The 262,621-nt window shown below is 39.7% G+C and overlaps 2 protein-coding genes across 6 annotated transcripts; one reads left to right on the plus strand and one right to left on the minus strand.

Annotated features, from left to right (window-relative positions):
- Positions 1-51,398: 51,398 nt before the first annotated feature.
- Positions 51,399-70,133, minus strand: LARP6 (La ribonucleoprotein 6, translational regulator; the record flags this gene model as incomplete). The annotated part of the gene is made up of 3 exons (XM_084240727.1): positions 51,399-52,466; positions 55,213-55,423; positions 69,934-70,133. 3 exons carry the CDS (start codon positions 70,131-70,133, stop codon positions 51,399-51,401), a joined length of 1,479 nt encoding a protein of 492 aa, XP_084096853.1.
- Positions 70,134-98,626: 28,493 nt separating this feature from the next.
- LRRC49 (leucine rich repeat containing 49) lies at positions 98,627-211,533 on the plus strand (the record flags this gene model as incomplete). 5 transcript variants are annotated; one of them, XM_084240542.1, is made up of 17 exons in its annotated part: positions 98,627-98,674; positions 99,347-99,403; positions 101,259-101,355; positions 107,063-107,260; positions 107,596-107,698; positions 111,738-111,941; positions 119,405-119,471; positions 123,959-124,102; positions 143,460-143,521; positions 166,116-166,263; positions 175,473-175,556; positions 179,528-179,694; positions 200,380-200,617; positions 201,749-201,934; positions 204,605-204,714; positions 209,121-209,274; positions 211,330-211,533. In XM_084240542.1, 17 exons carry the CDS (start codon positions 98,627-98,629, stop codon positions 211,531-211,533), a joined length of 2,271 nt encoding a protein of 756 aa, XP_084096668.1. The 5 variants fall into 5 exon arrangements, with proteins under 5 accessions (XP_084096668.1, XP_084096669.1, XP_084096670.1 ...); XM_084240543.1 differs by having other exon boundaries at positions 101,259-101,346; XM_084240544.1 differs by having other exon boundaries at positions 101,259-101,346; positions 107,123-107,260.
- Between the last annotated feature and the right edge of the window lie 51,088 nt (positions 211,534-262,621).

Consider the following 262,621-nt stretch of genomic DNA (forward strand, 5'->3'; position numbering starts at 1 on the left):
CCCGACTTTCTAAAGCAACGTCCTTCCATCTGCTCATGTTTACTGCATAAACCCTATTTCTGGAAGCAACCACGCGCGCATCAAAATTTCCAGAAACAAACAGCCTCTAATTAATAAAGTGCTGTTTTTATAAATTGTACAGATGAAAAGACTTTGTAACACGTTGCTGTAAATCAAAGGACATGAGAGATGCTCCATAATTATTTGCTGAGTGAAACACCCACTGCTTTGGAGGGAAAGCTATGGGGGGGCGGGGGTGGGATGGGGCGACAGGAGGGAGGAAAGAGGTTTCCATAAAAAGTGATAAAAGAAGCTGTCAAAGAAAACATACCATGATCTTTTCTTTGAAAACAAAGTTGGTTTCCTGAAGAAAGAAATTACACATGAAAATATAGGATGAAATTAATTAGTTCATCCGACCCAGAAATCTGGGGTAATAAGACTCATTTAAGGAAAGGATGCAGAAACAGGTAGTGAGCACACCTAATAATTTGCTGTTAACGTGATATCTTCAATAGTCTTCTCTTCCTTGGGGTCAATTTTTCCTTGCAAAATATTTATTCTAGCATGCACCCATTTGAAAAGACAAACAGTCCAACTTTCTGACTAACAAAGAACTCTTTTTGTCTGAAAGGTCAGTCCTAATCTAAGGAGTTAAATTAACTCAAGGTTTTCAAACACTGTAAGAAAGTTTTCAGAACTTTCTTGGAGATAGTTATAAGACTGTGTTAACACACACACACACACACACACACACACACACCACAAAATTAAATAACAACTAACTACCTGAGAAAATCACAATTTTCTTCTTGCCTAGTTCTATAAAAAGAAATTTTCTTCTACTCCTCTTTCCTCAAGACCCAGGGCTATTCAATTTTTGTTGGCTCTTTATAATGTCTCTTGGTTAGTTACTCTCTGTCCTTTGCTGCCAGTGGAAGCCAAGACAATCCCTTCCAGAGATGATCTAGAAGTTTCCCAAACAGTCACCTGACCTCTAGTTTTTCCTCTCCCATCACCAGTAATTTACGAACCATCATCTAAGAATCTTACAAAATACTCCTCTCTTGCTCAAAAATTTCAGCAGTTAATGAATAAAATCTAGCTCCTTTATGTGTCATTCATTTCAGGCTCTGCAACATGGACCCAACCCTGTTCTCCAGCTGACTCCCCAGTTACTCTTCAAACCACTCACCATTCCTCTAACATGGGTCATGCTTTTCAATTCCCGTGTCTGTATGTATGCTGACCCTCTCCAGCAATTTTCTTTGTCTACATTCATCCAACAAAATCCTACTTCCCTGAAGAGTGACTGGAGGGGACTCCCCAGGGGAGGGAGGGCTCTGGAAGACTATTCTGTCTGGGTGCTAGTAACTCCTATGGTCAGTATATGAAAATTTAGTGAGCCTGTACTCATATGTATACTTTTATGAGTGTTGTGCTTTAATGTTTTTTTAATCATATATCCATTCAAAGTGCCTCTTCTTTAAAGAGCTTTCCCTGATCAAACAACTACAAGTGATCTCTCCACCCTCCAAATAGTTAAAACTGTACTTCTCATGTTACAAACACACATGTTCTAAATAAGCATTATTTCACTATTAAAGCCAGTGAATAACTGATACATACTGAATTGTCTAGAATGCTTGGCATATATTAGGTGCTGGATAAATATTTCTGAATGGATTGATACAATCTTTTTGGTTACTAGAGTAATAATTGTTTTTCAGCCTGAGCCTTTTTGTGATTACATGTAGGAAGTCCTAAGATTACAGTGCTACTCAAAATACTTATACCTCAAACAACTTTGTTCTAGACTTAAGACAAGTAGCCGTTTACAGCTAGTTCTATGGTTGAATCTTAAATATTAATGCTTTCCAGTAGCTCTGACTCCCCCAGGTAATTGTCTGGTAAGTTATTAATTACAGCTTTATGTTGTACTGTGTGTCTCCTGTAGCCTCCAAGTCCTCACAGTCCAATGATTGGCCAGTCTCTTTAGTTGTTACTGGATAAAGCAAAGGAAGCAGACAGAGCCACAAGTACAACTTACATCAGGTTCCAAAAATGTTGGGCAAGTTATTTTTATGAACTGTCTGCATGATGTCCCCATGGTGTCTGTGTCCAGTGGCCTTTATGAATTTTTCCAGGCTAGAAACTTGATAGCGGATGTCTGCTTATTCCCATTTGAGAGCAACTAAGTAAATAGCACTGGCTTTAATAAGCAATAAGTCTTTTTTATAATGATCTGGAAGGCCCCTACATGAAGTAAAGTCACTATTATTAGCCTTTAGCAAGACAGGTTTGGCTTGGTTTTGTTAACTATTGTTACATTACTTATTTTTATCTTCACTTCAGAGAAAATGCCATTTATCAATCTGAGATGGATTTTTGTTACTATATTGAATATGATTTTGTTTTGCTTTGCTTTTTATCTTTTATAATATATGAAACCAGGATGGGAAATGTATTTTTTTAATTATTTTAATAAGTTATACATATACATGGTAAAGAAATCCCCAATAATATAAGTTGACAAAGTTAGTCTCCTTACCACTTCTGTCTCTTGGCCCCTACTTTCAAGATACTTGCATTCTCGACTGCAAGTTAAAGCTAACATAGACATATATAACTCAATTTGGAGAATAACTACTTGTGAACTGTGTAGTAGGATTACAGAGGTTGGTTGATACCCGACAGGGCAGGTTGGTCAGGGCTTCGGTGAGTGTGCATGGGTGAGAAGGGACACCCGGGAGGCAGAGAGTACACAGGGGACCGTCCAGAGCAGGTAAGAGAACAGAGTTGGGATATGTTTACCAATGACTATGAGATGTTAATGACCACAAGATGACAAAGATGATTCTTAAAAGGAGAATTAAAAATCAACACACAAAATTGAAAATTTTCACATAAAGTAATTCCTTTTTCAAACAGGAAGATCTCCTTCCAGGCAAGCTTTGGTTATGAATTCATGTTCAATGATTTCTCTCTTGATTTTTAGGGCTTTCTGCTGTTCCTGGTAGCCTAGGGAACCCGGCCAACAAAGTCTTTCAGTAATTCCAAGGAGGGACCCAGGATATTGGTTATTCTCTCCTAGTTTGAATGTCAAAGCAGACAGCTGCAGAGCCACATGTGACCATGGGTTCACCAGGAAGGTCACCCCCACCTAGAACTCAGACTGCAGCCCAGAAATGAGAGACCTGAGGCAGTTCTCACACCCTCTTCTCTTGCTACAGTCAAACAAAAAACACATTGCATAAGAGAGCTTTTAAAAAAATAAGTAGGTCATCTTTGGCTCTAATTTTAAAACCCTCTGCATTTCTAGTAAGCTCACCAGTGACTCCATCCTGAAAAACTAAAGAGATAAAAAGAAAAGTGGGAAAAGGAGACAGCGTCTGCTCCATATAACCATAGATACTTGTGTGGGTTTTCTTAGTGATTAAGCACTAAAACTTTTAGGGCTCTGAAATCCATTCCCTCTCACAGAAACTTCTTTAATATATCCCACTGAGGGTTGCTTTATACTCTGCTACACTAATCTTGAGTCTACCAGTTACACTGGAAGAGGTCTGCTGCCCACTGTCTCTGTCCTCCTTGGCACTTACAGACTGTCATTCACCTAAGCTGCATCAAGTTTACCATTAGTTTCAATTCTGCGAAAGGGATCTAAAAGGCAAGAGAATAGACTTCCCCAATGTAATTGAGTTTATACCTTAAGACAGTGAAGACATCCACAGCTATTTCTTTGAATTTAAATTTAACGTCAACAAAACATAGCTTGTTTTAGAAGACTAACCTCTGTTATCAAGTCTCCATTGCCACAAAGCTCCAGAAATACCATTAGTTTCACTTTGATGAGATGATTGATGAGTGTGCAATGGTTCAAAGGCAGAGCTGGTGATTGCCACTTTTAAAACAGGCTACTCATCCTGGAACCCAGATAAACCCAAGGAATTTGGTTCTGGGGTCAGTAAGTTTCTGACTACATAGTAAACATGTCTGGACCTTGGAGTTTTCTTATCTCCCCCTGGATATCATGAAATATACAAACTGAGAACTTTCAAGAATTTAGCCTGTCAAATAAATTGAATAGAAAAGCTTCTTGCTGGGGCGCAGCGGTTGAGCGCTGGGTTGCGAAGCTGCCCGCAGCCTCTGCAACGCTGGTTCGATCCCCCACTGCTCCCTGCCACTGGCGAGGGTCCCACATGGTGCGCAGACCTCTCCTGCCGCCCGCTGCTCCCCTCAGCAGTGTGCTTCGGTTCTTCTGCCTGCTCTGCTCCCCGCTCTGGCTCTGGTGAATTCTCTCACCCTCCTGCACTTCTGACTGTACCCAGTGCTTGTATAAATAAATACATCTTTTTTTAAAAAAAAAAAAGGTATCATTAAAAAAAAAGAAAGAAAAGCTTCTTGCTTTTGAATTGAAAACATGGCAAATAAAAGCTATTTTTATTGATTCTGAGTCTGAGTCTTTCTTTTACTTGTTCTCTTTAAATTCTTTTCCTTTTGGAACTCCAGAGGTCTTTTAAAAATCCTTGCTGGTCATGCTGATGGAAGAATGTTGCAGACAGAACAAGCCAAGGAAAGTCCCATGCTCAAATGCACTTGATATCCTCACATGCAAGCTTTATCATGGGTGTTCAACAATGACTTTAAGTCACTTAATTGAAAGGAAGGTCAGAGTCAACATATTAGATTTATAGATATTCTAATAAGGCTCTCTATACAAACATTTTATTTTATTTTATTTTTTTATTTTAACATTTACCATTTTTTTACATTTTTTTAGACAATATTTGCTTCCCCCAACCCCCTCAGATTGAGTCCCTATAGAATTTCCTTCCCCAAGGCACCCAACAAACATTTGATTATAATATGTTATTTTCTATTATATAAGATTATATATTTTTAATGTAGTATTTGAAATTCTTTCATATCTTTATAAATTAATGCATGTTTATATAGACACTGATTTTATTTCTTTTTATTGAGGTAACAGTTTATAACACCATTTAGGTTTCAGGTATAGGCTTGAGTTTCTCATCTCAGCAACTGTGTATTTCTCATCATACCTGCCAAAACAGCCAATCACCATCTACAACTAAGCTATTCCTTCATCCCTTCTTCCCCTCTGGTAACCACCATCTTGTTATCAGTCTGTTTTGTTTTGCTGTGTTTGTTTGTTTGATTGCTTTTATTTTACATAATATTCCACAAATAAGTGAAATCATACAGTATTAATCTTCATCCTCTTGACTTATTTCCAGTTGACTTATTGCTTATTTCATATAGCATAATTCCCTCGAGATCCATTCACACTGTTGAAAATGGCAAGATTTCATCATTTTTATAGCCAAGGAGCATTCCATTCTGCCTATATACTACATCTTCTTAATCTGTTATTCATCCATCATTGGGTTATTTCCATATCTTGGCTATTGCAAAAAGGGTTGCAATGAACATAGTTATGCACATATCTTTTCAAATTAATGTTTTCATGTTCTTCAGAACAACTGGATCATATGATAGTTTAATTTTTAACTTTTTGAGGCACCTCCATATTGTTTTCCAATATAGCTGCACCAATTTACAATCGCACCAACAGTGCACAAGATTTCTTTTTCTTCGCATACTCGCCAACACTTATCATTTCTTCACCTTTTGATAACCATTCTAACTGTTTTTTCTTAGCAGATCTTTAAAGGAAAAATTAAATCAATATAACTGTGGGTAAATGTATACCTAAAAAGTTTAATCTTAAAAATGAGTACCTTGCACCATATTGTACAGGATTTATGTGTGTATTTATGTTTGGACTTAGTTACCAAAAGACCCAGACATTTTCTTCCTGGAAAAGAATAATTTGTGAAACTTTTTTCTCCAAACCCCTTTTTTAAAATTGCTTGTACCAATGTTTAAATTATTAAAAAGGAAAATATAATTTTGCATGAAATTTCTAATGCAATGCTTACTTACAATGCTTACCTGAGAGTTAATTCAATTACCTCTCTCAGCTAAATCAATTAAGGTACAATTCTTGTATACAGTGGTGTTATTTCGTATTGCATTTAGGTCATTAGGGATGTTTTAAGAGTATACTTCATTCAAAAAAACTTGTCACTTTTATGTTCTCATGGGTTAATCATGTATTATTTTTATATCATCTATATCTATTTAGTAAAAATATCAAAAGATATTTAATATTAATGAATCAATGCATGCCTTCCTATTACTGTTTTACTAATGCTGTTGCCACTGGCAAAATATGTAAGGTAAATAATAAATTAAAATGCCAATACATTCTGAACTTTAAAAGAGCTTCATTTAAAGTTGCCAGACTAGGGAGAATTATGTCTTTATTGTGCTCCATAAACTTCAAAACTATCCATAGGCCTAAACAACAATTAAAAACAACGCCTTTGAAAGTTGAAAGGCTATCATCCATGAATTTGCCTATGATCAAGGCATGGCAGTTTATGGCTAAACTAAAGGCATATTTTTTCCACTACTGAGACATGGAGTTTGAAGTGAATAATAAATTCCCAAGCTCATCAACCTTTGACTCATAACTCTAAGTTGACACTCATCAAATCAACAAATGCAAATTAATTTAAACCCTGACACCTAGTGTGTTGGACTCTTACTAGCTAAGTCATACCTCAATTAAAGCAAGTTTGTGGAATTCCCATTATGAATCACAGTAATTCACCTAATATAGGTTACTCACACTACTATATAAACACAGCCAAAAGTCCCCATCCAATATCACAGGGCTCCAAGCCAGCCCCACCCAACCTATGTCTGAATGTCAACACTTTAAATGCTTTTGTTAAAACCACACTGCTTTACAAAAAGTAATGGAGGTAACTTGAGACAAATCTCACTACCTTATTCTTGATAACAAAACTAGGAAGTAAACCTGAGAAAAGGGGGAATTCATGTTCATTATTAGAATAACCAGTATTTCTGTCCTTGAGAAAAGATTTCAGCTCTCTGATAGCCAGGACACAACAAAAATGTAAACAATCAATGACAGCTTTAGTACCAGGAAAGGAAAATGTACAATAAGTTCTCAAGAGAGGCAAAGTTTTCCTGATACTGTGCTCTAATCTGAATTTCTCAGATGGGTGTGGTTTTCTGTTTATGACACTGAGCAATGTAGTAGACCATCATCTCAACACCTTTGTTATTGTAATATTTAGAAATATCTTTGTTACATATCCAGAATGTTCATTCATTTGCACAGAAATTATTGGCTAGTCACAGCTGATAGGTGAGACTATGCTAGGGAAACAGCAAGGAACAAGATGGACAGAGAACCTGTTCTCATGGAGGTTGATTCTAGCCAGAGTGATGGGATGGAGGAGTGACCAAGATCAATGCAGACAGTGGTGCAGGAGGAAAATAAAGAGCAATGTGCTTCAACAGGGGAGGAGGGGACCACTGTACATTGAGTAGTCAAGGAAGTTCTTTCTGGAGAAATGACTTTGAACCAAGGTCTGAGTGATAGAAGGGAGCCTGCCAAGTATAATATGGAGGCAGAGCACTCCAGGTGGAGAAAACAGCAAGTGCAAAGTCCCCACGAGGAGATCCACCTTGGCTTGTTGTAGGAGCACATGAAGACCAGTATGGCTGGAGCATAGTGGGAGAAGAATATGAGCACGATGAGTCTGGCAAGGCAGGCTGGGGCCAATGTGAGTAGTGCCCTGTAGGCCAAAATGTAGACTTGATTTTTATTCCAAAGGGAAGATAACCAAGTTGTTCTATTAGGAAGCTGAATCAGCAGGAACTGGCAGAATCTTGTTTGTATACCAAAAAGATCTTTCTGTTTCTGGAGCAAGAATTAATCATCAGTGACCAAGAGAGAAAGCAGGGGGGCATGAGCAGGATTGGGATATAATCTAGAAAGAGAGCTGACTGGATATGGAGAGTGAGATGTTAGATAACAAGGTGGATGGTGGTATTATTTACTGAGTAGGGATCATCACAGAATCTAGGTTTTTAACAGAAAGTCAAGAATTCTATTTTGGGCATGATGGTTTCAGCAGCCCTATAAGAAGCTAAGTGGGGATACATTAAGCAGATGACCTACACAGGAAGAATGACACTCAATGGCGAGGTGGGTCTGGCGACACCAATCTGGTAATCAAGGGCAAATAAATGGCATTTAAGAACCTGGGACCAGATCAGATCTATTATGGAGGAAAAAAGGCCAAAAGCCAAGATGCGGGTACTGCAAAATTTAGAAACCAAGTAGAGGAGAAGGCACCAGCCTTCTAACCAGAAGTAGGCAGAAAGTAGGCAGAACACCTAGTTATGGTCACACAGCAGCCAAGAGAGGGTAGTTTTTTCAATGGTCAGTCTGCCAAATACTGCTGATGGATGGAGAAGCAAGAAGACAGATAAGTGATGATTGGGTTTGGCTTCATCGACTCTAGTAATAGCCTTGACAAAAGAGTTTCCATCAGTTTTAGAGAGAGAAGTCTGCTAAAAGTAGGTTCAAGAGAGAATAAAAGGTGGAGAAGAACAGTGAGGTGGTGTAGGGCCTCCCTGGTGGTGCAAAGGGTTAAGACGCAGCATTATGAAGCTATCCACAGCCACTGCAGCATGAGTTCAATTCCCAGCCAGGGAGGTGACCCACATGACACAGCAGACCTCTCCTATCACTCCCACTGCTCCCTTCAATAGTGTATCTCAGTCATTCTGCCTGTTCAGTTCCCCACTCTGTCTCTGGTGAATCCTTTCACCCCCCACACCTCTGGCCTGTACCCCAGTACTTGTATGCATAAATAAATAAATCTTTTAAAAAAAAGAGTGAGGTTGTATGAAGGGGAGCAAAGAAATGGAGATTGTACTTGGAGAATGACAAGAGGTTAGCAGAAGGCTTTTTACTTTAAGATGGGAACTACTAAAACTTCTTTTGTGGGTTGGGAGGGAGGATTGTTGAAACAGAGAAAGGGGCATCTGCAGGATTTAAATCCTTGAGAAGGTGAAAAGTGTTGTAATCCCTTAGAGAGGAGCTTGACATGTCATCTGTAGCAACAGGGTGAAGGTAAATAATAAAGGTACAGATACATATACGTTGGCATATTTAGTGAAAGGAAAAGAAGGTCTGACATAGATTGTTTCATCATGAATCATGATCATTAGTAAAAGGAAGATGGACAATGAGGAAACAGATCTTTTAGAACTTTAAAGAGAAATGGGAAGGTATGAAAATGGCAAATACTTATCAGCTTTACAAGTGGACACAATATCAACTTCATCCTCCTGGTCTAAGAAATCTCCAATATCACTCTGAATATGAAGATGAATTTCTCTCTTGATATCTTTCAACCAGCAAAAGGACCAGCTTGGGCAGGGATCACCAATATCAAAACCACCAAACAGTAAACTTCGGTTAACTTTTTGTCTTTTTTTTTTTAAGATTTATTTATTTATACAAGAACTGGGGTACAGTCAGAGGCGCAGGAGGGTGAGAGAATTCACCAGAGACAGAGCAGAGCAGGGAGCAGAAGAGGCAGACGGACCGAAGACACTGCTGAGGGGAGCAGCGGGGGAGGCAGGAGAGGTCTGTGCGCCATGTGGCTATCTCCCTGGTTGGCCAGGAATTGAACCCGCACTGCAGAGGCTGCGGACAGCCTCACAGCATGGCACTCAACCCACTGCACCACCGGGGAGGCCCAGTTAACTTTTTTTCCTAAGCAATAGGTATTGGTCAACTTATGTGTTCATCAAAGCACCACATCTCCTGTGTGTGTGTGTGTGTGTGTGTGTACCCCACAGCTGTTACTGTATAATAACTAAAATAAATGGCGATACTATCATGTGCCAAGCACTGTGCTAAGTTCTTGAGACCATGCATTGGTCATGAGATGGAAAGGACAGAGAGTCAGCAATTATTAATGAAGTCATGTAGTTATGAATGGAGTCATGTAAATGAATGTTAAAACCTAGTAAGATATTCATGCTTGTAAATATTTTGTCCTTAGTGAAAAATAAACTAAAATCAAAACTTAAATGAAATTACCTATACTTGTAAAAGATTCTGTCTAGAAAGCAAAAATATTTCAGATTGAAAGTCCAAAATTGAAAAATGGGAAATCTAAAAGCTTGTTGACACAACAAAGTCTATCAAAGAAGAGACTCAACCAGTGATGTACTGGTAAAATTTAACTGCTGTAATTATTTTGGGACAGATAATTACCACATTTCTGGTATGCAATAATTACCAATATCCATGCTATAAATACTCCCATGATGGAGTTCAAGCTAGTAATCTAATATCAACCAGCTCACAAAAGGACTTTAGAATTTACCAGTCAGCTCTTGTGAGTTAGCATCAGCACACCCCTGGGAGAAGCTAGTTAGCTTCCTTCTGCTACTACCTGGCCTCGGATTTCCTTTGGTGTGTCTAACTTTGAGATCTCAGAATTTCAGGTGATTTGAGATTATATTACCCCATCTATGGCAACAGTGAGTGAAATTAAAAAAGGAACTCCAGGGCCTCCCCGGTGGTATAGGGGTCAAGATGCCGCACTATCAAGCTATCACCCACCACTACAGCATGACTTGGCTCCCAGGCCAGCGAGCTGACACACACGGTGCAGCAGACCTCTCCTGTCTTGCCTGCTGCTCCCCTCAGCAGTGTATTTCAGTAGATCTGCCTATCCTGCTCCCCACTCTGTCTCTGGTGAATCCTCTCACCTCCCCACACCTCTGGCATGCACCCCAGTTCTTGTATGAATAAATTAATAAATCTTTAAAAAAAAAAAGGAACGCCAGCTATGAATTATACTTATCCTAATGTATGTTTTATTAGGGTTAGCAATCAGCGTAATAAACCATGTTGTTTCAGTCTTTGCATTTTATTTATATAAAATAATTTTATATAAAAAATTTTTTATATAAAAAAATTTTTAAAGATGTATTTATACATACAAAAACTGGGGTGCAGGCCAAGGATGTGGGGGTGAGAGGATTAACCAGAGACAGAGTGGGGAACAGAACAGGCAGATCTACTGAAATACACTGCTGAGGGGAACAGCAGGCAAGACAGGAGCGGTCTGCTGCACCATGTGGGCAGCTCCCTGGCTGGGCATTGAACTTGTGCTGCAGTGGCTGCAGATAGCTTCACAGAGGTGCGTCTTAAACCCTTGCGCCACCAGGGAGGCGCCTCTTTTCTAAAAACTTAAAGAGACAAAGTGAGTGAGATATAACTAGATATGGAAATTTACATAGCGGTCACTTCTGTGTTTCAACATATCAGTGCAATTCCAGATCTATGCTCTTAAGCAGTAGTTATATTGCTTCCTCAAGTTACGTACCCAAGAAGTTGGTGTGGATATATCAGATATTGTAAATGACTTGGTTTTCTGTATGAAACCAATTTATATACAGAGATTTAACAATGGCATCTTAAACAAATGACTCATTGACCTCCTAGCTTTAGATTTAAGAATATGAGTACTCACCAAAGTGGTGCTTTTATAAAGTCAAGGGTGATTGTTATATGAACATTCAAAACTATGTCTTTCTAGTTTCATTCCTGATTCATGTCAGAACAAGTATTGTTTAGAGTTCAGAGTTGAAATGGGACTCTAGGGCAGAATCACGTTTTCTTTCAGACATGTTCCTCAATTGTTTTTTAATGACAACATGCTTGGGATTGCTGGAACACTGAATTCTTCTGTCATTTCAAACAAAGAAAAAGTCAGTATCACCCAAAATTGAGATTCTAGACAAATATCTCAAAAAACAAGTAGAGTGGGAAACAGCGTCATTAACAGGGAGAATTTAGCCAACACAAGATCTTGTGATTGAGAAACCTCATTCATTCCTGAAATATTTACTGAGTAACTACTAAGTGCCAGGCACTATGATGAGTTTTTATGGCTAATCATTGTGCCTAAAGAACAAAAATCAGCAAATGGTAAGTGTCAGTCTGACTGGGACAGAATGATAAAGAGCAAGAGATGGAAAGGAGTATAAGGGTTCTGGCTAATGCAGTACCTCGTGGGATGCCGTAAGAGCTCACGGCTTTTCTCTAAGCCATGTAGGGAAAAATTGTATCAAAGTTACATAGAAATCCAATTAAGAGCAATGGTTATCTGACCAAGGTAACAGGAGTAAAGAAGTTGTGGACAGTGTGTTGTTTCTTTGCTTTACGCAGCTTTGAGAAGCTGCCCACACCCCTTGACTGGTGTCCTCTTCTTCCACCTTCAAAGTCAGCATCAGTGCATCTCTCTGACCTTTCCGTGGTCACATTTCCCGTTGACTCTGGAATCTAATGGAGAGTTTCTCTGATTTTAAGGATCCATGTGATTAGATGCCTCCCAAATTATCCAGGGTAACATCTCCATCTGAAAGCCCTTAATTTAATCACATCCAGAAAGATCCTTTTGCTATGTAAGGTGACACATTCACGGGTTCTGGGCATCAAGACATGGACATCATTCGAGGTCATTTTCCTGCCATCACATCCAAAGACTGACACCCAGATGAACATTTGGAATACAAACCTTATGTATTTTGGGGTGGCCATTTATCATACAGCTTATTAAGGCATGCATGCTTAAACAGCTGTAATCTCTATGAAGCAGAAACTGTTTCACTTTTGTTCTTCACTATATTCCCAGCAGTTAGCAAAGAGCGTGAAGTCAGTGTTTACTATTTGTTGAGTGACTGAATGAATGCATGTGTTCTTTCTGTGAGCTGTTCTAGGGGATATCTCTGCTTTGGGCTCAGCAGATAATATCTGATGCCTTCAAGGGAAATGGGTCTAGAGCAGGGTCAATCCATATTCCTGGTCCTCTGTTACTTCTTTCAATGTTTCATTCCACTTTTAGCCCATCTCTTTCCTCAGTCGCCTCCTGGAGTTCATGCCATCTGCTATATTAATGCACATTAGGATGTTAGTGACAGAATTAGACGACTGATGTTTTATTTTTAAATTATTTTAATAGGTGCACAACACAAAAAGTTTTATGTATGAAAGCATATCCATTGAAAAGGATGCTGGTGATCCCTCCTATTTCTGCCACCCAGCTCCCTTTCCAGAGGAAATATCTTCTACTAGTCGTTTTGTTTTGTCTTGCTTGAGAAGGCCATCCAAGTCTAACAGAATTATGCATAATCTAAGTCTTTGAATATTCAACTTTTTAGTATAAAAATGGAAGCATCCTAACATAAGCTATACTACATCTTGCCTTTTGATTTGACAATGTCAATCTTTCCAACAACTACTTAGCCAACAAATAAGACATGCAGCAACATACTACACCTTTATAATAGGGTCTTAAAGTTGTGGCTACAATGTGGTAGTACTTAGGCAACCAACACGAGACGGTAGGACTGTGTGTGCAGAAGGAAATGGAAGGAGGCATCTGAAAGCCCAGATGTGTGTCAGAAGAAAATCTTAAAGAAAGCAATGCAGAGGGTTACAACAAATGGAAGGCTGCTGAATGAACTTGAGTCCAGAAGAAGGAAATCCAGGGGAGCTGAGGGAACAGGCATATAGGGGTCTTTGCTGCTGGCCCCAACCCAGTCCAGAGGCATCTTCTTCTACTCCTCTGAGAGCCTTAATACTGGTACATTTCATCTCCCAGACCCCCACCCTCAGCCAGCACATTCCTGTGCCTTTGCTCACATCCTCCTGCTTCCCCAATGCATTTGAAACCATTGCTCACACCCTCTTTCCTAAATTCTCACCCACCCAGGGTTCTGGATCACCTTGCTCTACCTGTACTCCTACTACCTCTCTCAACTCCCTTCCTTCTCTGGATCCCCTACTGGATGAGTATCCTAGAGCTGCTATAACAAGTACCACAAACTTTACTTCATGCTAGAAAATACAAGAATGTATTGTCTCACAGTTCTGGAGGTTAGAAGTTCAAAACCAATATGTAGCAGGGTCACACTCTGTCTGAAACCTGTAGGGTAGAACCCTTCCTTGCTTCTTCTAGCTTCTGGTGTTTTCCATCAGTTCTGGGTGTTCTTTGATTTATGGATGCCTCACTCCACTCTGCCTCCCCTATCCCATGGCCATCTCCCTACACAGGACTTTTATCTAAGCAGGTCTTCTCCTCTTATAAGGACACTGGTCATATTGTACAAGGGCCCCACCCTCCTGCAGTATGACCTCATCTTAATGAACTAATCTGCGGTGACACTATTTCCAAACAAGGTGACATCCACAGGCAATAGGGATGAGAAATTGAATGCTTCTTCAAGATAAACACAGTTCACTCAAAACATCTTCTTATAAAACAGTCTTCTTGAAAGTGGGGTGAGACTCTTTCTGACTCCACAGGGTAACCATTTAAGGAAAAGGAATAAAACATCAGAATTTCTACTTAAAAAATAAGACAGAAATTAAGGCTTACAATACTGGGACTGTAGAGTGACACTGTGACATTCCTTAGGTTCTATTTGTCAGCGCGCATGTCATGCCCTACAAGTGGTGGGTCTGCAGTGTGTAACAGACTCTTCTGAATGAGGAGGTATAGATGCAGGCCCTGCTGCTGCTTCTGTGATTTCAGCAAATCCCCACATACTACCACTTGTGTGCTCCAAGAACACACAAATGGCCCCATTTATGAAAGCATTACGTTTGAATAATAGACACTATACAATGCTTTGTGCTGAGATGAAGCACAGCCCTGGAAGTATTCTAAAATCCAACTGAAAGATGAAGTTGCATTTTATTTTACAAATTTTCCAATTTTTCTAGCCTTTTTTTTTTTTCTGATGACAAGTAACATAAGCATTATGCTACCTAGCAAGTGCTTTTGGAATAAAAACACAAGGCTGGGAGCTAGAATTCAAAAACCATCAGAAACCTGGGTCTTCTATAAAAGCTCAGTTTGGAAAGCATCCACTGGCTGATGGATGTCTGGGGAAATGGTTCAGTGGGGAAGAGGGAATCTCCACTAGGGATTTTTAATCCCATTTCTGGCCCCATTTAATTTGGGTGTTTTGAATGATACTATTTCCGTAGAATAAGTACCTGGAAGCCAAGAAATAGATATTGAAATTGTTCTTTAGCTACATACGCCCTGGCAGGAAGCCAACTAAAACCAACTCAGAGAGACACGCCTTCAATAAAGGTCTGGAAGGAATTTTTCATTGGGGTCACATTGGTGTTCAGCTTTATATAGGTTTAGGTGTGCAGCATTGTAGATCAACGTATGTATATACTACATTAAGTTCACCGCTAAAAGTCCAATTCTATCTTTCACCATACAATTGGCCCCTTGCAGGATTTGTTTTAACAAAGTTTTTTTTAACTAAGTGAAACATCTACAGGCTAGAGGTTCTGGCACATGGGCTGGAGTGGGGATGAAGCTAGGAGTAGATTTTAGAGGTGTAATCTATAGACTTTGGTAACTGATTTCTAAGAGATGAGTGAAAGAAAGGAAAGTTAAGGGCTTTCTAGTTTTTAACTTATGCACAAGAATGTTGCCTTTTACACAGAAGCAGCAACTGGTTTGTGGGGTGAGAAAATTTGTTAGGTTAGAGATAATTGTGCTAGAGTTACCTTAATAGTCCACATCCAGCAAGGAAGAGAGCCAAGTCTGTACCTGAAGAGAAAAATCCAGATGCTGTCAGCACATATAGTGGGAATATCAGTCCTAAGAACAGATAAGAAGGCCTAGGAAGTGTGCAGAGTGACTGAGGTCTGGACCAGACCTGAGGAATGGCAACTTTCAGAGGATGGGAGGAGAAACACAGACCAAGAAAGAGATAGAGGGAAAGTCAACAAACTCGGGTCACAGAGGTCAAATGTCAGTAAATATTAAGTGCAGTAATATTGACAGAAGCCAACAGCCACTTTACTTCTGTCATCCTCACACAGAGTACGGCTTGTCCAAACACTCAGAACACTTCATGGCCACTCTGCTGCCCACTGTTCACTCTCGAGAGCAAATAATCCTCAGGCACCCTGCGAGCAAGGCTGCATTTGCACAGGTGACCACATGTATTTGTATCATTAATTTACATTTCTTTCTTGGTATTCCAATATTTCAGTTCAACAATGTGAAGAGCAGAAACTGAATATTATAGCAGAAAATCCTCTATAGTAGCAAATGCTCACCCAATGATATGAGAACCACATGAATGGCCAGAAGGTCAATATAATGATGTTGCCTCAAAGGATGCCATATAGGACACAGGGACACTTTGAGATCATACATGCTGACCTCCAAGGTAACTGTCCTGTGTGCATTACATGTCCTTTGGCAACTGGCTCAGTTCAAAACCTTATGTTAGTCAATCTGGGCCAAGGGACAAGTTACTCTGTTTCTCATTCTGTAGCCACATCTTGTCCTATTCTCTCTGCACTTAGTGTACAGATCAATCCATTAATTATTGCAAACTAGAGATGGAAAAGCTATGGAATGATAGCTCAGATGATGCTTAGGCTAGGTACAATACAACTGTTTCATATATTTCATACATTTTATTGTTAAAATTGAATGAAACAAAGAAAAATAATATAAATAATAGTAGAAACAGAAAAATAATGTGTCAGTTATTGATGTTTGCCTCTCATCACCAAATGTGCCCTTCATTGCCTAGCATGTGGACTAGAAATTTTTCTCATGGCCCCATGGCACGATACTGAGCTTTGTCATTAGAGACTTCTGAAGGGATCTGCAGGATGGAGGGAAAAGGGATGCCTCTTCCTGGCCCTGGTGTGCTTTCTTTTCTTACTCCTGAGATTTTCCTCTGGTGGGAGATAAAAGCAAGTTTAGAGACACTCCCATGGCAGCTTTTAGGGAGTTGCACAAGTGCCCTAGCAGGGTTGCCAGTGATGTCTGTATTGCTCCTTGGGTAGCTTCTCAGAAGCTCTTTCTAGCACACCAGTAGATGCTCCTTACCTGCCAGCCCCAGTCCATAACACCTTGAGGAATTTCTGTACCCTTCATTGGGTTCCAGTGAATCTTCTACAATAAGGTCTTTGCTGACATCTTGGGTTTGGGGACATGCCAAATTTGCCCCTTCTTTGGATACTCTCCATCAGCCCTAGAGCAGGCTCCTTCTGTCTTCTATTTCTGTATTTTCCAGAGTTTACTTTACACCTTTGGAGCTAGTTCCTTGGTATTAGCGATTAGTTTATTTCTTTAAACTACCCCATCCCAAATACCGTATGGTTTTTCTCTCCTGATTGGACCCTGAATGACAAAAATAAAATGAAAGGGGATCATTTCATCCAACTTTGCTTTGTAGGTGAGAAGACTGGACCAGAGAGAGCAACAGAGGGACCAGAAAAGCAAGTGCATGCCTTGCCAAAGCCACGTGGTGCCTGGAATCAGCACTGGAAGTACATCACCTAATGGTTACCTTAATTAGTGACTACCCTACACTAACCCCACACAATAGATACACGTTGAGTGGGGGCACCAACGAATTAAGGCTCCAAGAGCAAGACTTTCTTGAGGAAGGTCTGGGAAAAGAAAGCAAAGAGAAGGTCCACGAGTCTTTGATGGTGACAAAAAAATGTTATCACTGAGACAAGAAAAGTACCCAATTAGGAGAGGTCTCTTAATTTACCAGTTACTTCACAATGGAACAGGCTCAACCAACAGCTTTACTTCAACCCACATATGGCCAGGGAGTTTGGGAATGATTCCTCAGAGCATTTGTCCTGTACGCAACTGAACCTCAAGAAAACATGTCTGTTCATCCCAGTGCCCACCCACTGACTTTTCAGATTACCCAGGCAGCTCAAATATTCACCAAATAGTGGCAGCTTCCTTGGAAGAGTGCCAACTTAATTGTTTGTGGTATTTGAGTCGAGGCAGCTCTCTCTGTTTGGGTGGGAACTAACGGCAGTGGAAACAGCACCTCCAGAACTCTCCTCATCTCCCGCCCACACAGAGAGATCCCCACAATCCACAAAGCGATGGTTTAGATTTTGTAATTAACACTTTCTCTTTATGAGAATGGTTTTGGCATAGTGGGTGTCAGTTCACAGTCTCTTTGAAGCCTTGCCTGCACCCAGGAGATGTTTTGAGTTTCTAGTTAGGGCATGTTTAGATAGCAAGAGAAGAAAGGCAGTCTAGCATTATGATTAGAGTAAGGAGGCAGGGAAGAGTTACCCTCAGGTATACTTATTTTAAACAAGTTGTTTTGACAAGTTCAATGAAAGGGATGGGATTCTTGGGGTATCAAGAAATACTGGAGAGAACACTAGCCTTGAAGACCACCTCCCAGAGATCAAGTCCTGGCTCTGCTACTGTTGTATGTTCCTGGGAAAGTCACTTTTCACCAGTGGAACCTCAGTATTCTTACCTATGAAAACTTGACCTACATGATTTCTGGGCCCCAGCAATAACGTTCAAGAGACTACGGATCTGGGGCTCCTGGGAGTAGGAAAACACCTCTCTTTATTCACTGTTCCCTTCAAGAAATTCACTTCGGTGTATTTCAGAGTAAATGTCATTCTTTAAAAGAATGGGACCTTCAGATATCCCTCATAGCACCAGGCACTGCAGCATGAGTTCAATTCCCAGTCAGAGAGCTAACTCACATGGCAGAGCAGATCTCTCCCGTCTCTCCAGCTGTTCCCCTTAGCAATGTATTTCAGTAGATCTGCCTGTTTTGCTCCCCACTCTGTCTCTGGTGAATCCTCTAACTCTCTGCAACTCTGTCCTTATCCCCAGTTCTTGTATACATAAATAAATAAGAGTGAATCTTTTTTTTTTTTTTAAGATTTATTTATTTATTTATACAAGCACAGTCAGAAGCCTGGGAGGGTGAGAGAATTCACCAGAGCCAGAGCCAGGAATAGAACAGGCAGATCAATGAAATACACTGCTGAGGGGAGCAGCGGGCGACAGGAGAGGTCTGTGCGCCATGTGGGACCCTCGCCCGGCGGCCAGGGATTGAACTGGCACTGCAGAGGCTGCGGGCAGCTTCTCAGCCCAACACTCAACCACTGGGCCACCAAGGGAGGCCCAAAAGTGAATCTTTTTTTTGAAAAAAAAAAAAAAAAGAGACTTTTCTTTTGTGCCTATAAATAGGATTCCTGGATCTAATTCCAAGTGAAATTATGTGGAGGCTAAATGAAAGTTTTGGAACACCAGCAGGGGGTCCAAGATTCAGCTTAATTTAGTTCAGTTCTACCGCTGTCTTCCCAGAGGTAGTATCAGATTTTACAAGTAAGGACTCAGATGTCCAAGATTGCCCTCCACTTTGAGACCAGTGATAAGTCCAGATCATTACCTGTGTCATTACCAGTGGTAAGTCCAGGTTATTATCTAACAAACTGGCTGCACATCAGAGGTTCCAGTTTCAATTAATTTACTAGAGAGACTCCAGAACTCAGGAAACCCATTTGCTCAGTAGATCACCCATTTATTACAAAGGGTATAACTCAGGAAGATGGAAGGAGACACATGGAAAGGTATGAGGAAGGGGTGTGGTGTTTCCATGCCCCCTCCAGGTGCACCACTGTCCTCTAGTCTCCACATGTTCACCAGTGTGGAAACTCTCCAAAGCCTCTTTGGGGTTTTTATGGTAACTTCATTACACAGGTACAGTTGATTAAATTATTAGCCATTAACAACTGAACTCAACTTCTAACTTCTCTTCTTGGGGGTTAGGGGGTAGACCTGGAAGGTACAGCCCCCGATCCTATGCTTAGTTCTCCTAACATCTTTAGATGCCTCTAAAAGTCATCTCAGTCACCTCTCTCACGAAACACTTAGGAAATTCCAAGGCTTTTGGGATCCTTGAACCAGGAACAGCAGATGAAGAACAAATAGGTATGAGAAATGTTTTTTGGTCATCTGAATGGCCAAATATTTATTTCTTAGAAATCATCATATCATAGCCTATATCATATCATAGCCTAGAAACAAATGGCCTGGAGTGCTTTTCTCACTCACGCATTCACTCACTTATTCCCTCACTTATTCCCTGAGCCCTTCCAGGGCTGAAGGAAGTAGCCAAATCCTCAGCACGGTTCAGGTTCACACTCAAAGCCTCTGCAAAGCCTCCCTGCTCACAAGCACATTCCAACCCTTCTTTTCCATTCCCATAGCCTTTCATGTCTGCTTATCTCATTTATTAATGAACTCTGTAAACCATAGAGTTTAAAATATTTAATTAAATATATTATATTTATGTACATATTTATATATTTTATTTTTATTAAGCATTTAATAAATATCTGTTAAAATATTATACATCTCAATCCTTGCTCTCAGAGACTTAATTAATTTACTCATTAATGCATTTATAGGGACAGTTCCGGTATCTCTGTAACTGCACAGTGAGATCTTATGGGTAGGATCTGCACCTCACATTTTGTGTCTCCACTGAGTCCAACTCAGAGTCTTGCCTATGGTTAGTAATTATGTCCTTAACTGACTGATTGATCCCAGAGCTTTGTGGAGGTATAAAAACATGAAAGAGGAAGTTCTTATACTCAGAAAGGATTCAGTCTAAATGAGTGACATAGTCCACCCTGAAGAGTGAAGGGACAATGCAGGTAACATCCCTTGGCCTGTGAGTCATTGTCAATATATGCAATAGGCCAGTGTTTCCCAACTTTGGACTTTAGAGCCCTTGCAATTTACAGTTTGTATCAAGCACCATAAATCCTCATATCTATAGATGATTCAGGCATATCTCAGAAAAGTGCATAAACTTATTTTTCAAATGTATGTTGCAGTTGACAAAATATATAGCCACTTAAAAATCTAGGATTTTTGGTGATGGACTACAGGTGCACTGTGGTGGCAATACCTGATGGGGGTATCCTAATATTACCTCCATTAAAAACAAATTAATAATTCTTTAAATCTAGGACTTCTGGTTATTACAAACTTTTAAAACAGACCCGAACAAATATTGTCATATGAGTTCTTTGAACATTTTCTGAAGTTAAAAAGGAAGGATTATCTTATTCAAATAGGGTGTTCAAACCACTGGCATACACAGCAAAAATTTAGAAAAGAAAGTGAACATTTTTGTCTAAGAAGGGGAAGGATCAAAGTTTTTTGGGTTTGTTTTTACCTGAAAGAGACGGAATTTAAGTTCTGCCTTGAGCAATGATTACATTTTTTAACAGCAAGGTCATATCTGAGGGTAAACCCATTTCAGGTGTCCTAATGTCAATAAAAAGTTCACACCTACATCTGACAACACTCCCTTTGGTAGGTCATGCAACTTTAAGCACAAAAGCTACCCAGGTGAATGAGAGCACCTGGGAATGGAAACCTCAGGTAATTCATTTCCTTGAAGAGGAAACAGGAAATCAGCTATGCATGAGAAACTACTCACCCTAGTAATGTATACCAACCAGTCAGGAAACTGAAACTGATTTTATCCGATTTTTTTTAATGCCTTCCAAGCACTACAGACAACTGTATAACATCAACCACACCCTCCAGAGTTAGTGAGGGAGACATATACAAGGACACATGTGTACAAGGAATCTTGTATATGAGGTCATGTGAAATATAGTAGTTTTCATTTGTCATCAAATGTGGCTGGAGGTCATCAAATGTGGGTTAGTCCAAGATTTGCCACAAACTGGTCGTGAAGCTCTTCTTAGGCAACTCATTTCATTTTCTAGGCTTTGATCTGATAAAGTAAGAGGCTGAACTGAAAAAATTTTTAAGATTTCTTCCTACTGGCAGATTCTGCCTTTTGGTTGGTGACTGTGGTGAGCAGTCATTTGTCCCCAGGATTGCTGGTTGGTGGCACTGCTTTAGCCTTTGATCCAGAGGAAATTTCTCAGGTTGGTGAGCAGAAGAAAAGCAGACACCTCCCTATTGGATCTGGAAAATGACACATGGTTCTCATTCCTATAGCCTGAGTCCAAGTTGCTCTCTCTGCAAGAAGTGACACTTCATGCTTTCCTTTCTCCCCTTTCTTGTGAGGCTAAAATTTACTGTGACTTTTCTTGCTTTCTTTGAATTTGGTTTCACCCACATCCACTGCTGGGAAGAGATCATGAAATGATCCATGTTTTGGAAATGTTCTAGAAACATTTTGGTATGAAGGAACAAATGCTTTAAAAATTACTCATGGTCTTTGGTCTTATAATATTATTTCAAAAAATTTATGTTAAGGAAGTAATATTAAGTGTCCCTAAAGATTCAGGCACAAAAATATTCTTCAGGTTGTATAAGATGATTTATAACTACAAAAATTTGGAATAACTAAATAGCTAGAAAAGGAGAATGATCAAGTTACAGTATGTGAAGATAATTAAAATATTGTTTTAACAGTTGAAGAGTTATTTTTCAAAATAGTAAGTGGAGAAAATAAAATATGAAATTGTATGATGTGATCTCAACTCTGTGAACAAAAAATGAACAGAGAAATATATGAAAAGGAATATACCCAGTGGTATTTCTGGATATTGAGTGTCTCCTTGCCCATACTCTTAGTTTTATCAAAATAAAATTATGTCTCAAATACAAAGAAATAATTCTGGACAAAATGTTAATAATGAAACATTTTAGTGAAGAGGAAACTACTGTTCTTTATTTTCTTCTTTATATTTTTTCTGCAGTTTCCCAATTAAATATTATTTATATCATGAAAGAAAAAAATTAAGACAGTGCACAGTGCAGGATGCTTATTATGGGGCTCTCACCCACACCCCTTCCCCCCACATGCCCTTGGAGATGGTGCATGTCCACACTTATTAGCAACATCATGGCCTGGCAACGTGGCCCAAGCGGATGGTGTGCTCTAGTGTGCTTGCCACTAAATTTAGGCTGCAGGTGGCAGGAAGGACACAAGAGGAAGGACAAGGATCCAGGGGGCGGCTGCTTAGGGAGTCTTGGGCACCTAAATCTGGCTTGTGTTGTTGCGTAGAAACACCACTCCCAAACATCTCGGCCAGCCATGGTTGCCTTGCTTGTCTGAGAACTAAACCACAGGTGGACTCCTTTGTCCTCTCACATGCTCAGCCTATGCACCAATAGCAGCAGCCAATCCAGACCAGGAGCCAACTGGATAGGTGACCCAGCAGAGACTTTGAGAAGTGCTCTGCTATTTCCTTATGCTGTGCCAAAGGTTGGCAGATCCAGTCTGGGAGGTCAGATTTCATAGCCCATGTTGCAGGCAGTCTGCAACCAGGGAAATACCTAAAAGTTTTTCCTTTCATCTCAAACACCTGGCATTGAGGTGAAGAGTGATAGTCGCATGGGTCGTACAGCTCCTCCACTACTAACTTGGGAACTATGGACATCTTGCTTGGTCTGTGCCTCAGTTTTCCCAATTGGCATCATTCACTGGACCTGACTTGTAGTTGATACTTTATAAATGGTATTGGATGAATGACAAGGAGGGTGAGCCTCAATAAGCTGACCCCTGGGGAAGGCTCTCAGGATGGGGAAGGTGAGGGGGGTCCTCACCTTCGAGATGAGGCTAGAGGAGAGTCTGTTTGCCTGAAAATGGCAGGTGTTTACAGGTGAATGGGAGCTGAAAGGAGAGGAATGGGGTGCCCAGTTTCAAAGGGAAGTTAGCCAGCTATACATGAGAAAGGAAGAGTTTGCCTATTCTGGAATAGAGTGGAGAGGCATGGGAGCAGGTATTGGGCCCCTAAACGTCAGCCTCAAGCACTTGTCCAGGAGGTGGGCACAGGAGCTACTGAGCTCGTGGTGCGGAGTTGCTCTTTGGGACCCAATGGAACTGCTGGGATTAACCTCTGAGTTGACATGGATTAAACAGAAACAACGCAAGAGAGACTGGGTTCAGAAAGCAGCAGAATCTCTGGGAAGTGAGCCCCATGGCTCTTAAGAATCTCAGGAGGGGCCTCCCTGGTGGCGCAAGGGGTAAGATGCAACCTATGAAGCTATCCGCGCCTGGGCAGCATGAGTTCGATCTGTGGCCAGGGAGCTACCCACATGGTGCAGCAGACCTTTCCTGTCTCTCCCACCGCTCCCCTCAGCAGTGTCTTCAGTCCATCTGCCTGGTCTGTTCCCTGCTCTGTCTCTGGTGAATCCTTTCCCCGCCCCTCCCCCCCACACCTCTGGCCTGTACCCCAGTTCTTGTATGCATAAATAAATAAATCTTTAAAAAAAATAAAAAAGAATCTCAGGAGAGTTGTGTTGTCACAGAGAGAGTGCTCTAGTGCTGAGCCAGGAGCGGCCCTGGGGCAGGGCTGGGGACAACTGTTTCCACCATTGTTTGGTAGGGCAGCGGGAGTCACTTTTTCCCATTGATCTCATAATCTTGCTTCCTCTCACTTATTCCCATCTTAGTCTCAAACGTGATGTTATTCTACTATCTTTAAAAATGTGGAAAAGCCCCCCACCCCCAGTTCCCACCATCCCTAACTGACTACACTGGCTCTGGTCACACACAGAGGGGTTCAGTCTTGAGCCAAGCGTAACCAACCCACAAGGGTCAAGGGGACCTCTAGGGACATTAAACATAACAGAGAAAATAAAAGCACATCCCCACATTCCCAAGGGTCCAGCAAACACATTCTCAAGCCCACGCCAACTTCCCTGAGGTTTGAGAGGGATGGGAGAGTTTCCCTGGGGTGGCCCCGAGGGGGAAAGATAAACAGAAAGGAGAACCGGCATTCAGAGGAGTGGAGGGGGGTGTGGAGGCCACCCCCAAATGGATGAGTTTGTTAAAGCATCCTGTGAGAAGAGCAGCTTACCCGCAGTGAATCTCTCTGTGGCCTCCAAACCTACAAGCGTGTCTGGTACTGCAGGTTTCCTTCCATCTATGGGGTAGACCCAGGGATGCCTCAGGAGCTAGCCCAGCAGCCAACTCCCGCTGGGAATTGAAGCAGAGGAGGGCACATGTAGCAATTAATGCCTGAGCTTTGTGTTTTGTGGATATACCATTGAATATGAATGTGTGTGCATTTTTGTGTATGTATGCGTCGGTATACGCTTTTGTGTGTGTATGTTTGTGTGTGCATGTGTCCCACCAACTGATCAGACCTACCAGCAACAACTGCCCCTGCAGTCCAGGATTTGGGGGCTTCTTCCAAAGCCAGTGGAGCTAATTTAAGTCAGCTGTCTCCTCAAACTTAGTTAAAGTGAGTTTTAGTGGGATTCTTCATGTGGGGGCTGTGGTTAAACAGAAATTCCTTTTAAATGATGTCTGAAGAGTGAATCAAAATAAGACCAGAAAGCTAGAGATGAGTAACCCCAGGACAGAGAGGAACGTGAGCTGGGGCCTGGGGGGAGCATTGACATGGAGCTCACTGTCCCGGAACAAGGGAGACATCAGCTCCCTCTGCTCGCACCCAGAGGCTGCCTTCTGCTTGCTCCCCAGCCCTCCAGAACACGAAGGAGCATTATTCCCTTTCAGAATTCTCCAATGTAATTGACTTTAATAATCATAGTCAAGTCCCCTCTTTAAAAAAAAAAGCTTATTTTATTACTTTTTCTTATCAAAAACTACACCACTACTTACTGTTTAAAAAATTAGAAAATATAGACAAGTAAAAACAAAAAGACATGGTAAAATATCCATAATTTCATCGACTTTAAACAATCACTGGTGGCTCCACATTGCATAATTAAAATGCCCTCCTAAGTAGGTATAGATATTTGTGCTTCTATACATGTGATGTATATTACAGAAAATGAATTATATTATTTATATAATTAATAGCGTAATGTATACTACATATTATATAAGTACTTTTAAAAGATTTTTTTTTAATTTATGCATATAAGAACTGGGGTACAGGCCAGAGGTGTGGAGGTGAAAGGATTCATCAGAAACAGAGTAGGGAGCTGAACAGGCAGATCTACTGAAATACACTGCTGATAGGAGCAGTGGGTGAGACAGGAGAGGTCTGCTGCGCCATGTGGGTCAGTGCCCTGGCCGGGGATCAAACTCGTGCTGCAGTGGCTGCGAATAGCTTTATAGTGCTGAGACTTAACTCCTTGCGCCACCAGGGAGCCCCATATTATGTAAATATTATACTCACACAAATGTAGCTTTTTCAAACAAGAATGGGTTCATGCTACATATACTGTTTGATTCCCCCCCTCCCCCCGCCTTTTACTTAACAATTTGTGTGGCTAGAGACGCATTTCTCAATATCATTTCAATGTCTACATACTATCCATTTCCCTGAAATGCTAAGTTTACTTAACTAATTCCCTGTTGCTGAACACTTAGGTTGTTACGACTTTTTTCTATACTATTAACAGTGTTGTGGTGGATATCCACACAGCTAAATATTTGCATAAATTCTTCATGTTGCTCTTGGACAAAGTCCCAGAAGTCATGTTACTTGTAGCTCTTTCATTTTCGTATATTAGGAAAATGAATCCCAGAGACTGTTCTAAAGTACCACAAAAGCAAGAAAAGGTGGCTGGGCAGGGAATGCACAACCCAGCCCAGAATTCAGGCCTGTGCACTCCAGCAGCAGTGCCGTTTCTGGTGCGATTTAAACTGAGCTGCCTGGTGGCTGAATCTGTAAACTAATCATCTTTCTCCAAGGAGGGAGTTGGCTGGAAGGAGTGTTGGGGCAGGTAACAGACTTACAGAGAGACACAGAAGGGAGTGTAGAAGAAAGGGAAGGGTGGGCAGTGAAGTCAAGAGTTGGTCTGGGAGTAAGAAGTCTGGGCTCCAGCTCTGCCATGAGGTGCTGTGTGGTTTTGAGGACGTTGCTTTCCTACTCTGGTCTTGTTTCTTTGTCAGACAAGCAGGGGCATCAAACCAAATGGGTTTTACTGTCTTTCCTGCTCCAGTTGCTCTGCTGTTCTTTAGTCATGTGATTAACATGGTACCATGGTTCAGAGCATCCCTTTGTGTTTTTGACAGTCTTTTGCGTTTCCTGAATCTTAATGATGAATTGCCAGTAACTCGTAGAAAAATTCCAAGACATGCTTTGACAGTCTGATGGCAATGTCAAAGCCCTCCAGTCACCTCTCCTACAGTAACAAGTTCTTCTTAATACATGGCCATGCCCCTTGTATTGGAAACCTATCATGTGAGGGCCTCCAGGAAGTAGGAATGTGCACCTCACACACACCCAGTCATTCCCCACGTTGCCTCCTTTCTGCAAGGCCTCTGCAAGGGTCTCAGGGTCTACAGCGTTGGTAGGGAGATTTCATGCAGCATGCCAGCCTAATCAAGTGGCAGTGGCTGCCTCCAGGCTTGCACTGAAAAGCACTGTAAGTCACTTCCATTCTCACCCAGAATGACCACAAGTCTGCGAAAAGCAAGGAATGCGAGAAAGAAGGGGCATCACAATTCTCACAGTCCTGATGGACTTCATGAGAACAGGGATATTTGTCCAGCCCTGCTTGCCAATAGGTTCTGCTTCAGGGTGGTGACAAAGATCACCCTCTCAAACCCCACCAACTGGTAGAAAATTTTTGCACACAACACTAATGATAAAGGACTGATCACAAAAAACTACAAAGAGCTGATGAGACTCAACAAAACAAAGAAAATAATCTAGTCAAAAAATGGGCAGAAGAGCTAAAAAGAAACTTCTCTGAAGAAGAAATGCAAATGGCCAACAGGCATATGAAAAAATGTTCAACATCACTTGTAATCAGGGAAATGCAAATCAAAACTACCATGAGATACCAGCTCACACCAGTGAGAATGGCACATACTAAAAAAACTAGCCACGACAAATGTTGGTAAGGTTGTGAAGAAAAAGGAACTCTCCTGCACTGCTGGTGGGAGTGCAAACTGGTCCAACCACTATGGAGAGCTGTGTGGAGATTTCTGGACCTACTAAACATAGAGCTTCCATATGATCCAGCAATTCCACTCCTAGGTATTTACCCAAAGGACACAGAAACATCAATTCCAAAGAGCACCTGCACCCCTATGTTTATAGCAGCACTATTTACAATAGGGATTGGGGTCAAAATAAGGGGGTTGTAATTGTATGGGGAATATAAAAATAAAATTTAAATTAAAAAAAAAATCACCCTCTCAGAAGATTCCAGCTTGTGGAGTCGCAGGTGGTTAGTGCCATAACGCAGGCCTGCCTCCCACCTGACCCACTGGCAGCATGGGAGTGTCTCCTGGTTCACTGGACTCCCTCACTGCATTGTCTCCAAGCCTCCTGCATCATATTTTGTTTTGAGGTGGTAGGTCAGTCTGGGCCACTATTGTCCATTAGGAGGTCACTGGTTGGATCATTTATGGGCTGGAAGTTGGAAGTTCAAAGAGAATCCACTACTTTCTCCTGGCAACAGAAGATTAAGAAGCCAACACCTGTGGAATGTTTTCTCTTGAATGTTTTCCCTCGCTCTTTCTATGGTTTTCAGAGTAAAGCAAGGTTAAAATGGGTGTCAAGTAAACAACATCGGCAGGTTCCCCCCTTGAACTGGGGCAAGCACACTGCTCTGATCGGGGAGAGTAAGCTTCTGGACAAGCACGATCCAGAATCAGGAAGCTGGAGCATTATTTTCAGCCTTGTTAATCACTGAGAAAGTCACTGTGCCCCTAGGTCTCAGCTTTCCTATCTGCTACCTGCCCTGCCCATGCCAGAGGGCTTCAGGAGCTATCCGGATCCGGGAAAGAATGCAACATGCTTTAAAAAGAATGCTCGAGAGCTACTTAAATGGAAAGCCTGATTGTTTGTTTTCATAAATGGAGTTGTCTCTTTGCCATCACTGCTGGAAAGGCTGTTTGGGCCGTAAGCATTTGGCCTCTGAACTTTCACTCTGGACTGGAGCAGTCGTGGGTGGCAGGAATGCAGTGGGGGGAGAAACTCTCAGAGTTAGCAAGCATGGGCCTCAGTCTCAGAGTTGGCCAGGTTTTCTAGAGGGGAAAAAAAATCTCAAGTAGCTCTTTGTGGTCATGAAAATACACTTATGTGATTATTTGGGATGTTTTAGAGTCAGAAGAAACGCTTTAAGGGACACTTATCATAATGGACACAGATAGAAGTAATCATGCAACATAGGCTGTGCAAATCCACATGAAATGAATAGAAGAACTGATCAGAATAATTTATAGCCCTCTTCTTTCTAGCATGTACATACAGGCACACAGGCATACACACAGATTATTTCATCCAAGTTACTCAGCTATGGCTTCAGTTCCTTTGGTATGGCCCTCTGTTCTCTTTGCACCCCATTAGAGCCTCTCAGTCTTCAGAGTTCTTCCCAATTCCTTTTTTATTTGATCCTCAGTGCCAAGGACACCGCCTGGCTCACAGTAGTCACTCAGTAAGGTTCTGGTAGTGAAATACCATCCTCTATGGGATCTTTTGTCCCAGGTCTCCAGTTTATTGACATTAGCCCCCAGTGAATCACACCTCTCTGAATCCACGCCCTTGTGTAGCTCCTTTTACACTGACTCTGGACTTGGTTAAATCATTTGTTGTGGTCAAGGGGACCTTTGCCAACAAGATATAAGTGGGACCTTGAAAAGTACATGGGAACACACACAGCATGTGAAGAAGCCAGGGCCAGCCTGCTAAAGACACATGGCCCAGTTGACAGCCAACTCTAACCCCAGGGGAAGCTCTTTTGGACCTGTCAACCCCATCAAGTCACCAGAGGACTATAGCCAGGCAAAGTTAGCAGACTGACCCAGCTGAACCTAGCCCAAGTTGCTGACCCGTAGAATTGTGAGAAAATGTAATTGTAGTGCTAAGTTATTGAATTTTAAATTGGTGTGTTTGTTATTCCATCAATTGAGACACTGTTTCTTTTTAAAAATGTGTCAGGGCCTCCCCTGGTGGCGCAGCGGTTGAGCGCTGGGCTGCGAAGCTGCCCGCAGCCTCTGCAGCGCCGGTTCGATCCCTGGCCACTGGTGAGGGTCCCACATGGCGTGCAGACCTCTCCTGCAGCCCGCTGCTCCCTCAGCAGTGTACTTCATCGGTCTGCCTGTTCTGTTCCCCGCTCTGGCTGTGGTGAATTCTCTTACCCTCCCGCGCTTTTGACTGTATACCCAGTGCTTGTATAAATAAATAAATAAATCTTTAAAAAAAAAAAAATGTGTCATTGCCACCTTCAGACCAGGAATAATAAAAATGTTCCATCTCATCTACCAACTTTAATTAGTTGGCAGTATCTTTCTGGAAGACTGCTGAGAAAAGTTTGAAGGCCAAGTTAATGGAAAAGAAAGCCATGATTCATTCATTTGTAATATGCACAAAGAACACAGGTAGAAACACTGGCAATATGTATGCCTTCTGTTTGCCACCCTTGTTCCCTATTATCAGAGGTCAGTGAATAAGGAAAGCAGAATTATCAAAGCTAAGTGTTGGGTGGGTTTCTGGGTAAGGGGATTTCCCAAGGAGTGAAGTAACATTTCCCAGGAAGAGTGATGATGAAGGCAGATCTTCAGTGAGCCCCACTGGTCAGTCACCACCTGTCACTGGAGAACAGAGTTCAGTGACTCAGGAGCCCCACAATGTGGGACACTGGCCCCCAGGCTTGCCAAGCATCTTTATAAGTGGATTCCCACATCTGGTCATCAGCCTCAAAGGTCCAGAAACTCAGTATTATTGGTACTTACACAGCTGATTGGGCTCTTGAGGACAGAATTTTCAGAACAGGATTCATGAGATACTGATAGAAAAGCAAAATGCAGACTTTCTAAGAATATAATTCTTATCTGCTTCCTCAGACTAAATTAGTCGTCTAAACGGTTCAGTCCATGGAGAAGAAAGGAAGTGGGGAAGGCGCCTAAGGGATATTTCACAAGAGGCGGCAAAGGAGGATAAAATATTTCTGTCTGACCATAGCATTCTCTCTCCAGCAGTGGGAAAATCCTTGACCACAAGTCCAGTGCCCTCTCCTTGAGAAAAACTGACTGAATTTTGACCTCTTGCTGACTCCTGTTCTAACATCTCTGTAGATCTCATTCTAGGAGATATGCTTCCTCAGACATGGATATAAATGATGGGGCCATTCCTACTTTTCTGCTCAGAAGCACTCTCTGGGGACTCTGCCTTAATTAGAGTTTGCTTTCCCAAGTCCTTGACTTATCCATTACCGTGGCAATTTATAAGGAAATTTACCCTCCAAAGATTTCTACACAGTCATTGATTTTTGTCCATCTAGACATCCAGCCACTCATCCACCCATCCTCCCGTTACTTCACTACTTGTTCTGTAAATAATATGCACTCAGTTGATGCCGGTGGATACAAAGAGGAATAAGGCATGAGACTTGCCTTCATGGGGCCTCCAAGGTGAGAAAGGAGAGGGGAGTCTAGGAGGGACAAGTCCTAGACAAGTTCAGGGGGAAATGAGGATACTCTATGACTAAGCAGAGGTGATAGGAAAGAAAGGACACATATAGAAAGAAAGTGTTAATGAGAGAAAATGGACCATGACTGCCATGTGGGTAGGCAGTGAGGGCATGCCTACCAGAATAACAGAATAACAGAAATGATTGTTAACTTCTAAGGTCTTTATTGGTATCATTAATATTAATAGCTGACATGTACAAAGCTTCTTCACCATGCTAGGGACTATTCTAAGCCTGTTACATGCATGAATTCTATCAATCCTCATAACCCAGCAAGGCAGGTACTATCATTGTCCATATTTTATATAAAAAACCTAGAGGCACACAGAGATAAGTAACTTGTCCAAGTTGACACAGTGACAGGGGTAAGATGACTCTGGTATCCAGTTCAGTGTCTAAGTTAGTGCCTCCTGCAAAGATACGAAACATAGGTGAAGATACAAAGAAGAGTTTTAGAACAGGCAGTTGCCTGGGGCCATCCCAGTGGAAAGCTCCAGCAGGACTTGTATGTATGGGATGGAGGCCAAGGAGAACATCTGCACTGGAAACATCCATTTAGACACATCTCCATGTGGTGGTGGAAGCTGTCTGGCTGGTGTGGAATGTCAAGATGAGACCAACGTCAGGACCTGAGAGAAGAAGCTGGAAGGGACATTTGGAGGAAGAAGAGCCAGCTAGGGAGCATGGTAATGAATGATTAGAGTTAGGGCAAATGGGGGTGTCACTGAGGGTAAGGGGGTGAAAAGTTTCTAGGAGAGTATTCCCTTGAGTCACCTACCACCAAAAAGAGCATACAAATGAGGCATGAAAAGCAGCTACAGAATTAGACTTCAAGAGGTGTGACGCCTCGTGACCTTGACCAGCAGTTACAGTGATGTGAACCCCAGCTCCCAAAGCACCTAGTACAGTGATTCTCAAACTCTGGTCCAGAAAAATCTCCAGGCAGTTTATTGGAATGCAGACTCCTGGGACTAGCCCCAGAGATCTGGATTCATAAAGCATAAGTCAGGGCCCGGGAATTGGAGTTTTCCCTGCTCCTCCCGCCTGGTGATTCTGAGACCATTGTTTCACAAACCATATTTTGATAAGCACTGCCCTAAAGACACAAGCACTTCCTTTTCTACCTGCCCCCAGGTTCAGGGCTCCTGTTAAATGATTCACAAACTCCCTAGGGGGTTCACTGTGTGCGTGGCCAACCTTTACAGCTCACACCTCCCTCCAGGGGCCTTGCAGCACAGACGCTAGTGGTATAATCATATTTCAGTACTACAATTAGCAAAAAACATTCCTCCATACCCTAGACACACACAGGCCCACATGCATGTACACACTCATGATCATGTGCATTCACAGAAGAGGAACAAGACAGACACAACACACTAATAAACGTAAATGAATGTAAATACATGGATGCATTTAAGGAGAGGAGAAAACTAGAATAATACAAAAGGAGGCAGGGTTCAAGTGAGTCAAACACTACTAAAGAGAGCAAATAAATGAGATTCTTAACACTAAAGAATAAATATAAATACATTCTACTTGCTTTAAGGAAAAAAAGTACAAAAGGCTCACAAAGGGGTAACAAATTGAGCTTGGAGGAGCTGGTGCAGGCATCACTGAGAAGGTGACATCAAGTTATTCACCAAAAGAATTCACAAGGCAGAGCAGGGAGAAAGGATTCTAAGCAGAGGAACCCCAGAGTGAAAGTGGGGAGCCCCAAAGAGCATGGAGTTTCCTGGCAGGGACCAGAGGAAGGGAGGAGCAGATGGGATAGCAGTGAACTAAGTTGGAAAGTTATACTGGGCCTCTCTTGGGAAAGTCTTTGATGCCTGTGAAGGAATCTGCACCAGACCTTGGAAGAGAAGGGGCGCCCATGTGGTCTTTCATCAGGGACCTTGTCTTCTGTTCTTGAGTTAAGGACGTCCCAGTGGGAAAGCAGCTAGTCTTTCCCCTCAGCCTCCTGCAGCATCCGGGAGAAAGAACTCTCCAGCCGAGGCAGGATCTGGAATTCACACAGAACACAGAGACAAGCCCTCTGAGTTTGTTTCTTCTAAGCTGTGGAAGCTGAAGCCTATCATTTGAGAAATAAACCATGGGGATGAGGAGGAAAGGAAGGGGCGGAAGAAATAACACGCCACTTCATTCCTCCAATGGAAAAAAAACAGGTAGAACATCTCCCTGTCTAAACATGGATTTTAAATAGTCACAAAAAATAAAGTTTGGTTTTTGCAGGGTGGGCTAGGGGAGGGGAACCAAAACGACCGAAGAACAACAAAGTAGGAAAAATAAGCGGAGGAGGAAAGAACAGCCAAACAGGATGTCAGCAGGCAGCAGTTCCCCATGAGGCCACTGGCAGAGACCTCAGGGCCCAACTCTCTGTAGATTACAGGGGTGGGGAAGGAAAAGGTTTCCTCTTAGCCTTGGGCTTTAGAACAGACCAAGACAAAATTTAAAAACCAATTTCTTTTTTTTTTAATATTTATTTATTTATGCATACAAGAACTGGGGTACAGGCCAGAGGTGTTGGGGCAGGGGGTGAGAGGATTCACCAGAGACAGAGTGGGGAACAGAGCAGGCAGATCTACTGAAATCCACTGCTGAGGGGAGCAGTGGGTGAATCAGGAGAGGTCTGCTGCGCCATGTGGGCAGCTCCCTGGCCTGCTGGGGATTGAACTCATGCTTCAGTGGCTGGCAATAGCTTGATAACACTGTCTTTAATCCCTGCGCCATGAGAGAGGCCCTTAAAAACATGTTTCTTATAGGATGGGAGGTGGAGCGTTGCTTTAGGTGCCCACCTGGACCCTGAGGGTGAAGCAAGAGGTGGCAGCTAAAGTCAAATCAGAAACTGAGTCCCACGAGTGGGTCTCTGTGGCCTTGGGTGAGGGCTTCCACCTCTCTGGGCCTGCTTCCTCATCTGGGATTGAATGTGCTTGGCCAGGCTTCGTGGATGGGTGGCCAAGGGGCACATGAAATCCGCCTGTGTTTCCTGGATGTACTCTGGCATGAGCTAGGACCAGAAAGAGTCTCTTGTTTTTCTAACAACATTGTTCTGCCAGCTAAAGTCAGAGGCCAAAGGAACTTTGGACTTTCTCTCACTCATGTATAGGAGCTCCTTTATATGGGCAGCCCAGTGTAACTAATGGTACCGGGAAGGGAGGAGTGTGCAGGTGCCGTGGACTAGGTGGGAACGATTGGCCGCCCTGTGGAGAGGCTTGATGCCATGCTAAGGAATTTGGACTTCACTTTGAAAGAAATGAAAAGCCAGCTGTGCTTGAGCCCACTTGTCCCAGCCCCCCACTCTTTTCTTGAGCCTGCTCAGGGAGGAGTCCCGCTGTCTCTGACTGCCAGCTCCTCACCCAGCCGGCTGTCTCAGCCACGCTATCAGGGAGCACTGGGTTCTGCATGACCTTCATTACGCCCCCTCTGAAGGAGTTGCTGAAAGAGCTCCAGGAACCCACATCCAACCTGGCCGGGACTTGCCAACGCTCCCTCTGGATGTATGAGGGAGTTGATGTCCACAGAGTGAATTTTCACCAGTGAGAAACTGGAGACAGGAGGGAAGCAACAGAAAGACCCCTGACTCTCCTCCCCAGCAGCCTGTTGCCATTGTGGAAGTTTCCTGTGGTCTCCCCAGAGATCCAGCATGGCGGCGTGGCGCCTCGGCCAGCTTAGTTGTGGGTCACCTTGCCGTGGCTCTTTCTCTGCCCCACTTCCTCCTCTCTCACTGTCGCTGCCCTGGGATTAACGATTCCTCCCCATAAAGCTTTGTAAGTTTGGCCTCTTGTATTTTAGGGAAGATGAGCAAAGACAGAGGACTCCCAGTGACTGCCCGAGGCTGGCCGTCTTGCTGACCCTGGCGAGGGAGGGCTGGCCACATTAGCGACATGACGTTCTGGCTCCTGAGTGTGTTGGAACAAATTCATACTTATTATAGACATTTGGGGCAGATCAAGAGGGCATAAACAGATGGGCTCAAGAACTGGCTCCATCACTCACCAGCTATATACATTTGAGTGATGACTTGACTCTCTGAGTCTTGCTTTCCTCTCCCATGAGATGCAGATAATAGACTGCTTCATGGAGTCGGCAATGATGAGTAAATGAAATGAGATGAGTTGTGTGGAATATTTAGCGTATTACTGGACACACAGGATGAGCTCAGACAATGCTGGTTTCATTGCCATGATTAGGAAAATTGAAGAGCAGGCATCCAGGACGCTTTTGAGTCAGAGCCTGCAACACAACTGCAGAGGGATGCCCGTTGGAGGCCTGCAGGAGGGCGTGACCATGAGGGCCGGGGCCAGGCTGGAAGATTTCCCAGGAGAGATTCTGAGCATGGGATTCTCTGCCATTTGAACCTGGACACATTAGTCCAGGCTGCATGGTAACTATGGGCTGTGCATGCCTCTCATGCCCACGATGACCTCAGCCCTGAACTTGCCACCCCTCACCCCAAGTGCTATTCCTGCAGTGGCTCCGGCCCCCATTTCATCCTCAGAAAGGACAGGCATCTTGCCTGGCTCACGTCCACTCTGGCCTTGGTTTTGGAGAGTGGAGGGACTATTTAGTGGGAAGGAGCCCAGGGCAACCTAGGACAGAAGCTGTTACTGCTACAGCCTCAGCGGCCTGCGGAAGGCTCTGATGCCAGCTTGGATGTCAGCAACAGACTCAAGGTCAATGCCACATTCACGGTGCTGCTGCTGGGCCCTGTGTTTACTTTCACTGCTCACTGCTGAGTGGTCACAGCCTACAGGTGGGGCAGAGTGGGAGAAGAGAGGAAGGGCTCCTCTCCCCCCTCAGGCCCCTGTGTCTCTACACCACTTCCACAGCTGCCTCACGCTTCGGTTTGAGGGAATTGAGGCAGGCTTGAGAAGGTGTCACTGTAAGTCACACACAGACTTAAGGGAGGGCTTTGTTTTGTTCTGTTTCAATTTTTTTTGATGGTGGGGGAGCTTGCACATGGAAAGAGCCTGAAAGAGAGAGATGAAAGTTGACAGAGCAAAGACCCAGAGGAAATCTGGGAGGACACGAGGCCTCAGGGATCCGGCACAGGTGAAGGGATTCTGGACTCTGTGGTGGGGGCACCTGTGTTCTTTGAGCTCGGCGGCAGGATGTGGGGGGTGGCAGACATAAATAGGTTGGTAGCAGGAGGCTGGAAGTGGAGGCATTTCTGCCAGATGGTCTCACTATTCTCTGGGAACTAGGAGGCAATGCCATCTGCTGAGAGGGGAGCTGGAGTAAGCATGGGTTTAGACAGCAGAGCTGAAGAGCTGGAATAACATTGTGGGGATGGGATCATCGGAGGGGCTTGTGGAGGCTGGCCCCATGCACTGAAAACTGTGGATTGATTTCCTGTCAGCAGCATCTGCACCCAGGTCCAACTGCAGAGGGCAGGTTAGTCTCCAGCTGCTCCCTGTGTGCCGCACTTAAGGACATGATTATGAAAAGCTTGATGCCTGCAGTCTCAATAGCAATGAGGGCCAGATCTTCCCTCCTCCCTCTCCAGGGCACAGTCCAAAAGCTAAGTGACTCAGAGAGATTTTAGTCATCATTTAGCCATCCCATCTCTACTCCACGGGCTGTCTCCTCCTTCCCTCTCCCCAGGGAGCAGTGACTGGCCCTGTGGACAGCTCAGTGCTGCAGGAACAGACAGCTAGGTAGCCCTGCCTGCCTGGCCACGGCAGAGTCCCTGTGCCCGGTGCACCTGAGGCAGCGCACAGCCAGCACCCAGCTGCCGCAGCGCCCTCTGCTGCAGGGGTGTGCGGCGGGCCCTTCCACACAACTGGGTGAGACTCAGCCCATCAATCAAATACTCAGGAAAGGTGCTCTGCATCCTCTCCTACTATCCACCACTCTGCCAACCTCTCCTTGTGCCAAGGCCTGCTTTATTAAAAAGGACTTGGGTACAGAGGTTTTATGAATTGATATATAACTGACTCTGCTATGTTCCCATGGATTAGTTGTTTCCCAAGTCTCCCCATCTGGGTGGGACGATCTGGGGACCAGGATGATGTGGAAACGTGTTTCCTGGCAGAGCGACCAGGGCCGCTCATTGTCTTTATGGAGAGAACAGCTTAGTGCCCAGCCCTGGTCTGGGCACGAAGATTCCCCAGATGCCATGAGTGCACGAATGTGGACCGCGCGGCTCGACTATCTGGGAGAGAGAGGTCATGTGAGTTCACTATGCACCCCACCAACACCCCTCTTCTAACAGCAACTACCTTGTTTTTAACGCACTTATCTAGAAGGATAAAGGGCCAGAAACAAAAGTATCAACCACCACCACGAAAGCTACATTTCCAAGTTTAACTCTTCAGCCCTGTCTTTTCCCTTGGGCAGGGTTAACTTTGTCCTGCGGTGCTCTTTGGTCGTTGGTGTGTTGCCACCTGGTGGTTGGAGATGGTAACTGCCTGTTTAAATAGGGTCGTATTCATTGTTTCAGTAAGTATCCAGAGTCCACCACCAGGCAGGCGCTGGATGACAATCACGGCCATCTCTTTACATTAATGAGAAGTCTGTATTCGTGGTTGGAATCTGCTCCTGAGAATGGTGGTACTGCCATTCCAGATCCTTCGTAGCAGCTGCATGATGGGAATCCAGTACCCTCTCTGCTCACTCTGAGATCTCACCCACGTGGGTAGATAATGGAAGCAGCCTGATGGAAGAATGTCCCCAGCTGCAGAATTCCTTTCCGGTACATACAACAAGCCTGCCCTTTTCCAGATGCGGTGATTTCTCATCCCTGCACATCAGTGTTTCTTTGGCCCTAGCAGCACATCAGAATCACCTATGGGCTTTTAAAAACAGTGACACCCAGACCTCATCCCCAGAGATTCTCATTTAGGGGTGAGGCATTGGTTTTGTTAAAGATCACCAGGTGGTTCTAACCTGTAGTCAAGATTGAGAAATGCTGTAAAAAATGGCAAGTGTGGGTCGACATTCCCCTCTACATCGCTATTAGAGCTGGAAGAATTCCTCCCTCCCACACCCACGGCTCCCACTTGCCACACTCAGTCAGAAGTGGGAACTATGGTCCTGTCATCTAAACGAGAAACACGTTTCCAGTTTCCAGGGGTGTTCTTCAAGAAATTGCACAAACGTCTATTAAAAGGTGTATGACCACCAGGTCCCTTTGCTTATTCTTGGGCAGACTAAGGAGCAATGAAAGGAGACTGGGTGAGGGAAGAGTTAAGTCTGGGAGCACAATCTGGTCAACAAAAGAAGAGAAAGTAAACTCCAAGGGGCCCAAAGTATGGGAAGTTGCAGGGCTGGTGGGGTAGCTGGTTTTGTATCTCCTAAAGGGTCTAAAGTTAGCCCAAGCTACCTCTGGAAATTCATGTTTGTCTTTGGGAGAGGTGTGGGTGTACCAACTGTTAGTCCATGAAATAAACAATAAAGAAGTCCATTTCCAATTCACATTAGTGGGGTCACCTTAAAGAGGATAGATATAGGGACCCATCCCCTCTCTCCCCACAGAGCCCAAGCTCATCTGTGACCATTTTGCTGAGCATTCTGGATGGAATAAAGGGCTTGGCTAAGTGAACCTCTGAGAAGTTGGGGGCGGGGTGGGAGATGCAGTGTGACAGACCACCAGTGTGTAGGTGGAAAGGGAATTTCTCAAACACAGGAGGGAATGCGCACAGTGGGGGAGGGGGGTTGAAAGAGGGGGTTGTCTCCCTGAAGGAAAAGCAACAATAAGGTCAAGAGGACAGGATCAGCTTCTGGGGTGCACCCACCTGAAGAGTCTTTCTGTGAAACATTTACTTTCTTACATGTTGTGGCACAGGCAAAGGGGCATTGGTGGCCACTAAAAGTTCTCTTTTTTTGTCTTGTAACTTCTTTAGTTTTCCAACCTGTAGTAAAGTTCAATACATTCATTCCCAGTTGTGTGCTGTTGTTGACCAGAGCGATCACGTGGCCTGCTTCCCCTGCATGTAGGCCCCTCTGCAGGAACAACAGGGTACTGGGGGCTCCTTTTGGGTGCTGGCCTGGGTCATGGCTACACAGAGCTAGTGGGAAGGGAACAGAGCTCAGCGGGACAGACGCCAGGGAACAGCAGATGTGGGAGAAAGGAGACAACACCCACTCCTCTCCCAAAGACAGATAGAGGGGACCCTTGAGAAGCAAGAGGAAGCTGTCCTTTAGACCCCACCATAAATTCCTTCCTTACTGAGGGTCAGGGGAGGGGAGGCAGTAGAAAGAACACAGATCTGGAGGTGTGCCTTTAACTTCCTAAGTTTGGAAATCACAGGAGGATGTTCAGTTAGGGACTTTCTATCAAGATGGAGACATGTGTGGTAGAGAGAGGTGGAGAATTCAAGACCAGGGGCAGAAACTGGAGCATTTAAGCAATATGAAAGATGCCCAGGAATAACAGGATTTGGAGACATACACCAAGTCCTACTCTTTATTTCCCATATGAAGAAGCAGACCCTGAGGGGCAGAGGTCACTGGCATCCCCCAGGCTATAGAGCTATTTGATAAGAGATCTAGACTGGAATCCATCTCTCCAGACCCGCCAATCAGATCATACTTTTGTTTTCTATTTTCCCAAGTGTCCTCTTCTTGATCCCAGTGATAGCGCCATTGACTGGTGAACACAAGAAAGGTGATGCGTGAGGAGGACCCACCAACTGAAACTCTTTCGTCATGTCTTCTGGTGCTGATTAAAGGTGAGTTTTATCTTGGATTTTGCAGAACTTATATTTTTGTTTATGTTTTACTTTGCTTTGCTTTGTTTTTAGGAGAGTACCCATGTTTCTATAGGCAGAATTAAATCTCTGAGTCAGAGCTCCCCCTTTGTTTTCAGCATACTCCAAGACTTCAGGACTGAATGGCCTACCTGTATCAAATGGTTTCCATTTAAAAGAGAATTTGAAATTGCTCCATGGAGCTTGGCCACAGTCCTCACACCAAGTGATTCCAGCAGAGGCAGGTCTAACCCTGTCATGGAGGAGATATTTGTCCATGACCAAGGTGGCCAGGGCTTTGAAGAGTAAAATAAAGTAGGGAAAAGGTGCAGAACCAAATGAAATGCCCCCTTTGAACAGGAATTGATTCCCCTGGAACAGCAAAAAAGGGGGTGAGGGATTTAACCTTCTTTGACCTTAGGCTTAAGTCTTTCTCTCTCGCTCTCTCTCTCTCTTCAGCTCTGGCCCTGACTTAGGGGTTCACTGTTGCCTCAGTTGTGACTTATGGGGTTCCCAGTGTTTTCTGTGTTTCCAGTGTGTTCTGAGATTAGAGGTACTAGCTCTTCCCATGATGCTCTGCTCGGCCAAGCCTCATTTGTCTGTGAGGGGTTGAGATGGAAAAGAAACCAGCTACAGGAGGTGTTCAGACTTGCCCAACCTCCTGTGTCGTGTGTTTGTTTATAGCAACAGGGTCCAAGCTGTGAGCTGTGAGGAACTGGCAAAATAGCTTCTGTGGTTGGGACCTGGTCACCCTGTACTAGACTCTCTGAAGATCTTGGAAACATCACGTTTGTTTATCTGAGAAAGGAGCCCAAGAAAACACATTGGAGAAGCTCTGTGCCTGCTTCCTTGGAGTTAGCCAGGCAAGGAAATTCTCTCTAACCACAAGACAGAACTACGTTTTCAAAAGTAAGCTGTTTGGGTGCCCTCCCCGTTCTCAGTTCAGTGTTTCAATTATTGGTTCCAATAAAATGTCCCAAGTATTTGTATCTCTCTTCTCAAGGTATGATTACTTTTTTCTTTAATCATTTTTTAAAATAACAAAACCCTTTTTCCATTATTGACTGTTATACATCTACTTTACATTGCAGCCAAAATGATCTTTAAAGTGTAGATTCTTTCCAAGTGTTTCTTGGACTCCGTGTGGGCTGATGCTGCTGGTCTCTCTGATCTCCTTGTGTGAGTTATACTCTCCCCCAGCTCTTAGTTCCAGCCAGACTGGCTCAGGTTTATTCACCAAGTGCTTCAAGATTGGGGAACTTAAAGGGATGGATTCAGACTACCTAGACACCTGAAATCACTCAATCGTTTTATACCTTTTAGAAAATGTTATACATTTTTTGACTGGATTAATTACTTTGTTTTTGTTGAGTCTCATCAGCTCTTTGTAGATTTTTGTGATCAGTCCTTTATCATTACTGTTGTGTGCAAAAATTTTCTCATAATCGGTGGTATTCACCCAAATGACACAGAAACATTAATTCAAAAGGGCACCCGCACCCCTATGTTTATAGCAGCAATATTTACAATAGCTAGGCTTTGGAAACAATCCAAATGCCCAAAAAATAGAGGACTGGATCAAGAAGATGTGGTACATATACACAAAGGAATATTACTCAGCAATCAAAAAAGATAAATACATGCAATTTGCAGCAACATGGATGGAGCTGGAAGGGATAACGCTCAGCAAAATAAGCCAGAAAGAAAAAGAAAAATACTGGATGGTCTCACCCATAGCAGGAACTTAGAAAACCTGTATAAGGGACCAGGAAAAAGACTAATTATAATAAAGTAAAAATCAAAATCAACAAGCAGCTATACACCAGAGACATAGTATGGACCAGGCAGGGGGTTAGGGGAGGGAGTAGGATCAAAACAAGGGTGGAGGGAATTGTATGGGGACTATAACCAAGATGAAAATCATACATTATGCAAAAATGAAAAATGATGTAAAAAATACATAAAATTAAAAAAATACTCTTCAAACAAAAAAATAAAAAATGTTATACACAATAAATTTTGCTTTTGTTATTGCGCAGTTCTATGACATTTTACACATGTGTAAATTATTGGAATCACACCACAAATGATACAGAACAGCCCTAATTCCTTAATAACTTCCCTATGCTGCCCTTGGTAATCAGTACCTGCCCTCTGTCACCTGGCAGCCACTGATCTGTACCTGTACTTTAACCTCTCCAGAGTGTCATAGGAAGGCAATCATACACTATATAATTTTGAAGACTGGCTTCTTTCCCTTAGCAGCATGCATTTGAGATTCATCCACATTGTTGTGTGTAGCAAAAGCTTGTTCCTCTTTATTTCTGAGTAGTATTCCATTTAATGGATGTACCATAGTTGATTTTTTTAAGATTTATTTATTTATGCACATGAGCTGGGGTACAGGCCAGAGGTGTGGGGGTTGAGAGGATTCACCAGATACAGCGTGGGGAACAGAACAGGCAGATTGACTGAAGTACACTGCTGAGGGGAGCAGCGGGGCGTGTCAGGAGAGGTCTGCTGTGCCATGTGGGTTGCTCCCTGGCTGGCTGGGAATCGAACTCATGCTGCAGTGGCTGTGGTTGGCTTCATAGTTTGCGTCTTAACCCTTGCACCACCAGGGAGGCCCCCATAGTTGTTTTTTAAATTCATTTATTCATTAAAGAATATTTGAGTGGTTTCCATTTGGATCAATTATGAATGGTGCTGCTATTAGACATTTGTGTACAGGTTTTTCTATGAACATAAGTTTTCCCTTCTTTATAATAAATACCTGTAGCTGAGATTGCTGGGTCAAATAGTAAGTATATGTTTAATTTTTTAAGGAAATATCAAACTGTCCCCCAGAGTGCCTTTCCTGCATCCATATTGCATTTTTACCAGCAGTGCATTGGAGATCCAGTTGCTCCACATCTTTGTCAGCACATCCTATTATCAAAATTGTTTGGTTTAGTCATTCTAATAGATATGTAATGGTATATTATAGAGATTCTTAATTTGCATTTCCTTAATGATGAATGATATGAATAACTGTCCATATGTTTGTCATCTGTATATCTTTTTTTAGTGAGGTATAATTCAAATCATTTGCCCATTAAAAAACTGGGTTGTTTGCTTTCTTATTGTTGAGTTTGAGGGTTTATTTTGGATAGAATCCTTTGTTGGATATATTATTTGCCATTATTTTCTCCCAATCTGTGGCTTATCTTATTCTTTTCAAAGTTAAGTTTTTCATTCAATGAATTTCAATTTATCAAAATTTTAAAGAACCTGATTATGTGATCCAAAATGAAGGCTTTCTCTTATTTTTTTAAAACTAAGAGTTTTATAGATTTTTAATCTTACATTTAGGTCTGTGATTCATTTGCAGTTAATTTCTGTATATGATGTGAGGTATAAGTTGAGATTCCGACTTTGCTTATGAATATTCACTTGTTCCAACACCATCTGTTGAAAAGACAATCTGTTGAAATGCTTTAAAAACTTTGAGCAGACATTTCACAAAAGAAGATCCACAGATGGCAAATAAGCACAAGAAAACATCTTCAACATTAGGAAACGATCTCCAATGTTAGGAAAATGCAAATTAAAATCACAATGAATTATCACCATACACTTTTGAGACTGGCTGAAATTCAGTATTGGCAAGGATACGATGGAGCTAGAACTTTCATATACTGCTGGCGGGGATGAGAAAAGACACAAGCACTTTGGAAAACAGTTTGTCAGATTCTTTAACAGCTAAACACACAGTTGCTATGTAATCCAGACATTCTACTCACAGGTATTTGCCCAAGAGAAATGAAAACCCACTTACATACAAAGATTTGTACACAGATGTTCACTGCTGTTTTATTTCTAATAGCCCAAATGGGATACAACCTGAGAACCCATCAACAGTGAGTAGATAAGCCCAGCATGGTACACGGGCACAGTGGAATATTGCACAGCAATAAAAAAGATAAGCTAATGATACGCTACCACACAGATGATTCTCAAAATGATTATATCAGGTTCAAGAAGAAGGACAAGGGGCCTCCCCGGTGGCGCAGCGGTTGAGCGCTGGGTTGCGAAGCTGCCCGCAGCCTCTGCAGTGCCGATTCAACCCCCAGCTGCTCCCCGGCCACCGGAGGAGGGTCCCACATGGCACGCAGACCTCTCCTGCCGCCGGCTGCTCCCCTCAGCAGTGTACTTCGGTCCTTCTGCCTGCTCTGCTCCCCGCTCTGGCTCTGGTGAATTCTCTCACCCTCCCGCGCTTCTGACTGTACCCAGTGCTTGAATAAATAAATAAATAAATCTTAAAAAAAAAAGCAGGACAAAAAGATTATTCAGTATGCTTTCACTATTGTAAACATGACAAGACTACCTTCTTTTTAACAGCCAAATAATATTCCAAGAAGGCAAGATTTTCATGAATGTGGACTAAGTCCCTTCCAGAAGTTCTTCTCAATCATTTCATGGCCCCCAAATCTGGCTTTGGGCAGCCAGATTTTCCAGATATAAAGATTACAAAACCCAGCACTTTAATTTGACCTACTGTTAAGTTTCCTTGTAAGGTTAATCTCAGAGTAGATTATGGTTTTATAGACTCCATCATCCTTAAATTTTTTAAAGGATATAATAAACAAAGAACAGATGTTACATTTACCAGCTTCTAATCCATTCCTAATGTCAAGATCAGCTTCCCCATCTTGTAAAGGAGCTGTACAAATTTCTGTTGGAAATTTATGTTCAAAACTTTGGCTCCTTCAAAGAAAAAACACAGTGAAAATTTGTCATGTGACATTTCTTGTGTTCAAAAACAGCACAAATCTACTTATATATCTGCTGCCTCATTTCTATTCTTTTCTTGGTTATAGGTCTCTTGGACTGTGGTGTGAGGTGAATCATTTTGAGGGATAAAGAAGATTTTCATGTTTGTAGTAGTTTTTCTTTGCTATCTGTTCTTTCTTTGAAGTTTGCCTTATGGATACTCAAAATGATGTTATTGGAGACTCACAGATAATTGAATGTGTCCGGGAACTTGTTAACTGGCCCTTTAATGTATTCAGGTGCTACAGGATGGGATAATCACTCTCATTTTATACCCCAAAGAGCTAGCTTTGGTGATCTCTTAATCCTGACTTCTGAAGATCCATACTGGACCTTGACCTCCATCTCTTTGTTCTCCCTGCACACCCGATCCATCCTAAGTACTCAGATTCCTTCAGAGGTTCAGAGCTCATAAGTCCTCATCCCAGGCTTACTCATGCAGAATATACTTTCCAAAGCCTTATGATGGGCCACAGAGACCTCTGTCATATACAGAATACACACCTAAGGTATATTCCAGGGCCAGAGAATGGGGAAGTTGTCAAAAATGCTGAATTAAAGAGCCTTCAAATCTATATGGCCTGTAAGAGAATTTGTTTGGAGGTTTGGAGACACTAAATTTATGAACATTATTTCTAAGGCTGTAAGTTTCTATTCAGTATCCATTCAACAAGCATTTCCTGAGCTGCAGGCAAGAGCCAGACACTGTAAGATGTGTTGAGGTGCTTGGTCCTTGCCTCATGGTTCATAATCTGGCAAAGATATGGTGTGTAAACAATTGACAATCATGCAGAGTGATAGTCGCTCTAGATAAGATTTTCCCATCCTTCTTACTTAGGATAAGTTTACAGCTGAGAGTTTTAGTAAGAACAGTTTTGGAGCAATTTCTTTATGCTGGGGTGTTGTGGAATACTTTCCATGGATTACCCCCTTTCATCTTACAAGAACATTGATGTTTTAGATATTAAAGGTCTCAATTTACAGGTCTCATTTTACAGTAAAAGAAGCACAGAGAAGTAAGGAATACATCATAGTTTGGCCAGTAGCAAGGCTGGAATTTAAACTATGATCTTTCTTAGTCCCCAGCCATGGAAGTGTAAACGGGTGCTGTGCAGCTGCCAGGTTATGGGGAGTTTCCCTAGGACTATGATCCATGATGGACACTAGAGGGCGTCGTGAACAAAGCAAAAGGAGGAATTGCCTTTAGGGCTATCTAATGCCCCCAATTGACCTCTCCAACTTCATCTTTAGGGATGTGTTAACTCTAAGTGAAATTGGCCCATGTGAAGGTAGATCAGCACACCAGGAGGAGGCATGCATACTCCAACATGTCCCCATGCCCACCCCAGTTATTTCCAGAGCAAAGGGGGAGCCTGTCTGGGACCCCATTTCATTGGCACACTAACTAAGGACTGAGCCAACATCGCTGTCACCCTGAGGGATGCTCATAGGGATGGGGTACACAAGCCCGTAGCCACCGTGGTGGAATAGGCACCCACTAGCTTGAGTCGCAGTCGGAAATAATAAGTCAGGCTTACCTGTCTTGATCCTGGAACTTTGCAGGAACTACTAGGTAGTTTCTCCGTCATGTTTATAATTCACAAGGAGTAGTAGCATATGTATTTGAAAAAACTCCTGGAAAAAGCTAGCTCACAATTTGGGGCAAGTATTTAAAAATAATCAGGGACCAGTGTGTCTTTAAAAAGTGCTTTCTCGTGTGTTTCAGGTCCTTGTGCCAGAAACCAAACAGAGCCTTTTTCAACCCAGCCACACCCTGGAGTGGAGTGAGGAGAATAAACAAGACACAGGCAGGGACGCACTTAGGAAAATAAAGCTGGCCGGCCAGCTCAGAAGTTTACCTCACCGTCCAAAGGGTGGTGGATCAACCAAGTGAAGGTTCAGGGCTTCCCCCAAGATGTACAACCTGGCGTGACATGGAGGCAGTTTCTTCTATGTTTAGGGAAGAGGCAGTCAGCAATTTTTTTTTTTTAAGTAAAGTAGTTATGCAACTAGAACTCTGTTTTAGTAAAATGGGTTGGGTGACATTATGGGGACTAGGTTATAGAGAAGGGTTGGAGACAGCAAGACCCTGGGAGGAGGGTGTCTGGAACTGAGAAAGCACAGGGGAAGGAAGCATGAAGACTCATTTCAGGGTTAGTACTAACAGCATTGAGTTGTTTACTGAATGTGGGAAACAGGGAGGAAAATAGATCTATGATCTCCTCATACTCTGAGCATTTACCAAGTGCAAGTTACTAAGCATTTTACAATATCAAAACATTTCATCCTGACAAATCTTTTGAGGTAGGCATTATTGTCATTCACCCGTTATGGGAGGGGAAACTGAGGCACAGAGAAGTTAAGTCATTTGGCTAAGGTCAAGAGGATTTGAACCCCGGCTATGGAATTCCATACCTACATTTTCACAAAGCCCCAGATTTGTCTCCAGTCTGGGGACATGGAAGATGGTAATGTCACCGGCTGAGATGGGAAGTCAGGAGTGAGGATGAATTTGTAGGGGAGGGAGAGTCGACTTGGTGCATTCTACCAGCCTCTCAAGTGGAGATGCCCAGCTGGCATCAGGTCCAACATGGAGTGGAAGCTCGTTTTCTTAAAAATAATGAAACATCTGTAAAAATACTATTGGCTAAGTTTCCAGTCAAGTTATTCCAGTAAGAACTGCCATGCTAACAAAACAGGAAGCCCGGGCCTCAACTAAAGGTTTGGCCAGAGATTAGAAAGTTCAGGTTCATCGCAAGGTGACCAGCATTTCTGGCCACTATGATCGGGGAAAGGGAATAAGGGCCACATGGAGAAGGTGCACCAAGAGACCAAGACCCAGCCTTGGGAATGGAGGAGGGGAGGGATGTCCAAGGGACCATGGTTTCAGAAAGCCGCCTGCCCAAAAGAATCATCCAGAGTTTTAAAAAAACACTGGTGTCCAGGCCTCACTGCAGAACCAATAAAATCAGACAGTTCAGGGTGAGCACAGGCACTCTGTAAAGCTCTCTAGATGACTCTAAGATGAGGCCAGGGTTAAACACTAGAGAAATAGAAGGAAGATTTGTCTTTGGAGAGGATCAGAGAGCAAGGTAATGATTAATACCTGCAAAGTACTTTTTATTTCACAAGGTACCTTCACATACAAGGCCTCGTTTAAGAAGCATCTTTTGTTAGTCGCTGGCTGGATGGGAAAACTGTAACTCAAAGAGAAAAGACTCTGTCAAGGTCAAATAGCTATTTGTTGAAACAGTCAAGACTACAGACCATATCTGCCGGACCCAAATTCAAGGTTGTTTCTTGAGGCTACAGAGGACAGTACCAGAGACAGAAGGCCAAATTCATCTGTATGCATATAGAAAGTTGAGGGTGCTGGTATTTTTTAAAAGTAGTTATGATTCACAGGAGCAAATCTAAAAATAGAGTTGTAGCTTATGAGCTGGAGCATAAGGGGTGGAACAGCCTGAATATAACCAGGCCAAGAGGAGCTGGTAGAGCCCAGATGCCCTGTAGTGCAGGAGCAGGTGGGCTGGCTGTGGGGAAGGATCAGGCAGGGGACACGTGGGAGCAGTCCAGGAGCGAGACAGAGGGAGGGCTTAGGGCTGGGGATCATGGCACTAACCAGTGTCAAAAGGTCTGCGGCCTGGAATCAAGACAGAGCCCTTTGAATTACCTACAACTGGTAGTTCCTGGAGGCATTTACTAGCTGATTAGAAGTGTTTGGAATCTTAAGAGACACACTAATCAGATAACAATCATGTTAATTTGTATAAACCTATATATTTAAAATACATGATCTTGTTCTGCTTTCACAGTGGTTGAGGTATTATTCTACCTTGGCAGTTTCATGTGTAATACTGATATATAACACCTTATAGGGACACTGAGAAGATAAATAAAAATGTGTCCAGCAAAATGCCTAGCACATAGGAGGTGCTGAATAAATATTAGCACCTTTTGTGGCTGTTTTGATTCGAATGTGCATGGTGAGGTTCAGAGATGTTGAGCAGCATCTGATGGTTAAGAATGTGTGCTCTGCAGAAATAAACCCACATATATATGGGCACCTACTTTATACAAAGGACCCAAGAACATACAATGCAAAAAAGAAAGTATTCTCAATAAACTGTGTTGGGAAAACTGACAGCCATAAGCTAAATAACAAAAGTTACACCATACATAAATATTAAATCAAAAGGAACAAAATGCTTGAATATAAGACCTAAAACCATAACATACACAGAAAGCATAAGTGATAAACTCCTTGACGTTGGCCTTAGCAAAGCTTTCATGGATTTAACCCCAATGACAAGAGAAACAAAAGTAAAAATGAACAGATGCAACTACATCACAGTAAAAAGCTTCTGCAAAGTGAAAGAAACCATCAGCAAGAATGGAAAAAGATATTTGCAAATCATATACATCCAAAATATAGAAAGGACTCATGCAATGCAATAGGCGGAATAGAGACTTCTCCAAAGAAGACATGCAGATGGCCCATAGGCACATGAAAATACGCATTATCATTATTATTAGGGACATATAAATCAAAATAGCAATGAGGTATCACCTGATGCTGTTGAGATTGGTGTTATCAAAAAGACAAGAAATAATAGGTGTTGATGAGGAGGAGGAGAGAAGGTAACCCTTGTACACTGGCAATGGGAATGTAAATTAGCGGCCGCTAGGGAAAGAGGTTATGGAGGCTGTTTTTTAAAGTAACAATAGGAATACCATAAAATCCAACTATTCCACTTCTGGATAATTATCCAAAGGATTGGAAAGCTCTAATTCAAAAAGATATATACACTCCTATGCAGCATTATTTGCAGATGCTAAGATTTGGAAAAAAATTCTGTGCCTCTTGATAGACGAGTGGATTAAGAAGATGTGGTGTATATACACCGTGGAATACTACTCAGCTTTTTTAAAAAAGGTGAACTCTTGCCATTTGTGACAATATAGATTGAACATGAGGAAATTGTGCTAAGTGAAATAAATCAGATGGAGAAAGACAACACCAGAGGGTTTCACTCATATGTGGTAGATAAAGAAACAAAACAAACAAAAAAATAAAATGAAACAAAATAAACTTGCAAATACAGAGAACAGGCTGATGGCTGCCAGAGAGGAAGGAGGAGAGGAATGGTGGAACAGGTAAAGGAGCCAACTGTTTGGTGAGAGTTGGAAACTAGACTTTTGGTGGTGACGGTGATGTAGTATACGCAAATGTTGAAATATATGCTGAGATGACCAATGTACCTCTTTGCTAATGAGGTAATACTTTTTTAAAATAAGAATGTGGGCTCTGGAGACAGACTACTAGATTCAAGCAAGCCTGACCAATTGCTGTTATATCTTAGACAAGTTAGTAACCCACATAAAATCTGTTTCTTCTGTTATAAAATAGAAACAATATCTGAACCTTCTCTTGTGGTTGCTGGGAGGGTTAAATGAGAAAGTACATGAAAAATTCTTAGCAAAGTCCTGGGTTTCTGATCATTATTCAATAATTACTAACAAATTCTATCACATGTGACTTGTCTAAAATCCTCCAAATAGCCAGGGGATCAGCCAACACTGGAATCTAGGTCATGGTCCTTCTGCCATACCAAGGCAGCTTTCAGTGATAACAAACATTAACTCGAGAAAAAGAACCTAACATTTATAAAGGGTCTACAGCATTTCAGACATGAGCACTAAGACAAAGCACATGAAAGTTCTGCAATGAGGTCATAGGGAGCTGGTAACTTTCTTTAGGTCACAGAATTAGTAATTGGGGGATGTCAAAGTCAAACTCCAACTTCAAGTGATTCCTTTGCCCATACTCTAGTCCTCAAATACTTTTGTCCCTCAGAGTCCCTTAGAGGGCTTGCAAAAATCCAATTTCCCAGAATTTTTGCTTTGGTAAATCTGGGGCAGGGCCTAGGAGTCTGCATTTATAACAATTTCCAAGGCAACATCACTGTTGCAGGCTCAGGGGTATCACCTAGACAACTTGGTCTATACCAAGCTGCATTCTCTTGGTATAATTCATTGTGATGTAAGACACCATACTCTAGCCTCTGCACAAACTCTGCTGATCCCTCAGGTTGACCCAAGTCCTAAGGAGAACGGCACAGCTGCTCTGGGGTATGTTTAAGAAAGGTGTCCCTATTAAGCTCTTTGGGTCCTCATGACACAATATCCAGGGCCTTATCAGATGGGCACTGACTTTGTCAGGCACAGTCTATGACTTCAGAGCCAGCATGCCTGGTTGGATGTTTTATTATTTATTCACTTGACAGGAAACATACATTTGGTCCTACCAGACACAATGTTACTGGTTTAGTAGTTGCCATTGCAATACGAATTCTCTGGGCTCTCAGAAAGCCCTGGCATGGGTAACTGAGAGCAGTTCAGTCATTGCAGGGAAAAACCCTGCCCTGAAGAAGAGGTCTGCTGTCCCACAGTCCTGCAGAGCCATGACTTCATTCATACCAAGTGTCACCAAAGTAACAGTCATGCTGGTAGGAATGGTGTTCTGAACTAGAAGGTGTTCTTCAAACCATAGTGTACCAGACATTTCATGTACATTACAAATATATAAATTAAGAGGTCTACATGTATACAAAATCTTTCAAAGGGGACTTAATTTCATTCTGTGTCATGCCAGGTGTTTGTCAGAATCCTGAACACAAAGGTGGTTTTCAATGGAGCTAGTAGTAAAAATATAAGGTATTTATACATAGGCCCTGTTCCTTTCATGCCCACCATGGAATCCCCTGGTGTTATCAGGGCCTCTGGGCAACCTCAGCACCCCCACAGGTAACCCATCTGCAGTCTGCATCTTTCTGGAGAGTAGGGGACTTGCTCCAGGGCTCTTCTCCTGTGTCCCCATCTCAGCTTGGCGGCGCCTCCGAACCCAGGGGCTGCCCGAGGGAGTGATGCTGCTATCAGAGGAATAATCGGTGCACTTGCGGAAGATTTCAGGGCTGGTGCTACAGTTCAGCTTACCTTCCTCAGCCAGTGGGGATTTTCTGGAAACACCCTTTCGTTGAGCCAAGGGGCTGCTCCACGGACTAGAGCATGGGGAGGCATTCGGGCTCAGAAAGAGATTTTGATGGCCAGAAGGACTTAGCTTGTTGGTGACTACATGCCGCCGGCCAGCCATCGGGGACGTGGGATTGCTCTCAGGGTCAGAGGAGCTATTGGCAGAAGACTCATCACCCATGTATTGTAGCTCCTCAACCCTCTTGTTTGGAGATTTGTTCAGGTGGATGCTCGAAGTGGGCTCCTCATCCTGGTTCTTGTCTTTGGGAGGCTTCTTTTTGGGTGGCTTCATACCAATCAGGATAGCCTTCATGTTCTCCCTGCCCTGAGATTCCATAATCATGAACTCATGGGCTTTGATGGCTGCCTCCACTTCCTCAAATTCCACAATGGCGCACTCTTGGGTGCCCACCTGGCTGTACCGGCTGCTGATCCTCCGGATATCAGGGGGCAGCTCTCTCCCGGGTTTAAGGATCCGCACTGATGAGATGACACCAAAGGTCCCAAAGAGCTTGAGCAGATGTTCCATCACCTTCTCCTGTACCCTCCCATTCTTCTGGGGGGTGGCCAGGGCCCACAGCTTAGGGGACAGGTAGAGATCGTAGACTAGGAGCATCTTGCTGGGGAGGTTCTCATTGGGGAAGAGTGGGACAGGGGTGGTCCTCCTCACCTTCCGGTGGTCCTCATTCAACTCCAGGATGACTGAATACTTCAAGGCATGTGCCGTGGTCCTCCAGTCCCGTGTAAGGTGCTTCACCTGAAGAACACAAAGCAAATCTGAAGTAGCACCTAATTCCTTGTCCATCTGTGTCCTCTATCCTCCCTCCCTCCTTTCCTGACCCTATAACACTGGTCTGTAGAGTCATATCTGATGTGTACAGGCTCTCTAGTGTCTAGTGAAAAAACATACTTTCTACAACTCCAACATGACAGCGCAGTTTAGAGCAAGCTGTCCAACAGAACTTTCCATGGTGATGGAAATATTCTACTCTGTGTAAGTTTAGAGGTTAAACCTGGCTCTAGACCAAGGCTGCTGGTTACACAAACCCAAGGCCCACCTTCAACTGCCAGCAGAACTTAAACTTCTTCATCTGTAATATGGAGATGTTCATAGCTTCTACTTCATTGAGCAGGCATGAAGAATAAAAAGATATCTATGAAAATATACATATCTGCACCCAGACATATACTTAATATATGTAACACTTATAATAGTATCTAGTTCACAGGACTCAATATAGTATGTGTCATCATAATTTCAAATATTGCATGCCACCATTTTGATAGCTAAAGAGATTTGAACATTCCACTGCATCTCTGAAGTTACATTTCAGTATCTATATATTTGATACACAGTATATTCCCAAAGATCTTTCATATCTCACTGCAATAGCTCCTGAAAAGTGGGCTGTTTCAACTTGGAATTATACCCAACTTGGTCTTCTGGAAAATGACAAAATAGTACCTCCTCAATTCTCTCCAGTGGAAATTGTGTGTATCGACACTGCAGCATGTGAAAGCTATATTTATATTGCAAAACAGTAATTTTTGAGAGGTCCACTTCCGGTGAAGGGAAGGCCAGGGAGAATGAGTCATCCTGAAGAAACGGTGGATTTGGGTGTGGTAGGTAACCTGAGCCAGCAATGGCAAGATCACACTGAGTCCACAGAGGCCAGGCAAACACAATTGCTCTGCAGAGAAACCCTGGATTGAATCAGGAACTTCCCAAACTCAAGAAGGGAGGGCTCACTAACAGGGGTTGGTGGGGCTGTCATGGCCCTGTGAGGTAGTACACACAGGCTCCTGAAAAGAAGGCCCTATCCACTTGACCCCGTGGCTCTGGGTGAAATGGCTCAGACTTGGACTTAGGATATGGAAATCAAGAGTCACCATGATTCTGTGTGGTCCTAAGGGCCGATCACCATGACACAAGTCAAGAGCAGAGAAGCAGGTCCAGGAAAGTGTGGGACTTCAAGTGGACAATCAACTAGGGATCCAGAAAGGGAGGAGAAAAGGTCAATGCCAGAATGTGAGACATGCAGCTTCTGGCTCTCTGGTGGGAGCCATCATAGAAGCAGGCTCTGGCTAGGACCCTACACCCTCCAGAGTTAGAAGCAAAGTCATCTCGGCTACTTATTGCAATTACCAGGGAATATTAGAATGAAAAGAGTCCTGGCTCTCATTTTGGAAGTGCTGGGGAGTCTACATCTACTCTACAGCCCATCTTCAGCAGTGGAGAACCCTACAAAATAGATTTCCATAAGTGACAGTTTAAAAAGGAAAGGAAATCAGAATGACTCTTGGCCCCTGGGAAGGAAAAAGGAATATACAGGATTCCATGGCTGCTTCATTTTGGAGTGACCCTTTTCCATGTGAGGGTTGATCACTGTTCTCTGGAAATGAAGTGCCCCTTCCTTTCTTCTACCCCTTAAAATTTCCTACTTATCATCCAAGATACTATTTCAGTGCCATCACCTCTGGCATGACTTCTCAGTTCTTCAGGCGGCATTAGTGGCTCTGATCTGATCTTGCTCTTTTTCTGTAGTACTATCTAAGGTCATTTTGTAATCCTTCACCTATTCCTCTGTCCTTTATCAGATTTTCCCAGGGCCAGGGGAATGTCTGTTCCGTTTTGCATATCCTGTGGCTAATGCAGCTCTCGCACAGAATGAACACCCCTTTGTTGAATGAATAAAGGAAAGAGAGCAAGAGATGAGGGCAGAGTATGCCTGCAGGCAAGGCAGGAAAGCGCTCCAAGGAGAAAGGCTCTCCTCCCATACTCTCTGACAAAGTGCACAGGCACTTGGCCTAGACCCGTTACCCATCCCTCCCATTATGCAACAGAACTTGTGGTGCTTTTCCATTCTAGTAAATACACTGCCCCCAAGGGAAACAGACTTCTTGCTCCAACTGGTCTGTCAACTCTTTGAGGAGTAGGGAATCCACAGCCCAGTTACTAGTTCTGCCCATAGCAGGGGGAGCAGCCTGCTGCCCGGAGGGCGGCCCAATGACATCCCAGCTCTGGAGCAGACAAATAAGAGTGTAGCAGGTGATAAGCAGGGGTAGCTGCAGCCCTGCAGAAGGCCTTTCCTCCAGAGTTCTGGCCACCCCATCCCCCTCATACTTATTCAACTTGACAAATGAAAAGCTTGCATTTTACATAATTCCGGGCATGGTAGTGTCTCTCAGGCCACTTAGTCCCCTGTCCTGGCACAGCATCCTCCTGGCCACCCACTTGGCTGCACTTTACTAAAAGCAAGCCACGTCATTTCACGACTGCCACCAGCTAAGCCTCATCCCAACACCCAGGAACCTTCCAAAAGTGTGGGAGGACATTCTTAATGATTTTAAGTCTCCCTCTTGATCATTTTTCTCTCTTTCAGGTCTCATAGGAAAGAAAAAAATCTATTGTCACCAAATTTCAGGGAGGGTAAAAATGTTTAATGCCACAACCCAAAACAGCCCTGAAACCCTTGAGGCAACCTCTGAGAACGAAGTCTCACCTTTTTGAAGGACGTGAGCAGCTTGACGCTCACATATCCCAGCTTGTTCCTCCTTACATGCTTAAGCAGGAAGGCATCCTTTTCCAGGTTTTCATCAGAAAAGTAGAATTCGATCTGATCCACCAGTTTCTTGATTAACTCTTCATCCGGGGGCTTCCACTCCTGCTCCAGGTCCTCACGCTCATTCTCACCCCCACTTGTCGTGGCACCACTGAGACCAGAAGGAGACACCGGGTGTCAGGGGTTGGATTGTGTCCCCTTACCTTCATATGTTGCAGTCTGGGCAGCACCCCCACCCCAGCTGTCACCTTGTTTGGAAACAGGGTCTTGCAGATATAGTTCATTAAGATGAGGTGTATGAGAATAGTGGGTCCTAATCTAATGTGACCGGAATCTTAAGAAAAGGGGAACTCTGGGCACACCAAGGGAGGACACCATTTTAAGATGAAGGCAGAGATGGGGTGATGCAGAAGAGGTCAATGAATATCCAAGAGTGCCAGGAAACCACTGGAAATTAGGAGAGAGGCCTGCCCCAGTGTAACAGGGTGGTCCCCAGGAAAGGGGGAGGTTCCCTGCCCCACCCAAGGGAGGGTGGAGCTGAGCAGGAAGAGGAGAAGCTGCAGAAGAGACTGAGGAAGGAAGCAGGATGGAGCCAGGAGACCTGGAGGAGGCGCATGGAGCCTAGAGACACGTGAAGAAACTGCACTTGTCTTTTGGTCGTGGACTGGGTGACACAGATGTGGGTGAGACCCGTGGGGAGGTGACAATGGCAGCTTTTATCTTGATGTTGATTTTGCTCTTTTCCTTCTGGGCTTGTCTGATTGTTTCTGACCCTTTGCTGTGGGTCCCCACTGGAAGGTGCTTTAGACTCATGGCAGGCTTTGGGGCCTTGCTCTGGGCCAATCCCATTTGGATGGACTTTTACCCACGAGGGGACGGTTAACTTTGGGTGCTTCACTTGGAAACTAGACTCTTTGCCTTACCTGTATTGTTTCCTAGTTTTATTAAAGTTCCTTCCCATTAAAGTCTCCTATGTTTTGTGTTGATGCGGCGGATGGCAGAACCCATTCAAAACAGACAGGTTTGCGGGGTTTGGACTGCCCCTCTCCCTGTCCTATAACAGATTTGGTGACCACGAAGGGACTTTAATAAAACTGGGAAACAATACAGGTAAGGCAAAGAGTCTAGTTTCCAAGTGAAGCACCCAAAGTTAACCGTCCCCTCGTGGGTAAAAGTCCATCCAAATGGGATTGGCCCAGAGCAAGGCCCCAAAGCCTGCCATGAGTCTAAAGTACTTCCAGTGGGGACCCACAGCAAAGGGTCAGAAACAATCAGACAAGCCCAGAAGGAAAAGAGCAAAATCAACATCAAGATAAAAGCTGCCATTGTCACCTCCCCACGGGTCTCACCCACATCTGTGTCACCCAGTCCACGACCAAAAGATCCTCCAGGTCTCCTGGCTCCATCCTGCTTCCTTCCTCAGTCTCTTCTGCAGCTTCTCCTCTTCCTGCTCACCTCCACCCTCCCTTGGGTGGGGCAGGGAACCTCCCCCTTTCCTGGGGATCACCCTGTTACACCAGATCCTCCCTTAGTGCCTCAGAGGCCGCGAGGCCCTACTGACACCTCGATTTCAGCCTCCAGAACTGTGAGGCAGTACATTTCTGTTGTACTAAGTCACCCAGTTTGTGGTACTTTGTTACAGCAGCAACCCCAGGACACTACAATGGTCACACTTGTAGTGAACTCCTTAGTGTGGTGACTGCAAGGCCACAGGGGAATAGGTTTTGCCCACTACCAGCCAAGGAAACCAGCTTTTGCTTTTAACAAGGAAGGAAAGTCATTAACAATACTATCTACAAACATTTAGGTGCAGCTCTGCCATCCAGAATGTTTTTCACATCTACTTATTCTTTTTCTCACTTCACTTTTCATCCCTCCAAATCCTGATGTCTAGAAGACAGTTTAGCAGAGCACTGAAGAGTCCCAGTTCCAGACTTAGGCTGCTTAGGCTCCAATCCTGGTGTCAGTGTTTACTAACTGAGTCCACTGAGGCAAGGAGCTCAGTTCCACACACCAGTCACATTCTGTGTAAATTGGGAAGCTCTCCTAAGAGGACTGATGTACAGATTCAATGCATGGAAGCCTCCAGAAGAGGACCTGGTGTGGACTCAGTAACTGACCCATTCATTTGCTGATTCATAAGAGGCAGATCTAGGACTCAATTCAGATTTTCTGTCTTCAAAGTCAGCACACATAATGCCTTCCATGTTTTGGCAGGACTCTGCTGTAAAGTCTGGAAACAATTGCACTTGCTGAGGCCCTTCTAAATGAAACCCACTCCTACTAGCAGCTCCCCCTGGACAGACTTCCGCTCCCTCCCTCTAAAACTATTAGAACATGACAACAAGCCAGAGGAATCCCATGCAAAGATTCTTTTGGAATGCCAGTCTCTCACTAGATTATTTAAAACTTCAGAATCATTAATATTTAGGGAGGCTGTGATTATCCACATCATAGTTGACACCATTATTAGAAGTTATCAAAGGGGAGTTCTTTTTTTGTATATTTAATAAGCAAAATAAATTATGTATTACATAAATACCTTATATATTATTCAATAAAAAGGACTGGTTAAAATTTATTTCCAAAGGGGAAAAAAAAAGAGAGCCACTTTCCTATGTGGCAACTTGATATCTATCAACACCAGCATCAGACTCAGAGCCCCTGTCGACATATTCCAAGCAAAGAGCACATCTGCCGACACACATGCACACAAGTAATCACACAGTCAGTGCACCACCACTGTGTTGGGAGAACTTTCCTGGCTCCACAGAGGGCTCAGAAAGTCCCCTGAAGCTTTATTCACAGTAGCCAAAGGCAAAAGCAGCACAAGCTTCCATCACCTGGTGAACAGACAAACAAGCTGCACATATACATACAAGGGAATATTACTCAACCTGAAAATGAAAGGAAATTCTGACACAGGCTACAACATGGATGAACCTCAAGACATTATGCTAAATGAATAAGCCAGTCACAAAAAGACAAATGACACCATACGATACCCATTATAGGAGGTACCTAGTTACATTCATAGAGAAAGAAAGTAGAATGGTTGCCAGGGGCTGGGAGAGGGGGAATGAGGAATTAATTAACAGAAACAGAGTTTCATGTGGGAAAGATGAAAGTTCTGGAAATGGAGGGTGGTGATGGTTGCATAGCAATGTGAATACATGTAATGTCACTGAACTGTACATTTGATAATAGTTCTGATGAGAAATTTTATCTGTGCATTTTATTGCAAAATATTTTTAAAAAGAAATTCAGCACAGAAAGTCTGCTTGCTTACGAGCACGCTATGTTTCCTTCATAAAAGAGCAAACAGTTAACATTTCCCTTGGTTCATCATTAAGTGGGTAAATTTTAAAAAACTGACCAATTAAAACAAAGGTTTAGAAAAATAAAAGAAATATATTGCTGTGATAATTTAAAACTGGAAAAGTGCTTCAACTCCAGCAAAATTTTCATTGACAGTTAATCAAAAAATACATATAATAAGAACAATCAAAATGTGGGAAAATCAAAATGAAAGCAAAATTAGAATATTCTGGTAGCAGAGAAAAAAAATGAAGTAAATATATTTTTTTCAAATTTAGAAAATATAAATACCATAAAATACATGCACTTAAAAATGAAAGTTTTAGTTATTTGCCTGTAGGCAGTCTGGAAATAATTTTAAAATACCTTACTGATGTCCCAAGACAAAGTGTACTGACAAAAAACAAATGATCCAAAAAGACTAATTTTAAAAGCATGTTTTAAAAAAATATCTTTTTAAATGGAATGATAAACTAAGGGAATATATTAAGTCAGCTCATAAGATAAAATAGGTCAAGGGCAACATAAACATTAGATAAGCTAAATATTTCAGAAGTTCATAATAGGCAACTTTGGCAGACATTAATGTCTCACCCAACACCTTGTAACAAACTCTCACTTGCCTTGTTTTACTATAGAACATATAAAAAACTACTCATGGCCCCAGGCTCTCTTAGAGGTAGTAGCCATATGTAAGTGTATGTTACTGTCAATAACACATAAGTGAAAACCTCTTGGCCCTACTCCCTATCCTTCCATGTGTTTTAAGTGTGGATGTCATGGTTGGAGCTGTAGCAGCTATTCTGTTACCATTAGGAAACAGTCAAAACAATCAGCTTGACCTGATTTATTGACATTATTGAGTTACTGAGCCAACTCATATAACTACCTACTTACAGATTTCTGATTATTATGCAAGAAAGATTAATTTCTATGTTTAACTCACCTTTTAGTTGGGTTTCCTATCACTTACAGCCAAATACAATAACAACTAGGATAGCATTGCTGTATTTTTCTCTATGTAGTGTGGCATTGAGAAAAGAGGTCCTCAAGTTGTGCCAAAAGAAAAGTGTCAGTGGGACATTCAGTGGAATGAAAAAGGAAATGAAAGATAAACAGAACAAATTTTTACTTTACTACAAAATATTTCACTCTACATAGTAGTAAAACAGGTTTAATAATCTAGATAAAATAATAACAAATGCATAGGGAATTCTGAGCCCAGCTAATAAGCATATCAATAAATACCAGAGGATAAGGTTAGGCATATGATAATAAGTTTTGGGTGGACTCAGAGGTATAGGCAAAATGATCTAATTTACTATAAACAGCTAGTATATCGCAGGTGACCAAAGGCACCCACAGACCAGTGAGTGCTATTTCCAAATTAGAGCAATTGATGCTACTATGAAAAGCAAGCTCATAAAAAAAATAAAGGATAGTAGAAGAAAAGGTACTGTAATTTCACAGTTTCTCCAGTGACTATTCTAGAGCCTCTCATTCTTCCCAAGTTCTACCACTGGAAGACTTTATTCTTTGCACATGACTCTGATACTTGATTGAGAAAACGAAATTCTCCCATCAGACTTGCCCCAACCTCCCTGTGGCCTCTGCCTCTAGACTTGTTCTGCGTTTCTGGAATCCACCAAAGAACTGCCATAACCAGGTATAGTCATCTTGGTTTCTTGTTCCCGCTACAGAATGGGACATTATTGACAACTGTCTTCTTAATATATCCCCCCTGGGCTTATGTGACTTGTTCTTTCTGATTCATTTCCCCATTTGTCTGCCCTTTCACTCTCCTCTCCCTCCTCCCATTTCCAAAGGCAGCCATTCCCTAAGCAAGTATCTTGGACTCTTTATCCCCTGGAAACCTCTACATGTCAGCCCTGGTTAGCTCATCCACTCAAATTCACCACCCTTCCTTAGCTCTCCATCCTTCTCCAGCTCCTGAGCTCTAGTCCTCAATTCCTGACTGCCCACTTTATGTTTCTACTTGGATGATCTGATATTGCTGCTAGACCACTGCTACTACCTTCTCCCAACTCAGGCAGGATGAGGCCTGGGTGTAACAAAGACATTCTATCTGGGAAGCTCATCTTCCTTTCACATCCCACAATAAACAATCCACCACGAGTTGCAGGTGACTATGTGTCAGTTGTTTGCACCCAGTGAGCAGACAGCAGGTATCCAGAGAGCCAGAACAGGTGGCAGTACTGGGAAGGTGATATAAAACCCCTATGCAAGTGCAGAGGGAACTTCTTGTACCCAGAGAACTCCTCCCTCTGAAAGGGCACTGCCATCTTCAACATGGAATCATCTTGGGAGAGCAGGAAAGCCTGCTTCATAGCTGGGGGTATGCTGCATTGTTTCCAGCTTCATGTAGTAGCCTTTGAACAAAAAGATCGCGTATCCTTTAAGAACTCTGAATAAGTTTCCATCCCTTAAATAGGAACATAGGCAACATTTTGCCAATTAAAATTGTCCTATACTAACTACGTATCTGCCCTCCCAAACCAACCCAGCAACCACTCTCCCTTTTTACTTTTCTAGGCACTTGGGCTCAAAACCTAAAATGTATCTCTAGCTCTCTTTTTTGCCCCCACATCAAGTCAGTTATCAAGTGTTGATTTTATTCTGTGGTGTCTGCCATCTGTTCTCTTTTGCATTCCAACCGTTCTCGTTACTTCTCCTGCAGACACTATTAATAACTCATCAAAAATGATTCTTAAAAGTTAAAAGTAATAAATACATATATAGCAAAAACTAAAATAAATAGTAGACAATGTATTAAAGAAGGCAACAATTCCCCACCCCACATCTCCTCCCTAGAGACAATCTCTATTCAACCGTTTAGTTCTTATAAGAGTTGCCTTACAGGTCTGTGAAATAGACTCACAACTCCATTTCCTACTTGCCTATTTCAGGCATTTTCTATTCATGTCATAGATTATAAGATGGAGATGCAAGGTCACTTTACACCCAATTTTAAATTTTTTATATTACTGTGCTTTTTCTTTTAGTCTTCTATTTGTACTTTTAAATAGTACACTTAAAATTCTGTTTCCTATTCCACTAAAATTAAACATTTCTCAATTCTCTCCCTACATACGATGTTTATACTATTATCCCACCTTTTCCTTCAGATATCCTTTCATTTCCAACCTCCCAAATTCTATCAGATGTACCTTTATTTCACAGTGTCATGACCCATAATATTTACAGTCTCTTTTATAGCAAATAGCCCATGCTTTGTCTACAGATACTGAAAGTTGAAAGTCAGTTGTGTATTATTATTATGATTATGTAAATATTGTTCTCTGCAGGAAGAACTACTTTCTTTTCCCCAAAGTTCTATTAGTTGACTGACAGCATGGATTTATCCTTTATGTCTCCATCTCATATTATCTCTCTTTACCTTTGTCTTTGTTTTACAAGCTGACACATCTCTTTGGCATCATCTTTCAACCTTTCCTAATGAATATTTTAATTTCAGTAATTATTCATTTAGTCTTTAAAAACTCTTTTGTGTCTTCAGATGGTTCCTTTTTAAGAGCATCCTGTTCTTATTGTGGATGCAGTAGCTTAACTCCTCCGTGGGTACTAAGTGGAGTCAATATTTTTTACAATCTTTCTGTTTTCAAAGTGTCACCCTATAGTCTCTAGGGTAAATTTTTCCATTTAACTTTCATGTCATTGATTTTCTTCCTGTGAACCATTCATTTTTTCATTAAAAAATTTTTAATAAACTTATTTTAGGGCAGTTTCATATTTAGAGAAAAACTGTTAAGACATTACAGAAAGTTCCCCAATACCCCATACCCAGATTCTCCTAATACAATCTTGCATTAGTATGGAACACTTAATGATCTAATATTGATCACTATTATTTGCTAAGGTCCATACTTTATTCAGATTTCCTTAGCTTTACCTAATGTCTCTTTTCTGCTTCTGATCTCATCCAGGAGATGATATTATATTAATCTTCATGTGTTCCGAGGCTCATCTTAGCTGTGATGGTTTCTCAGACTTTTCTTTGTTTCTGACAACCTTGACAGTACTGAGGAGTACTGGTCAGGTACATTGTAGAATGTCCTTCAGTTGGGACTTGCTTGATATTTTTCTCATAGTTATATTGGGAATACAGGTTTTGTGGGTAGGATCACAGAGGTAAACTTTCATTCTTATCACATCATGCGAAGGTACATATTGTCCACATGACTGATCATATGAACACAGAACCTGATCACGGGGTTGAGATAGTGTTTGTCAGGTGTCTCCACTGTAAAGAGGCTCCTTCATCCCCTTTCTATATTATGCACTTTGGACGGCAGTCACTGGACATAGCCCACTGTTACAGAGTGGGGAATTGTGCTCCTCAACTATTCATTCTGAAGAATGAAGATCTGAGTTGCTTTTTCTTGTGGGGCGGTCACGTGGGCCCTTAGCAGTTGTCTGTTCCTACTGGTTTTCTTTCTAGGCGGCTCTATGGGTGGGACATGCCTACCAATTTCAGAGAAATATTAAGTTGAGCCTTATATGGAAAAGGCTTCCCTCTGCAGGTCCCAGCTCTATCCTAACACCCTCAGATCATCACAGTTCACTTAATCCTTTGGCAAATAACTTCGTTTCTTTTTTGTCCTGTTGGAAATAAAGGGTATATTGCTGTTACTTCTCACTAGCAGCAGGCAGAGAGGCTGGGCGATTGTTCTAAAGAAAGAATTTAGATGAACTCTCAGATATTACATCCCTTCCACTCTCATTATCTTTTACATATTTCCCAACCAGAGCCTTTTCTGGGGTTCTGCCCTCTCCTTCCCACCTCCTGCCACTTCCTTCCCCAACTCTTGTTGTATTTTAGGCTATAGCCTCTTCTACTCTGTGCCTGACATGTTTTGAAGAACAGTTATAATAAGTCACAGCTCCACTTTAGTAGGGGTACTGTTTTCTATTTCCCATTAGATAAAATCTAAAATCCTTTGCTTTTTATTCAGCTTCACTTAAAATCTGGCTATACCCAGTTTCCAAACTTAATTCTATTTCCTTTCAGATCCTTTGCTTCAAGCGAATATCCACTTATAGCTCCCTGTGAGTTTCACAAGGTTTCTGGACTCTATACCTTTGTGCATGCTGTTTCCCTTTTCTTGAATGCCTGGTCCCTCTGTCAGGGACAAATCCTGGTCACATATCAAGGTCTATCTTAAATGCAGTTCTCCCAGGAAGGAAATCGTTTTGACTTCTGCAAACACTTGTCTATACTTCTATCACAACTCCTGTGTGCATATTTTGTTAGTGCCCTGAACTCTAAATTCCTGTAGGGTAGGATATATACTGCTTTCTTTCAGTCTAGCACCAACCCAGAGCTGATTTCTAAGTATTACCAATGAAATAGTAGGAATTGAAACAGTATCACCAATGTAAAGTGAATAGTTTCTGTGAGGCAAATCACACCTGCCAGGATTCTGAGACAGGAAGTGTGATTACTGGTGACTAGGCCTTAAATGCCTTTTAAGAGGACTTTGAAAAAGTTTTACATTTTCATCATTGTTTTGTTTTAAATAAAGCGTTGGAAATTGGGAGGGATGATTTCTTTTGTTATAGCTGTATATCTGTTTGAAATGAAAACAAAGGGTAGAATTAAGGAGGAGTACATTTCAAAAACAGATAACTGGGCTCCACAGATCAGAGATGAAATAGTTATCACAGTTGCATAAATGCTTAGGAGAAACAAGTATAGCATACAATCTTCAAGGCTGCTTTTCTCATATAGTCTCAAGCTAATTTGGATATGTTGACTAAGTGATTAATCAACTGATAACTTACAGAAGGAGAATATCTTCCAGAAGGAAAATACCCAAACTAACATGGGACAGATCCCTTGGACTTCTCTATCTTTGCAGATGGTCTAATACAGTGCTTTGAACACAAAGACCAGGAAAATGGTAGAAAGCAACAAGGAGGATACTAAACACAAAGGGGAGAAAAAAAATCTATGAAAGGCACTAGAGTCTAGTACCATCTGTGTGAAGTTTATTTTGGTTCACTTTTCGAAAAAGACAACATACCTACAGTGATTCAAATATGGCAAAAGCCTGCTAATGCAATATAAAAACATCAGGGCTGATTCAAAAGATAAAGTTTCTTCAGAGGGAAAGACTGAAAAGACGTACTGGTGGGTTCCCAATTTTGGAAAAGTTATCATGGAAACAGCCATTTTTGAATGCTACTAAAAGAGGCCACATCCTGTGTTTGGGTGGCCCATACGTTCTTATATTTTTATTATGGAACTGATGACCTTCACCTCTATGCTGTTCTGTCATATTTCCTAGGGAGGGGGAAAGAAGTACAGCCAGCAGAGACTTCTGCGGGTCTAAATAATGGCTTATGGTATAGAGCAGAGATACCCAGACAAAATACTTAGCTCCATATCTGACATAAGACTGACATTAATAAGAGGAGGCTCTCATTCTCGTCAATGGGAAACATCATGGAGAGAAAGACACCTAGATGTTTCTGTTCGCTCAATGAAAAGCAGGTGCGGTCAGTGAGTGGTTTTAGTGTTCATCTTTAACATTTAGCATTAAGTTTTTAAATAATTTTATAAGTTGTAAGACAAACAAATGAAAATGATAATGTTATTAAGAATGAAGATTTCCATATAAAAAGTAAAGAAGAGAAGCAAAAACCTATACTATTAAATTGGACTTGGGGTTATGAACATAAATTTGACTAGGAATATCAACAAATGTATTTTTCGAAAAAATATATTTCCTAGTTTTATTTACTGAAAGGGTCTAAAAGCACTGATGCCCCAGCTGAAATTGTCAATTTTATGTTAAAATTCGGTCTTAATTAAATTAATTATTTAGTTCTTAATTTGGTCTCAATATTTTCCCACTATCAGGGAAAGAAAAACTGGAATTCCTGTAGAAATGGCTGGATCACAGGATTGGAGTAGGAAAAAGTACAAATTAAGGCTAGAATATCTAGTCTCAGAAAGCATGGATGTGCTCAAATACTAAAGGATAAGTTCCAGGACCTCCCTGGTGGCGCAAGGGTTTAAGCACCACATTGTGAAGCAGTCCGCAGCACAAGTTCAATCCCCGGCCAGCCAGGGAGATACCCACATGGTGCAGCAGACCTCTCCTGACTCGCCTGCTGCTCCCTTCAGCAGTGTATTTCAGTCAGTCTGCCTGTTCTGTTCCCCACTCTGTCTCTGGTGAATCCTCTCACCCCCCACACCTCCCGCTGCTCTGGCCTATACCCCAGCTCTTGTATGCATAAATAAATAAATCTTAAAAAAAAAAAAATAAAGGTAAGTTCCAGAAGGATACACTGAAGCCAATTGGAAGGGTTCCCCTAACTAAATGAGGGGCAATTTGAGCATCAAAAATAGTGACCATAACCAATTATTAAAACAACAAAAAAATCCATATATCGAAGAGATTCTAAGGGGGGAATAATTTATTTAAATTATGTGATGTGACTATGACCCCAACTCCTGTATTTGAGAATTGGTAACTAAGCATTTCTGTTTGCATCTTTAGGAGAAACTCCTGTTCAATCCCAGTAGATAAGGCAAGCTCTTTGTTACAGAAAAATGCCAGTTAATAAATGCACAAAGAATGATAAAATTAGAAAGCCATTAATTTATAATTGCCAATGATGTAGCTAACTCAGGCAAGGATCAACAATGATGCTAAAACCACAAGGTAAAGAGTATTGGAGGAAAAATATTCATAAGAAGTCCACATAGTGTTAATTGCCAAGGCAAAGGTGTACCATTATAATGGAGCAATCACCTGGTCCAACTAAACATCACTAATGGTGAATGTCATCAGAGGCAAAGGAAGGAAAAGTTCATGGCATTGCCTATGAAGTTTAAATGTTTAATCTGCATCTAATCAAGTCCTTAGCCCTTCCAGTTTACAGGAAACACATGCTACAAAGGAGCCAGTTGAAACCAGAACATGAGAATATAATCAGAACAGTTGAAACTGTAAGATACTCAATAAGACATGTGGACTTCTTATTTCCAAAATAGCAAAGTACAAAAAAAAAAAAGTGGGAATGTTTGAAATTAAAAGATTCTAAAGGGACATAATGGGCAAATGCCTTGACCTGGATTGGATTCTGGTTTGAGGAAAAAAAGAAACAGCTGAACAACACAATGTGGGCAACTGGGGAAAACCCTAATGTGGAACTTGGTAAGCAGATTTTAGAGACCACATTAGGGAACTGATTTTCTTACTTTCTTTCATGATTTTATAGGAGAACATCATTATTTAGAGCTACCAAATAAAGTACATAGGGTAGGAATTTTGTCTACAACATACTTTTCAAATGGTCCTGGGGAAACCACACACAATATATTTTCTCCAAACAAATACGGCAAGATATTAACAACTGTTAAATCCAAATGGTAGGTATATGAATGCTTATAGGACCACTCTTCATTTTATGTTTGAAAACTTTAATTAAAAGGGTAAGAACAAGGGCCTCCCCGGTGGCGCAGCGGTTGAGCGCTGGGTTGCGAAGCTGCCCGCAGCCTCTGCAGCGCCGGTTCGATCCCCAGCTGCTCCCCGGCCACTGGAGGAGGGTCCCGCATGGCGCGCAGACCTCTCCTGCCGCCCGCTGCTCCCCTCAGCAGTGTACTTCGGTCCTTCTGCCTGCTCTGCTCCCCGCTCTGGCTCTGATGAATTCTCTCACCCTCCCGCGCTTCTGACTGTACCCAGTGCATGTATAAACAAAAAACAAACAAACAAACAAATAAATAAATAAAGCATGCCTCTATATAAAAAAAAAAAAAGGGTAAGAACAAAAGGAAATGCATATTTCCAGTGAGCAAGATGTGGGGAGACTAGTGAACATTTGAAGGTAATAAAGATATTTCCTTATTCCCATTTATTCACTGTTCTCCAGAAATTGGCATTGATACCAGAACTATGGAGAAGACTAAGGCAAGGACTCTGACTTCAAGGATCTGCATGTCTAATGGAGGAGAAACACATAAATATTTCAACATGGCAGAAAGATTGCCAAGACAGAGAGATGCATTCATCCAACAGTTGGGCATAGAGGACCTATACATGCCAGGGGCGGGGCTGTGTGCTGCGGATGCAATGAGTACCAGGCAAGCATGATCCATGAATTCAAGGAACTCATATTCTTGTGAAGAAGGCAGAACTTGGAATTACATCTATGGTGAGAGAGGCATCAAATGGAGAGTACCAAAACAACGCAGAGGAGAGAAAACAAAGCCAGCTTTGGGGTAGGGATTGGGGTGGTGAGGCAGAGACAGACAAGGTTAAGGCTGACTAGAAATCAGTCGACCAGCAGGATCAGAGGTGAGAGTGCAAAGCGTGTAGACACAAAACTACAGGCTGTGTTCAGAGAACTGGATGGGATTGGGACTGGGGGACCACGGATTGTGACAACAGGCAAGGAAAAGAAGCAATGGGCTGAGGGGATTCTGCAGGTGGGTGCCACATTTCAAACAGCAGATTTAGGAGCGTGGGCTTTCTCCTACAGACTCTGGGGGCTGAGAAGTGTTGGTACAGGGTGGTGGCTGCTACTGTGCCAGCCTGCGCCCCAACAGGGAACACTGTAGATTGTTTTTGGTGCCATATCTTTGTACTCTGTATGTCTGTCCTCTGGGCTCTATCAGCTTCAGTTCCGCTTACCCTGAAGAACCCCAGGGATTCTCTGGGGTCAATTCTATGCCAGTGGGCAACATTCATTCAGAATGAATGATCCAGACTCAAGTCCCTGGATCTGGGAGAGATGGCACCTCTGGAAGAGGTGGTGGGGAGGGAATGTGAACAAGAATTCTACCTGAATTGAGGATCATACTCTCCTAGATCTTCATGGGTGATCTTTCCTGGCCCAAGGAATAAATAGGGTTTGATCCCTATTAATAGTACTACATCAGAAACAGCTCCCAGGATAAGGGGCAGCTTTCTGCCACAGTCACAGACAAAACCAGAAGGATAAATCACTCTGGGCTGTTTCACATGATCCCTTACATCCTGCAGGACTGTCTTTCCCCCCAGACCTACCTGTCAGTAACTATGGGCTCATTGTTTTCAATACTTAGCACAGAACTGAATGAATGACTGACTCATGCTTTACAGTACACAAACTGTGTGATATACCTAATGTATCTACGGTGTCATGTGCTGTGGCCCCTGCTGGGACAGGTTGTCTGCACTTTTCTCCTCAAATACTTCTGTCTCCACTGTACTGCCCTGACTTCCTGGGTCCTTAAATCCAGATTCTTTCCACTGAGGAAAAGTCAGCGAGCGGAAATTGGCTCTGGTTTCACTATCCTTACGCCCTTGAGTTTAGTACCCTCCCAAAGAAATAGAAAGATACTTGCCAAGGAATAGTCCTACAGGGCTCTGACAGCTGAAAGCATGTACACAGAGTTCCAGAAAAAAGAGGGTACTTAAGTGCCCATTGGCATTTCCCAGAATCTGCAAGTTCTTCACTGTCCTTGCTCTCATTTCTGTGGGTACTCCCAGGAGAACAAAACCACAGTCCTGAAAGGCCGAGGCAGTGGTGGACACAAGACTGAGGCCTCCTACTGACAAAGCCCAGATCCCGGAGGCCAGAAGATGGGTGGCTTCTGGGGCCATGCCAGGTCCAGACTACCCATCAGCCTGGAACCAACCCAAGGCAGCCAGAGGATGATGTAAGCATAGAAGTCAGGTGGAAAGGCTTCATGAAAATGGGAATCCCCAGCCAGGAGGAAGCAAGGTGACAAACCTGATATCAATCAGGACAAGGGGGCATCCCCCACCCCTAAAGCCACTCCTTGGATCCCCCAACAGCAAGTGTCAGCTATGACTGCCCTGTCACCACCCCCAGGGAATCATCCAAGCCTGTCGGCATGACAGGGCTATGACAACAGTGAAGTGAGACTCTCTTGCAGGGATGTGGGCCAGCCTCCGAGATGCCCACCGGGATGGGCTTTGCGAAGGTCTCTGGGCGAGCACGCGGGAGGGGAAAGCCTTCTCCCGGGGGCGCGATGGCGGGACGGCCCAGGCAGGACTTCCTTTGGGGTCGCAGAGCAGGCCCAACTCCCAGACCCTCAGAGCCCCGCCAGACAGCCCCGGGAGTCACCCTTAGGTGACAGAGCTGCGGACTGGGGATGGTGGGGGAAAAGGGAGCCACCACCCGCCCAAAGGCGGTTGGGACTCGGTGGGACGGCGCAGGGCAGCTTCCTCCACCGCGGGGCTAACTCTGCCCTCGCTACCCGGGAGAGGTGGCCCCGCCATCCCGTTGGGTCAGGATCAGGGGTTGGCGGCGCCCACCTTGGCCCGGCCGCGCCGCCGCGCCTACCTGTGCCCGCGGCTCGGCTCCTCCTCGCTGGCGCTGCCCCAGCCCGGGCTGAGGTAGCGAGCGGGGTCCCGCGCACCCCGAGCCTCCGCCCCCTCCTGCTCGTCCTCCAGCTCCTGCACGTCGTCGGCCTCCTGGATGGCGACGCGGATCTGCACCGCGGGCTCGGGCCCCCGCGCTGCCTCCCGCCCGGGCTGGGCCATGGCTCGCGGGCCGGCCCGGACTGCGGCGCCGCCGGGTCCCCGCGCGGGGAGGCCAGCGAGCCAGCCGGGCGGCGGCGACCGCGAGGCGGGGGCTGGGGCGGCGCGAGCGGCGCGGCCCGGGAGGGACGGGGGTCGCGGCGCCCCGCCCCGCGCCGCAGCCGCCACCTCCCGGCCGCCCGCCCGGCCGCCTGCCCAGCGCCCGCGCAGGCGGGGCGGCGGCGAAGCGAGGCCCCCGCCGGCGCCCCCTCCCCGCAGAGGCGGGTCCGGAAGGATCCGCGCGAGCCCCGAGGCGGCCGGCTGCGCGCCCGCCGCCTGCCAGGCCCAGCCGGAGAGGCGCTCCCAGGGCTCGCGCCTCCTGCCGCGCGCTCTGGCTGGTGCCGCGGGAGCGCAGGGGCGCAGCACCCCTGACTTCTCTGCCAGGCGATGACTCTGGGGTGGCAGCACAGACAGACAGCAGTTCAGGCGGCTTCTGTGCCTCTTGCGTGTTTTCCTCGCTGACCGGTCCAGGTGCCTGAAATCTCCACCGTGCGTCTCTTTGGTATAACCACCGACCAGAGACGGTGCCTCCTGTGAGGTCTGGGATTTGGTGCCTGCCTTGTTCTGTAGCAGCGGTTCTCAAACTGTGGTCCCCAGACCAGCCTTCCCTGGGAACATGTTGGGGACACAGATTCTTCGGAGCCACCCAGATCTCCTGACTCCTAGTCTATGATTCTGAACTTTGTGTTTAAGTCTTGGAAGTGATGCTGAAGTTCCCTGAAGTTTGAAAGCCGTTGCCCTATATTGCCTCTCTGAATATTCCCTGCACACAGTAAGCATTCAGTGTTTGTTGAATGAATAAAGGGGCTGTGGAAATGCCAGTAATGTTGGAAAACCCTGCCACGTTTTCACACTGAAGTTCCACCTTAACCCCTCCAATGTGACCCAGAAACTCGGGGGGAGGGACATAGAAATGAATAAAGCCTAAATCATTTTCACCAAACTCTTAATTTAATGCCCAAAACTTAATTTATTGTGTTAATTTGTCACACTGGGGCTCCAAAAGAACTCTGGAACAATATAGTTTGATATAGGGAAGCAATTCCAGGAGAGGCTGAAGAGATGGGGGATAGCTTCAAAAGCATTCTCCTTATAAAAGAACGCCATGTGGGGGACCCTGGGTGTCTGGGCTGGGCCAGGAGAGACTGGGGGGCCCAGCAAGGACAACTTCTATTTTCAAGGGTTGTTTGGAATTCATGCCCCTTTCTTTATCAGATCTCTCTTTGGATAGTAGAGGTCCTATACTGAGTGAGTGAAGGACAAGAGAGATATCCTTGGTGTCTGCTGGAGAACAGCTCACAGCCCAGGGTATGAGCTACTGGGAAAAGGAGGAAGAAGTTTGGAGAACCCTTTGCAGGCCAGCTATGCCTCCCTCCAGGGCTATATGTAGGTTTGGGACATTTGCACACCTGGTCCACCCCTGCGATGAGGATCAAAATGAGAGATTTGTAGATCTAAGGGTGCAGGGAAGAATAGACATTCTCATCTGCATTAGGGTACTTTTACAGGGAGAGTCCAACTCTGTCACTTTTTAAATGAGGAAAGTGAGTCCTAATGCAGCTCACTGGTATGTGTTACAAACTCAAACAAATGGTTAAAGGAATGGACTTGTGAATGAGGAAAGGGCCTCTTTTTCCACTTTGCTGCATCCTCCTCCCATTCTGTCTGGCAGACATCCTTGCGTCTAGGAGCACTGCTGATTTTATTTGATTACTTCTACCCACACACCCCATCATTTGTGTCATTGGTGCAGGCCTTTTAACAGATATTTTCTGGTTTCCAGCTCCTTCTTTCACGGAACTGTGGCCAGGGAATGAGGCCAGTCCCACCCAGTCCTGTGTTGCGCATCATTGCAAGGAGTTTACATCAGCGTAGAGACGATGAGCAAAATGCCCTACAATGAGGTTATGACCTCAGCCTGGAGTTGGCATTAGTCCCTTTCCCTGGAATCTTGAGGACTCGTTTTTATAGTGCATTGAAATTGGGAAATTTCTTTTTACAATAGCTTCTGGACATGAAACAAAAGGAAATACATTAATAGGGTATCAGGATGGACTGAGGTTAGATTGAAACAAAATCTCAACCCTGGAAAACCTTTCCTGTATATAAAAGGATGTTGTTGGGGAATCAATTGAAAATATTTTCCAATTGGCACTAGATTTGGAAACCAAGGAATTAGAGTAAGATATTAATGTGTGGGCTAAGCTTGGATGGAAGGGTTGGAGATGTGAGGATGGGAGTTTTAACTGCTTGTGAAGGGGTCACTTTATTTACTTGTTTAATCATGTGCTTTAGCATATAACAAACACTAGGCCCTGTGCTGGACTCAATTTTGTAAAATGACCAAGACACAATCCTTGAATACCAGGATATGGAAGGAAACTAGAAAGGACAGCCTTCAATATAAGACTGTGTCTGCAGCAAAAAGTGCTGCAGAAGAACCTGTACAAAGAGGTACTGGCTGTCAAAACATCACAAAGGCTGTCTTGATGCTTACTAGAAACATCCTCACATAAGCAGTAGAGTATGGTAGAAAACAGCTCTTTGGAATCAAATAGAAATCAGCCGCACTGCATCTTAGTTACATAATCTCTCCTATTTTGTTTTCTTGCCTGTAAATTGGTCTGAATAATCCTTGTGTCATTGGGTTGGGGATGTAGATGAAATTAGATTCTTGTGCAAAATGTCTAGCACAGTGCCTGGCCCAGATTAGGTACTCGGCATGTGCCAGTAAACACTACAATGTCACCTTCTAAGTCCCTCCATACCAGAAAAATCTGCCTGTACGGGAAACACAAACATTCTAGTTGCTGAATATGTGTCTTTCTTCATGTAAGTTAGGAAATTGCTGCCAAACTCTTATAAATTGAGGTAATCTTTCAGATTCCACTTAATTCTGAATGCGATGACAAAATGGAGAGTCTCTCTGGGCAGTAACCAGCCTGTTTCTATTAGTCATTTCTAACTTCAATAAAAACAAAAAAAAAAAGCTACAGGTGAGTGGTGTTATGAGAAAAGTACATCAATATATATTCTCCCTGGTTTAGAATATCAATCCTCAGTTTTATTTTATTTTTATGAATTTTTCCCAAATCCTGGTGAAGTTTTACCTAAATGGGAAAAATACCCAAGGAAGTAGCTACAAGAGAAATGTAAACAGTACAATGCTAATAATAACCAGGTAGTAAAATCAGCAGTCCCTCTAAAGAAATAATGGCTTTCTTTTAAAAAAGATAATACAGTTAAAATTCTGCTCTCCCTTTATTTTTCTCTGATTAGCTCACATTTAAATGAATTGTTTTACAATTTTTCTTCAACTTGAGGGAAAAAAAGTCATCTCGTGGATGAATTAAGTTATGACCTTGCAACTTTGAATTATTATAGGTAGATTAAATTGGTCAATCCCCAGTTTTAGATAGGTATTTGGCCACCTAATTAGAGAGTACATTTCCCAGCATGCTTTGCATATTGTTCATAATCACATGACTAAATTCTGGTCAGTAATGTGTTGCAAAATGTTTTCTTCCACTTCTGGTTGTGCTCCTAGAAATGTGGATGTCTTCCCTGTTTTTTTTTTTTTATCTGCCCCTTGGTTGGAACAGCCATGTTGGACCCAAGATGCAAACCACATGTTAAAGATGGCAGAGCCAACAACAAGCCCTGGACTATTTAGTGGCCTATATTCTGGACCATTATTTGAGAGAAAAAGTATTCTCGGCTTGTGAGCTTGAGTTATCTTCATTGTGCCGGCTTAGCCTGCATCCTAACTAATGCCTGAGGATTTACTGTGATTGAATGATAGAACATGGAAGTACTTCTTTAGCACTTCGCATGTAATAACCACTAGATAAATGTGTGTTGAATTTGATGTTTTAAAATTAAACAACTCAGTAATATTTATTAGATGACAAAATATAGAAATTATATGGTCAGAGTGACTCAGGGTTTAAAAAGGAATGGAATATGGCCTTTCTTTCTAGGAGTTCATATTCTAATGAAGGAATTAGACTATTTCTTCTTACCCCCTCATAAAAATAATATCACCAGCATTATTAGTGGAAGTCTAGTCATTGTTCTAAGTGACAAAGAGAGAGGTGGCTTACAAAAGGCTTTCAGCTACTGTCTACTGCTCTCTTGAATTTGAGGTCCCGCCCAAAAAGCAACAACATCCTAAGTTTGGGTGCCATCATTTAAAATACTACTTTGCCAACCTCCTTGGTGGCACAAGGGGTTAAGTCTGAGCACTGTGAATCTATTTGCAGCCACTGCAGGAGTTCAATCCCTGGCCAGGGAGCTAACCTACCTATGGCACAGCAGACCTCTCCTGTCTTGCCCACTGCTCCTCTCAGCAGTGTATTTCAGTAGATCTGCCTGTTTTGCTCCCCACTCTGTCTCTGGTGAATCCTCTCACCCCCAGCACTTCTGGCCTAGGTCCTAGTTCTTGTATGCATAAATAAAGACATCTTTTAAAAAATAAAAATGATACCTTGCAGCTGTAACATTAATTTCTTTGTGACACTTTATCAAGTCATGTTGGCACACATTTCAGAGAGAGAGTATGTATGCCTTGCCTGCTATTTACATCGTGTGGAAAGATAGGTTTATCAAATTGATGGAGAGCATGCTCTTTGAAAATGGATTTTGGGGCCTCCCCGGTGGCGCAGCAGTTGAGCGCTGGGTTGCGAAGCTGCCCGCAGCCTCTGCAGCGCCGGTTCGCTCCCCGGCTACGCCCCGGCCACCGGAGGAGGGTCCCACATGGCATGCAGACCTCTCCTGCCGCCCGCTGCTCCCCTCAGCAGTGTACTTTGGTCCTTCTGCCTGTTCTGCTCCCCGTTCTGGCTCTGGTGAATTCTCTCACCCTCCCGCGCTTCTGACTATACCCAGTGCTTGTATAAATAAATAAATAAATCTTTAAAAAAAATGGATTTTATGAGGGGAGGGCTAGGTCTAGGATGGTGTTCCGAAATTGTAAAGGTAAAGGTAATTGGCAGAAATGTTAAGTAGCACAAGCAAAGGTATTCATTCTTTTATTGATGGAAAGCCTGAGGGCCTTGCACAAAATTGGACCACACAAGAGAATACGTCCAACTGCATTCTCTGATGGCAAAGTGAGCCCCCTGGTTCTTCAGTTGCTAGGAAATCACAAAACAGCCAGTGCTTCTGCTAATTGAAGTGAGGGCTGTAATGGTCAGAGATTCTAAACATTAAAATCATCTGGGAATTGTTGAAAATTCTGATGCCCAGGTGCACCCCCACTCAATTAAGTTCTGGGGTGGGACCCAGACATCAGTATCTTTCAAAGTGATTCCAACCTGTGGCAAATGTTAGGGACCTCTGTGTTAGATGTTCCAAGTTCACCTTCATCAGGCGCTTCCCAACAGATCTGAAGACTAGTTATTGGCTCCCCTGATCTCCAGGTACAAGTAAACTGAGAGGCAAAGGAAGGTTCAAGAACTGTCTGCAACAGAATTATCTGGTATTTCATTAAAACACAGGTTCCTAGGTCCTCACTTGAGATCTAATGAATCAGATTTACAGAGCTGGGGCTGATAATTCTGTGTTATTAATATCCCAAGTGGTTTCCAATAAGCTGAGGATTGGTGACCACTGGCCTAGATGGTCTTTCAATAAAAATAAAAATAACTTGAGTACCTCCTACATGCCAATCCCAGGGACATAAGGGCAAATAAGACCCCCACCTTTCTCAAGCATCCTAATCTAGTGGCAGACACAGGGAAAAAAGTGTGGGTTCCAGGGCCTCCCATGGTGGCGCAGCGGTTGAGCGCTGGGCTGCGGGGCTGCCCACAGCCTCTGCAGCGCTGGTTCGTTCCCCGGCTGCCAGCGAGGGTCCCACAAAAAAAAAATGTGGGTTCCAACAGGAACCTCTGTTGGGGTTTAGGGAGCACCAACTATAACCTCTGCTGGGGTTTAGATGGGTCTGGTATATTCAGAAAACCAGGGAGCAGACCTAGAAATCTCTACAGGAAGGACCAAAGCTCCTCCCAGGAGATAATCATCCCCAGGGAAATGGGCGCCAGGCACTGCAAGCTGACCTGCTCACAAAGCCTCCTTTGTCAGAAAGGAATGACTGAGGGGTAGGTCTTTGTTTGCCTGCGGGGCAAAGCTCTGCGGCCTAGCCATGTCATACCCAGCATATATCTGATTAGATATCTGATGCCCATGAAAAGCTGGGGCCTATGCCTTAAAACTGAAAGAACTGTTTTCTTATAACACAAATTATTTGTGCACAAGGAATATGATTTTGGGACCCCACTAACTGAGTATGCACAAAGAGGGAGGCATTCTTTTTTTTATTTATTTAAATTTTATTTTTATATTCCCTGTACAATTACAACCCCCTTATTTTGACCCCAACCCCTCCTTTCCCCGCCCCCCACTCCCCATAGAGTGTCTCTGGTTCATAGTTGTTTGTTGATTTTGATATTTTCTTTCTTATAGTTATTCTTTTTCCTGGTCCCTTATTTAAGTTTTCTAGATTCCTGCTATGAGTGAGACCATCCGGTATTTTTCTTTTTCTTTCTGGCTTCTTTCACTGAGTATGATCCCTTCCAGCGCCATCCATGTTGCTGCAAATTGCATGTGTTTATCTTTTTTGAATGCTGAGTAATATTCCATGGTGTATATGTACCACATCTTCTTGATCCAGTCATCTATTTTTGGGCATTTGGGTTGTTTCCAAAGCTTAGCTATTGTAAATTGTGCTGCTATAAACATAGGTGTGCAGGTGCTCTTTGGAATTAATGTTTCTGTGTCCTTTGGGTAAATACCTAGGAGTGGAATTGCTGGATCATAAGGAAGCTCTATCTTTAGCAGGATGAGGAATCTCCACACAGCTTTTCATAATGGTTGGACCAGTTTGCTCTCCCACAAGCAGTGCAGGAGAGTCAGAGGGAGGCATTCTTTGCCACCTCTCTCAGCTGCAGGAGGGAGTAAGTGGTGCCCACTGGAAGCAAGGAGGTCTTGCCTGGACTTCCTGGGATCTCTTCTGCCTAAAGTCACACAGTCATTTTCCTCATTTTTTCTCTTTCTGTTTGGAAGCAATTTTTTCTGGTTCAGGGAGAAATCTCTCATCTCAAGCTCTGTTTTGCTCAATGACTGCTGATATCTTTCCCAAACATTTTTTTGATTATTTTCATGAATTCAGAAAGATTGAAAGAATAATAAAGGTACATCTTTATGCACTTTGCTGGATTAAAAACTGTTAAAATATTGCCCTCATTTCCTCACCTCTAAGCACTCCAAACTTTGTCTTCTAAAAATAAGGCTGTTTGTCTCCGTAATGATAATACCATGGCTACATCTAACAAAATTCTCAATAAAATCATCTAATATCTAAATCATCTAATATCTTATTTCATTCCAACAATTTTTAATAGCTTAAAAACAAAAGCCAGAATCAAATTAAGGGTCATAGTTTATATTACCTCTTCAATGTCCTTCTGTCTATTTAAATCTAGGACAGCCTATCCACCTTTTTTGGTGCTCCTCCATGATATAGAATTTTTGAAGGATTCATGTTAATTATCCTAAAGGACTAGACTTCTGGAGATAAAAGTCGGATAACTACACCAAACTTTTCCTGAGACAAGAAGGCCAACCAGGCCAGCTTGGTTTACTCAGGATGAAGGGTCTTCTCTGACCCTGGGACATTTAGTGCCCAGACTAAGAAGGTCCTGTTAAGTTAGGATGAGCTGGTCACCCTAGGGACAGAAGGCACAGAATTAGATATTTGCTTGAATGGTTTAAAGGCACAGGGCAAAACCCTATAAATAACATAGTCCAATATCATGCTGCCACACTTGACCAATAAATGCTTCCATAGCATCCAACTAAATGAAGACTTGAATGTTATCAAGGTAATTCAGAATTGAATCTATAAAGCAGAATTCAGCATCTATTGTCTGAATTTCCAGCTAAAAAATTTTGAAACAGTAAGAATATAGTCCTGGTTGGTGAGCTCCGAACCCAGTCACTGACTAATATTTGGCTGCACTGCCTGCCTGGAAATCTTGACAAGCATCCTATACAATTGTCCTGGTCTTACAGATGAAACTCCAAAAATTTAAAATAATCTTGGGAGTCACATTCGGACTTAACTTCTAAGTCCTCAAAGTTTCCAGCAATGAGGAGATATAATAGAGAAGGGTATCTGAGAATCTGGAAACATTTAACCTCACTAGCTAAGCAGCACTTGCCTGTGCTGCTTATAGCCACACTGGAAGAAAATTCACTTACATCAGATAGAAATTAAAATGATAATTCTGCAGGGCCTCCCTGGTGTGCAAGGGATTAAGTACAGCACTATAAAGCAATCTGCAACCTCTGCAGCAAGAGTTTGATCCCCCGCCAGCCAGAGAGCACCCCTATATGGTGCAACAGACCTCTCCTGTCTCGCCCACTGCTCCCCTCAGCAGTGTATTTCAGTCAGTCTGCCTGTTCTGTTCTCCACTCTGTCTCTGGTGAGTCCTCTCACCACCACCACCACCACCCTGCCCCCAGCCCCCCCCCACCGGTGCCTCTCTGGCCTCTACCCTAGATCTTGTATGCATAAATAAATAAATCTTTAAAAAAAAAAGATAATTCTGCTCAGTCCTTGTCCCATTCTACAGATTTAAACCCCTCCAGACCTTTAAATGATTGATCTCTGAGAGGCCAAGGAGGAGGAACTAGAGCCGTTGAGGCAGTTGAAATATGGTGTAATTCTGGGCTGGCCTGAACTTCAGCTCAACTAAAAGTCAAGTCTAGCCTTTGGGAATTCCTGTGGGGTGGGGATTTGGTGACAGACTTGAAGTAGTATTGGGTGCCTGATTGTAGAGAATTCAGTTTGAGGCTGATTGGGGCTAGAATCTTGGAGGCCCAGGGCCCAGGAGTGTCAAGGTCCAAGTGGAAGGCACCCCAGAGCAGGGCATGCTCTCTCATTCTCCCTCCAGGGGTGTCAGTCCTAGACCAATTCATGCCAGACTGGTTTTGTGGTAGCAATCCTTTATGCTCCCCAGAGAAAGGTGTCAAGGGCATTAGGAAATGTCAAAGACAGATTGATAGGCAAAGACACTTGGAAAAGAGCCTCCTAACTATGAAGGAGTTTTGAAATGCATGATAAATTTTTTTCCCTATGCGTCACATCAATGAAGTACTTTTTAATGTGTCCCTCATCGTAGGGTGGGAGGCTGAGGTCCTGAGACCTCACACACAAAGAACTGTAAAGGACATCAAGGCCATGACCATTTATGGGGTAATTACTGTTTGCTGTGCACATGGTCTCATTTAATCCTTGCAGGAAAAGGATTATTCAGGGAAAAAGGGAGATCTCGCAAAATTAAATGACATGCTAAAGGTGATATGGCTGGGATAAGGCAGAGTGTGAAGATTTATACCCATGCTGCCTGATCCAAATCTAAATCTTTCCCATGGTACACACTGCATTTTTCTGGAAATGCAACAGGAGTGAGGTGTAAACAGCCAGGAGATGGGGGTGGGGGGAAGAGGAGGTGTAGGATTTATTAAATCCAGGTGAGGAAGAAAATCATCATTGTCTTGCTATTTGAAGGTGGAAAGACGTTCCTGAATCTCAGTTTTCTCTACCACACCTACCATACTGCCTGACATCCTGGTGTGCAGTGCTTTGAGATGAATATTGGGGTCATGCTTTGGGGAGCCATTCTAAACGCACCAGTCAGACCCAGAGGTGGCAGGGTGAGGTGCCATTCAGAATCATCACTGTTAACATTTCACTGTCACCTCTATTCTGATACATTCCAGATGTTCCAGAAGCTCCATTTCTTAGTATTAACCATGAACTTGAGAGCATTTTGTTTTTCCTTCTCTTTGGCTTGATCATCATTACCCTTGAGGGAGGAAGGGCTGCTAATAGCCTGGAGGATGGCCAGATTATTCCATTTTGCAATCTCCAGTCACAGCTGTTAAAGAAAACTTATATTGTATTTTCATCCAGCAGGGAAAACATGTTTTGTTTTGCAGTCTTGCATAACCATGAAACATCTGGGGTAACTTAGCTTAAAACTTTCCTCCAGTGTCACATTTGGGATAAATGATGCAGAAAAAATGTTCACCTTGAAACTTAAGTTCTAACAGAGTAATAACTCATTATTACATGTGCTTGGATGCATATCCAACAGGGAGTCATCTAGGACTTAACAACTCAGGCCTTCTAAACTAAAATCCACTTGACTATGCATCAGAGTCATCTAGAAGGCTTGTTAAAACTCAGGTGACTGGTTTCCTTCCAGTTTTTGATACAGTAGGTCTAAGGTGAAGCCCAAGAACTTGTTCTATTAAGTCCCCAGCTGATGCTGGTGCTCCTGGTCTGGGGACCATATTTTGAGAATCTCAGCTTTAAACTTTGGTCAACTTAAGTTGGGAATTGAATAAATACATGGGTTTGGAAAGAAAAAAACATGTATAGCAACAATGTTCCTGTTCGTGCTTTGCTTTATTTTTCTAAGTGGGAAAGAGTTAGTACAAAAATGAGATGACCACAATTAATTCATTGCTGGTAGGAGGATACTTTGGTTCAAACTTTCTAGAGAACTAATTGGCAATAGAGAAATATTTATAAGCGCTATTGGCTAATCCCACTTTTAGCTATTGCTAAGAAATTTGTTAGAGATAAGTACAAAGATTATGGTGCAGGGATAGTTATTGCAGCTTTATATAAAATGATAGACACTTGGAAATCACTTAAATATCCAATAGTTCAAAGAGCTTAGGGAAAGTTTTTAATAACGAGAGGAAATGTTTGTGATATTTCCTAAATGAAAAGTCTAAGACACAGAACTACAAATATAAATTCACAGCACATATATGCTGATTACATGCATACCAACTAAGGAAACACACTGCTGCTTCCCTGTGGTGAATTTTGGATGGCATTGTATTTACACTAAAGATGTTAGTCAGTTGATCTTTTAAAATAATATATCCCACTCTCCCAGCCTTTCAAATCCCAAAGGGATTTTTTAGTTGTCCTATTTTTACCAAGTGATCCCACCTTTCCAGTGATAGATGTGTGGGTCCTATCCTGATCTAAGGTAAACCTATCAGAGACTCCACCACAAAATTGGACTATTAAACCCAGGACCCATGGATAGAGAGCTGTGGGATGTGTAGACGTGTGTGTGTGTGTATATAGATATATATACATATCTATATACTATAGATATGAAGACCTAGGGCTGGTGGCCATCTGAGGATGGAAGCAAGTTGGGGAGGCTACTGCCCATCTGCAGTTCTTCTGGTTGGTATCTTCTACAATATAGGTTCTGTAGCTAAGCAGCACATGCACACGGGAATGCATGCCCACCAAACGCTCCCTAAAGAGCCCAAGTGGGCAATGGTTGTAAATAGGGAATTGTGATGCTTTTGTCCCTGTTATGCTTCCAATAATCTCCCCCACTCTTTTTGTTGTTATTGTTTTGTTGTTGTTTACCTTGGACTAATTAGAGAGGGTTTCTTTTCCTTGCAATTCTGTCTTAAACTAACAAGAGATTTATTTATTCATACATAATAGATTTATTTATTATGTATTTATTATTCATACATAGATTTATTTATTCATACACTAAATGTATTTTTGCTTTTTTATTAAGGAAAATACTATTAAAATTAAAACACGGAGCTGCAGCTGAAAAATAATTATTTGCTAAAAATATTTGATTACTGGCCCCCACCCTCCAACCCTCTTATTTTTGATTTCTTAGCTTCAGAAAGAGTTTTTTTTTTTTCTCTCTTTTTTTTTAAGTTAGTTCAAAATCCTGGGGGCAGTTTAATTTTGGAAAGTGTCCGTGCAAATTTTTTTCCAGTACTAAACTGAGCCCTGCCATTTCCCCAACAGCTCTCTGAGGATTCCAACAGCAAAGACTGAGGCAGAATAAAAGATACAGAACATGGTTTCACCCATTGACTTATAGATGTGAAGACTGGAATGGATGAGTCATCCACAAATTGAATTGGAAAGGATTGCTGCAGAGCAGCCCACACTTCGTCATAAAAATTCTGCTGCAATGTCACACTAGCTCAACTGTGGTTTTTCATTTTTAGAAATATAAGTGAATGCCATATAGTTGGTTACCATTTTTTTTGTAACACGTCAGATTCATGTGAAGTTGCATCAACACCAAAAGAGTGACACAGTTCAGGACAGGGTCATTTGGAATGACTCGCTTCTCTCTTACGGTTATTATCTCATCCTCTGCCCAACTGGGAATCGAATCCTACCTAAAATTTGATTGAAACTGATTTTAAGAAATTTTAGAGATGCAGTAAGATCTTTGAGGGAGGGGATGATTCTGTCATATTCAATTTTATCCCCAGTTTGTTGCATGAGTGAAAAAAAAAAACATTCACATCATGCTAAGAGATGAAACTAGATGATGATGAGTATTTGGAATAACTTCCTGAGGGGTCCAGCTTGGGGACCCAAAATTGTCATCTAGAAGTCTGTGATATAATTTAAGATTTCCAAAAGTGTGCGTGTTCTATTTGGACAAAGAAATTGTCAAGGAGAAAACTACTGGCAGCTTAATAAAAGAGGAAAGTTAGACCAGAGAAGTTCCAGAAACAGACTCTAGAAAAGCATGGTGCCCTTGAGCAGCATGATTTAAATGGAAACAATGGCATGGATCTGCGCCTAGAGATGAAGAGGCCCTCATATCCAGGTGATCCCAAGGTCTGCGAGAAAAAGGGCTCTTAACGATGCACTGCCAAGCTGAGGTGACCTAAGTCTGTATCTCAACTGACCCAATTTAATAACAATTATGCTCTGCTACTCTTTCGCTGAGGTAAAACATCACATACAATAAAAAAGCTAAATAAATCTGTTATAGAAGAATAGGAGAACAAGAGTTAAGATGAGGAGAAAACAGAAAAGGTTTGAAAGCGTTTTCCTTAGCGAGTCTGCCACTTCATATACACAGGGTAGTTTGCTATGTAACAAGCCACCCCACAATTTAATGAATTGAAACACATTTATCTTCCATGGGTTAGTTGGGAAGTTCCATTTGGATGGGGATGGCTGATACTGCGGGGTTCTCTGTGCTTCCCCAGTCAGCTGGCAGGTCTGGAGTGGCTGGGCACTGTAGGGTGGCTTCACTCTTGGTCAGCATTCAGAAGGCTCATCCTCTAGCACGCTGTTTTGGGCTCATTCACATGGTTGTCCCAGGGTTCCCGATGCTCAAACACTTTCAGAGCCTCAGCTTGCATGCCCTTTGCTAATGCTCCAGTGACTGAGTAAGTCATGTGGCCAAGTCAAATTCAAAGAGTTGATGAACAGACTTCACCTCCTGGTGGAAGTGGAAGAATTTATAGTTATTTGAAAAAATCTACCACAGCTAAGGTGTAGGTTTGGTAAAAAAATAAACCAGCATGTTGATGGAATTGTAGAGAAAGGGCTGAAATATTAAGGACACAGATCTTGACTCTGGACGGTCATCTCTTGGGGGGTATCAGCAATAAAGCATCTGATTGTCATTTAGTCCAGCTGAGCACTGTTCTGTTTAGGGATATGCCTGGGTGATATTATCTCAGAAAATAACATTTGAGGCTCTGACTAGAACTCCAAACACCACAATGGGTCGACCCTAGAAGTGTCCTACATTTCTGGAATCCTTCTGTTCTGAAACTAACCAGGCAGGGGCCATCTCTTTGGAATATCTCAAAGCCCAACCCTACTGGTCAGGTGGGAAAAAGGACTTACTTTTTCTTCTCAAGGGCGAGGATTAAGAGCCAGGAGGTACAAGGGTAGATGGGTGAGTAGCAATCACAGGGTAGCTTAGTTGTTTGAAGTGGAATCAGGAAGTGGGAGGATGTGATAAGCCTGCTCCCAGGGGGACGCAATCAAAGTTAATAACAAGCTGGAGAATGGTGAGGGAACATTTAAAAGGCAGATGGAAGGAAATTTAACAGTCTCTTGAAACAGTCTGAATTTTTTTTTAATATCTAATGAACTAGTGGTCGATCTCAGCTCTGATTTTTTTCAAAGTTCCTTCCAGTTCTAACATCTTCAGAGAAGCTAGAAATAGAAGGAAAGGATTCACATCTCCGTGAAGGGGCTGAGGTTACTATGTAAGGAGGAATGCCTCAGAAAGCATTGGAACAAGGACTGAATCAGGCTTGACATCACTAGACCTTCAAAGATATGATAGTTCTTAATATTTATTCAACAAATATAAGATGAGCTACTGCTGTATTCCAGACTTTATATGCAGAGAAGTCAGGGAATGATGGCTTTCTCTGCTCCCATGGAGCTTACAGAATCATTTGGGTTTGAATTTAGGAAAAAGGTAAGGTTTGCAAGCTTCATTATTCAGTCATTTCTGATGAAGAATAGAATTGGGTTTGCCAGAAATGGGGAGATTGGATTACTGATACAATTTCAGGTGGGGATGATATCAGATAACTTCCTTGATCTTCAGCTTCTTCACCTGTAAAATAAAAAGGGCATACTAAATGGTCCCTAAAGCCTCACCAGCTCCAAAATTCTGACTTGGGAGACTGCCTAGCAGCTCCTAGGTGCTTTGACTCAGCAGCCCCACCTAGTGTCACTGTGTGAACTTTGCAGAAAACATGCAGTAGTCCCGCTGGGGAGGCATTCATGAGAACTGATCCAGCCCACTAGAGTGAGTCTATATCCCACTCCCCTGTTCTTGGAAAGTGAACTTCGCTTGCTTCCCCTTTCCCAGAAGCTGCCCAAGGACATGTCCCTAAGACAAAAATGTGTTGTGAGATCATCTGGATGGTGGACAGAATTAAACCCAATAAAGATTTTTATAATCTGAGATTTGGTGGAGAGATGCAGAAAACTCCCTGATCTTATAGTTGCCCAAGACAAAGCCCTGTAAGAAGATTGTCTTGATTATTAAAACTGCCACCTACCGGGCCTCCCTGGGTGCGCAAGGGGTTAAGTCTCAGCACTATGAAGCTTTCCCCAGCCACTGCAACAGGAGTTCAATCCCTGCAGCAGACCTCCACTGCCCGCCGCTCCCCTCAGCAGTGTATTTCAGTCCGTCTGCCTGTTCTGTTCCCAGCTCTGTCTCTGGTGAATCCTCTCACCCCCAACACTGCTGGCCTACACACCAGCTCTTGTATGCAAAAATAAATAAAATAAATCATTTTTAAAAAGCAACAAAAAAAACTGCAACCTATCAAAAGATGGGGAGAATATGACCTAATTTATTAAAACATTTGGGGTATCAGTTGGAAAAAATATTAAGATAAGTACTAAAATCACAGTGGCCTGTCTTTCTTTTTCTTCTCCCTAGACAGCCATGTATAGGAGCTGGTTTCAGATTACTCTGGGAGGCTCCTGCTGTTGCAACCCAGCAAGTCCTAACTATTGACTGACGAGAAGCCACTAAGTGGTGGGATACAACTAAATATAGGCTTAAGAGTCAAGAAATAAGAGAAAGGAGCTGGTGGTGCTTATAAAACTGGCATAATTATTATGTATCGTGTGCTGTTTTTATGGGTAACACTCATATAATACTCACGACAAACTTATGACAGAAGTATGAATAAGAACCTTTACTTTACAGTGAGGAAACAGAGCACAGAAAGGTAAAATCTCTTGCCAACCAAGTGGCAGAACTAGAATTCAAGCCCAGGCAGTGGGCTACAAAGTCCATCCTCTTAACCACCGTACATCCCTGCCTCTAGCTAAGATTATGAAATACTTGCCATGTGCCAGACACTGCTCTAAGAGTTTTTCATTTTGTAAAACTATTGATTTTCTCAGGAAAAACATGAAGAGGTTCACCGGTGCCCTTCAGCTGGGAGGAAAGCTGGAATCTGCTACCCGCTTCACCTGGCTGTTGTAGAGCTGGCAGCTAGGATCGCAGCCTCATCCCAAGCTGGTGGAAGGCCCCAGGCACAGCTCTCCAGCAATTACTACTGTACCTGTGATGTCCCCTGGGAAGCTGTGCCATCCTTCGTCATTATGTCCTCACTGAAGGCTCTGGCATTAGGCAAGCCAGCAGAAAGCTCATCTGAGGAGTCACTGAGATGGTGGCGTGACTCCAGCTCCTCCTATAAAGAGATGGGAGCTGTCCAAAGACCCCTTACCTGTGACACTGTGCCCTGGGGCACCTGGCCATACCCTCAAGGACACTTGTGCCTCTCCCTTTTTGGATTCCTTCTGGGGAGAATATGACCTAATTTATGACAAATACTGGGGTTTCAGTTTAAAAACAATGAGGTAAGTACTAAAATCACAGGCTTTCTGATAAGAAGATGTATGCCCGGAGATGAAGTCTTTCTTTAAACTCAAATAGTTGATGAGTGGGAGCTTGCATTCTAACTTCAGCCTCCAGCCAGGGTGAAAGGAGCAGACTAAGAAATGCATCCAGCTCCTGTCATTTCTCCCTCCCCCACACCACCACCCCATATTACCAGATTTCACTGCTTCACTATTCTTTTTAAAAAAAAAAGATTTATTTATTTATGCACACAAGAGCTGTGATACAGGACAGAGATGCGGGAAGTGAGAGGATTCGCCAGAGACAGAGCGGGAAACAGAACAGGCAGAAGGAAATACACTGCTGAGCGGAGCAGCGGGGGAGACAGGAGAGGTCTGCTGCGCCCTGTAGGTTTCTCTCTGACCGGCTGGGGATTGAACTTGTGCTGTAGAGGCTGTGGATTGCTTCATAGTGCGGTGCCTAACCCTTTGCGGCACCAGGGAGGCCTGCTTCACCATTCTTGAAAAGGGAGATAACAATCATCAAATGACAAAGTTTTGTTGTATTTGCTTGTTTTGTTTTTGCCAATTATCTGAACAACAAATTCCTGCGTTGTTAATTCCGCTTGTGGATAATATAGGCTTGTATGCATTTTCTTAGTCTCTCCTGCTTCTCACTTTGGAGCAATTTTACCAGGTAAGTAATGAAGATATTGTCACAGGAGGCTTATAAATTCTCCTTTAGGAAGTCTGTATCATGATTTCAACTATTGCTTTTATGCAAATACGTCCCCAGACTGCATCCCCATGCCTCACCACTCTAATTGCCTGGGAAGCAAATCTGTTTTCCATTTCCCTTTTGCTCTCAAACTCAACATTCAGTATTCACTTAGCAAATACTTACAAGCCCTTACCATGCATATGCAAAACCCTTGGACCCTTAGGACAACACTTGATTCACCGGAATCCTAGTGAAAGATAGTCCCCACTTTGAAGTTTTTACAGAGTCTAGTGGGAGAGATAAGCAAACAGTCACTTGTATAACAAGGTGATAAATGCTTTGAGATATACAGTGACATTTCAATTTCATCCAGTCTAAAGAGAGGGGAAAGAGTATGGTCAGGCAAGGTTTCTCAGAGAACTGATTCCTAACATTGAAATCAGCCACTGTCTCTCTAAATGAACTTCTCATTTCTTTTACATTCTTTGTCCTACTAATGAAAGCTTAGTTGTTGTTTTACTCTTTCCTGGTTCATGAATCTAGCGTTTAACTCTATCATCATATCCTGTCATTTCTTCCCATCTTGGTCTCAACCTCCTATCTTTGCCTTGCCTTATACTAGTTCGGTCTTTTATCTTCTCAAGCCAGAGTTATTGTAAAAGTCTGTCATCTTAACCTAACCACAGTTCTTCTCTTTCTAATTTTTCCTGCATGAAACTTAAGTTTTTGTTTTTGCCTAATATACTTGCTGCTCTAAAATCTCAAAAGATTCAGTGTAATGTCTGGGAATGTTATAGCACAGGGAGAGGGGCAGCCCAAACCCCGCAAACCTGCCTATTCTACATGGGTTCTGCCATCCGCCACATCAACACAAAACATGAGACTTTAATGGGAAGGAACTTTAATAAAACTAGGAAACAATACAGGTGAGGCAAAGAGTCTAGTTTCTAAATGAAGCACCCAAAGTTACCCGTCCCCTCGTGGGTAAAAGTCCATCCATATGGGAATGGCACAGAGCAAGGCCCCAAAGCCTGCCACAAGTCTAAAGCATCTTCCAGTGGGGACCCACAGAAAAGGGTCAGAAACAACCAGACAAGCCCGGAAGGAAAAGAGCAAAATCAACATCAAGATAAAAGCTGCCATTGTCACCTCCCCACGGGTCTCACCCACATCTGTGTCACCCAGTCCACGACCAAAAGACAAGGGCAGTTTCTTCACGTGTCTCCTGGCTCCATCCTACTTCCTTCCTCCGTCTCTTCTGCAGCTTCTCCTCTTCCTGCTCAGCTCCACCCTTCCTTGGGTGGGGCAGGGAACCTCCCCCTTTCCTGGGGACCACCCTGTTACAGGAACATTCTGCCTCTAGCTTCCTCTTCCCTCTCTGCATCTCCATGACTCCCTTGTAAAAGCCTCAGTCTTCAATCTAATTGATTCCACTGTCCCTCTACCTCCTCACTCTGCTTTTTCTGTCTTCATGCCTGTGTTGGCTTTATTTGCCTTCTGTCCCCCCCCCCCCCCACCTTTTAGAAGATATAGCATGTGTATATCTTTTATAAATGTACATGTGTGTCTGTCTCCTCTCTGAAGCCTACTCTAGTAGTTAACTAGGCTCACTAGTCATTTCACAATCAATATATTACCTTTTTCTTTACTTGGCTTTAAAGACATAATGTCCAAACAAATACAATTGTATGCACCAACATAACCATCATCACCTCAGGATAAAAAATTCCCACCACTCCCAAACATTTCCTTTTGTCCCTTTTATGTGTAGTTTCTCCCAGATCAGTCCCAGACAATCACTGATTTTGTTTCTGTTACCTCAGATTTAGTTTTCTTTTTTTTTAGTATTTTCTCTTTTCAAATGGAAATGTGGAGTATGAACTCTTACTTGATTCTGGATGTTTCCACTCAGACTAATGTTTGAAAATTCATCCAGATTGCTATGTATGTTAGTTGTATCTTATTGCTGAGGGAATTTCATCGTTTGGGTAGACTACAATTTGTTGATTCACCTGTTGATGAGCATTTGGGTTATTTTCAGTTTTCAGTTCTTTAAATTTATTTATTTATTTTTTAAGATTTATTTTATTGTTTATGCATACAAGAGCTGGGGTACAGGCCAGAGGTGTGGGGGGTGGGGCTGCAGTGAGAGAATTCAGCAGAGACAGAGCAGGGAACAGAACAGGCAGATTGAAATACACTGCTGAGGGGAGCAGCGGGTGAGTCGGAGAGGTCTGCTGCACTATGTGGGTTTCTCCCTGGCCAGGGATCAAACTTGTGCATGCAGGAGCTGCAGTCAGCTTCATGGGTTGCATCTCAACCCCTCGCGCCACCAGGGAGGCCCAGTTTTAAGTTCTTATGAATATTTGTGTAAAAGTTTTTATGTGGACATGTATTACAATTTTCTTTTGGATAAGTACCTTATTGTTTGATAGAATTTATTTATTTATTTTTAAAAGATTTATTTATTTATGCATATAAAAACTCGTGTATAAGCCAGAGGTGCGGGGGAGGGGAGGTAGTGGTGGTGAGAGGATTCACAGAGACAGAGTGGGGAGCAGAACAGGCAGATCTACTGAAATACACTGCTGAGTGGAGCAGTGTACGAGGCAGGAGAGGTCTGCTGTGCCATGTGGGTAGCTCCATGGCCAGCCAGGATCAAACTCGTGCTGCAGTGGTTGGCGATAGCTTGATAGCGCTGTCTTTAACCCCTGCGCCACCAGGGAGGCCCTGTTTGATAGAATTTATAAGTGAAGTAATCTGGACCTAGAATATTCTTTGTGAAAGGAAAATAATTACAAAGCCAATTTCTTTCATATATGTTAATAATATATTAATTCAGATTTTCTATTTCTTCCTGTGTCAGTTTTGATAGCTTATCTCTTCAGTACTTTTCCATTTTGTTATTTTTTACAGCTTACTTTTCTATGCTGAGATTGCCCAAAACTTCATTCATTAATGCTATATTTTCCTCTTTGAACATGGTTATAATTGTTCCTTTAAAATTCTTGTCTGCTAATTACAATTTTTGGTTATCTTGGGATTGGTTTCTATTCACATTTTTGTCTTGATTGTGATTTGTACTTTGCAATTCCTTCATGTGATTAGTAATTTAAAATTTTGTACTGGACATTTGGGATGATAAAGTCTTTTAACAAAGCATCTTGAATTTTGTTCTAACAATCAGCTGACTTGCCTGAACTCAAAGTACAAATTCTGTTCGTACTATGATGGGTAGCAGTTATGGCTTTTAACTTTTATGTTCTTTCTGGGTCTTCTGAGGCCTCTTTACATAATACAATGTACAGTTCAGTGATCAAAGTTTGAATGGAGCTATACACAGATTCTGGCCCCCCTCCCTAGTGGCTTCTATTTTTCCATAACTTGCCCTATCACTTCTCACTCTGATAGCTCTTAATTCTCAAGTTGGACTCCTCAAGCCAGCAACACTGCAGCTTCCACTTAAGCACTAGCAGCCCCTCACAGACAGCATGGAATGGAGAGGGCACTAAGGGGAGGGGTGTGGGGGGCCAGGGAGGTCATAAAGGACATCTGAACCCACCACAGGTCACCTCTTTCAAGGATGACTTCTTGTTTCTACTTGCTTTTGATGTTTCCGAATATCTCAGCTTTGTTTGGATCATATCCCCTCAGTGTTTATACATTTTTCTATAGGAGGATTAATCTGATGTAAACTTCTCCAGTCATCATTAACAGACTAGGAACTGCTTTGTTTTCATGGGGAAAGGTAGGGACATTTTTAAAAATGATATCATCTCCACCATCCAGAATTTCCAGAAGAGTATTTTTGACTGAACAAACATTACATTCCTACGATATTGAGCTGGCTCTCTTCTCTCCCTTAAAGTTCAATGGTTTATGTGTGTATCCAAGTAAATTTCTTAAGAAAAAAGTACTAGTCAGTAAATCCATCATAAGAATTCATTGAAAACAGAATTTAAGCCTAGAATAAAATAAAAAATGCTTAATTGTGGCTTCAAATACCTAACATGATGTTCTCATACATACCACTCCAATCTCAACTCTTAGTATTTCCTGTTTAGTTCATTATCTCCAGCCACTGTAACCTTCTTGTTATTCCTCAAATACCAAAGCACCTGCTGTTCCTATCATCTGGAATGTTGCTTCCTCAGATCACTACATGGCTGTTCCTTCTCATCATTTAAGTCTCTGGTCATATATTGTCTCCTCAGAGAGATCTTTTCAGATTACCCTACCTAAAAAAGCAAACCTCTCATTATGTTCTAACATCTTACTTTGCTTTGTTTTCTTCAAAGCACTAATCATTATCTGATTATTCATTCATTTCCTTGTTTATTGTCTGCTACCCCATTAAAAAGTATCAAGAAAGCAGAGTATTTATCTTGTTCACCAGTGTATCCTTAGTATTTAAAACAGTTGCATGGCACAGAGTACCTTTAGTAAGTACTTATTAAGTAAATGAATGACAAACAATATAGGAAATGTTGAGTTAATTTAGCCTCCCCTCCCATTAAATTTATAAACAACAACAAAAAATTAAGCCAACTGAAATTTTTTATACAAAGAGTAAATTGTATCATATATATTATAAGTTACTAATATTTAATTTAAAATAAAGCCTTTACTTCATTTTACTTTAAGGCAGTGAAACATTACACAATACATCATAAAATCATGTGAATCAATAAACCAAATATAAATTCTTAATTGGTGAGAGAAAAATAACCTAACAGAAATGTAAAAATAATAATAATAAAGTGCTGATCTGTCAAAGTTGTTTAACATGTAACAATGAAATAAACTCATTTTGCAGTGAAATTTGGGGATGAATTGGGTATATATCCTCCTTTATGAATCAAGGAGATAAGCTGTTTCAAAGCCTGAGAGCAAGAGGTATTTGCAGATAGCCTTTAGCTTCAGAAAATTTATGTTTAATTTTTAAAACATAATGCTCTTTTAAAAACATTCATCTCGGGGCCTCCCTGGTGGAGTAGGGGTTAGTCTCTGCACTATCACCGCTATGGCCTGAGTTTGATCCGAGGCCAGGGATTTAACCCACATGGTGCAGCAGACCTCTCCTGTTTCACCCGCTGCACCCCTCAGCAGTGTATTTCAGTGGATCCACCTGTTTTGCTCCCTACTCTCTCTGGTGACTCCTCTCACCCCCATACCTGTGGCCTACACCCCAGTCCTTCTATGCCTAAATAAATTTTTAAAAAACCATAAAATATTCATCTCAGTTGCACCTCTAATAATAATAAGAATGCTAGTCATCTCTACAATCACTGTTTTGGATCCTAACTGCTATTAATACTTTATTATTCTTTTTATTAACATTACACCATTTAAATTAAGTCAGACATGAAATTAACTTTGAAGGAAAATCAATTTGGTGTTCTAGTTAAACCACTGAGGATAAATACATTAGGCAGACCTAACAAGACATATCAGGTGTAAAATGGAAATTTTCATTATCAGTAGACGATCAGAGTTATAGTAAGCTTCTCATAAGCCTGTGGAACAAATTACTCATGGCACAAAAATGTCATAGAAATTTTTTGGGTGAATGGCAAATGGGGCAGCTAAATTTCACATGCTCTTTCCTAAACATAGAATTCAAGGCTGATACTGGTAGAGGAAAAACTGATTCCTTAAACAGAGGTATTAGAAATGTAACAGTTCTCTTTCAATCTAAATTAATCAAGTGGTTTAATATGTTGCAATACGAACTTAAATTGCCTAGGCATCATTAGCAAGGCAATCTAAGTATATGAAACTCTACCTCTAGTTAAATTGATTTCATTTGAAAATTTTGCTAGAGCCACAGTTTCATCAAAATTACTCTCAGGGATTGATTTAAAGACTTAATAGTATTACAAATGTACAAACTGATACAAAAATAAGGTAGAAAATAAGTAGTCAGGGGTAAATGTCCTGCTTTCACCCCTAAGTCATTTAATAGTATCAGATGTGGCTGTGCTGTTACTGCTCTTTACCTTCAAATTATTTAGACATTCTAACTAGTGGATGCCAAATAAGCCCCATATGAGTGTTGCTTCTGAAATTAGCTTAAATATTTGATGCTTAATTTTGATCTGGAAATGATGCTATTTTGTTTTTGTTTTATAACTTGATTTCCACTAAATAGATATTTTTAAATGGTAAGATAAAGTGGGTGAAAATGGTGGATGGGTAGATTTGTGAGCAGGATTATCTTCATTATCTTGGCAGGTAATTTTTACCACATTTTTACCTTAGATTTACCTTAGATATAAACAAATATTGCTGATGTTTAACTGTCAAATTATCATGAAGTGAAAGATTTACAAGAGCAAAGAGGTAAGTAGGAGCAAAGATTTGAAAAACCATAGCAGATCAAATCAGGTTTCTTCTTTCTCCTGCAGGAAGACAAATCTCTCTGTTCACTCTTGATATCCCATCTGCTTTGTTTCTAAGTTACTAGAGTAAATATCAAAGATAGAGAATATTCTAGACCACAGTTTCTCTGTCTGAGTAGTTGTATGACATAGTTGCTTTCCAAACACTTTCACTTTGGCCTGAACACCTGTAAGAGGGTAAACCAATGAGTTAGACTTTGCTTTTCCCATGTCTTTTATATACAGAAGATCAAATCAATTCAACTGAAGAGTCAAAACACACCTACACTACAATGAAAGGGTTTTTTCAGAGACATTTGTGAACTTTTATGCCCTGGGCCTTCTGCACAGTAAGTAGATACTGAAGTGTCATCATCATCAGCATGGACTTGGATTTGTGTAACTTGATTTTCAAATGTGACCTAAAAATATAAATGAGAGGAGAATGATTTCAAAGATAAGTCTATTTTATAAGATTTTTTCTTTCAAAAGCTACAAGCAATGAAAGAGTATAGCTAATATTTTTCAATTAATATATGGCCTATATTAACAAGGCTAGAGTTTGAATCCAGGCAAGTGGGCTTTATAGTTCAGCTTAAGAACTCTGCCATACTACTGTTTACCACCTCTAAGTCATAAGTTGCTAAACATCCTATTCAAGTAGAAATCTATAAATCTATATGCTTTTAAGCTATTGGCTTACAGCCTATTTTTTTTCTAAATAGACAACTGGAAGAGATAACATTACTGGTATTAAATTATTGGGTATTAAAGCAGTAGTATTATTCTAGAAAACCTAATCATCTGTCCTTTATGTCTTACAGATAGATACTTTAATAATTATCTTTAATGTTTAATACTTTCCAGAAAAAAATCTACAAATGTGGAATGGAAGTTTTGATGTGTGGGGGAGGTAAGAGATCAGAGGAGGATTTGGGTACTTACAAGGAACAAAAAACTGAGTCTCTAGAAATTATGTGAAGGAGGCAAGAAAAATATCTTGAAAAGGTAAAGTCTGAGGGGAGAAAAACTAAGAAGTGATAGAAAACTGAAATCAAAATTAAAGTGCACTGCAATTTAATTGCAGCCCTGGTAGAAGCAAACTGCCTGAGACTAATGGAAAAATATTTCAGCTGTCATTTTTGGTTGCTGTAACACATGCTATTAATACCCAAGTTAAAGAAACTTTGTGAAGAAATTTTTGTGGAGTCTCTTTGTAACATGAATAACATATTAAGGTTTTTATAAAATTATGACTAATTTCCACATCTATTTCTAAGCCAAGCATTATAAAGGCTTAGAATAAGCATTTATTTTTTTCATAAAAGATGTTTTCAGGAATTTCCTGAGACTTTAAAATAACTTTGGGCCTCCCTGGTGGCGCAAGGGGTTAAGACGCAACCTATGAAGCTATCCACAGCCACTGCAGCATGAGTTCGATCCCCTGGCCAGCCTGTGAGCAACCCAAATGGCGCAGCAGACCTCTCCTGTTACACTCCTCCCCACAGCAGTGTACTTTGGTCAGTCTGCCTGTTCTGTTCTCCACTCTGTCTCTGGTGAATCCTATCACCACCACCACCACCCCCAGCACCTCTGGCCTATACCCCAGTTCTTGTATGCATAAATAAATCTTTTAAAAAAATAAAAAATAACTTTGGTTCCTTGTATGACAATAATACATTTATTACATAGAATAATCTACACCATAGAGAGAAGCAAGGGGAAACTAAAAATTGGTCATAATCTCATTATCAATAGCTAACAACTTCATATTTTGGTGCATTTTTTTGTCCCTCCACCCTAATCACCAATCTGTTCTGTATCTGATTTCTTAAGTCCTACATATAAATGAGATTATGGTATTTGTCTTTCTATTTGACTTATTTCACTTACCACAGCCCTCAAGTTCCATTCATGCTATTGTAAATGATGAGACTTCCTTTTCATGGCTGAATATTCCTTATATACTTTTAAAGTAACTAATATTAGCACCCATACATAATTTACTTGTAAACAACTCAGCAAGTATATTAATGAAATGGATTACTAAAAACAGTTGGATATGCTTACTAATTGGATAGATTTGTTTTTCTGGATTTCTCTGTGGTTAGTCTTTGTTGGATCATAAAATCTTTGGATGTTTCATTAGCCTGACTTTTTTTCCTCCCAATTTTTGACTGGGTGGTATAATTAGGGGAAGAAAAATGGTGTACAGATATGTATGTGAGATGTTTAATATTTATCTTTTTTACTACACATATATTTATACATGTTTGTGTAGGGATGAACAGCTGATTCAAGGAAAGGGCAGGTGTTTTGACTGATATATAGCTTGGGAGAAGGGAAACTGGCAGAAGAAAATCTATTTTAGTACAAAAAAAAATTGTTCTTATAATCACATAATTCCACAAATATTTACTAAACTTCTTAAATTTACAAAATATTATTCTAGGTACTAGGCAATACAATAATAAACAAATCAGCTATGATACCTGCTCTCATGGAGTTTACATTCCAAGGTGCAGGACAAACATTAAACAAACTACATAATTACTTCATAATAACTATGATGAGTGCCACTGAAGCATACTGAAACATGAAGTATATGAAGAATGAGGATATATAAGGAGAGGAGCAAAGGATATTTGACCTGACTTTTAAAGGAAAATGATTTAACTGGTGATGATGGGTAATGAGGAGCATAATTCCCAGTTATTACATGAGCAATTGAACAAAGGTTTGTTGGTAGGACTACAGTATGTTCAAGAAGTGATAAGATGAATGTGAGTAGTATACAGCAAGCAATATGGATGGTGGTGTTGGCTAGGACTGCTGTGGTATGCAGGGATGAAGAGTATGCAAGGACTTATAGACTGTGTTAATCATTTTGTTCTTTATCCTAAAACTACGTAAGTCCACTAGAGTCTTAAGCACCCACCAACTGTAGGTAACAGGTTGGTATTGCAGAAAGACTTCTCGTCTGGCCTTTAGACCTAAAGCAACAATTAGAGGACTTTGAGGAAATTATTAAACTCTAGGATTGACTCCTTAACATAAATTGTTAAGTTTGGACTAGAGGAGCCTTGTGGTTTCTTTTCACTCTAAAATTCTATCAATTCCTTAACTTCTCATCTCTGAAAATAAATACCTTTGGATCTAAAGAGCTATAATTTAATCTATGTAATAGTAATCTAGAGCTGAAGTTTGATTATCTCAAAGGAAGCTGTATGTCTTCTTCAAGATCCAGGAGGGAATAAGATAGCAATGATCAGATACAAAATAAGTCTAATCAATGCTTATAAAGATAAAGCAAGCAGGCAGAAAAAGGGTGTGATGGGGAAATTCAGCTCACTATAATCATTTAACTTCAATGCAGTCAGTGGCAGTCAAGGGGTAAGTTTAAAAGTGGCGATTCATCAGTAGCTCCAATTTCCTTTCCCCAGCATTCTGACATGTATAATTGACATTTCTTCAAGCTTATGTGTTCTGCAAAGGGTTTCAAGCAACCCATCCACTGAAATTTGCTCAAATTAAACCTCTTCTATTTACAAACTCTGGAGCAATAAGTGAAGGCAATTCTGTAAACTAAAGGTCTTGAGTGTGTGTGTGCGCGGGCGCGCTGTGGGGGAAAGAGTAGGTAGAAATTAAAAATTTAAAAAGTAATGCTATTTTGGGGCATTTGGGTTGTTTCCATAGCTTAGCTATTGTAAATAGTGCTGCTATAAACATAGGGGTGCAGGTACCCTTTTGAATTAATGTTTCTGTGCCCTTTGGGTAAATACCTAGGAATGGAATTGCTGGATCAAAATAAAAAAAAAAAATGAAATGGATCTAGTCATTGGAGGTTTTAACAAAGACTGGAATAATTAGTAACGGATGTTAGAGATATTTCCTCTAGAAGAGAAATTGAATTAAAAGGCCCCTTTCCATTTTAAAATTCTGTAATTCTCATGGAAAACTTACAACAGAAATTTACTTCCAAAACAATATGAAACAAATACGTAGGAATTAAGGCTTAGGAAAGAATCGAGCGCTAAAAAAAAAAAAAAAAGAAAAGAAAAGTAACGCCAAATAGGATGTTGGAGATCAGCTCTCGAGCACACTCCTACTTTTACAAAACATCTTCGAGGTGAGGTGACCTTCCCAAGGTGGAAAGTGCCTCGCCGCAGTCCGAGGGTCCTTCCACGACCCTCGCTGGACTTCTGGGCCTCCCTTTAACTGTGGAGCAGCACCCGCAGCCCTCTTCCAGCCCGCACACGCGGGCAGGGTCAGCCTCGCTTTGTCTGGCTGCCTGGGGCTCTCGGTCCTTCTCGCGGCCGCCGCCCCCCTTGGTTTCCCTCTTCCTGCCCCTTTGACTCTGGGGAGGACACCCGCTGCGAGTGGGCACAGCACCCACGAGCCTTGGGCGTTGAGAGAGACGCAGGCTCTGCTGAATGAAGAGATGCCACAGCGGGCCGGGGCAAAGTGGTCAGAGCAGGTGACCGAGCTGGTCACTGCACCAGCTGGCGCGGCGGCCACGCACGAAGCGGCCCCAGCGGAACAGCGACCTTCCTCACTTGGTGGCGCTGCCGCAAGTGAGCTGCCACGCAGCGGCCCGGCACGGCCGCGGCCTGGGTGCGGAGGACCTGAGGTCCCCGGCCTCCGCCCGCGCCCACACTGGCCGCGTCCGGCCAGATTCCTTCCCGCGCCTCCGCTACCGGAAGTGCCGACCCAGACCCTCAGGCCGGGTCCTCTCCTGAGAGAGCGCGAGCCCAGGCGGGGGGATACAAATTTCGCGCGGCTCGAGCTGAGGGGAGCCCTAAAGAGGGACGTACCGGAAGTGGCGGTTGTCATAGCTACCAAGGTGGTCGGCCTCCCTGTGGTGTCCTCCTCCTCATCCTCCAGCTCTGTTTTTACGAGCCAGGAAAATAGAAGGAGGAAGTGCTGACGCAGCAACACCCGCCCTTCTCCCACCCCTCCCCCCCAATATAGCCGGAGGCTCGAACGCCGGAGTTGGTCAGTGAATTTCAGAGGACCAGACCGGAAATGATGGTTTCCATGGTAACCCCCGAGCGGGTTGCCGGGGAGATGACCCCTTTCAGTCTTTTCGAATCTCCGCTGTAGCGTCACTTCGCAGGCAGATCCAACAGATCCTGGACTATCTGCTGCCATGATTCCTGGGAAATACCGCTCGGTTTCTGGCCGGGCTGCGAACAACGTATGTTGGGGCTTCTACTTTCTCTTCTCGTTCATATCGTCCTTTCTGGGTGGCGTCTTTGTCTTAGGTGATGGGCTGTGTTATTAGGGCTGGGATTCCTGGGCTTACTCAAGCTTTTGTCTGACTGACCGAGGTTTTTAGATTCGTGGACCGGACCTAGGTTCTTGGAGAGCATTTATTATTGTGTGATGGGGATTCAAAGCCTTGTCCAGGATCTGTGTATCCCAGAAGGTGGAGCTGGTCTGCTGTGTAACGCTCAGTTCATTTAAATTCCTTTAGCCAGTCAATTCCTTTTTTTTTTTTTTAATTAAGAAGAGAGTTTATTATTGACAGACACTTCCATGTCCTTCACCAGCTCACTGAGATATTATTTATTAGACCTGAGATGGAAAGTGTTAAAAGCCTGAGGTGCTAAGCAGAGGGTTAAATTACTGCAGACATTTTGGAAAATAAATCATAGAAAAACCTTGTAATGCTTAGTTGTAATTTCCTTGTTTTCAAAAAATCCTCAGAATATGGTGATGTACCAGAAACAAGTCCCCAAAATGAGCATTTTGCTTTATTCTAATTATTTTGTTGCATCTTTTCTTGTACTATTTTTGGCGAGAAGTGGGTATATGTGTGTGTATTTAAGTTAAGAGCGTATTTTATGGCTTAATTTTTACATTGCAGGTGAACTGTGGGCTTCATCTGGTTATTCAAACTTCATCCCTTCCTGAAAAAAACAAAGTAAGATTTAAGCAGATTTGTATTGCAACTGAAGCTAAATTGTTTTATATTCTACACAAATAGCATGATTTAAACAGTAGAATGTGAGCTGGAAATTTTTAGCATATTTAATCTCCAATGTCAAGCTAATTTTTATTTTCTGCCTATATAAAGACAAAAAACCTCTTTTGAAAATGCAATTATATTTCACCAGTTACAAAAGGTCAGGGTTTTTTTTTTTTTTTTGTTGTTGTTGTTGTTACACTTAAACATTCCAGAATCCTTAAAATTGATGGCACATCATAGTTACTTGAGAATATTTTCTTTCTTTATAATGGGTAAAACAATGATATGTCTTACTCCTGACAGAACCTTAGAATGGATGAAATGTGGAAATTTGGGGGGATATGTCTATACATGCCATTTAAAATCACAGAAAAAAAAACTGTTAGTGGAAATATATTAGGGTTAATGCTGTTTAGCATTTCAGATATGAAACATCACATTCTTTTTTCCTAAACTATTTGCCCATAATTGCCCTAGTATTTCCAGTTTCTGACTTTTAATTTGATTTTTGAGATACATGTTTTTCTTATCCCTCACCTAAGCAATCATATTCCACTGCCTCACAACTCACTCAAAAGACAACACAACTTTACTTTTTTTTTAACAAATTGGATTCTCCAATCATTACAAGTCAGGATTTTCCTAAAAATATTGCTAAATACATGTCACTGGAGAAACTCAAAAGTAAATGGCAGAATTTATAGATACACAGCTTGAGGAGGGTAAGGAAAGGCATGAAGAGGGTAGGTGGAAGGACATCATTGGTTTAGGAGGCAGCAATTGATTGCATTATGTGGATGAAAACAAACGCTTGGAACAGAGACCAGGTGATAATGTGGTTAATTAGATTAATTGAAATGAGTACTGTAATTTGGCTTAATGGATTTCCTTCTAGTTTTCCTAACATTTCCTATTGTTGCATCATGGTATATATTTCTAGGAACTATGTACGTCGCTAAATTCTTTCCAAAGCATTTCTTTTCTCTTGTGTGAACATATGTTTTGAGAAAATATCTATAGTAAATATAATTCACAAAGACATAATGTAAATGCTATTATGTTTATAGTATGAATGAACCAGAAGCATCATAATTCTTTCAAGATATATATTTAAAGTTTTTTGTGACTCATCTTGAGAGGTGATTTTGGTTTTCCCACTCTTCTTGCCAGGTAATTACTTAAAATAATTTGGAAAAAAACTTTCGTGGAAGTCTGGACTCTTAAAAGGAATCTAATGATAAAAACTGTGATTTTATTCAACAGAATTCACTTTTCATTTTGTGTTTTTTATTTTCATTTCTGAAAATGATTCTTTTAATCATTATACTTGCAAGGTTGTGGAGGATGGAAATATGTCAGATTGGCACATGGTTTCATTTGACTGTGTTATTAACTGATTTTTTTGTGTGTGTGATAATAAAATACACAAAGCAAAAATTTACTGTTCTAACTTGTATAAATAAAAGGCATCAAATACATTCACAGTGTTGTGAAGCTATCACGACCATTTAGTTTTAGGACTTTGACATCTCTGGAAAGGGAATCCCTGTACCTATTAAGAGGTCACTTCTCACTCCCTTCCACCTACCTTCTAGAAACCTCAAGTCTGCTTTCTGTCTCTATATATCTGCCTATTCTGGATAGTTCATATAATAAAATGCTACAATATGCTATATTTTGTGTCTGATTCATTTTACTTAGTGTGATGTTTTCAAGTTTCATCTATGTTGTAGCATGTGTCAGTTATAATTATCTTCAGTACTTATTATTAAAATCTTCAAATGTTTTTATCTTAAATAATGTTTTTTAGGTTGAATTCAGGATAAATAAAGAAGCACCATCATTTCCTGGTCGACTCTTACAACATGACCTTGAAAGGAACTACTCAAGTAGGCAAGGTATTTTCAGTGAGTAAGACCAGACGTGGTTTCTTTTCTTTGTTTAATAATGTTGATGCTCTAGATTTAAATAGCCTTGAGTTAAAGGTGAAATGGCTCAGTGGTTAACAGTTGGTGTGCTATTTGTTTGAATCAGATTGGGTTTATATATGCAGCATAGTTATTTCCATGACAGAAAAAAATATTGTATTTTATTTTGGGGGTGGGCTATGCACAATAAAATGGAGAAGAATGTTCAAAATACTGTATTAAAACTAGGAAATGGCATACTAATGAGGATAAGAGTATGGAAACACAGATATTTAGAAAATATGGAAGCAATGGAAAGAGTAGAAAGTCAGGAGCAGGAAAGAAAATCTCCCTTACTGGAGTGTACAATTGTAGACATTTTATATCAAAGGCCTTAAAAGTTAGTGTACATCATTTGGGCTCTTGTTAAAAATGCAGGTTCTTAGTGCTTGCCTTCCCTGATTCTGATTTTGTAGGTCCTGGAAAGGTGTATTTTGATATTGATGTACTTTGTGAGATATGCTTTGGAAAAAACTGCCTGATATGATCTAGTATATTTCTAAAATATATATTTCACTTCAAGAAGAAATTTACTTTAGTATATTTGAGTAGTTAGTTGGTTGCTGACCATTGTTAGCTATCTGTTATGTGCTTATGTTATATACATTACAGAATCTTTATATACAGTATCATCTCCACCTAGGAGTTTATATGAGAGAACTGATCAGTATAGACCTCTCTAGATTGTTCATCTCATTATTATAAGAACATGTGGCAATTCTGAATATAGATTATTTTTCCCTTTTTGTTTTGTTACTTCTAGACCTTCCTTTTGGGCCCAGATACCTCATCTCATCTCACATGACTTTTCTCTTTCCCATATCCTATACTTTTGTCTAGGGTAATTGCTAGACATGATGTCACCCTATCTGCAGTTTCACTATGCAGGAAGCATTTTTTCTTGCTGGTTTTGGTACTGTTCAGTACATAGTTATTGATTGTATACTATTTGCCAGACCCTTTGTTAGATGTGAACTTGAAAAATCTCAAGTAAGATGTTTCATGTTTGCATTGTGAATTTCCTTCACATTTTTGATAATTTCTTAAAATTTGTTTTCTAAAGTATGAATCAAACTTAAGTACTTTCCCCAAGCTAGTCCCCTTGTATACATATTTGTGGGTGACTGATCAGGTAAACTTATTTAAGTGGTAAAAAGTATTATTAGATATTTGCTAATAAGGAAATTGTATGGAAGCATTGAATTTTGTGAAGCTAAGAGGTGAATTAAGCCATATATATGTGTACACACACACACACAAATAATGACCTATCAAATACAAAATTAATTCTTTAGGGAAAAATAAACCTATTTTTTTAATTACAAGATTTTATTAAAAATTTCCCTAGGCAGGCTACTCATTTGTACCTGATTGTTTCCAAATACTCATAGAATGTTGTTTTCTTGACTTTGTACTCAACATTCTACCTCTGGAGGGCATAAAACTTTGGAAAAATTGTAAGTAGTACTTTATTAGGAAAAGCTTGGGTACCTCTATCAAATTTACTGCATACTGATCATTGTGATTAATTTTATCCCATTTCTTATTAGTCTCCATGTTGCAAAATTAATTGCACATATATAATAACCTATAAATATAAATGAACCAATGGTATTCCAAATAAAAAAGCTCTGTGTTTTACTTAGTCTAAATATTGTTAAGAAGTAACCCATATATCCTTGAGATTTTGCAAGAGCAAGATATTACAGGGACTACTATATAGTATAATATCAGTTAACCAGAACTTAATTGACTAAATCACTCAATTAAGAATTCTAAAATGTGTATTGAAAGAGGAAGAGGCAGTGCTAAACTCTTAAGATCTTGTAAATCACTGAATAATCTAGAGTCAGAATTTCAGTTACCAAAATAATCTGAAATAAGACTTATGTGGCCTGTACTGTATCATCTATCCAGTCAACCACCTGCCCATCTGTCTGTCCATCCACTTTCCACCCATACATTCACCTATTCATTTACCCATCTACTATCCATGTAGTCCAGGATGCTGTGCAGTGAAGATGCTTACCAATGTAGACCATTATGTTAAGACAATCTTAACACTTTGAGTTCTTCATTATGGAAGAATTTTTTATTTTCTTTTTTAACAAAGGTAATAGTACTAAATAAATTTCCAATTAACTTATGTAAGTTGGAAATTCAATTTACTAATTACCTACTGAATTTAGATTCTACCAAGAATATAATATGAGATCCATCTCTAAGAAATTTATAAATTCAGTTGGGAAGACATGGGCTATCTGTCTGGTAAATTAAATGGTGACAGTTAATTTACAATAACAGGAAATATTTCAGTTGAAATTTTGATTCATAGTAATGCTGTTTATATATGTATGATTCAACATCCCACAAATATATGTAGATGTTTGATACACACACACGCATACATACACACACAGATATATATGCATATCTATATATATGGGGGTGTTTAGATATCTACATAAATATGTGGCTGTTTCAACTGAAGATCTCTCTAGTTCTCAGTCATTTAGAGTCTCTTGTTTGTGAATTTTAAGGCCTATCACTGTCAACGTTGCTATATATTGTAATATGTATGCATACTGTAATAGTGATAGTAAGATCACTATGTGGATCGTGCTTTAAATGGTGACTTCTTTGTGTAATAGGGATTGAAGAATGGAGATAAAAATCCTTTATTCACTGAATATAAATTAAATTTACTCTTGATTATTTTTATATACCAAGTCTTATAAACTTTAAGTCTACCTCTTAAATTGAAGCTTGACTTGAAGCCTTTACAGAACAATTTTAAAAACCTAACTAATGCTAGCAAGAGAAATCAAGGCTGTCTGTTGTTTGGAGTTTTCCATTGATTGATTGCCTGTGAAACAGGTGACTAAACAACAGTGAACACTATAAAATTTTATATGTATGTCCATTAATTTTAAGATGTGACATTATTACATGGTTGGTTAGTTGTAAAAGAAAGATCATTTACTTGAATTTTGAGATTTATTATTTCACCACTTATACATTAATGATGTATTAAGAATGGACTTATTCTCTTTCATCTCTCCAGCCAACATCACATTTTTCCCCCTTACCACCGTCCATTATACTCCTCTGATTCTTTCTTCCTCTGCCCTTCTTCGTAATCTCAAAAACCTCAGTTTGGTTATCAGTTATCAGTGTCTGTCAGTTTAGAATTATTTTTTTCTGTCAATTTATTTTCTTTGTTTCCTTTTGTTACTGACATATATAAAATAGACCAATATCTGTCTCAGTTACTTTGCTTCACATAATTCCCTTGAATTTCTTCCATTTTGCTATAAATGGTGACATTTCATCTTTCCACAGTAGTGGAAACTAGTTTTCCGCTGTGTGCATATACCACATCTTCATCTAATTCTCTGTCAGTGAGTACTTGGATTGATTCCAAATCCTAGCTATTGTAAATAATGCTGCAGTAAACATTGTGGAACATGTATTTTTTTCAAGTTGATGATTTCATGTTCTTTGGATAGATACCCAATTGTGTGATGGTTGGAGCATAAGATAAGTCCAGATAGTTTTCCAAAATGGCTGTGCCAATTTTGCATCCTACCAATAATGTATTAGGGTTCCTCTCTTTCCACATGCTCTCCAGTGCTTATTGTTGGAGGTCTTTTTGATGGATGCCATTCTCACAGATATGAGCTCATATCTCATTATGTCTTGACTTGCATCTCTTTTATTAAAAGTGACTATGAACATTTTTCAATGTATCTGTTGACCTTCAGAATATTCTCTTTGGAAAATTGTTTTCTCAGATCTGCCATTTTTTAATTGGGCTGGGTTTCTTTTCTTTGTTGTTGTTAAGTTACCCAAGTACTTTTTATACCTTGGCTATTAAACATTTGTCTGTTGTATAACATGTGACTATCTTCTTCCATTCAGTAGAGAATGTCTTTTTAATCTACTAATATTTTCTTTTGCTGTATAAAAGCATTTTCATTTGATCTAGTCCCACCCAATTGTTTATTTTTGCTTTTATTTCCCTTGGTGTAGAGGTAGAATCGCCAAAGATATTTTTATCATCGATGTCGTGTCAGGTACACCAGTGATTTCTTCTATGTATTTTATGTTGCAGGCCTTATATCTAAATCATCCCTTTTGAATTTATTTTTGTGTATAGAGTTATTAGAGAGTGATCTACCTTCATTCTTTCAACTGTGTTTGTCCAGTTTTCCTAGCCTCTTTTGTTAAAGAGACTCTCCTTTCTTGTTTTTCTCAGAATTGTTAGGGCTATTCAGGGTCTTTTAAGGTTCCATATATTTTAGTAATTTTTGTGCTATTTCTTTCAAGAATATCATTGGAATTTTAATAGCAATTGCATTAAATTTAAATATTGCTTTTGGTAAGATAGTCATTTTGACTATTGTCTCCTATTGATCGACATGGAGTTTATTTCTATCTCTATGCCTTGTTCTTTATCTTTTAATAGTGTTGTATCTTTTAATAGTGTTGTATAAATTTGTTGTATAAATCTGTCATGTCCCACCTTTAGATTTTTAACTAGCCAGTTAATCCTTAGACTAGTTTTTGTTTTTATTTTTTAACTACCTGATTTTTGATTTCCAAATCAGTTTACAAAATCGTGGTCCTTGGGTGTCCTGCTAGCAGCTGGTCATGTCACAGGACCGGTTCACTAGTAATCGTAATATCAGTTCTGAAGGCTGGTACTCCAGAATAGCATTATTAGTTATCTTGATATTTCAAAATCTTCAGAATAGTAGGGTGTGAGCGCTGATTATTTTGTTGAGGAAGCTAGGTGTTTGATACTTTGGTTTATGCCTTGCAGCCAGCAGATACCATTGCTTTACTGCTCTTTGTACTAGCTATAAGGAACTTGATTTTAAGTTATTATGATATTGTCTCATGGCTTACCAAAGAGTATGTTAGCTTCTTAGATTTGTTTTTCATCTTTTCACCTTATTTGTCAGTTTAAGCAACAGAATTCAATGGTAACCTCAGGTTCCATTTTACTGCTTATAGCTCCCTTAAAGCACTTCAACGTCAATTGTAGCTTTTAAAAGATTTTCTTTTTATAGAGGAAAACACAGTAGATTTCCTCCTGTGTCCAAACTGTCACTTTTGATGCATCACTCTAATATTATCTTGTTTTTAGAAACTTCACAGCATCTCTTTGTGACTATTCTACATTCTTCGAGGTTTTTAGAATATATCTTAATATTCACCTGCCCTCAAACCCATCTGTAACCTTCTTCATTAAGTGAAAAATAATCATATGCACCTAAGTGTGAATATTTAAATAGGTATTGTTTTTACTTTGCATTTTGTGCATGTTATTCTATATAGTTTATTAATTTAGCACATTTGCCTTCTAGATTGAAAGTTACTTAATGGCAGAAGCAGCTGCTAATGGCAGAAGCAGTCTGTAAATCTCATAGGGTTGTTTATGCCCTGTGGACCCTAAACTACAAGTGTACAAGATTTGTTGGCATCCACTTTGATTTCTTCACTATTCTCTAATAGTAGCTGAACATACAAAAAAAAAGTGATGTTGCAATTTGCTATCCAAAACTACTCTAGTTTCTCTGTATTTCCTATAACAAAATCATGTATTGTGTAGCTTTGTGATAAACTTTTTGATATTTTGAAGGAGATGGAAGAGTAATAAGCCCTTCGCCTCGTAATAAATCATCATGCATCTCATCCACAACAAACGTGACAGAACTATATGGGCTGGAAATGAAAACTGCCACAAGCTCCTTATCAGCATTTGGAGATTCTACCATTCAGACACCTTCCAAGTCCAGAATCCGGCAGGGCTGTCATAGTGCTGGCCCAAGTGTATCTGGTAATAAGGGACTATCATCTCAGTTATGAGAATTAAAGTTTAGTGTTAGGAATCAGGATTATGAAGGGATAAAGATAGCACTAGGGAAGTTCTGTACTTTCAACCAATCTGTAAGGCAAGGGAAAAATTATTTGGCACACACAGAACACATAGTTTAGGTTTGATGAGGAAAGAAGCAACTCAGATTTAGTAATTTCAAAAATGAAGAGCTTTTGAAACTATACTTTCTAAAACAGATGTTTGTCGGTGCCAAAGTTCTCCAAATATAAGATTACTTTAGTTTCAAGTTTTTCAAGTTTTTCTTAATCAAGTAATTTGTATATCATTTTCAATAGGTGATCATATTAATTTGGTGAGTTCATCAGTGTCATCATTTCCCATTCTCCAACGTTCTTCTGAAGAGAAAATTCTTTACTCAGACAGGTTGACCCTAGAAAGGTGAGGACAATTTATTTTATTCAATTTTATTTTTTGATTAGATAATACATAGATTATCATGGTATAAGATTTGAAAGGTACAAAAGTCTTCCTCCCCCTTCTTGTTCACCACCTATCTAATTCTCCTACCTAGATATTATCAGTTACTAATTTTTTTTATTTGTCCTGAGGCATGGGGTTTATATCTATATAATGTAAAAGATCTTGAGTATCCTCTAGCAGAATACTATAGCAATTCCAAAATATGATTTTGATGGAAATGGATCAAGATTGGAAAATTTTATAATGCAGTCCTTGCATGCTTCTGGGCCCTATCCAGTTAAGTTCCCTGTTCCCTCAGCTCCTCATCTCCTTTTAATCATTTCTTCACTCATTCTGCCCCAGTCACACTATCCCCTTGCTACTCCTGAATACACCAAACATTCTGACACTTCAGTACTTTTATCACTGTTGTTCCTCTGTTGGGAATTCTGGTCCTCTCCATATTCATAGGTTTACTCCCTTGCCTTCGGTCTTTACTCAACTGTTATCATCTCAAGGATGACCTTCCTTAGCCATCCTTTACAAAACTGCAAGTCCCTCTACCCCGAGAGTCTCCACCTCCCTTCTCCTCTTTATATTTCTTTTTAGCACTTGTCAATCTCTAACATGCTAAATATTTTACTAACCATGTTTATTGTCTGTCTCCTAATAGACTATAAGCTCCAAAAGCACTGGGAGTTATGCTCAGTTCTTATCCCCAGCTCCAAGAACAGAGCCCTATACAAAAATAGACTCTTATGAAAGATTTTGAATCCATGAATATATTTAGACTTGATCCGCATCCTTAAATCTGAGCAGGTATCTGCAGGAATGGTGGATGAAGGGTTCTCCCTCTACCTTAGTGCTTCTGCTTAGCTTAGCAGTGCTATAGTGCTTTAGCTTAGCAGTGTATATCTGACTGTAAATTATTGTGTACATTTGTTTTTGTCGTTGTGGAAAAGCTCTTTGGAGTGTTTTATGTTTTTTGTAGACAAAGTAACACTTGAGGACAGTAACTCTCATGACATCTTTATAATAGTGTTAGTTTTGGGGATTCTAATGCTGTCTAATATTTATAACTTTCATGATGTTATTGTAAAGTTTTGAGGATTTTGTGGTGATTTATATGTCAGTCTTTAAAAGTCTAGCCAAGAATAGGTACTTCAGCTCTTCAATTAAGTGTTACTTGATACTAACAGGAGCCAGTATTTGTAAGACTGTGACATAACAAGTTAGACACTTGTGCTATTGCTGGGGGTGACTCAGGCAATTGTGAAGATGATATTTGGCAGTATGAGCCTCTTTGGGGGGAAGCAGATTGGTCAGGTGGAAAGTCAGGACCAAAGGAATTTACTCAGCTTCAAAAACTGCTTGTAACATGGTAGGATGACAAAGTGTAGGCATAATTTAGTCAGTACCAAGGTAAATTGCAGTCAAGAAAGTTTGAGTAGCAGCAAGATATTCAGGGGTCATTAAGAGCTACTGGCTAACGGCATTGAGTTTGAAAGGCAGATCTGCCATACTTTGTTATTTCTTAACCAAGAGACTAAGGGGTTATTAAGAGTAGCATCCAGTCCTCAAAAGAAATGCTTGGAAGAGCTAGTTTTTGGCTCTTCTGGGAGTTAGGGTAGGTCTTGAGTACCATAAAGACAGCTTGCCAGCCTCAAGTAGGAACTTGAAAGGCAAAAGCGTAATTGAATAGACATATCAGAAAGGGGATAGGAGGTAACAACTCACAGATTTCATAGGTATAACAAACTCCCCTGGAAAGAACTGAGTTTTGTATGTTTGTTTGCTTTTTTGATAAATGACAGGTGCTCATGGGGTTCAGGGGTAAGCATTAGCATCTGGGATCTGAGAAAGTGACTTTATTTCCAATTACAACGGTTTATATAAGTGGACTTTTGGAGGTTTTTATCATACCTTCCGTGATAACTGACTCAATTATTGGATAAACTATGAGTTGGAGATATTAATATGTTTGACTATGGGAAAGAGAGGGAAACAAGCAGGAACAATGAGACTGTTTAAGTTATTTGCTAAGCTGACACGTATAGATAAACATTTTAAAATAGAACACTTAAAATTTATGAAATAGAAGTACCAAGTTTGGTAGTGTAATTGAATACATCCTAAATATTAAAGCACACATTAAAAAAATAAACTCGTTGTAATTTTTTTACATTTCCTAAATTTTTTTTTAGGATTTATTTTTATTTATGCATACAAGAACTGGGGTGTAGGCCAGAGATATGGGGAGAGGTGAGAGGATTCCAGAGACAGAGTGGGGAGCAGAAGAGGCAGATCTACTGAAATACACTGCTGAGGGGAGCAGCAGGAGAAGTCTGCTGTGCCATGTGGGTCAGTTCCCTGGCTAGGGATCAAACTTGTGCTTCAGTGGCTGGCGATTGCTTGATAGTGCTGAGACTGAACCCCTTGTGTCACCAGGGAGGCCCCTTTTCCTCAATTTTAAGCCAATTTCTTTAGGGTCTACATTTTTAAACATTATACCTTTGTTAGCCATTAATATTTATCAGTTATTACCCTGGGGTAATCTTTCTGTTTTTATGAGGAGGATTCTGATCACTTCCATAGTTTCACTTATGCTTGTAGCCCTCTAATTTGTTTTCTTTTAAGGTTACAGTAGTTTGATTTTTACTGAAAGGAAGTATTTCTTTTTTTTTTCCTTCAAGTTTGAGGGTTTTTAATTTTTATTTTTTAATTGAAATATAACATTGCATTACAACATGATATGTTTCAGATTCTTATCATTAAAAATCAGCATCTGTCTCTCACCCTCCCGCGCTTCTGACTGTACCCAGTGCATGTATAAACAAAACAAACAAACAAATATAATAAATAAATAAATAAAAAGCATGCCTCTATAAAAAAAAAAAAATCAGCATCTGTATTTACTACATTAAGTTCAGCACTAAAAGTCTACTTCTATCCTTCATCATAAAATTTATTCCTTTACCCTACTTACCCATCTTCTTTTTCCCAGAAGGAAATTTTGTAATCGCTAATTGATATTATGATTTCATTTTATTTATTTCATCAATTGTTTGTTTTCAGTCTATATCACATGTAAGTCAAATCGTAAGGTGTTTATATTTTTTGAAAGGAAGTATTTCTAATAAATATTCTTATTAGGGTTGTTCATTCTCTTATTGACAGAATTACATTTTCCTTGAAGACTGTTTAAAAATCCCAGAATAGACGCACTCCTAACTGGCTGTTTTATTTTACAAGTGGAATTCATAAAGGAACCCTGCACATGTCTATTGATACTCCACATGTAATCTTTTAAAACTGTTTGCATATTAGAGGCTTATTGTTTGAAATATAGTTAACAGTATTCATTATTAAGATTCATCCTACCCTCCATCATTCTAAATGCTCTGCAAACTTACTGTTAGTGTTAAATCTATAGACACAAACTGGTCTTTTGAAGAAGTGATCCATAAGGTTCAGTAGCGATTATCTTATCATTAGTGGATTTCAGTATGAAATTGTTTTCATCAGTGTGACTAGTAGATGACTGAGTTTCTTGTTCTTCCCATAATATCATCCAACCCAAGAGTCTGATTCTGTGAGCGACATTTTAATATGGTTTTGCTCTGATGACTTAGTTTTCTGGCAGTCTTAAAATCATTAGATTATGGCAAGGATACTTTCTCCAGTTATGTGACATGTTTCTTTCAATTATCTCATATTCTACTGAGGAAGGCAATTACTTTGAATGCTTTCTGATAAGTCAGTTGTGAAATATTAATATTGGAGATTTTTAAAAACACACTGAGCGCTTAGACTTAATTTTAATAATTACCCTGTTAAAGTATATTGACTTTTAGATGGATATTTACAGTTAGATGTAGGACGCTTAGTTCAAGGAGGCAGGAAGTGATTCGGTTTATCTTTTTCTCCTCATAGGACAAATATACTAATAACAATAATTGTGAGTAAGGAGGCAGGCTACCAAATCAGAACCTCATTAACTTCTTAAAATGTTTTCTAGGCAAAAGCTTACTGTATGTCCTATCATCGATGGGGAAGAACACCTTCGTTTGTTGAACTTTCAACATAATTTTATAACTCGGATCCAAAATATTTCTAATCTACAGAGACTAATATTCTTGGATTTATATGATAACCAAATTGAAGAAATTAGTGGGCTTTCTACTCTGAGATCTCTCCGTGTCCTTCTGTTGGGGAAAAACAGGTAATTTGTAGAACAATTTTTGTTCTTTATACTTGGGACTAATGTTGAATCCTGGTATTTACAAGCAGCTCAGAATTATATAATACTTAAGAAATTAGTGGTCTAAATTTTTTGAAAGATTATTTGAATGCATTAAAATTCAGTCATAATTTGTTTCATGAGATTCAGTTTGACAATCAAACCAAATATTTATTTATTTATTTTATAAAAAGATTTATTTATTTATTTATACAAGAACCCGGGTAAAGGCTAGATGCACAGGAGGGTGAGAGGGTTCACCAGAGACAGAGTGGGGAACAGAACAGGCAGACTGATGAAATACACTGCTGAGGGGAGCAGCGGGCGAGACAGGAGAGGTCTGCCACGCCATGTGGGACCCTCACTGGCCGGTTGGGAACGAACCGGCACTGCAGAGCCTGCGGACAGCTTCACAGCGCTGCGCTCAAATGCCTGCGCCACCAGGGGAGGCCCCAAACCAAATATTTATTGAGTGTGTATTCTATTATTTCCTTTGCTTTCCAGTGCCATATCATAAAGTAACCAATATTGACCTAAACTTTATGTTTAAGCTTCATTTTAAACATGTGTATTTACTTTAGGTTTATATGTTCACTTATCACTTCCCAGTGCTTGACTAAGGGTAGATGCTTGTTTGATATTTTGTGATTGTCGAGTTACTGATTCTTATTCAGATGGTATTTTCAGTATTAATTTAATATTACTTCCTATATGCACTTCCCCAGTTCCTTTTATAAATCTTTTATGTAATATTGCCTCACAATTCTTGACTCATTTCCTTGAAATTTGTGCATGACGTTTCTCTATTCTGTTTTATTGGATAGCATTTGTGGTGCCTGCAAAGGAGGGATGTTTAGAAAATTCAAAAAAAGGCTTTCATATTATCAAATGAGGAAGTTTAGTGTGGTACAGTATCCGTTCATTTCTCTTCTCCCTCTTTTTTCCCCTATGTCACGCATCTTGTATTCTTTTTTCTCACTAGTCAATCATGATGTTGATAAAATTTTTAAAGTCACATCCTAGAGTTCTAGGTTCTTGTCTATTCTCTGTGGTTTTTCTGAAAGTTACCATCTTTGCAGTTTGTCACCTATCATTGGTTTACACGTTAAGCTAAACATTAAAGTAGCTTGAGGAAATTTAAGGAGATTATAGGATCATAGAGTATTAGAGCTTGAAGTGACCTCAGAGAGCAACTCTCATTTTACAGGTGTAGAAATGGAAACATAAAGTGATTTTTGCAAGGCTGAATTTGTGCAAACTATATGCAATAGGAGTATGCCGTCAGAGCAATTCACTGGATAAAGTGAGGAGTAAAGTTAACTTTTCTTAGATTTAAGGCATCATCTGCTAGGTACTCCCTATTATCTCTCTCAGAGATTTTTTTATTTCTGATCCTTGGAGTTATTGGTCTGATTGTCTAACTCCCATATATTATTTCCTACCATTGTCTTTATGTTCTCCTTTTTGTTCATCAAGATTATTTTCCAGTGATATTTTAAATCTCCTTTTCCAGTTTTAAACATTGCATCTATAAGCTGCTCCCGGTTCCTAACATTTTAAATCATCTTTCAGTGTAACTTTTCTTGCTTCAAGTTTTCAGCTTCCCTAACTTCTCAGAAATAATCTCTAAATTCTTATTGGTTTAATTATTTATGCTTCAAAGACACCAGTCTATCTAACCTTCTAACCTTTCTGAAGGTTTCTTTGCTCCGCTAATGCTAAGGCACCTAATGCCCTTGCTGTATCTTTATTTTGGTCAAGTAAAAGCAATATAACACATTCTCTGCTTTCTCCTTCTACAGTCTCCTCTTCATCCTTCTACTCCTCTGTCTTTTTGTTTCTTTGCTTTGGCCATATGCTACTTATTTTTTTCTTCATAAAATAACTGTTAAACTGGTCTATAATTATTGGTGGTCTTGAATCGAAAAAGAAAATGAGTCAGAGGACGGTTTTCCACATTCTTCCAAATTGCATATTTCTGAAATACCAGAACAATGCAAATCTGATACCTAATACATATGCCTATTGATCTCCAGCAAGCTGACTTTGTCACAGCAGGGGGTCAGAGAGCCTTGAAGTTACAAATCTGCCCTGAGGCAGTACATGAGGCAAACCTGGTGGAAGGGACAGGGGAAGAGCGAAGCTCATTTGCCATCCTGTCTCTTCCTATTTGTCTTGGATGATTTATTCCCCTCATATGGTTCATGTGCAGGAAGTTTTCTTCCTCCCACTTTGCAAAGCACTGCACTATCTTTCAGTCCAAAGCAGTGAAAATACAGGGCAACTGTCAGCTCCAATAAAAATTTTTGCTCAGAAGCTAGAAAGACCCTGCTTGGATTCTGTATGTGAAGTTTACATTTCTACCAAAACACTGCCACCCACTCTGTACCATTTCGCTACTGAAATTCTTGCCACCCAGCTTTTCCGCCTTTTATATCTCCTGCTTATCCTTGTGAGACTTTTGGTGCCCTCATGGTCACAGACTAATGAATAGAACTTTTATGCATTTTCTTCTGATCACCCTACACTGTAGATAAAAAATTCTTCAGACTCCAGTATTCCATATTTCTTTCCCTTTTGGGTCCTTAAAGTTTTGTATTTGTGGATTTGTCTCTGACACCTGAAAAGCTTAGCTTTCATATAAATTTGATAGAGGGATTTTTTTTTTTAATATTCAAAAGGGCAGGTTTATTATAAAAAGGAAAGGGAGGTGAGGATATTTATACAGACATAAGTGGGCAGAAAGAGCTGCCCTGAAAGGGAGAGCTTTGTTAATGAGAGGCCTCTATAATCACAGGCGGGCAGTCTTGAGAGTAGAGCTGTTTTGCAAAGGAAAAAGGTTGGTGAAGAGTCACACCTGCAAAGTCACAGGCAGGCAGGAGAGCTGCTACAGATAGAGGGATCCTTATCCTAGCATGAGTAACAGTGTAATCTGCAGAAACAGATTGTCATATATATATATATATATATATATATATATATATATATATATATATGCCTAGAGGTCTGTAGCTGCTGAGGTGATGGGTCAGCCTTGTATTTTTGTAGTTTCAGTTCTATTTAATGGTAGAAGTTCTTTTTTAAAAAATTCTTGTCATGTTGTTATTAATGTAAACATCTTCAACTATTTGGAAACTGACTAGTATTCTGCAAATTCCTCACCTGAGACCTAATCTGTCCAGTGGTCTTTTAGATTAACTAATGCCTTTATCTTCCTCTGAATGCTTTAGAATTCTATCTGTTTTTATGTCATTTCAGGTGCTAGGGAAGGTGAGGGAGTCTGGGACAAAAGCAGTTAATGACAAGACAGCAAGGTGTTTAGTTGGTCTTGAGTTTAACTAAGCAACTTCTGGGTTTGTTTGTTTTTTTTTTCATATGGGCAATCAGAATCTGAATTAAGAGTCATAAAACCAAAACTAAGAAAACGCTTTAAGTCACAAAAGTTAAGGAATTTGTATATGACCAGTGGAACTCTCTGGGAAGACATATTGTAACTGAAGTTTTCTATAACTCAAGTGCTTTAAAGGTGCCCAGAATTCTGATTAATACAGAAACAGATTTATCGATTTCTAAGTCAGAGAATGTTGGGCTAAGACAATCTCTATTCTTTGTGTATAATTTTCAATATGTTAAAAATACAATTCTGAAACATATAGATAATAATTAAAGGCCGGCATTTTAATTAACTTAGTAATGAAGAAACCAGCAGAATGACAAAGCTTGTTAAAAGTAGGGTAAGAGAAACTGATATATAGTCATCAATAAGAATGCTGGAATAAGATTCTAAAATTAGAGTTTGGCAAGATGATGGCAAAGTCAAGACATTGGGCTAGCCTCCAAATATTTACAACCAAAATATACCTAAAACAAAGACAGTAGTCCCAATGATGAATGGATGACGATTATATATTTTCAGAACAATGGCATGTGGATTTGGGTCAGGTAAAAACTAAACCATGTTTGGAACCATACCAGGGCAGTAGAGTACAGCTCATGAGAAAGAGTCATGGCTGCCATATGAAGCCTCTCTGCTGTTGTTAACACAAAGGCGCATGCCCACATCAGGGACTTTAAAATCAGGAAACTATACTGGAGAGAGGGGGGTGAATGCAGGAGAAGTGTGTACCAGTATAGATCTATAGGATTAGGAATGTTGAATGCTAATTGTTGACTTGAGTCAGTGGCTCCCAAAAGAGAATAGTTGGAGCAAAACTGTCAGCAAGGGCCAGATTGGATCACCTGTGTCTACTTACAAGAAAGCATTATTTTTAGCCTGTGGCTGTGATACATGAACTACCTGACTCAGTCACACCCAGGGCCAAATCCAAGATAACCAAAAAAATACTGTTATTAACCAGAGTTTGAACCACCTGAATTTTAACAATAGAGTAAGCACCCCAAGGTAACACTCCCTAAACAAAAAGGCAAAGAGAATAATTCCTAATTGTTCTCAATAATACCCATCTGGTGCTACATTTACTGCTCATGCATACCATAGAGATTGAAACTGACAAGAGATTGAGATTTTTGGCTGGGGATTTGACCTAGGGGAGAGAGTTACTGTGGATCTCTACTATACAATTTGTTTAACTACAGTGCTATAGGACATTTGAAGCCTTGTTACTTATTGGAAGCATCCATTTAGTGTCCCAATGCTCTGGTTCTACTACCTCTTACTGGCACCAGTGCCCTGGTAATCTGAACAGATGCAGGGTCATCAATGAATGAAAAATAGACACCTACGCTTCTGGGTTAAATACCCAGGACTACTCAGATCCTTGTAGACAGGGTATAAAGCAAATTAATCAAGAGAAGAAATGAAAGAACCTTATTACAACAAAAAATGAAGAGACAGAAGAACGTACCACAAATTCAGGAGCCAAAAAAAGCCCAAGAGAAGTGTAAATCCAGAAGAACTGCAGAATATGCCTGAGGAGGAGTTTATGGTAATAGTTGTAACCATGCTTATTGATTTACAAAAAAGCAATAATGTATGATCAGATAAAACACATTTATAATTTTAAATGTAGTAAGAGATAGAGATGGGCTTTACGTTATGACCAAGGGCCTTTACACACCAAAAGATGGAGCACCAAGCTACATAAGGCAATTATTAATAATAACAACACAATAATATTAGAGGATTTTAATACTCCATGTACAACTGTGGACAGATAAACAACATAAGTTAAAAATTATTAAATTATAAAACAGGCTAGTTATCTTTCTATGAGACAAACCATTTCAACTTACCAATTTTTTACAAGTTAGTATATTTTGTACAAAATTTGGACCCTAATTAGTAGTGGTAAGTTAGATGACCCTTAGGTAGGCTTATTGACAGTGCTCTGATATGACATTGAAAAGACATGCAGCCATCCCTTTGCCTTACTGCCAAAATTTGGTTATCAACACCGATTACTATCTTTGCTTCTCTACTCTCATATCAGTTTCACAAAATTTGCTTTTAATACTATGTATTTATTTATATTTTATTATTTATATTTCCCATTTTATTAAATGTTCTTCAAAAGTGCAATTTTTTAAAGATCTATGTAATATATAATATATATTTCTTTTTTGTCAGACATTTACATTGTATCCTTTTTTCTTTTTTTGCTAAATAGGTGAGTTCACCCTCATAAAACTCATATGAGGGGGAATCAAAATTTGATGAGGAAAAAGGTGTTTATTTTAGGGCAGTGTTTTTCAGCATGTGATCCGTGGGGCAGCAATATCAGCATCACCCAAGAACTTATTAGAAAGGCATAGTTTTGGACCTTATCCCAGAAACTCTGGAGATTGTGCTAAAAAATCTATAGTTTAGCAAGTCCTCCAGATGATTGCGATGAACACAGAAATTTGAGAATTGCTAGTTAAGAGAATGTGAGCATGGGAGTATAAAAGAATTAAAGTCTCTAATAGTTGTGAGGTCAGATTGCTGTTAGAAAGCATCTCTGTGTACTGTCTTAGAGTATGATATTTTTCTGCAACTCTTCTGGGTGTTTCAGCAGCAAAGCATACAGAGGGATGGTTTTGTAAATTTTACCTTTTTACTCATCTGGTTTGGCTGCTGCTGTTGTTATTATTGCTGGTTACTATTAGAGAGATTTATGTGTTATACAGTCTAGTACAAAACATTTGACTCTGGGCGAAGGTTAATGAAGGATTCCAGTGAGTGCAGAAGGATGTTTATTGTTTAGATGAAGTGACTAAAGGGTCTTCAGGAGGTGAAGTACTTTCTAATATTCTGCCAGTGTGATGGTATGAGAGAGGAGACTGATGATAAGGTTGTGGTTGTAAGGGAGGGGACTTGGGGGTGTGTGTGTATGTCATAAAGGAGAGAGGAAAACTACAACTACATGGTGATGGTACAACGTGTGTATGATAAATATTTTTATAAATTAAATTGGATTGAATTGGTTGTGGTGTGATAGAATCCTGTAATGTGACTGAGGTTAAATACAGATAGGAATTCAGGAAATTTATTTTTGCCTATGTTTACCTGTAATTAGATAGATGAAGTTTCAAGGACAATCCAGGTTTCGGACACATTTAGGAATGTGGAAATGGTTCTGTGAGGTGGTAAACAATTGCAACAGAAGCAGTGATAGGCAGTCGATGATAAAGATGGATTGCATAAACTTCATTTTTATCCTTTCTTTGTCATTGGGCCTTTTTCTTCACTGAATAGCGATAGTAGGGGGAAGTAGGATGTATAGAAGGAAGAACTATAAGAAAGGAAAGTGGTTTTGTTTTGTTTTTCTTGTTGTAGAGTCCCCTTGGAGGTAGTTGGACAGACAAATTAGCCAGAGGGGATAGGAATAGTAGGCAGTGGGTAAGCCATAGTCATTAGGACTAGAACATTTTAGAGACAAAATTTTATAGATCTGAACCATGTGAAGTTCTGGGAGAAGTATATTTATGGAATAGTAATAGCAGTAGCAAATACCCTAAGTCAGCAATGAACTTGTCAGGTTAGAGACAGCAAAAAACCCCTATATGCGGTACAGAATGAATGAGTCTGAGTCATGGTAGGAGATAAGGCTGGAGAAAGAATCAGTGGCTAGATGGTATGGGACTTTGAGGACTAGGGAATGAGTTTGCCTTGTATTCTAAGTGTGAAGGCAACTGCCTTGTTTAAGTGCCATCCTACAATTCTTAGGAAGAGAACTGCTTTTTTCTAAACATAAGACTTTTAAGCTGTCTTTTTGATAGTCTAACCAGTGGGACTACAAATTTAACAAAATTAAATCATTGGGAAACATATTTTTGTTTAATATGTTTCTATATAACCTATATATTTATATGGATATATATATATAGTGATCTCTGTATCTACATAGATATTGTTAATAAATTAAAATGAGTTATTTCTTAGCATGTCTTGTTTACAGTAGATGTGATGTGAATACATCCCCAATTCTATTCATTCTGATTTTCAGAATCAAGACTATCTCAAATCTGGAGAATCTAAAAAGCTTGGATGTCTTGGACCTTCATGGAAATCAGGTATTGTAAAATCCTTTCATTTCATTGTTTTTTGAAAAAATATCCAGGAAATTTGGTATTATAAAAGTTTTAAGAATTATACTTGTGTTGAAATTTTTCCACAGTTATCTTGCTGATTCATTAAAATTCCTGAGCTATAAAGTTTATATGAGATTTTTTAATCCTTCAGTAGTCAGTAGTAAATCACAGATAAAATTTATCAAACGTTTGGAATCTTCAGGACAATTTTTATTTTAAAAATGTGCGTTACTTAACTCAAGAACTAGAATATACATACAAATGATCTTCTAATTAAGGAAAACCCCACATTTCACATTTATCATCCCTTTGTGGATTAATTTGGATTTATAACATGTGTGTGTCTAAATAATATGTTGTTGGGCCTCCCCTGGTGGCACAGTGGTTAAGTGCTGGGCTGTGAAGCTGCCCGCAGCCTCTGAAGCACCGGTTCAATCCCTGGCCGCCGCCAAGGGTCCCACATGGTGCGCAGACCTCTCCTGCCGCATCTGCTGCTCCCCTCAGTCTGCCTGTTCTACTCCCCACTCTGGCTCTAGTGAATTCTCTCACCCTCCCGAGCTTCTGACTGTACTCAGTGCTTGTACAAATAAATAAATAAATAAATAAATAAATAAATCTTTAAAAATAAATATGTTGTTTAGTAATATTGTCTTTTAATTAAAAAAAGATGTCATACTCACAAGGATGGTTCAACATCCGAAAATCAATCAACGTTATCCAACACATCAACAAAAAGAAATATAAAAACCATATGATAATGTCAATAGATGCTGAGAAAGCTTTCGACAAAGTGCAACACCCATTCATGATAAAAGCCCTTGAAATTCTTGGGATACAAGGAACATACCTCAACATCATAAAGGCCATATATGACAAGCCAACAGCCAGTATCATTCTCAATGGTGAAAAGCTGAAAGCATTTCCATTAAGATCTGGAACAAGACAAGGATGTCCACTCTCACCACTGCTTTTCAATATAATACTGGAAGTCCTAGCCAGAGCAATAAGACAAGAGAAAGACATACAAGGAATCCAAATAGGAAAAGAAGAAGTCAAACTATCACTATTTGCAGATGATATGATAATATACATAGAGAACCCCAAAAACGCCACAGAAAAACTAATTCAATTCATCAATCAGTTTAGTAAAGTGGCAGGATACAAAATCAACACGCAAAAGTCAGTAGCCTTCCTATATACAAGCAATAAATCTGAAGAAGAAGAAATCAAAAAAAATCCCTTTTATTATCGAAACAAAAAAAAAATCAAATACTTGGGAATAAATCTAACAAAAGAGGTAAAGGACTTATGCAAAGAAAACTATAAAACACTGTTAAAAGAAATAGAAGAAGACACAAAGAAATGGAAAGACATCCCCTGCTCATGGATTGGAAGAATAAGCATTATTAAAATGACCATCCTACCAAAAGCAATATACATATTCAGTGCTATTCCAATAAAAATTTCAATGTCATTCTTCAAAGAAAAGAACAATTATTGATGAAATTCATATGGAATCACCAAAAACCCCGAATAGCCTAAGCTCTCCTGAAAAAAAAAGAAGGGAATGGAGGCATCACACTCCCAGACTTCAAACTATACTACAAAGCCATAATCATCAAAACTGCATGGTATTGGAACAAGAACAGACATACAGACCAATGGAATCGAATAGAAAATCCAGAAATAAACCCACAGGTTTATGGTTAACTAATCTTTGACAAAGGAGCAAAGACTATGCATTGGAGCAAAGAAAGTTTGTTCAATAAATGGTGCTGGGAAAACTGGGTCGCTACATGCAAAAGCATGAAGCTTGACCACTACCTCACACCATACACAAAAATCAACTCAAAATGTATTAAAGAACTAGACATAAGACCTGAAACCATAAAATGCATAGAAGGAAATATAGGCAAAACACTACGTGATATGTACATCAGACATCTTTACAGACACATCACCCAAAACAGTGATAGTGAAAGCAAAGATAAACAGCTGGGACTACATCAAATTAAAGAGCTTCTGCACAGCAAAAGAGACAATAACAAAAACAAAGAGAAACCCCACCGACTGGGAGAACATTTTTGCACACAACACTAATGATAAAGGACTGATCACAAAAATCTGCAAAGAGCTGATGAGACTCAACAACAACAAAGAAAATAATCCTGTTAAAAAATGGGCAGAAGAGCTAAAAAGAAACTTCTCTGAAGAGGAAATGCAAATGGCCAACAGGCATATGAAAAAATGTTCAACATCACTTGTAATCAGGGAAATGCAAATCAAAACTACCATGAGATACCATCTTACACCAGTGAGAATGGCACATATTAAAAAAACTAGCAACAACAAATGTTGGCGAGGATGTGGAGAAAAAGGAACTCTCCTGCACTGTTGGTGGGAGTGCAAACTGGTCCAACCACTATGGAGAGCTGTGTGGAGATTTCTGGACCTACTAAACATAGAGCTTCCATATGATCCAACAATTCCACTCCTAGGTATTTATCCAAAGGACACAGAAACATCAATTCCAAAGAGCACCTGCACCCCTATGTTTATAGCAGCACTGTTTACAACAGCTGAGCTTTGGAAACAACCCAAATGCCCAAAAATAGATGACTGGATCAAGAAGATGTGGTACATATACACCATGGAATATTACTCAGCATTCAAGAAAGATAAACACATGCAATTTGCAGCAACATAGATGGCGCTGGAAGGGATCATGCTCAGCGAAATAAGCCAGAAAGGAAAAGAAAAATACCGATGGTCTCACTCATAGCAGGAATCTAGAAAACTTAAATAAGGGACCGGGAAAAGGAATAACTTTAAGAAAGTGAAAATCAAAATCAACAAAAAACTATGAACCAGAGACACTCTATGGGGGGTGGCGGTGGGGAGGGGAGGGATTGGGGTCAAAATAAGCGGGTTGCATTTGTATGGGGAATATAAAAATAAAATTTATTTAAAAAAAAAGAATTGATATTCAAAACAATTAAAAAAAAGATGTCATACTATATGTTTAATCTATTGTTGATTGTTTGGATAGAACATTATGTTACTGTTTTGAGTAAGTAGCTGCAGTATTTATTTTTACTGGTATATGTTCCAATGTGTGACTATATGAAAACATTTTTCTCCAGTTTATTAGTGATAGATATTTGGGTTGTTTTCAATTAGGAATAATATTTCTAAGAACATTCTTGTACATGTTTCTTCCATATACCATCTTCATGCTAGGGTATAGCTCTAGGAGTGAAACTGATGGGTCACAGGTAACTTAAATATCTAGCTAAAATATAATGATAAGTTTCTTTCCAAAGTGGTTGTATGGGTTTATACTTATATCAAAAGTACACATCCTTTTCAACATTTAGAATTGTAGGAGTTATTATTTTTTTCCAATTAAATTGTATAAAGTGGTGTCTCCGGATGGTTTTGATTTATATTTCCCTAATTATGAATTTGGGCTTCTTAGTCTGTTGTCAGTTTCTCTTCCTATATATCTGTCTGTGTTAATGTTTTAATTTCTAACTCTACTTTCTTAGAGTATCTTGGCTTTTTTTTTAACCCTTTGTCCTTCCATTTAAATTTTAGTCTTTGAAATGTATTTATTTATGAATAGCTATGTGAACTAAACACTAGTGTAGAAGGTAAAGCTTTTCCTGAGGTAGTAAGTGTACAATCTGGGATGATCCAGAATCAGCCTGTTGATGAGTAAGATCTAGCATTGTTGCTTGCACTAGGTCAGATGCGAACCACAGATGATCTCTCTGGGCTTTCTAGTGTCTATTAATCCCAATTGTTTTGGTGTAAAGCTAATTTCTTATGCATATAAACATGAACTATAGCAGAGGAGGTGAGGGTAACAACGATACCCATGAAGTGATGAAGAGAGCTCAATATGATTTCAAGCCTCACTACTGTAACAGAAAACAGCACAAAGGGATGAGTTTCTACATGACACAGAAGTAGGGGTCCTTATGGAAGACTTCAGAAACCTTTTAATGTAACACACTGAAGTAACAATGCTATGCCTGGAATTAACTTGGTGTCCTTCCTTTTCCTTGCCTTTGCTCTCAGAAGTTAAGTCTTGCTTGGTCAAAATATTGTGAGCTTATGCTTTGGGCTCAAAGTAAGTTTCTGTTTGACAGGCAGTATTTCTACTTCTTGTCACCTTCATGGGACTTGGCACAGTGATGGGCACTTCGAAATGGCCCAAATGATGGACTCATTGATTATGTGATCAAATTTACTTTAAATATTTATTATGGAAAAATCATAAAATATACTCCTTTAATTTTTGTAAGCTAAATGTCTTCATATTATCTGAGTAGGGGAAATTGGAAATTGATTTTTAAATGTCTTCATATAATCTTGTTGCTGTATCCAGTTTATTTTTATGGTTTTTATAGCATGCATATCTGAAATTTATGGCTGTTAACCATTACTTCATCAATTTTTAACAGATTACCAAAATAGAAAATGTCAATCATCTGTGTGATCTGAGAGTTTTGAATCTTGCCAGGAACCATTTAAGTCATGTTGATAACCTTAATGGACTGGATTCACTAACTGAACTTAACCTGAGACACAATCAAATTACTTTTGTGGTGAGTATTAAATGGAATTAAGATATATTTCTGGTCTTTATTTTAAATAAAAGAAAAAAAAAATCATGGTATTTCTTGTTCCAAAAAAGAATCTAAGACAATTCAGTTTATTTTTTCTGAATTTAAATTGTGGATATAATTACTAAGCTTTGTAACATTTTGATTTTGGAATTTTTAACATGTTTTCCATTCTTTAAAAGATAAATATGAATTTAGAAACAAAGTGGAAGTGTATTCAATAAATGAATCATCTAGTATAAATGAATAATGAATCCTATTTTGTCATCAGTATAGAATTAATAAGAAAAAAGATTATTGGTGAGTACAAGTTGATGAATTGTTGTACCAAGAGTGGAAATGCACAGAGAGGGGAGGTTAAGGGCTGTGAAGACATGCATAAGTCATATCCCTTGTACTTTTTAAAGGGGTAGCTTGGTAAGCATTGCATAAAGCATCAGAATTATGGCCTCAGCTTCATCTCTCATCTGCGTGACCTTGAGTAAAAACACTTTCAATCTCTAAGCCATAGTTTACGCTTCTCTAAAACGAGTGCATTAGATTAGATTATCTCTAGGGTTCTTTTTGACTTATTGAATCTGAAAAATCAAATAAAAAACGGGGATAACTGGTATGCAGGCAGTAGGAAAAGTTATTGTGGAGGTAAAACTCAGAAAGGTTAATCTGGAAATCTAAAGATAAACTTCCTTAGATTTATAGTTTTTGTCAGCAACTAAATATCACCTTGGTGCTCATGTATTTTGTACTTGTGCATATGTGAAGAATACTGGAAATATGGCTTTTGGCTTTATGATATGGTACAGATTAAAAGACATCTAATCATTTATAAAAACATTTATTCTTTTAACAGGTTTCCTTCGTTTACATGCCATAGCAAACTATATACTTCAGGTTCTCTCTGGATATTATTTAAGCACTTTTAAAGGCACACACTGAATCTTAACTCTTTTAAAACTTTAAGTTCATTATAAAGAATTAGGTATATTGTTTGTGGCACACATGAAAAAGTTGGCGGGCGGATGATGCTTTATCTCTAGTCTCTTTGTGCAGGTTTGTTTAATTTTGAAATTTTCCCAGAATATATGGGCCAAGTAATGCTCATGTCTTAGAAGACTGGAATAATTTCAGAACCTTTCCTAAGACATAGATTTATTCCAGAACCTCTAAATTATGTCAGACTCTTCCCAGATTGGATTTGTCAAAGATTGTCCATATTTGTATGAGTTTATCTCTGGCCTTTCTGTTATATTCCATTGGTCTGAGTTTCTGTTTTTGTTCCAGTACCATACTGTTTTCATTACTGTTGCTATGTAGTATATAGCTTGAAGTCAGAAAGTGTGTTACCTTCATTTTTGTCCTTTTGTTTTCAGATTACTTTAGCTATTTCAGGCATTTTGTGGTTCCATATAAATTTTACAGTTGTTCAGTTTCCTTGAAAAATGCCATTGGGGCTTTGATATGTATTGGATTGAATCTGTAAATTACTGTGAGTAATATGGTGCTTTTTATTGATGTTTATTCTTCCAGTCCAAGAATATAGACTATCTTTCCATTTCTTTTTGTCTTTATTTCCTTTAACAGACTCTTATAATTTTCAATCTATTGGTCCTCATCTCTTTCATAAAGTTTACTCTCAGGTATTTCATTCTTTTTGGTATGACTGTAAATGGGATTGTTTTCCTTATTTCTGTTTCTTTTGATGCATTGTTTGCATATAGAAATACAGCTGATATCTTTTTTTTTTTAAGATTTATTTATTTATTTATACAAGCACTGGGCACAGTCAGAAGCGTGGGAGGGTGAGAGAATTTACCAGAGCCAGAGTGGGGAGCAGAGCAGGCAGACTGACGAAGTACATTGCTGAGGGGAGCAGTGGGAGGCAGGAGAGGTCTGCGTGCCTTGTGGGATCCTTGCCTGGTGGCCAGGGAGGGGATTGAACTGGCGCTGCAGAGGATGTAGCAGCTTTGCAACCCAGCGCTCAACCACTGCGCCACCGGGGAGGCCTGCAACTGATTTCTTGTATTGATATTGTATCCTGCCATTTTACTTTATTCATTTATTATGTCTAGCAGTTTTTTTGAGTTCTTTATGTATATTGTCACACCATCTGTAAATAGTGACAGTTTCACTTCCTTTCCAATTTTGATTTCTTTTATGTCTTTCTTGTCTAATTGCTTTAGCTAGGATTTCCAATACTATGTTTGATAATGGTGGTGACAGTGAAAATCCTTGCCTTATTTCTGATATTAGTGGAAATGCTTTCAACTTTTCAGTGTGATGTTGAGTGTGATGTTGGCTTTGGGTTTGTCATATATGGCTTTTATAATGTTTAGATAAATTCCATTTGCATTTTATTAAGTGTCTTTATCATAAAGGTTTCTTGAATCTTGTCAAATGCTTTTTGGCATCTATTGAAATGATTGTGTGATTTTCATCTTCCATCTGGTGATCTAGTGAATTACATTGATTGATTGTGTATATTGAATAGCCTTGCATCCCTGGGATGAAGCCTGCTTGATCATAATGAATAATTCTCTTAATATATTTGGTTTGCTAGGATTTTATTGAGGATTTTTTGGCATTTATGTTCATCATAGAATTTGGTCTAAAGTTTCATTATTTTTTTGGTACTGTCTTTGGCTTTGGTGTAAAATTTGCTTCAGAGAATATGTTGGAGAGATTTTCTTTGACTTTTTTGATGGGTTTTAGTAGAATATTAGGTCTTCTTGGAAGGTTTGGTAGAACTCACTAGAGAAGGTGTCTGGGCTTTTGTTCTTAGGGAGACTTTTTATTACTCTTTCAATTTTTGTGCTTGTGATTGGACTGTTTTAGCTGTCTGTTTCATCCTGATTCAATCTTGGAAGGTTGTATGGTTCTAAAAATTATTCATGTCTTGTAGGTTGTCCAGTTTGTTTACATAGAAATATTCATAGTAGGTTCTTATGTTCCTATATATTTCTGCAGCTTTTGTTGTAATTTTGTCGCTTTCAGCACTGATTATATTTATGTGGGTTTTCTCTCTCCTTTTTTTTTGTAACCCGAGCTAAGTGCTTGTCAATTTTGTTTATTTTTTCAAAGAACCAACTCTTGGTTTCACCTATCTTTGGGACTGGCTTTTCATTTTCTATTTCTTTAATTTCTACTCTAATTTTTATTATTTCTTTCCTTCTTCTCATTTTTGGATACATTCTTTTTTTTCCCCCCCTAGTACCTTTAGCTGCAGAGTTAGATTGTGCATTTGAGATTTTTCTTGGTTTTTGTTTGTTTTTAATGTGGACTTCCCATGTAGTGCTGCTTTTAGAACATCCCAAAGGGCCGGGTAACTTGTCTCTCCATGTTTGTTAGTCTCCACATACTTTTTAATTTCTTCATTGACCCAGGAGTTTCTCAGAAGCATTTTGTTTAGTCTCCACATATTCTGATTTATTCTGGGATTCTTTTTGTGGTTAATTTCTAGCTTTATACCATTGTGATCTGTGAAGATGATTGATATAATTTCTGTTTCCATGTATTTTTTGAGATATCTTTTGTGTCCCAGTATATGATCTATTCTTGAGACTGTTCCTTTTGTATTTGAGAAGAAAGCATTTTCATTTCTTTTGCGATAGAAAGCTCTATAATGTCCATTAAATTCAGCTGGCTCAACACTTCATTTAAGGCCTTTATTTCTTTGTCACTTTTCTCTCTGGATTATCTATCCCTCATGTTAGTGGTGTGTTGAAATCTCCAACAATAATTTTATTTTTTAAAAAAGATTTATTTGTACAAGAACCAGGGCATACAGGCTAGATGCATGGGAGGGTGAGAGGATTCCCCAGAGACAGAGCAGGAAACAGAATAGGCAGACTGACTGAAATACACTGCTGAGGGGAGCAGTGGGCAAGACAGGAGGGGTCTGCTGCGCCATGTGGGATTCTCGCTGGCTGGCCGGGATCGAACCCTCACTGCAGAGGCTGAAGACAGCTTCACAGTGCGGCGCTCAACCTCCTGTGCCACCAGGGAGGCCCAATAATTGTATTTTTGAATGTGTTGTTTTAGATCTGTGTACCCCTAGGTGCATAAATATTAATAACTCTTGTACTTTCTTGATGAATTGTTTCTTGATCTTTGTATATTCGTTTTGTTCCTAGTTACATTTTTTTTTTTGCTGAAAGTCTAGTTTATCCAATATGTGAATAGCAGTTTCTACCTTTTCTTTGTATATTATTACCTTGTAACACTATGCTCCAACCTTTTACTTTTAGTTTGTTTTTGTCATCTGATCTTAAAATGGATCTCTTGTTTATAAAGTATACAAGCAGCTGAAATCTTTTGGCCTGCTTTTTCATACTGTGCCTTTTAATTGGTGTGTTCAGACCATTCATACTTAGTGTAATTTTATTTTCATTTTGTATTTTGATATTTGATTGTTTTATTTTCCTGTTGTTTCTTTTCCTATTTGTTTCTCTCTGCTCTTTCTGTATGCCTTACACTAGTGAATCCGTCAGTTTCTTTCTTTGTAAGCCTCTGTTCTGGAGTTTTGGTTAGTGTTTACCATGGGGGTTTTGCTTGAATTACTATGCCTAAAGTCTTTTATGAGCTAGTGTTTGCTCTCTGACATCTAACTATACAGATTTCTTCCACTTCTTCCTCCCCTTTAATGTTTTGTTATTAACTCAGTCTCGTTTTCTATTTTTATTGTCATTTGCTCAGGATTTGTGCTTAATACATTCTTTTTTTGGTAGAACTCCTTTTAACATTTTTTGTAGGGCAGATCTGCTGGTAATTAACTCCATTTATTCCTGTTTTTCTAGGAAAACCTTTATCTTCATATTTGAATTACAATTTTGCACTTTCTTCCACTCTCTTCTTGCTTGGAGAGCCACAAAATGTGAGGACAGTCTAATTTGAGTACCTTTGTAAAATTTTTTTTCTTGTTTCCTATAACTTTTTACTTTGATTTTTGATAATTTGACAATGATGTCTTTTTTTTTTTTTTTTTAAAGATTTATTTATTTATTTATTTATACAAGCACTGGGTACATTCAGAGGCGCGGGAGGGTGAGAGAATTCACCAGAGCGGGGAGCAGAACAGGCAGACTGACGAAGTACACTGCTGAGGGGAGCAGCGGGCGGCAGGAGAGGTCTGCGTGCCATGTGGGACCCTCACCTGGTGGCCGGGGATCCAACCAGTGCTGCAGAGGCTGCAGGCAGCTTCGCAACCCAGCACTCAACTGCTGCGCCACCTGGGAGGCCCGACAATGATGTCTCTTGATGTGGGTCAATTTGCATTGAAAAATTTGGTGGTTCTCTCTGTTTCCTAGACCTCCATACTTCATTTATTCCTTAGGTTTGGGGAAATCTCAGTTATTATTTCTTTGAATAGGTTTTCCATTCCCTTCTCTCTTGCTACCTTCTGGAATACCCGTTATCCTTATGGTTCCTCTTCTAATTCAGTTTGAAGTTCTTGTACAGTTTCCTCATTTTCTCTATATCTTTTTTCTCTTTTTTCTAATTGGGTGATTTGTGCATATGAATTTTCTATTTCTAAAATTCTTCTTTAAATTTAATTCTATTTAAAACACTTTCTATAATTGTCTTCATTTGGAATCTCTTTTTGAGTGTGTTTTTTTTTTTTTTAATATTTTCAGTCTCTTTTGTTCCCTGATCTCCTATACTTTGCATCTGTCCATCTTTGGACAGATCTTTGACTGACCTTTCAATAACTCAATTAGCATTTTTAATATTTGTTGTTTTAAAGTCTTTGTCTGATAGATCCTCTATTTCTGCATTCTTAAATTTGTCCCAGAACTAGTGTTCTTCTCATTTTGCTTTTCCATTTTGTATTCAGATATTCCTTGCTTTCTTTGCATATGTTACCTTTTTTTTTTTTTTTTTTTGTGATTGGGGCTCTGGGATTTAGTTTTGTTGGGCTTCTCTTCTTAGTTTGCCTAGTCATGAGTTGGGGGCAGGATGGCAGTTGTGAGCTTAAATACTCTATTTCAGTTTGCCTAGTGAAGATGGTCACATCTACCTCCTTTCTTTTCTCTTCACAGCAAGTTCTGTTTGGTGCTTTGGTTGTCTTAAATTTCTACGCCATCTCCCTGCTGGTCTTTCCTGCAGTGGATCCTGATCTATGAAACTTGAGTCTTCTGGTTTGGGGAGCTAGCCTGTGTTGGAGCCCAGCCTGACTCAACCTGACATCTCTTTGATATCTTCTGGGAGGAAGGGGCAAGTTTTCTTTGCCTGCTATGGTTGTGGCGCTCCCAATGTCCCAAAGTTTCTCTGAGGGAATTCTTAGTGTTCCAGAGTGCCCCTTTGTGCCTTGGATAACCATCCCTTACTAGATTAGAGTAAGCTGTTGAATCCCACAACTTTTAGAGTGAGTGGAAGGAAAATGGCATGCTCACTATGTAGTTGCCAAAATAAGAAAAACTTTACTTCTGGGGGTAGAATGTTGTTAGTATCTTTTATGCTAGGTGAAAGTGTCATTCCTTTTTTTCTAGCTCTGTTGCAGTTATTAACCATCCCATAACAAAACACCCACACTCTTCATCCTTCTGACAGATACTGTTTAGAGAACAGATCCTGAGGTTTGGGTTAATGGTTTCCCAGGCAGCTGTTCTGCACATGGTTGTGTGTGTTTGTGTTTGTGTACATGAATGGCAGGAGTAGGGAGAGAGTGTGTTGGCTGGGGTGAGATGGGTTTGTTGATGTTCCAGGAATAGCTGTTGAGTAGACAGACATTTAATTACACATCCACCTGTTTAGCTATGGTTAACCTCAGTCCAAGACTGTTCTTTGTACTGATTCTGAGCATGGAATAAGATGGCATTCTGTCAAGAGGACAGCATACTATCTCACTGCAGCATACTATCTCTCTCTCTTTATGAGGTGTAACTTTCTCTGTTCAGAGTTATCATTTAATCTGAAGTTCATCAAAAATGTCAATTTGTTAAAGATAACTCTTAGTTTTAGCATTTCTGTGGATTTATTCATTTTAGTGTGTATATATATGTATATACACACACATATATATGTTTTGATTCACAAAAAATTTTGAAAGGAGATGAAACAGATGCATTACTTGTTTCCTCTTGTCTAATACTATTTTTGATATAGAAAAGTTCATGATGTAGAGAAGTTATTGCTTATTGTAGTTAACTTCACTCATCTTTTTCTTGGAAATTTTGCAAATTTCAAGTGAAAGTCTTTTTAATTATATGGTATCTTTCCCTTTTTTTTTAACATGCTTTGAGATTTATGTTGATACCTGTAGACATAGGTCAGTGATTTTCATTGTTATATACTATTGAATTGACATTTTTTGTTTATAGACACTCATTATTTCTAATTTTTTGTTATTAAAATGTGGCACAAGACATTTTTGTACCTTTTTTGTGTATATGCATAACAATTTTTCTAGGAGAATAGCTTTCAGATTTTTTTTGCCTATAATCTAGGCTACCAGGTGAAATTTACATTAAAATAGATTAAATATATATTTATATGGGTATATTATAAATAATGGAAACAAGCAATTCATATTATACCTACCCATAATGCAGTTCATTCTGGTATATCTTAATTGAGTCTATTGTATCTCATTCTATTACAGCTCATTAAAAACTGTTGGAGCAAAGTGGGGAGGGATTCCAGTGGACTGTGGTGGAGGATTGGTGGTATTTTGGTGGTAGAAGTGATGTGATAACCTACATCTGAAGAGGTGTGAACCTTTACCCCTAAATCATATATAGTCTGGCAAACCAACATTACCTCAATTTTTAAAAAAATATACAATTTTTTAAAAGGCAAGAAAAGGAAGTTGTCTTCAACGAAACTGAAATCCAACCAATGGAAAATTGGTTGAACTTACATTTGCAAAACAAATGCTCAGTGGTGGATGCTTGTGAGATAGAAGCATTGCTGGATTCCAGGATTGTGCACATATTTTATTTTATCAGAGATCACTGAGTTTTTCCCTAGGTGGTCATACCAAATTACATTGCCATCAGCATTACAGAGAGTTCCTTTGACTTCATATTTTTGTTGACACTTGATATTGCCAGAACTTTTAATCTTTGCCACTCTTTATGAAATTGTATAGCATTGAGATTTATGTTTTAATTTTTGTGAAGTTAAATGTGCTTCATGTTTTTATTTTTTAATATTGAGATTGCCTCTTCTCTGAATAACCTTATCTTTTACTCACTGTAGTAGCTTTTTCTTTTCTTTGTTGATCTGAGGTATTTCTTTGTTTCTGGGTCTTTTGAGGAATGACTAAAACTTGTTAGTAGTTTATTATTTCTCTTTTTTGTTTGAAAACTTTTTCTCTGTAGGCTGATTACATAAAGATATTTTTCTATATAATCTAATTAAAAGTTTTAAAGTTCTAGGTGTTTGATCTGTTTGGAATTGATTCTTGCCTCATGTGGATCACCAATTTTCTCAGCACCATTTCTTGTCAATTGATATCTTTCTCTGTTGGCAATATTTCCCTCTAGCAAAATAAGTATCCACATTATGCCTGGCCTCTCTGGTCTCTTTAATTGATCTCTATCCATGTGCTGGTATAACCCTGTCTTAATGGTCACTTTCTATTATGTCTTAAAAGTTGGCAGAATGAGGTTCCCAGATTTCCTTCTCTTCCTTTTTCCTTTATCTTAGCCTTCTTTCTTCTGTTCATCTTTCTTCCTTTGTTTAAAAAATATTATCTTGGTTCTTTTTCTTTTTTCCTGTACATTCTAAAAGTAGCAGGTCAAGTTTCATAAAGAGTCCTACGGGTCTATTTAACTGAAATATGTTTGAATTTGAAGACAGTTGGCATTTTTACAGTGTTGAATTTTCAATAATTTATAAACATGGCATATTAATATGAGTGGAATAATATGAATACAGCATATATCTCAATTCATAGGTCTCATTTAATAATTTTTATGCTTTCTTCATAAATAGCTTATTAGTCGGTAGATGATTTTCCTAAATATCTTATTTTTTCTTGTTCTTATTTTAAATATTTGGATCAGAAATAGGTTCCTTACTCTTACTAGTGCATAGAACTGCAGTTGATTTTGGTTCATTAATCTTCTGTCCAGCAACTTCAATCTGGACAATTAATTCTGATAATTAGAATATCTAATATTAAAATAAGTAGATTATCTTGGGTTTTCTATTTAGAAAATTATAATTTTTGGCTAACAATGGAAGTTTTCCCCGATTTTATATATTTTGTTTCTCCTTGTTTGAGCCAGACTAAATTTGTCTAGTACAAAGTTGAATAAAGAAGTAAAAGTGGCTGTCCTTGCCTTTCTGAAATTATGTCAAAATTAAAAATTAAAAAAGTTAAAGAATTAATATATAATAGAAAAAATAAACATAGACAGGTGATAACATTAGACTAAGGCAAGAATAATTAGTTTTCTAATATAAGCTATATACCTAGAACAAGAAGGAACATCACATTGCTGTTTATTACTACAGAGTGTAAAGAAATTATCTTCTGTAATTAGTTTGCCAAGCGATTAGTTGTTATCTTATGCCAAGCGATTATTTGATTTTTTTTTAATGATTTTTCTACAACTGTTGTAGTGATCGTATGGATTATTTTCTTTATTAATTTTATAAATTATTTTGCAAGATTTTACAAGTCATCCTAGCATTCTTGGTCATTATAAATATTTTGGGCTATATTGTATATACATTCTTGAATTTTGTTTGCTAGTATTTTATTTCTAAAGTTTACATCAATGTTAATGAAATTGGGCCTCCCCTGATGGCGCAGTGGTTGAGCACTGGGCTGGGAAGCTGCCCGCAGCCTCTGCAGCGCCAGTTCGATCCCTGGCCGCCAGTGAGGGTCCCACATGGCGCACAGACCTCTCCTGCCGCCCCACTGCTCCCCTCAGCAGTGTATTTCGTCAGTTTGCTTGTTCTGTTCCCCACTCTGGTGAATTCTGTTACCTTCCCACGCATCTGACTGTACACATTGCTTGTATAAATAAATAAATAAATCTTTTAAAAAAAAGGTTAATGAAATTGGCCTTTTTTGTTGTTCTTTTCTAATATCAAATTCATACTAGTATCATAAAATAAGTTGGATAGTGCTTCCTATTTTTATATTGTAATTTACCATTTGGTATAAATCTCAGTTCATTTGAGGTCAAAAGCTATCCTTTGAATATTTAGTAGAACCTAACCCTAGTAAAATAAAATAGTTCAGGTAGTTTAAAACTTTTAACTCAGTAACAATAGTAGGTATCTGTTTTGATATGTCATATTTTCCTTTTGTCTAAGTTCATTTTTTGGACTGTTCCTATCTGTGATCATATCATATCCTCTTTATCACTTCTAATAGTGCTTAATTACACTTTCTTTTTTTTTTTAATAAATATTACCTGAGGTTTTTCTCTCTTACTAAACATTTCAAAGAAACAGCTTTTGGCTCTGTTAAATCTCTCTTATAGCTTTTCAAAAATAATATTTACTGATTTTCATATATCTTATTATCTCTGTTTTGTTACTAAAATTTTATATCGTATATTTCATACGTGCGTTTTTTGTCTTTTCAATTTTCTAGTATAAGCACTTAAGGTTATAAGCTTCTCCTTAAGAACCACTGCAGCTTCTTTCCATGTTTTGAAATTTAGTATATTCATTTTCATTTAGTTCTAAATATTTTCTAAGGTCAATTATGATTTCTTCTTTGAGCCATGTATTATTTAAAAGCATATTAAATTTTTTTGAAATGTATGGATTTCTTTTTCTGTTTTTGGTCATTCTCTTCTAATTTAATTACATGTGGCCAGTGAATGTGGATTTTATGTAATTGATTCTTTGAGATTTGTTGCAGTTTGCTTTATTACTTACTATTTAGTCAATATTTATAATCATTACTTATTGATATATTTGTGTAGAATGTGTTCAGTAGTTTGAATCTGTTTCTAGTACACACAGTTTAAAATTGATATATCTTCCTGCTAAATTGTTTCTTTTATCATTATATATATTATCTTTATTGCTAACTCCTTCATTGAACAAGTAACTCAGGAACATGGGCCATATGGTAGCACTGCTCTAAGTATATAGTTTGTATCAGGAAACTAATAATACTTCTTGCCTCAACATTTAGTCTAATGTTAATAGCAACTAGGATAGCTTATTTTCTATTCTTTAACCTTTTTAAATTTTGATATAATTTCAGAAAAATTGGCAGCCATATGTAAGGAATTCCTAGTACCCTTTACCTAGATTCCTTAGTTAACATTTTAGTACATTTGCTTTATCCTTTCTCTTAATCGTTCTCTCTTAACTTCTCTATATCTCTACCATTCTCATTCTCTCTGCATATATTGAACCATTTAAGTAAAAGTAAATTGCAGAATGATGCCATTTGTCTTCCCATACTTTAAATGTATATTTCCTAAAAACTAGTCATTCTTTTATGTAACTACATTACAAAATCAGGAAATTAGTGTACTAAGATACTGTTATCTAATCTGTAGATTTCATTTAGATTTTCCTGGTTGTTTTAGCAGTGTTCTTTATAACAAAAGAAAATCCACCATCATGTTTTGCATTTAGCTGTTATATCTCCCTAGTTTCCTTTAATTTGGAAGCACACATGAGTCTTTCTTTGTATTTCATGACATTGACATTTTTGAAGAATATTAGTTTATTATTTTGTAGAATGTACCTCAGTTTGGGCTTGTTTAATGGTGTTTCCTTGTGATTTGATTCTAGCTATCAGGTCTTTGGCAGGAATATCTACAGAAGTGATGCTGAGTTTTTCTCAGTGAATCACACTTAAGTGATTCAGTTCTTTAGCTTTCAGTTCTTTTCTTATGAAGAATGCACAACTCCTTTTTTAACTTAAAGTCTGACAATTTGTCTTTTAGCCAGAGACTTTAGTTTATTACACTAATTATGTTTCCTGATATATTTAGATTTACCGCATTACTGTTCTTTTTCATGTTTTCTATTCTGATTTTCCTCTGTGTGTGTTTTTTTTTTTTTTTAACTTGTGCCTTATTTGGGGTTTATAGAGGTTTTTTTTTTTGCCTTTTGTTAGTCACTTTAATGGTGACTGGTAACATCTTAAAATGTACACTTGACATAAATTATAGAGTTAATACACATCCCTATCATCTTCTCAAATAGGGACCCTTGAATCACTTAATCCAGTAACCCTCTCCCATTTTACATGTTTCTTTTACCCAGTATTTCCTTTTTATCCTTTTAATCCCCAAATTAGATATTTTAATTACTGCTGTTTTTAGTCAATGCTTATTTGGATTCACCCACATGCTGCTTTGATTTCACCACTCCTCCCAAAATATGTAATTTAGAAAAAGTTGCTTTAAAAATGACTGTGGTGGTGGTAAGCTCTCTCAGTTTTTGTTTGTCTAATGTTGCATTTATTTTGCTTTTATTTATGACTGTTGATTTTAATTGGTTGACAGTTCTTTTCTTCCAGATGTTTGAAGCTCATGCTCTATCATTATAATTTGTTATTATTGTCATTAAACTGTCCACTGTCATTTTTTTTTGCAGGTGGTTTTCTTTTTATTCCTCTATTGCTTTTAAGTTTTAAGGTATCTTTTTGAAGTCCTTTAGACTCACTATGAAGTTTTTCACCAATTTGAAACACACTATATTCAAACAACTCTGAAATCATCTCAAAATTACTATTGGTCAGGTTACAGAAATTTCATGACCTAAATATATGCGAACTTTGTTACACCTGTATATACTATTATTGTTTCAATTGTTGGTACTACATATTTTGAGATTAATCACTTTAAAAATGTATTTTAGAAGATATACCATGATTTGGCATTGGAATGAAACATTCAGAAAAGGTACGGGTATAAAACAGTAAAGACAAAATTATTATTATTGAAACATTTTTCATTGGAGGAATAATGCAATTCCACATTTTATTGCTTATTAACAATCAGATACTTTATTTTTTAATTTATTTTTGTATAGAAGAGCTGGGATATAGGCCAGAGGTGTGGGGGGTGAGAGGATTCACCAGAGAGAGTGGGGAGCAGAACAGGCAGATTGTGAAATACACTGCTAAGGGGAGCAGCGGGTGAGTCAGGAGAGGTCTGCTGTGCCATATGGGTAGCTCCTGGCTGGGGATCGAACTCTTGCTGCAGTGGCTGCCAGTAGCTTCATAGATTGCATCTTAACCCTGCGCTACCAGGGAGGCCCCTTGTTGGGAAGATATTTATCAAAGCTCTATAATGCTCTCCTGGAACTTGCCAGCACAATCCATTTATTATCTGGTATATAATTTCTTATTTTGGGACTTAACTATTCTTGTATACTGTTCTTCTATCAGACATTGCATGAAGACTTGAGAGTAGACAATTCAGTGAAAAAGAATACAATATACTCTAGATTTTTACTGGCAGTTATTACTCTTACACTTATATTATGGGGGTCTGAAAATCTTTATAGTGAGTATCTGTCCTGCTTACTAGTCTGAGTTTTAGTTCCCTTTTGTTTTTTCCTTTGGGGAGAGAGAGCAAGAATTTAATTTAAATAGTATATAGAAAAAAATCAGATTGTAAGAGTATCTTGCAGCTAGACTAACTGAAATTTATTGCTAGGTAATGGGTAGTAAACAAGTATAAAAAGCAGATAGGTGTATTAATGCCTTTGGGTAATAGCGAGATAATGGACTTTTTTCATTGCCATTTCAATATATGATTAAAGTTGTTGATATGTTGTCTTATGCATGTAATGCCTCCTGTGTGTCTATCACAAAGTGATGACTGTAGCAAGTAGTTTTTTTGGGATTAATTTAATGAAACTTTTTATAAAAAGGAATGGTTTTTTCTTTGTTTTCTTTTTCAGACTTATTCATTGCTTTTTTAATAATCTGGTTTTTAGTTCTCAAAATAAAATAATTACCCCTCATATAGTGTCACTCTTTTTTAATGACAAATAAGTAACAAAAATAAGAGGGCTGTGATTGTATTATAGTCATCTTTGTCCTACTTGATGTATGCCAAAACCTCTATCTCTTTACCTTCCTTCTTCCTTATTCCTCTGCAGGAGGCTGCTCTAAAAATAGTTCCAGTAATAGCTGTTTTACACATGGTCAGATTGCTGAATCATTTGGTTCTTTTGTGGAGTTTAGGAACATGGCAAACAGTGTCTGACAGAGTAGGACAAGCATGTTTCTTAGGTGGCAAGTCATTATTCTACTGAAAATCATTATAATCCTTTCTATAATCTTACAATAAGTTATTTTATTTACATTTATTTTTATTTTTATTTTTTTTATTTTTTATTTTATTTTTTTTTTTATAAATTTTATTGTTATATTCCCCATACAATTGCAGCCCCCCATTCTGACCCCAATCCCTCCCCTCCCGCCCCCGCCCCCCTAAAAGTGTCTCTGGTTCATAGTTTTTTGTTGATTTTGATTTTCACTTTCTTATAGTTATTCATTTTCCTGGTCCCTTATTTAAGTTTTCTAGATTCCTGCTATGAGTGAGACCATCCGGTATTTTTCTTTTTCTTTTTGGCTTATTTCGCTGAGCATGATCCCTTCCAGCGCCATCCATGTTGCAGCAAATTGCATGTGTTTATCTTTTTTGAATGCTGAGTAATATTCCATGGTATACATTTATTTTTAAACAATTATGTTTGAAAAATATATAAAATGGCTTTGAATCTTCAAACATGTTTTGAATGTGAGTCTCAGAATTATGTGTTATTTAATATAATAAATTTAAGATTGAGCAGATTAATAAAATGAACTATACATGTTCTATATGTGAATATTTTATTTCATCTTCTTTTTCTTATCTTAAATATACTGATATTATTGGTTCTCTGCTCTAGTTTCTTTCCCTATGAAATAGTTATCTCCAGAAAAGAATTGATGGGAGGATTTAATTGATAGTAAACTAAATGTGCTGATTTTTTTCCAAAGGATTTCACTTTCTTGTGTTACCCCTTACCTGCTGTTTCTCCTTATCATTCCAGAACAATTGTTTGTTGCTTTTTTTTTTTTTTTGATAAGCACATTGTTGAATGCTTACTCCCACCAACACCACCACATTTCCTGTTGATAAAGTAAAACTGAGTTATTACTTACTGCCAGGAATGCAACACACTGCCTTGACGTAGTCTTAGTCATGTTTTCAAGGGCAAAGTCAGGATACTTATTTTTAAGATTTCTTTCAGAGTCTGGTTTTAAGGTAGGTCTTTCAGGTGTAAAAGCTTCATTCAGATCAATGCTTTTATCATAGATTTGAATTGTTTGGTACAGCAGGATGAGTATATGAAAGTGAATAATAGACTATACTTTTGGATTAAGCTTTCATTTTCCCTGACATTAATAACTGTCTCCTTTCCCCCATTAACCTAGTATTCTTTTTAAGTACCATTAATTAATGTACAAACTCCTCAACAGAACTCTAAAAGTCCTCTCTGTATATAGGTGAAGATGTCAGATAATCTGTTTCATTTTTATCTCTTGGGGAAACTCTTCCTAGAGCTCTCTGTCCTCTTAATGTATGCTGGCTGTACAGCAGCACTTCTTCCTTGGATTTCTCTTTATCTTGGATTTCTGTTTACTTGCCTCCCATGTGAATCTGCTTCCTGGATCTTTAGCTCAGTCTGGTACTATCTCCTATCAGAGGAGCTATCTTCTAGTAGCTTTCAACAAGTATTTATTTTTTGCAAACAGTTCACCCATAGATAATTGATATAGCTATATATTTTTAATATTGTGATGCTAGAAACTTATTGCATAGTCTATCTAAGAATTACTAGAATAATTAAAGTTACAGATTCTATATAAAAAAGGAAATTTGGCACAACAAAAGTGATTGTGGGTAATTATTTTGCTTTTTTAAGTTTTTGGAAGGGCCATAAAGTAGTAATAGGCATATAGATAGATAGATAGATAGATAGATAGATAGATAGATAGATAGATAGATAGATAGATAGATGAATATTTTTTGAAGATTTATTTATTTATCCATACAAGCACTGGGTTCAGTCAGAAGCGCAGGAGGGTGAGAGAATTCACCAGAGTCAGAGTAGGGAGCGGAACAGGCAGAACGACGAAGTAAACTGCTGAGGGGGGCAGTGGGAGAGGTCTGTGAGCCTTGTGGGACCCTCGCCCGGTAGCCGGGGATCAAACTGGCGCTGCAGAGACTGCGGGAAGCTTCGCAACCCAGTGCTCAACCGCTGCGCCACCGGGGAGGCCCTATAGATGAATTTTGACTTTCATTTTTTAAATTTCTTGTGATTTTTTTAAAATGACTTTACCAGGTAATAACAGCTAATTACTTTGAAAACTTAGTAGAGAGGTCTGGTAAAATTTTGTTTCATAAATGAAGATAAATCTAAAACATCACAATTTAATCAAATAAACTTTAAATAAGTCTTTTATCACAAATTAAACCCTGATATGATATAAGTTTTATTTGAATTCAATTTGAGTTTATATTGGAAGGTATCTGTAATCTCTGAAGAAAGTAGGCTGGTACTCAGAGACATTTTTTTTTTTACGGTGCCTTGCTTCACAGGAGATCAAGGCTGCTGCTCTCAGTTTTTCCCAGTTAGATATCAGCAAACAGTACTCGTGTCCAGAAATATTTCAGATAGAGTCCACAAAGATTTTGGTAGAAGAGATACCCCAAGAGGACAGAGAGGGCATTCAATTTTGCTATGACTTTTAGAGACCAGATAGAAAGCAATCTACCATTTCCTATAGAAAATAAGACCCTGAAGTAAAATGAGCCCCACTACTAGCCCATCGCTCCTCTTCCATCCCACTCCCTTCTCATTTCTGGGCGTATCAGAGAGAGGTAGCTAGTGGAGATTATTCAAGAAGTTTGCCAATATAGAGAGCTTATCACCCACTGTGGGGAATTTGGCTGCCTTCCTGTTTTTTTGCAGACTTATTTCTTGACCTCTGTTGACTTATAAATATCACTTATTCACATCTGTAGAACAGGTCTGTCGGAGGGAGGGGGCCAGCAATGGCAATGCCAAATGAGTGCTAATATGCAGGTAGGGTTTTGATCACTTGCAGTTGTATTTGTTTTACCCTAGGGTCTAAGGGTTGGAAGAAGGTTGCAGAAGGGTAAATAAGGGAAACTCCCTAGGAGAGTATCTTAAGCCAGATTAATTTCTCCTATACCATTTCAGAAACCAATGAGAAGTGACTCTGCCACAATTCTATCTCTTTAATATATTCTTTGTATAACACGCTTTTAAATATAAATAAATTTGGAATTCTGTTTTTGTAAAAACTGGGCGTGTCTTTAATTTTAGTGCACTTACCTAAATTCTTACTGGGACCTTGGAAATAGTAATTTTTTAACCTATTTATTTATATTTTACATCATTGTTCATTTTTAAAGTGTTTACTTACCCCACACAGGTGTAGTCCCCATAGAATTTCCTCCACCAGTTCACCTGTGCACCATCACCACAGTCCCCTGTGCTCCTCCCTCCCTCCCTCCCTCTGATCCCTCTTCCTCCCCCTCCCCTGCAGGATGTCTCTGGTTTATAATTGTCTGTTTCTGTTTTGTATTGTTATTATTTTCCCCCCTGATGTCTTGTTTGGTTCCCCTATATTCCTCCTATAAGTGAAACCATCCGATATTTTTCTTTTTCCTTCTGACTTATTTCACTGAACATAATTCCTTCAAGCTCCATCCTTGTTGCTGTGAGTGACATTTATCTTTTTTGATTGCTGAATAGCATTCCATTGTGTATATATACCATTTCTTCTTGATCCAGTCATCTGTTTTTGGGCATTTGGGTTGTTTCCAGGTTTTGCCTATTGTAAATAGTGTTGCATTAAACATAGGGGTACAGGTGGTCTTTTGAATCACTCTTTTTGTGTCCTTTGGGTAGATCCCTAGGAGTGGAATTGCTGGGTCATATGGTAGCTCCATTTTTAGCAGACTGAGGAACCTCCATAAAGCTTTTCATAGTGGTTGGACCAGGTTGCACTCCAAAACCACAATGAGATACCACCTTACACCAGTAAGAATGGCATATATCAAAAATCTAGCAACAACAGATGTTGGCGAGGATGTGGTAAAAGAGGAACTCTCCTACATTGCTGGTGGGAAATGGTATTTTTGAAAGGCAGGAAGATAAACAAGGAGCAAGAAAGATGATGACTTATGAAAACAGTAAGACAAGTTTTGATTTGAGTTTAAATATCAGTCACAATAATATATATGCATATGTACATATGCAGAATAGAATTATTCAAACTCATATAATGGGAATTACTGTTAATGACATTACCTAAAAAGTGAAAAACATTTTAAAGAGAAGTAGCAGAGTGCAGTATTTTAAGGAACAGACTACAGGAAGTCAGGTTAACTGGATTTTTATCTTGTCTCAGCCACCAGGACACTGTAATCCTGGGTCACCTTCCCACCCTACTTGCACCCTGCCCCTGCAACAGCCTCAGTTGTTCGTTTTTATTCTACACTTGTGTGAATAGTAAGGTTGTGTACTAGGTAATCACTAAACTTCCTCTTAAGATTCTGTTACTCTAGTATATCTCATACTTTTCAGAAGGTTTGTCTTTTCACTTAATGAAATTTAGATAGCTATGTATTTCTTTTGTGATATTTTAAAAAATCGTTTGAGCTAAAATCTTTCAGCTAAGGGTAGCTGAAATGGGGAGCTGCTAAGGGTAGCTATATTTAAACAGCAGTAGTTTCCTTTGAGCTGTTGTACCTAAATAGAACAGAATATTCTCCAATTGTAAGACCCTTTGGTTCTTGCTTAGATTGGAAGTTGCTCTTGCAGTGCCCTTCAGTGACATTCATGATGATCTGCTTTTAGTTTTGTGGGGAAATTGTCAGTATTGGTTCTTTTGTTGTAACTGGTATATTTCCAAAGGTTTTAGAATAATAGTGGTTAATAGCTTTGATATTCTCAGTACTCTTTAGAAATATAATTGCATAAATTCAAAATGTAAAGCATCTGAATAGCTTCCTTATAAAAGTGATTTTTAACAAATGTTTGATAATACTATATTTGTGCTACAGTTGAAATGCTGAAGTAGCATTTTGGCTTCTTTCCCAAAAGCATACTGAAAGAGGCTAGCAGCAGCATCTCTGCCTGTTCTCCTCAGTGCCTTTTTACCTTGAGAGTGGTGCAGCTTGTTCTGCAGATGTACTGAAACCCTCCCTTTAATCTGCAGTGGAGAAGAATGGAGCTCAATGTCCAGTAGAAATCAATGGTCTAACAAGGTTGCAGTAAATAGAAATGACTATATATTTCAACAGCTGAGCGAGAAGACATTTATAACATTTTTTTTCTTTCAGCTGGTAAATTTTTGCTTTCTATTTCCTTCTAGAGAGATGTGGATAATTTGCCCTGCCTCCAACGTCTGTTTCTCAGCTTCAACAATATATCTACGTAAGTGGAAACTCCCAACTTGTCATTTATTAATAACTTGATTGTGTGGGTTTTAGTGCTTTAATTTAGGATTTGTAAGTACCTTGGGGAATTTTGTTAACATGGAAGATTTTAAACTGGAAAATGATAGTGCAGTCTTATGACAAAGTTCTTTGTGGAAAAAACAAAGCTCTCGTGTGTAATAGTGCCTCTAATGCTAAAATGGTGAATTAGTATAACATATGCTTTTTAATTTAATTATACTTTCGAGTTTCTCTGTTATAAAACATATATGTGGACATTTCAGCATATATTTTGCTGTCCTTTGTTTGGCACTTACTGCACTAGTCAGTTAAATCAGAATTTCTTTCATAAATTATCAACTGCAATTTGTCTAGCTACTAAGCAATTTTGATATAACAGGCTATATTTGTCACTGAGCCACTTGCTCAGTAAATTAGGCCATAACTGCCTTCTAACTTGGAATACTGCTTAGAATTAATATTGCTAAGAGACTCTAGATTAGAATATGTAAATGTATAAATTTTATTTTCCAAAGATTTGAAATATACCATCCTTTATTATATGATGATGTCTCATTTAGTGTCAGTATGAAAGATTTCAGAACTGAAGCTGAGACAAGCTCTCAGACTTTTGAATGCAAAAGGACTCCACTTCTTCCCTAATTCTTCCCTTCTCCTCCTTTCTCCAAGCCTCTTAGTTTTAACTTACATTTATAACTACCTCTGAATTTTTCAGTTTTGCTTTAAAGCTGTTCTTTGTATTTAGTTTTGTCTGAGGGTAAGAATTCAGTGCATCTCTTCATGGACTCTAGATTTATGCTTCTGATTATTAAAAATCAGCTTAGTTTTTGTGTGTTTCCATTTACCACTTTTTTCCTGCATCAGACTTCAGTGCTAACCCCATATCCCTGTACTATAGCTCAAAAAGTTAGATTAAATCCAGACATTGAGCTTTACATAGAGACATTATTTCAAAGCAAATACCCTTAATCCTTCTCTTTTTTTGTCTTCTGTGGAAAAAAATATTAAAATTTCCTGAAAAACTTTTCATTTTCTTTTGAATTTAAACAATGCTGTTCCAACTTACTTTCTGTTTTTTTGGGAAGGTAGGACTTCTTTGTAATGACAGTGACAGGGACACTCAATATTCTTTAGGAAATTTCTCTTTAAAGGCTATTGGCAATTATTTTGAGAAGATAGTTTCTCAGATTGTTGTTTCTCATGTCTCAAAAATATATTAAGGTGCTGCAAACTATTACAGTCCCCCAACCTATGCTGGACCTTATTATTTGCCTTGATAAGGAGAATAACTTAAAGAAAAATACAAATTTTGATGACTAGGGAGTATAATATTTCCAGGTCCACAGGATCTGAACTTCAGGTCCAGGAGTTCATAAGTAATTAGGAAATTTCTTCCTCTGGTGATTCCAGATAATCTCTTTTTGAGACAGAGAACATTTTCTGCTCTGTTCCTGTTGATGAATGAGATCCCAGAAACAGTTTAAAGAGTATTTGGGGGGTGGGAGAGAATTGGTGAAAACGAGCCTTGAAAGCATTTCTGTGAACATTACTCAAAACATCTCAGATAGCTGGACTGTCAGATGATTTCTACTGATAAGTATCTTATCTTTTCAGAGACTCAATGCCCCACTCAAAACCTGGCAAAAAACAGAGTTGTCTGGTTTTACAGGTCAATGACCCAGAGGAAGTATAGGTCAAGAGAGGTAGAAACAGCAGTGTGAAGCTGAAAGTCAGCTCTTAGGATTCCCTGTGGAAATCTCGGTGATAGCCAGCAAATTAAAATATCCAACTAGATATCTATTTTGAAGGGACAGAAATATATTGGCTATTACAACAGTAAGGCTTCTTAGGTTTTGACCAAGTTACTAGATTCAGAGACAAGAAAACTCAAGGAAAACTTCCCAGAGGGAGGTGGCCCCTGTACTGGGCTCTAAGTGAAGGGTAGACCTTAGCAAAATGAAGGGTATTTCGACATTCTGGATAGAGGGTACAACCTCTGTGTGCAGAGTGTGTAGGGTATAGAGAGAGGGAAGAATATCTACCAAGGTAGGCTTTCTTTTAAGGATGTGCTTTCTTCTCCCTTATTTTCAATCTGATGACAATTGAGGAGTCTCTCCTCTGAGAGCGAGAGGCTTGCAAATTATTACCAAACCCTTCAGTAATTGCTGGACAACTGACCCTCATGGCTGCCAACTCTCGCTGTCTCTGAGCTAGGGAATATTCTGAGGTTCTACTGGCCATCCAACGTAATGACCTTGTTTATTTCAATCTGTTTAGTAATTTTGGGTTATACTGATTCCATGTGCTTTAAATTCATTAGTGTTCCAGTCTGCTAATGAAATTCTTCTGATTTTCATACTTTAATGTTCTATCACTTCATAAAGATTTTGAGAGGGTAGAGAGAAGTCATAGTATGCCTTCAGGCAACCATGAGTTTGTCCTTCCATTGAGTGATTTCCCCAAATAGGCTACATATAAAAATATCCCTGGGTGCTTTAAAAATACATAGTCCTTGGTTCACTGTTAGCTTATCTGCTCCATGTATATTTGGAATTCAGGGTTCTCTATTTTTTAATACTTCTCAGGATTCATATGTACAACTGGACGCTAGATTTGGAAACCATTGCTTTATGGCACTCCAAAAATGAGAATATTTGTTAACTAAAGAGATTGCTGATTTATGCAAAATTTACCTTAAGCCTTCACAAGGAAAAGCTTTCTAAACAAAAATATTTTTCAGGAACAAATATTTACTACCTTCTGAGAGTAGTTGATGATCTGTAGTAAAAAATTGGGGTATTTCATCTCTTTTCTACTGAGACATTGTGTTTTGCTACTTATTACAGGTTAAGCTAACCTTTTTCTTTTTTTAACAAAAGGAAAGAGAGCCTTGTAATTCTTGTGCCTTGATTTCCTAAAAGAGAATATCTGCTGTTGTTTCTGGAATTGAGAAGAATTTAGTATCATTGGGAAATCAATCAAAATGCTAGTCAAGTTCACAGCAGTTCAGAATTCTTGGTCTCATGTATTTTTTTTTTATTCTTAAATACATTTATCATGAAATATATACCATATTAACCATTTTTAAGCATATAGGGTGGTAGTATTGAGTATATTCACTTTGCTCTGCAGCCCATGTCTTTAACTCTTCTTGCAAAACTGAAATTCTACTCCCATTCATTATTCCATTCCACTTTTTTCTAAGCCCCTAGCAACCACCACCCTACTTTCTGTCTCTGCAAATTCTACTATTCTACACCTCATATGAGTGAAATCATATAGTGTTTGTCTTTTTGTGACTGGTTCATTTCATGTAAGATAATGTCCTCAACATATATCTGTGCTGTGGGATGTGTCAAAATGTTCTTTTTAAGACTAAATACTTGTTTATTGTTCTTGAAATGGTATGGAACAGACTGAAAGAGGGAGCATGTAGAATGAGCCATGCCTACCTCTCCATATTCATTGCCTGTCCTAGTCTAGTGCCCCAGACTCCTGTTCCCCTAACCTTCCTTAAGCATATCATACTCCCCTTTGCCTGCTAGTCTTTGTATGTGTCTTCCGGTAGTAATGTTTTTCTAACCTCTCTCTGCCATAACTTGGACCATCTTTTAGATTTCATATTAAGTGATAACAAGGTTTTTCAGATTTTAACATGCCTAAGAATCATCTGGGATACCTGCTAAAATACAGCTTTCTGGGACCCATCATCCATGCATTCAAATTCAGTAGTTTTAGGTGGGGCTCAAGAATTTGTTGTCTTTAGCAAGTGATACCATAGGTCTGTGTTTTCCAGACTTCAGATCAAAACCTTTGTAGGGATCCTAAAATCAGTTTAGTTGTTTTTAGTTGCTCAAAATTGGAAAAACAGAAGTGAATGAAAAAGATAGCTTGTCACAGATTGTAAGGGCAAATATTGTTTTGTATAATTTTCCAGTTTTAGTTACTTTTAGGTGTGTCTATACATGCATGTGTTTGCATTATTTTACTATAGATATGTGGAAACTGAGTTGTAATGTAAATATATTTCTCACTATGAGTTAATATAACTTAAAAATATGTGCTGTGGTGTTTTGCTACATGATTTCATGCGCTGCCTGTATTTCCATTATTATTGTCGTAGTTTCTTGTACTTTCATTTTAAATTGTTCACCCTGCTAGACTATAAATGTGGGGAAAAAAAGGAGGAATATGTCTACTTTGCTCACTAAAGACTCCCTACTATCTGGCATATATATACACTTTTGGTAAAAATAGTGCTAATCTGTCAAAAAAATTAAGAAGAGTTTAATCTCTCAGGTTGAAATATTTTTCCATTTGGCCTAAAAGGGTATTTTTGTTTTTCTTGTCATTACAAAGTCATCTGGACTTTGTTAATGCCTGAACATGTAGAGGCTAAAGTCACCAAAGTTCTCTTGGCAGACAAGGACAAATTATTGATTTGTCAATAATGACCTTGTCCAGAACTTATAGATAGGAGAAAAACCTATATAAGCTAAACCTTACTGTGTCAAGCATAGGGTTGTGGGTGTGGCCTAACCCAGGGTATAGGTAATAAGCTGCTGCAGTGTCGATTGGGCATTTAAAAACAACAATAAAACTAACTAAAATTAATTTTGCTTTTCGTGATCATCATGACTGGTAATTCTAAACAATGTTAGGGAAAAATATTCCTTCCTGCCAATGTGGATCTGTCATAGCTCTTTCCTTTCCTTAGTAGGACAATGTTATTTGGACTCTGGCTTTTTTTTAATGATGTCATTGAAAATTTTAAAATAGGGTTTCATTTCTTTTTTAGCAAGGAATGCTGTTACAAGTTCTCTCATGACCTCTTTTAGAAATTACACTATGACTAAAGGTCACCAAACTGCAAGCTTTGGGGGTGTTACTTTTCCTTCATCCTGGTTCTCTAGGACAAGATTATCCTCCATGCTATTTTCAAAATTTTACTGAAAACAGTCCATAATTTTACCTGTATCATGAAGTCATTCTCTTTGCATTTTTCTTAAGTTATACTTTACTTGGTAAATCACCCTGTATGAATTATATATCCAGAAAAGAACCTATTTCTCTTTATGCAATTCAGAGAAACTCAGATTCCTTTCCAGTTGTCTTTTTTAATTCTAGTTGAAATGTTAGGTAGAAAGTTATTTCACTTGGGCCTTCTCCCCAGTGGCGCAGCAGGTTGAGTGCAGCACTGTGAAGCTATCTGCAGCCTCTGCAGCGTGGGTTAGATTCCCAGCTGGCCAGGGAGATACCCACATGGCGCAGCAGACCTCTCCTGTCTTAACCATTGCTCCCGTCAGCAGTGCCTTTGGTCCATCTCCCTGTTCTGTTCCCTGCTCTGTCTCTGGTGAATCCTCTCACCCTCTTGCACCTCTGGCCTGTGTAAATAAAATAAATCTTTAAAAAAAAAAAGAAAATTATTTCACTGACCCTAAGAATATACTGATATGTGTTATGAACTCAGGTTGTTACATAAAGTATTCCTGTGGTTAAGATACAGGGTTTAACTCGTGTACCTTCCAAGACCACTTATGTTATTTTGACTTCATGGAAACTAATTTTCTTTAATTCTAGTAACCAGCAAACTGTTAGGATATCCTTATTTTTTCCTGTTATGGCTTAAGTTTACAGATAACCAACAGTATGTGGATTTTCTTACTAAATAGAATGGAGGTAATCAACTATTGATTGACAGGTTTTGATAACCACCTACAAGTAAAGTTTTAAAATTCTTTTTTTAAAATAAGATCTATTTATTTATTTATACAAGCACTGGGTACAGTCAGAAGCACGGGAGGGTGAGAGAATTCACCAGAGCTAGAGTGGGGAGCAGAGCAGGCAGAAGGACCGAAGTACACTGCTGAGGGGAGCAGCGGGCGGCAGGAGAGGTCTGCGTGCCATGCAGGACCCTCCTCCGGTGACCGGTGAGCAGCAGGGGATCGAACCTGCGCCCCGGAGGCTGCGGGCAGCTTCGCAGCCCAGCGCTCAACCGCTGCACCACCAGGGGAGGCCCAGTTTTAAAATTCTTATTGAAGAAATTTCTTTATTGGTACTATTAGCTACTTAATTGTTCTTGAGGTGTTTGCCTAATGGTTGCCCATGTGAGTCACCTTCAGACAAATATTTAATTGCATTTTTTCTAAATGTGATGGACATCATCCAAAGAGGACAAAACAAGTTCTAAAAATCTAAAAATTTTTTTCCTGTTGCTTTTTTATTCCTTTGACATGAACAAAGCCCACAGAGGATGCTAACACATACTCTCTTGGAGGTCATGCTTAGCTCTAACTTTTGAATTCTTTCAGAGAGATGATAGGTGGAAAGAAATGTCCACAACTATTTGCAAACTATTTCAGAAACTATTTCATAAAAACTTTGACGTGAAATAAATGTTTTATTATTCTTAGAGCTGACAGTTACTGGATCTAAATTAGTTTTATTTAAAACAATACTTTTATTAAAAAATTTTACATTAGGGCCTCCCCGGTGGCGCAGCGGTTGAGCGCTGGGTTGCGAGGCTGCCCGCAGCCTCTGCAGCGCCGGTTCGATTCCCAGCTGCTCCCCAGCAACCGGAGGAGGGTCCCACATGGCGCGCAGACCTCCTGCCGCCCGCTGCTCCCCTCAGCAGTGTGCCTTGGTCCTTCTGCCTGCTCTGCTCCCTGCTCTGGCTCTGGTGAATTCTCTCACCCTCCCGCGCTTCTGACTGTACCCAGTGCTTGTATAAGTAAATAAACAAATCTTTAAAAAAAAATTTTTTTTACATTGTCTATTGTGCTCTTTATTTTAATGTTACTTTATAACAGGCTTTTTTTCCTTTTAGAGATAAAAATTGGTACTGAAATATAGTAAAGTAGAAATATGTTTACTATGGGTCAACTTTATTTTCATCATTATTTTTAGTATATTCTGTTTGTTAGATGACTATGATGTTTGTGATGCATTGCATTCTAATATAAAGACTTGCTTGAATTTTTCTACATGAAGTTATGGATTACACAGTTTAGTTGTTTAATTTACTTTGACTATTGTTTTTGTGTTACAGTCAAAATGAATGTCTTTATTTCCTTTTTAAGAGTTCATCTCTTGTGAGACAGATTACTGACTGTACTTTTGTCAACTGGCAGTATAATTATTGAGGACACTGGCAATTTTTTTCAGATCTAAGAGAACTAGTCTCTCTCATTCACACAGAACTTTGAAATTGTAAGATTATCCTATTAATGCTCTATAGATAAATTAGCACTAGAAATCAATTTCTGTATATGCCTGGAACATTTTTATAGTATTTTGTATCATTATAAATTCTATAAATATTTTGTCATAAAGTAGCATTTTTTTTTTTTATAGAAGCATGTTTTTATTTATTTATTTGTTTGTTTATACATGCACTGGGTACAGTCAGAAGCGTGGGAGGGTGAGAGAATTCACCAGAGCCAGAGCGGGGAGCAGAGCAGGCAGAAGGACCGAAGTACACTGCTGAGGGGAGCAGCGGGCGGCAGGAGAGGTCTGCGCGCCATGTGGGACCCTCCTCCAGTGGCCATGGAGCAGCCGGGGATCGAACTGGCGCCGCAGAGGCCGCGGGCAGCTTCGCAACCCAGCGCTCAACCGCTGCGCCACCGGGGAGGCCCAAAGTAGCATTTTAAAACAAACAATACATTTGTTTTGTATCTTCTAATTTACTGTTACATGTAGAATTTACTGCCAAGAGAAAATTATTCAAGTGACAGGAACAAAGGTTAAAGGATTCTTTCAGCTGTATTGTCAGGAACACCTGAAAACCCAATGATTCTCCTACTGAAGCAGGGGCAGAATGTTAATAGGATATTGGAATGTTGAATATGTGGCCTTGTGGTTTCACACAGGTAGCACAATTTCAACAGCCAGTAGTGGTTAGAGCTTGTTCTTTTTTTCATGCTCCTTGCTGAGAACTCAATAGCCATTGCAGTGGTATTTTTTGAGGACTGTGTTAGCAGGCCTTGTGGTTTTTGATGAGTCAAATAGCAGAAGGTAGAAAACATTGTATAGGATAGCTATAGCATATTATTATCACATGCCTTAGTTTTTTATCCTCTATCTTTTTATCAGCATCTGTAGTCATTTAAAGCATTAATTCTGTAGATATAATAACATATAATGAATGCTGGCATGGATTTTATTTATAATATTAATGAAAGTACTTAACAGGAATTTTTCCAGAAACTCTTATTATAATCATAAGATTTCATTTTAATTAGCATAAAGGTTATTTATTTGTATGTGTGTGAGTTTTTCTAAAAGGAAGAATTCTTGAACTAAAATTAAACTAAGGCCCCTAGAGCAGACTGTTTGCACACCTCATCTCAGACTAGGTTCACACATACAAAGTTGAGAGGCTGATAATTATTCATGGCAGTGAATTGACATTTTTAAAAGCATTGATGTACCAAAGGCCCTTTAGGGTTTTGCTGATGTGAAGTTCTAGAAGTCGCAAGAAAAATTTTGATGCGTATTACTAAGGAGAATTTGAGTCTTAAAATTATTTATGATTAAATATTATATTGGGTGATTTTTTTCTAGGTTCAGAAACAAGTACGATAAATTGAGATCAGATGTATTTTATGATTTCCTTTTTGTTTTGTTCTAAAAATGCAGGGAAATTAAAAGTGTATTCAAAAACAAACTTCAAGTATAAGTGGATTAAATAAACAATGTATATAAGTAGCTGCTTCTAGTGCTAATCCTTGTATTCTAGGAAATACTTCCCAGAGGGATTTGAAGTAGTTTATAATAAAAATCCCAAGTATAATGAACATAAGCCCTTAAAACAATGGTAAATTATACAAATTTGAAGTATTGATCAAATTGGTTAGTTCATTTCAGGGGAAAACAAAACTAAAAATCTTGCCAAAACTACAAATATGTACTTAAACCTGCAGAACTTTCAAATTTGATCTTCTGGAAGAACTTTTGTTCATCCTCTATGATCCAGTCCCCAACCCAAACAGAAAGAATTATTTTCTTTTCCTCTTACCTCCATAAGCCTCTTTAGAAAACTGCAATATCTGTTATTATTTATTTCCAGTTTTGCCATATTTAATTGATCAGAGTATCAGTCACATATGGCACATAGTAGGAAAATAATAGTGTTTTAATTAATGAATAAATAAAGCCAATATTTAAAGCTGATGTTTTTCAGTATTCATAGATAATTCTTAACTATATTCCACAACCATATTCCATATTTAGTTGTCAGATTAAATTTGCATCTAATTCATTATCCATATTCTCTGGGATAAAAACTGCTTGAAGGTAAAAGTCAATGAGACAGTGAAGCCAAATTAACATTTCATCGTCAAGTTCAATTGTTGGTAATACTTGGCCTCAAGATCTTTCAGACCAAAGGCTCTTTTCAGTGGGTTAAGATTTCAGTGGGATTTTCTTTGAAGAATAAATTCAAAGCTGTTTCATGGAGAAAAACCAAGACTATCCCTCATGTAGTTTCTAAATCACTTAGTGAATGCACAGATAAAGTAACCTTCGATTATATAATAACTTTTTAAAAACCCTTATCTGTTAATTCTAACAATGGCATCATCACCATGACTGTTTGGTGACTTTTTTCCCCCTTTTTGATATCTATTACATTTTCTTACTCACCTCCCTGGTAATTTTTTATTGCATTCTGGGCATTGAGGATATTATATTGTTTTGTTGTCTTAATTTAAAGAGTATTGAGTTTTATTCTGAAAGGTAGTTAGCTATAGGAGAATCAGGTTCATCCTGTTGAAGCTTATTTTTTTAGGCTTTTCAAGGGGCAGGTCTAAAGTAATACTTCTTTCACAGCTAGAGTAATACTCTTCATATCTGTATTTATTTATTTATCTATTTTAAAGATTTTTATTTATTTTATTTATGCAAGCACTGGGTACAGTCAGAAGCGCGGGAGGGTGAGAGAATTCACCAAGTCAGAGTGGAGAGCAGAACAGGCAGACTGACAAAGTACACTGCTGAGGGGAGCAGTGGGCGGCAGGAGAGGTCTGCGCGCCATGTGGGACCCTCTCCCGTGGGCGGGGATCCAACCAGCGCTGCAGAGGCTGCGGGCAGCTTCGCAACCCAGCACTCAACCGCTGAGCCACCAGGGAGGCCCTTTATCTGTATTTACTTTATTCGGACAGTGAACACAAGATTTCTGGGTCAGAGGCAGGCTGATTATTTACTTGTGGAACATCTTACTGGTTTCTGCTTCTCTGTTTCCCCCCCCACAGGTCTATGTGATGAGAGCAGATTGGTACTTACATTTATGGAGTGGGTCATCTCTAGCACATGGACTCTGAATTATTAATTTTGGAGAGTATATAGGAACTGCTTGACAACTGCACCTTTTCCCCTGTAGAGACAAGGAAGGGTCATGGGATAGGGGGTTGGGGGTTGGGGGAAGAGAGAGAGAAAGAGAGAGAGAGAGAGAGAGAGAGAGAGAGAGAGAGAGAGAATTTTTAAACAAATGACTCCAGGCTTTATTAACCTTTGAATGTAAACACATAATCTGGGAAATAAATTTCTACATCATTCCAGAGGTTCCTGTTTATATAATCACTCTTTATAACCTAGGTACTTACATTCTGTGCTTAGAAAGCCCTGGTCATGAAAAAACATGAAAATCTTCACATTGTTTCCTGATAGAGAGCAGCTCTGCATTAAAGACAGAGCTTTTTCTGGGGGGCCTCAGCTGTATTTACTGGATGTTCAGTGAGATCTCTTCATTCTGGTTGAACTCCACCATGTGTCAGCTTCCTATGAGCTATAGGTAGGTACTCTTATCTCGCCGTCTCTTAATAGTTATATTTTGCTAGTCTTCCTGGAGTCTCACACTGTTGGCACATGCTAGTATTCAGCCACATACATAGGCCATCCCTTTGCAGATTTCTGCAATTTCTTCTCTACATAGTTTACTCCTCTCCATTATCTCTCTTTGCAAATTCCAGCCACAGTAACAGATCAAAATCTGACCTCAGTTTCATCTACCCAGTGAGACCTCTTTCTGTTGACTCCACTTCCCTTGATTTGCAAAGCCCCTCTAGGCAGAAAGTTAAAGATGAATGTGGCTTTCATGTGTTTCTCTTTTCCAAGGTTCACAGCCTGTGCTATCCAACACCCATTTCATGTGTTTTCTTTTCCAGTTTCATAGTTGTTTGCGTTGGGAGACTGAGTCTGATACTATCATAGACAGATTTTCAAATTGTCATGTTTATATTTCATTTTTTCCATCAATATGTCTAGTACATAAATCATATGAATTCTTTTTAAATCAACAATATAGTATTCATGTATCTAAGAACCAATGATTTAATTTAATCCTGAATTGGTATGTGCAGTTCCTATCAAAAGCTTTCCTGATATTTAAAATGAATGCTCAGAAATATTCACAAATATCTTTTAGAGTCTTTAAACTCCACCTGACTAGAATGTTACGTGTCCAGAACACTCTGTAATTTGTCTTTATTACTGTAGAAATGCCTTTGAAACAATGATTTCGTAATCTTTCTAATCTTTATTGTAGAGATTGAGGAAAGAATTAAACATCAGAACTCTGGCAAGTGAAAAATACTGCAGTTGAGCGCAGGTTTTTTTTATGGGTCAAAGTGAAAAGGGGACACTATAAATGAATGATTACATTATCAGGATACTTTTTCATATGTACCCCTTCTGTGCCCCATCCCCAATTCTCTTCCTTTCCCCCACCCCCTACCTCAATTTTACAGTCATTTTTAGGGTTTGTTTTTTGTTTATTTTTCTATTTTGTTTCTTTATATTCCACATATGCGCTACATTTTAAACCAGTATGATACAGATATCAGAAAAATGCAGTCCAAAATAGCAGAATGCATTTTAAATAGGTACCTACAATCAGGATTCCTAATACATTTCTCCTGAATTAGACAATTCACTCACTCTGTCACTGCTGAGAAATTGGTAACTGACAGTCTTTGGGAGGAGTAGAGATGAAGAAAACACTCTCATTCTGGAGACTGGGCCTGAATAAATAAAATAAGAGAAACCAGGATTATTATGTATACACTTATCCTTTGGGGGTTTATCTTTTTAGGATTGTGTGTGGGAGAAGTGTGGATGTGGGTGTGTAAATAGGTTATTAGATTTTATTATTTGCTGTGTCCATATTTTACAAAGGGCTGAAACTTAACTTGGTTAGGAATTGCCTCACCTGTAAGGCTCTGGACCATAAAAAATCATTAGGCCATTAAAAATCTTTGTCATATGCAAGTGAAGGAGTTGGGATTCTCTATAAATAAGGAGTATGCTTCTGGATTCTTGCCTTATAGGCTTGAATCAGACTTGTTTATCCTGAGCATGTAAAAAGGTATCACAGTGACTTATTAATACATGCCAAGATATCTTAAAGGATAGTTCAAACTGTCAGCTAGCCTCTGGGAATTGTGTTTTGATAGCACTTAGTTCTTATGGCTTCAAAGAAAATTGACAATGTCAATTGTAGACCATACGTCAGATACCATCATTTTTAGCTTAGGAATCTCCTGGGAAGCACCAAGTAAATTTGTAAGCAAGATTAATATTTTTCTGCTAGTTCCTTTGATCTCATGTTTGGAACTTGCTGTTTTTTGTACTTTAGGAGTATTGGCTATGATTCGTGATGCCCATTTTTCATAGCAGCATGGGTTCAGCATCTAGGACTTTTTTTGGGATATCCAAAAGGATGGTAGTTAATAACTGATTGTTCACATCCTATAACCATTTCATCAAAATATTGTCTCCATATCTTACACCTAAAGAATTTTAATTTTTTCCTCATTTGGCTATTGAAGAACATTGATTATACATCTCTGTATGTACAACACCAAATAAGACATTGTGAAGAGTAACAGAAGACAAATACATGGTTTCTGTTTTCTATGAATGTGTAATCTAATGACAGCGAACAAAGACATGAGTGGCAGAAGCATAAAACAAACTGACCCTGCCCCTTGTAGAAAAGTGTGCATTCTCAGATTCTGTTGATCAGCATAGCAGCTCTGGGGTAATGAACACTTCTTCTCTGATAACTAGTAGAAAGTTCTTAAATAATCTTAATGTGCAAAATTCTGATCTTGGACCTGCATCGTCAAAATTACAAGGGCACTTATCAGAAACTCAGCATCTCAAGTCCTACCCTAGATCTATCTACTGGATCAGTATCATCATTTTTTAAAGATCTCCAAGTGATTCATATGTGTATTATATATGGTCTGGGAAGCTCTGCTGTAGGATATTCTGATTGCATTTATTTAGGTCAAGTGCATTGTCAGATCTAATCACTCTGGCCAGGGGCATATAGGGACACTGAATACTCAAGCCTGGGACATACATTCCCTATCCCTAAGGACAGTGGGGGTGGTAGGTAGTAGGGTCAATTTGTGGATTGGGTTTGCTACAGAAGTGTTTTATTACCAGGGGAAGAGAAACTGAGTAGGAAGATGGAAAGAGATATCCAGTAAACTTATCTCTTTCTTTGTGTCTTTGCTCAAATTAATGTTAGTAAATACTCACTAGCCCCTTATTTTAGGTCATTCTATCTTGTGTGTGTGTGTGTGTGTGTGTGTGTGTGTACATACACACATCCTGTCCCTATCTCACTCAATTCACAGTGCCATCTGTCTACTTGACCTAGATAGCAGAGATTCTTGCTTCTTCTGCAGCATGGTTCTTCTGTCTCTTCTCAGAGAGTCATATTCCTCAAATACATATTAACAAGATAAGAATAAGCACACACATATGTGCCTAACTCTGACTTCACTTCCTTGCACTCTTGGTAGAGCAAGTATGCCTACTTATATCTTTCATTCTACCTCTTAGGCATTAATCCTTGAAGTGAAGCCTTTTCTAACTATGAACTTTCTGTCCAGATACCCTTGTAACTACTGAAGGGAGTCTTTGCAGCCTTCAGGAATTATATATAACCTGTAGTGACTTTAGAACTTTTTACAGCGAAAGAGTTACAGTCCTTTACTATTATTGTATATTTCAATGCTCAGCTCTCCCCATAATTGTCATGCTGGCTTCTGTTGTCATTTTTTTAAAGATGTATTTATTTATGCATAAAAGAACTGGGGTACAGGCCAGAGGTGCGGGGGGTGAGAGGATTCACCAGAGACAGAGTGGGAAACAGAACAGGCAGACTGACCGAAATACACTGCTGAGGGGAGCAGCAGCAGACGAGTCAGGAGAGGTCTGCTGTGCCATGTGGGTAGCACCCTGGCAGACCGGGGATCGAACTTGTGCTGCAGTGGCTACAGATAGCTTTATAGGTTGCATATTATAACCCCTTGCAGCACCAGGGAGGCCTTCCTGTTGTCTTTTGATATGTCCTTGTCAGTTTTTGAGCTCTTCATTATTTTCTGACACAGTAATATATTCCAGGCTCACCTGTTGCAGTTCTGGCTCTGGAATTAGTCAAGAGTTCTAATTAGTTTTAGTGGAAAATGGTATTTAGAAACCAAGATTTGAATGCTAGGTGTACTTCTGGTTATTGGGGAGTATTGCTTCCAGGGCATCTCAATGGATAGAATTAGAACATGTACACAGTATGCATGTATCTGTGTATCATACGTTTTAATTCGTCTCTCTGTGCTTACTAAAAGTTATGCCTTCATACTGACCATTTCATCAATTCAGTCCTGAAACTCAGTTATGGTCTGATACCACAGAGCTTACTTTAGCCATCCACCACCACCCCCTTTCTACATTTATGATTACTTTCTCTGACATTGACTTCCCCTATGTATACTCGTTTGATCAATCTTTATATATAGAAAGTAGTTTCAAAATCACTAACCCATACTTCTGTCAGGAAAATAGCTACTAGTGACAATTCAGTATTTATTTACACTCTTTTGTTTTTAGCTTAAAAGTATATAATTAAAAACCATTCAAAAGTTGCTTGGGTTTATTATCTACTATTTATAGTTTGATAATGTGATTCACTTCAACAGTAAAGTTTGTTTCTGTATTCTACTCTCCCCACCCCCCATCTTGATAATTTGATATTTTTATTTTTTCAGTCTACATAATAAAAACATGGTTCCAAAACTTAAACCTCTACAAAAAAAGAATCTCTTAACCTTTGTGATTATGGAAATACTCTGTGCCTGGGCTCTGTCCATTATGATAAGTTTATTAATCATATGTAGCTCTTTTAACTAAAATTAAACAAAATTAGCTTAATTAATTAGTTAAGTTAGACTTAGTTAATTAAGATATGATTGACTAAAATTAATTCCTCAGGTGCATTAGCTACATTTGAAGTCTTTAAGAACGACGTGTGTGAGGGCTACTATATAATAGGACAGCCCAGCTCTGTGGTTTTCCAGGTATATGTCATCTGCAAGTGAAGATAGTTTTACTATTTTTCTAATTCTTATATCTCTAATTTATTTCATGTATTTAATTTCATTGACTGCTATCATTACTTAATATTGAATAGGAGTGGAAGAGTGGATACACTTGCCTTATTCCTCCAGTAAGCAGAATGCTCAAATGTTTCCACAATACTTGGATGGCTGACTGGTTTTAGGACTGTGTTTTATTTCTCTTTTTATCATGTTGAGAAAGCTCATCAACTTCTGTAGTTTGAGTATTTTCTTAACAATCTGAGTGTTGAATTTTTTAAAGTGCCTTTTCAGTATCTGTTGAAATGTATATTTTTCCTCATATTTATTAATATTGTAGATTATATAACAAACTTGAACAAACTTCATTTCTTGATTAAAGAACACTTGCTCAAGGTGTATAATTTTCTTAATGTAGTGTTAAATTTCACTTCGTAATATCTTATTTAAGATTCTTATAGTAACACATGATATTGATCAGTCTTGTATAAAAAACCACTTTTTTATCAGGTTTAGGTGTCAATGTTATATTTATTTCAAAGAAAGAATTGGTAATGTTTTCCTTAATTTTCAATCTCTGAAGCAATTTATGAATAATTGCTATTATCTTGTCTTAGAAGGTTTGGTAGAATTTACTTTTGAGTGTGTGTGTGTGTGTGTGTGTGTGTGTATGAGTTCAGAGAACTATTTTTGGTATCAAATTTCTGATTCTTTGCAGGCTGATTCTTTGTAGCATAAAAGCAGCCATAATCAATACATAAGTGAGTGGGAAGAGCTGTGTTCAAAAAAAACTTTATGGACACTAAAATTTGGATTTCATATAATTTTTACGTGTCATGACATTGCTTTTCCTTTGACTTTACTACTATTTAAAATCACAGATAATTATTAGCTTATGGGTTATACAAAAATATATTTGGCATGTGGGTTATAGTCTGCCAAGCCTTAGTATTTCTGAAACACTATTTTAGACATCTCCCCTCTGTAGAGCCCATAATTGTATCTTGCTTTGTTGGCTAAACTGAAAATCTATTTCTTTTAATAGTTTAGCCCATTCTTATTTATTCATATGACTGGATTCTTGAACTTTATCATATATTCTTGTAATTCTAATGTGTACTATGCTTTTATTTGCTATGTTTCTTTACTTGATGTGTTTTTTGTTTATTTTTTCTTGTTGAAATTTCTTTTGGTATTAGGGAAGTTTTGTATTTTTGCTTTTGTGATTACTTTGTACTTAATATCATTTAAATGTCCTTGACCCCTTGTTTTCTCATTTTATCCTTTATTGTCATTTTAAATGATGTACTTTACCTCTTTTGTATTGTCTACATAATAATTATGAGTTATTTTTACTTTACTCTTTTTTTCTCCCACTTCCATGTTTCAGCTGCGTTATTTCTGCTTTACTGCACATAAATCACATTATATAATGTATAGCATATTCTTCTACCTAGATTCCTGCCTTTTAGTTTTACATCTGTAATTAATTATTGAATGTTCATCATCAGTGCTTTTACTCAAATTTCCTCAGTCATCTGTCAGTAGATGAAGCTCATTCAGTATATTCTTCAAGAAGGGAGGGGAAGGATTGGGGTCAGAATGGGGCGTTTGCAATTGTATGGGGGAATATAAAAATAAAATTTATTATTTAAAAAAAAAAAGGGCTCATGGGTATAATATATTGGATGTCTTGCAGACTTTTAAGTGTTTTAATAAGTTAATGCTTCCAGGGCAATTTCTCTAAATATAAATCTCTTGGTTCACTCATTCTTTCCTTGAGTTTTTTTAAGAAACAGTTTTACCCTTTCTTTTTTTATCTTGCAGTATAAATTGGGTTTATGATATCTGGTCCTAGTTAATTTTAGCAAGAGCCTCAATCTAGATACTTAGTTTATCATATCAAAATACAAACACCTTCACTATGTATTCTTTTCTTTAACTGTGCTTCATTCTTCAATACTTAATTATTAATATCATCTTATATTTCACTCTAGTTATTTTATGTTTGTCAAGTGTGTCCTATAAGCACGCTTAAATTTTTCTGCTGCTGCATGTCATTTTAGCCTGCTAGACACATAATAACTTCAGTAAAATCCTTACTGATCAATAAAAAATAAATGGGTTTTTCATTAACATTATTTCAGGGTTTGTGGTATTTTATTGGTAGAGAAGTCAAAGCCCTTTTTTCTAAAGTACCTAATGTGTTTAGTGTTTTGGGGGGGGAGGGGCGGGTAAGGGGAAAACATTCTAGCTGGAGAAATTTCACTGATATTTGAAAATTGCTGAGTATGTGGTATACATGCATATGTGAGACATCTTTCTCTGTATCTTATTAAGTAAACATAAGATGGTCTAAAATATTTTCCTTTTGAGGTGTGTTTTGGTCAGCAGGGACAAATGGTTCCTCTGTAGGTTCTTTACTAGATAGGAAGCAGATGTGGCAATTGGAGGAGACTAGTAGGGGAAGAACAGTGTATGAGTAATCTGGAAAAAGATTAAAGTCAAATTATGAGTTCAGTGTCAGCCTTTGGACTAAAATTTTTCCATTCCTAATACTCTGAAGAGACCAGTAACAGAGTATTCTTAAAAAGAGACTATCCTTTTTATTTTTTTTTAATTAAGGTAATATTCGTTTACAACACTGTATATAATTAGTGGTGTAGGGTCTCCCCCTTCAGGTGTTGTTAGAACACCACACCCACCACCAAGACACCCATATTCTTCTATCACAGTCCATTGTACTCCCTCTCCATGTTGTTCTCTCCCTTCTGCTCCTCTGGGAGCCTCCTGTAACTTACAGGCAGAATACAGAGAAAACAAAACAAAGCAAAACTAACAACAAACCCTAGAAATTTGGCTGTATAACTGAGAGAACATTAGTAAGCCAGTACTACTCTACTATGTTTAATGTTCTATTTCTAGATTTTATTGGTTTTTGTTCTTTTTTGAACAATTGGTTTTGATTTTCTTTTGTTAGATATGCAATAATCCTTTTTTTCTCTGTACTTTGCTTTAAAGGTCTTGTTTCATTTGGTTAGAGAAAAATCTTTAAATCATAAGCACTTTGTCAATGTTAGTTTCTTATATTTCACTCTAGTTATTTTATATTAGTTTCTAGGAATGTCTGGCATGTTTATTGGTCAAGTGCCTTGCAGATGGAATGAAATTTTGTGAAAAATCTTCTGGATCAAACATGGGCATATATTACTTTGATGAAACAATTCAAAGCATAAAGACATTAGTCTGGTTGTCAATGCGAGTAGCCAATCTGGGAGTGGCCACCAGATAGTACCTGCTGAGGATTACAATAATTTTCCCATTCCTGGTGCCTCTTTTTGCTTGTGCTTGGAGTTACAGAGTAGACTAAATGGGCATCTATTGGTCTTCTGTAGTGCTTTATAATGACTATATTTACTGAGAAAGAGCATACTATTTTCTTTCATATCAGTAAACAGTGTTTTATATAGGAATTCAATGAAGATAGTTTAGTTTTGTATTTAATACTAACCATTTGGCACTTATTTGACTAATTCTACTCCCCAAAGGAATATTTGAGAGGTAGGGCTGGGAATAGCTACATTTATTTTAGTTTAAAAGTACAATTAGGAATAAGAAATAATAACTTTTCTACAGTCTAGCTTGTATGTAAATGTCAAATAACAAATTAGAATCTATAGTGGTAGAAATCTATCTATAGACTATCTACAAAGGTAGAAATCAAATGTGAAAAATAATTGGGAAAACCTTAAATATATAGAGACTAAACAATATGCTGCTTAATAGCTGTTGGATTACAAGGAAATTAAAACAATGAAAATGAGGATACAAGTTACTGGAATCTATGGGATTAAGTGCAGTCTTAACAGGGAAGATAATTGCAAAACAGACTTTTTAAAAGCAAGAAAAATCACAATTCAAAAAGATATTCTTAAAGACTCAAGACCTAAGGAAAGGGAAGTAAATGCAGAAATAAATAACTGGAATTATCTAAAACTTAAAATTTCACATACAGTGAAAGAAAATAAAAGTAGATTTAAAAGAAATCCTACTGACTGGGAGAAAATATTTATAAATTACGCAATTGACAGGGATTTACTACCAAGATATATAATAAACATATAAACTCAACAATAAAAGAACAAACAATCTGTTTAATCACTGGGCAGGTGATTCACAAAAGAGGATATCGACAGAGCCAACAGATAAATGAAAAAGTGTTCATCTTTGCTTCTAATAAGGGAAATGCAGGTTAAAACCACAATGAGATATCCTCTCACACCCATAATAATGGCATATAGTAAAAAGACCTCCAGCAACAAGTGCAAGAGAGGACTCTGAGAAAAAAGAACCCTATCACACAGCGTTGAGAATGTAAACAGGTAAAGCCATTTTGCAAAGTGATCTGGATATACCTTTAAAAACTAAAAACGGAAGTACCATGTGTACTTCCATTCAGCAACCCCACTCCTGGGCATCTATCCAAAGAATGAGAACACATCGACTTGAAAGCCTACACTCTACAATCTTTATTGAAGCACTTCTTACAATAACTAGAACATGGGAACATCTTAAGTGCCCCCCGATAGGGGGCTGGATCAAAAAGGATACGTTATATCCATACCAATAAATACTATTCAGTGATACAAACACAAAATCTCGCCATTTATAGCAAAATAGAAGCAATTGAGAGAATTAATGTGTAGTAAAGCAAGTCAGAAAGACAAATAGAGGACATTTATAGTGTGGGTGATTTAACAAAATAATTATAAAAACTAGTGGACATTGATAAGTGAAGTAAAGTTTCTGAGCTAAGAGGATGGGGAAGAGAGAAAGGGTCAAGAGAGAAAGGTGGGCTATAAAGCTTGGCTATGGGAGACCAAATAAAGCAATAAGGACCCACTGTATATCCACTGGAACTGTTAAAATGAAAAAGAAGCTTGACAAATACTAAATGCTGATCAGAATGTGAAGTTGATAGGAATGCAATATGGTACAGCTAATTTGGAAGACAGTTTGGCATTTCCTTATAAAGCTAAACATAGTTTTGCTGTATGAGCCAACAATTACTTGTTTTCCCAGTTGAGTTGAAAACTTATGTCCAAACAAAAATCAGATGAATATTGATAGCAGCCTTATTCATAAATACCAAAAACTGGAAGTAACCAAAATATTCTGAGTAGGTGGATGGTTAAACAAACTGTAGTGATCCATACAATGGAATATTACTCATTGATAAAAAAAAAAAAAGGAGCTATGGGACCACAAAAAGATATGGATGAAGCTTAAATGCATGTTGCTAGGTGAAAATAGTCTGAAAGGGCTACCTACTATAAGATTCTGACTATATCACGTCTGAAAAAGCCAAAACTATAGAGACAATAAAAAGATTAATGGTTGCCAGAGATTTGGTATGAGGGTGGAGGGTCAAACAGGAGAATTTTTTTCAGGTTATGAAACTATTTTGTAGTATACTTTGATGGTTGATATATGACATTATGCATTTGTCAAAACCAATTAAACTTCATAGCACAAAGAGTGAACTTAATATATACAAATTAAAAAAAAAATAAGAGGTTGGAGGATCCCAGGAAAGCATGCAGACTGTGACAACATAATTTAACAGTATTTCAATTCTATGTAACAGCCACCCTAGAGAATAGGGGGTGGGTGAAGTGCTGACCTAAATAACTTTAAAAGTGAGTCTATAAGACTGACTGCAGGGCCTCCCTAGTGGCACAGTGGTTGAGCGCTGAGCTGCAAAGCTGCCCGAAGCCTCCGGGGCGCAGGTTCGATCCCCTGCTGCTCACCGGTCACCGGAGGAGGGTCCTGCATGGCACGCAGACCTCTCCTGCCGCCCGCTGCTCCCCTCAGCAGTGTACTTCGGTCCTTCTGCCTGCTCTGCTCCCCACTCTAGCTCTGGTGAATTCTCTCACCCTCCTGTGCTTCTGACTGTACCCAGTGGTTGTATAAATAAATAAATAAATCTTTTTAAAAAAAAAAAAGAAAAAGAAAAATGGTCAGAAAATATTAAAAAAAAAAAGACTGAATGCAAAAGGAATTACATGTAAATATTGTACTTTAGTTGATAAAGTTGTTTCCTGTAGGGGTACAGGTTGAAAAGTCTGATACCACTATAAATGTAGTCTGTAATTGAACCACTTCAGTAAATGAATGAGTGGTGATGGAAGCCATATTTCTCCTTGTTAGAGCAGGAATTTACAGATAAGTAAGGGAAGGAGGCTATAGTACTCATTTAGGTAGTTAAAGTCAGACTTTGCAAAATGCTTCACATTTAGTTTATTATACACACAGATGGTTACAAAGAGATACACATATACACATAAATTAGTATACACACATACATTTCCTTGCTCTGTCAGCAGAGGATTTAGAAGAATGATACCCCAGTAGCAAAGTCCAGTAGCTGGACTGATATAAGAAAATAAATGGGAGGATAAAACATTCCTAGGAAGAGGATTTTCAAATAATTTATGTAGATACTCTGCCCCCAAACAGGAAAAGTTGAACTTCCCACTCCCTAAGTTTGAGCTGCACATAATAACTTGCTTCCAATGCAGTACGGAGAGTAAGAGAAGAATAACTTTACATTGGAGAAATCTGAAGTAGATTTCTCTCGCTTGGCCAGGTGATCATGAGGTCTGCATTAACAATGATAAGTCTTGTTTACCGATTATACCTTGACTTGTCTAATCTTGAGAAAAGTACCAAGCAAATTCCAACAGAGGGACATCCTGCAAAATAATTTACAAATGCTCCTCAAAAATGTCAAGGTTATCAAAAACAGGAAAAGTCTTCTTAGACTTTGCCATAGGTAAAGTATAGAAGTTGCCCTAGGTAAGAGGTACCTAAGGAGACATGACAACTAAATGTAATACGCTATTCTGGATGGGGTCCTGGAACAGAAAAATGACATTAGGTAATAACTAAGTAAATCTGCATAAAATAGGAACTTGAGTTAGTAAGAATGTAGAGACATTAGCTCATTAATTATAATAAATATTCTATATGAACAAATATGTTACTAATAAGGAAATACAAGGATTCGGTACTCAATTTTTTTTGGTAAATCTAAAACTGTTCTGAAAAGAATTATGTCTATTAAACAAATGAAAGCACCAGTTGAAGGTGTCATAAATAATCTAGTGGTTTTTGTCTCTCCTGCAGTTTTGAAAGTGTTTGCTGCCTTGCTGACTCTACTTCTCTCTCAGATATCACTTTTGATGGCAATCCAATAGCTCAAGAGTCATGGTACAAACACACCATCCTTCAGAATATGATGCAGCTGCGCCAACTAGATATGAAGAGAATTACGGTGAGAACACTTCTAAAGTGTTTACATGTTGTTTTCCTTGGTATGGATTAGAAAATTGGGGTGTATATTCTTTGCTTGATGTGCTTATTAATTTTAATGAACTATGTATTATCATGGCTATATATTTCTTAATTATGGATTTTTAACCACTTGCCCGCTCTTCCCAATTCTGTTGAGTAGAGCTTTTAAATTCAGTCTTCTAGCTAATAATCATGATTGGTTTACATTCTTGCTTAATATGCAACTAATAGTTCAATTTGGAATGGTTGAATAAGAATTTTGTGGATAAGTTACAGAGTTCAATGGTTAATAGTGTGGGTGCTGGGACAAGACTGCTTGAATCTGAATCCTAGCTCGCCCATTTTCTAGCCATATGATCTTTGACAGTTTATTTAACCTTCATATACCTTATATTCTTCAAAGTAAAATGAAGATAATAATTATATTATGTCATAGGGTGGCTATAAAGATAAAATAAACCTTAGCGTAGTGTGAAGTTTCTAGAAAGCTCCATATGGAGCTGCTGTTATTGATGCAGTTCCACTCAAGGTAGCCATTTATTCATTCTGTCTCCATGCTAGATATTTTCTACATTTAGATGTTTTGATATAGCTTCTGATCTAAATGAAATAAAATACACATGTATTCTGGTGTACAGTGCACATTAGAATATTATTGGCTCCAAGAAGTTCTGTAATAAGGAAATCTGCCCTAATTTGTTTCATTGCATTCTAAATTTATTTAAATTTTTTTTCTTTGAAAATACCTATTCATAATCTCAGTTTGACAATCTCTGACCTAGAAAAATATCTACTGTTTTCTCATGTCTATACTGGTAATTTTAATGTGGATTTTGATGGAATTGACCCATTGATGTGGAATTGACCCACTGCAACTGAATTGCAGCAACATGTGTACAAAATCGACCTCAGCTATGTCATGGATATTTGAGGTGGTTTACTGATAGCAGCAATTATTGATGAATTCATGAATACCGGGGATCTTCTAGGACTCTTCCCTCTCTTTGTTCTAGCATAGTAATATAGATCTTTGTTCTTTCAGTTCAGCTCTATACTGACAATACTGTTTCATATCTTTATCTTTTTTAACTAAGAATCTTTGGTATTTCTAATTGCTCTCCCTGATGAGGTTGAGATTAGTGAAATAGGAAATGAAGCTAATCCACCTATATAAATTAGTACTTCATTACATATTATCCTTCTCATAGTGAGTTTCTGTTCAGTCTTATCTACCTAGCTAATTATATATATATATATATATATATATATATATATTCCTTAAGGGTAGAAGTAATTTTCTTCCTTGCCTGACACATACAGATTTTCTGTTCAGATGTTCTGTACATGTTTATTTCCTTGCCTCTATTTCACACAATGCTGAGATTGTAGTATTCCATAAAGATTTGTAGAGTGAGTAAATTTTACCTACTCCCATGCCTAAAAAAAGGAGAATAATAATGTGTATAATCATTATCTTGTGCATTCCATGGGAAGTGTTTGCCTGGTAGGGAAAAGAAGGAAGATCATGAGGGATGGGACAGTCTCAAAGTTATAGGAAAATTTTAAGTACAGTATGAAATTTCACAATACTCTAAGATTTTATTCTTTGTTTTATCATTATAACCACCCCATGACTTAATATAATTATTATCTTCTTTTTACTTTGAAGAAAATCAGGTATATGTAGGTTAAATAAATTGTCAAAAGTTATATGGCTAGAAAATGGGCGAGCTAGGATCAAATTCAAGCAGTCTGGTTCTAGCACCCACACTGCTATTTTCCTTAAATCATTTGAGAGTAGGCTGCTTACTTGATTTCCCAACAACCTAAACACATTAATGTGTATTTCCTACAAGCAAAGACATTCTCCTATATAAATATAACATACAAAATCAGGATATAAACATTGAAAATTACTAGTGTCTAATTTTCATTCCACATTCAAATCTCACCAATTATATCAATAATGTTATTTAGAGCAAAATGATCCAGTTTGGAATTATACATTGCAAGTAAATGTATTTTGCTGTCATATCTCTGTTGTCACCATTTTTCATTATCATTTCCTTTCCCTGACTTTCAGGACTTTGACATTTATTTTGTAGAATGACCCTCAATTCAGATTTTAAAAATATATTTTCAAATGATTAACTTGTAGCTAGAGATCTTTGGCAGAAATATCACAGAAGTGATTTTGCATTCTCCTTGCATCCTATCAAGTGATGTACAATTTATATTTTTCCCTTTGTTGATGATTTTCACTTTAATTAAGATGGCATCTGTCAGGCTTCTCCTTTTAAAGTTAATCTCTTTCTCAAGATCTTCTTTTCCTGTTGTGATCCCATTCCTGATACACATTTGAATTTATTCATATCAGAGTACACTCATGGTATTTACTCTCATTTTTTGTTTATAACTTTTCAGTAACTTTGGTAAAGAAGTAATATACTGTAATAGCATTGGCAAACAATAGCCCTTGAGCTGATATTTTTGTGAAGTTGTTTTGGAACACAGTCATGTCCCTTTATATATATGATATATGTCAGCTTTGATGCTACAGTGGCAGAACTGAGTAGTTGCTAGAGAAGTTATATGACCTGCCTTCAAGAATAAAATATGTCACTATCTGGGTAGAAAAGTTTTCTCACACCTGTTCTATAACTATTTTTTTACTTTAAAAATAATTTTTAATAAAAATTATAAGTAAATTTTTAATTTACCATGTAAACATTCTAGCTAGAGTAAATTACACAAATACTAATGAACTTCTATGCACAAGGGCTGTTGCTCTCAAGCTGTATGCCACGGATGCTGAAGTGAACTGACAGGGGCACTGTAGAATATTTTTAATTTTTAAGAGAAATATTTGATATCTGTGAGATCTGAGAAAACTACTAGCTTAATGTAATTTGCCATTTCAACATTAGGTCACATTGCATTGCTCCCTATGACATCATGTCTTTACAAAGCTGATCTTTCAGTAGTCCTTATGATAAAAAAACAAATACTATGCCAAAATCAATGTGGAACAGGATATAAGTGTGACAGGTCCAGGTTCTGGTTCTATGAACATTTTTCTAAGGCACCCTTAGGTACGCTGAATTGAAAAGTCTCTTTGCTGGGGTCTATATGAGACGGTAGAGATACTAAGATCTGAGTCATATATTCATGTCTTCAGGTTACTCACAGTCTAGCTAGAGGCAGACATAGGTATAATGCAAAATGGTAAGCTGGTTAGATAAGAAGATAAATCACCAGATACATTTACGTGCACATACATGGCACAGTGTTTTTGAGGAACAAGACACTTCTGTGTCTACTGAACAAATAGGAGAAATTTCAAAGGAGAAAATAACTGACTTGAGTCTTAAGGAGTGGCAAAGAAAGAGGAGGTTGTGTCTGTGGAGAATGTTCTACGGAGAGAGATGGCATCCAAAATATAAAGGAGTGCTGAAAGAATACAGCAACTGATAGTTCATGTCTGAGTAATGAATATACATGATGGGGGGTTGGCGGAGAGCAGAATCAATGAATGTCTTACAAGCAAGGACATTTTATGAGGAACATTTTAAGTCATAATAAAGAGTTTAGATTTTTGTCTTGGACTTAATAAGAAGCCCTTGAAGAGTTTGAGGTAGTTCAGTTGGACTTAGGTATTAAAAAGATTGTCTATCTGGGTAGCAGCCCAGAGGATGAATTGGGGTGTACATGATGAGTTATATGAACACCAGAGTGATTAGCCAGGCCAAGGAAGCTTGGGATCCTATATCAATTCCTATTTTGCTTTTGTTATCTCTGTTGAGAAGAGTAACTTTTAGCTTATAAGAGTAGAAATAGATATCATTAATAATAAAGCCTAAAATGGGTGAACAGAAAAGTTTGAATCCAGATCCTCGCCTAGAGCAGGGGCCAGCATACTTTATCTTTACTGTGAAGGACTTGACAGTAAGAGTTTTTACGCTTTGGGGGCTATACAAACCCTTTTGAAAACTACTTGAAAGCAGGTTTGGACAATACATAAATGTTTGAGCATGACTCTTCCAATAAAACTTTATTTATAAGAGCCTTTGGCTGACTTGATTTGGCCTGTGGACTGGAGTTTGCCAATCTTTGATCTAGAGCACTGAGTAAAGATAAAAATTTGCTAATCCATATAGAAAGTTATAGCTAAGAAGCAGCATAGGTATAATAGAGTAGCTGAAAGGTAGGTAGGATGGCCTAATCTGTCTTTTTATCACAGAAGGGAAGAATATAAAGTCCATAAATTATAACAGTAAACTTTAAGACATGAAAGAAAACTAAAGTGGATTAAAGAATGACTGTGTGAGTACTTAAGGAATTCATCACTAGGAGGCAGCATTAGTTCACTAAAACAATTCATGCCAGGCAAAATTAGATTTCTGTTTTGGATATTATAGATTCGCTTCAAGGAATGTGTAGATAATGTAGATAACAGAGTATTTTTTATAGTGAGTCAGTTGTATGACAACACGGTTAACTGGAATTGTGATTCCAGTATACCTATAGAATATGAAGTAATGTATTAATGCCAGCTTGGAGAAAAATCTGTACTGGCATGCCATGAGGTTTTATCTGTGGGCCAATTCTGTTTAACTTTTTGATTTAATGAATAGCGGACAGTATTTTTCTGTTATTCTGATAAAATATGTGAGTGACAGAAGCTGGAGAGGTTAGAGATCCTGATATATTGGTCAGTCAAATCAGAATCCAAAAATAGTCATAACTAACTATAGCCTGTGGGACCAAATCCATCGTGCAACTTGTTTTTGTACAACTCTAAGACTAAGAATGTTTTTTATGCTTTTAAAGCTTTGAATAAAAAGAAAGAAAAACAAGAATATGCAATAGAAATTTTATATGGCTCATAAAACTAAAATATTTACTATTTGGCCCTATATAGAAAAGGTTTGCTGACATTTAATCTGGAAAAATAAGCAGAATTTAGCAAGATAAAAAAATTGATAAATTAAAATCCTGGACTTTACTCTGTAACAACAAACAATTCTTAGCATAAGTGTGAGGTTATGGGAGATGAGCTAAGCAGCATGTGTGAAGACTTGTATTGGAATTTATATATTCAAACTAAGTAAATTGTGAGATGTGATTCCTAGAAGTTAATATAGTTTAAAACTATTGAAATAAAGAATTCAAAAAAATGGAGCTAATCATTCCCATTTTTTTCTTTAATGATCAGATTATTACTGAACTATTAGTTTTGCAGGGGTGGTGACAAATTTGGAATATTTCCAGAGAACCTAGCATAATTCACTCACAAAGGAGAAGACACAAGTAAGATAATACAATATTTGAATACTTTCACAAGGGTCCAAAAAGAGAGATAATAGACACATTTGAGTATCTAGAACCAGGATCATTGTATAGAATATTACAGGGAGGCAGGATTTCTCTATTTATTTTTAAGGCAGTGTTTTATGAATGCAGGCATTATTCTTACAATTCCAAATGGATAGGGTCTAAGTTCTCACCTCAAACTCACACTTAGTTGGCTTAAGTAAACTTGTTGGAATTCATATTAATCAGCTCAAATTTGCTTTCAAAGCATGGGGTAGCCTATTTCAGACAGAAGTGTGTTGTCTATGGTGGTAGCCATTACTAATGCTCACCAATATGTTCTGGTTTTCCTCTTCTTTTTGACATGTGGGAAGATGGTATTTCTCTTCCTGTTGTGGGCAGATGATATTTCCTTTCCCCCTAAAGTTAAATGTGGTCATGCAACTTGCTTTTGTCAGTGAAATGTCAGCAGAAATAATGAATATAATCAATCTCCATGCAGAAATATTTAAATGTCAGTGTGTGATTCTCCATGCTTTTCTCCCATGTAGTGGTCATTGTGGAAGCACATGTTGAACTGAAGAAGGCATCAGATCACACACCCAGGAGTACTTAGCCACCACAGCGACAGCAGTTGCAGTGTTCGTTCCTTGATCGAGAAATAAACTTTTCCTTTTTTTTTTTTTAGAAAAAACTTTTCCTATGAACCACTATATGTTTTGCAGTTGTTATGGCAGTATAATCTAGCTTGTTTTAACTTTTTTCACCTCCTAGTATTGTAACAGCAAAATACCCCTGGGCCAGTAAACATAACTTCTAATCTCCACTCTGACATTTACTGTGGCCGTGGAAAAATCAGTTTTTCTCTCTTAAACAAAAAGATTGTTTGAATGAAAAACATAGACCATTTCATCTAGACAAGAACTCTGTGATTCTAAAGTCTTTCAATATTTGATTTAGTCAAGTAAAACTACATCTTTCATAAGTAACAGAAGTATGTTTAAAAAACCCATATTGCCATATATTTTTTAATTCTACATAATAAATTGTTCCCTATATTAGGATTACTGTTAGTTATTTGGGAAAAAAATTTCTGATAATATATATGCATTGATTAGAATCTCAGGTTATTAAATCACTGCTTCTTAATTGATCTGTACTATGTCTTAATGACATAGTGAAGTAAGGAAAAAAGTAAATTGTTTTTCTTGGTCCTGGATAGATCCCAGAAATTAGATTACATCATGAAGATGCTAGAGTTTTGCAGCACTTTTTTTCCATCTTACCAGTGGGTTTATGGCTTATGTTTACAATTAGAGGTTTATTTTATTTAGTTACACTATATTTATTAGGGCTGAAATATAGTCACTAGATGTATGAATTTCTTAAAACACTCAATATTTGAATTGATTTGGTATATATCCAGTTTTCCTAAGTTTAGTTTTCCTTTTAAAGTCCTACTGCTTTTAATAGAAGTTCAAATTCTTTTTTAAAAATCTGATGAAATCATCTTTTAAGTATGTGTAGTACGTGATCTATACAGTTTTCAGTACTACTTGAAATTGGCTCTCTGAATAACCAATCTGTTTCTAGTTCAGATTTCATAGACAAGTCGACAATTAAACATCAATTTATTTCACTCTTTTGAAAAAGCTTGTTCTGAAGTAGATTGTACTCAATAGGTATCAAAGCAATGAATACTGAACCAAAGAGTTTAATTATTAATTCTGCTATTTTATGAAGCTGGGAATCAGGGTTCTGAATTTTCGTATAGTTTATTTCTCTTGACTACCTTTCTTTAGTCTCTAAACATTGTGAATGACTATCTTCCATATTGTAAAATACGCTTTAGGGCCTCCCTGGTGGCGCAAGGGGTTAAGTACCGCACTATGAAGTGGTCTGACACCTCTGCAGCACAAGTTCCATCCCCAGCCGGCCAGGGAGCAATCCACATAGTGAAGCAGACCTCTCCTGTCCGCTGCTCCTCTCAGCAGTATGTTTCAGTCAGTGTGACTGTTCTGTTCCCCACTCTGTCTCTGGTGGATCCTCTCACCCCCCACACCTCTGGCCTGTATCCCAGCTCTTATATACATAAATAAATAAATCTTTAAAAAAAAAATACAATTTAAACCTACCAAAAAAATCACATTAAATTTCCATTCCTTTTAAATCAACTAAGTTATATGGCATATTACTATTTAATTTTAACCTCTCTGAGGAGAGAGGCTTCTGTCTCTAAAATCAGAAAAATAAATTTAAGTAGTCTTATTAAAAAATACTACCAATTCCATTTCTCACAAGACATATCTTTCATCCTGATCCTGACTTTGTCACTTTGGATAAATTACTAAACTTCTCAGAGCATTAACTTCCTCATTTCTAAAATTAGAGAGTCTTGCAGTAGATGCATTTCTATTTCCCTTTTAACTCTGTGATAGTTTCTCTTTGTGCATTTAAGAAAATAGCTCTTTATCTTGATCTCTTTTGTGTGTTCAGAACCATTGTTAATGTACCACAGCCTAGAATATATTTTCATAGTTTCTTTGACCCTCCCTGATTCTAATATAACATAGGTACTAATCAGGATACAGTTAAGCTTTTGTTTAAGATTTTGCTGTGGCGACAACTTTTCTAACCTCAGTGGATTAAAGCAGCTAAGTTTATTTTATGTTTCTGTCTGCCCATAGAATATGACTAGATACTTTATTTGTTCTACATTATCATCATTCCAAGATTCAGGCATTCAGATTAACCCACTCTCTGCAATTTTGCAAATTCTGTATCAGAAATGAGCGAGAAAGAGTAACTATCATGTATTGCCTTTGAAAGCTTCTACCCAGAAGTAAACACATATCACTTTTGTCCGCATGGTATTGTCCCCAAAGCAAGTCACATCATCACTTTAACTTAAAGGGAGCAGTAAGTGCTATCTCACATTGTGGCCTGAATAAGGGAAGACACAGAAACATTTGGGGAGCAATTCTTATGATGATCCATCATGTTTTAAATCAAATGTTTACTTCTGGTCAGAGTAATTCTGGAGTGCCAATTAGTATTACATTTGTGTAAGGTAAGCAAAATGTAGAAAAATGTCTCTATTTGATTTAGCAGTTAAAGTTTTAGAAAATTATTGATTATATAAAGATGTTTAATAATTTCATTAAATATATATGTGCTGGAAGCTGACATGGTCCCTACCTTAATGGACCTGTTTGGGGCAGAACAGGGGAAAATAGTGACAGAAAAAATTAAAATTGAAACCGGTTAAATGCCTTGATACATCAAGTGTAGGATCCTGTGAAAGCATAGAGGAAAAATGTCTTCTAACACATTTTCCAATTGACTGGTTCTCTTTTCAGCTGTGTAAAATCTTTTGTTTAAGCCCCCTCATTGCATTTTTAATTTGTTTTTATATTTTTTTATTTTTAAAGAGTACTTCAAATCTGCTAAATTACATTATAAAGCTTCCTATCTCTAAAGATATTTTCAAACTTGTCTTTTAGGAAGAATTGTTTTCTCAAATTGTGACATCATTTTGAAAGCCTATGAATCTTTTGATAAAATTGAAAGTTCTGTGGTTATAATTTACTCTATTAAAACATGGCAGTCTTCAAGGGGGAAATGATCCAGATTATGTAAACAGATTGCAACTTTAAGAAATTTGTTCATAGTGAATATTTTAAGGTGAGATAGAAATGAAAAGATTTGAGTTAAGAAGAGGAAAATAAAGAACAACATGCTAACTTTTTTTTCTTTAACAGCCTATTGTCTTTTAGGATGTAGTATGCATCTTACAAAGAAAAGCAGGCTTTTAAAATCAAAGATATTTAGCTTAGAAAGGCTAACTACTTAATACTTTTTAAAAATTTCTTTCAGGAAGAAGAAAGGCGTATGGCATCTCTTGTAGCCAAAAAAGAGGAAGAGAAAAAGCGGGAAAGTCATAAACAATCTTTGCTTAAGGTATTTTCACTTATGTCTGCATGTATGTGTGTGCAGTCACACCAACTGAAGCTAGTTAGCTTGTCATACAAAAAAATGCTTTCCAAGCTTTGCGAATTTTTCATTCCTATCAGTATGATGATTTTTATAAATGAAACAATGCTAAAATATATATTACTACCTATAAAGAAACCTGCACTTCTAAAATACAGTATAATGTATATTATAAAATACATACAAAAGGAAAGAATGTTAAAAGATACAGTAAATATAACTAACCTTATGAAAAAAACTTTTTTGAAAATTTTAGTTTTTTTCTATGCCAGTGCACTGTGTATTTAATGGCCTGTGCAGTCCATTTTGGAAATTACTATAATAGACTGTCAGCTTTACTGATACAGTTTAATGCCCTCTGCTGTATGTTTTCTTTTTCTATTGGAGATATGATTGACAAGTAATATTTTATTAGTTTTCAGTGTAAAAAGTGATTTTTTTGTAACCAATCACTTTATAAGCTTTTATTTATTTTTAAATTAATTTTTTTAATAAGGTACCTTTTTCTTAAATCCTTGTTAATTTTTTTGACAGGATAGCATTTCTCCCTCCTGGTGTGGTCACCATAGTTTTCCCACTACCAAACACCATAATTGCTCTTCCCCTCTCAGCAGTTTTCACCTCTCCCCCTCCTGGATGCCTTAGATCTATGGTCAGCTTTCAGTGTTTGTCTTTGCTGACCTTTTGTTTGGTTCCTTTATATTCCACATATAAGTGAAACAATATTATCTTCTTTCTTCTGACTTATTTTGCTTAGCATAATCCCTTCCAGCTCCATCCATGTTGCCACAAATGGCAATGGAATACTACTCAGTGATCAAAAAAAGCAAACTCATGCCATTTGTGGCATGATGAAAACAGGATTTTGAGTATGTACATGCACACCTAGGTTTATCACACCATTTTTCACAATAGCCTACCTATGAAAACAACCCAAATGCTCATCAGTGGATGAATGGATGAAAATTATGTCAGTTATATACACACTAGTTATATACACTAGTTAGCCATGAGAAGGTGGACCTCCAGCCCTTTGTGAGAACTGAATGGACCTTGACCACATTATGCTAAGTGAGATAAAGTCAGAGAGAGATTTCATTTATATGTGAACTATAGAAAAGTCTGTAAAAAAGGCAGAGTATGTGGAGGAACAAAGTTTTTAAAGTAGCAGGAAAGGAGGAGTTTAGGGGGATCAGAATGATGGTGTTTGAAGGTACAAATGTGTGTAAACTAGTAAATAAGCCACAGATGTAATATATAGGAGGATGAGCATAGACAGTAATACTGTACTGTAGTGATGTAATGTGATAGATACTGCTTTTATGCAAACAATTCAACTATGTGAAACAACCATAAATAAATAAATAAAGGAAATTAAATGAGTAATTTTATGCACATGAAGAGCACATGGACACATACCTTCTGACTTGTTGCTTTTGTATTTTCCATGCAACGTCCTGGGTTGAATGGAAGTGTCAAGTCTGGCACATACTGGTGTGATACTGTTCAAGTGACAGAAGCTGTAATTTGGTATCTTCTAAAAATGTCTCCTTAACACAGAGTTGAAAATTTATTGCCATGTAGCTTTAAAAAATGCTCGTAATTGATATGCTAAGTGCATTCTTGATGTTTGAACATAACATTTTCTTGGGTACCCTCTTTCTGTTTTGCAGAATCTCTTGCCTTCCTTTTGCTTTGTTTTTCTTGTTCCACAGATACATAAAATGCTTATGATCTCCACCTGACCCCAGGCTACATTCCTGTTTTAAAATGTCTTCCCTTTTTTGGACTCAGTGAAAACAGAATAGATATTCTCTTAGTCAACCTGGTGTTGATGTGACTTTAATAACCTTTGGTAACCCTTAAAGTTTCCTTTACTTTGGGCATGGCTATAGGAAATGTTTGCATTTTCAGATTGTCATTTTTTAACATGCTCAGTGGTATAAAGACATTTTGTTTTATTCTAAGCCCTGCTCTACCTATTTTACTAAGAATATTTCTTTCTGCCAATCCCCAGTCATCCAGAAAACCAAATGCATGAAGCCAGCACTTTAACCATCTTCCATTACTCTGCCTCTTTCAAAGTGCCTTGGCACTAAGTAAAAATAATGTCATTGCTTAGATTAAGATTTGGGTTTGCCCAGTCATTTGCAGATAACTGAAATAGAATTCCTTAAGGTAAGAATGCTTTTTTATTATAGATTCGGAGGAACAAAGTTTTTAGAGTAGAATAGTAGATTCCCACTTGCTAAAGATAAGGAGGATATATATAAAATATCAAAAAGTGTGAGAAGTATACACATATTTTGAGTATAACCTACTTACCTATATTGACAAATTTTAAATAACAAGCATTAGGAAAAAAATCCTAAAAAAAATTTTAAACACAGAAATAGAGTTTTTAAAAGGTTTAGTTTTTAACTAAGCTTTTTCATCACTTTGCATTCAATTCCATTCCTACATGCTAAAATTTTAGATAACCATATATAGGCAGTGACTTGGAACTAAACGTAATTATTCTCTGTGTGTGTGTGTGTATGCAATGAAGGAATTGGCAAAGAACCTATCTAATAGCTTTCACCGACTCCCCAGGGAGCAGGTACAGAGGGATCAGTATCATACTGAGCTGATTTTTCACTGGATGATTGTAAGCTTAGTAAAGACGAAATAGAAAGAGTATATTTTCAGCACCTGGATCTAATTGGCATGTCATTTTAATATGTTAACTTTTGATAATGGACACTTTGCCAGAATAGGGGTTGTTTTTCCTCCGCAATTTTTATAAAATGAGTAGAAACAGTTTCAACCTAGTGCAGCAGTTAAGGTTCAGTAGTTAAGATCTGCTTTTCTCTGCAGGTTTCTGTGAGAAAATGGAGTCCCAAAGCCCTAAGTTAGTGGTTTTCAAAGTGAGATCTATGAGCCAGTATCATTAGCAACCAGGAAGCTTGGTAGAAATGCAAATTCTCGAGCCCTACCCCAAACACACTAAATTATAAATGGGGTAAGAACCAGCAATTGGTGTTTTAAAGCTCTTCAGATGATTTGAGATACCCTAAAGTTTGAGAATCACTTACCTAAGGCATCTACTGCATATAATGAATTAACTTCTTTCCTATTCATTTAGGATAGTATTGGTTAGCTAGAAATATTTCAACCTAGCACAATTTTTCTTAATCACCTATATCTAATTATGAATTTTCAGATATTATAATTTATGTTGTGATGCTTTGAATAATTGATCAATTCCTGTTTTTCCTCCTTCTGCCCACCTCCTAAATCTTCAAGATTATTCCACCATATTCTAATTGTTGGGTAGGAAGATTAAAATATTAGTTACTTCTTGCTATATTTAAACACAGAGATATATAAATTTCTGTCAAATTAATCTTTCAGACAGTGAGTTTTCCTATCTCCAATGGAAATAATTATTGTTCTGTATAATCTTTTTCTTTAAAGATGATTGACCATTTTTGATATCTTTGAATACACAGAACATATAAAGACCCCATGTACTTTTTTTTTAGAATTCATTTTTGGTAGCTACATTTTTTTTAAAGATTTATTATATTCATGCATACAAGAACCAGGGTACAGGCCAGATGTGCAGGAGGGTGAGAGGATTCACCAGAGACAGAATGGGGAACAGACCAGGCAGAATGACTGAAATACACTGCTGAGGGGAGCAGCGGGTGAGACAGGTCTGCCGTGCCGTGTGGGTATCCCCCGGGCAGCTGGGATTAAACCCATGCTGCAGAGGCTGCAGACAGCTTCACAGCGCTGCACTCAACTGCCAGTGCCACCCGGGAGACCCTGGTAGCTACTTTTAAGGAATATGTTCCTTTTAAAAGTGTAAGTAGTACAAAAATATGTTCTTTGGATACTTTCTTGATATATAAATTGCATTAATGTAATTCTTGTCACAATTGAATTTTTCATAGGAGAAGAAAAGGTTAACAATTAACAACGTAGCTCGAAAATGGGACTTGCAACAAAATCGAATAACCAATATTGCTGCAAATCAAGATAGAAAAGATTCTGACTCTTCTTCTCAGGACCCATGTCAGATCGATGGAAACACCAACTCTGCATTTCCAGAGGAAACAGGGTATGCAATGCTAGTCTTTCCCAATATTGTGTCTTTGGGGAAGTGGATTTGGAGCAGAAATGGGAAACCATTTCACCTATAGTCAAAATAGTTTTTATAAGTAGAACTTATTCAAAATAGCAGTTTAAATAAAAAATATTAAGCTTGGAAATACTGAAAATATAAACTGACCTTTAATATAAAATTCTTCAACAGTTTTTTATTTTTCAGAGGAAAGAATATAGATCACTCAGTATTAGTTTCTGAGGCTTTCTACCCACCTCATCTATTTTGTCCCCTACCATCAGCCAGTTTATTCTCATACTACAGATGCAGTATGGGAGGTTGTTAGAAAGCTCCCATCAGTTACTTCCTACCTTAGAGCATTTCAGAAACAGTTCTCTTCTCCCCTTATGCCACTTCTCTGCCCTCCACTCCTTATTCTGCCTAACTTACTACAGCTCACACCTGGAAGCCTTAAATTTAAACCTCACATTCCTTGAAAAGTTTTCCCTAACTACTTCATGAAGATTAGACTAGATCCCTCTTTTATCTTCCAGTACTCTGTACCTTCCCTTATAAGCACTTGCCATAAACAGAATTAGTAGTTGGAAATTGTTTCATATCTGTCTTCCTCACAAGAAGGTAAGCTTTAAGAGGAAAGGAACCCTTAGTGGACTATAATGGACTATGTGGGTGCTTTGTTGGTGGATGTGGTGTGGTAACCTGTATCTGAAGAAGTGTAAACCTCATCCAGTAAATCACATAGAGTATTATAAATCAATTGTTACATCAGTTTAAAATAAAACAATTTTAAAAAAGAAGAAACAAATCCTGATAGACTTGACTTCTGTTGTGTCCTCAACAACCAGGACAGACTTTTATTTCTTAACTAGTAGTATTAAGCAATTCAACATAAAATCTGAATAATTGTTTCTATTCTGTTCTGTAATATCTGTCTATTCCAGTATTTCACAATCTCTTTTGTTCTATAGTAAATGTGTCACAGTATACAAATACCCAGGTTTATGAGCATACCTGAGTATACTGTCTACACTTAGCATCTCTCTCTTCTCTTTAAGAAAGCATATTGGAATCAAGAAAATGAGAGGGACACAAAGAACATATATATACTTTATATATGGTATATATAGTGTGTACATAATTTTAAAAGTATTTTATATAATTTAGTAATGAAGCCCAAGAGTGAAAAATAGAACAAATGTCACTTTTGTTTCTTTTGATGAAGCATGGTTATGTTATGATCTTAACCTAACTCTGAAACACATTTGAAATTAAATATAATGTATTTTTCTTCCTAAGTTTTTTTTTTAAAGCCATGTACAAAGAATGTAGTAAAGACATTCATATACAAAGAATATAGTAAAGGAAGTAGTTTCAGAGGCATTAGAATAATATCTTGGGAAGTTTTCTATAGTTAAAAGAGTCTGACATATATTTAGACATATACACCTCTAAATTTTTAGATGTAGGACTAATTTATATTGATCAGTCTACTTCCTGCAGCTCGCTTAGGAGCCCACATGTAGTTTCTCAGTGCTTTTAAGAAGAAAAATAGGGCAGCAAGAATAGGAATTAAGTAATACTTTATATATCATTCTTTTTTTTTTTTAAATATTTTATTTTATATAATTCTTTTTTTTTTTTAATAAATTTTATTGTTATATTCCCCATACAATTGCAGCCCCCCATTCTGACCCCAATCCCTCCCCTCCTGCCCCCGCCCCCCTAAAAGTGTCTCTGGTTCATAGTTTTTTGTTGATTTTGATTTTCACTTTCTTATAGTTATTCATTTTCCTGGTCCCTTATTTAAGTTTTCTAGATTCCTGCTATGAGTGAGACCATCCGGTATTTTTCTTTTTCTTTTTGGCTTATTTCGCTGAGCATGATCCCTTCCAGCGCCATCCATGTTGCAGCAAATTGCATGTGTTTATCTTTTTTGAATGCTGAGTAATATTCCATGGTATATATGTACCACATCTTCTTGATCCAGTCATCTATTTTTGGGCATTTGGGTTGTTTCCAAAGCTTAGCTATTGTAAACAGTGCTGCTATAAACATAGGGGTGCAGGTGTTCTTTGGAATTGATGTTTCTGTGTCCTTTGGGTAAATACCTAGGAGTGGAATTGCTGGATCATATGGAAGCTCTATGTTTAGTAGGTCCAGAAATCTTCACACAGCTTTCCACAGTGGTTGGACCAGTTTGCACTCCCACCAACAGTGCAGAAGAGTTCCTTTTTCTCCACACCCTCGCCAACATTTGTTGTTGCTAGTTTTTTTAATATGTGCCATTCTCACTGGTGTAAGATGGTATCTCATGGTAGTTTTGATTTGCATTTCCCTGATGACAAGTGATGTTGAACATTTTTTCATATGCCTGTTGGCCATTTGCATTTCCTCTTCAGAGAAGTTTCTTTTTAGCTCTTCTGCCCATTTTTTGACTGGATTATTTTCTTTGTTGTTGTTGAGTCTCATCAGCTCTTTGCAGATTTTTGTGATCAGTCCTTTATCATTAGTGTTGGGTGCAAAAATGTTCTCCCAGTTGGTGGGGTTTCTCTTTGTTTTTGTTATTGTCTCTTTTGCTGTGCAAAAGCTCTTTAATTTGATGTAGTCCCAGCTGTTTATCTTTGCCTTCACTATCACTGCTTTGGGTGATGTGTCTGTAAAGATGTCTTTGATGTGCAAATCACGTAGTGTTTCGCCTATATTTCCTTCTATATATTTTATGGTTTCAGGTCTTATGTCTAGTTCTTTAATCCATTTTGAGTTGATTTTTGTGTATGGTGTGAGGTGGTGGTCAAGCTTCATTCTTTTGCATGTAGCGACCCAGTTTTCCCAGCACCATTTATTGAACAAACTTTCTTTGCTCCAATGCATATTCTTTGCTCCTTTGTCAAAGGTTAGTTGACCATAAATCTGTGGGTTTATTTCTGGATTTTCTATTCGATTCCATTGGTCTGTATGTCTGTTCTTGTTCCAATACCATGCAGTTTTGATGATTATGGCTTTGTAGTATAGTTTGAAGTCTGGGAGTCTGATGCCTCCATTCCCTTCTTTTTTTTTCAGGAGAGCTTTGGCTATTCGGGGTTTTTTGTGATTCCATATGAATTTCATCAATAATTGTTCTATTTCTTTGAAGAATGACATTGAAATTTTGATTGGAATAGCATTGAATCTGTATATTGCTTTTGGAAGGATGGCCATTTTAATAATGTTTATTCTTCCAATCCATGAGCAGGGGATGTCTCTCCATTTCTTTGTGTCTTCTTCTATTTCTTTTAACAGTGTTTTATAGTTTTCTTTGTATAGGTCCTTTACCTCTTTTGTTAGATTTATTCCCAAATATTTGATTTTTTTTGTTTCAATAACAAAAGGGATGGTCTTTTTGATTTCTTCTTCTTCAGATTTATTGTTTGTGTATAGGAAGGCTACTGACTTTTGCGTGTTGATTTTGTATCCTGCCACTTTACTGAACTGATTGATGAGTTGAATTAGCTTTTCTGTGGAGTTTTTGGGGTTCTCTATGTATAATATCATATCGTCTGCAAATAGTGATAGTTTGACTTCTTCTTTTCCTATTTGGATTCCTTGGATGTCTTTCTCTTGTCTTATTGCCCTGGCTAGGACTTCCAGTATTATATTGAAAAGCAATGGTGAGAGTGGACATCCTTGTCTTGTTCCAGATCTTAATGGAATTGCTTTCAGCTTTTCACCATTGAGAATGATACTGGCTGTTGGCTTGTCATAGATGGCCTTTATGATGTTGAGGTATGTTCCTTGTATCCCAAGAATTTCAAGGGCTTTTATCATGAATGGGTGTTGCACTTTGTCGAAAGCTTTCTCAGCATCTATTGATATTATCATATGGTTTTTATATTTCTTTTTGTTGATGTGTTGGATAACGTTGATTGATTTTCGGATGTTAAACCATCCTTGTGCCCCTGGAATGAATCCAACTTGGTCGTGGTGAATTATCTTATGGATACATTGTTGGATTCTGATAGCTAAAATTTTATTGAGGATTTTTGCATCAGTGTTCATTAGGGAGATTGGCCTGTAGTTTTCCTTTTTTGTGTTGTCCTTGTTCGGTTTTGGTATTAGTGTAATGTTGGCTTCATAAAACGTGTTTGGTATTGTCCCTTCCTTCTCAATTTTTTGGAAGAGTTTGTGAAGGATAGGCACTAATTTGTCTCTGAATGTTTGGTAGAATTCATTTGTAAATCCATCAGGTCCTGGGCTTTTGTTTTTGGGGAGGTTTTTGATTACCATTTCAATTTCGCTAATTGTAATTGGTCTGTTTAGGTGTTCTATTTCTTCTTTATCTAGCTTTGGGTGATTGTAGAGTTGTAGGAATTTGTCCATCTCCTCTAGATTGTTAAACTTGTTTCCATATAACTGTTCATAGTAGTTACTGATTATTCTTTTGATTTCTGCTGTGTCCGTTGTGATTTCTCCTCTTTCATTGATGATCCTGTTTATTTGTGCTTTCTCCCTTTTTTCCTTTGTGAGCCTGGCTAGGGGTTTGTCTATTTTATGGATTTTTTCAAAGAACCAGCTCTTGGTTTCATTGATCTTTTGGATTGTTTTTTTAGTTTCAATTTCATTTATTTCTGCTTTGGTTTTTATTATTTCTTTTCTTCTACTGGTTTTGGGGTTTTTTTGTTGTTCTTTTTCTAGATCTTTGAGCTTCGAGATTAGGTTGTTTCTTTGCGTTCTTTCTTGTTTCTTGATGTGAGCTTCTATTGCTATATATTTTCCTCTTATTACTGCTTTTGCTGCATCCCATACATTTAGGATATTGGTGTCCTCCTTGTCGTTCAATTCAAAAAATTTTTTAATTTCTTCTTTGATCTCCTCATTAGTCCAATGGTCTTCCAGTAGTGTGGTTTTTAATCTCCATGAGGTAGGAAAGTTCCTTGCCTTCTTTTTATGGTTTATTTCTAGTTTGATGCCTTCATGGTCAGAAAAGATGGTTGATATGATTTCAATCTTGGTGTATCTGTTGATGTTTGTCTTGTGCCCCAGTATGTGATCGATCCTGGAGAATGATCCGTGTGCGCTTGAGAAAAATGTGTACTCCGTTTTTTTGGGGTTTAGTGTTCTATAGATGTCTGTTAAGCCCAATTGCTCTAGGTCTTTATTTAGAGCTTTGGTTTCTTTACTTATTTTTTGTCTTGTTGATCTATCCATTGTTGATAGTGGTGTGTTGAAGTCTCCCACTACGTATGTGTTTTCTCTGATGTCTGTTTTCAGAGAGGACAACAGTTGTCTGATATATTTTGGTGCTCCTTCGTTTGGTGAGTATATGTTAATGAGTGTTATTTCTTCTTGAAGTATTGTCCCCTTGATCATAATGTAGTGACCATTGGGGTCTCTTTTTATCTTTTTGAGTTTGAAATCTGTTTTATCTGATATAAGTATAGCTGTTCCTGCTTTCTTTTTTGGTCCATTTGCTTGTAGGATTGTTTTCCATCCTTTAACTTTGAGCCTATTTTTATCTTTTGTAGCTAAATGTGTTTCCTGGAGACAGCAAAAGGTTGGGTTTTGTTTCTTAATCCAGGCTGCAACTCTGTGTCTTTTTATTGAAGAGTTTAGTCCATTTACATTTAGAGTTAATATTGATATGTTAACATCTGTATTTGCCATTGTGTTTGTCTTTCCTTTGATTTATTTATTCTTTTAATAACTTTTTTTTTTTTTTGGCCTTCTTTCATTGTTATTCGTCGCTCTGAGGTTCTGGCTTTAGGACTCCTTGTAGTATTTTTTGGAGTGGGGGTTTAGTTGCAATGAAATTCCGGAGTTTCTGTTTGTCTGGGAAGGTCCATATTCTTTCTTCAAAGAGGAAGGAGAGCTTTGCGGGATAGAGTATTCTTGGTTGGCATCTGTTTTCTTGGAGTCTGTTGACTATGTCCCTCCACTCTCTCCTTGCCCGTAGTGTTTCTTCGGAGAAGTCTGATGTCAGCCTGATTGGTTTTCCTTTGAATGTTATCTGTTTCTTCCCTCTTGCCAGCTTCATTATTTTTTCCTTGTCCTGGATTCTTGGGAGCTTTACTATTATGTGTCTTGCTGTATTTTTTCTTTCGTCGTGGAAGTTTGGTGTTCTTCTTGCTTCTTGTATATCAATTTTCAGCTCCTTCTTCACATTTGGGAAGTTCTCTTCAATTATCTCTTTGAATATTTTCTCTGTTCCTACATCTCTCTCCTCTCCTTCTGGTATTCCTATAACTCTTATATTTCCTTTCCTCATGGAGTCAGATAGTTCCCGAAGTCTTTCTTCGTTCTTTTTCCTTCGTACTTCTCTTTCCTTTTCTGTTTTGGTTCTTTTTATTTCTGTGTCTTCAAGATTACTTATTCGTTCTTCCATTTCATCTATTCTGCTTTCATTGCTTTTCCCAGAATTCTTTAGTTCTTCCATTAATTCTTTGATCTCCTGCATTTCTTTTACTTCCCTCTTTAGGGACTCAATTTCTTTCTTCTGACCATTGTTTTCCCTCTCTAGGGACTCAATTGCATTCTTCTGATCGTTGATTATTTTTCCCTTATCATTGTTTTCCTTTATGACTTCTGTCAGTTTTTTAATCACGGCAATTTTAAATTCTCTTTCTGGAAGGCTCAGAAATTCTTCCAAGTTATTGTCGTTGCAATCTGGGGGCTGGCTTTCTTTTTGTGGTGTGCTTTTTCTCTGGAGAGTTGCTAGGTTGCGTGTGGTTCTTCTCCTCCCTACTGTCTGTTTTCTAATTTGCCGTATGCGTTGGGACACTGTGTTGTTGGGACTGGCCGGCATCTTGGGTGGGCTTCTCTGTTCCCCTCTGGTTCTTCCAGGAGTCATCTGTCAGTTTCAAGCAGCCTTTACTGGAGAAAGGTCCCTGTTCTAAAATGCCGATGTGGGGACACACTCCCTTGTGCGCCTGGTCTGCCCCGGCGGTGGGTTCCTGCTCCCCTCTGGGCTTGGACTGCAGGCCAGAGGGGGTCTGGCGTGGGCGAACTTCCCCCGCTCACCTCTGGCTCCTGAGGAAGCCTTCTGCAGGTAGTCTTTACTGAAGAAATGTCCCTGTTCTAAAATGGTGATGTGGGACACACTCCCTGCGCTTCTGGTCTCAGGCACACTCTTCTGCGCGCCTGGTCTGCCCCGGCTGTGGGTGCTCGCTCTCCCTGTGGGCTCAGACTACTTGTTCGGAAGGGGCCCGGTGTGGGCTAACTCCCCAGCTGGCCACTAGCTCCTTCAGTAGCCTGTGCTGGGGTCAAGTCGCTAGGTGGCGCCAGAGATCTCTCCTAGAGCCCTTGGGGAGCTGCTTTTCCACCCCGTGGGACAGGGAGCAGAGCGGGGATGGTAGGGTACACCTCAACGGCTTTGGGGTGCTGTGTCTGCCTTGTGCCCCACCGTCGTGGGGAACCCACGCCCCTAATTTCGTGCCCCGGGTCTCAGTTCCAAAGCCCTCAGTTCCAGGACGCGGGCTGTAGCCCAGATCAGTGGCGCGGGAATGGCGCCTTTTGAATCCCGCTCCCCTGCCTGGGCGCCTTGTTCCTGCTCACTCAGGGAGGGCCTCCGCCCGGGTCTCAGTTCCAAAGCCCTCGTTCCAGGACGCGGGCTGTAGCCCAGATCAGTGGCGCGGGAATGGCGCCTTTTGAATCCCGCTCCCCTGCCTGGGCGCCTTGTTCCTGCTCACTCAGGGAGGGCCTCCGCTGTCTCCCCCTAATTTCGTGCCCAGGGTCTCAGTTCCAAAGACCTCAGTTCCAGGATGCAGGCTGTAGCCCAGATCAGTGGCGTGGGAATGGCGCCTTTTGAATCCCGCTCCCCTGCCTGGGCGCCTTGTTCCTGCTCACTCAGGGAGGGCCTCCGCCGTCTCCCCGCAAGCCTAGGTCGCAGGCGCGGGGACCTGGGCAGCTGCAATCCAAGCGCCGCTTTCGCGCAAGCTTACCGGGCGGCTGGGGCTGTGTGCTGGTGCTGGTCTCCTCCTGGGGGGCGGGGCTCTCTTTAATGGCGCCTGGAGCTCACCTCCGCGGCGGATCCTGCAGGGTTCGCCTCAGCTCCCGTTCACGGGGTGTGGTGGCTGAAATAGTTCCTTTCCACTCACAGTCCCACTTGCTGCGTCCGTTTTTCTTGTTGGGCGTTTTGGTTTGTTGTTTTCCTCCTCTCTGCTGGTGGGAGAGTGCCGCCTCTGTGGGCGGGGGAGGGGAGCAGGGTTCTGCGCTTCCCTCCCTTCTCGTCCTCTTTTATGGCAACTTTCTTCTTTGGGCAGTTTGCTGGAGTCATCCGTTTATCTTCCGTGTCCCAGTTCTCACTGGGACCTGCCGCTTTTCCTCCCTATTAACTTTTTTTAATGGGAGATCTTACTCGCAGCGTCTCCTCGCCGCCATGTTGCTCCGCCCCCTCCTTTATATATCATTCTTATATTGTCCTAGAATTTTATTCAACATTAAGTGCCAAAATATAACTTTACTTGGTTAGAACTATAACACTTTATAAAGTTAAAATGTTATGGCATTGAGATTTAAGTTTATGAAATACTGCCCAAGTAGTTCTCTTTCTGATATCTCTTTTTTTTTAAAAGAAAAAATTTCTTTAAGGAGATTTTATAGTTCCAAGTTTATCCAAATAATCTTGGAAACTTTATATTGAAATAAAGTTCAGTGTTTTAAAATTTAATATATAATACATCAGTTATATTTATGATGTTAAGAGTTTGACTTAATTTTATTTCAGTTGATAGTCAATTTGATAATAATATCCCTTAATTAAACTATTTTTTTCCTTTTTTACAGCAGTGTCATCTTCATCTTATATTAAGTTCCCATAAATATTTGGATATATATTTCTGGATTATATACTCCATTTCACTAATCAATTTATCTATTTTAATGATACTATATAAAACTTTTTATTGTAGTAGTTTTATAATAAGCTTTAATACCTAGTAGGGGAAATCTGCACTTACTAAATTCATTTCAAAGTTTTAGTTTTCATGCACATCTTTTTCTATGTGAACTTTAAAGTCATTTAATCTAGTGTAATGTTGGCTTCATAAAACAAGTTTAGTATTATTCCTTCCTTCTCAATTTTTGAAAGAGTTTGTGAAGGATAGGCACTAATTCCTTTCTGAATGTTTGGTAGAATTCATTTGTAAATCCATCTGGTCCTGGGCTTTTGTTTTTGGGGAGGGTTTTGATTACCATTTCAATTTCACTGCTTGTAATTGGTCTGTTTGGTGTTCTATTTTTTCTTTATCTAGCTTTGTGCGATTGTAGAGTTGTAGCAATTTGTCCATCTGTTCTAGATTGTTGAACTTGTTAGCATATAACTGTTCATGGTAGTTTCTGATTATTCTTTTGATTTCTGCTGTGTCTGTTGTGATTTTTTTCTCTTTCATTTGTGATCCTATTTATTTGTGCTTTCTCCTGTTTTTCCTTTATGAGCCTGGCTAGGGCTTTGTCTATTTTATTTATTTTTTCAGAGAACCAACTTTTGGCTTCATTGATCTTTTGGATTTTTTTTTTAGTTTGATTTCATTTGATTTTTATTATTTCTTTTCTTCTACTGGTTTTAGGGTTTTTTTGTTGTTCTTTTTCTAGTTCTTTGAGCTGTGAGATTAAGTTGTGTCTTTGAATTCTTTCTTGTTTCTTGATGTGAGCCTGTATTGCTATGTATTTTCCTCTTATTACTGCTTTTGCTGCATCTCATACATTTAGGAAATTGGTGTCCTCCTTGTCATTCAACTCAAAGTATTTTTTAATTTCTTCTTTGATCTCCTCATTAGTCCAGTGGTCTTCCATTAGTATGGGTTTCAATCTCCATGAGGTAGGAGAGTTCCATGCCTTCTTTTTATGGTTTATTTCTAGTTTGATGCTTTCATGGTCAGAGAAGATGGTTGGTATGATTTCAGTCTTGGTGTATCTGTTGATATTTGTCTTGTGTCCCAGTATGTGATCGATCCTGGAGAATGATCCATGTGTGCTTGAGAAAAATGTGCACTCAGATTTTTTTGGGTTTAGTGTTCTATAGATGTCTGTTAAGCCCATGAGCTCTAGATCCTTATTTAGAGCTTTAGTGTCCTTACTTATTTTTTGTCTCGTTGATCTATCCGTTGTTGATAGTGGTGTGTTGAAGTCTCCTACTATATACATGTTTTCTCTGATATCTGTTTTCAGACATGATAATAGTTGTCTGATATATTTTGGTGCACCTTCATTTGGTGAGTATATGTTAATGAGTATTATTTCTTCTTGAAGTATTGTCCCCTTGATCATAATGTAATGACTGTCAGGAAACTTTTTTTACTTTTTTGAGTTTGAAATCTGTTTTATCTAATATAAGTATAGCTGTTCCTGCCTTCTTTTTTCGTCCATTTGCTTGTAGGATTGTTTTCCATCCTTTTACTTTCAGTCTATTTTTATCTTTTGTAGATAAATGTGTTTCCTGGAGACAGCAAAAGGTTGGGTTTTGTTTCTTAATCCAGCCTGCGACTCTGCGTCTTTTTATTGTGTTTAGTCCACTTACATTTAGAGTTAATATTGATATGTTAGCATCTGTATTTGCCATTTTGTTGGTCTTTTCTCTGGTTTTATTTTTTTTTTTTAATAATTTTTTTTTTTTTTGGTCTTGTTTCATTCTTATTCACCTCTCTGTTTGTTCTGACTTTAGGACTCCTTGTATTACTTTTTGGAGTGGGGGTTTAGTCGTAATGAAATTCTGGAGTTTCTGTTTGGGAAGGTCCTTATTATTTCTTCATAGAGGAAGGAAAGCTTTGCGGGATAGAGTATTCTTAGTTGGCATTTGTTGTCTTGGAATTTGTTGACTATGTCCCTCCACTCTCTCCTTGCCCGTAGTGTTTCTTCCGTGAAGTCTGATGTCAGCCTGATTGGTTTTACTTTATATATTATCTGTTTCTTCCCTCTTGTCAGCTTCATTATTTTTTCCTTGTTTTGGATTCTTGGGAGCTTTATTATTATGTGTCTTGCTGTATTTTTCCTTTCATCATGGAAGTTTGGTGTTCTTCTTGTTTCTTGTATGTCTATTTTCAGCCCCTTCTTCATGTTTGGGAAGTTCTCTTCAATTATTTCCTTGATTTTCTCTGTTCCTATGTCTCTCTCCTCTCCTTCTGGGATTTCTATAACTCTTATATTTCCTTTCCTCAAGGAGTCTCATAGTTCCCGAAGTCTTTCTTCATTCTTTATCCTTCTCACTTCACTTTCCTTTTATGTTTTGGTTCTTTATATTTCTGTGTCTTTGAGAGTACTTATTCATTCTTCCATTTCATCTATTCTGCTTTCATTGCTTTTCCCAGAGTTCTTTAGCTCCCCCATTAATCCTTTGATCTCCTGCATTTTTTTCACTTCCCTCTTTAGGGACTCAATTTCATTCTTCTTGATTATCTTTCCCTTATCAGGCCAGGTTCTAGCTAAATAGCAAATACAATGTGATAGACTGTGCTCCCCTACAAAATTGAGACTACCAGAGGAGAAGGGTAGGCTGTGGAAAGCAAGTGAGGATTGCATTAGAGTATGTTGGAGGATTATGGGTGCTTTGGTGGTGGGTATGGTGTAGCAATATACATCTAAAGAAGTGTGTACCTATACCTCTAAATTTGTCACATACAGTGTTGTAAACTAATGTTACCTCAATGAAAAATAATAGAATAAAAATAAAATAATCTTTTATCTTAAAAAGAGATTTAAATTTTTTTTCAGTATTCCCTGAGATTTTTTTAATATTTTATTTTATATAATTCTTACATCATTTTTCATTTTTGCACAATGTATGTATGTGTTTTCATTTTGGTTATATTGGCCCAGTTTGCACTCCCACCAGCAGTGAGGAGAGTTCCTTTTTCTCCACAACCTCGCCAACATTTGTTGTTACTAGTTTTTTTTTTTAATATGTGCCATTCTCACTGGTGTAAGATGGTATCTCATGGTAGTTTTGATCTGCATTTCCCTGATTACAAGTGATGTTGAACATTTTTTCATATGTCTGTTGGCCACTTGCATTTCCTCTTTAGAGAAGTTACTTTTTAGCTCTTCTGCCCATTTTTTGACTGGATTATTTTCTTTGTTTTTGTTGAGTCTCATCAGCTTTTGTAGATTTTGTGATCAGCCCTTTATCTTTAGTGTTGTATGCAAAATTTTTCTCCCAGTCGGTGGGGTTTCAAAAAGAGAATTAAATTTTGATTTGTAAAATGGAAAACAAGAAGAGATGGGTCGTATATTCTAGGCTAGATTATTAAGGAATTAGGAGATTGCCAATACATTGGGTAATATTTAATATTTCTAGGATTAGAGATTTAAATGAAGTCGAAAATGAGAAGTTTATGAGGTAAGAGGGTTAATAACGAGCTAGACTAGTGGGGGTTTATGGTTTATGAAGTTGAGATTTTAAAAATGGAACATATCTAAGTAATGACAGCATTAAGAGCAATTTGGAGGCCATCTTTTTAGCCATGGGAATGGGTTATTGAAGGAGAGTAGATGTGAAGATCATCTGAGGAAAGGAGATCAGTTAAGGCTGTTATCATAGATATTGAATTTTTGCAGGTAAGAGAAGTGCAGTATAGCATAGTACTAGGGACCAAACTATACAACAAATGACCAGCCTTATCTCCTTCCAATCTCAACCATGAATCCTATGCTCTTCTTATATTATTGTTCACTCAGTGTACAAATTTTATTAGTTGTCTCCTGCAGTGAGTGCAAGAGAGTATTTATTAATTGACTCTTTAATTGGCAAAACTGTCTCTGTTAATTGTATACTAGACTATTACTACAACTTTCCAGATACCTTGAACTTTTTAATCAGCTTATGTCCAAAAATTCTGTGACCCTTAAAAATAATTAAACATTGTAGTGTCTTCACTTTTACTATCTCAATTATAGTCAGTTCCTAAAGAAAAAAGTATATGTTGGTGAAGATTGTTTTGCTGTATAATTACTGCCAAGAGTTTCAGAATTTTTATTAGAAGCTCCGTAAGTCAGAGACTTTTGAGGCAAGGAGCACATAGAAGTTTTGGGAGAAATGGAAAAAATGATGTTTGGGTTCACTGGAGATGTAGAGATGAATCATTAAGAAAAGGATTTATAATTTCTAGTAAAAGATTTATTTTCAGTCCGTTGAAAGTGTACTGGCAAAGTGAACTTGACTTCATTACATGAGCGATTATTTCATGTAATGAACAGTTAGCTCATGTAATGAAGACATATTACATTATCTTGGTTTGACCCTTTTTAATGTCCTAAAAGCTATTAAATCAGCGAGCCAAAGGTGATATTTATATCTGAAGTCAAAAAACCAAAACTTTAGTTAATAGTGAATTATTCGTGGGGACTATAATGCAAAGTCAGTTACTTATCACTTCCTAGTGGTTATAGATCATTTTTTCAATTTAGTTTGTAGTTATCTGATTCCTATGAAAATCTCTTACATCAAAAGGTAGAAATATTTCTAAGAGACTTTAGATAATAAAAGATCTTATTATATCTTGTATGTGTCTAAACTAGGGACTCAATCCAAAGATTCAGTTTGACTTTTTGAATGTTAAGTCCTTGTTTTACTTTAACTCTCAATGCTATTTACCACAGGTGACACTTCTTTTTTGAAAAGTTATATGCATTGACACATTCACCTAATTTTCCCTTTGCCTATGTAGCTATTTTTTTTATAAAAGTATATGTTGTTGACTTTTTTTTTTTGCAATTGCCCAGATCCACGTTAAGAAGCCAAAAAAAAAAAGAAAAAAAAAACCACCCCAACTAAATAAACAGCATAATATTACACCTAAAGCAACTTGAAAAATAGAAACAAATAAGATCCAAAGTTAGTAGAAGGTAGGTAAGAATGAAAAACAAGAGTAGAAATATAATACACATCAAAAAAGTCTACACAACAAGACCTTCAGAGAGAAAAAAATAAACAGAATCAAAATGAAAGAGGAACCATTACCACAGATGGCATATAAACACAGAAGATCACAAGAAACTATGGACAAATTTTGAAAATAATACAGTTTATGTAGAGTAAACCAGGGAGAAACCAGAGTTGTTGAATAAACTGATTACAAGTATTTAAATTGAAACAGTAGTCAAAACTCTCCCCAAGAACAAGAGCCCATGACCATCTGTCTTCACAGGGGAATTCTATCACTTTAACAAAATAATGTCGGGCCTCCCCGGTGGCGCAGCGGTAGAGCGCTGGGTTGCGAAGCTGCCCGCGGCCTCTGCGGTGCCGGTTCAATCCTCGGCTGCTCCCCGGCCACCGGAGGAGGGTCCCACATGGCGCGCAGACCTCTCCTGCCGCCCACTGCTCCCCTCAGCAGTGTACTTCGGTCCTTCTGCCTGTTCTGCTCCCCACTCTGGCTCTGGTGAATTCTCTCACCCTCCCGCGCTTCTGACTGTGCCCAGTGCATGTATAAACAGAGCAAACAAGCAAACAAATAAAGAAAGAAAAACATGCCTCTATTAAAAAAAAATAAATAAATAAAATAAAAATAAAAAAATAATGTCCATCTTGCTCAAATTATTTTTAAAAACCTAAGAATAAAGTACTCCCTAAAACCATTTTTATCATGCCAACATTACTCTAAAACAAAAATGCAGATAAAGACAACACAAGAAAACTACAGACCAATATTATTAATGCACATTGATGCAAAAATTTTCAGCAAATACTAGAAAATGGAATTCAACCATAAATGACATGGACTATACATCATGATCAAGTGAGGTTTATCCCATGGATGCAGGGATGTTTTAATATACATAACTTGAAACACGTATTACATATGTCAACAAAATAAAAGGTAAAAATCATGATACTGTTAATAGATAGCAGAGAAAGCATTTTACAAGATGCAGTACCTGTTTATGATAAAACTCCTAAAAAGAAAGAAATAGAAGTTATCTGCCACCACATAATAAAGTCACTGTATCTCAAACCTACAGCCAATATTACACTTAATGCTAAAAAATTGAAAGCTTCCCTTTAAAGGAAAAAACAAGAATCCCCACTGCCACCACAACTTTTTAATTTAGTATTAGAACTTTTAACTAGATCTGTCAGACAATAACAAGAAATAAAAGGAATCTAGTTTAGAAAAGGAGAAATGGGGGCCTCCCTGGTGGCGCAGCGGTTGATCGGTGGGTTGCAAGCTGCCCGCAGCTTCTGCAGCGCTGGTTCGATCCCCGGCTGCTCCCTGGCCACCGGAGGAGGGTCCCACATGGCACGCAGACCTCTCCTGCTTAAATAGATAGATAGATAGATAGATAGATAGATAGATAGATAGATAGATAAGAAAAGAAGAAATGACACCATCATTATTTGCAGACAACGTGGTGCTTTATATAGAAAACCCTAAAAATGCCACCAAAAGCTGTTAGAAATAGTAAATGGATACAGCAAAGTGGCAGGTTACAATATCAACATAAAAATCTTTTTTTATGTGTATGAGAAGAAAAATTAAGAAAACAATTTCATTCATGATCACATCAAAATAATTCAAATTCCTTGGGATTAACCTAATCAATGAGGTGAAGGACTTATATAATCAAAGCACAAGGTGTTATTAAAGTACATAGAATGTGATATAAGGAGATGTCTTTAAATACCTGAAGTTGATTTTTAAGTTTGGAGTTGAGGTCTGATCTGTTTGTTTCCCCCCTATAAATAGAAACAGTGCCCTAGTGCTATTTATTGTGTATTCTTTCCTTTTCTCACTGATCTGTAATGTCACTCTGCCTATTTGTTGACAATGGTGGATGTAGGTGGTAGAGTCCTTTTACAGATCTTCAATTATTCAGTCTTACTTCTCAATCTAATCTTCCATCTTATCTGTTCTTTCCTTTTCAGAATTCTAGTAGGCAAGTTGGTTGCCATCTTCATTACTCTTTCTTGTACATTTTGAAACTATGGCTTCCTTTCTTCCTCTTCATCATCTGCACTGTTCACTTCCCAGCTTCCAGAAATTTGCTGAAGCTTCTTACTAGCAGATTACCTCTGACTCCACCCCCCTTGTACTTATTATCGGGGGTTTATACCTTTTCAGTCACTTTAATACAATCTTAGAAGAATAGGTTTCAAATTCATATGCTCAGTCTGTCTGGTATTTTACCTGAAAGTATAAAGCGAAGCATTTTAAATTTTAGAAGTTGTATTATTACATTCTCTGTAATTTTTCAAAAATTTACAGAGTATTTATCTTGAATTATAGAAACCCAGTTCTTTCTTAATGTAGAGAGCTAGTAAGAGGTTTACAACGCTTCCTTAGAGTTCTTATTTGTCTTTTAGTACTACATAAATTTTTCCATTTTTAACAATCCATTTATAGTCTTTAGTATTTTGCAATGCCAAAAAAGTGGCTAATTCTTGTGTTACAATGTCTGTGACCTTGGGCTTATATATGTAACTAAATGTATATAACTAAATGCCTGGAAAAAATTGTCCATGAAAAAATTATAGGCACATAAAGAAAAAGATTCTGTAAAACTTTGGTATATCCCATTAATGATTTCACTGTTCACTGTACTTGGGACAGCTCTATCGTAAAATGACATATTGCAGGTTTATTTTCCCTGCCAGAAATGGGAAAGTGCTTGGTGTAATATTTTCTTTGCTTACTTTGGATGCATGTAGTGTAGCTGGTTTATTTTTGGTCATTTCCTGTCTATGAATACTGTAGTATTTTAGCCAATGATACTATAATAAAATATAATGCATAAAATGAATTTCCACACCTACCAATGTTGTAATAGAAATTCATAAAATATGGTATTATAGGAATCAGCACCACTTATTCATTGGGAAAAGAATCCTCCGAAATATTTTAAGTCTTTCTATTCTAGCCTGTTGTAAAACATCTAAACTTGAAAAAAAACACCTTGAAAAATACCCCTCTCTGAAATATTATTTTTTCCACTTAGACCTTCGAGTATATTCTCCATTTAGCCTAACATCAAAGACTCATTTTAGTTACATTAAGTTAATCACCCTGCCCTTTCTTAGTGTCTTCTACTAATCAAGAAAGCATCAAATATTTTTCTTATTCATTCTTAAGTAGAGTTGAATGAATGAACATCTGGAATTGGAATTAGCCATAACCATCTCAAAGAGAATTCCTATTTGATGGCATACTACCTACTATTATATAATTAATATTTGAGTTAGGCAGTATATTGGACTTCACTGAATGGGAAAGAAATTTTAAAAGATGGATCCTCCATTAAAAAAAAAAAGAACATTTCTTAAAGTGTTAATTCAGACTAGGTAGAGGTAGAAAACAAGATGACACAGTAAGCTACTCTAAAAGTTGGAGACACTATTAACAAATCCCTGTTCTTCATTTGCCACAGTTGAACTATCACTATAGCATACTTTCATTGTCTCTTAAATATCCAGTATATCTGTGTTCTCTTACATTTTCTATAGAATATTATTTCTAGTTTTCATAGCACTTTGAAAAAATATGTATGATCACCATTGTACATACAAGGAAACTGAAACTACAAAGTTATTAAATAACTTGCCACTCAAACAGTTTGTTTATTAATGACAGATTTGTGATTTTCTAGCCAGTACGTTTTCACTACACCATGCCCTTTTTTTTTGGTATGTTTTCTCATGGTCTAGTTTAATGCTATTGTGCTGACCCTCCTTCCAATTTTCTGCCAGCTTGCCTTTCTCTGCTACATTTCCACAAAGTTGAATAGGGTCCTTGATGGCAGGGAGCATATTTTATTCATCTTTGTATCCCTAGGATCACTACCTAGCTCCATTCATGGCACATTGGAGGTGCTTTAAAACTTTAATTGAATACAATCCTATTTATTTAAAAATCTTTTCTGCTCCTCAGCCTATAAGATAAAATCTCACTTTTCAGGTTCATCTTCAGCAGTTACTTCTCTCAAATGTTTCAGTCCTATTGAAACAGTACTAAAAGACTTAAAAGTATATGCAAGCAGAGCTAAAGAGTGCAAAAGGACAGTGACCAAACAGTGTTCAAACAGTGCCAAGACACGGTCAAACAGTGTCAAAGCACAGTGCCCAATGTGGGGAACAGGTCACTGTCAGTGGGTTCTCACCTGTATGTACAGTTGCAAGACCACTCAAGCTCAGGGTCCAACAACAGGGTTTATTTAACAGACAGAAGATTGGGGAAAAGGAGGGTTTTTAAGGCCACATGTGATTGATTGTCTCACCCCAGATAGTGTCTGCAGCGGCCCACGGCAGCAGTCTGGAGGCTGGGGCCCAATACTGAACTAGACACTGACAGACATTACAGCACCAGGTGGTGCCAGAGAACCAGAGGCTTTTGTCAGCTCTTGAGGCTGTGGGCTGAGCCCAGTAGTGCTCCTTGCAGGCAATATCAGAGATAGGGCCAGAGGCAGGTACAGCGGTTGAGTCTCTGAGAGGATCTATGGAGGTCCACTGAATCCCATGGAGATGCTGGATGCTTCTCTTTCTTCAGAGGGCATCTGCCAAATCCTCTGTGAAAGCTGGCAGCAGAGTGACTTCTTTTTCAAAGGTGCTTCTCAAATCCTTCTTCTCTCTTTTGAGGCCCAGAGCAGAAATCTTCTTTGAAGGTGGTCTGACAATCCAAAGGTCAGGAGAAAAATGAATCTCTTCTTTCTTCTGTGGCTGGCAGTTGACTCTTTTTTCTTCAGAGGCCAGGAGCAGAATACTTCTTCGAAAGCTGGGAGCAGACTGAATCAAGCTGTCCCTGATTCTGCCTTATATCCCCTTTAGGGTGTCCCATCCTACAAGCCTAACTGGATTGTTTTCAATCTTGAAGCATTTGTTTGGACCACTTAGCATCAATCAGCTCATTTTCCATTTTTTAATCCAAATAATTAATGGAGTGAGCTTGAACCTGATTGGTCCATTTAGTTCCATTTTAGAATCCTAGAGCCAGATATAAAAGGGGGGAAAGCCCAGCCCAGCCTGAAATCAGGTCAGGGCAGGCTCATGGGCCTGTTGGTTCCAGGGAGTCATGGCTGGAACCTACCTTGTTGGGGCTGGGAGAGGGGCACTGTCCACAGGCGGTGGGCTGAGGCCATAGCACCTCAGCCCAACAAAGCCACCTTGCCCTGTGGCCTCTGGGTACTGTGGGGATCCAGTTTACACTATTATTCAGTATTCCAGCCATAATGAAATTGATCTTACCTGAACATATTATACATAGTTAGGTTTCTGTGCCTTTCTTCAATCTGAGGCCCCCTCCTTTCTACTCTTAATGAAATTTTACTATTCATCTTTTAAAGACAGTTCAGATACTACTCCTTTGAAGTCTGACTTCTCTCCCCTAGAATAGTCATTCTTCTCTGTATTCTTAGAGCATATCATTTAAATATTCATTGTATGACAATAAGAACATTATATTAAAGTTAATGTATATATTTATCTTGCTTTTCACCATCCATATAGATTAGGAACTCTTAAAGGCAAAGAAATCTTTTTTTGCCTCATATTAATTTGCCAATTATTTATGTAACTATATAATTTTGGGAGTACATCATCACACCTTCATATGTGCACATGCTTCACTCACCCTCCACCAATACTCTTGTGCAAATGCCCTATCACCTTCCCTACTCTACGTCATCCCATCTCTGGTAACCAGTATGTTTTTCAGAGTCTAAGAATCACTTTTGTTAGGATTTGCCAGGTTATTTTCTTTGGTTATTTATACTCCACATATGAGAGAAGCCATTCAGTAGTGCCTTTCACTTCCTGATTTATTTCATCTGTTTTGTCCCAAAAGGCACTATTTAATTTTTTAAAATGACTAAGTAGTACTCCACTGAATTCATATAATTTCTTTATTCTACAATTTTTTTATGTTGGCAGCGTTTAGATTGGTTCCATGACTTGACTATTTTGAATAATGCCGCTATGAACAGAGTGCATACTTTCATATTAATGTTTTCCTATTCTTTGAGTAAATACCTAGTAGTGGTACTGCTGGATCATGTGGTGTTTCCAGTTTTATTTTTCTGAGCAGTTTCCGCACGTTTTCTGTAGAGGCCACACCAAATTCCTACCAACAGTGGATGAGTGTTCCTTATTTCCCTTTTTTCTTTTTTCTGCTCTGAGTCTTTGTTGGCCTTCTTTATTCTTTTTTAGTACACACTCAAGTGAAATGGCTCTTTTTAATTAAGTCTAACTTGAGAGTTTGACTTTCCGCCCCCATACCCACCTTGGGGTAGAAAGGAAAAGGTCACCAGGTGCACTTGGGTGGGTGGAGGCAAGGTGCCCTCCACTTTGTTTGGTTCCACTGTGTGGCACTTCCCAAATGTTTTTAAGCATTTTCATATTATATTGTTTTATTATAAAATACTGTTTTGTAAAATTAATTTTTTCAGTCAAAGAGTGAATACTTTAAAGATTAAGAAACTCTTTTTGTATTGGCATGAGAGAATAGCTATGATAGATTGAATGGATTGTCTTAAAGCTAAATCAATATGTAGTACCTTTACTTGATGATTTGGGTTTAAAGATAGTATTTTATTTCACACATGCCTCTTTTTTGACTAGAAGAATGCAAAAACTTCCAGATGTTCTATAAAACATAGTCTTTGATACTCTGGGCTTACTGAAATTAATAAAAGGTGGATATACAATTTCAACTGTCTTTTCTAACAAGTCTTTATATTCTATTATGTACTTTGCATATTACTTTCATTTAGAAGGTATGTTGGGTTTTCCAGGTCTCTGGACCCAGGGCTCACCAGTGCTTTCCAGGGTTTAACTGTCACAGACACACACCTTGTTGAAGTGGATGGAGACACACTTTGTCTGTATGGCTCAGGAGCTCTGGATTCGCTGGATCGGAATTGGAGTGTTCAAACAGCAGGAATGGTGACAACAGTCTCCTTTACTTTTATAGAATTTGATGAAATCGTCCAAGTGCTTCCCAAATTGAAGATTAAGTTTCCTAATTCTCTGGTAAACGTTTCCTTTTAGTAGTATATTTGAATTATTCTCAGTCATGACTCTTGTGTTCAAGCCAAAAACCTGTTTTAAGTTTTATTTATGTACTTTCTATCTGGCAAAAGACTGAGCTTTTGTGTTGATTTTCTGGATCTGGGATTTAAATTAGCATTCATAATGGCCTTGAAGTTTTCCGTTTATATTGGAAATTATCTCTGTAGAAAATAATTCTTTATGGTGTGTAAAGGAGTAATATAATTTTGCTCAATTTATATATTTTTACTGTATAAAGTATTCAACAGGACCTCACATGAGCCTATATTAAATATTTACTTATTGTACCTGCTATTAATGGGGCATATACATTTTTATATAATTTTTACTGTACTCCCTTAACATTTTAAATAATTTTATTAGCTCATTGAAATTATTTTGAGAATTAGCATTTTCTTATTATGGTGTTATTTATTAGTAAGTATCACAGAAACTATGATTTCCATGAGCTCTTCATGATTTTTTTAATCATTGTTTTTCTATTAGAAAGGTGATTTCCTCCCTTGCTCCTCTATAGTTTTATTTTCCTTTTGCCATACCATCTTCCCTCAGGAAGACAGCAGTGGAGACAATATGTTTAGAAAAGAGCATCCAAATTCACAGTACTCTTGCATCAGCTTTTCAGCTTTTGTGATTTGATTTTTCTGAAGGCATTTTAATCAGCCTACACAGTAATCATCAAAATAGAGATGATGATAGCTAACTAGGTGTTTTCAGAAGCATTTTCAGGCCTGTGTTTTTGAAGTTTTGAAACTTTGATTTCTCACCTTTCCTATGAAGATGTAATTTCACTGTAAAACATAGAAGTCTGAGTTGTACACATGCTTTTTAAAAATATTTGTTAATAAATTGGGGGATATGCTTTGCAGAAGGGAAATCATTCTGACTCCAATAGTGAGCGGATTAACGGATTGCATCAATGATATATTAGGTGGCTTAAAGTTATGTAAGTTTAATATATTCAGTTGAAAACATACTAAAACTAAAGTTCACAGTTTTGCCTAGAGAATGATTAGTGAAGCTTCAATGTTAAATATTTTAAAATGATTAAGCTCAATGTTCAGCTCTTGTTTTTGTCCTTTATTATTTCAGCACCTCAAATTCAAAGAAACAAATCTTGTCATGCTGCAGCAGTTCAATGCACTGGCACAACTCCGTCGCATTGACCAGTTAACAATTGATCCTCAAGGAAATCCAGTTGTCAATTTTACACTTTGGAAATATTATGTACTGTTTAGGCTGAGCCATTTTAGTATGCAGAAAATAAATGGAACAGAGGTAAGCTAAATACTAAGTCAACTGTAAAATAAAAATGCCCCCTTTCAGGATAAATAGTTATTAAAATGGTCAAGAATTTAAGTAGCCATGGTAGAGTTTTTAAGAATTATTGCTTTTTAAAATAATATTGTCATTTACAATGTCAAAAAGCTAAACATCTATCAAAAAGTCTAAAGCACTAAACAGTTTTGAAAATAAAATAGTAACAAAGCCATGGTGAACATTAATTATTTTTTTCTCTTATTTGTAAGCATTCAGGAAAGTAAATGTTGGTAGGGTGACAATTTCAAAAGAAAGAACATTTCTGTAGTAACATGATCATTCTATTTTTCAAATTGGTTACAGGCTTCCTGACATGCAAGAAGGGATGGGGAAGTGATATCTAAATTTCAACTAATAAGGGTCATGGTAGAAGGAAGAGAAGAAAAGAGGGGAGAGGGAAGAGAATGTATACAGGGGAGAAGAATGATCTACAAAAAAAAAAAGGAGTTAAGAAGGGGAAATGAAGAGTAAAGATAAAATAAGAGAAAAAAAGATGTGAGAAAAAAGGAAATAAAACAAACAAAACCCAATGTCTGAATTGCTTTGTTGATAGTTTGTTAACAGCACTCTATGACATACGTGTATTGTATAACTCAGGAACCTGAATAACTACAAAGTTATTAGTGAAAAATTATTTTTCAGTTTGATTTTGATTTTTAAGTTTGCCGGCAGGCAGTCTCCCAGCTACCTAAAGACCATGTCTTCTTTAGATATTATTTTGGAGGCAAAGAGTAATTCTCTGTTCTACCTCTACTGAGGAAATTCTACTGAACTGAATTTATATAATCCTCCAAAGTAGGGGCAGGGGGAACAACCCTCTGTAGGTTGTCAGTATTATTGTAATTATCTCTTAAAATTGAGAGAATCTCTTGATGATAAGATTAACTGTAATCAGCTTTACCAGCACAGTGATAATAGCAACTGTATTTCCCTGCAGTTAATGTATTGTAAGTACCTCAGCTTGTAAGTCCAAAAATTCAGCTACCGTGAGGTGAAGAAGAATCATAGAGAATCAATATAACTTATTCTGATTTAAGTTCCAAAAATGTGAATGCTGGGAATATTCGACATATCATTAAAAGACTTCAAATAAAGCTGCATATCTGATCTTTGACAATATTTCTCATTCTCATTTGTATAAGAGAGAATGTTAACTTTGGTAGCCAAATTGAATTGAGTATATCAAAAAGAAAACATGGAGTAATGGCCTGTGCCAACCACTAGGTGACTATAGTAGACCAAACATCTTAGTTGTCAGCTAAGGGTAGGATTTGAGGGAATAGCAGCTGCATTAGCTATGAAGATCTAAGGAAGGGCAGGGAAGGGGAAGAGTCAGTCTATACTGATTGATGTATACAAATACTTGTGAATTGTGGAGTTTATTTTTCAGAAAATGTCCATTAAGTGAATTATATATAGTGTTAAGAATGAACTTTTTTTAAAGTTTATTTGTGCATACAAGAACTGGGGTACAAGCCAGAGGTATGGGGGATAAGAGGATTCACCAGAGACAGAGGGGGAGCAAAACAGGCAGATGTATGAAATACACTGCTGAGGGGAGCAGTGGGTGAGTCAGGAGAGGTCTGCCGTGCTATGGGGGTAGCTCCCTGGCCGGCCAGGGATCAAACTCATGCTACAGTGGCTGCAGATAGTTTCATAGGTTGCGTCTTAATCCCTTGCGCCACCAGGGAGGCCCAAGCATGAATTTTAAAAGACCCCAACTTTATCTCAGAGTTTCTCAACCTTAGCTTTATTGAAATTTTGGGCTAGACAATTCTTTGGGAGCTGTTTTGTGCATTGTAGAATGGTTAGCAGCATCCCTGACCTCTACCCACTAGATGCCAGTAGCACCCCTTCACCAGCTGAAACAAAAGTGTCTCCAGACATTGCCAAATGTTCCCTAGGGAACCCCTGATTGGGAACCACAGAACTGAATAGAAAAGCTAATAGTATTTAAAATGCAAAGAACCTTATTTTATATTAAAGAAAATATGCTCAGATGTTAATCCAAGTCCTGCTTTTAACTTATAGTACTTTCTTGGTTGACAGAGGAATGAACATTCATAAGGAATATCTGTATCCAAGTTGTTCCTTCAAGGGAGAAAGGCAGATATAATTTCAAAATGAACTGGGATGTCCTTGTTAATTCAATGACATTTCTATCTCTGAGGAAGGAACAAAATTATCCTTACTGGAGCAAGGTGTGGACAACACCTTGACTTACCTTTGATAAATTATTCAAATAAATCAATTCCATTGGCACTTGAGAATTTCCCCTCCTAAATCATTCTGCTACAAGAACCTCTAGGATTTCTGAAAAATTCATGAAGAATTTAGGTTACTTCAAGTGTAATTCTCAGGAAATAGAGCTTTTAAGTCAGAGCTAACTGCTTACATCCTGGTTATCATCCACTAACATGAGTCATATTTGTACATCTTCATCCTAGTTACCTCAGGGAAGAAAATGGAATATCAATGACCACTGTCTTCTTATAGGCCAGACTAAAAATAAAATTTTCCGGGACTAAAAATAAAATATTTAATCTGGACATATCTTTGGAGTTATGTTAGTTGTATCAAGCCCAGAGACAGCATCATTTTTGACCCCTCTTGATTGTATCTCTTCAGGTGACACAGAATGATATGATAATGGCTGAGAGGCTCTTTGGGATCCTAGCTCATGTAGCATCTTCTGAATTACCCCAGTACCGTCTGATTTCAATTCTGGGTGATGCCAGGTAACTTTTCATTTTGGTAGTTTTTATAGGATTAATGTTGCACTCAGAAAAGGGAAAAATGCCACACTATTTATGCATCCCACAAACGTTTACCTTAAATTTATTTTGTTCTTGGTCCTATTTAAAGTGTTGGGGATGTAAAGGTGAATTAACACAAAGTCACTGATCACACATGATTTATAATCTAATAATTATATATAAGAGATATATGTAAACAATTATGTTTCAGATTCTATGAGAGAGAGCTATAGGAGAATAAGAGAAACTATTTTGGAGTAATAACAGGGAAGGCTTCTCAAGGGAGGTAAAAATGTATTTTGTTCTTCAGGAATGAATAGGAATTTTTCAGGTTGAGGATATGGGGGAAAGAGATCTGTAGAGACACAAGGAATTATAAATAAGTCACTGCAATTCACTATTGTGAATAGTGATAAGAAAGGAAGCTAGGAAGATTATGGACTGATTTTGAAGCCTTGCAATATGTATAAAACAAAATGAAAACTTGTGCTTTGTAATTAAACATAACAATAATGTGATTAAATATTGATATGTTCTAGAAAGGCTGCCATTTGAGCAGACAGACATAGAAGAAATAGAGACCAACCAAGGGCTAGTCTATAGATTATGAGGAGAGAGATTCTGAGGGCCTGAACTAAAAGAATGAAAATGGGTAAGAGGATAATTTAAAAAATACTTAGAAAAGCTGACTGATATAGGATGTGGCAAGGATGGAAGGAGGAAAGCCATGGATGGATATCAGTCATGGTTCATTTACAGATACAGTTCACTTTGGCTAGAGTAAGCAAAGCACATTTGATAGAGAGGGAATTAGTTATCTACAGAATCATTGCAAGGAGTGGGGAAGCAATCACTAGACTGGGGTTCTGGAGATGACTCCCAGAGTGATAGCACCAGGGAAACTGCTGCCTTTGCTACAGCTAGGATCTGCATGTTCCCACTGCAAGGTCCAGGATCATACAACTTCAACTACTTTAGGCATTAGGAAGTTCCCCACTGCCCTCCCCAGATCATGGCTCCAGAGCCATGTTGCACAGCTATAATTATACCAACTGATTGGGTATCTGGTGTGATACTCCTCATTCCCCATTTAGTTCAGTTCAGATTGTAGATCTTACCCAAGAGTAACTGATGGGTAGACTGAAAATCCTATAGAATGACTCTGAAAAAGAAAACAACAAACACTTAGAGAAGTAATACTATTAAGCAAACTGTGAATGCAAGAAATAGGAAGCATTGTATTTAAGAAATGGTGTGAAATTAGTCAAAATTCTTTGTTTCAAAAAAGACTAATTATAATGTAAAAAACAATAACTTGAAAATAAAAATCCCAGAAAGTCATAAGAGAAAGACAGAGTTGTCTTAGTTTATTTCCCTGTTTGGGAAAGAGAATAGATACTACGTAATACCAGAAATACAAGTTTTATATCTGTATTAAATTTTAAAGATTTAAAAAATTTAGAAAAAAAATTAGATGTATACTTTCTAAAATACTAAAAGGAAAAAATACTGATCAACAAAAGGCTAAAAGTGGAAGTTAAATGAAAAATGAACATGGTAGTTATCACTGTAAATCTTAACAAATTAAATCCTCCTATTTATATATTAATAGTAGCTCTGAGATTGGATTAATGTTTATAAAGGTTGAAAACAAAGAAAAATATGTAACAGGAAAATACCAAAAACCACAAACAAATATGGGAATATTAATATCAGTGGTAATAGAATTGATGACCCCCAAAACTGCAGCCAACCAAAAAATACAATAATTATGAAATTTAATGTAAACAGAATTCATATATTCTGCTTATCAACAAGTACAAATATATTATGGCCAATTTATTTTCATTGTGACAGATATGAATCTATTTGATTAGCAGATCAAATAAAATTAAACTTGGAAAATAGTAAACCCAAAATGTATCCAGTTATAATTGGAAAAATGGAAAAACTGGAGAAGCAATACAAAATAGATTAAAATAATGAGATGTCATTTTCGCCAATGAGATTGACTTGAAACTTTAAAAACCAATACTCGCAAGGTTCCAGTAGTACTCAGGGCAGTATACGCTCTACACTGTTGATGGAAGTATATCTTGATGCAGACTTTGGGAAAGAGATAATTTGGCAATATTTATCATATTTTTTTATCTGAAAGTTGTGGTTTAAAAATACTGGGAACAACAACAACAAAATACTGGAAACATATCCAATACTCACACATATGTGCACAGAAAATTTTAAAATTTGACATTGCTTTATTGTTTGTAGTAGCCCAGTTTTGCAAAGTAACTAACTGCTTAATAATAGAGAGAGCTAAATAAATCATGATACTTCTCAAATATGGACCTAGTATTTCTTTGATACCATCTACATTACAGTTATAAAAATTTTTTTTAAAAAAGGGAAAAAAATGATTGTGGTAGACTTCCTGTTCTAACATAAAATGATCCAGTAACAGATAATGAAATGAAGTAAAGCACCAAACAATATACTGTGACTCAATGTTGTTATGAAAAATAAGTATCTATCTAAACACAGAGGCATTCAAATGGAGCTGAAAGAATGTACACACCTTGAAGGGCATGGATGTTAGGAGTGGGAGAGCTGGTGGAGTAGTTGAAGAGTGGTTCTCAAGTTTTATGCTGTGTGTTTATGCAGTTTGAGGCATTTCAAACTGGTGAGTTAGGTAGTTTTGACCTATCCCTTGCAGCAAAAACACCTAAAAGAATGAAAAAAATAAAAATTCCATTAAAAAAAATTGTAGAATTGACAAAATATAATTATTAGGCCAGGCTCTATGGGAAAATGAGAACAATAAGAAGTAAGGTGAGCACAGAGCCTGTGTTTGACCTTGAGGCATTTCAGGGAAACTTATGTTGTGGTTTTGCTAGCTGCAAAGAAGGAAACTTAAGACGCTCTCTAAAGTGGTGAATAAAATTGAGATCTTCCCATATTAAGCTAGAACCCCAATGGATATGCTACAGTTAGGGTGATCATATGCTACAGTTAGGGTGATCAAGAGCGCTTAGGATGCTCTCTAAAGTGGTGAATAAATTTAAGATCTTCCCATATATAAGCTAGAACCCCAATGGATATGCTACAGTTAGGGTGATCATATATAAATATATCCTTTTTCCCTACTCTCAGAATTTTGCAAGAAAGGTTGCCTTGATATGATCAGAAAAGGGGGGAAAGTTGTGTATAAAAAAATTGTGATGAAAAACCAGTGCTCTATAGTTTGCAACCTGAATTGGTAATACATGGGTGGTTTAAAATAATATTGAAGCTTAAATGTTACTATCTATAGTTAAATGGGAAAAATAAATGTATCTCCTGTGGAGTAAGTTACTTTCATTCTTTCTCAAAAAATCCCCATGGATAATGTTTACAGACTGTCAGGCAGACAAGAAGAAGGGAAAAAAAGTGCTGTTTTGTGTCTGTCTTTGCCAATTATTAGTACCAATGGTAGACATGCCTGGAGACATTTACCTGGACCCAGGAAATAACACATACTTCCCATACACATTCCCCTTTTTTAAACCAGTATCACAGCTGTGTCAGTCCTTAGGGTTATTATGATTGCAAAATGCCTTTTGGTAAGAACCATCAGGAAGCTTAAAAAAATAGAGAAAATTTAAAAGATACATTCCTCTTCTGCCGTCAAACTTCTGTTCACACTAAGTAAGTTCATTTAGAGACCCCTTAGTGGTAGAAACCAGAAAGTGACTTGATGGAGAATGAGGTGTAGTCCTCTAGAATTCTGTGCTTATTGGGCTTCAGGTAATATTGTAAGAAGGAACTGTTTATGGTCTTCATAATCAGATGAGGCTTCCTGTTTCCTTAATTACTTCCTACTAGGATTTTGCCCTGATATGGTAATAGTTGTAAGTTTGGGGGTTTTTGTTTTGTTTTTGCATAAACTTAAATCAGTATCCCATTCCATTTTCTAGCGATGAGTAATACTACTGAACTGCATAATGGAATTATGAACTATTTGATTTATAAGAGGTAATTATTTTATAGAATATAAAGATTTTAAAATTTTGGTCTCTTCTATATCTTTAATTGGGTTGTTTAGTGCTCTGTGATTGTTTAAATTTTTGTATTGATTTTTAAGTTAGAGTTTTTTTTTTTTTTACTTTAGAAATGTTTGAGACATGTTTATGTTGATTAATAGCTATGAACCAATAGAATTCGGATTGAGTAGCTTAACCAGTAGAAAAATTGGGGTACCTAACTGAACTCAAATAAATAACAAACTCAGACTCATGAAACAAAAAATCAAAAGAACATATGCTCCCCTGTAAAATCAACAAAAACTAAACCTATTTTAATAAGTCTGATAAGTAACTCAATTTCTGAATCTCTTCACTGTCTTTCTGTAGGAAGAAGCAGTTCCGATATCTGCTTGAAACCAAAGGCAAAAAACCTGGCATTGTCAATGAAGAAAACAATGATAGCAAAAGACTTGTAGGAGAAAACACAAACCGTGCTACACTAAATTATACCACAAGAGACTTTTATAATGAAAAGCTAGAGGTAAAACTACCATTAATCTTTGGAATCTAGTGCCTGGAAATATGCTTGGGAATGCTGCAGTTATACAGTCCTTTCTTAGCCAGTTAAGATAGCCTTTTTTGTTTTGGAATGTTAGCAACCTTATATATAAGCTTGGGGATAGTAGATAGCAAGGCATTAGGAAGTAGTAGACCACAAAATTCTAATAGCCTTATTTTAGCAGAAAAAAATATTCAGAAGAAATTTGTACAAAAAATCTAGAGCATTGTAAGACCAAGGGTTCTGATTACTCTGGTTTAAAAAAAGGACTGTAGGCATGCTGTGACGGTGTAACTAACCCACGGTATGTGTGTGTATGTGTATATATGTGTGTGTGTGTGTATGTGTGTGTGTATAACATCTGAAAAGATGTTCAGATTCTGCTTGAAATTCTTCCATTGCAAGAAAGTACTTCAAGTGATTCGGTATATCACCGAACAATTTCAACTTATCCATATTAAGCTGAAATCTGTTTCCTATAGCTTTTATTTCATCATCCTAGTAAACATTGCCTTGTGTAGAAGAGAGAATAAATCTCTTTCTTATGAAAACTTCAAATAATTGAAGTTAATACCTTGAAACCTTCTCTGTATTCATACTTTCATCCACAGATCATGTACTGAGCACCTATCACACACAACACTTGGGCGTCAAGAAGTCACTCTCCTGCTCTTCATGAATCTCCTATTCTAATGGAGGTGATAGACATGTATAGGGATAATAATACATTATTGTATCAAGAGAATAGAGGAGGACTAGCTTATGGATGTCAAAGGAGACTTTCTAGACAAGTTTCCTGATATGTCTTTTTTTAATTATTATTTTTTAATTCTATATATTTTTTACATCATTTTTCATTTTTGCACAATGTATGCATTTTCATCTTGATTATAGTCCCCATACAATTCTCACCCCCCCTTGTTTTGATCCCCCCCCCACCTCCCCCTGTAGTGTGTCTCTGGTTTATAGTTGCTTGTGACTGGATCAAGAAGATGTGGTACATATACATAATGGAATATTACTCAGCAATCAAAAGAGATAAGCTCATGCAATTTGCAGCAACTTGGATGGAGCTGGAAGGGATCATGCTCAGCGAAATAAGCCAGAAAGAAAAAGAAAAATATCAGATGGTCTCACAGCAGGAATTTAGAAAACCTAAATAAGGGACCAGGAAAAAGACTAATTATAATAAAGTAAAAATCAAAATCCTGATATGTCTTAAAGAATAAAATGTAACTATATGCCAAAGAGAAAAGGGCATGCTGGCAAATAGCATAGTATGAATAAAAGACTATGGAAGCACTTGATAGATAAGGAAATGTCCAGAAACTGCCCATTTCATTGTTGTTGAAACACAGAGATGAAGGTAAATGGTATTAAAAAATGAGACTGGAAAAGTAGTAAAAGGGGTATGGGAAAGTCATTGGATTTAATCCTTTGACCAATATGGGATTCCTGATGTTTCCAATAGAGTGGGGTATTATTTCTTTCCAATGCCAAGTTCTGATTCTTAGGCTTGTATGAGCTGCTTCTTCCTCCTTGCACACCTTCCCCCACCTTTGTCCACATTCCTAAGCCACATCAGTCAGTGTAATGTGCTGACTGTGGTTTCCTAAAATATAGAGTGAATTCAGAGAATGGATATTTAAAGTATGTGCTGAATATTAATGGACCTCCTATCAATTGAGATTGTTGGTATCAGTATTCAAATACATTTACCACTAGAAGCCATGATTTTGTGATTCTGATGACTTGTTTGAGCTAAATTGCCTGAACTGAAAAAGAAGGAAGGGAGAAGAAGTAGCTATGACCCAGTTACTCCAGTCTGAAGCCCAGTGGGAACAGTTGGAGTGGACAGGGCGTCCTGTTGCTCTTTTCTCAAGCGGCGCTCTCTGTCAACAGCCTCGAGGAAAGTATTCCTGTTCTGAGGGATGGGAGTCAGTATAGATTATTTCAGGTTTCTCAAGTTTAACTCATTGTTACTTTGGCTTTAGATTAGTAGTGATTTAATGCGAGTTTTTTCTCTTTTTTTAATAGGAAATAAAGGAAAAAAAGAAATTCTGCAAGATGTATATAGAGGACCTTGTGAAGGAAGCCACAGAAATCAACATGAAAAATGAGGCTCTGCAGAAGCTTTGGCCACAGATGTTCATTGAACTCGTTAGGGATGCCGTCATGGAAATCCGCAATAAAAATTCTTATATGAAACTTTGCCTACAGCAGATAGCTGAGCAAAAGTAGAAATGTCTTTTAATTACAGTTGATTTAAGAAGTTTTATTTTTGAAGGTGGAAACTAGGTGGGGGAAGCATGTTAACACAACTGTAACACCGTACACACACTAGAAAGACTGGCATCCAAGCAGCACTGCTTACTGTTCATAGCTGAAGGGGAGGGAGGAAAAGAGGAAAATGAGAGGACGGGAGAGTTCATTTCCTACATATGTCCAAGCAACCTTTGGAATCTAAGTAATTTTTAGAGCTGGCTTGGGCCTTGAAATGCACTGCACTTTCGGTTCTTGCTTTGATCAGTGCCCCTGCTGTAGCCCAAAGCACACTGTGTTTGCTCATGGTTCAGCATGAGTTGCTTCTACCTACCTTCAGCTGAACATTTCCAGTTATTTGCCTTTTTATTTTATGTTATGATTTCAAAACCAAAAATAAGTTTTTTTATGCGTGAATTATAAACTTATTAATAAATTAGTAAAAAAAGTGTGTTTGCCTCTTTAATCCAATCATATTTACTGTATATTCTAATATAGCGGGGGAGGAATCCTTTTATTATATAGCAAGAGGTCATATTCTTCTAGGAAGGCATCCTCAGGGTACCACAAAGGGAGGGTCTTAGGGGTCACTGTGTGCCGCGGACCAGCCCAGCAGTGGCGGGAGATTGAGACAATCTCAGGGTTGAATGTGAATGAGCAAAAGGTGATCGAAGGAATTAGGGCGAGGGACAAGAAAGAATGACACACAGACACACTCAAGGGAGAGTGAAAATCTGAGTGCAATTTATTGAAAGCAATCTTCTCTTTTTATACATTTTTACAGTAATTACTTCATTGTGTTTTGCACAGTGTCTGGTTAATCATTTACCAAGGCATAAGTGCATATTGTGTCATATATCATTACATCTTGCTTATTATCTATCAAGAAATCAAGTGCAAATCAAGAACATTTCTTACTCTAATCTCCATACTGGAGGTTCACTCTAGCACATTTGCATTATGATTACATTGTTATTATTATTTTAGTATTATATTTTTCATATACTATTATTTATTCTTATACCTTTGTTTGGCTATATTATTTACTAAGTAATAGAATCAGTTTCCATGGCTGCATTCCTTTACTATGATCCTTGTTACTGGCAATGAGTAACAACATATTTTGGTGGTGCCTTAACAACGCCCAGGCCTAATTGTTCCAGTTATTCGTCATGGCTGAAAAGGTGGGAACCAAATTCCCCTCGGGGACTGCGTCTGTCTTAGGTTGTCAGAATTCACTTCCTGATCTTACCCGTCATTGACTGTCCAGTCCAGCGCACAGGGGCAGGGGGCTTATTATGCCACACTAGCACAGCCACCCAATTAATGCGAGATTGTGGCAATTGTCACATTGCTCTCAGGAGCCGCCACAGTTCCCCCTTTCTTTTTAAATTGAAGCTGCAAAATGCATATCACGACGAAGAATCTTCAGATTTTTGTTAAGTAGCTTTAAAAACACAGGCATTAAAAGGCAACCAACCAAAACAATGAGTGTAATCACTCCAAATGAAATTAAAAAATGCAGCCAATTTGAGGGAGCCAGAGAACGCAGAGAATCAGAAAATGTAGAAGCAAAATCAGACAATGCTGGTTCAGACAAATGCGCCTGGCTCATCGCAGAGATTTCTGCCTGAAGAGATGACATATCATGACTAGAGTCACTTTCACGCCAAACACCAAGCAGATTTTTAACAAAATTCCAATCAAGAGAAGAATTATAAGGTTTAGGTGTAACACAAATAAATTTAAATTGTGCATGACAACGAGTGGAGAGAAGTTTTTTGATTTGCTGTACTTCCTCTCCCAGTGCCAATACAGTTTTTCTAAGAGCATTAAGCTTTTGTTCCATTTTTCTATCTATGGAATGTTGCAAAGCAAGTGCCAAAGTTACATTTTGTGTAAGATCATTAACAAAATGTGCTGTATGTGTTTCCTGTACCAAGGCAACAGATGATGCTGCAAGAGAAGTAACAATTGCAATCAGGGCAGTAATATGTAAAATAAGCGTAGCAACAAAATGTTTAGAATGAATTAAAGCATTGACTTCCTGAATAATTTGTAAAGCAATATTGTCAAACCATGGGGTATTTTGTAAATCCACAGGTAATATAACATAAGAAGGTCTATTTAACATAACCATAGTAGAAAAATTATGAACAATATTAGGAGTTAGGCAATTAGACAACACACATTTAGAACAGGTGACAGAATAGGAATTCCCATGGCAGGAAATGTTCATTGTGTTGGCAGATCCAAAAAGCAATGTATAGGGGTATTCAATGCAGGCACGAAGATTGAAATTTCATACGGCGTAGATATTTTGTCTGGTGCTAAAAAGTTTGATAGTATTCACAGCAGCAAAAAGACGAAAAAGTTCAAGTAAGCACGAGTTCCATTGGAAGTGGTGAAGAAGTAGGTGATCTGTGACTTTTCAGGTTTCAGTCAGTGCAGAGGAGGAACCAAGGTGTTGGTTTAATTTAGCAGGGACCAGATGGGTGAATTAGCATCATTAAACAAGTATTAGATAAATTAATAAAAAGGAACAAAAAAATTAGAGTACCATATAGATACTTTGTACATTTTTTACATAGAGGTGACTCAATATTTTTTTTTTTTAATAAACACATTTAAACAAAGTAAATTATTAATATTTAACATAATTTTAAGGCATATATGCCTTGAATTATATTATAAAATTTGAACTAGTTTTTGTTTTCCAAAAATTAAAAAAAATTTTTGATAGTGATTGTAAGATTTGTTTTTATGAGAATTTATATAGGCGCCATTTATAATTAGTCCTCTAGAGGTCAAAAACAAAACAAAATAAAACAACACAAAACAAAACACAAAGACAGACAAACAGATACAGAGATCTCTTGATATATATATTTAAAATTTTGGCCATATGTATATAATTTAAGAGATAGTTATTTTATTAATTTTTGTGACGTCACTGAGGTTTTTTAATGAGTTAAAAGCTAAAAACTGTGCAGAAAATAAGTATTTAATTTTAATTATTATTAAAGACCTTGGGCTCGAGACCACAACAATCAGGCAGTTTTATTAACTTTTTTAGATAAGAGAATATTTTTTGAGTTTATATTTTTAAGAAGTGATTATTTGGCTTTAGGTTGTCAATGTTTTATTATACTGAGAGCAAGTATATATTAAAACAAAAAAGAATACTGTTATTTTGATAACAGAAGAAGAGGGAAATTTTTACAGTTTGTTTGTTTTTAGGCTTTTATTAAAATTTGAGGTTTGAATTTAGCTCAAATATGTTTGTATTATTATTTAATTTTTTTTTTTTTTGGTTAATTAATTTTAACAAGAAATTTAACCTTTTACAGGTCCAATAAGTAAATCTAAAAACTTTTATTCAACCAATAAGCATTTTGTATAGCTTGTTAGCAAATTTAAAATAACTCAGTATTTTTTTTACTTAGACAATTTAGACTTTAAAATTTAAAAAAAAAAAAAAACATAGGGAAATAAAACCTTTTTCCTAGAATGAACCAAAACAGTTTAGTCCCCCACAGCAGGAAGGCAGTAGAGACTTGCCAGTGATCCCAACACTGGAGAAAAAGTCCAGGCAGCTGCTTGTTGAGATCAGGGGCAGCCCCCACCCATTCGTTGCAGTGGGTTTAGAATATCATTATAAAAACCTTTAGTTATATTATATAGTTATATTTAACCATTTTTTATTACCTTAGCAATAGTAAATGAACTTTAAATATTATTATTTAGAAATATTTTATTTATTTATTTTAAAAGAATAAATGGCCTAACCACATACTTAGAATCAGAAAACAAAGTTAAAGGCTGAGCAAAATGCTCAAGTGTCATAATGACTAATTATTTCAGCCTGCTGAGCAGAGACATTTTTAGAGACTTTTTGCAAAGGTTTATCTCTAAGACTATAAACTGCAAAGACTCCAGATGAAGAGCCATCAGTGAAAATGACCTTTGTATTGGGTACAGGTTTAGAATTAATAATTTTTGGAAAAATAAGTTTAGTTTTTTCTGCAAATTTCAATAATGGATGTTGACGCAAATGAAATTTAACTTGTCCTGAAAAATTTTGTATGGCAACTCCCCAATCATTATTATTTTGCAATAAAAATTTAAATTGTGTTTTGTTATATGGAATTATTATATTATTTGGATCTCTGCCAAATAATTCTCGAGACCTCAGGATACCTTTTATGATTAACCAGGCACACATTAATGGATATGCAGTGACCACACGTGTTTGTACATGTGACAAGTGCAGCCATTCCAGGATGCCGTCTTGCCATAAGCAAGCTGTTGGAGTATAAACAGTCTGAATAATTAATAAGTCCCAAGTTTTTGAATAATTCACTTGAATAACTTTTGCTTCAGATAATTTTTGTTTAACCAATTTAATACTCTGCAATGCTTCCTGAGTTAATTTACGAGGAGATTTAGGGTTTGAATCTCCCTGTAAAATTGCAAAAAGTGGATGTAAATTTCTAGTAGTAATTTTTAAGTAAGGTCTTATCCAATTAATATTTCCCAATAATTTTTGGAAATCATTCAAAGTCTGTAGTTTATCAACACGAATCTGTAAATTTTGTGACATAATGCAATTATTATATATGACTTTTCCTAAATAATTTAAAGGTCTATCTTTTTGAATTTTATCAGGGGCCACTACTAGGCCATATGTAGTCAATTGTCCTATGAGATGTTTCAATATTAGATCCGCAATTTCTTTCATAGGATGACTTAGGAGAATATCATCCATATAATGAACAATGTAGGCCTCTGGAAATTTTAACCTTGTCTTTTGTAAAGCTTGATCTACAAACTTTTGACATAAAGTAGGAGAATTTTTCATACCTTGTGGCAAAACCTTCCATTGATAACGTTGCCACGGTTTCTGAAAATTACTAGATGGAATACTAAAGGCAAATTTTTTACAATCATCTGGATGTAATTTAATTGTAAAAAAGCAGTCTTGAAGGTCAATAATAATAACATAGCTGTTTTTTGGAACTGCTACAGGAGAGGGCAACCCTGGTTGTAGGGCCCCCATGTCTTGCATTGTGGCATTTACCGCTCTCAGATCCTGCAATAATCGCCATTTGCCAGATTTTTTCTTTATACAGAAAACAGGAGTATTCCAAGGACTCGTAGACAGTTCCAAATGACCTTTAGCTAATTGCTCTTTAACTATAGTTTGAATAGCCTGGATCTTTTCTGAAGTAAGGGGCCATTGATCGATCCAGACAGGATTTTCATTTTTCCAATTAATTTTATCAGCATATTGTTGAGTTTCAATGGCCCCTATAAAAAAGCCTGTTCATCTATTACATCAGGGGTAACTAAAGACACTTGTAAAGATTCCATAATATCACGTCCCCATAGGGAAAACGGCAAGGCAGGAATCACATAAGGCTGAAACTTTCCTTTCTGTGACCCCAGTTGCCAAGACAACATTTGTGAGCTTTGAGCAACATTATTGGCCATGCCCAATCCAATCAGTGTAGAGGAAGAATTTAACACAGGCCAAGCCGCAGGCCAATCTTTACCTGCAATGCATGACCGGTCAGCTCCTGTGTCTAACAATCCCATAATTGGGTGTCCATTAATAATTAACTTTTTCAATGGTCTTTCTTTTGTAATATTTTGAGTCCAAGCAATCACATCTGTGGACCCAAAACCTTGTTCTCCTCTTTCTTCCTTCAAAATTGGGTTTGGTAACTTAATATAAGAAAGCACAAGAATTTGCGCAATACGCTGATTTTTATGAATTTGTATTGTTTCCTTTAAAGGTCTGATCATAACTTTAATTTTTCCAGTAAAATCAGAGTCTACAATGCCCGGAAGTACTTCAAAATTCTTTTTATAATTTGAACTACGGCCAATTATCAGCCCCACTGTTCCTTGGGGTAGTGGTCCCTTTAAGCAGGTTTCAATAGGTGTAACTCCATCGATGGCTGAAACAATAACATCAGCAACCGATGCAAGATCAAGTCCCGCACTTCCTGGAGTGCCTCTAGGTAATTCATGTATGGTTACAGTAGAGTCAGGCGCTTCAGTCGGTGTGATGTTGTTAGGCGCCGAGTCAGACCCTCTTTCGTTTACGGGGCTGAGGGCTTGCCCCTCTGAGAGGAGAGTTTTGTTTTTGATTCTTTTCTATTTGTTTTAATTTATGTCCATCCTTATGTCACTTACTGTTCCTGGAGGAGGGGTGTGCAGCCTCTTTGGTTTAGAGCATTTACATTGTTTTTTCTTGTTAAAATAATTTGGAGCCATAAGAGTATTCTGTGGCACGGGGTTTTGTTTTGGTTCTGTTGTCCTACAAAGATCAGCAAATGCTTCTTCAAAGTCACTATTATCCTCATCACCCATAACTTCTGCATATTCAGGATCTCCAGGGTGACAATCTACAAGTTCTCCTTCTGCAATAGGTGCAGTAGGGAACACAGCACCCGAATATGTTTTAGATTTATTGGCAAAAGGAACAGCTTCCTGATCACTACTTTTTTCTGAGATTTCTCCTTTCCATAGATCTGCTTCTGTAGTATCAACTAATAAATTTCTAATTTGTACCCATAGAGGAAAAGCCTGAACGGGCACCTGTGTAGGGCCGTTTTGAATATAAAATTTTTGAATTTCTTTTCCTACACGTATCCAATTTGTCAAAGACAAACTGCCCTCTTCAGGAAACCAGGGGCAGATTCTTAAAATAAACTCATAAAATTCACTGAGGGATCTGTTACTTATTGTCATCCCTCGGCTTTTCAACATGTGACTTAAAACTGAAAGGAAAAGTCCTCTATTTCTAGAGTAAGAGTGTCCCATAGTTATGGATTACTCGCCTTCTTTAACTGGTCAGCCTTTACCAGCGGGCCCGCGGCGCCCCGACGAGACTCCCTATCCTTCGATAATAAAGGAAAATATAAAAGTGAAGAGATAGCTTACCTAGAGCTCATTCCTCGCGAACACGTCTTCTTCTTAAGGAAAAACCTAGAGAGTGGATCGCTTAGAAAGCGAAACTAAAAACACTCAGCGATGCTCGCCTGACCGTACTCCTCGCGGAGTATTAGAAAGCCTTGGTATAGGGGTGACCGTATAAGCCCCGGTCTCGGACTCCCAAGGGAGACCCCACTAAACCGTGACGGCTTTCGCGGAACTGCAGGTACGAGCCCACACAGGCTCCGCGGCTCAAAAGAGCCTTGGAGCGCAAACACAAGCACTCACACTAACATACACGCAGGCACACAAAGCAGAGAAGGCCAAATCGTCCAGCTTCACAGAGCTCCCACAGTTTGGGACTCGGGCCCCACGTTTGGGCGCCAGCTGCCGCGGACCAGCCCAGCAGTGGCGGGAGATTGAGACAATCTCAGGGTTGAATGTGAATGAGCAAAAGGTGATCGAAGGAATTAGGGCGAGGGACAAGAAAGAATGACACACAGACACACTCAAGGGAGAGTGAAAATCTGAGTGCAATTTATTGAAAGCAATCTTCTCTTTTTATACATTTTTACAGTAATTACTTCATTGTGTTTTGCACAGTGTCTGGTTAATCATTTACCAAGGCATAAGTGCATATTGTGTCATATATCATTACATCTTGCTTATTATCTATCAAGAAATCAAGTGCAAATCAAGAACATTTCTTACTCTAATCTCCATACTGGAGGTTCACTCTAGCACATTTGCATTATGATTACATTGTTATTATTATTTTAGTATTATATTTTTCATATACTATTATTTATTCTTATACCTTTGTTTGGCTATATTATTTACTAAGTAATAGAATCAGTTTCCATGGCTGCATTCCTTTACTATGATCCTTGTTACTGGCAATGAGTAACAACATATTTTGGTGGTGCCTTAACAACGCCCAGGCCTAATTGTTCCAGTTATTCGTCATGGCTGAAAAGGTGGGAACCAAATTCCCCTCGGGGACTGCGTCTGTCTTAGGTTGTCAGAATTCACTTCCTGATCTTACCCGTCATTGACTGTCCAGTCCAGCGCACAGGGGCAGGGGGCTTATTATGCCACACTAGCACAGCCACCCAATTAATGCGAGATTGTGGCAATTGTCACATTGCTCTCAGGAGCCGCCACAACTGTGGGCAGAAAATATGAAAATGAGTCAAAACTGAGGCTTGCTAGTTTGTGACCCCTCTGAACCTTAGATTCCTCATAATAGTAAACCACCTCATAAAACTGCTGTGAAGATCAAATGAGATAATACATTTAAAGCATTTATGATAATGCCTGGCATGCAGCCAATATCCAGCAAATAAAGCTGTTTTTCTTCCAGATACAGGTAGAATTCCTGAACTGGTACCCCAGGACAGGGCGAGCTGTTAGCATTTCTTGAGGATCCGTTAGTTTCTCTTTATTGAAATATGGACAACCTCTCATCTGAGTGGTAAGGGATGATCTCCTCTGGGGTTATATCTTGTTTAGTATAGAAATGAAATTACAGCTTGAAGTTTATGTTGAGGGGAGAAACAAGGGTATCTTGTTCTATGAGCTTCTAGTCTGTAAGAAAGGCAAGAGGGGCCTCCCTGGAGGCACAAGGGGTTAAGCACCGCACCGTGAAGCTAGCCGTAGCCTCTGTAGCAAGAGTTTAATCCCCAGCCTGCCAGGGAGCTACCCTCATAGTACAACAGACCTCTCCTGTCTTGCCCGCTGCTCCCCTCAGCAGTGTACTTCAGTAGATCTGCCTGTTCTGTTCCCCCCTCTGTCTCTGGTGAAACCTCTCACCTCCCCCACCTCTGGCCTGTACCCCAGTTCTTGTATGCGTAAATAAATAAATATTTTTTAAAAAAAAGGTAAGAACTTGTGACTCCTTAGGAGTGGAGGGAACTGTTGTGCGAGCTAGGCTTTGCAGGCGAATGGCCTGGCTGTTCAGTAAAAAATCTGTCTAGCTTCCTGAATGCTTCCTCTCCTCCCAACTCTCCCATCCTTTAGGGATTTCGCCCTCCCGTGCACATGCATTCTCAGCTTTCCTCAGTTGTTCTGGGAATTTAAGGAACAACTCAGTAACTTGGCCTCTAGCATGCCCAGGCACCACTTGTCTATGCCTAGACCATTTGCCTGAGACCTACTGGTAGTGTTTCGGTCTCATCTCTAAAGCCCAGTCGCCCTATGCACAGCTTTGTCCCTTGGCCTCTCATCTCTTTGTACCACAGTTCCCTCATAATGGGCCCCTCTGTCCCATACTGGTTGATTTTACTTCTTGAGTCCTTATTTTGCCTGGTTCCAAACTCCCAAAGGGTGTGTCCGCTCATCTAGCACCTGACCCCTTCAGCTCAGCTAGAATTCCTAGGTAAGGATAACCCCCAGATGAAAGGACAAGGAGACTTGGGTCTACTGAGTCTGAGGTCAGGGAAGAGTTTTGGCTTGGTGTGATGGTCCTGAAAAAGTCCTCTCTATTTGGGTTTTTCCATGGTCTTTGAGGAAGAGAAAGAGATTCTACTCCCTACCGGTTTGAGACTACCCGGGCTAACGTGTGCTGAAGGATTGCTTTTGCCAAAAGGAATCTCAGCCAGAAAGTGTTTTGGTTCCCTCATACTACTATCCCCCAATTGGAGAGATACTCCCCCCATGTTCTGGTTCAGCAGCTGGATGATTAAGTGTACTGCTTGCTTTAGGGGTGGTGGCTAAGGGCACTGTGGCCTGAGGCCATTTGTGCTGCTGGGGATGCTGCTGGATCAGCTCCCCGCTTACTGCGCTGCTTGCACTGGAGGCTGGCATCTGAGACCGTGAAGCCTTTACCCTGCTCCTGAGGTATTCTTGATAAAGGCAGGAGACACATTGGGATTAATATTCTCCTCCCTTGACTAAATATAATAGTAATCACCATAATAACTAAGCGTTGTTGTGCAGCGTCTCACTGTTGTAAGCTCTTTACGTTCATTATCTCATTTAACTCAACACTGGGCGAGACATGATATCCCCACTGGGATATTAGAAAATTGCAACACACAGAGGTTATAAACCTTAACCCAAGAGTATTTCAGTCAATAAATTATGTGTACAACCTGCATTCACAATGATTACCACAATTTACTTGTCATGTAAGTAAAATAAAAAGGAAAAGAAGGGAAAGAAAGAAGGAAGCAGGAAAAAAATGGAGAGAGGAAGGGAGGAAAAACAAAACAAAATAAAACAAACAAAAAAAAAAACAAAAGAACCTGGCTAGTTAGCAAGGCAAAATAGAATACCAAGAGACTGCTCAGAAAAACATTAAGTTAAATGTTGAAGAACAAAGGTCAGTTTTTATAACCAGCCTTTATGGGTCAGCTGGAGCTGGAATGATTACTATTGCCAAAAAGTTCAGAACCCAGTTGGAAACTTGAGATGGGCATCTGTGGTTGAGTGGTACCGGTAGAATATTTGTTATCTTTGATCCTGATTTTCTACTTATGCTTACATTTTCATGGCTCATTGTATGTGTCTTTTGTTGCAAGCTACCTTGACTCCTTTGTGGAAAGAGGGTAAGGATAAATAAATGAGCTAAAATATACCCAAAACTCCAAAGGATAAATGACTCATATATTTCTTGGGCAATGGAGAAATTTGCTGTTTCTTCTGAGAATACAATGAAACTATTAATTCCTTTCCCCAGTCTCTCTGCTCCAACTGTTGGAGACTCCACTTCTCTTTGTTTATCTTGAAATATTTCAATATGCAGAAATGCATGAAGAATAGTATCTTAAATAAATACCCTGTATCCATCACCAACTATATCATATTAATATCTTTCTAGTTTTGTTTTTTTTTTCATAAAACATTACAGAGATGGAGCCCCTGTGTGCCTCTTTCCGTCCCCAAGTAATCACTGACCTGAATTTGATATTATTATTCGTATTTTCATACCATTCCTACTTATGCATACTTGCATAAGGAGTTTATTGAATTAAGCTTTTGTATTTTGAGATTATACAAATGCTAACATGCAATATGTCTTTTTCCATATTTTTCCTCTCAATGTTTCTGCATAGCTCTACCTCAGAAACCCAATTAATGGGAATAACTTCACTTTCACTTTTCTTGGATTTTTGCTTGTATGGGCAATGCAGAATTTATATATCCATTTACCTGTTGACGGGCAATGAGTGGTTTCTAGTTTAAAACTATTTTTTTTAAGATTTATTTATGCATACAAGAGCTGCAGTACAGGCCAGAGATGCAGGGGGTGAGAGGATTCACCAGAGACAGAGTGGGGAGCAGAACAGGCAGACTGACTGAAATACACTGCTGAGGGGAGCAGCGAGCAAGTCAGAGGTCTGCTGCACTATGGGGGTTGCTCCCTGGCCGACTGGGGGATCAAACTCGTGCTGCAGTGGCTACAGGCAGCTTCATAGGTTGTGTCTTAACCCCTTGTGCCACCAGGGAGGCCCCTTTAGTTTAAAACTATTACAGACAATGCTGCTTTCAATTTATTTGTTCACATTTGCGTTTAGGGAGACACACAATTAATGATGGAATTGTTGGGTCATATGCACAAGTTCTACCTTATTAAATATTGTCAGGTGGTTTCCTAAAGTGATTTTGTATCCATTCACACTCCCACAAGCAGAGAAAAAATTTCCAGGTATTGACAATTAGATTTTCTTTTTTTTTAGTCTGAAGTGTGTGTGCACCTGTGTGTATGTGCACATGTACTTGAGGTTGGTTTTTGTGTAGAGAAGAGACTTTTAAAGTGCTTTTTAAAAGATGAAACTTATAGTGAATTAAATGTATGGCATGTATCATTTGATTAATTTTGAAAATATAAGCAACATCCCAATTAAGATAGAAAACATTTTAATCACTTCAGAAAAGTTCTAGTCAATTCTCGCCCTTTCTCTGTGAGCAACTATATTTTTATATCTTTCATCATCAACTAATTTTGTCTGTTCGGGAACTTCTGTAAATAGAAATAGACAATATATGCCCTTTTGTGCTGGGCTTCCTTTACCCAATAATATTTTTTGAAAACCCCCTACATTGCTACATGGATCATTAATTAATTATTTTGCATTATGTAGTTTGAAGCTGTCACAATTGGTTGATCCCTTCCACTGCATTGTTTCTAACTTGGGGCTCTCATAAATAAAGACTTTTATACAAGGCATACTGTTCAGTGGATCTGGGTAAAGTTAAATTTAACTTTATAGAGAACTGCCATACTTTTTTCCCAAAGTGGTTGAGTAATTTTACACTCCTCCAGCAATGGATAGGGAGTTACAACTGATTTACTTTTTATTGCCAACAATTGTGAGCCTTTTTTATTTTTAGCTACTCTAGTGTGTCTTTTTCAGCCATCTTGTTATTGCTTTCATTTTATTTTCCTCATATCTAATGACAAAATGGCATCTTACGTGCTGGCACTTTTGGTCATTTTTATATCGTCTTTTGTGAAATAAATGTTCAATTCTATTGCCCATTTTTCAAACCTATTGTATTTTTTACTTTTAATGTAGGAGTTTTTTATTTGTTCTGGATACAATAATTTTGAATTATTATGAAGTTCAATTCATTTTTTCATTTATGCAAATGTTTTTTAATATTTTCTCTGAGATGGTTTGCCTACCTCAAGTTTGCAAAGGTATTCTCTGCTATTTACTTCTAGCTTTTTAGTTTTAGCAATTGCATTCAAGACTGTAATCCTTCTAGAATTCATGTCTGCGAATGCTGGGAGATAGGGCTCAAACTTCACTTTCATTCCCAGTGCAAACCCAGTTGCTCCAGCACAACTTGGGCCTTCCCCCCATTGACTTTCCTTGGCAACTTCTTTGAAAATCACTTGATTTGCATTGAGTGTATCTCTTTCTAGACTTATTATTCAATCCCATTTTCCTACTTTTACATGAATACCATACTCTCGTTTCTGTGCCTCTATAGAAAATCTTGAAATCTGGTAAAGTAACTCCTTGAACTTCATCCTTCTCTTACAAAATTGCTTTAGCTCATCTAGGTCTTTGCATTTTCAAATAAATTTTAGAATCAGCTTGCCAACTTCTATAATGAGAAAGATTTTCAGGATTTTTATTGAGACTGCAAGGGATGTCCATCTTCCCTAATTAATTGATGGATTGGGGAAGATGGACATCTTAATATTGAATCATCCAATTCATGAATGTGAGCTATCTCTTCATGTATTTAAATATTTTTCTATAAAATTTTATATTTTTCAGTTTAAATTTTATTTTTAAATAATTGTATTTTTTAAAATTTTATTTTAAAATAAATGCATGGTCCTTTAGTCCTAAAGATTTCATGTTTTTTATATTTCAAAGCATTCTAATATTTTTAAACATTTATTTATGCATACAAAAACGGAAGTACAGCCCAGGGGTATGAGGGTGAGAGGATTCACCAGAGACAGAGTGGGGAACAGAACAGGCAGACTGACTGAAATACACTGCTGAGGGGAGCAGCGGGCGAGTCAGGAGAGGTCTGCTGGGCCATGTGGGATGTATCTCCCTGGCCGGGGATCGACTTGTGCTGCAGTGGCTGCAGATAGCTTCATAGATTGCATCTTAACTCCTTGCGCCACCAGGGAGGCCCCAAAAGTATTCTAATTTAATTTCCAAATATTTTGGCTAACATATAGTAATTCTGTCACTGGACAAGGGAGAGGGCCGGGAGACCCTCAGTCCCATCTCACCCTTCAACCCCACACATGGATAAGCCTGGAGAGAGCCATCTGCTGTCTACTGCTCCACCTGCTGGGAATCAGAGGGGTGGACCAAGGGCCCCTGATTACAACTGATTTTTATATACATTTGATCCTCATTATTCTTTATTGGCTTATTCACCTATCACTAAAGTTTATTTGCAACCCCAATCAATACTTGTGGCACTTCATGTTCATTTACAGACATGAGCAGAGTGATGAAAAGTTTGAGTTAATAAAACACTAATAAGGAATGCATAATTCTTTTAAAAGGTAGCAGACCAAGTCAATATATCATCCCCATAGGAGATTGGATTTTGTAACTCTGGCAAAGTGATATACTTTAAAATGATATATTTTAAAAGTATACCATTTCCTGAAAGACACCAAGTTGTAAAAAATAAAATAAAAGTGAAGGTGTAACCTTAAAATTCATATTGCATTAATACCAGAAGTTAATATAGCCTGATGATGAGCTCTGTGTCCAGAGCAAAAATGAATCAGCCGGTAGGTAATCCAGATTCTATACCTTGACTGGCCTGAATGTGGATACTTTTTCTTTGGGTCTAGTAATATTACTCTACCTCTGGGAAGAAATAAAAATATATTACTGAAATCCTAGGACTATATTAAAATAAGCATGTCACTATCCCCTAGGAAGGTATAAAATAAGCACATAAATTATCAAAGAAATGAGTAAATCCATTGTTCCTAGGTTTTAGAATAGATTCAAATGTATGATAATAAATTTTGTATTCATTGCATGTGTGAAAGAGCAGGCCTGGACAGCTTTTAGTGTGTACAGGAGCAAATTCGCTGAGAGATGTCCAAATGGGCAGAAGCCGGAGAGAAACCCCCTCTGGGAACAGCAGGTACCACTGACTGGACACCTTAATGCTTTGGGGGTCTTTAGTTCCTTCAGTCCTTCTGAATCAACTTTCCCAGACAGGGAATGACCTCAGACCTTCCAAACCTTCCTCTCTGAGAAGCCACTTCCTGCGGGTAGAGAGATTCTATGCGGTGGGGTGGAGGGTGTGGCCTGGGGAAAATTACTGTAGTGACAGCTGTTACTCTACACTCCTCCCACCCGGAAGAGAACAGATTTGAAAAAGAGTTCCCTTTGCAAATTTTAATCTCGGAAGCAGAGCAATCAATCACGTTGTCAACACAAACAGGCCTCATAAAAGTCAAAATTAAAGTCACGTCAGACAGTTTCCTTGCCTATAAAATGTGGGGTTTAGAGCGGGTTATTTCTAAGGGTTTTCCTGCTCTCACGTCTAGTAAGTTTATGGCTTCAGCTAACAGTTAAAGCAAGAGTGGACCGCAAAAGACTTTCCTTAAAACTCAGCACCAGTCCTCAGAAAAAGAGAGTTGATTTGAAAGGTAAGAAGCCAAAATGAACTCTGAAATGGAGTAGGAGAATGAGAACGTGCCTGGAAAATGTATCACTGCTTGTGTGCTCTCCAACTGACTCTGGAAAGTTCCCAGGCTGGGTGACACCTGACTGATAAGTATCATTCTTCATCAGTGTAAGCATGGTTTCTTGTGTTTGCCAAAGATTGGAAGAAAATTGAGCCAAGAGCTGGAGGCCAGTTCTCCACCCTTGCCCTCTACATCCAGGCTCTGGATTTTCACATTTTCTGTTACATTTTAAAACCGGTGACTTTAATTATGCTTCCCTGTCCTCTGTCACTGTGAAGCACCATGTCTCCATGGTGAGAAGGGACACACTGACCTTCACGAAACCTGTTAAAATCTTTCTAGAACACGGTATAGCAGGAGTTGCCTTTCAGTTGGTGGCGATTCAGAAAGGTGCTTCTACCCAGAACAACAACACTCCTCAAACCCATAGATAAAAGAGCTCACTCGTGGAGGAAGAGGTGGCTGTAAAAATTCAAATGGCGCCATAGGCAAGAAAAGCTTATCGTAAATGTTGGCAGAGGATTCGGAACCATTGCTTTGGGAGTCGGTGACACTCACATGGGAATGGAAGCCTCTGGGATGAGAGAGGCAGCTCAGGGAGAACAAGTGTGTGCAGGGAGAAGGGAAGAGGACTCGGGACAGGAGACTGGTGGGTGGGTGCCGTCTTGGGTCTGCTCCCCAGAGTGTGTTTTTCCAGTCCCTTCATGCCCTTGCACCTGCCCACGTGGGCTGGTGGAGTGTTGAATTTCTTCATTCAGTTATTGAATCATCCATTCTTTCACTTAATCACCTGCTCATTCATTGAATAAACATTTTTTTCAGCACCTACCGTGTGCTAATATTGACTCAGGAACTGAGTTCACATGGATGAATAGATAGGGTCCCTGCTCACCCGGGCGCGATGCTGGGGAAGATGGAAGGTGGATAACGAAACAGGCAGACACCACCCAGCATCGCCGGGCCATGGAGGGGTGAGCCGATGCAGTGGCAGGAGCGTAGCAGAGAGGCAGTAAGTCACTTTGGGCCGGGTGCACACTTAAGTGAAGGCCTGCTTTCAGGGTCCTGCTGTGTGTGGGATTGTTTGATGGGTGATGAGGGGGAGGAAAAGAGGTTCAGGGGATCCAGCTTTGGGGTCAGCTTTCACAGTGACTCAGAGACAAAGAGCATGTGGGGCTCAGAGATCCACAAGTGGTTCTGGGAGCTCAGCGGACGAACTAACAGGCTTCTAGGTGGGCTGGCACCCTCATCTTCACTAAGTGTTTACGACAGCTCCTGGGAAAAAGTCACCTTGCTTGGACTGACCACGGGCGAAGCCTTCCTTGGCTCTGCTTGGCTCTGATGGCATTGGCTCAACGACATGGTCACCCGTCAGAAGGAGCGTGTGGGTTTTGGAACCAGAGTAGCCTGAAGCACCTAGTCATGGACAAGGCGGGTTGCTGGAGGAAAGGACTGACCGGAGAGCCCTTCAGGAGAATCTGGCCACCCTCAGGGTGACAGAACACAGCAGGGAAGGGAAGTGGTGCTAACTGAGCACCTGCTTCATGTCAGATGCCTGGGGAAACACTATAAGCAGCTTGTCTCCTCTCCTTGTCACCACAACCTGGTGGTGCTTGGTGTTCTCACGCTGGATTTACCAGAGGAGGCAGCGGGCTTGTAGTGTGGCGAAGCCCTGCCCTGCTTTGCACTGAGAGATTGCTTGCTGTTTTCCTGACTGGAGCAGAGACTGTAGATCCGGGTCAGGGAAGGAAGCAGCATGGTTGGTGTCTACCTGGATGGGAACAGGGTGGGGTGGAGGGAGGTGCGGGGGGTGGGCTGGTTGGGAGGTGGGAGGTGTGATGACAGTAGTGTTCACGTTTACAGCAGGAAGGTCAGCACATCACTTTGCTGTCATCCATCCCATTTATTTTAAAAAAGTATTATTCTAGTAGAGATACAGCAGCAAAAGCAAATGAAAAAGACAGAGGCAGCTCACGTTCTGGGGGGAGTCAGATAAAATAAACAAAATGAATGTTTACTAACAGGGTAGATGGTGGTAAACATTAAGAGGGGAAGTAAAGTAATACTAAAATGTTAGGGTGGCCTTCAGGAAAAGCATGAAGAAGCTGAAGGAGCGAACTTGAAGACATCTGGGGAGAAAGCATTTTCGGCACTTGTAATGGCAAGTAGCGAGGGCCCTGAGCTTGGGGGGCTTATGTGTACTTGGGGGGCTCGGTGGCCAGCATGGATCAGGTGTGGCTGGAGCTCAGTGACAAGGGGACAGAGTAAGAAGAGAAAAATACGAGCATTTAGGAGGAGCCAGCACCTAAGGCTTGAAGGCCACAGTAAGGACTTTGGTCTTCCTTCTAAGTAGAATGGGTGGCTTCGGACTTTCAGGCGAACAGTGCCTGTCAGATTTCTGTGTTGAGAGTCAGTGTGTGAAGGCGACAGGGCAAAGCAGGGAGGTGGATCGGAAACCAGTGCTGTCGTCCAGATGAGAGCAGCTAGCGGCCTTGACCAGAGGCCAGCGGGCGAGGTGGTAAGAGGTGGTCAGGTCTCAGTATATTTGGGAAGTTGAGTCAACAGGATTTGCTGACAAAGGATGTGTAGAGTGAGAGAAAAAAGTCAAGGAAGACCCCCAGGTGTTGGCTTGCGAAAATAGAGGAGAGACTAAAGAGATAAATAGGTTTGAGGAAGAAAATCAGGTCTCAGTAGTTGCCCTGATAAACTTAGACAGAAATGGAAGAGGAACATAAAGACTAGACAGCCCCCCGGATGGCAAAGGAGCGTGTCAAATACACAGAAATGTCAGGGAAGGTAGGTGTTCACGGAGAGAAGGTCCTGGTATCTGGCTGGCAAAATGGCCATGCGGTCACAGTGCCTTGTAGGCAGTGACCCAGCCCCAGGATCCCCCTTTCCTGATGTGCGGGGCCCTCTCCTCTGTTCTCCCAGAAGTCCAGCCCCGCGCTGGCTGTGCTGATCCACTTCTCCAGCATTGACTTGGAAGCCTGTGCAATTGAATGATCACTCCATGGACTTCTTGGAAACTGGTGGGAGAGGGCCCCGTCCCATACACGCTATTTTTACAGTCATTTTTATGGGGTATTTGTTTTTCCTGCTGAGAATATCCTGGCCCTTTCTGAATGTAGGAAACAGGGAAGTGAGGCAGAAAAAATTATTTCTGTGTCTCGCTTACAAACCTACTCTGTGGCCCAGAGTTCCTACCTATTGTGGGTTTGAGCCCTGGTCTAGATGTCCTCACTAACGTGTTCCACACAGGCCCTTCCTGTTTCAATGAAAGGGAAGCAGTTCAGTTCGACCCTCTCATCCGACAAATTCCCTCTGGATGGCCTGGCACATTTCCATCCAGTAGATGGCACGAAACTGTGTTGATGGAGCATACAAAGTCTGAACATCTGTTTCTATGGGCTTCTATGATGTCATTTGTCCTGAAACTCCTCTGGTCCAACACATACAGTGCAGATTCTAAATTTGGAAAGGGAAAAAAAAAACAGAAAGGGAATTCCTCCTGGGGTAAGGCTCTGTGTGTGGAGGGGAACCCCAATCTGGCTTCCATGAATGGCCGATTGAGCTAGGTAGAATCAAGAGAGTTTCCTTACTGCTTCTCTAATCTCTGGGCTTTGAAAAAAGAAAATATAAAGAAACTGGGCCAAGTCATTACTGTGTGCGGTGGGGCCAGAAGTTGGGGTTTCCAACTAGGAGCAATTGAGGCAAGCCCGTAGATTCCAGGGTGGTTGTGTTCAGATATCACAAGACAGTGAGGAACTGCCTAAAGAAGATTTCATGGTGACCCAGCCTAAGCTCCAGCTTGCTTCAAAAAGGCCCAAAGAAGTAACTAACGTCCCACAAGTGGAGGAGGAGAGGAAGAGACAGCAAAAAGGCGAAGGTGTGTGCAGGCACCTTTAAGGCTCGGGAGGAAGGCGCCTCCCTTGGCTTCCCTGATTGCTGCCAGCAGGAGTCTCCCCCCTGGAAATGAAACAGTTCTCTGGGTGAAGCGAGTGACCCTTCCTGGTCTGGGCACCAGGACTTGGGACCACCACGCTGGCTAGGTTTGGTGTGGGGAGGGTGAGAAAGAGACAGTTAGCGAACAGTATTTGGCACAAGTGGGCGGGCTGCCGTGGAGCACTATGCAGTAGGGGTTACAGTGCACCACCGTGAGAGACACCAGGGTGCAGCCTGGGAAAGTTGGCACAGATTCTGGTTTGCCAACTTGGCATACCGGAATTTCCATGGCAGTAGCCCATGGGGTCCTGCTGGTAGAAATCAGTATCAGAAGGAGTGCTTTATCTTAGGACTTCAAGAAGACAGCAAAGGGTTTGTTGATGATAGTTGAATCTATAATTTGGAATGCAAATGTTATATTGTTACTATGTGGATTATGTACATTTGATTATTAGCAACCCAGGAGAAGCCTTAACACAGCGAGCCTGAGGTGACTTTCCTTAGAAAGACTGGCTTACGGTGGCGCAGCGGTTGAGCGCTGGGTTGCGAAGCTGCCCGCAGCTTCTGCAGCGCTGGTTCGATCCCCGGCTGCTCCCCGGCCACCGGGTGAGGGTCCCACATGGCGCGCAGACCTCTCCTGCCGCCCGCTGCTCCCCTCAGCAGTGTACTTCGGTCCTTCTGCCTGCTCTGCTCCCCGCTCTGGCTCTGGTGAATTCTCTCACCCTCCCGCACTTCTGACTGTACCCAGTGCTTGTATAAATAAATAAATAAAAATAAAATAAATCTTTAAAAAAAAAGACTGGCTTACAAAGTTGGCCCTGGGCAGGTGTGTGAGAACCTGGCCAGTAACCAGTTCCTTACACTGATATAAAAATTCCCTTACATAGTAAGTGTAGTTTGCTGCTTGTATCTTGTGTGCACAGTGTGGTTTGTGCTGAGCCCTTTTTTTCCTTCAGGTAACTTGGGATTTTGGTACAACAGACTGTCCATATGACCAGCCTCTGATAATTAAACCCTTACACACCCAGTTTCTAAGGAGCTTCCCTGACAGACAGCATTTCTTATGTACTAGCATTGCTGGAGGAATGAAACACATCCTGTGTGACTCCACCAGGAAAGGATTCTGGGAAGCTTGTTCCTGCTTCTCTCAGGACTTCTCACTTTTGCCCTTTTCCTTCGCCAATTTTGTTCTAGATCCTTCCACTGTAATAAGTTACAGCCGCAAGTGCAAGGACATGCTAAGTCCTGCGAGTCTCTTGCAAATCGCTGAATGTGGAGGTGGTCTTGGGGACCTCTAACACATGCTGTGCCTCTGAACACGCAATGGGCAAGGTTCCAAAGCTAATGACCTCTACACTAACGGGTGTGAAAAATGCTTTAACCAGGTAGGGTTGAAGGCAGATGTTGGTTTTGGTCTGGGTAGTTTGGTTGACCCTGGAATTGCGATCCTACTGTTTCTGTCCCATGCCCCATTTCACAGAGTAATTGCTTCCCAGTATCAGGACCCTCCCCTCCATGTGCATCCCATTCTGTCTGGACATAGCATGCAACAGAGGTGGAACAGAGACAAGGAAGTCGCGCTTGGGTCTTCCTGTGGTGCTGGGAACACCACAGGTGTTGGCAGGCCACTTCCAAAGCCTGCAGGACGACGCTGTGAAGCTCCTTCAAGCACAGGCCGGGGCAGGGCCCTCAGCAGGGCTGGCGGGTGCTTCCCAAGTATGTCTCCCAGATTCAGGTCTTTCTGGGTTCTAAACTGACCTACTTCTATTTGGTCTCCACATATTCTTTCTTTAGATGCACTGGTAGACTCAACTAATTAATGCAGAGTTGTGCTCTGGCCTGTGGGCCTCAGCTTCTGTAGGGCAAGTGTCTGTCAAGCTAATGTGTTGATTTGGCTCTTCAAGCACAATTCAATTCAAATTTTGAAGCTCTTTTCACTCATAGCCCTTACCCCAATTGAAGATACCACCTTTTATATAGTATTTCTTGGAAAATCTGGTATCCTTTTTGGACCACCCCTGTAGAGAAAAACATGTTTGCAGCTTATTTGTGCCATTTGGGGCTTTAGAAAGCAAACTGCTGGGCTCGCGGATAGTCCCTTGGGTATCAAGGCCTTCCTGGTAGGCTGGCTCATGAGCCCCCAGCATGAGTCCCACGCAGACATCAATGGGAATATGAGAAGGAAGCTTGGGGGTTACTGAGGAGGCAAGCTGAAGGAGGCCGATCTTGGAAGTTAAAAGATGTGATTATCTTATAGACCTTGACTCTTGAGCATTCTGGTTTTCTAAATGTCTTCCTCTACCTGCCTGGGAGTGTAGCCTTCATTAACATCCTTAGGAGAAGCCAGTCCATGGGTCTGACAGCCCCCATAGAGGACCAAAAAGAAATGGAACAGCTGGGGAAATGTGGGGACACAAATGTCAATGTCTCAGGGAGTGGTGGAGAGGGAAATATAATTGGACAAGATAATTCCTGAGGGGCCAGGAAACCCAAGAGCTTTTTTTTTTTTTTTTTCCCAGATCAGTCATATAATCCCACCGAACAATGAAATAGGATTGATGATTTTGACCCAGTGTGGAGCTTCATGGGTTGTGACAGGTGGGTTGTTATAAGTGGCTTTGGATCAAAAGCAAGAACCATTCAACATCCTGCCTCTGTATGATGGGCTGCATTCTTCCAACATTCTGATCTCAGCAGGAAAACAGGAAACAGAATTATCACTGCAGGTAGTGCTTGATGACTAGGGAATATACTAGAACTCTAGACTTTACCTTATGGATGCTTTCCTCATTGTTAATTTCCAAAGTCTCCAGGGTCCTAGACTCTGGGTTCCAGTCAGAGCCTGCAAGGGAGCAGGACATGAAAAGTTCTCCTGTCATAGCTAGGGTATCTGCTCTCAATGACTGGGAGAGGCAGGCCTCACCTTCTGCACTGACACAGTGCCTGGGGTGGCTGGGGGAAGCCGAAGAGTATCAACGAAGATATAACTCCTTCCTTGGGGACCTGCAATTTAACATAAGTAGGCACAGCTCGGAGGAGGCCATATTTTAAAACAGAGGCCAAGTCAATGAACAATCCCAGCTCGTATTGCTAGATGATTCTGTCCTTACATGTTTCTCATCTGTAGACAGACTTGCTCAAAAGACTATGGAGGCTTCATTTCCTAGAATAATTCCTTTTTTTTTTTTTTACCCTCTAAAAGTATCTCTTAAGGAAATCTTCAACAAATGAATTTTAGTTTCTCATAATTCAAGTCAATCAAATATTTATTGAAGACCTATAAGGATGGAAGAGAATATAGTCTCTGACCTCATGTCTCCTTTTTTTACTCTGTTGGGATTGGCTGTGAACCCCCAAATCATTGCTTGGCAGGCAGCATAGCACCTCCAGCCCCAGATGAGCCATTTAATAGGTGCTCAAGTTGAATTTTAAAAAATGTTCTAAAGAAGCAACTTTCCTAAGAATCCAGGATCATTCCATGCAGCTGTATTTTTCTCCTTCACATTTCTTCCTGCTGCAGGGGGTGGACTGCAACTGCCTCTGTCCAGGGCAATCCACCACCTGGGTACAGGGCTCTTCTCATTCAAGGGCTCTGCATCTTTCAGTGTCCCACTAATTTTCACATTTCTAGTGGTTCATCCTACATGAATACCAATATGTTATAACATCCTTTATTACATAAAAAGAGAAATAAAATATAGGTCTCTCCTTGATTTCTAAATCCTCTTTCATCCATTATTCCTATTTTGTTCTCTATGAGCAGAAGTCCTCGAAACAGCCGTTGTCATTATTTGTACTTTTCTTCTTCTTCTTCATTTTATTGGTATCAGTCAGACTTCAATCTCCACAATTACACTGAAACCAGATTCTGCAAAGTTCTAACAACTCCCAGCTCTAAATTCATGTTCAATTCTTACCTTACCAGTTAACACAGCATCATCTTCTTCTTCTAGAAACCCTTTCATTGATGGAATTTGGGGGTAGTCCATTCTCTTTTTGGGTAGTCCATTTTCTTCTGCTCCTAGTCACTCCTTCATCCCCCCTGCTGGCTCTCCCCTTTGTGGTTGACGTCTGAATGTTAGGGTGTCTGAGGGAGCATGTTCTCTCTCACCTCTCATTCCAGTCCTTTCATTTAAAATATTGTTCATACTATAATGACCCAAACGTATCTCCAGCCTACATGACTCCCTGAGCCAACTGCCTTTTACCATGTTCACTTAGATGCATGTCCGAAATAAAACTTGGAGGGCCTCCCCGGTGGCGCAGCGGTTGAGCGCTGGGTTGCAAAGCTGCCCGCAGCCTCTGCAGCACTGGTTCGATCCCCAGCTGCTCCCTGGCCACAGGAGGAGGGTCCCGCATGACGCGCAGACCTCTCCTGCCTCCCGCTGCTCCCCTCAGCAGTGTACTTCAGTCCTTCTGCCTGCTCTGCTCCCTGCTCTGGCTCTGGTGAATTCTCTCACCCTCCCGCGCTTCTGACTGTACCCAGGCTTGTATAAATAAATAAATAAATAAATAAATCTTAAAAAAAAATAAAAATAAAACTTGGAATTTCTTGCCAGAACCCTTTCTCATACCTGTCTTTTCCAGTTTTCCCCTCTCTTAGTCAAGGGAACCATCATTTTCCCGGATACTCAGGCTCCAAGCGTAAGGTTTGGCATTAGTTTTCTCTCAACCATCTCTTACCATCAGTAAGTTTGGTTGGTTCCACCTGCAAAATACATTCCAGAACTAACCACCTCTCAACACCTTTCCTGATGTCACTCATCTGTGCCACCCCATCTCTCTCTGGACTGACTCCAATAGCCTCAGAACCTAACTCTCTGCCTTTCTCTTGCCAGCCCTTTGCCATTCACTCTCTCCATGGCCACCCACGTGGATATTTAAAAAATGCATATCAAATCATGTCAACCCCTGCTTACGGCTATGAATGAGATCCAAATTCCTTACCATAACTGCCTCTTACTCTCACCTTTTCTCTCTGCCCCTTTTATTCTGGCCAGACCAACTTTTTGCATTTTCCCAACCCACTAAATTTATTTTGACATCATGGTTTTCATGTTTCCTGTACCTGCTGCTTGGAATGCTGTCTCGGGATCTTTGCATCCTCATTTCTTCACTATAGTTACAGCTGAAGCATTTATTATTACCTGGAATTATACTGGCTATTAATGGGTTTATTTGTTTATTATCTGTCTCTAATGCAATAGAATTAAAATTTCATGGCAAGAATTGATTCCAGTTTATTTATCCATGTATCGCTGGTGCCTGAAATGGGACCTGGCACATAGAATAGATTCAATAAATATTTGTTGATGTGTGAGAAAGAACAATGGCTTGAATTTATTGTCTATATCATGTGCCAGATACTATGATAGGGGCTCTGCACACACTATCTCCTGTAATACTCATGGGACCCTATCAGAGGTTTACTGTGATTTTACCAGGTATTACAGATGAAGAAACTTCAGCAGAAAAAGTTGAAGGAACTTGTCCAAGATCACACAACTAGCCAAGGACAAAACTGGCCTTGCAACCCAGCTTGTTCTCACTCCAAAGCTCTGACCACTGGATTACATTGCCTGCAGTTAACTTCCAGTGTAATTTCAAGATCCTTGCTTGTTGCCACCATAAATGCTCCTCTCTTTGCCTAACACCATTGAAAAGAGACTTGGGTCTCCTAATCACACCATTACCCCTGCAGAGTGAAATAGCAAGACTTTTCAAGCACTTTATTATTGTCAAGTTGTATTTATAAACACTATCATGCTCTATTTTAACACGCTCTATTAGTATGGTGTGCTAGGTTTTGTAGCAGTAACAAGCAAGTTCGAAAACTCAGTGGTTTTAACACAACGAAGAGATGCTACACACCCAGCGAAGGGGGTGGGTGCTTTGCTCATCACAGGCCGCTGAGACCAGGCTAACCAAAGCACCATCTCGACAGCAGCTCCCACTTCATGGTGGTTTCACAAGTGAGACAGGAACATGATGACTTGTACACTGGCTCTAAAGCATCTTCCAGCTTTTATTCTTTTTTTCTTTTTTCAATTTTTAAGAAGAGAGGTCACATTCCTTTGGTTACAGCGAGTTACAGGACCACATTTAACTTCAAGAGGACTAGGAAGGTAAATTGTCTCTTGTTCCTAAGAGGAAAATGGTGAATCTCACCTATGACTGCCCAAACCGTGTCCTTAAGAACTGTTACCTCCACTTCAGAGTTGAAAAGCTGTCGATTGCATCACTTTGCCAAAGTCACAGTTCATAAGTTAACAAGGATCCAGGTGAGCATTTGTTTAACTATAAAACCCCAGCACCTTTGCAAATCAGATGTCTCGTCATGAAACCATCACACAGAAGATGGTTCTGATTCGATTCAGGGAACTTTTGATACTGATGAAGAGAAAGTTTGACCCCCAATTAAAAATCTTTGAAAATGTTTCTTTTTCTCTTCTTGAAATAATCTTTTTTTGTTAAAAGAGAAAAAAAAGAAGGAAGAAGGAATAAGAAAGGATGGAAGGGAAGGGAAGGAAGGAGGGATGGAGGGAGGGAGAGAGGGCACATAGGAGAGGTAAAGAGAGGAGAGAGGCAGCGAGGGGAGGAGGGGGGAAGAAGGGGGGGAGAGAGAGAGAGAACAGGAGAGAACACGAGAGAACGGACCTTTTGCCTGCCTTTCGCCTACACTATAATATGTGACTGCATGTCGGGTTTGGTTTTCTTTCCCACTGTGTGACATTTTCCACTTCTGGGACCAGGTCAGGAGAAGTTTGTCTCTTCACTGACACGCTAGTTCTTGCCTATGTTTGTTCTCTGCTTGATTCCACACCTTCCTTCATCCTTTGGATGCTCCTGCGATGGGGCAAGAGCGGCGTAGCTAGAAGAAGAAAGCACAGAGCAGCACACAGTCCAGCCCCTCTCAGACTGAGAATCCTGCGAGGGAAGCCGAAGGCCGTGAGTGCACGTTTTCTGCCACTTCTCCGTGAGAGAGGCGTGGGCAGCACTGAGCATTTAGTGCATTCTGCAGATGAGGAGACTGAGGCTCAGAGAGGTTAAGTGATTGCTCAAGGTCACATGTCTAGTATCGGATTAACACCAGCTGTTGTTACGTTTCCCGAATCATCCCTAGCTTTCTGTCCACTCCGCTCTGCAGCCCGCCTTCTACCCTCTGACACCTGGGCGCTCTGCACTAAAGCATATCATACCAGCGGATGCAGGGGCAGCTCTGTTTGCCCATGGCTGCCGCCTATCCACTTGCTTTTTGATGGGTGCAAGAGCAGGGGAGGCCCTTCACCATGGGGACTCAAGAGCCCCACAGCCCAGGCTGCCCCCCTGCAGGTGGTAGATATGCAATGCTTTGAGAAGAAATACTTCTCAGACATTAGAACTCTTAACCTGAGATGTACAGAATTCAGGAAAGAGGCCCTGGCATGAGAGAAAATGGTGCCATTTTGTGCCGAGCCTCTGGATCAATCTGTATGGGAAAGGCAGTGGTATTTTTATTTTCACACCAAAGATGGAAATATGTAACTGGTTTAGATTAAATTTGTTTTGAACAAGACCTCAAATCCTCAGCTTTAATGTGCATGAGATTTGAAACTCAAGATGCTTTTAGCAGTTTTGATGGGGGCTACTGACAGCATGAGGTGCTTAATTCTCCATCTGTGAACTTACAAGGGGGGTATTGGGGAGGGACTCAAGGAAATAGCTCAAGATTAGGACACTGTGGGCTAATGGGAAGGGCACTGGTCTGGCACTTACTCAGTGGGTTCTTGTTCCTGATCAACCACGTGTCTGCTCATAGTGTGAATGTGTGCCGCTCACCCCCTCACGCCCATGTCCTTATCTGTGTACGAGGAAGTGCTTGCTCACACCTATGATTTGAAATAGGGAAAGATGAACTTAGAAAGAAGCTGGCTGTGGACACTGATCCTATAGTTTTTGGATTCACATCTCATTCAAGAGGGATAGGGGAGCCACGCTAGGGCTTGCTTGCACAGGTAGGTCTTCTCTCATCCTCCCCAAGAGAATGAACACAGCAACTAGGTCAGTGAGTGTTGATGACTCGAGACGATTGTCAATGTCATGGTGAGTCTTCTCTTTAAGCCATAATGGGGCATGAGAGTTGTGTGGGAAGCCTCTACGTTACAGAGAATGAAGAGGCCGTTCCAAATGCAGTCTGAAATAGGAAAACAAAAAAGAAAGAAATCACATACTTCTCTGTGTGTCATCTTTTCCTAGATGGATCCAAAATGCGCCACATAGTTTCTCTATTGCAGAGTTTTGAAAGAACCATGGATCTAAGATCTATAAGAGAATATGACCTGGTGTCAGTCCTTTTCTTCCAGCAAGAATAAACACATTCTTTCCATTTCACAGACGAGGTTCGTGACTTCTATGGTCCTGAGGTTTGTGACTTCTATGAAGCATGGCCAGTCTGTGAGGCTGGTATGGGGCCTGGGAGCCCGGTGGCCTCCTTTCACGACACTAAAATCTCACTCATAAATAAAAGCCTCCAGCATATTACAGAGTAGTGAAACCAGAAATGCTAGAGAAGAAAAAGGGAATGTAGAACCCAGGAAGATCTTGATGAGATCCATAAATAGCACACTCTAGGTCCTGGAAATAGTGGCAAGGCAAGGTAAGTAGGGGACAAGGAAGAAGAAATGAACTTGGAGGCTGTCTCACTTTGTGGCCTGTGGTGCCCTGGGTATATACACAAACCATATCTGTTTATTGGCTATGTGATATCTCTGAGACTATAAAAATTAGTTCACTCAACAAGAAAGCCATTTTGCTAAAGAGGGAAAATTGCCAACGAGGCCCAAGGTGACAGCAGTTTCAGGCACCGTGTAAGCTGATTAGCCTCAGAGACAGGCGCCCTGAGCTGGGACTGTACCCTGCGCCTCCTGGAGATTTGCAGAGCCAGTCACGAGGCTGCGTGGGCAGGGGGTGAAGGACAAACCCTTATTAGGAGAGTCTCCCAGAAAGCAGGGAAAGGCGAGCACAGGGCATTCCTTTAGAGTGATGGATTTGTTTTCTTCTTTTCATTACAAGAGAAATGTAGAATGTTTTTGGATTACCTTTTTTTTTTTAATAAGATTTTTTTTTTCTCTGCTTTAGGACAAACATAGCTATAGTCCTATCAGGCCTACTTAAAGCCCTTCAGATACTTCCTTTTGCTCGCTTGAAAATAACCCGAGTCACAAAAATGACCACAGGCATCACTGACCTTTAACAGATCTGCACAGGACGGCCTTCCCAATTCCACATAAAATGATAAACTGCTAGCAATATATTGGTTCATTTACAGTCACTTCCCGAAGCTGTTCCTCCCCACTCCTACTCTGGAACCTCAGGTCTTCCCCACATCCAGCAGATGGAAGAGCAGGGGCTCTAGCGGGGGCTGGGATCCGTTCTGACAGAGACAGGCCTGTGCCTTTGTGGTTGTCAAGGACTGTTAACCAGGCCCAGAAGTTTCACACAGCAGGACCACAGCCCAGTCCTTGACCCACTTCCCCGTTTTTTCTCTCTTGGGCCCTGAGCAGCCCTGAGCACACAGTCCTTTCTGCTTGCCAAGGTGATGGGCTTCCCTCAGGGCCTTCACCAGGTGCTGCCTTCCTTCCTTCTCCTGCCCTGTCCCCTTGAGATTATGGTTAATGTTTCTCAATCACAGAGGCCGGATGGATGAATGAAAGAATGTTCAATTATGTTTGAGAGGTTGCTCATGGGCTAATTCCTTCGATCCCCATTGTCTTCACTAGTGAATTATTTCCAGCAGGAGAAAGTGGGGGGGGTCTGTGAATCTAGAGGCCACCGTGTCTGCTCCTCCTCCTTCGTGGGGCTGCTTCCGGAGACAAACAGCATCAACCTGGGCGATGCCGCTCAGCTGTGAGTATCATCACTTGAAAAGAGGGAAAGAGGAAGTGATCTGAATACCTGGGATTCCAAAAGTTGCCTTGTAGGTCAAACAGAGTTTCCCATCTCCTCTGGTCATCCACAGGGCAAGGAAGAGACATTAGACAACCTGAAATGCTTCCAGCTGGAAGACCTTCTGGCACTTCCCAGGAATCCCTGCCATTCTGCCCAGAAACCATTTTGTGTCTGTCCTCACAGCCCTTGGGTGCAGATATTGCAGGCCTTAATAGGTTCCGATCGGTTGGGGCCAGTCCCAGACAGGATAGTGAGCTTGGTGTTCAGGTCAACATCCCAGATGCCCTGTGGAGGGAGAGCAAGAACTAAGTCAAGGAGGCGAGCAGGGGAGGGAGGCTTCCAAACACTCACCTCCAGGTCCTGAGGAACCAGAAAACAACAGCATCGGGTTGCCCAGCTAGGGAAGGGCTGTGCTCGTTTGCTTGTTTTATTTTATCCTGCTTCCTTTATTTTCTTGTTATTCGCTGGGCACCAGTCTGCCCTTGACTTTATTGTCTACACAAGTTTACAAACCAGAGAATGAAGAGAGTTCTGAACCAAGTGATGGGTCCTGGTACCTAGTTGGAGCCTGAAATGAGGGGTTTGCATACCAGGTGTTCCTTCTACTTGCCGAGGCTGACAAGTAAGTATAATAAAGGGTTCCCTTCCCTGCTGGGGTACAACCCCTGAAAGCCCTTAGCATGACAACACCACTGTCTGTCAAGAGGGTAGAACAGTGTTCTTCACAGTGCAGATTTTGGAACTCTAGTCCCAAGAAATGCTCTGCTTGTAAAAGGCTTCAAAGTCAAGTAAATGTGGGAACAGCCACATTAGCTTTCCTGCCTCGCTCTATCTTGGCGCTTATTAGTGAAGTGACAAAGCTGTTTAATGAAACTTTTTCCCCACAAAGGTTGTCCTGAGTTCCTTCTTGCAACCCTGCTCACATTTTGCTCTCCCTTCAGCTCCACAGGCCACAGTGGCATTCACCAGTATGCCCTTTGTCCTCACACATGTGGGATCCCTCTCCACGTGCGGACTCTGTGCTCCTTCTGGGGCCCCCGGAGAAGGGCCAAACATGGAAGATGTGGCCCCAGGCAGGGGGCAGACTTAGTGTGGGTACAGGAGTGGAATCTGCAGGATGATCATTTATCATTCCCCCTGGGGCAATGGAGTGAAGGGGCCGTTGTTAACTGTAATTCTAGCAGGACAGGAGGTGTAAACTAGGAATGTCCTGCATATACAGAGCTGATGCGAGGCAGAGGGCCTGTTTTTGTTGCCTGTCATTTCAGGGGCTGTCTCTAGGGCCAATGAGGAGTTGTCCAGGGGAAGGTCTCATTAAAGTGAAAAGCATCTTTCTAACAGAACTTCCAACAACAGTGCGGATTTTTTTATGTGAGCACCTTGTCACTGCAAGTATGCAAGAGGGTAACAAACAACAGCCCACTCTCCCAGATGCTGCGTCGAGAAACTTTGGGTCTGACTCTGTTATGTTTCTCTATGTTCCACCTATAAGTGACACCATCCAGTATTTGTCTTTTTCCTTCTGGCTTTTCTTTGTATAATCCCCTCTAGTTCCATCCATGCTGTCACAAGAGTTCATCTTTTTTAAAATACTTCAAAGCCTTCATAATGAGGTTGTTTGGTAAATAAATTTCTGTTATAATATCATTAAAAGAAGAAGGTGACATGGACCCACCATGGAGATGCCTGGGCTGGATGATCTCAGGGTGGCATCTGACTGTGGGCTGAACCACCTGCTCTTCTTTGCCCTTTGGTGAGAGCTGGCAGCTCACTCACACATTAGGACGAAATCCTGCCATTTTGATTCATTTGTACATACTCACTTGGATCAAAGTAGAATTATAAGAGGAGTCAAAGGAGCAAAAATTTGCTGGTTTTGCATGTTAATATTCACTGTTGCCAAGACATCTTGTAAACATCTCTGTTTAAAATAATGCCAATTTGGGCCTCCCTGGTGGTACAGGGCTTAAAGTCTCAGCATTATCAAGCTATCACCAGCCACTGGAGCATGAATTTGATGCCCAGCCAGGGAGCTACCCACATGGTGCAGCAGACCTCTCCTGTCTCAACTGCTGCTCCCCTCAGCAACATGTTTCAGTAGATACACCTGTTCTGCTCCCCCCTCTGTCTCTAGTGAATCCTCTCATTCCCTGCACCTCTGGCCTGTATCCCAGATCTTATATGCATAAATAAATAAAAATAAATCTTTTTTTAAAACCCCCACAGATTTCACAGGATAGTCTTGCTATTAAACAGCAATAACATTCTAAAATAAGCAATTTGACCAAGGTAGACATGGATTGAACTCAGTTCTGAAGAGCCATACTAGGCCAGATGAATCGAGTTTGGTCAATAATAATTGTACTTTCATTTCATAAGATGTTAACATTACAGGAAGACAAGCAGGAGATAACATTTTCCAACTTGTCAATAAGTCTGTAGTTTAGAAAGACTCCATCTCCTTTGCTTCTATGCCCCGTTCAGATCATGCCCTGCCTGATGGACTTCCCTCAAGTGTTAAAATTCAGAACTTTCAGAATTATGCTCCCCTTCCAAGGGCCCTTACATATGTCTTCATATCCCAATCACACCCTATTAGGGTGATGTTCACTGCCTCACACCGTCTTCACCACACTGAGCTGCTTTTGGATGGAAAGCCACCTTCCTTTCATCTCCCAGGACACTCACTGACCCTCCTCAGCCCTCAGTACATGTCTTTAAATGAATGAACAAATCAATCCAATTTGGACAGCAATCCAATTTTATTAGTTTTGCTTTCTCAAAAAAAAAAAAACTGTGGTAAAATATACATTATATAAAATTTGCCATGTTATCCATTTTGTGGTGTCCAATTTAGTGGCACTAAGTACAATCCAATGTTGTGTCATTTTCCTATCATTTTAAATGGCTTAAACCGGTTAGAATTTACTAGAGCTGTCAGAGGCACTTCATCTGGACCCGTGGGATGCAAATCACTGAGAATTAACTTTATCCCACTCACACCAGGTGCCTCCTATCACAGTCTGTTTGATCAAAGATGGAATTATTTCATCCATTTGAACCAGCTTGAATTAGTCAGAACTGGCTCTGCCAGGCTCCGGGCCAGTCGTCAGACTCAAAGTTGGTTCTCTCTCTTGGGTTCATCTCCAGAGTTGCCACTCTCTTTTGTTCATTTTTTTTTTTTGTTCCTGGGGCTAGCTCCTTCCTGCTCCCACACACTGCACCCCTCCCTGGCTCAGCCTGGCTCTGGGGCAGGAGCCTGTACTTGACTGCCACCTTCATTGTCCCATTCCTGCACCTGCACTTTCAAAACAACCGCTGGAGGCGGGCTTGGGAGGCAGAAACACACGACTGACTCACGTTCAGGAACACGCCCTGTGTCTGAAAGGCCTCTCTCCCTGTTGAAGGTCACTCCCACCCCCTCCTGGGAGAGCAGGTACCCCATTCCCTCCCTCATTAGCTCTAAACACCTTCTGTTTAAATTTCAAGAATGTAGCACTGTTTTAAGATTCAAGAAACTGGGTTCTAGTGATTTTCTTGCCATTAACTGTGCAACTAACGGGTTTGCGGGGTTTGCGCTGCCCCTCTCTCTGCCCTATAACAATTTCCCAATGAGTACAACATACAGACCAAAGTTTGATTTTAAATGCTATTTGCAGCAGGTTGTTCTCTTCCAAAACAGTATTACCACAAATAAGACCAGATGCAATGCTGAAATGCACCGGTGGTCGGAGCCTGTTTTATCTCCTCCTGGTTTTGCCTAATCCTAGTTAGAATTTGGAGGACTCTTGTCCCTTCCTCTCGCCTGTGAAGGGAGCCTCGTTTTCCTTGTGTGAGTATGTGAGTGCGACTGTGTGTGTCCTGCAGACAAGGCTCCTCCTTCCTCATCCTGAAAGTAACTGCCTTCTCCCCTCTGGTTTGCAGCCAAAGTTCCCTTGCCTGATCTGGGCATCCGTTTCAGCCCCATCCCGTTCCTGCCAGAATGTCGTTTTAAATACAAGGCTGCCCACGTCCCTCCTGTGCTTCAGGGCGTCAGTGGCTCCACAAACCTCAGGATAAGATTCACCTGGACTTCTGGGCCTTCCACCTCCTGGCTCACCCCTTTTCCTCTCATTAGGACTGCCCTGGACAGCCCAGAACTCTCGTCCTTCCACTGTCTCCATCCTCTCGCCCCTGCTGCCTCGCTTCCGACTGTCCTCCCCTCTTTGGAATGGTGTCCCCTCAAGTACACAGGGATCAGTCTCGCCTCTGGTTGTAAAGGGACCAATGCGTTCTTGGGGGTGAATTGGGGGCCTGGTGCTTCCCGAGTCTGCCGCCAGGGGGCGGCCGGGGCGGCCCCCGATGACAGCAGGAGGCCCCGAGCCGGGGAGGGCGGAGGGACGCAGGGAGCGCGGATCCCGGCTCTGCAGATCGCAAACTCCGAGCCAGAACTCTACGCGCGCGCCCTGGCCGCTGGCAGCCCGCGCAGCCCGACGCGGAATCCGGGCGCAGCGGGAGCCCGTGCCGGGTGGGCGCGGGGCGCGGCGGGCTCGGGGCTGCCCGGCGCTGGGAACCACGCGGGGCGAGGCGAGGTGGCCGCCGGTCGCTCCGGGACGGGACCGCCAGGTGAGCAGAGCCGCCCGCGCCGCGTGCCCTGCGCCCCCCGCGCCCCGCCCGCGCGGCCCCGACCTGGCCGGGCAGCCGGCCTCCCTTCGGGTCCCTCGGGACCGCGCGGCGGACTGGCGCGGGCGCAGGGTGCAGTGGGTGTGTCCGGGGTGCCCCCGGCTGCGCGCACACCGGACTCGGAGGAGCCAGCGTGCGTCTGGCTTGTGCCGACGGCTGCCCCGCCTCTCCTTCTCTGCCCCTCCTGGGGGATTTGCTCTGTCCCCGCGCCAGCGCTCACCTCCTCACCCTCCAACGCTGAGGCTCTAGGGACAGTCGACCTTGGCATTTCCCGAGCCGGGGTCCCCGCGCTTTCTGGGTCGGGGCACACCCAGCCCGTGCGCCCCCAACCCAGCCTCGCTTCCTTTCTGCTCCAGCCCAGAAGTTGGTCGAGTCTCGGTCCGCGCGAAGAGTTTCCCCCCACTCGGGGCTTCGGCCACGCGGTTTGCTAGAAAGCCTCAAAGCCAGGAGTGTGTTAAGCCTTTGCAACCCAACGCCTCTGGGATCGGGAGTGGATGGGCTGTTTCCGCCAACTCCAAACACTGCTCAAGTACTGCCCAAGTACCTGCGGTTCCTTGGCGCGCTTGTAGAATTAGCTTTTGTGGAACGAGCTCACCTTGGAGCATTAGCTATCAGGAAGTTAATTTTTTTTCTTTGAAATAACAACAGTCCTAACTCGGGAGGGGGCTTTCAGGGTGTTCTCAGGCTCACTTAACATCTGGAATTTGTGGGTGGAAGCAGTCCACGCTCAGCCCTGTGTCCCCCAGCAGCCATTACTGCCTACTAAATGTGCATACCTGGGGCTGGCTCTTCAGTCTCTTTTGTGACCTCCGCCCTGATGTGCTGCACCCACTTCCAGATAGTGCATCTGACACCTTAGATCTTGGCCCAAGTGACCATGGAATTTGGAATAAGAAATAGAGACCATAGAGGTCTAAGGAATCATCTTGTCCAACTGTCATTTCTCACCCTAAGGCAACCAGAACGGTCTAAAGATTGAAACTTTGAAGATCACACAGCTCCTAAAACCTGCACATGTCATCCTGCTCAGTGATAAAGGTGATAATGTAGTTGGGCTTAGTAGGATCTTACTGAGTCCTTGCAAAGAAGGAAACATTTTAAAAACATGATTTAAATACAGTACTAGTCAATCCCTATAGATTGTTGTTGGCACCATAGTTGAACTCCTTTAGAAAACAAAATCCTAGAATCCTGGAATTAATGTGAGGAAGCAGATGGGAGTCCTGGGACTTTCCTGTAAACCCCTGCAGGGTTAGAGTAGGGATTTCCCAAAGGTCTCCGCCTTTGAAGACTGAGGGTACTCAGGAGTCTGCCCCTGCCCTTGTGGGGCGGTCTGGTCAGTCAATCCAGTTCATGGAGTCTCCATGCCCAGCACTGACTAGGGCACCTGATGGGTCTTATTTTCATTTGGGTCTCCCTTGAAGAAATGTTTCCAGCGTGCTAGGAGGACACGACATGAATAAAATAAAATGTAGCCCAGAGTTAGGGAGTGAGGTCAGGGTTGGACTTTTTTTTTTTTTTTTTTAACCTAGACATGCTTGTGATTTCTAATAATTATCCTGGAAGGAGGCTGGGTATTGCCTCTCTTCTTCTCTGTCCCCCATATTTCTCTCCACGGCACCATGTTTCCCCCAGTTGGTGGTGAGTTTCAATATCTGTGTGCCCCTGCTTCTGCATCCCACCCCCCATATTTAAAGCTCATTCATTACCAAGCCCTTTCCACATTCTTTTGTGATATCTCAGGAAATTATTTCTCTATGTCCATTCCCTCTGTCCCCACCTTAAAGTGTGTCCAAATTATAATAACGATCTCCCCTCTTGACTCCCAGCCATGAGTCACTTTCTTTATTTTAATCCATCCTCTTTTATGCTGACAGATTAATATTCCTAAAATTCTGATTTTACTACATCAGTCCTCTCAGAACTCACAATGGCTCCGCATTATTCACTTCTATTTACTTTTTCTCCAATAGATGTTTTTAACCATCTGCTATGTGCCAGGAATTGTTCCTCTGAACCGGGACTTATATTAAGAACAAGACTATATCCTTGACCTCCATTTATTGACAGACTAGCACATGATAAATAGCCACCTTGGGAAGAAAGATGTACAGAAATAACTGCAAAACGTTGCAATATATTGGGGGTGTGCAAGCCATCAAGGGAACACATGTGAGGGACTGGGAAAGTTAAAGCTGGATTTTGACATATGAGGAGAAGTTTGAAGAAAAGGGAAAGGCTGGGAGAAGGGTCGGCAGGCTGGGCAGAGGGAAGAGCTTGAACAAAAACCTAGAGATGAGATTGATTATGGACGTGTTGAATCAAGGTCATTCTTTCGCTGGGAATTTAAAGTGGTCTTCATTCGAGTCTACTTATTCTACCTATTGATCCAAGAGCACCCTACCTGTTCCCTGTCTGAGCCCTTCGCTCCACTCACCCACTTACAGTCTCTTTCTTGTAGTCTGGTATGCTCCCTGCCACAGCTCAGAGATTCAGCTTTCTGCTTCTACTAATTTAAATTTTGCCAGGAAGTGATCCCAGCCCTTGTTGCATACACACCTCTTCCCTGAACCCATCTCATGTGCTCCCCCGCATTCTTTGCACACCATGTTCAGCCTGGACATGTCCTTGTGGGTGAGTCTCATCGCCCCAAACTCCCTGAAGTGACTTCGGAGCAGCTGCTTGGCTCCCTGGGTCCCTCCCAGGCGGCCAGCACAGTGCCTGCAGCACCTTATCAGCTCCAGCAAACCTGATGTGACTGCATTTGACCTCCCAGCCCACTTTTCCCTAGTTTGTCTTTCCGTGTGTGCAGAATTGTGATATTTATTTACATATGTGCACATATACAGGTTTCCATGAACTTATTGCATGTTTTCTCTGGGAAAAGGATGGATTAGAAAATGCAATGCTAGGAGAGCTAGTATGACACAGCTTGGAGCTTATAGGTAGGCGTCACTGGGAGGCTCTGGCTTTAGGCTCCTTTGCTGCCTCCTTCCCCTAGGGATCCGCCCTCTTCACTCCTCCACTGTCTGGCCTGTGTGCTGAAGTTCCATCCCCTGACTCCCCATCCCTGGGTCTACTTTTCTGTCTTCTTCCACAACCCAGCAAAACTGACTTCTGCATCCAGGTCTTGTTGACCCGGTAAGCTCATTCTGGTCACACTGTTCGAGCACTGGTGAGTGCTGTGCTGGGTGCTTAAATCCCCCAGCAGCCTGTGCCCCGGACATTATCATCCACGTTTTATGAGAAAACTTCTTACTTGCCTGAGGTCAGCAGTTCAGGTTTTGAACTAAATCTGAGAATTGAGCTCTCTAAGTCTGAGGCTTTCCCCACTATATCATTATTTCCCATATCACACACACACACACACACACACACACACACACACACTCCAGGGTGGAGGTAAGGGTCTGGGAATTGGTATTTTTAAGGTTGTTTCAACTGATTTTTCTGTCTGCCAGAATTGAAGATCACTGCCCTAAGCTACCTTTCCATGAAGTTCTAATGACAGGTGGTGAGTGAATAAGCCACTTTATACCAGGTAGCATGTCCCTCTATGACAGGCCTTGACCTTGACTGTAAGGAGTGAGCCATGGAGCATAGTGGCCCAGGCCAGGCAGAGAGCCCTCTTTTGGTCAAAGGTGTCTTCAGTTCAGTCCTGAAAACATGTTTACTGCCCCGCCCCAAAGGTATGTAAGTCCAGTCCCCATCAGGCTCCCTGTGAAGTTCTTTCCTGGCCTGAGCAAGTGCTGAGGAAGAAGGAAATGATGGTCCTGGAGCTCCAAGTTGCTGGAGTAAGAAATGGGTTGAGATTCTCCAAATAGGAGTGAACAGGCCATGTTAGCTCCTTTCAAGCATGCTGAGTTGAGCCTCTTTTCTCAGAGTGGGGTCTGGTCATTGACAGCTCGTTCATTCAATCAACTTTTATTGTGCCCCCTTTTCACACCCAACCTTGGTTTCCCCACTTGTAACAAGGGGATGACCAAGTCCGGAGGGCTGATATGGGAACCACTGTGAAGATACCCATAGCTTTATGCAAAGGCTGGCCCAAAGGTGCTTAGTATCAGGTCTCACCCATTTTCCCTAACTGCTCTGTACCCAGGCAGTGGGTGGCTTGACATTTGCTTCTCAACATGTGCTATAGAAAAAAATATATGTCAGAACCCCCAGGTCCAGGGGCTTTGTGCCTGAAGGGTGAATAGTTGCAGCCTTAGCTTCACACCAAAGGAACACCCCCAGCCATGCACCACCACCACCATCACTACTCCTCCTCCTCCTCCTCTACTACTACTAAATCGCCCATTCTACAGCCTCTCCTATCTCCACTCCCCCGTTTGTCTTCAGATTCCTCCAAGAAGAACCTAAGAAGCAGACAGGCAACAGTTTTCTTTATTGATGATTAGTTGTCCTGGATAAGCTTCTCTCTGCTTTTCTCTTTTCTTTATACCTAAATACTTTTAACTGAAGGTCAGGGCACACATCTGCTCGTCTGCTCAGAGGTGCATCCCCAGGCAGTGTTTTCCCATAGCCCCCTCCTCCTGGGTGTGGTCCAGAGGATGACAAAATATAGCCTTGTGCCTTGATGTCTTGTCCCAGAAGGGTGGCACTGGGCAACCATGGTCTGGGCTGGGCAGTGGGCCGATTTGCCCCACCTGCCCAGCCAGCTGGCCAGCTGCCAGGGCTGGCCAGCAGCGGGGACCCAAGTAATGAGTGATTAATGGGCGCCCCATCTAATCTCCTGCCAGGGGAAATGAAGGGCCAGTCGTGGGCTTTGGCTGTGGGGCTCGTTGTGACCTGCTCCAGGTGGGCTTGGAATGCACCCAGCTCAGGATGAGGATTAAGGCTTGAAAGAGAAGAGGAAATGAGATGTTAACCCTTTAGGCCATGGCCCTCTGAGCCCCAGCAGGGAAATCGCAAGGGAATTATCTGCAGGCATCCGATGAAAGGAGAGCATGGCCTTTGATTTATGGCTGGGATGCAAGCCACATGACTACCAGGGGGGCGGGGGTGGGGCGACAAGCCAGGTCTTTGACTTCACCATTTTTCTTGGTGACTCAGTCAAAAGAGAAGAGATTAATTTCTTTTTTTTTTTTAAGATTTATTTATTTATGCATACAAGAATTGGGGTACAGGCTAGAGGTGTGGGGGGTAAGAGGATTCACCAGAGACAGTGGGGAGCAGAACAGGCAGACTGACTGAAATACACTGCTGAGGGGAGCAGCGGGCAAGACAGGAGAGGTCTGCTGTGCCATGTGGCTTGCTCCCTGGCTGGCCAGGGGATCGAACTCATGCTGCAGACAGCTTCATAGGTTGCGTCTTAACTCATTGTGCCACCAGGGAGGCCCGAGTAAAGATTAATTTCTGATGGAAATGGATACGCAGGCTGCTAAGAGGCTACTCTACCTGCTTCCTTCTTGGAAACCTTCTGATTGTACCAGCAAGTTCCAAATATGTGGTTGCCAGACTTTTCCTGCTGAGGCGCAGGGTAGTGCCCTGCCCGCTGCCTGCCGGCTGCCTGCCCACTGCCATGTCAAGGAAGACAAAGGAGAGGCTGGCTCTGGCCACACACCATCTCTCAGCGCCCTCTCCTTTCCCTGGCAGCAGCACCCTGATGCCTTCTGGGGCCAGCTCCCTCAGTTCAAGCCGTGGCTTAAACCTCTGTACTGTAGTTTTCCAGTCTGTAAAATGGGGGTAACGGGTGAGATTCACAAGAAGGAAATAATCCATCTCCGGCACGTAGAACGGCTACATGCATCTTAGTGGTCACATTTCTGTGCCACATGAACGGCTAGTGATCATTTTTCCCCTTACCTATTCTGTTAAATCCAGAGGCCAATTCTTCTCTGGAAGGCTCAAAACAGCTTCTTTCCCAGACTGCTGAGACTGGCTGTGGGGAATCTGACAAGGTACTCTTTGATCTCCCTTGTTTGACCCCTGACCCTCACATGCTTTGAATTCTGGCCTCCACTTGTCCCTCCCTCTGCTCCAGGCTCCCTGACCTCTTGCTGCCCTTTGGATTGCAGTACCCACCCACCCCTTGCTCCTGGCTGCCAGGCCTGGAGACCAGACCTGGTGGCCGCTGCACTGACGTCTGCCCTTCTTCTGCCGAACAGCCACTTCCGCACCGGCTCTGCACGTTGCCAGCCTGGCTGCTTCCTGGTGGCCAGAGCCAAGTGGCTGGGGCAGAGAAGACACCGCCTTGGGAGCAAAACGAGGAGCCTGGAGGCAGAGGGACAAACTCTGGCTCTGTCTCCTTTTTTGGTCTCTCTGAGCACCCAGTGCCTCATCCTTGATGGAGGCTGATAATAGTAACACTTGTCTGAGAGGAGGGTCAGACTGAGAGCGGACATGGGACTCTTTGGCACTGTGTGGGGAGTTTCTTGCTGGTTAAAAGATGCGTCCTGGGGGTGAAGCTGTGTCTTCAAATTTTCAAGTCTCTCCAAAGAGTGTGCCCTGACCTTCTAGCCTCTCCTGCTCCAGTGTCTTTTCCAGACAGGTATACTGGGGCCTGGTTGGCTTTAATGATGTTTTAGTCCAGGTCCAGAATTTCCTTCTGCTTGAATTTCAAGGATCTCCTTGTCAGCTCAGGAAGAAAGAGGTTTGAGTGGATATTGGGAACTCTGCCGAGGTCAAGAAATACATAATAAGTGGACCTGCATGAACTTATTTAATCCTCCCTTGTGACTGGACATTGTCATTCCTGTTCTACAGCTTGGAAAGCCTACGCTCAGAGAGGTTAAGAAACTTTCTCGGGCTTACACAGCAAGTCAATGTTAGAGTGATGCTTGAGTTCTAAGTCACCTGATTCCAAAGTAAGTGTTCTGGGGCCTAATACGTAAGCAAAGTGCCTTAACTATACTTACTAAAAAGTAGAATTCTAACCCACTTAAATTTTTTAAAAATTAAGATATAATTTTTCACATATCATAAAATTCACCATTTTAAAGTGTATAATTCCATAGTTTTTAGTTTATTCACAACTTTGTGCAATCATCACCAATATCTAATTCCAGAACATTTTCATCACCTTAAAAAGAAACTCTACTCATTAGCGGTCACACCCACTCCTCCCTCCTGCAGCCCCTGGAACCCACTTATCTCCGTTCTGTCTGTGGATTTTCCTATTCTGGACATTTCATGTAAAAGGAATCATACAAGATGTAGTATTTTGCGGTTGGCTTCTTTCACTAGAAAATAGTGTTTCTGGTTCATCCTTGTTGAAGCATGTATCGGTACTTCATTCCTTTTTATCATTGTGTATGTGTAGGCTGCTTTTAAAATAAAGTAAGGCTGACTTTATTTTGCTAAGAGAAAGGGTGGAGTTGAATCGCAAAGCAGATGCTGCACAAAGGGGTGCTGCTTTTTCCTGTGGGCAGATGTGAAAGAGTTGTAGCAGTGGAGGCAGGTGGAGCGGGTTCTTCTGCCTGGGTGGGGAGGGGAGACAGTAGGGGGTCACCTGTTCCCACAAACACCTCATTGTGCTGTCCTGGGCTCACCCCATAGTCAAAGCCTGTTGGGATATGTCCTGCCGAGGCAGCATAGATACAGTGGATGCCTGCTGGGGAGAAATGGGCTAAAGGATTTTGGGGTCTTTGCCATGGTCTACCCAGTGTGGATGTGGTGTAGACATTTTAGCCTCTGCACCTGCTGCTGTGTTGCCTTGAACCCTGATGGACCCCATGTCCAGGCTGCATACTGAAGAGATGTTGCCGATTTGCTTTTTTGTTTCTAGATGTAGCACTTTATTTTTTCTGATTACAAAGGCATATTTATTATAGAAATTTTAGCAAATACAGAACACAAAGAAGAAAAATAAAAATCATCCATAATTCTCCAACCAATGATGACCATTTTTAATATTTTCCTGTGTATTTTTCTTACCTCTCTCTCTCTCCCTCTCTCTTATGCATAAAATCACATACTTCTTATATCATGGAAATATATTGTTTTGTTCACTACTTTTCTCATTTAAGAATACATCATAAACATTTTCCCTATGTGCTAATATTCAGTATCCTTCCAAACATGATTTTTTAAAACACCTGTAGAGTATTTTTAAAAAATATTAATATTTGCTTAATCAGTCCCCTATTTTTGGACATGTCTTTTTTTTTTTACAGTTTTTCAATTTTTTTAAATAAATAAAACTGCTTCTGTGTACTTTTTGGTACTTCTATTAATGCATAGTGATGTTTCTGAGACAAAAGAGGTAAATATTCATGGTATTTGATACATATGGTCAAACTGACCTTCTGAAAGACTAATTTATAATCCCACAACCACATTATTTTTTAACCTGAGTTTTACTGTACATACACACCATCTCTCTCTCCCTCCTCTCCTCCTTCCTCCTTTTCCTCTCTCCCTACCTTCCCACGCATACTACCTCCCCTCGTAATATATGGACTGCTTTTATTGTTTTATTTCTCCTCAATATTTTCCTATATTTTAATTTAGGCACGTGCATGTTTGGTTTTCTTTCACAGTATGATTTTGTGTGACCTCACAGGGTTCCCAATTTTTTTTTTTTTAAGATTCATTTATTTATTTATACAAGCACTGGGTACAGTCAGAAGTGCGGGAGGGTGAGAGAATTCACCAGAGTCAGAGCGGGGAACAGAACAGGCAGATCAATGAAATACACTGCTGAGGGGAGCAGCGGGCGGCAGGAGAGGTCTGCGCGCCATGTGGGACCCTCGCAGGTGGCCGGGGATCAAACCAGCGCTGCAGAGGCTGTGGGCAGCTTCACAGCCCAGCGCTCAACCGCTGTGCCACCGGGGAGGCCCCGGGTTCCCAATTTTTATGCAGAATGGTAATTTCTACCATTTTGCCCCATCCTGGTTTCATTCCCCACCCTCTGTTAACCATCTAAGGTTGTTTCTATCATTTTTTCCTAATGAGAAAATTCAAATTGCCAACATGGAAGTTCAATTTGTTTTGTTTCTTTTCCCAGATCTCACATTCTGTTTGGAAAATCCCATTCTGAGCCCATCTAATTACCAAGTCAAAAGCAGGGATATTTCTAATAACTCTACAAGCTGCTCAGGGTTCTTCAGAGAAAATGCACCTGGGCGGCCCAGGTGAGCTCAGGAGAAACAGAATGGTGTTTGTTTCCGCCTCCCCTTCTCTCTCCTCACTAGTTACTGTTCCTTCCTCAGACTTAGGTCAGAGGGACCCAAAACCTCATTCCTAGCGAGGGTTGTCAGAGGCGCCGTGAAGTGAGGACTTTCTGAGTTCTAAATAGGGAAATGATGTCAGTGTTGACATATAAATGGAATCACACAATATGTGGCCTCTGGAGACTGCCGCTGCCACCAAGCATAGTGAAGTGTAAGGTCTTGGTAACTTGTAGATTGTGCTAATATGCCTAGTGGTTCTGCAGCCAAGTGCTCTAGCACCAAGCAGTTACCACCCCACCCCCTGCTTTAATGAAGCTATATCGACATGTCTGTGCATTCATTCACTCTGCACCCCGTGTTTCTGGACTCCTGTGTCAGGCAGCAGCACCCTGCTTTGGAAAGGGCCTAAGTTTCTGTCTGACTTTGCCACTTACTGCATGTGTGACTTTGGACAACTTAACTTCTTTAAGCTTTGGTTTCCTTGTTTCTAACAATCATTGTGCCGTGCCGTAGGAGTTGGAGGAGACAGCCTACCTACAGTGCTCCCACAAGGAAACCAAGGGCCTACCATGTGCCTTGGTGAGAATGCAGAAAGACTTGAGGAGGGGGGCTACACCCCAGTAGGGAGAGACAGTGTGGCGGCAGAGGGAGGGAGAAAGGAAATAGAAGTCTGTTGTATTTTATGGGAGGGCTGTGTACTTGAAGACCGCCCAGCATTCAGACTATCATAATTCAGACTGTTTTCTCGCCGTAGAATAAGGATAAAGAGTGTGCAGTGCTTGGTACTTCCCCGGAAGCAGTTTTCCTCTCATGTCGCCGGTGCTCCCTCCAACCTCGCTCAGGGGCTTGCTCATAAGCTACCTACTTGCTGTCTCCTGGAGGTTATTGGGCTTCCTCAACAGCCAAGCTTGTGGTGGTGTTGTCATTGTCACCTCGGTGTGTTTTCACGCTGGTGCCACATTGACGGACCGTCTAAATCGGGGTGGCAAACTTTTCTTGTAACAGGCCAGAGTTTTAATACTTCAGTTCGCTGGCTGGCTGGCCTTTGTTGCAGGTCATCAACACTGTGCTTCAGCCACAAAAACAGCCATAGACAATACATAAATGAGTGGCAGGGCTGTGTGCTAGTAAAATTTTATTTTCGGACACTGTAATTTGGATTTCATGTAATTTTCACATCATAAAATAGTAGTCTTTCAATTATTTGTTCAATTGTTTGAAACTGTGACAAAAACAGGCAATGGATCAGGTTGGGCCCTAAGGTTAGAGCTTAATCACCCCTGGTGGAGATGACTATAATATTTCAAAGTCGTTTTAAATTGTAAGAGTGAATGTTAAACTATCCCGATAATCAAAGAAAAACACTCATAAAATGTCCAGGGTTCATACGAGTATAACTTAATGCACAAGTTTTATCAAAGATTGTATCAGCCTGGGTGATACTAATGCAGGCTATTACTGCAACATAGTTTGTAATTTTTGAAGTAGTTGAACACATTTAGAATTTCAAATCATATTATTTCAAAGTTTAGGCATCAGATGACTTTATTATCAACACAGTTATATCATTCTTTTTCGTGTTTCAAACTGTACACCCCAAAACCATTTTGCATGTGATCCTTTAGCCCAAGAGCTCTGCCTGACTCTCAGCTGTGCGCGTGCCTATGGCAAGAGGTTTGGAACTTGATTCTGGCTGGATTTTTTACTATAAGAGCCAGGGGAAGGCATGGGAGGAGCACCCAGGCTTATGGCTGGCACATGGTGAATGTGGGACAAACTTTGTTCTCTCTCTTCCCTTTCCTCTCCTCCCAAAAGTTCAGTATATTTGGTCAACTCCAAAGCATGCTGAGCCTCTTTGAAACTGTTGCCCTGGTTCTTTCCACATGCAGTAAAGTCACTAACCTTTTTAAATGGAAACAAAAACAAAGGCTGTTAAAAAGCAGTTTCCCCTTCTGGGTGACCAGCTTTCTTTCCCTTGCTGGAGAATAGCGGTGCTGTGCTGCTGCTGGCTGGCCGGGGCCAGACGAGAGGCACCAGGTCCAAGGAAGGCGCCTCCAGCTGGTTGCAGACCCCGCTCTCCCGCCAGGAGGGGCCGCCTGGCCTGCTGGCTGCTCTGAGTCTTGCAGCTCCTGGGTGTATCTCGGTTTGAGTGATTCCAGCGGTAGGAAAGCTAGGACCCTCTCCAGATGGAAGACCACCAGCCCCGGAGGTGACGGGGATATTGTAGCTCTTGGCTTGGGAACATGCTTTTGCTGTGTGTGTTGGATGGAGGGCTCATCTCGAGTAGCCGTGTGCTTGTGTTGTTTAGGGGATGAAGGCACAGAGCCGTGTGTGCTTTCTGGCCCAGGGTCTGGCAGGATGTGAAGGGAGGCAGCCATTATCCTTTGGTCGGTGATATTTTTCATTATTATTTTGTTGGGCGAAGGGCTGGCATGCTTCCTGTGCTTTAGGAGCTCTTTGATTTATAGACAAGCAGTCGGTGCCAAAGGCGTAAGTCCTGATTTTGTCATCATCTTCCTATGTGACCTTCAACAATTCACTCTCTCTCAGGACACTAATTCTTCAGTCTTAAATGAATGGTGATAAACTAGATCATTTCTGAGGCTCCATTTCTAGACTTTCACTCCCCTCCCCCACCCCGACCCCAGCAGCAGGAAGAGGTCCTGCCCTTCTCTATTGGAGTGGTCAGAGGTGGCCTGATGGAGAGTCAGTCTTATCACCAGCCAGCAGTAATGAAGCCACACTTCCCCTTCCTCTCCCTACACTGTGCACACCAGCGGTGCCCATGGAGGCTACGTAAGGCACATTAATGAGGCGCTTCTATCCCTCCCAGCCAGAGCTATATCAGTAAAGACCTATTGAGGAGCTGGAGCTCCCACTCCTGTTCAGCAGTAATGAAGAGTCCCCCGTCCCTCTTGGGTGTCAGTGGAGATCAGATGGGGAATCTGAACTTTTACTACTACTCGCCCACAATCAAGTGGGGCCCCCTGTCCTTTGCTGAAACAGTATCAGAGGAAGTCGCTAAATGGAAGATTTAAATAAGATCTAGAACCTCATAGACAAAAATCTAGAGCCTCATAGACTATCTAAAAGATCCAGGTTTCAAATAAAAATCACTCATCACACCAAGAAGGAAGATCTCAAACTGAATGAGAAAAGACAATAGGTCCCTGGGGATGTCAGGAATGCTGGAACTGACAAAGATTTTAAAATAACCATTATAAAAATGCTTTGGTGAACAATCATGAAGCAAATGAGAAAATATTAGAAAGTCTAGGTAAAGAAATGGAAGATCTAAAGAAGAACAAAATGGAAAATTTTAGAACTGAAAAATATAGTAACTGAGACAAAAATCTCACTGGATTTGTTAAACAATAAAATGGAAACAACAGAGCAAAATCAGTGGATTTGAAGATATATTAATTAAAATTACCAAGTGAGAACAACAGACAGAAAATAGAATTGGGGCTGGGGGGCTGATCAGAACCTTAGGGACCTGTCAGAATATAACAAAAGGTCTAACATTTGTGTATTTGAAGTCCCAGAACAGAAGAAGGAGAATAGGAAAAAGTACTTTTTAAACTAATGACTGAATGTTTCCCAAGTTTAAGATAAAATACATACCTATAAATTTAAGAAGTTGAATGAATTCCCAGCAGGATAAACTCAAAGAAATCTATGCTAAGATATATAGTCAGACTTCTGAAAATAATTTTGAAAAAGAACAATAAAGCAGGAGGAAACCATCTACTGAATTTTGAGACCTACACAGCTCCAGTAATTAAGATGCTGTGCTATAGGTGCAGGGATAGGCCGGATCAGTGGAACAGAGTAAAGAACCCAGAAATATGCTTCTCTGATTTTTGACAAAGGTGCATAAGGAAATCAGAGGAACACAAACTGATCATCTGAATGATGATTTGGATGAAGCCAGTGAAAGATGGAGTGGAGAGGAAATAGTTTGAGAGATAATACAAAGAATGAATCAAAAGCTGACAAAAGATTGACCTAGGGCAGAGGGGAGGGGGGACTCACAGAAACCCAGCTAGATTTTGAGTTTGTTCACCACAAGGATGGTCACCACCACTCAAGGAGGAAAGCAGGATGGGTGGAGAGCTTGGAGGAGAGCTGGTGATCCAGTCCTTTTATTATTCATGTTGGGTGGACCATAAGCAGGGAAAACTAGAAGTGCAGGGGAAAGCAGTCTGAATGAGAGGGTAAGTCTTGAGATGGGTTTTGAGACCCCAGCATGAGATAATAATGCAAGAGGTCAGAGTGTCAGAGTCCTTACCCAGAATAAACAACACATTAGTGGGGCCTGGGTCACTGTTGCTATTTTTCTAGTCATGGTTTGGGTCACAGAGCGAGTCAACCAGGCAGGCATAAGAGATAAGAAAAGAACAGGTTTGTATGGCATCAGTCATTGATGGTGGAGTTTAAGCAAAAGAACATGGTAACAGTTTTGTTCTTGCTATACCTAGTTGCCCTTCTTTGTCCTCTTTGACCTCTGGATGACTTGATTTGCTTCTCTTGGTTTTCTTAAAAATATTTTCTAATTCATAAGATGATAGTCTTACATAATCCTAATCTTCTAATGTCTCATATTATTATAATCTTTTGATTATGGTCCCTGACTTCAGCTACCTAATACCAGCCCATCACAGGATTGTGTCAAGGAAGCAGATTTCATTCACTAGATTTCTGTTCCCTTCTGTAAGACTATACTGAGCTGTTCGGCCTACACTGCACAGCAGTGATTGCTACAAATCATTGACTAGATTTCTATCTCTTAACAAAATAATAACATAAATCATGTGTCAATGCAGAAGCTCCAAGAACTGAGCAGGAAAAAGCCAATCTGTTCCCCTAATGTTTAGAAGCAGCAAGGGTGGAGCATGTAAATGCCTGATTTATGCTGATTTATGCTCCATGAGGCACATGGAGACGTGGTTTGTCTGGACAGCAAATGCATGGGGCACTGAGAAAATATCCTGGATTCAAGGCCAAAGTGATTTTGGAGTGAATGGGCAGAGCAAAACCTCACGCACAGCATCTCCCTTGTCCGGGGCCCAGGCTGCAGCCTGCGCATTGTGTACCATGTAAATGTGAACATAAGTAGCTCTCCTGGAAATGTCCCTTTGAGGCAATGCATCAGAAAGCTGCAAGGCAGTAAGTAATCTGTGCTAAAATACTCTGTGACCCCAGCAATCAGACAGGCTTGGTTTAGATCATGGTGCTTCCACTACTTAGCTCTGTGATCTCAGGCATATTGCTTCAGTGCTTGCAGCCTCAGTTTCCTCCTCTGTAAGATGGAAATGGCAATAGCACTTACCTCATAGGGTTGTCTGGAGAATCAATTAATGTTTGAGAAGTATTTAGCCAAATCTGTCATGTTAATATAACATTGCGTCAAATTAACTGTGATACCTTGTACCAGTCATCTTATTTCAGGGAGTATCAGTTTATTCCTCTGTGATATGAGTCATGATTGCAAAATAATGAAATTAGGGAGTTGGGTTAGACTCTCCCACTTTCTTATGCTTTGTGATTCTGTGATAAATGTGAATCAGGAAAATCACAAAGGAAATAATTGATAGAATTAAAGACATTAAAAATACTTATTTAGCTAAAAATTATAAAGTTAAAAGACAAAAGTCAAACTGGGCACAGTCCCAAAGTTGACAAAATAGGGGTTAGTCTCCTTAATATAGGACAAGTTTCTTAAAAAGCAATTCAAAACATGAGAAAATTTTCTACAGAAAAAAATGGCCAAAGGTGTTGTAGGAAAAAAAAAGGAACAGCTGAGGATCCTCATTTCCTAGACAACAGTGAAACCACAGATGCAAAGATACTGGGCCCTGGATACCCGAGGTACTGTGTGGAGCAGAATGCCCCTGCTGACCACATCAATGAGTTGAGCAAAATCTTTTTGTTGTGTAAGTTATTGAAATACTGGGATGGTTTGTTTCAGTGATAGGTTTCTGCGAACTATCAAATTAGGACAGATTATAATATTACTATTATTAGCAGATGTGTTTATTTCATCCACTACAGGTAAGATACCAGGTTGATACACTAACTGAGGACCTTATTTATGAAGGACCTTAAATACTTATACACTTTTAGCTTAGTGATTTTATTTTTAGGAATCTAGTATAATGAAATAAATAAGAAGCAGTTAAAAAGTTTGATACAAAGATAGTCATTATAGGTTTCAATGATAAGGGAACATAACATTACAAAGGAGATAGTTAAAGCTTAAAGTGAAAAATAGGATACAAAACTGTGTGTGTAATTTTTTTATTTTATGGAAAACATGCAGGTAATATGTATAAGCATTATGCATAGGAAAAACACCAGAAGAAAGAACACCAAAAATTTCATAGTGATTAATTTGGATTGTGAAACTTCCACTTTGTTTTCTATATTTTTCATATTTTCCTGAATGAACACATGTAATTTTATAGACAATTTTCCCCCAAAAGAAAACCATAGTAGTTATGCTCCATCTACCCCTGAAGTCTTATGTAGACCCATTCGTGGATCAATGTGCAAGTCTGTTGTCTTAGTGATAGTAAACTCGGCACACCTCTTTCCCCTGCACACACACACAGATCTAGGGAGCTAGATCTGGGTCTAAGCCAATGCAGCCATTAGACGCATGGCCACCTGCCTTTCACCAAAGTGGCTGGAGAATATATTGGTTTTTGGAACGAGATCCATCACCAAGTTGGAGAAGGCCAGGGCAGCACATCAGAAAACTTGTGGTAGTCTGGTCTTGTTTCCTTTAATAACTATAACCAGGGATTATAAACTGCTCCTGGCGGTGGATGCTGGGGAGAATATGAGTGGGAAAGAACTGTGTATTTGTGACTGGAGGCTTGAGGTGGACAATGCCATCAGTAGGCTTTTTCCAGAAATAATTAGCAGTTACAATGAAGAGCCAGCCCAGAGGCTGATCAGATCCGGTATTGGGCAACAGTCCTGAGCTTTGTAGAAAAGACCCTCCAAGCGGTTGAATGTAGGTCACGCCATCCCAGATCATCTATTGTGCCTCAGGCACTGTTCTCGGCTTTGGGGATATGAAAAATAAGTCTTTGAGAAAAGTCTTAACTCTTCCGTAGTGTGTGTTATGCACAGGCTACACAAACCGTAATGATCCACTGTGACAAATGCTAATTAGAGTTCTGCATATGAGACTACACAGAAGTAAGGAAATTTAACCAGGTTTATCTGTAAATCAGATCACTATGTAAGAATATCTGGGGAAGAAAGAGAAAGCGCTCTTATTCCTAGTGATCTGCAATATCAAATCTTCCAAAATCAGGGAAAAAATTTGTACAGAAGCAGGAACAAATAGCTCATTTGTTTTAAATATCTTGCCTGCCTGATATTTCTGCCCTTGACTCTTTAGTTACCTGGGAAACGTTTTTTAATACCAAACAAATATAAATGACATCTAGGTTAAGGACCTTGAGAATGATGCAATTTGTATTAAAATTCTTAACTAATCTGTGCTAATTACCTAATTTCTCCAGGTAACAAAGGAGACGTAAGGTGTTTTCTTTAATGAGTAACAAAACCCACTGTAAAGTGATTGGTTGACAGTAGCCAGGGTGTTTTAATAGACCTTCTCAGCATTTTTTTTCTAATTCAGATTCTGCAGGTTTTCATGTCGCTCTGGGCGAGCCGAGCCGATTTGAATAAGGAGGTTCAATGGGAAGAACTGTTCTGTGGCTGCGTATGACTATGACAAAGAAGGATGGGAGCTGACAGGGGTAGGAGAAAAGACTGAGAACAGGCTGAAAGGTGAGGGCCCATTCCCCTGGCTGGCATCTGCCCAGGAGGAAAGGGTTGGAAATGTGACCTGCCTGAGACTCCCAGGTCAGCTTCTCCGCGTACCCTGCTGTCTAGGGCAGGATTTCCTGAAAGGGTCGTGGCAAGTGATGATGGCTACTGGAGGGCTCTGGAGGGTGGGTGCCCTCTCCCGCCATGGAGGCAGCACGCATCTGGATGAGTGGGTGCCTTCATTCTGTTCCTAGGACCATCGGCTGCCATTTATTGTGCATCAGCCATGGCAGATAGAGAGTAATCATTGTCCAGGAAAGAATGTATTTTGGTCATGGGCAGGGACCCGTTCATCTTTGGTATCTTGCACAAAGTCTAACCCAATAGACTCTAATCCTTATTTAGTGACACTGTGTCCACAAGGATCTCGGGGTGACTGGTGCCAATCCTGCAAGAGACATGGGTCAATATGCTGTGTTATGACTTGAGGAATATACACAGTGCATCTACTAAGGTCTACCAGGGTATTCCTTTATCACCAAACTAGTTCCTG

This window comes from Talpa europaea, assembly GCF_964194135.1.
Source record: "Talpa europaea genome assembly, chromosome: 8".
Classification (NCBI taxonomy): domain Eukaryota; kingdom Metazoa; phylum Chordata; class Mammalia; order Eulipotyphla; family Talpidae; genus Talpa; species Talpa europaea.